Source organism: Phodopus roborovskii, unplaced genomic scaffold (assembly GCF_943737965.1).
Source record: "Phodopus roborovskii unplaced genomic scaffold, PHOROB, whole genome shotgun sequence".
In the NCBI taxonomy this organism is placed as follows: domain Eukaryota; kingdom Metazoa; phylum Chordata; class Mammalia; order Rodentia; family Cricetidae; genus Phodopus; species Phodopus roborovskii.
The window spans coordinates 17,679,443-17,954,649 of record NW_026126541.1 but is presented as its reverse complement, the minus strand read 5'-3'; the positions used below and the strand labels follow the sequence as shown (position 1 = coordinate 17,954,649).

The following is a 275,207-nucleotide window of genomic DNA, read 5'->3' as shown; positions in this document are numbered from 1 at the left end:
CTTCCACCAAGCCAGCCATGGGGTTCTGAGTTAGCAGTCTGACCTCAGACATGACGGTCACTTGCTCAAGGTTAGGTAGTCCTGCTGTCCTTGGGGGAAGACTAAAACTGCATATCGTTAGAGCAGAGAGCAAATAATTTACTGTCCAAACAGGATATTTAGTCCCAACAACTGCCTGGGCCACAAGTGGCCTTGGAATGTCCCGGGCAAAGCAGATCATTCAGCCATATTTCCTTGGCTCTAGACTTGGTGAGTCTGTGACTTTTGTCTCCAAAGCCAAGACTGGATTTGGGGGGGAGGGCAGGGAGCAGAGCACACTTCAACATCAGGCCCTTGGGAAGAGTTGGGTGTCTGATCTCCCTTTGTTACCCCAGAGCCCACACTCCCACATGGTAGGAGTTGTCATGTATGTAGGGATTTGCTGCAGCCTCAGCTAGACAGACCCTCAAGTGCGACCCTCAGGTTATTCGGTAAAGTAACACAGAAAGCAAGTTGGCTTGAGAAAGGCTACTTCTAAGTCCGGAACTCTGTCTGCCGGTGAGGCAAGAGGCTGCAGGGAGCAGGTAGGTTACTGGCCACTCTAGACTACGTGGCTTCTCCAACAAGGAACATCAGCAACAAGAATGATGGGTAACGATGATGGAGCCCTTGTTAGGTGCCAGACGCCGTCCTGGTACACAGCCATACAGGAGCTAGAGCTGGGGGACAGAGCTGCTTGGGACCCTAGTCTCCTGCTTCCGCCCCACCCCTGCCCCATGGAGCCCTCAGGTGGCTTAGGTTGATTGTGTTCACCTGCCTGCCACCACCCATACACCTGAACTGCTCTCCTGGGGAGATAAGATAATCACGTCCCATTAATCAAGGTGGCCTGCACATTACAGGTGCAGATAAGCCCCTTCCCAGACTGGCTCTCAGGCTGGGTCAGTGGAGGTTGGTGGGGAGTTTGGCCTCAAATTCCAAAATCAAGTGTGTAAAGTTGGGGGTGGGGTCTATCATGGGCGTTGGGATGCTGATATGTTGGGAAAGGCAGGTTAATTGAGAGTCCAGAGATCTGGCTGTGTCTTTAGATACACCACAGCACCTCTCTGGGCCTCTGTTTCCACCTGTTAGGGGAAAATGCGGGAGGGGTAGGGACAGCTTGAAAGGTCCTCAGAGTTTAAATGCTCCGAGGCCAGCATAGGGTGGTGAGGAGTGGACTCACTTGTTACAGGGACAGAGACAGAGGGTGCATGTGGGGGGAGGGGCCTGCCTTGGCTGAGTGACAATGGGTTGGATGGGATTTAATTTACTGTCATGGGAAGGGATGGTTGGTGGCCATTCAGGCTGTGTGGCAGTGTGACACACGGTAGAGAATAAATAGTGGGTCATTGTGCACTCTGAAGTCACGAAGCACCCTGGATAGGTTCTGGGATCATGGAATTTGAGAAGGTCCCGGCTCTGCTACTTGTCCTGTGCAGACCATGATGGTCTGGCAGGCCTTGCTAGGAAGACCAATGCAGAGCGCTCAGCTCCACACCTGACAAGCAGCTGGCAGCCGGTGGCGGGTGCCCAGTAAACAAATGCTTTTTGTTATTATTCTTTCTTCTTGGCAAGGTTCAAAGGACCGGGTACCCTTCAGTGTGCAATCTGTGGGGCCAGGACTGTGGAGATGGGGCAGCTAGCCCCCACCCCGCCCTCCAAAAACAAAAACAACAACAACAACAAAACAACAACAACAACAAAAACTGCTGACCAGAGGATGCTGAAACTAAAGTGCATTAGATTAAACTTATTAAACTTATTCTAATGACCTCATCAGTTGTGGTGGTCAGCAGTTCAGGAGCAGCTTAGTGGGATGGCTGTGACTCAAGATCTCTCATGAGGTCAGGGTCAACTGTACACCAGGGCTGCAGGCATCCCAAGGCTGGCTTGAGGATGGACGCTCTGATTTCAAGCTCACATACAAGGCCGTTGGTCAGAGGACATGGGAACAGCCCGTATCCTCAGAGCATGGGAGGAAGTGGGCGTGGAGGGAGTGTGGTCCTTTGCTTGCTCTGGAGTTGCCAAGCGGCACTGGAGACCCATAGCTAGGTCCTGCTCACCTCCAGGGCAGGGTACCTTCCCGTGCCTGGATGCTCTGTGCTAGAACGGACATTCATTGTTTCTATTCTCACACCTGAGTCAGAAGCTACTTTCCTTTTGCTGGTGAGACTTGCTGGTTCAGAGAGGAGGAGGGGTCTGCCCAAGGCCACCCAGCAGGGTTATCTGAGGTAGTGTTTGGTCCTCGGGGCTTGACTTACTTGCCCTAGGCCATTCCCCGCTCCAGCTGAGCCACATCTAAGGCATCTTGGCTCTGAAAGACAGGGCCATCTGAGAAAGCGCTGTCTCCCTGAGTTGTGGAATTAGAAATAATGTATGAGGCACAGGGCACAGGGCACAGGGCCTGAGGGAGCTATGTTTGCTTTGATGCCGTCAATTTCTCTCTCCTTCTTTTTCTGCATCGACCTGCAGGATGATGTAAGGTGAGGACAGTATGCCTGCTACCTGTTAGTGTTGGGAAGAGACTGGTTGCAGGGCTGGGCTGCCTGTCCTTGGAGGACTCTGTTTTCTTGGTAAAAGCAGTCTTCCCTTTTTAATCTGGGGTCTCCCATCCAGGCCTTGCTCAACTAAGACTCCATGGCCAGTCTTATGGGTAGAGGCCAGGAGGCCTCTAACTGAGGCAGGATTCAGGCCAGACTGCTGTTCTCCCTAGGCTCTGCTCACCTGTCTGTGCCTAGGCTCAGAAGGTGCTGCAGGAGCTCCCATGGCTTTCCCAGAGGATGGCTACTTAGATGTTCAAGTACTTCCTGAGTTTTGCCACCAGAGGGAGCAGATGCTATGTCTGGGAACTGGGAGGTTCCAGATGAGGGCATCCAGCTAGGGAATCTCCTGTCCAGGAAGCCCTTCAGCCCAGACAGTGGCTGGACCACCCACCCACCCATCCACCCACCCACCCATCCATCCATCCAAGCTCTGCTCCCTTGTTAACACAGGTGCTGGTGATAGCAATGGGGAGGACTTTGGATCCATTGCATACTGGCAATTGGCCACAGGGAAAACCACTGGAGGCCCTGGAGGAGCAGCAGGTCAACTCTGTCACTTAATCAACCGTGTGACAGAACCAAAGGAATTCAGTTTTGCTTGTAAGTTTTTGTTTGTTTGTTGTTGTTGTTTTCAAGACAAGATCTCACGTAGCCCAGGCTGGCCTCTAACTCAATATGTAGCAGAAGATGACTTTGGATTCTGACCCTTCTGTCTCTGTCTCCCCAGTGCTAGAATTATCAGGTATGTAACACAATCTGATTTATGCATTTCTGGGGATTGAACCAAGGGCTTCATGTATACTGTTGTACATGCATCCTCTCTAAACCCAGGAGTGTGTGTACTATAGTTAGGAACACAAATGCACCTAAGTCAGTTGAGTGGTTCTGAACACACTCTAGATTCACTCAGGGGAAGCACGCAGGAGGCCTTTTGATAAGTGAATGGGTAAACTACAATATATCCACACAGAGGAATATTATCCAGCAAGGAAGAAGGAAAAGAATTATTAAGCCATAAAGAGCCATGGAAGAAACCTAAACACTCAATGAAATAATCAGAAACAAAATGACTACATACTGGAAGAGGCAGAATCATGGAGATAGAAAATAGTCTGCTAAGGCTGGTGGAGGATGAAAAAGTCGGGCACAATTGTCTGTAGACACGGTTAAGGTGGACACATGTCACCATGTGTTTGTCAAAGCTCATGGAGTATGAAATCATAGGGCAGGGTTCCGATGTGAGCTTCACTTCTAAGTTACAGTGCACTGACTGTGAATCGTGCTAGGGTTCAGGGACACAAACTCCACCTAAGTCAGTTGAGTGGTTTTGAACACGCTCCAGGTTCTCTCAGGGGAAGCACTGATACCAGCTCGAGAATTGCTAACAATAACCACACTGAGGCAAGATGTTAGTGTAAGGGCAACTAGGAGCATTCACGTTCCCTATAAACACAGATTCCCCAAGTCACTGTGTTGCTTTGAAACGCCACATGTAGCTAAGACCCTACATGGCCAAAGGCTGTCCCAGAAAAGCCTGGAGTCTCAGAATTAACTGTCACGAAGGTGTGTCCATCAAAGGCTGAGCAGTGGGAAGATGTGAACTGGAGGCCGGAGTGAAAGCCCAGCAGCGAACACTGCCCTTGTTTAGAGTGGGCCAAGGAAGGCTTTTCAGGCAAGGGACATTTCAGCGGTGACAGACTCAGACAAGAGAAGTTTCCTGTTGCTCTACAAGTCACCACCAGACACTGCAGATGTCGCTCAGTTCGTAGACAGCTTCTTGGTCCCCAGTGCTAGGCGTGGGAGTGTTCAGCTGTAATTTCAACACTCAGGAAGCAGAGACAGGAGGGTCAGAAGTTCAAGGTGATAGGGTGAGTTTGAGGCCAGCTGAGATACATGAGACCGTGTCGTAAGAAAACTAGGGCTGGAAAGACGGCTCAGCAGTTAAAAGCACTTTCTGCTCTTTCAGAGGACCCGGGTTCAATTCCCAGCACCCACATAGTGGCTGACTCACAACTGCCCGATGCTATCTTCTAGACTCCATGGGCACTAGATGCACATGTGGTACAGAAACATACATGTAGCTAAAACACCTATATAAATAATAATCATAATCATAATCATAATCATAATACTCCTGCCGGGCTTCTCACAGTGGTTTGACCATGATGGTATACTTCACTGCTCTGGGCTCACTCCTGCCAATATCTTCCCTCAGGGTAGCAAGGAACATTGCAGCTCATCTCTCAACATTTCTCATATCCTTAAATTAAAATTTTAATTGATTTTCTTAGAATATTTGGGGGAGATGGCTCAGTGGTTAAGAGTGCATACAGTTCTGGCAGAGGAACCAAGATCTGATGCCCTTCCTGTCCCATGTGGGCAACACACACACACACAACACACACACACACACACACACACACACACACACACAGAGGTTTAAAAAGAAGCCATTTTAAAAAGAGAATTTTTTGTTCATACTAAAGTTGTACAGCAGCTTCCATATCCCCCAACCCATGACAAAGCAGTGCATCTATTACAATTGAAGACCTGAATTGGTGTCTCGTTAACATCCAAGTCCATAGTCTACACTTAGGGTCACTTACTGTCCATTCTATGGGTTTGGGCAAACATATAAGGATGTGTCCCCACACCATGACAGCATACAGAAGGCTCACTGTCCCTTAAATCCCTGTCCCACTCATTTTCCCTATCTGTCCCTAGCCTTGGCACCTCTGGTCTCCTCTGTGAATTTGCCTTTTTCAGAAGTTGATTTTTCTGGAACCACACAGTTAAGTAGGGTTGGGCATAGTGGCTCAGGCCTTTAATCCCCAAACTTGGGAGGCAGATGCAGGCTGATCTCTGGGAGTTCTCAGCAAGCCTGGAACTATATAGCAAGTTCCAGGTGAGCCAGGGATACATTCTGAGAACATGTTTCAAGAAAGTGAATAGGGGGTTGGAGAAATGGCCTAGGGCTCCTTTTCCAGAGGTCCTGAGTTCAATTCCCAGCAACCACATGGTGGCTCACAGCTATCTATAATGGAATCTGATTCCCTCTTCTAGTGTACATGAAGACAGGTTACTCACATAACATACATAAAATCAATATTTTAAAAGTGAGTAAATAAAAAGCGATTTATTACTACTGCATTATTTTATTATTATACATTATATATTATTATTGTGTTCATGTGTGGGTACCACAGCACTGTGTGCAGGTCAGAGGCGTCTTTCACGTGATGCCCTTTCCCTTGCAGTGGGATCCAGGCAGGCACCGTGATAGCTCCCAGTTCTGTGAAATCTTTCAAGCTGGGACTTACAGTTATTTGAATGCAGTAACCAGAGTTGTTTTTACAGTTTATACTAGAGAACACTAGTGTTTTGTTTACCTTTTGAGTCTGCTTATGTTCTCTGTTGCGTTTATTATTTTATTTCATAGACAGGCTCTCATGTAGCCCAGGCTGGTGTCAGTTTGTAAAGTAGTTGAGGATAATCTTGACTTTCTGGTCTTCCTGTCTCTACCTCTGGAGTGCTGCAGTTTACAGGTGTGCACCGCCTAATGTAGTGTTGGGGACCGAACCAGGGCTTTGTTCTGTGCATGCCAGGCAAGTATTCTACCAGCGGAGCTGTATCCCAGCTCTATGTATTGTTTCTTATCTTAGAGTTCAGAATAATATCTTATACCTAGGGTTCAGGGATCCAGAGAGTATTTATATAGTCTGCAGCTGTGATTTGGCCTCAGGGCTGATAGTTCAGAGCCCAGGTTTGCGCTCGGGCTGGCTGGTTTAGATGCCTGCTCTCCCTGCTCACTCTGCCCCTGACTCACACATGCAGGCTCAGCTCCAAGCAGGGCCTGGGGCTGCAACATCTTTCCCTCACAAACTCTAAGGCTTCACTGCTCTCCTTCCAGCCCAGAAAGGACCCAAAGCACAGCCCCATTCTGTACCCGTTTCCAAGGTCAGCAAATGTCCTTGGGATGAATGAAAGCTACAGCTCAGTGCTCTTTGCACAGGTCTAGGGAGGTCCCGGTAGCTTGTGGTTTCGGGCATGCTCAAGATGATGTTTGCCTAATTTTTGGCTTCCTTTCCTTTCATTGTCCCCGGTGGAGAACCGGCCTGAATCAACTTGTCTGACTGCATTTATGGGCAGAATGAGCAACTGTGGCCACATCCTCCTGAAACACCCTCCTAGACTCATCTGCTGCAGGAGGCTTGCTTTCTGCACATGGGTCCATGCTGGCTAAGGACAAGGCTGACCCAGGCTTTGCCACTGCACAGTCACTCTGTTGGTCACAGTGACAGCCCAGCAGGGGGAGGTTTGGTCTCAGTGCCCCTCGCCCTAGGTGAGGAAGTTCCTTCCTGGTTAAGCCTTCAACCTTCGCATCTTTAAATAGTGTACACGCCACGCCACGTGGGATGAAGGATGTTCTGTTCTCCTACGATTATCTCCTACAGTGATGCCTGTGAAGATCCCCATCACATGGCCTGACATATTTAGGTACTCACAAATGTTTGATGACTATTAATCCATAGCAGTTACATGGCTCTACCAATTTAATTGTAGAAAAGTCTCCAAGTGACAGAAGCTGCTGAGGCTCTCCCTCCCTCCCTCCCTTCTTCCCTTTCCCTCTCTCCCTCCCTTCCTCCCTCCTTCTCTCCCTTCTTCCCTCCCTCCCTCCTTTCCTCCCCCTTTCCCTCCTTCCCTCTCTCCCTCCCTTCTTCCCTCCCTCTTTCCCTCCTTCCCTCTCTCCTTCCCTCTCTCCCTCCCTCCCCCCTCCCTCCCTGGACTTCTAAACAGGAGTCCAGGGCTGGGTAGTGACTATGCTCCATCAGGGTCTCCTGCCACCTTGCTTTCCCTCCGTCCTCCGTGCTATGCCTCCCCATCCCAGATGCTGCCCCTGCTGCCCCTGCTGCCCCTGTGTTGTAGATAGCAGCAGCAGCAGCACAGCAGCAGGAGGAAAGGAAAGGTCACTGCCCTCCACCCAAGAAGACATTTTGTCAGGGCCTGCACAACACACCCCTTAATCCCATGGGCCAGCGGCTCTTACACAGCCTACACGGGGCTGCCAGGAAAGCAGAGAATGGCAGCCCTAAACTGAGCAGTGCTGGGCAGTCTGCAGGATTCTTTTTCTAAGGAAAAGGAACATTGACAGTGAGTCTGGTGAAATCCCTTTCCTCATTGGACTTCAGATTCTCGTCTATAGACACTGATGGAGGAGTGCTATTAGCATTTTGAGTGGCATTTTCTTTACTGTGCAGTACTGTTCTATGCCATATAGAATACTTTCCACTCCTGGATCTACCTACTAAATAATAGTGACATCTATACGCATTGTGACCACCCCAGGGAACACAGCATCGCTCTTGTCTAGCTGCCTCTAGGTGACAATACTTCTCCCTGCTGAGAAGCTATGGGCATTCTGAGCCACTTTTGACTCTGTGGTGCCTGGCCTCATATGGATGGGGGGGGGGGGCAGAGGATGGGAATACAGATGTCTTCATGAGTCCCCCCTGGAGCCAGAGGAGGAAGAAAGCATTGTGTTGGTAAAGAGCAGGACATTAATGGGCCTCCTAGTGGTCAGAGAAAGAGAAAGGGTGGAAGGCAGAAAGAGGCCAAGATAGTTTTCCAAGAGATGGGGACGGACAGGAACTCAAAACACCTGGTCTCATCATAGCCCCCTGCTCCTCCCCGAGGTCCTTTACTGTGCCCCGGTGCGAGGGGTGGAGGGGGAACTTGGCAATTCTGGCCTTCATCTGTCATGATGTCCTCATTAGTGGCTCCCATGTCCATTGGCGGGACCTCATCAGTGGGGCCCACCTGACCTTTGGGGTGGCATATACTCTATTTGGTAGACCTGATCAAAGAGCTGGGACCAGGAAGCTCTAGGACCTGGACCAGTGCCCATGGGCTCCGCCTTCTCTTCCGCAGGTCTCAGCCCCTAGCTGGGCCGGGAGTAGTTAGATGGATCATGCTATGCTTACTCCAAGGGTACTGATGAAGCGGGGGGGGGGGGCCCGTAAATCATGAGACTCACACTGCTTGGATCCAAAGCTGGTCTGTTTTAACACTTCTTAATGGTGTGAACTCTGGACACATTGACCTCCTTGTCTTGTTCGCTGGCCCTTCTGCAAATTGGAGATAATAATAGACGTCTTTCACAGGGTCACTGTGAGCTGTAAATGAGGCCCCACTGGTAGGCCATGAAGAACAGTGTTTGATGCACAGTTCTGGTGTATGCTGGCTTTCAGGAAATGTCAGCCATCAACAATTTGAAGTAAGGCCCCTCCTCTCTGTTCTTGTCTCTGGAGATTCTGAACGTATAGTGTGGCTTACAGGCCTTCTGGGGCTTGCCTGAGGTCCCACAGCCAGCCAGCATGGGCAAGCAAAGTTCCAGTTGACCACTCCGGATAAAGAGCGGGGTACCCAGGGAGGAAGGGAGAAGCCTAGAATGGTTGCTCTGCCCAGGGCAGCTGGGATCTCCAGGCCATTAGGGTGATGGAGGTGGTGGAGGGGAAGCAGTCTTCCATGCAGAAAGCTTCAGAAAACTTACTGAGGCTGGTGGCAGGCAGGATACGCAGTGTGAGGACCCCCTGAAGGAGACAGAGTGGGACTCTACTCAGAGATGATACCTGAGTCCTGAGGTGCCTCAACTGTGCCCATCATAGGTGGGCACTTCCCTGCTGCCTCTGCTACTGTCGGCATGGATGCCCACACAGACACAGCTTACTCTAGTAGATTCCCGCTTTCCCCTGTACATACGGAGTCATGCCGGGAGCTGGAGGGATGAGGCGGCTCAGCCTCAAGGGAAATGTTCCTGGAAGCAACTCAGGCCATGGAGTGGGTGGGGTGGGGTTTAGAAGGCCAATCACCAGGCTCCTTAGGGTCGGCCGGCCTGCAGCTCATTGTCTAGACATGCTTGTTGCGGGGGAACTCACGTACAGTGTGAATGAAATGGGTCTTACTGGTGTCTAAGCACACAGCAAGGCAGACATAGCCCCGTCCCCTCATCTCCTCCATAGCATCTCTTCTTGCCTTCACTCATTCAGTGAGCACCGGGTGTGGGGAGGAGGAAGAAGGACTGTGCTGGGGACCACGAGGGATTTGGGTTGACATACTGGATCTAGGGTTAGGACACTCAGTGTTGGTTGTCGAATGCATTATTGCCGGGTGTATTTAAGTAACATGATAGTAGCAGTCCTCACTAGATGTCAATGAATAATGAGTATGAATTAGTAATGATAATGCCACTTTTGACAGTGCTACTAAGTACCAGCCTTCAAGTGCCGTCTGCAGGTTCTCCCGTGCTCCCCAGTAATTGTGTGAGGAAGGGACTATGAATCCTATTTTGAAAAGGGACACTGAACCAAGAAAAGAGCTGACTTGCTCGCTTATGCAGCAGGTACACAGGGGAGGCTGGGACTGGATTCTGCTGGATGGCTCTCTACCACCTCCCTGTGCTCATTGGTGTCATAATGTTTTCAGATACTCTTATCTGGGTTATGGCACAGAGTAACAGAAGCAACGGAATGAAGGGTGTAACAAGTATTTCAAGCTCACTCACTAATCCGTGAGGATCCAAAGAGCTTGTGTTCTGCACTGGCTTCTCTTCTGCAGACCAGAGATAGAGCAGTGAGCAGAAGGGTTCCCGCTCTGGGATCTGGACAACAGCACGGGGTCAGAGAGACAGGCAATCACTGAGAACAAACACGTAGAGAGGTTCTGGGAGTGTTCCACACTGGCAGGCGGTTGAGAGGGGTGGATGGGCCACGTCTCCTGCCCACATCCTGCAAAGCTCCATATAGATTGTGAGTCAAGAGCCTGAACAGGTGACGGCTGGGGTAGAAGGCGGTTGACATCAAGTACGGGCAGTGTAGAAAACCTTCCAGGTGGGGGCTGGAGAGGTGTGGCGGCAATACAGGAAGTGCAAGGGTGGGCGTCCTAAGCGATAGAATCAGGTGGGGCCCAGTCTGGGAGTCTTGTAGGCTCTATCAGGACATTTGGATTCTATTCTCAGGGCAGTGGGAGCCGGTGGTGGAACTGTGCTGGAGCAACTGTGGCTAAAACAAACACAATTTGTTTTTCCCACTTGAGAAGAGGACTGGAGCCGCGCGGCTGTTACATTTGGCTCAGTGGCTTGAAGGCTTTGGGATTGTCCACTGGGCTTTTCACTAGGTCTGTATGTAGCTAAAGTAGCCGTCAGCATTACGTCTCTACTCAAAGCATGTTCTGCTTGCCTCTTCTCAACTATAGTAGATAACCGCTCTACAAAGCAAAGGGAGAGAGTGGGGGGAGGGGAAGAGGGGGAGGGGAGAGCAGGTTTGGAGGGAAGGGGGAGGGCAGGACGCGCACTTCAGCGAGCCCTCTAGCTGCAGTCAGGCTCTCTGGTTTCTATGTCCCCTCTGTACCTGTCTGATTAAGTTGGCACTTGGCAAACTGGCCCATGGACAAAATCAGCCACCACCTGGCTTTGTGTGGTTTGGGAGCTAAGAATAGTTTTCCCATTTTAAATGCAGAAGGCAAAACAAGACTGACTAGGCGTCACCTAGGACGTTTGTTCATTTTGCTTTGGGCCTGTAAAATCTAGAGTATTTACTCTCTGGCCCTTTGTAGGAAAAGTTGGCTGACTCCCGGTCTGCATTAACTGGTTTGGCTGAGACTGAAGAAGACAGTGTGTTCAAGTGTGAAACCCTCCTTGTCACCGCTGACCTGCTTCCCTAGTGTTTAAAGTCCCTGTCTGTTGTCGGACCCAGGAGTATACCACCCATTCTACACCCACCCTCAGGGCTCCGCAGTGTATAGCCCAGTCAGCTGAGCTGGTGAAACTGATTAATGCTATCACAGTACTGTTTACCAGAACAAGTGATTTATTTAGCACCTAAATTTTAAATGGTGCCTATGCTTCTCGGGAAGCCATCTGGCTTAGAAAATTACCTATAATAAATGCATGTAATAAATCCATTCTTTTGAACCTAGAGGAAGGCACCCGAGTTTTCTATGAAAAAAATTAGTTTCTCCTCATCCTTGCTAAATACATGTTGTGTAAATAATTAAAAACAATGGTTTGAATGGATGTTAAATTATCTGCTTGCCAAAATGCAATCAGGGCTCTTATTTTCACAATTAATCATATGAAAAAAAATCCTGCTTGCTGGTTTCTCCCTAGAGAGGGCCCTTCTCTGCTCCTAAATGATCCTGGAGCTACAGTTCTGGCTCAGGGTTTTTTTGCAGGATGTGGGCAGGAGATGTTTGGACTCAGGGCTTTCGCCTATTAGAATTGGTTTTGGGGTGTCCTGTGCTTTCTCACTTACTACTGGGGTGCTCTGGAGTGGTTTCCACAGTGTCCCCAGAGCCATGCTACTCTCCAGATTCTATCTCAGTTTGTATTCACTTAGTGGCCAGGAGCTGGAGACCCTAACAAGTAGTTAGCTTTGGTTCTGTTGTTAAGAGCTAGGTGCCCATATCCTCAGAGGTTTTTAGGGGGCAGGATCTGCTCAGGGGTAAAGGCGCCTGGGAGGGCAGGCTGGGGCTTCATTCTGAGGGGCTCTGGATGAGATCTGAGGGAGTCTCATTCTCTAGGGCCTGTGACAATGGGGCACTCCAGGGTACTATTCACAAATTCTTCAAGCCAAGTGGTATCCCCGTGTCTGGGTTCTGTATCTGGGCTTCTGGCACCCCACAGCTCCCTCTGAAGCTGTCTGTGTGCTGGAGAGGAGCATCCTGACTTCATGCCCTGTCACCCCACCTGCCTAAAGATCACATTGAATAACTTCCCTCCTTTCTGTTGCCCAGACCACACCTCCTAATTTAAGAGCAGAATTCATTAGCACCTGCTTCATGCTCTCTCTGGGCATGTCAAGCATGAGGACAAATCCTTGGAGCCATCTCTGCATCAGTTTGCAGAGATGTTTGCACTCCATCTGAGCATGCAATAGGTGTGCAAAGACCTGTCAGTCAGCCAACGATATATTAGGAGAACAAGGGACACAGGATCCCTTCTTGTCTTTGAATGCTATTGCATGAACATGAGGTGTATTATAGTTTCTTTTTTTTTTTTTTTAAAGCATTCATTTTATGGCTTTGGTGCTTTGCCTTCATGCATATCTGTGTAAGGGTGTCAGATCTTGGAGGAGTTACAGATATTTGTGAGTTGCCAGGTGAGTGCTGGGAATTGAACTGGGGTCCTCTGGAAAAGCCAGTGCTCTTAACCACTAAGCAATATCCCCAGCCCCTTGTTCTAGGCTCTTGGTCATGTTGCATAAAGCAAAGACAATGTCATAGAAGATAACCCCGGTCTGATTGAACCATCAAATTAACATAACCTGGAAGTCTCTAGCCTCCAGACTTTATCTTTTAAAAATAGTTTTAATTGTATTTTGCTTATAAAATATTATTGCTTATGCACACACATGTGTGTGTTTTTTATGTGGGGTGGGGCACATTAACACTATGTCTGTCTGAAGGTCAGAAGACAACCGTGTGGACTCTAGCAGCTCACAGCATGTCCTGCATGCTTGTGCTCCTTAAAGAGCTCCCAGGTCCACTGGAGAGTGAAGGAGCGTGCCCATGAATCACGAAGCCACCACATGGCAGTGGTGGACAGTTCGGCATCAACGACTTGATATGGTTGTAATGCCTTGGAAAAGGAGAATGGGTCAGCAGTAGGAAGGGGAGACCCCAGCTTGGGTCACAGAGAAGCCAAGCTGTCAAAGCTCCATGACGTGAGTCACTGGGAGGAGCCTGGCTGCAGCCATACTTCTACTAAGTAGAAGCCAGCTGAAATACTGTCTTCCCTCTGTGTGTCTAGGCTAGTGGGCAGTGAGAAACTCTGGCAAAGATTTTTCTTCAGGAAGGCAGGGAGATGGTGGAGTGCCTGTTACCCATGAATGAGGACTCAGAGTCCATGCAGAATGCTGGTCATGGTGATCTGTGACTATAACCCCGGCCTTGGGAGAGGGAAAGGGCAGACACAGATATATTCCTAAAGCTCATTGGCCAGCCAATGTAACTGAATGGATGCCTCTCAGGTTCAGTGAGAGACTGTCTTTAAAAAACAACGGTGGAGGGGCTGGAGAGATGGTACAGGTGTTAGGAGTGTGCGCTGCTCTTGCAGAGGATGAGTTTGGTTACCAGTACCTCTGTCAGGCAGCTCACAATTGCTTGTTAGTCCAGCTCCAAGGGATCTGACACCCCATCTGGCCTCTGTGAGCAACTGCACTCACATATGTGTGCATGCAGACGTGTGTGTGTGTGTGTGTGTGTGTGTGTGTCTGTGTGTGTGTACACGTGTACATAATTCAAAATAAAAATAAGTAGTTTTTAAAAAGTGGATAGTGATCAAAGAGAGATGTTCTACATCTACCTTAGGCCTCTGCACACAAGTATTCAAGTCATGTGCATATATACATGCACACACATATGTACACATGTATCCATACACACTAAGAGATGCACACACATATACACACACAAGTACACCTCTGGCTGCTTCTTGTGGTTCTGAGTTTTGGGCTCAGCTCTACCCCAGAACACAGACTTCTGCCGCCAGATTGATCCTGAGCTGGGCCACAGACTTTTTCCTGGCTGTAAATTTGGACTTGCTGGCTTTGCAGCTCTAGAGACACACATTGCAAGGACAGACCCTCCCTGCTGATAGATCGTCTCCAGGTGGCATGAATTGGGCTTCTCCCACCTCTGCCCCACAACATGCCGGCAAGAGTATGAACATGCTTTAAGCCTGCTACACGTGAGCATGGAGACTGAAGCCTTGCATCTGATCTTTAATTCATGGGGATTTCACATGGGCTGGCTTGAAGCGGCCATTGTGATACACAGTGGTGAGCATGTCCAGACCTGTCATGGCTGCCCAGTAACCAGTGCATAGATCACAGCTGCAAATGGCAAGTAGGTCTTTATGCAGCTTTGGTATTTACATGGCTTCCTTCTTCCTGACCTCCCCTCCCTCTCTGCACACACGGAGGCCAGAAGGCTGTGTGGAATACCTTCCTCTGTCACTTTCCACCTTGTTCAAAATTAATTAATCTTGTGTGTATGTGCATAACGGTGTTCATGGAGGTCAGAGGGCAACCTGTTGGAGTCAGTTCCTTCATCCCACCGTTTAGGGTCCAGGCCAGGCTTGGCCAGCGTCTTTATCCACTGGGGTTTATCACTGGCCTTCTACTTCTTGAGACAGGTTATCTCACTGACCTGAGCTTATTAATTTAACTCAACTGGCTGGCCCAGGCCAGAAAGCCCCAGGGATCTACCTGTTCCTACCTCCTTGGTGTTGGGACTGTAGACTTGTACCACTCTCTGGGCACCATGGATCCAAACCAGGTCCTCAGGCTTGAGGGATAAGTGCTTTACTGACCGAGTCATCTCCCAAACTTACCTTCATGGATTTTGATTTGTAGATCTGCATAAAGCTCTTTTCTCTCCTTTCAATGCTGTTTACACAAAGTTCACAAATCTTTAAATGTACCATACAATTTAGGAATTTTTCTATAAGTAGATAGACACCCATGTGAACACCATCAGCCTTAGGATGTGGAACATTTCCATTGCTCTGGAAGCTTCCTCAAGCCTCCTCTCAGCAGCTCCTGGCCCCCGCTCAGCTTGCCCTAGGAAATCATCACATTGTATGGCATCACACCTCACAAGCCTTACTTCTTTCCTGACCAGTTTCAGGCATACTTAAGTCATCATCTTCTCTCCATGGACCAGGCTCCTCCCTGATGACATCACCAGTTAACAGTCTGTTTCTGCTCTCCAAGATGGGCAGAACCCTTAGCTACGGCTCCCCTGGTAGAAGTGTGGCCTAGGAAACCAGACAGAACATTTCCTCCGGGCGTGGCTGTGTGGCTCTGCTAGTTCTTGCTGTTGAAATTCTTAAGGATTTGGAACAGGTGGAAGGCTGTGCCGAGGCCAAAGTGGCCTGACAGAGACGGAATGGAGGAGGGGACTTAGGAACAAAGTGGGCCAAGCCTCAAGAGAGGTCTTCAGTAAGTCTGATGTGTGTAGACCATGCTGGGATTCTGGAAGTCCCTGAGACCAGGGGTACCCGAGCCAGGTGTTGAGCGAGGGAGGTAAAACCTAAGGCGGAACTTGGACATTGCTGACTGACCAGGCTGGCCTCAGGGACAGTCATCATCCCCCACAGTGTCCCCCTCACCTGCTTGCGGGCAGCATATTTTTATTTTTTTGGGGGGAAGCCCCGTGGCCCAAGGATGACACAGCATCTCCTGCTCTAAGAGGCTCAGTATCCAGACCAGACAGCAGCAGAAGCTGGGTGATGTCAAATCACACAAGTACAAGAATAACTAAGAGGAGCCTGGGACCTAGAAGTTAGGGTCAGATGTAAGCCACATGTTTAGGGCAAAGCTGAGAACCTGATGGAGGCTTGTCCTGAGCACCTCCCGTTGGCAACCCCCCCATCAGGCAAAGGGCACGAGAAACACTTCTCCAAGCTTCCGCCCCTGCACCTGGAGAAAGGTCATGAATGCCTTTGCCAAGTCCCATCATCTCCCACAGTCTTTGAACTGCTACCCAGGCAGGGGGCCAACTCCCAGGTGGGACATTTGCAGCTGGCAGGTAAGAGCCATCTTGCCTCCTTCTCAGCCGGGTGGCTTGACAGTGCTGGGCTCTGGCCAGGAGCCTGGAATTGTGGCTCTGTGCTTGGACACAGGACTTGGGGACTTGTGTGAAGGGAAAGTGCTTTCGTGAGTGGGATCGGCCAGGACAGCATGGGGGTCTTGGGCTATTGCTGTTGGGACTTCAGCCATGAGAGTGTGGGTGATGGGAGTATGGGAAGGGTATCCCAGGGCAGGGTCTAAGAGTGGGGAATACATGGGAGGTTCCACCCCCCCCAGTGTGTGTGTGTGTGTGTGTGTGTGTGTGTGTGTGTGTGTCTGTGTGCCTGCCTGCCTGTTTGTCTGTCTGTCACAGTCTCTCTCTCTGTATGTGTGTCTCTCTGCAGCACTGGAGAACAAAGCCAAGTCCTACCATATATTAGAAAGACACTCTACCAATGAGCTATGCTCCCAGCCCCAGGAGGCCCTTATTGGGATGATGCAGTGAACTCAGGTTTTACAGAGACCCTTGAGAGCAAATGCGTCCTTAAGAGTAGACTGCTGGAGGGGAAGAATGCACAAGTCCCTGAGCCCTGGGTGTTGGCTGCTGTCTGTCCCACACAGACGCTGGGACTGCTGGCAGGGGAGAGGGCAGGACACAGAGGGCATCTGAGGGCACTCAGAGAAGATCCTGAATTCTCGACTTGACCTCACATGGAAGTCCCTAAGCAGCTTTAACATTTCATCATGCCCCTGTTCTAGACACTGCGATTTTGATGACATATTCTGGGGTGCAGCCTGGTTGCTGGAGTTTATTGAAGTTGCCTGGGGATTTGAATGCACAGTGGTATTTGCAAACTTCTAGTCTTTTTTTTTTTTTCTTTTAAGACTTATTTATTTCAATGTTCGTGAATGTTTGCCTGCATGTGTATATGTGTATCACCTGCGTGCCTGGTGCCCACGGAGGCCAGAAGAGGGCATTGAATCTTCTGGAACTGGAGTTATAGCAGTTGTGAGCCATAGTGTGGGTGCTAAGAGCTGAACCTGGGACCTTTGCAAGAGGAGCAAATGCTGTTAAGCAGAGAGCCATCTCCCCAGCTCCAGACTTCAGTTTTGAAGGAGCAGGGTGGAGGTGTGTTTCCCTAGTTTTCCTTTCTTGCTTTTAATGGGTGGATCACAGGCCTAATAAAGATGTCCCTGATAGAGCCACAGAGCAGACCACACGGAGGAGGATGTTCATGGCAGAGCCACAGAGCAGACCACACGGAGGAGGGAACTGGAGCATGGAAGGAAGCTGACCCTGAAGGGCCCACAGCACAGGGCTCAGCTGACAGACAGGTGTCTTGAGTCTGCCAGGTTGAGGACATTGCAGGAGTTCTACAGCTGGGGAACAGTGGACATATACTTGTGACAAGTTGGTAAGAAATGACAGTCAGGGCTGTTGCCTGCAGACTTGACTCACAATCATGGTTTTTTCTATCTTCAATTTTATTAGTATATTAGCGATATACAATGGGTTTCATACCACACACACACACACACATGCACACACACACACACACCACACACACACACACACACACACACACACACACACACACACACACCATGTGTCTTGATTATATTCATCGGGTTTCCCTTGCTTGTCTCCCTTTCCTTTCTTACCAGTCCTCCATTCTATTCTCATGGAGGTGTTTGTCTAAATGACCCAGTGAGTGTCATTAGGGTCACCTACAGGAGCATGGTTGAGGTTAATTGGAGTGTGCCAAGGGCTACAAGAAATACCTCTCCCTTTTCAGCAACCATCAGCTTTGCACGAGCGCTGGTCTCATCACAGGGTGTTGGGTATGAGGAGGCAATTTGTGCAGGTAATCATGGCTGCTATGGCTTGAAGGATGCCACAGTCATGCCATGCCCAGAAGTCAGCATTCCCCACCTCTCCCCTGCCCTTCCTCCTGCTCTTACATTCTTTTGAGGCCCTGTTCTGTGATGTTCTCCTAGCTGTGAAGGGGGTGTGATATAAAGTGTCCCTTTATGACTGAGATGAACATTCAACCAACCGAGGGGATTTCTAAGTCCAGCTTCCTTAGTGTGAAAAGAGACCCCCTCCTTGCAAATAAATCAACATGTACTCTTTCAAATGTGTGTCCTCACATACATGTGCTTGCATGCCACAATTCTACCAATGAGGTTAGTATATCAAATGAAAGATCTCCACAAAGGGAAACTGTTCATTCATTATTACTACAGCTTGGCTGACAGACTTGGCAGGGAGCCAATTCCAGCATCCTTGACAGATCCTGGCATCCAGGAAGATATCAAACTACACAAGAACAAACCACAGAGGCTTCTGAAGATGGGGGGGGGGGGGAGAGGAAGGGAGGGAGGAAGAGAGAGAAGGAGGGAGAGGGGGAGCAGGATAGAGGGACAGAGAGAGACACAGAGACACAGACAGAGGCATAGACAGAGGGAGGCAGAGATATAGAGACAGAGGGACACACAGAGAGAGCATTCAAGGTCAGGTTAGGAGAGCACTAAGAGGTTGACATAGTGATTATGTTGTGAGAAATAATTGTCATGCCGGCTTCCAAAACAGGTGACACTGCTGAGTAGTTTTTTTGCTGTGGTAGCGAAAGTCTGTTTTATTTTTGCTTGTGTGGGCTTTTGCTCTCACAGGGAGGTTCCTGCAGGAGCAATGGGGCAGGAGGAGAACATCGGGTTTGGTAGAACACCGGGTCCAGTTCCTTCTGGCTGCTTCCAAGCTGCTTAGCCTCAGGTAAGGGGTTTCCCTTCTGAGTCCTGATGTCCTCATATGCATGTTGGGTGCATCTTCTGGCCATGGATGAGGGACAGGACTGGATTCTTCTCCATCTAGCAACATTTAAAAAACAAGAAGGCAACATTCTTGGAGTAATGGTTTTCAAGACACAGGGCCTAAGTGTTAGAATTCAAGATTCCGGGCCTCAGAGTATTATGACTGTCCCTGATTACTGCTTGTCACAGTAAACAGGAAACAGGCCAGAGGGAAGTGGAAGGACACCACTGTGGTACCCTCAGACAGCGTGAAGTGTGCAACATCACTTGAGGGTAGGCAAACTGTGCAGACTACAGACTCTAAAGCGGAAAGTAAGTAATCAGCTGGTGAAGGCCATCGGAACTAGCATAGGAGGGGGCAGAAAGGGAACCAGAACCAGATAATGATCAGTAAAACGACAGATAACTTTACAGCTAGCCATAGCAACAATCATATCAGACTGAAGGAGTCTGAACACCAGTCTGTAGTGAGGTAGTCCTTCTGTAGCACTGACCACGCCCATTGGGGGGTGGAGCGATGGGCAGAGGTGACCTGTGGAAGGAGGTCGGAGGGGGCCAGGAAGGCGCTCTCTTTCTGGCGTGACTCGGACAGGAGAGGATCGGGTTGAATTTCCTGGTGTTCATCTGTCTAGGTTGTAAGTTATTTCTCCCTGAATAAACATCTATTCGGCCTATTTGTTTATCCTGATCCTTATTTACCGCAATACCAGTCATAGATGTTCATCTTGAGTCAATGATACACTGCTTTGCAGAAACATCTATGTCAACATAAATATCCTTCAGGTACACTGTGAAGAAAGGTACTGTCGCCAATGCTAGTCAAGAAGATGCTGGAGAAACCGAATGCATGCCCCCGTCTGTTTTAGAACAAACGGGATTAGTTGCCAGGTCTAGATTTCTGATCTCTAATCCATGGCCATATTGTAGGAAACATCAATCCATGCCTTGTGGGATTTGGGAGAGTCCTGAGTGTGGTAATACTTAGGAAACGGCCCCCAGATGGTAAGCCAAGAGATGTAATTGGATCCTAATAATTAGAAGTGGAATCACCGAACCCTTATGAAGATTCAGGTTTGTTAGGAATGGATTGTTTTGTTATCATGAAAAAAATTAAGGGAGAAGGGATGTCACTGTGGGTGGTTGTCATGGTGGCATCCGAGATGTCAATCAAGAGCTTCCAAGTCATCTACAGGGACTGGATTTGCCTAGACAAACAAATGTGGGAAGGTAAACTTTGCTAGAAGAATGAGCCATAGATCGTGAGATGGCTCAGTAGGTAAGTACTTGCTGTGCGAGCATGAATTCCTGAGTGCAGATCCCAAGCACCCACATAAAAGATGTCTGTAACTTTCCAACTGGGGAATGGGGGAGACAGGTGGATCCTGGGGGCTCTCTGGCTAGCCAGCTTTGTTGAAAAAAAAAATGGGCTGCAGCTTCAGTGAGAGTGTCTCAAAAAATAAGCCAGAGAACAGTAATAGAAGGCACTAGAAGTCAACCTCTGACCTACACACACACACACACAAAGTTTAAAAACTTGTATATCCCCAGAACACCTTATACCCTTTGCTGTTGTTGTTTGAGACAGGGTTTCTCTGGGTAGCTTCAGCTGTCTTGGATCTCACTCTGTGGACCAGGCTGGCCTTAAAGTCATAAACCTGCATGCCTCTGCCTCTGAGTGCTGGGATTAAAGGCATGTGCCACCACCTAGCTACCTTATACCCTTTCAGTAAGTAACCTCTCTTTTTCTCCTTTTAGCCTCTGGTAATCTAACCTTCTTTCCCCTTTAATGAATTTACCTATTATGGTTTTTAAAATTAATTCCTTAAATTTTATTATTTATGTATTTTTGATTTTCTGAGACAGGGTTTCTCTGTGTAAAAGTCCTGGCTGTCCTGGAACTCACTCTGTAGTCCAGACTTGTCTCAAACTCACAGTGATCTACCTGCCTCTGCCTCCCAAGTGCTGGGACCAACGGCATGAGCCGCCGCCGCCGCCGCCACTCAGCTACCTGTTACGATAATTTCATATAAAGTGAATCATTCTTTGTGTAGCACTTTGTGTCTTTAGCATAAGGTGTTCAAGGCTCATCCATCTTTTAGCTAGTGTTTCATTCCTTTTTATGGCCAAATAATATTCCATTGTATGAATATACCACAATTTCTTGAGCCATTGATGGGTATGTGTTGTTTTCTACCTCTTGGATATTGCAGATGTATGAACAACTGCCTGTTTGAGTACCTTGTCTGAAATTCTTTTGAGAATAAATCAATCAAGTAATGCAATTGCTGGGTCATATAGTAATGCTACCAAAGTTTTCCACAATGACTCTCTCTCTCTCTTTTATCTAATTCTGATTTATTGGCAGTATGGATATGTGTATGCCTGACGTGTGTATGAATGCAGGCATACGTGTGTCCTGGCTCAGGTCGGGAGGCCTGAGGACAGCTTTGAGAGTCAGTTCTCTTGTCTGGTCATAGTTTCCAGAAGGGAACTCAGGTCATTAGACTTGTGCAACAGGCACTTTGACACACCAAGCCCCCTCTCATTGGCTCCCTCTCTATTTTTAAGACTATATTCTTCCGAGCAAAAAGATGATTCATTACCAAAAAACTGAAAATTATTTATTGAACATTTTTAGAAACGTCTTAAAAGTAATTTAGCCAGATGTGGCACTCCGTGGCTGTAACCCCGGCGCTCAGGAGGCAGAAGCAGTAGAGTTCCGGGGCCAGCATGAGCGACATAGTGAAATCTTGCTTCCTGAAATAGGGTAATTGGAACGGAGCTGGAACTCTGTGGTGGAGGGCTTGTCTAGCATCACGGGTCCTAGATTAGACTCCTAGCACTTCGAGAGAAGTTTTCTTTCCTTTTTTTTTTTTTTTTTTTTTTTTTTTTTGAGACAGGGTTTCTCTGTAGTTTTGGAGCCTGTTCTGGAACTCATTCTGTAGACCCGGCCTGTCTCAAACTCACAGAAATCCATCTGCCTCTGCTTCCCGACTGCTGGGTTTGAAGGCATGTGCCACCAACACCCGGCAAGGGGTAAAGTTTTAATTAAAAAATTCTAAAACTGGGGCTGAAGAGTTGGCTCAGCAGTGAAGAACACTGACTGCTCTTCCAGCGGTTTAGTTCTCAGCACCTACATGGTGGTTCATATCTGTCTGTAACTCCAGTTCCAGGGGACCTGACATCTTCATACCAGTGCACATAAAATAAAGTTAAATAAATTATTAAAATTTTTTTAAAATTCTAAAACTATGTATATATATATATGATTCAAATAAAGAAATACCTAAGGAAAAAACTCTTTTTATTTGCTTCCTCTTTCCTTCCCAGGCTGACTCATGTTTACCCTTTAGTGAATACATTTAGTGTAGTCAAGGTTGGTGTAGTGGCACATGCCTTTAACGCTTGGTGTTATGGGATCAGCTTGAAGCCAGCACAGCTCACACCAAGTCAGTGCAGAAAACACAATTTACTGTAGTTAAGGTGCTACTGGTGCATCAGGGCCACGGGACAGACAGTCAGGACCTGAACTGCAACCCCAAGCAGAATGTTACAGTGCTTTTAAATCTGAAGACCACAAACATCTGTGCCAAATTACAGTTATATTTCCCCACCAATCAGGATTTAGGGGAGGGGACTTTCCTAGGAACATTTCTCTGAGTGGTATGCTCATCTTGTTCTCATTGATTGGTTTATTCTTCTGTTTATTCTTCTTGTTCCCCCCTGCCCTCATTCATGCCTCAACTTGCCAACCAGGATGTCGGTTTCCCACATTCCATCCCCGCCAAGCAGGGTGTCAGTTAACCAGGGAGGTCTTGGGAACTTAAACTTTATTTGGCCCCTGTTCAAGATAGAAGTCTTATTCAAAATGGCTTCAGTTTGGTTCGTTCTTACAGTGGGAAGCTGAGGCAGGTGGATCCCTGTGAGTTCCAGGACAAGGACTGTGTATATAGATCCTGTCTCAAAAAACCAACAAGAAAAATAAAATTTTTTAACATTTACTTTTTGCAGTACTAGGGATTCAAAGTAGGGCCTCTTGTGGTACACAGATGTAGACAGGTGTGTTACCCCTGACATATGTCCCTGTCCTAGTGTGAACTTTTCTATACTTTTTCTGGGCATCAATATCATTCTGAATATTTTCAGATAAATATGTCACACTGTCCACATCACCTTGCTTGGAAACCCTCCTGTCCATTTCTTACGAATTTTTGTTGTTGTCGAGACCATCTCACAGCCAGGCTGAGGGGAGGGTCCCCGGTCCCCACCCTCAGATCGGAGACCTGTCTATATTCCATTTAATAAAGTATGTCAGTCCAGGCTTCAGATTGGATATAGCTGCCTTTGAGTATGGCATAATGAATATAGTAAATTATAATTTTCCTTTTGTCTGCATATACAGATTCTTTGTAAACACGAACATGAATGTCTTTTAAAATAAGGAAAAAGAAAGCAGTCCAGAACTGAGGACCTGTAAGCTCTATCTATGCCCAGCTTGTCCCTGAATTTAGCACTTTCTCTCCATTCTTCCTCGTTGCATAATGAGTTGTTTATGTGTTTGCCTCCCTTGGGGGCGGTTGGGCAGGCTTATTCATCTCCCTGCCCTCCCCGCCTCTTCCCACAGAGCCAAGGAGCCCAGGGCCTGGCACATAGCAGGTTAGGGAGTGACAGGCTGCCCCCCAGCTTGCATGGAGGCTACAAAGGACAGCGTGGGTCTTAAAGACCCTCATCTCAGATTCACAAATGGGGGTCATGGTATAGATATCTGACCCTGGAGGCAGGCCTAGGGTGGTCACACTCTGCCTGGATATGGGGGTTCGGCCTCCCTGGATGCTTAGTGTGAACACGGGTGCATTTGTTTCTGGTGGCTTCAGCCAGGGGTGGCAGGCGGCACCCCGCTGAGGAAGTAATTAGCACCACCAGGAGCAGGATGGAGGCAGCCATGCTGGGGGCCCTGGCTCCCTTTCTGAGAGATAAAAATAGCTGGTCTCTAGGAGGAGGGTGGGAGAGCTGCACACCCAGGAATTGAGGTGCCAACTACCAGTGTGGGGAGCGGGGCTGCAGGCTGCCTTCTCGGGCATGTCTATAGGTCTTTGTGGGGAAACCACCAGGAAAATGGTACTGAGGGAATGGACCTGAGGTCCATGGCTAGGAAGGTGCATGGTTAAGGCTCTTCTTCTCCAGCCCCGGGGGCTTCCCATCTGCCCCCACAGACTGGCCTGCCAGGACTCATGTTCCTGCTGGCTCAGATTGCCATTGGGGGCATGAAGATGGCTGAAAATACAGGTCCCAGCCTCCTACCTTCCCAAAGAAGCAGGCTGCTGGGGTCGGAGGGAGCCCAGAAGTCAATGCTATTTAAAGCATTTCTTCTGGAACATTTCCTGAGGTGCTGGGCAGTGTGTGCCTGACTCATCTGAAAACATGTTATAAATAACCCATCAGGGTGGGGTGGCATGGGCTGGCCACCAGGAGCCTGACTTTAAGCACCCAGGCTTGCTAGCAGTCCTGCAGAGCGCCTGTAGCCTGGTGGGGCTAGGGTGCTGGCAGGAGCTTTGTCAGCCCTGGAAGAGGCATGTAGCAGGACAGGTGGGCCCCCTCAGCCATGGTGTCAATGCCACAATTCTCTTTTGGGAACCTAAGAGCTTCCTAGTTAGGCAAACTGAGCTATGTGGGCTAAGTTCTCTGGGTGACCTAGAATGACCCTTTCCTTCTGAGGTCTCAGAACCTCACTGGTGTGAGGAGAGGATGGAGTGTGGTGAGCAGCAAGTTCCCGTCCGGCTGTAGAGTTTTGCATCTCTTTGGCAGGTACAGGGTGCCATTGCTAAGTTAGCCTCCAGGGTATTTACTGAGTCCCTGTGTGTCTGAGCTGTACTGGAAACATTTTAACAAGGCTTGGCTGGTTAGCTGGCCTATTGTTTGGGGCCTTTGCAGACCAGTCAATACCAGAGGGAGGTTCATGAGGCCGCAGAGTACAGTGGCCAGGTGTGGCCCTCAGAACATCCCTGAAGACACACCTGGCTTGGGATGGGTGGTGAGGAGGCAGTGATGCCATCTCCTGGCCGTGTGCTGTGCTGACTGTATTTATACTGTCTCCAGCTCTTTCGGAGCTCGCAGGGGAAGGTGTGGTCTGGACAGCGTACAAGGGAGAACAGCTAGGTATGGGTTCAATCCTTTGCCCGCGCCGAAGAGAAGTGGCTCTGGCCTCGGATTGGGCGTGGTGACTCTAACTGCACAGGAATCTCTCAGTGCTACACTCTTCCCTTACGGTTTCAATTAGTTCCTTTTCAGGACAGGGTCTCATTGTATAGCTCAGGACGACCTAGAACTCGGTGTGTAGCCCAGGCTGGCCCCTCGCTCACAATCCTCCTGTCTTGGTCCCCTGAGGCACGTGTAACCGCACCTGACTCATGAGCGTCATCCCCTGAGAGTGTGTCGCCTGTGTGACCGAGGCTCTGCATGTGTCTGTCAAGGTTGGTGTATGTGCACAAATGAAGCCGAGGGAAGTACGAATTGGGATGAAACTGCACTGGGGAAGTTTGGAAAAATCTAGAATAACCCAGCAGTGTCAGCAGGACCTGAACCTGAGACTTACCTGATCATGGAATCAATTGCTGGGGAAACAGAGGCAAATAAGCTCTGGCCCCAGCCTTGAGGTCCTGTTGTGTGGGAGCCTGGCAACGGGATGGCTGCTTCCTGTTTCTGGACTGGATTGCTATGTGGGGAGCTACAGGGGAGGAGATGGGTTGAGCTATGAGTTGGGTATGGGAGAAAAATATTCTAAGGGCTGGGGCAGAAAATGTGAAAACCTCCCAGGATTGGAAAGATGAGTTGGGGAAACGGTACAGTTCTCTGAGAGGATGGGGGTAGAAGAAACGAGCGGGTATAAGCTACATGTCTGGGCAGGTGATCTTTCCCGAGCCTCAGTTTCCTTAGTTGAAAAAACGGGAAGAATAGGACCACCTCTCTGTAGGGCTGTGGGATTTAAACTGGATAAGAACAATAAACAGGGTGATCAAGGCACCGTCAAAGCTGCGTGCTGCTATTGAACGAAAGGGGTCCTAGCTTTCTTCAGTCTTTAGCAAGAGGGAGTGTGGAGGCACAGGGGGTCGGGTCCCTCTGCTCACAGGTCTCCAGGGTTACAGGTCCCCGTGTGTCGGCTGCTGCTGTTTCTTGTGCTCTGTCCCAGCCACACTGGCCTGTTTGCTACACCTTGAGTTTTCTCCTGCCTTGGGACCTTTCCCATGCTGTTTCTCTGCCTCTGGCCCTGCCATTTAAAATCATAAACGAGCTGATTGCAACTGCCCCCCCCCCGCTCATTTCCTGCTTTCTCTCCCTTCTCAGTATTTCTCACCTTTTAATACATTATGTATTTTATTTTTTTTTTTATCACTTGCTTCTCCCACTAGAACAAAGGTCCATGAGGGCAGGACTATTTTTTTTAAGGTAATTTATTTATTTTTATTTTATGTGCATTGGTGTTTTGTCTTCAAGTATGTCTGTGTGAGGGTGTCAGATGTTGAAGTTACAGACAGTTGAGAGCTGCCATGTGGGCACTGGGCATTGAATCTGGGTTCTCTGGAAGAGAAGTCAGAGCTCTCAACCACTGAGCCTCCTCTCCAGGCCAGGGCAGGCCTTTTTGTCTGTTTCTCTCTGTATCCCTATCATCTACCTCAGAGTTGGTGTTCAGGGAAATGTACTGTTATTTTTCCAATTATTTCTGGAGCCCAGAGGATAGACTGAACCAGCTTTCTCCTGCTGCATGGGGTTGGCCCTGTGTCTAGGGCCTTAAGGTATGGAAGTTGCTTCTGGAGGGCATTTCTTCAGGGACCCACATCACTACAGGAGCTAGAAAGCTTTGGGAGCTGCAGGCAGCACGCTGACAGCCTCCTTCCCTGCAGATATTCCTGATTATTTCAAAAGGCAGCCCCTTCACTCCCTTCCAAGCTCCTCCCTAGCCCTCGGGGCGGTGCCTGGAAGCCTGTGCACCACCTCATTCCTGAGGAATTTCCCCAGATCCCAAAGCATCTGCAGGTCTGGGAGCCTCCCGCCTGGGTGGCCCAGCTTAGTGCTGGGAGCAGGGCGGCAGCAGATGCTGGCCTCCAGTGGCCTCTCTGGGGGAGCACTCCGGCCAAGCCTCCCGCACTACACACCCCGCTTCTGAGGCTGTTCTTTCCAGACCTCTGGGCTGTGTCCAAGCGTGAAGCACAGTCCTGTGGTCCCTCTGACTGCTGGCCAGAAGAGCATCACTATTGTCCCAGAGATCCTTCTCCTCCAGAGAGCTCCAGTCTCCACCCCACCAAGACCCCAAAGCCACACCCCGTGTGCGTATTGTCTGACCCGCTTCCCAAGCCCTGTGTCCCTTCTGGAAGCTTTAAGAGGTCCAATGCTTGGTTCTAAGGTGTGTCCAGTTGAACTGCAGGCCTGTGGGGGCAGGTTTTGGAGAGGCTGGCTGGGCACGGGGTGGGGGAGACTTGCTGGATTCTTGAACCAGGACTGGGATCCTGACATCACTTCTTAGCTGAATCACTCAGTAACTCACTTGCTCACCTGTAAAATGGGTATAGTCAAGGGGCCACCTCCTAGGATTAGGTGAAACACTGGGTCTGAGGCCCTTAGTTGGGCCTGGAATAGAGTCAGGGCCCAGCAAGTAGAATTCGAGCCTTGGCTTCTCCTGAGAACTGAGCCATCCTCTAGCTGTTGAGGCCTGTCCAAAGCCCAACCAGGTACAACTGCTTTCTTGGAATCTGCCAGAGGCACAAGGCAAGAGCCCCTCTCCCCAGGCCTGACTTCTCTATGGCTAAGGCTCTTTGTGCAGAGCCTTGTCCTTCAGCCTGTCCCTTACTTCTCACCAACTAGGGCCCTGATGCATTGGATCACCCTGGAACCCTGGTAGGGGATCCATCCCACCATACTGGGTAAGTCCTCTGGCACTCGGCTAATCCAGTTTCCTAGAGACCCTTCAAGGATCCTGAGTTCCTGCTGTCCTGAGAATAAACTACTCTAGAAAGGGAGGCATCCAGGTGTGTATGAGCAGCTGTGGGGGAATCTGCAGACTGAGAGTCAGGCCTGGGACAGCCTCTAGGGTTCTGAGGCTTGTCCAAGGCCCAGAGAGGCCCTGTGAGCTTTGCACACCGACAAAGCCAGTGGAAGTGTGAGCCAGATCTTGCTACTCACCTGGTTCTCTCTCTCCATGGTTCCGTACTCACCCGTGTGCTTATAATTCAGGACAAGCCCTACTCACTTTCTGTAGCTGTGTTTTGACTTGTACCCCTATTCTCGACTAGTTAGCCAAGTCCCAGGAGGCCGTGATGCTGTGGGAGGGATGGAGAGGATAAAGTTTGTCTCTGATTCCAAATGAGCCTATGACAGGAATACTTCATGGCCTTGTGTCCGCTCTGTCCCTGGCAGCCACATTTTCTCCAGCTCTAATGTCCAGACACCGTCCTCATCCTTGAGAGTGCTCTCCCGTCCCTACAGATAAGGATAGGCCTTCAAACTCTTCTCTGTGCCCCGTTCAGCATTTTATTTCGTTGTTTTGGGGATCCTGGCTGTTTATGTTTTAGATGCTGGCAGAAGGCCATAACTTCCTTGATGTTTATTCGGAGAAGTTCAGGCCTTACTTCTTTCTCCACTACCCAGTCTACCCTGAAACCTGCTGGAGAGAGGCTAACCTTTGAAATCTTTACAGAGACTTTTCTTTTTTGCAGTGTTAGGGGTGGCACCCAGGTCCTTCCACATGCTGAGAAAATGCTACAATAGTTACTGTTAAACAGGACTCGCTTTCAGCAAATGCTTTACACAGAGGCCCCTAAATGAAAGCTTATCTGTAGGAGAGGAGGCCAGGAGATGGGCACCAGCCCTGCACCAAGGGGCCTGCTGTCCTCTCAGTCAGCAAAAGGCTACAATTTGGTTGGTTTCCAATGCCTTGAAAGCGAAGGAGAGGAAGATGTGGGCCTGCCTGGCCAGGCTTTCCTGCTGAGCCTTCTGTCTCGGTTCCCACACAGTTGTGGTAGGAAATGGCACCTCAGAGCCGATTGAAGCCCCAGGGTTCTGTGGACCCAACTCTATCCCTATCCTGATACAGATGGGAACCCAACAGGATCCAATGTGTGTCTCCGTTCAGGGTTTAGAACTGGGGCCAAATGTGTTGTCCGTCTACGCAGCACTCTGACAGGAGCTGGCATAAGTTGCTGCATTTACTGCCCCCGTTTGCGTTAGTGTTACCACCGTTTTTTCAGAGGCAGAACTCGAGGTCCCAGGCTCCTGAACCAAACCCCAACAACCACATGCCAGGAAGCTGGCAGCTGGGACAGGAATCGGCTCTGTGACTGAAAGCCTGTTCGATGACCACCATGCTACCCCACCACCAGATTACTTCTGGCCAACACTTGTCCCCAACCTTCTAGAATGAGGCAGCTGTATGTTCAGTTTCTGGCTAACAATGGGCTTAATTGCCAGCATGGTGGTACCTGCCCCTTCCGTTAAAACTATGCCCAACCTCAGAGCCTTCCAGGGAGGAAATGGTTCCTACCACTAAGCCTAAAATTCCCAGGGATTCATTTTGTTCTATTTCACATAATTCTACTCTCAACATCACCCCAGTGCATCATCTCCCTCTGAGGGCTTCACACCCTTGAAGGCCTTGAATGCAATTATCTGATTCCATTTACCTTGGCAAAGGCCAGAGTGTGGTTCTTTTCATCTGATGTAATTACTCCATTCCCCTTGTCTACACATTGTTTCAGATATTTCATCTCTGAACATCCTTCAATTTTGGGTATCTTTCTGGAATGGTGGCTGCCGAGAAACTAATGGAAAGATCTCATTAGGAGTGGAGGTGTATGTGCCCGGCAGGGGATCCATGACCTGTCAGCAACAGAGTTGTCTAGAAGGCCTTACTTCCTCTCTTCATGGATGTCTGGATACCAGCCTGAAGGTGGAGAGGGCCATGTGCCCAACAGGGTATAGAAGAGGTTGGTAGAGGCTCTGGAACATGGATGGAATCTGTTCCCCTGTCTTTATATTAGCTGCCTTTTGCCAGCTAGGTTCAGCCTTTTATTCCCTGCATAAAGTTAATCAGCACTTTCTGTGTGCCTGATCTTTGCTATGAGATGCTCTGGTACGTGATGTTCTAGTATGTGATGCTCTAGTATATGATGCTCTACTATGGGATGTTCTACTATGTGATGTTCTAGAATATGATGTTCTAGTATTTGATGTTCTAGTATGGGATGCTCTACTATGGGATGTTCTAGTATATGATAAGTATTGAAGAGCTTATGGGGAACTCAGACAGAACATCTTAGTAATGTGGGTAGTCGAAGCTGGGGCAGGGCAAGGGGCAGAGTTCAAGCAAGGAGAGCAACAAAGGGCCCCCAGTGAGGCAGAGTGGTCAAGAAAGACTTTCTAGAAAGTGACATTAAAGCTGAGACTTTGAAGTAGGCAAGACACTCCAGGAAAAGATCTGGGGTTCCTGGGATAGAGGAAGGATGTACGAAGCCCTGGGAGGTAGAGTCTACCGGGTGGGATGGATGAAAGTCATTGTGCTTGAGTTGAAGTTGGGGTATCACTGCCTGAGACATGAGTGAGCTGTTTGGTTCAGCTCTAGCCTTTTCTCTGTTGGAATGAAGGTATCAGTGCCCATTTCTGAACTAAGCAGGAAGTTTGAGTGAGAGCTACCGAAATGGCCAAGCCTGGCTCAGAGCAAGGCCTCTAGGAAGGGATTCAGGGCTTTTCTCCTTAATCTCACCTCTAATTCCCCAAGGAGAAGTATCTAGACACCCTGGTCCCATTTCCATCCTCCATTTCTCCTTCCCTCAAATGTGGAACTCGAGCAGTCTGCCTGACACCAGCAGAACTGGTCCAGCCTGGTCCTGGAGCTGCTGGGCTCTGCAGTTGTGGTGTGGTGAACAACATTCATGCCCTCAAAATAGGCTACCCCCACCCTCAACCCACTTTGATGCTCTATGTTCTTTCTTTTAATTATTGTAATTAATTTTTCTATGAGTACAAAGGATATGTCTGGGCTATGCAGTCTGTAAGGAATAAGAATGTAACAAAAGCCTGTGCATTGCATCTATACTCAGCTTAAAGGAAAAAGGTTCCCTCCTTATCTGGGGTCCCCAGTGTGCTTGTCCCTGTAGGCAGCGTTTCTCTGTGTCTTGTCAGTGTCTCCCAGATAACCACTCAGGAACTTATTATTAATTATAAATGCTTGGGCAGTAGCTCAGGCTGGTTACTAGTTAACTCTTACATTTTAAATTAACCCATATTTCTTATATTTTTGGTTGTGAGCCTAGCCTTTAACGGCTGAGCCATCTCTCCAGCCCTAACCCATATTTCTTATCTGCCCTCTGCTATGTGGCTGAACCTTCTTTCAACATGGCATGTTTATCTTGCTTCTCTCTGCATTTCTTGTGACTCCTGAGACTCCACCCTCCTTCCCAGCATCCTTGGTGTCTTGCTGTCCTGCCTACCTACTGGCCAGTCAGCTCTTTTATCAAGCCAGTCAGAAGGTGCCCTGGCAAAGACACATCTCCATAGTGTGCAAAAAGATTATTCCATAACCTGTCCCCAAGCTTGCACTGAGTTTGGGCTGTATGTGTGTAGTTTCCCTCTATTTGGTAGTTTTACATTCATGTTAATTTTTTATCTAAGTAGCATGTTGTTTCAGCTTTTGCATGTTGTGGAACTTCATATAAATAACCATGCCAGATAAGCTCTGCCACAGTTTGCCTTTTCTGAACGGTGTCTTCTGGAATTAATGCAATGCGTGTTGCTACCGTTATGCGGTGATCATTCCTTAGTGCCTTCACTATTCACATTCCAGTCTCCAGATATTTTGGTTGTTCCAGCTTTATTATTTTTCACAGAGTGTTTCAGTGAATGTTACTGTCTATAACTGGACACACATATGCAGGGTTGTGAATCTAGAAGGGGAATTTGGGCTATGGCTTATTTCTCAAAATGGCTGAGGCAGCTGAAGGTTCCACCAGCCAAAGGAACAAAAATCTCCCCGTTGCCTCCCAGCGTCTGCCTTTATATCCATTGAATTGTTGATCTAGAGGGCGTGGCTCATTGTACTTCCTGAAGCAGCCGCCTTTTGAGTTTTGGTTTGGTTTTATTTTGTTTTGCTGAGGCAGGGTCTCCCTGTGCAGCCCAGATTGGCTCACCATCCTGTTTCCTTCCTGATTACAGGTGTGAGCCACCATGCCTGGTTTCTTGTCTGGCTTTGCTGAGGTGAAAAGTCACTGCCTTCTTTTTGGAATCTGTTTCCTTGAGCTGGGGAGAGAACTCAGCTGTGAAAGTGGCTTACCAGTCTTCTAAGCAACACAAGTTGGCTTTCAGAATCTGTTTCTAGACTTCCCTTCTTGCTCACAGCACAGGTCCTTTCTGTCTCCTTTAGGGTCCCACATTTCAAACCCAAATAGCATGGCAGATGGTGTTGGTCACACACCCAGGCTGACTATATTCAACTGACTGTCTCTCTCCCGTTTTGGAGTCTGATATTGTGTCCTGGCTTCATGGTACTAGACATGGGCAATGGAACAGCCTTATCTGAGAGAAGGCTCCTGGGAGAGCTTAATTCAGGAGAAAAGGAACAATGCTGTCCTTCCTCCATTCTTCCCCCTCCCCCTCCCTCTCCATTCCCATTGTAGATGCTGGTAAACCCTGGCATTTGGCACAGCAGGAGCTGGTTAGCAACCCTGAGTGGGAGAAAACCATTTGCTCAGGATATGGTAAAGAAAGGATGGAAAAATCCTGGGTTCTTGGGGACACTGGTGAGCCATGGGGCTAATTTTGGAAGCACTACCCTCTAGACTTCTTATGTTAGTTAAATGTCTGCTCCACAAATGGTGTTAATAGGACAATCTATTTGCAGCCCAAATGCTCTGGCTGGTGGAGTTCCTCCTTTGATCTCTCCCTCCCTCCCTGTTATTCTGTTCACCTGCTCCCTCTGCTCTTTTAACTGCTCTCTCTCTAGACTTCACGGTGTGTAATCCCTGCCAATTCAGTTGCTCTTGAATGTCCCATGGGACCTGACTTTGTTTATCCACCCCCTGGGGGGATTATCTTTGGGCTTCTGCAATAGACCTGGGCTCCGGGTCCAGCTGCCAATCCGTTTCTCCTTATTCCTCCCTCACCCTCCTTCTTTGTTGAACACCTGCTTCAAGCCAGGGGCTGCAGCTGGCTCTTCCCAGAGCTCCTGTGGCTTATTTGTCCCTGATGGAGCTCCAGTGATTTAGGGAACATTAAGCCTGCATTGCCTAAGTGAAGCTGGGCTTGTAGACATTAACCAACTTGCCAGTTGCCATCTAGCTAGTGGGCAGCACAAGCAAGGCTCACACAGAGGCATCCATGTGCCCGTCACAGTAGCCAGCCCTCTCACAGTTGTTTATCCTTCTACACTGAGTGACCCATTTTCATGGCACCAACTAGAGCGTGAACACATGAGTTTCACCTATGTTCTTGCACCGAACCTTAGTCTTGAAGAATCACATTTTTAAATTTTTATTTTATTTTATCTTTATCTTGTATGTGGAATACACAGCATGAACCAGACATGACTTGGTACTTTCATCGTAGCCTGGATGAAGAGAGATGACATTTTTGGTGATGGAAGCTATGGGAAGGAAGACAGGGCCCAAGAATGAGGAGTGATTGAGGCATGTGAGGCAGAGAGTGGGTGGGCGCTGGCTGGCGGAACATGGAACGCTATGCAGATGTTCCGTTGAGGGTGCCTCCTTATGACCTGGTCCATGGTTAGGGATTCCAAAACCGTATCACACAGGTCAGAAAGCTCTGTCTGTGGATGGGGTGACTGAAGAAAGGCTTTGGGCTGGCAGACTTTGACCCATGGCTACAAGGTGGGAGAGCTAGTGTTGATGTGGGCCCTTAGGACAGCCATCTCTGCTCCCCTCCTATGCAGCAGGAACCCTGTTCTGTTCGGCGGAAAACAGGAGAAGGCACGAAGAAGTAGCATCACGAGTCTATTATCTGGTAACTTAAAGATGAGCATTGGGAGAATTTAAATGGGAAATACCTGAAAGAATGAAGCAGCCATTTCTTCTGGTTAAAGGATGGAAAGATGGGAGGCAAACTGGGTTGGACCTCTTATTTTCTCTCATAAAGAGAGTTTTCTTTCTGTCTTGGTTTTTTGAGACAGGGTTACTGTGGTAGCCCTGGCTGTCCTGGAACCCACTCTGGAGACCAGGTTGGCCTTGAACTCAGAGATCTGTCTGCCACTGCTTCACAAGTGTTGGGATCTGACATGTGCACCACCATTGCCTGGCTTGAACATCTGGATTGCTAAAGTCGCAGGCTTGCCTTATGTCAATGATTTAAAAAGGACTATTCTGCAGAGCTTTGGTGGGGAACCGTACCTTGGCAGCTTTGGTGGGGATGGGGGGTGGGGTAGGAGAGCAAATCAGTCGTGTCTCTCTTTATCCAAATTCATCTGTCATTTTTTCATAGATCTTTCATGTGAGATTGTGTTTGAACAGAGGGTTCTTCAGTAGAAATTGGGTTGAACTGCATGATCCCTGTCGGATCTTGTAATTAACAATGCCTTAAAAGCACCTTTTACCCTTCATGCCCATCCTTTACTCCCTGAGATCACACCCTTCATTTAGTCACAGTCTCTCCTAGTGGCTGTGGTTTGTAGTGATTGCTGAGCCTGCTGCCAGTGTGCTTGATGTGGACATAAGACCCTGTAGTCAATCATTCACTACTGGCTCTCCATCAGGAGCCTCCCTGAAGTGGCTCGCACAGCCTCTAGCACAGTGGCTTGTAAAGACAGGCAAATATTTTGGCCAATAGTCTTATTCTGGTATTACCGTTATTTCTGTATTTCCCTGATGGCTATGAACTCTACTTGGAGACCTTTCCCTCCCACTCTACTTCCTGGAGGAGGAGGAGGAGTTGTATAAAAGGAGGCGACTCCACTCTGGCTTAGTCACCTCCTAGTGACTCTACTTGCAGACATGTGTCATGGCCTGCCTCCTCTGACACTATTTTTAGGGCAGTCCCTCATTCATGTCTCTGGGGACTTCATAGTTGCCCTTGTCTCTGCCTGGCTGCTGCTTCATTCAGTCTTCAGTTCTAGAGACTCTGAGTTCTCTGCTACCATGCAAGCATTCTTAGCTTCTGCTGCTGCCTAGAAGTCTGACACTAATCCCTGAAGGTACTGTGCAAATTCCACATACTTTTATGGACTCCACCTCTCAGGGCTATGTCTTCATGTTAGCATTTATCATAGACGTTGGTTATCTCAGTCTTTGAAGCCAGGATCTCTTGTTGACCAGGCTGGCTTTGAGCTTGGCATGTTCCAGAGGCTGACCTTGAACTCCTGTCCGCACCTCTCAAGTGCTGGGATTAAAGACATGTGTCACCACTCTTGTCTTCCTAGCCTGTTTTCTTCTGCTATTGATACATCACAGACTGGGTACCTTATAAAGAAAAGATGTTCATTTTGGGACACGGTTCTAGTCTGAGGTCAAAGTGTTTTTGGCAAAGAGCTGGCAAGGTCTTATGGCAACAGAGTGAGTGTCATGTGATAAGAGGTAGGGAATGGGGAGAGACCTGGTCTGATAGGCTTTTATGGCAGATCCACTTTTTAAAAATCATTTATTTTTATTTCATGTGTACTTGTGTTTTGCCTGCATGTATGTTTGTGTGAATGTGTCAGTTGTAAGCTGATATGTGGGTGCTGAGAATCAAACCCAGGTCTTCTGGAAGAGCAGTCAGTGTTCCTCAACCACTGAGCCATCACTCCAGCTTGGCAGATCCACGCTTAAGATAACCCACTAGCCCACTAATCCATTACTTCATTAAATGCATGAGCATCAATAACCTCTTAAAAGTCCTACTTGGTCTTCTTAATACAATTAGTCAACATACTTTTTTTTTGGTGTGTGTGTATTTTATGTATGTGTGCATACATGTATGTATAGGTGTGTATTGGTATATTTATGCACATCGTGTCTGTCTACCTTATTCCACTAAGACAGGGTGTTTCACTGAATCTGGACTCGTCATTTTTCCTCTAAGCTTGTGGCCAGCAAGCCCCAGTGACTCTCCACCTCTGCTCCTTCTCTGCACCTGACACTGCAGTTACAGATGCATGGTGTGGCCATGCCTGGCTTTTAATGTGGGTGCTGGGGTTCTGAACACAAGTCCTCATGCTCACACAGCAAGTGCCTTACCCATTGAGCCAGCCATCCAGCCCCTTACCACACATTTTAGAGGGAAAAATCATATTCAAAACCGTATCTTTGGTCATCACTGCTGAATTCGGTGCTTGTGTAGGGATGGGAGCACTCCATGGTCATCTTTCTGTCTGGTGGGTAGTAAATGACTGGCTGAATTGATGCTTGTCTGTGTCTATCTTTTCTGTGCTTTAGGAAGTCCTGCTGGGCTGGGAAGAAGTGTCACTGACATCCTGTGTGGTACCCACTTACATCTAACCCTGTTTTCTTCTCACAGACTTGGTTTGAAAGTCAGGTAAGAGCTAGAGAAAGCTCCCTGTGCTTGGTGGCTCCTAGCTGGAAGGGAGAGTGATCACATGACTTCACAGTAAATAACAGAGCCAGAGGTTGCGTCCTGTGCAATCTGGCTCCAGAGACACTGGTTCCTACCACACACTTCCTCCCAACCTCCTCCAGTGTTTCTGCACAATGACAGCACTTAAGACTTTCCAGGACAGTTTCCCCTCAAGCACTCATGGGATGGCTTTCCTCTCAGGCCCCATCCTTCTCCCCTTGCTCCCCCTCCCCGAGGTTTGCCGGGCTTTCCCTGGCTCCTCTGCAGTCTCCTATGTGGGACTTATTTTTCTTCTCATCTCTTTCCAGATCTTTCAGTCGGTTTCTCTTTCTGGCCACGCTCCTCCTTTTGGAGCAGCCACAGATTGGAAGATGATAACAGTGAATTAGTTAGTAGATTGTCTTTGATGTTATTTTGTGGGTGAACTCATTAAATTATGACAAAAACATCAAAGACCCAGGCTCCTGCACGGGACCGGGCTGTCTCAAGGCATCTGGATAATAACGATTAGTCAGATTAAATCTCAAGGCCTCTATGCCTCTCCAGTTACAGCCCAGACGACTGGGGTGTGGGAACATTCCATCCTATAGTGTCTTACCCTAACCTGAGTCAGCATGATGTGATGCTCTCTTCTCACTATGCTCTCTGCTCTGATGCCTCCCAGCTTTGGGGGCCTTCAAGGTGGTTATAACTACCTTGGCAATGCAGAAAAGTGGGCTGAGGCTGGTAAGTTCTCTTTCTGTCAATAAAGTTAGACATTGAAAGCTTCCCTCTGTGCTTGCATAGATAACCTCAAGGCCTCGGAGTTCTAGTCCTACAGTGTCACTGGAAAGACTCCCGGGAAAGCGGCAGCATCACACTTGGTGCCCATCAAGCTCTCTGAACACTTGTAGTTGAATGGACTTTTGAGCTAAGTTAGGTCTCTGGTTGGTTGAAGTGGAGCTTGGAGTAACTACAATTCAATAATGTCATGTCTTTATTCTAGACCTTCTACAACTTGGCTATCTCACTCTCTTGACCATGATCCAAAGTTCTTAGTAGGGCCTATAAGGCCCTAAAAAACCTAGTTACCTCCCATTTAAAAAATTCCCACCTTCCTTTCCCTTGCTGTCTGTTCTACGGGGACTAGTTTGGAGCTATTTTTTTAGGCACCTTAGGCCCATTCCTTTTCAAGGCTCTTGAACTCTGTCCTTTATGCCTGGTTGCTCTTTTACTAGGTATTTGTATATCTATTTCTCTCTCTTCTTTCAGACCTCTGCCCAAATTCGACCTTATTCAGCAAGTTTCCCCTGAGTACTCCTGCAGAAATAACCTGTCTATGCCCTTCTCACAGCTCATTTTATATTCTAGTAATAATCACAATTCTGCACTGAACTTCCCTTCTCAGTGTGTGTATCCCGAGTCTATAAGTCTAGTACTGTAAGGACAGTCATTGCAGTATCCCAAGTCCACAGAGTCTACTCAACAAAGAGCAGGGTGGGTTTGTTGAATGGCTTCCTTCTAGCCTCCAGGTGAACAGGGTGGTTTTCAGACTATCGTCAAATTAATCTGATTGAAGTCAAGTGAGAAGGGATAGTAAGGACACGGACACCACTGGGTGGGCTCACTTGTTAGCAGTGATCATAATGGGATTAGCAGACAGTCACAGTTTACACATTAATGCCAAAATACTTACTGAGCTACAAGGCAGACCAGAATATCTACCTTTAGCTGTTTTTCGTTTGTTTGTTTGTTTTGTTTTTTTGGCATGCCTCTTATCCTGAGAGACCTGGCATGCTCTTATGAAACAGTGGCAGTTGGAGATGTTGGTCCTCTGCCAGCCTATGTCTGCAAAGGAGGCAGTGTAGTTAGCGGACAGGCCACACATGGCCTCTAGAGCATGACTGCCTTTGTCTAAATCCTACTCATAGGAGACCTTGGGCATCTTATTCTGTTTCTTCCTTTACAGAGTTGAAATAATAAAAATTGATGCATAATATGGAACTGGGGCTGGAGAAATGGCTCAGTAGGTGAAGTGTCTGATGTGTGTGTGAAGAACTGAGTTCAAGTCTCCAAGATCTATGTAAAAAAAGCCAGATAAGACAAGCCTGAAACCCCAATGCTCATATGGTGAGGTGGGCCAGCTAGCTTGGTGTTTGCAATGGCAAACAAAAGACTCTGTAGTTGGTGAAGATTGACACTCAAGCTTGTCCTCTGACCCCATAGGCTCTGTGGCATCCACACATTGACACTCACAACACAAATTCAACACACACACACACACACACACACAGAGAGAGAGAGAGAGAGAGAGGGAGGGAGGGAGAGAGATAGAGAGATACACAGAGAAATACTTTAAAAATTTAAAAACATTTACTCGCAGGGGTTACAAAATATATATGCAGTGTGGAACATATCATCTGGCACAGAGTAAGTGATCCATAAATGTTTGTATTAAAAATAGAAAGTTCTGGAGGAATTGCTATTAATATGTCTTTGAGGCAACAAACCACTCTAAAATAGTAAGATTACGATGAATTTTAAAAGATATGATAATATGATTAGATAGGAGAATGCTTTTCTGTTTTTTGAGACTAGGTCCCTTGTATCCCTCCCTCCTTAGCCTCCTGAGTGCTGAGATTAAAGGCATACATCACCACATGTGGATTAGGAAAGGGTTCTTAGTCTGAGGAGATGAATGCTGACATATTTAAGGGTAATATTGTAGAACCTCTCCATTTCTAATAATCTAGTCAGAACACACACACACACACACACACACACACACACACACACACACACACACACACCTCCTTGCTTCTATTTCTATCAGAGAGGTGAGGCAAACAAATCAAATGTGGTAAAAATACTATTATGGAAGCAGTTAGATAGTATAGTTTGTGACTATACAGTGACCTCCCCTGTATGTTTGGAAATTTTAAGATAAAAATGTGAAATAAAAAGCAAGTACCCTAGCTATAGGCTAATGAAGGTCAACATGTATATTCTGCAGAAAGAGGACCATAAACTCAGACAGTGAGACAGTTATTCAAGGCTGGAGGTCAGCAGAAGGCTGAACTGGACTCAGGTCTTCTGGCTGCCTCATCTTCCCCATGCAGCTTCTGACCTGTGGCAGCCACGCTGTAGAGAGTGGTACCCAGCTCCCCTCAGAGACAGACCTTGGGATATTATGGGTGTGTTCAAGGAAGGGTATCTGTGTTGGGGCTTCCTTTCTGCTTATTAGGTAGATTAGCCATTTGATTGGAAGGCCTGATGCCAGATTGCCACTTTGGACAGTGGGCATACCGGTTTGGCACTCTGTTGTTGTTTTTGACTAGTGTCGGTAATGGGATAATGTGGGAGTGTGTTTAAACTCAGGGATGGCAGAGGAGAGAAGAGTAAGGTGTAGGCCTGGTTTCCATTTAGAGCTCCTTGAAAGAAGGAACTCCGGGGCAAAGCTGTGGATGAAATATGTGCACGTATTAATAATAATGATAATGATAATAATAACAACAATAATAATAATGACTGTGATCTACAGCATCTCCCTCTAGCTAATGGGGTTCTAGGAAGAGGAAAGCAGAAAAGAGGGGGAAATGTCCACGTAAGGCCGGGTGGTGCTTGGATCGTGCATAGAGATGAATCAGGCTAGAAAGTCGAGAGGGGGGAAGAAAAGAGGAGGCAGTCAGGGGCAAGGTGGGGGAAGGGTTAGAGTCTGATGTTGGGGGTGTTGAGAAAGGTAGAGGCCGGTGGGGACGTCCGTTCCTACAGGCTGGAGTGCCTTGCGGCAGAGTCCAGCCTCTCTACTCCGCCTCTGGAAGTCCCGAGAGAAGGTGACAGCTTGCGCAGAGAGAGCTCTAGGCTCTTCTTCAGGGGGAGGGCAGGCAGGAGAGGCGGGGCTCTGGGCGGGGTCGGGACTGGGCGGGGCGGGAGCGGAGCCGGTGGCCGCGGGCGGGGCTCCTCTCCGGCGGGTGCCGGAGTCTGGGGGCCGCGGCTTCCCCCTCCCCGCCCGCCGAGGCACTGGCCCCTCCTTCCCCCGCCGCCCCCGTACCCGCCGCTGCTGCCGCTGTCAAAGATAAACCGGACCATTGCTTGCAGGAGCCCTGGAAGCAGGCGATCGGGCGGTGAGGAGCCTCGGGCGCGGCCTCGCCTCCCCGGCCCGGCTCCTGCATCAGCACCGTGGACAGCACAGATCCCCTCTACGGGACCCTGCTGCCCGCAAGAGCAAGCCTCGGGCTTTGGCGATCTCATCAGCACCGCGGACAGCACCCAGTCCTTTGCTGGCCTCGGCGAGCCCACCCGCTCTCCGAGTCAGCACCGCGGACAGCCCTTCTGGACCAACCCTGAGGCAGCCTAGGAGTGGTCAGCACCCCATGAAGATGGCCACTGAGGTAGGCGCCAGCACCCTAGCCCGCAGGCAATGCCGCAGGGAATGATTCCCCACTAGGGGCAGACTGGGTGCAAGGAGAAGGCGGGGGCGGGTGGAGGAAGGGGGTGTTTCCCTGGGATCCTGGGGGGGCAGGCATAGAGTGGCAGGGCAGATGAACAGAGCTTCTTTGGGTAGCGGTCCCATCACCTCTGGCATGCCATGCTACCCTGAGCCCTGGAGTGTCCACTTGCTACCAATAGCACCAGGTCCCAGCCTAGGTTGGGATTTCCCCTTCTCCTGAACACAGGGTTCTAATTCCCTGGAGGGTTGGAAATCTCTGCATGCTTGTGTATACAGGAGAGGAGGTGGCCTACTGCTGTTGTTGCTATGCGGTGCAGTACCCTGCTTGACTAAGGAAGACAGACCTTCCTCTACATCCTCATTTCCTTAGGAGGAGGGTGTGGACAAAGACATCCTCTGGCCCAGAACCCAAAGGGTTGGTGTAAGGAACTTCCTGCACCAACCATTCCTTGATGTCCTTCTCTGCCTGAATTGCTGGTCCCAGAGTGCCCACATTTGCCTGTGTGCGGGGAAAGGCTGCCTTATTTAAGAGTGTGCCTACGGACCAAGGGACCTGTTAGCTAAGAGCACAATCTTGTCATAATGCTTAAGAAATCAGGATTTTTATCTCTACCCCTGGGGTTTACCCCTCCCCTCATTTTGTGCTCTTTATACATGATAAAGCTGACATGGAAAAAAGGATTGGCTTGGTATTCACACAGCATGCTAACAGCAGAGCTGAAAGTTTCTTTCTTTGAAATTTTGGAGTGTAACACAGCACACTGGGTCTCCCCAGTTCTGCTGCTGTCTTCTTTTGTGGTGTCTCCCCATTTGCAGCCTAGCGGGAACCCTGCCAAGGAGGAAAGCAAAGGCCTGTGAATGATTCTGTGCAATGCCTCTGGGCTTCCTGGTGAGAGGCATGACATCAGTACCAAGTGCTATTACCATTATCCCACTGAATCTCCTGATGTTGCTTGGCACTGCTTGCCTTCTGACGCTATACAGGTTAGCTAGGAGGGACCCATGCCCTCCTAGAACCCCTCTAGAGCAATGCAGAGTGCTCCGGATGTACCACAGAGATGGAGAAGACCACGAAGGGGCTGGCCACCTCCCAGACAGGCCTGCCAGACTGCAGCAGCAGGTTTTAGTGTGATCTGATGGATCCCGACAGGCCTGCCTCCTTGTGTCTCTTCCCTACAGGTGTGCTGTGGCCCACACATTTTGCCCACAGACTCCCGCCTCCTGGCGGAGGCCAGGTTTCCAGGAAGCTGTTGGCAGGCTTGATGACTCTCCCCTGGGAGAGGCCCTGCTCATAATGCCTCTGTGGATACTGCACCGTGGCACACAGAATGCCTTTGAGCATTTGAGCAGCTCTGTGAAGTGGGCAAGGATGGTGTTATTATCTGCAATTAGCAGATGAAGCGACCAAGGCTTGGAAGCTTGCTTCAAGCCTGGCAAAGGAGTCAAAGAAGGCTTCATCATCCCATTTTACAGATGATGCAACTGCAGTGTCAAGACAATATTCACCTTGCTTCCATGACCACTATCTTTGTTGCTTTGCAACTGGGACATTGTATCCAATTAGTCAGAATGAGGTGTACTAGAGCAAAGTGCTAGGGTCTAGAGATGGAGCTTTGAGTTAGGATAGGTATGTCAGGAAGAACTAGAGCAATGGTTCTCAACATGTGGTTCATAACCCCTTTAAGATCATTGGAAATGACAGATATCTGCATTATGATTCATAACAAGCAAAATTTCAGTTATGAAGTGGCAACGAAAATAATTGTGTGGTTGGGCATCACCATAGCATGAGGTGCAGCATTAGGAGGGTTGAGAACCATTGAACCAGAGGCACTCAGGTTCCCTGACTGGCCTGGCTGGTCATTTTGAGGGCAGAGGGACAGAAGCCTTGTCTGGACCCTGCTAAGAGTGCTAAGGGAAGGAACTCAGGCTCTGCCAAGGCACAGGATGTATGGTTATATGGTGCCTGGGCCGGGGTGAGTCATTCCCCTAGGGTGTTTTTTTCCTATTAGGATTGGCTTGCAATTACCAGGAAAAACCTGTTGGGAAGGGAAACCTCACTCTAAGTTCCCATGGTCATGTTCTTCGCATTCTGAAGATGGAGCTGAGCTCCAGGGGAAGAGGTGACAGGAAGAGAGAGGAGAGGAGGGGGGGAGGGGAAACAACATCACATTGGAAAAAAAAAAAAAACCTGTTTAGAAGTTAGCATTAGGGGAGGGTGTGCGTGAGGAGGGAGAAAGATCCCTGAGTGAGGCCCTGACCTCGTTTGGAGATCTGAGCAGTAGACCTTTGCAAATGTGTGTCACTAGGAGCAGGAGCTGCCTGGGAAACAGTCCAAATGGCCAAGAACAAGCGGATGAGTGCCTTTTGTTGGAGGGGCTTCTCGAAGTAGGTTTTGGCACATCAGAGATGTTATCCAGGAAGGGTATTTGGAAGTCTGATCTCCGAGTCACTAGCTTGAGCTTGAGCTTGAGGAGAAGGGTGGCCCTGTGCCCAGATTTCCACTCTCAGGTCCTACCTGGCTGCCAGTGACTCATGATTTGCACTTGCCTATTGTAGCCCAGCCCAGTGTTGGATCATCATACGGATCCCATGATTGGTGAGCTGTGTGTCACCTGTATCTTAAGGAATGAGTAGGTCTTCAGTGAGGATGAATCTATGGACCAGCTGGGACCTCCTGTTTGTCTTAGGCATACCAGGCTCAGGAGCTCATTGCATTCCAGTGATTGCTCTGTACAAGTCCAGCCTGAAGGACTGCCAGGTGTATAGAGACACACTATGACACCTGCTGTGTCCCATCTCCAGTTATCTTCCCATTCCTTGTCCCATCGTGGCTTGAGAAATGGTATCCACAGATCTCACCAGTGATTTTCCTCCTCATGAAGGAATCTTGGTCTTGGCCTTAGCTGCCAGCAGACTGGGGAATGGCAATGAGAGAGAGGGGCAGGGCTGAGGACAGGGAGAGATAGGGAGTAGCTCAGTTCTCAGAGACTCTAAGATTCCCCTGCAGAGTTTCTAAGGGGACACTGCGAGAGACACATAGAATCTGCAGAGTATTGGGGTGACTGTAAGAACTTCCTGTTTCCTGGAGCCCAAGAAGCTGGTCAGTAAGTGCTTGGGATCTGGCCCTAGCCGCCATCTTTATTCTCCAACTGGAGTTAGTTTTTATTCATAGGTGATCCATATTTAGCCTGCTCAGTGCTCACACATTAAAAAAAAATCATTGGAAACATTTAGAAATCAGGATACCTGACACTAAGAAAAAAAACTGGACTTGTGGCTTCTTTTGAAAAATCACAAGTGTCAGGTCCCTGGGTGTGCATCCTTCAATGGCAATGGCCAGCTGGCCCTCAAACACAGTCACAAGCTCTCTTATTAGCCACAGGCCAGACGCAGCCCACTGACCGCTCTGTCTCTGTAAATGCTTATGTTCACAATTTCCGATAAGGCTTCTTTGAAGTTGGGGACAGGAGGGGTTATGATTATAGGGTTCAAGTTTAGTGTCTTTGAGGAAATGGGGGACAGAGAAGGGCAGAGTTTTCAAGGGTCAGGTGACCCAAGATCGGGTGTTGTGCCACTGTGCTCAGCAGGCTACCTTTCTGCCTGGACCCTTAGTACTTCATGATGAAACCACCAAAGATGGAGAGAAAAGAACCAGGAGACCCTTTCTTGTCTAAAATCCTATTCTTCACCAACTCCACCCAGGTGTGTGATATGTGCACCCCGCAGGTCCTGGCATGCGAAGGCGCTTACATGCAAAGTATGCTTCATCTGCTCCTCTAATATACAATCTCCAGGGGGTAGAAGCAGACACCTAGTCATCTGGAGCCAGGACAGGCTCTTAGGTTTAGGATACCGCTCCCACTCCAGGGACTTGAGAGTGAATGAATTAGTCAAGAGGAAATAGGTCTGTATTATGTGAGCCAGCACCTAATGTCTTAATAATTAAAGATTACTTCCTTCTTAAGGTCCTGAATGGGGGGGGGCTCCCAATCAGCAGGCATTCAGGGACCCAGGCCCTTTCCAATTGCACTGTCTTCAATACCTGACCCCTCTGGTTTTGGGAGAAGGGAGGAGTTTCAGGTCTGTATGAGTCAAATAGGATACTCATCAGTTCCACTTTGCTCAGCATGTGGCCACTCCAACTTGCAAGGAAGGCTTGGAATGGATTGAGTTGTGTAACTAGGAGAAGGAAGAAATAGCTGGTCATCAGATAGCCAGTCACTAAGAGACACACTATCATGGCTCATGATATCGCCTGCATCTGTGTACACAGGTGTGTGTGCAGGCTCAGACAAAGGATGTTGCCTGTGGCAGGAAGCCAAGTCCAGGTCAGAATGGCTGAAACATTGCAAACTGTCAGAATGATCCTTCCAGAGGCGATGGAATCCATGGCTGGCTCTTGTATGCTGGTGTTGGAAGGGCAGAGAAGCCCCTTTCCTTTCTCATGAAAATGAATTTTAGTGAAACCATAACCAGATGGAGAGAGACATTGATGAGAGACTTGGTTATATTACCAGAGCATGTTGATTTTTAAAAAATTGTCGTAAGATCCTAGTAGATACTAAAAGGGGACTCCCCCTGCCCCACCAAGACAGGGTTTCTCTGTGTTTAACAGTTCTGGCTGTAGACCAGGCTGGCCTCAACTCACAGAGATCCTTCTGCCTCTGCCTCCTGAGTTGGGATTAAAGGTGTATGCTATAACACCCATCTAAAAGGGGACTTTTTCAACAAAGATCCTGGCTAGTGGGAATCAAGAAATATTAACACTGGAGGAGCACTTACATGTTATTTAATTCATCCCCAAAACTCTGAGATCAAATTTGCTGCTTGAAGCAAAGTTTACCTGAATTTAGGAGAGCCTTATGTAATGTTCTCTGACTGCTACATTTCTAAGACCTCTACACACCAATCATCCATTCCTTCTGTCTTGTCAACTCGTCTCTGCTCTTTCCCTTAGCTGTTAGGCATCTCCACCTGCACTTTTTCCTGTTGGCAGAGATCCATCCTACTTGTGATCTTACCATTGTCTGCAGTACAGGTTCATTTCCCACTGGTTGTATCTGTTCTGCAAACTTTGGTCTTGCTAAAAACACTGCCTCAAGCCACTGGTGCAGGTCATGTTCTGCTGTCTCCATTACTCCCTTTTCTAGGGTCACCCTTTCCTCTGCTTTCTACTCAGGTCAGCCCCTGCCACTGCTAATCCCTAACCTTCCTAGAGGACTCAATACAGTCTCCAGGAAGCCTTTGTTGATAAACATTTCTGAGTAAATGTGACTTTGTTTCAGCCATTCATCACAGTCTAATTCATTACTCATCTACTCGTCTTCCTCCCTGGAGCCCAGAGAGTGACTTTTGCTCAGCATCTGGAGAGCCTGGCACTAGTAGGGACTCAATAAATGAATAGAGTGACTGAACGGATTCAGCTAATTACACAGGATGAATTGTTTCTGCACTCTGCCTTCAGGGCCTGGTCTCCATGTGGTTCCAATGCTGGGCGTATTTCACCAATGAGGTGTTTTTCTCCAGTGTGAGTGACTGAGGCCGGAGAGGTAGAAGAAAGAGATCTTGTTCTTTTGTGGAATGGAGCCCACTCCCCAAAAAAGTGCTGTGTCGTCAATGTTGTTTTCAGATTGGATGGAGAGACAAAGGTCACCCCACTCTTTCCAACCAAGGAAACCGATTACTTCAGCCTCTGGCCTCAGTACACTCTATAACGTTTTCTCTTGGGAAATAGTTATTCTTGGGCCCCTTTCTGGGTTAAGAAAACCATTGGGGGCGCTCCCTGGCCTTTTGGACTTGGCCTGGACCTGTTTCCCTTAAAATTCAGGGGCACATCAAGGTTTCCTCTCTTTACATGCCTGCACTTACAGAGACTAAGTTTTCCCTCTTGGTCAGTGCCACATTCTCCAAGGACAGGGCTGGCTGCCATTGTGCCTTGCTTCCCTCCTTAGAACTGGTTTCTGCTGGATTGATGGCTCTGAGTGTCTTGTTTTGGTCCAGCTTTGCTCCTGCTTTAGACTTTTGCAGACTTGCAATGACCTTAGGCAGCTTCTCATGTATCCTGCACAGGGCCTGCTTCCCTAGGTCACTCCTGGCTGTGTGGCCAGCCCATTCCCGTGCGCCAGGATTCAGCAATGCTGGAGAGCTCTCCTATCAGTACATGGAGACAATGATCCTCTAAGTGTGCCCATCTCCTCAGGTCCACAATCTTCAGGAGCTCCGGCGAAGTGCATCATTGGCCACTAAGGTCTTCATCCAGAGAGATTACAGCGATGGTACCATCTGTCAGTTCCAGACCAAATTCCCTCCAGAGCTGGATAGCAGGGTAAGGGCACCTTTTGGGTGAGGACAGCTTTTTCTAAACAAGAGCTCCACTTTCATGATGGCACGGGGGTGGGGTGAGGTATGGGGGTCTCCTTAGAATGTATTTTTTTCTTCCATATTATGTGACACATAATACCACAAAATGCATGAGTTCGCTGCCTCAGATGGGAAGATTGATCTTGCATTTGCACACAGAAAATTCTCCAAAAAAACAAAACAAAATGCAAAACCCCAGACTTGTTCCAATCCAGCAGTTCAAATTTCCCTTGCATGGGGATTCTCTAAAAAACTTGTTAAACAGATGTAAATTCCCTGAGTCCTAGTGGGTGAAATTGGGTGTCTCCAGGCTTGCTGACTCAGCTGCTGGCCTGTGGTTTAGGAATCTCCACTTGGCAGCTGTCCTTAACCTTAGCTCGCAAACTAGAATTTTCTGGGGAGCTGAAAAAAAAAATCTCAGTGTACCCACCCAAAGCACTTCAGTTAGAATCTTTGGGAGTAAGGCTCAGGTCCTGCATTGTTTTACATCTTAATTTACAAATTAAATTTTAAATTAGGTGAAAATTATTTTAATTATAATTATACAGATTTCAATTTTTAATGAGGAACTCTCAGGTGAGCAAGAATGGAGTGATCCCTGGATCCTTCTTGCAGGAGCCTGCTGTCTAGCACAGTGCCTCTTTACACTCTTGGCTGGATTGGGGCCACTTGTGAGCTTTGGGAAATGGGGGTCAGACAAGGCATCTACTTGGAAGGTGACAGTAGTATTTGCTGCTCTGACCTATCCCTTCCCTTCCCAGACTATTTGAGTCCTCACCTCTTGGAGATGAGATTTGGGTGCAGTGTGGTTTTAAAAACTGTCCAAGTGCAGTCAGCACTGAACACAACCACTAAGCCCTTCCTTGGAAACTGTGCTCTGTGGCTGACAGGGTCAGCATCACCTGGGATCTCAGACACAATGCAAGGTTCCGAGCTTACCTTAGAGCTCCCTAATACGAACATGTTTTAGCCAGAGCCTTAGGTTGCGCGTGCACACACATGTTGCAGCTTCAGAAGCAGAAGAGTCCTTCAGGGCTAGAAGCAGGAAGTGACTCACCCAAGTTATTAGAAAGTACTGGAAGAGCCAGGTGCCTGCCTTTTCTGCTTTTCCACTGGCCTCTGATGTTCATATTGATGCAAACGCATCCTCAGGAACAGATGAAATTAGATACTATGTGATGAGAGCTATGGCAGGGAAGCTTAGCAACCTATAGGAAGAGCTAGAGGGATGCTTTCCTTCTTGCTGTTACCTGTTTTAAAGGCAGGAGGGAGTCTGATGTCCCATCTTCATCTGCTGTGGCATCTAAGGCAGCTAGCCAAGGGCTGTGATCTGCCCGTTTCTGAAGGTACACGTTCCTATCAGGGGCTGCCTTAGAGCTGATTTGGGATTGGAGGTGGACAGACCCAGTGCTGGTTTATGTTGTAGAGCAGGCTAATTGAGGAAGTTTGAAAGGCGAGGCACAGCTGGTCTTTGCTGACTGAATTCCCCAATGGCTCTTGGAAAACCATGAGCATTCCGTTCTCAGGTTAGCCTGCCTGTCCTTTACAGGAAGTTAGCAGTGGTAGGGGCCAGGGAGGCGGGAGGTGGGGCCTCAGGGGTCCAGCAACCCTCACCTGTCAGAGAGTAGTGGTGACAAGAACGCTTTTGAGTTTATATGAGGGCTCGTGAGAAGGCTGGCACATAGTTCTTAGTGTTTCCTATTGTTATAGATACAGGCCAACCCCCTGGCTGTACACACACACACACACACACACACACACACACACACACACACACACACACACAGTGGCTAGTGGCTTCTTAGCTAGGAGGAAAAATGCTCCAGGAGTGGCACTCCAGAGCTCCCACTGTCAGTCACAAGCAGCTGAAACCCCTTCCAAATCTGGAGAATCTGCGTGTGGGAATTTGCTGTTGAGCTCTGGTATACAATCATCACAGTGGGAACTGATGTCACCAGAATACTTATTTGAGCTTCAGCATAAAACATCTATGACAGTGGTTCCAACCTGTCTGTCAAGACCCCTTTGCAGGGGGGTCAACCAACCCTTTCACAGGGGTCACAAATCAGATATCCTGCATATCAGATATTTACATTATGATTCATAACAGTAGCAAAATTACAGTTATGAAGTAGTAATGAGAACTTTATGGTTGGTGGTCACCACAGCACAAGGAACATATTAAAAGGTCACAGCATTAAGAAGGTTGAGAACCATTGCTCTAGGACATCATGAGTGTCCTCTTCCCAAGAGAGGCCAACAGCTGTGCTTGACCCTACCCTACAGATGAGGGAACCAGGACACCATGGGCAGGCCACTGGTGCAGGGCCACACGTCTCGCTCACGGACGAGTCTGGACTGGACTCTAGGGCTTCTGTCTGCCTGCAGCTTCTTGCTTGTGCCTGTGTATCAGTATATCAACACCTCCCACTCATGTGGCCCCACCTGGGATTGTCCTCACGTTGGGGAGGCTAACAGTCTCCCTCTCTCCTTCTAGATTGAGCGGCAGCTCTTTGAAGAGACCGTGAAGACCCTCAATGGCTTTTATGCGGAAGCTGAGAAGATTGGGGGCAGCTCCTACCTGGAGGGCTGCCTGGCCTGTGCCACGGCCTACTTCATCTTCCTCTGCACGGAGACCCACTATGAGAAGGTGGAGCTTCCCCGTCCCCTGTCCCCCAGCTTCCCTACCACAGACTGACCCTTATGGACCCCTGTTTCTTCAGGTTCTCAAGAAGATTTCCCGTTACATCCAGGAGCAGAACGAGAAGGTCTTCGCTCCTCGAGGGCTCCTGCTCACGGATCCTGTGGAACGTGGGATGAGGGTTGTATCCTTCCAGGCTATTCTGTGTGAGATCACAGAGCTGTCTACCCAGTGGGTCCCTTGAGGTGTTACTAGGAAATAGGAGCCTCCGTGGGGCCTTCCAGGGTCCCACGTGTCACTGGTCGTAGATGCCCCTTCACTTTCCACCACTGGGGCCACTTGTGAGTTCAGGCTTTGTATGCACTGGACTGCGTGCCATCAGTTAATATCACCATGCAAAGGCTTCGCAAAATACAATCTCATGTGATTTTTATCACACCCCACCAGGTGGGCCCTTCTCACCCTCTGTGTACACAGGACACTGAAGGTAACCTGGTCATCACTTACCTTTAAGCAGCAGATTGTCAGTCAGGGTTTGAGCCCTGGCTCTCTTAACCTGCAATGCTATCTGCTCTCAAAGAACCTGCAAGCCTTTCACAATCTCATTTAATATCCCCCCCACCCACTGAACACAGATTTTAAAAAATGAGGTTTGGGATGGGGATGCTCCTCTGGGGTGGCCATCTTAGTGATAGGCTGTGCAGGGGTGGAGACAGTTCTGCTGACCCCGTTTGGATTCGTTGTTCAGGTGAAGAACTTCCCTTTCAGTAGCAAGAGAAATAGAATAGTTAAAACAATACATTTTACAATAAAGCTGAGAGAAGAGTTCAGAAAACATAGTTTCTACAAACGCAAGTTTCCCCATGCTTCTTTTTCCCTGGGCCCTTGTGTTGTGCTTAGGGCTCAGATACTAACTCCATTTAATTTGCACAGGGGTCCCAAGGCTCTGCTAGTGTCCCCAGTTTACAGATGTGAAGCGACTGGCCTAACTTGAGTGTGTCAGTAGGGATCAGCAAATGGAAGTGTTTACACGTATAACACCATTTCCCGGTGCCTCCGTGACTTGAGATCCCATAATGCATCTCAAGGAAGGCCAAACATGGGATCCCATCGTGCAGTCAGCCCTGTGTCCTCTCAGAAAAGGTTAGCTGAGGCTTGGAGAAGGGTTGGGGACTTCAGGCCTTTCTGGTCTCTGCTATTGGGCACATCGGGCTTCGGTCACAGGCAGGCCTCATTCTAGATCTGTACCCCCTTTCCCGGTTAACTGCTGGGTGCTCGCAGCTCCTTAACCATCATCCCAGATCGAGATCGCCATCTATGAGGACCGGTGTAGCAGTGGCAGTTCCAGCAGCGGCAGCAGCAGCGGCAGCGGCAGCAGCAGCGCTGGCGGGGGTGGGGCGGGGGCCCGGTGACTGGCCGAGAGTCCCTGTAGGGAGGTGTATGGCCGGAGCGAGGGGCTGGCAGATCTGCGGAGGCTGCATTACCAGAGCACCCGCTTCTGAGTCTTTCTCTGGGCCCACCCTGCCGCGTGGCGCGGGAGGGAGGGTGACTACCCGGTGTTCTGCTTCCTTAGTCCTTTGCCCAAGGGCAGGATCTTCCTCTTTGTATCCCTGGACCTTTCTTTCTCTCAGAGGGCAATCCGATTCATCAGAGCCAGGCTTTCCTAGGGAAGTCTGAGGGTGGGGAAAACCCAGCTTGGATGAACCCTCTCTTCCTTGCCTTCTTCCCCCTCCCTAAGGAGAACCTGGAGAATTCCTACCCTGCATGATCCTTCACCCTCAAAGCCCGTGTCTACCCGGACTCTGCTTCCTGGGGCTCTTCCTAAGGCCCAAGGTCACCTTGGGGCTCCCATTTGTCAATGATCCCACCTCCTCCTTGGAGATCTGGGGAGATGGGTGCCCTTGGAGCTATCCAGCGGTTTCTACGGCTGGGTCCTTCATTCACAGTGGAAGGTTCTCTCAGCCTTGCCAAGAAGAACCCAACTCCGAGACTTTGCACCCCACCAGGAGCTGGTTATGGGTGTTCAGCCTGGGACTCTTGGGGGGGGGGGTGTGTTCCACCGGGCTATGGTAAAACCCTGTGGATGAAAGCAGCTGGACAGAGCTTGAACTCCTGAACTGGAGCCATTTCCTGCATTGTGTGCATACTGTGCAAAATGTATGTATGTAAGTTTATGGGTGGGGAAACATGTATGTGCACATGTGAGCATACAAGCATATGCATGTTAGTGAGTGTGAATGTGTGACTGCACAAGTGTGAGTGTGTGCACATGTATGCACAAACCTACGTTTATTTGAGCGAATGAGTGAGAATGTGTGTGTTTACACATGTGTGCAAGTTATGTATGCTTGTGCAGAAGTGCACGTGTGTGAGCATGAATGTCTACGTGAGCGCGTGTGTGTGGAAAGAGAGATTACTTTGTGTGTTCTCTTTGGCTGCTGGGATAATGACTACCATGTCCTGTCCTGTCCTGTCACACGATGATCTGTAGCACCTCCCTGTGAGTCCCTCCTGGCCCTCTGTAAGTCAGTGCCCTAAAGCTGGGCTGCAGCTTGGCTCTTCCTCCTGGCCTTTCTCCCACCTCTGGGTCTAATGGAGAAAAGGCTGGGGCCTTGGAGAACAGAGCCAATGCCCCTCTCCCAGTCCCCATCACACAGTGGGACCACAGATGCTGCATATTCAGCCTGCACAGGTGTCAGGGCCCAGAGGCCCTGCAGGTGAGGTTCCCTGGACATTCAAGGCAAATGTGCCTTGCAGGGGAAGAAGGACTGGCCAGCCAATGGTGCTGGGGCTCTCAGTGGTGGTGGTGGGCATCCTGGGGCCTGAATATGGACAGAAAACAGGCTGCCTACCTCAGAGGGCAGGAGGTGCTAGAAGTAGTCAGGAAACAGCAGCCACATAGGTAGCTTTCTGGACCTGGTTCTCTACTGGCCGAAGCAGCAGCATGTGACATCAGGAGACTATGCAGAGAGATGGAGAGGGCTAGCCAAGCTCCCAAAGCCCCAGGGAGCCTGAGCCTGATGAGCCCTGGTGCAATGAACCCCTTATTCCCAAGTTACAGCCCCTGACTCTTAGCAGAAGCCTGTGCCCTCTAGCCTGCTGTATGGCCATGCATTGTGTCTGACCATCCTGCTGGGGAGAGGCAAAATGGAGAACTTTTGCTTTATTCTTTTTCCAATAAAAGGACTTGCCAGCTTGAGGCTCCATGCTGTTTCCACTAGTCCATGGTGGTGGGCTTAGTTCTGCATCCCAGGTTCATGCAGAGACGCTGCGCTCAGTGCGTATGCGAGAAGCAGATGGCACAGGATGGATGAACTCTGTCTCCCTGGGGCTTGTGGGTCAGTGAGGAGGTAGACATCCCACCTTTACCGCTCCTTAATCTGTGGCGGATTTACAACTTTGGGTGGACACAATAGGTTCAAATAAAAGCTAAGTCAAAAGTAATCTATCAGTGGGTTAGGTAGGGCCTGTTTCTTGTGCTCTTCCTCTAGGCCAGGCACTGTCTGGGTTGAATCACACCAGCCATCTTCATTACTGAAGACTAGAATGGGTTGGTAGGATGTCTCAGTGAAGTTCTTGCCACGCAGGCCTGATGAGCTAGGTCTGAGCTCTGGAACCCAAGTAAGGGTGGAAGGGGAGAACCAGTTGTCCAAAATTGTCCCCTGATCTCTGTACATGTACACCATGGCCTGTGTACACCCCCCCGCCCCCGACCAAGTGAAGAGATTAGAAAGCAGATATTAGGAACTAGCATAGCTATACCTTGGAAATTATAATAAAACTAGGCATTTATTAACCACCTATGATATGCCAGACACTTTGCTAAAACCATATTCTAGAGACAAGGGGCATTTTAAAGATTAGCCAAGTCTTCTCAAAGGTCTCAAGAGGTTGAGTAATGTGCTCCAGTTATAGAGCTGGTGGATGAGTTAAAGCAGGGATTTCTTCCCAGATAGGAGCTGCCTGAGGCTGTGGTGGGCTAGGCCACACAGATCTTCTGGCCAGGATCTGATCCGAGGGGACCTCATGAGGCCACAGGAACCACAGTTCTGGTCCTGGGGTGGGGCCAAGGGAGAGGTGGTCTCTGGGTGGTGCGGAATAGAGCTCCGGGTAGCTCAGAAGTTTCCACTTGTTACTTCTAAGACACACCTTGCTCTGTACCTGAGCCCTGGGAAGCCTGGGCCTTTGCCTCTGCTCAGTCTTGGGGTGTGATCAAGTGGGTCGGGGAGCTAGCTGCTCCGCCAGCAGGGAGGGTCATGCCTCAGTTCTGCTTGGGTAGGAGGTCAGGCTTGAACCTCAGCCAAGCTGTTTAGTGAAGGAGCCCTGAAGAAGCCTGGGGATTCACAAATTGGTAAAGATCCACCTAACACCCCTGCTTCTCGTGCCTGACTTGCTGAGAGGCATCCATTCTCCCACTTTCAAATGTCAGTGATGATAGTGAAAACCGTAGCTGTGCTGGAGAGATGTTGAGAGAACTTCCAGAGGACCCGAGTTCAGTTCCTGGCACCCACATGCTGTTCACAACTGTAACTATTTTCAGGGGACCCAGCACCTTCCTCTGGCCGCCTTTGGCATCATGCACACACATGGTACACATTTAAAGAAAACCTTATCGTGTGTCTGGGCCCAACTAGGCTAAGCCATTACAAGCATTGTTTAGACCTTCTATCGACCCCTCCATAGTATTACTATCCCTATTCCAGAGATGAGGCACACGCACAGAAGTTAAATGTTGCAGCAGAGCTTGGCTTTGAATCTAAGAAGGAGCTTGCAAAGGACAGAAAGGGCCAGGGGTGATTCCAGCTTCAAAGGCCCCTCAGTTAAGTGGATGTTGGAGCGGCGTTTTCCCAGGGGGAAGGACCTGGGGCTGTTGGTGTCTGTGTTCTGAAGCAGGGCTAGCACCTCCATGCCCAGTAGCACAGGATATGAGTGGGCTATGCTCACAGGCATGTAGGACCCCCAGGGGGAGCCCAGTGAATGGTAGGGGAGACCTGACTTTGCAGATCTGATGAAGGGTGGCTTGACAAACAGACACACGCCCTCACAGGACAGGTTATTCCCTGTCCCCTTTGAAGGGCACAGCCATCTTGGCACACTCCAGGCAGCTTTCAGTGCGTGCTTTCCCCTTGCTGCATGCATTGGCTTTCTTCTGTTGGTTTGGTTAAGATAGGGCCTGTGTGACAGGAGGACCATGGACTTTATAGAAGTTCGTGGTGCCGCCAAGTGGTGGGATCACGTACTGCACCCGAGAGTTAAGAGTGCAGAAAAGCCATTCAGGTATTATAAAACTTCCTCCACCACCCTAACTAAACCAGCAGCTGTTGCTTGTGGATTCTAGAGGTGTGGGTCGAGGGAGGAGACCTGAAACAGCCACTCTTTCCCTCCACATCCAGTTTCAGCTGCTTCAGGAACTGCTGGCCTGGGAATTCCTCTCCCACATCCCATGTCGTCCTTGTAGGAAGCACCGCACCTGGCCTTTGCCTTCTATTCCCTCAAGGACAAGCTGATGCAAATGTGGCTTTAACACAGCAGCATGCCTTATAGGCAGCCCCAGTTCCCTCAAATAGGAAAACACATGGTCGATCAGACCTAAGCCTGAGACCTGGGATAAAAACACCGGCTCCACAAAAGTAATCAGACAGAGCCTGAGACAAATTCAAAGACAGACACAGTTGCCTATGAAGAAAGAACCAACATGGCTGTTCCACTACTGAGGGTGGTGGAGGAGAGGGACCTGGGAACCCTCAGGCCCCCACGCTTCTGCTTCAGGGCCAGAGAGCTGGTGTTACAGGGAATCTCACTTCTTAAAAATTCACTGTACACATGACATGTATGCATTTTTCTGTTTTATTATTTAGTAAAATTACCCAGAGAAGTTTATTGGTCCAAGATAGAAAAATAATACACAACATTGGAATTCATATTTTTATTGACGATCTATTAATATGTCTCGTCAAATCAGACAAGTGCAATTTGAAATGACTTATGTATATACATGCGTATGTGCGTATGGTTCCCATTTGCCATGGGTTGTGGATATATACAAAAGTATTTGATATGCCAAGGCTGCCAAAAGAAAAGGTCCCTGGTGCCTAAGAAAACCTAAAACAGGCAGGGTATCACTGTGTAGCTCTGGCTGTCCTGGAACTCACTCTGAGGACCAGGCTGCCCTCAAACTCACAGAGATCCACTTGCCTCTGCTCCCTAGTACTGGGATTAAAGGCAGGTGCCACTATGCCCAGCTGCCAGGTCTTAACCTTAACCTCCATCTCCAAGCCCTTCATTTGTTTATGTGCATAATCAGTAACTTTATCTGGGAGACACAATCCATAGCTCTCAGTGGATTCTCCAAGGTACAAACACATATGACCAACCTCAAAAGGTTAAGGATAATTGGTTTGGGAGACTCAGAAAATGTCTGGAAATATGCCTGACATGAGATAGGTGGTCTGTCATGCCAGCGTCTTTTTCTGGCTTTCAGTGTGTGGCCTTTGAGGGCTTCCACAGGACTCTTCCTAGGAGGCCATATTTTTCCAGGCAGCACCAAGGGCAGAGTACATCGTGCTCAGGGCTCTTCTTTCAAGAGCTCCTTCAAAGGACCTATCCTTTCAGCATCTGCAGAATGCAGGTTGCAGGATGCAGTGCATAGCATCCTGGGGTAGCACCAGGGCTAGTGGCTTTGAATCAGGGATGTTAGAGGAGATAAACAAATGTGAAGGCATCAGAGGGCAGCACCAGCCAGGGGACCTCCCTCCCCCACCCCCAGCCATTCCCTTAACATCCCTGAGTCTATGCTTGGTCATTTGTAAATCAGCAGCATCCCAAGAATGCATTGTTGTAAATGGTAATTGGTTTCCTCAGTGTAAGATGCTAATGTTATTGTGGAAGTGACACTGGGACCTCATTATACAACGAGCTCGTGACACAGCATTATAGAAGGTTTCGGATACTCACATGGAATGAACGGATGTTTATCCAAGGCTTCAGTGACTTCCTAATACATGCAGGAACATTTATAAGCATCATTACTCCACTTACTCCTCTAACACTCTGGTGGGTGGTTATACTCGGAATCTGATTGTATACACGAGGAAGTGGATGTTCTATGTAGCTTGGCGCGAACCCACAGCTCAACATCCCAGACCAAAGATTCCAACCTAAGTCCCCGATTCCGAACCCTGCTTCAGTCTGCCTCAGCGTGTCACGGGCAGACACAAGATGCCGTTCCACCTGGGCTGACTCATACAGATAGATTCCAGACCCAGGGTAAAGCACACGGGCAAACGCAGACACAGAAAAAAATTAGTTTTGGAGGGGGATGGAGGTGCTCGTTATTTTGGAGTAATTCAAGTTATTGATTTCTGTAATGGAAAAGTGATTGGGGACCAGCTACCACCTGAGAGCAGTGTTGCTGGATGCCTGGGGAGGAGGAAACATTACACACAGCTTACAAGGCCTCCTATATAGTAGGTCCCTTTCCCTGCTGCCTCCAATTAATCAGTAAACCCCTTGAGGGCCGGGATCTTGTCTGACTCATGTCTACCGCTCCCCTCCCCACCGCAGGTGCCTGTCACAATGCCTCGCCTTTGGCACTGAATGGGAGATGCAGCCTATCGCAGGCTGGCAGGAAGATGCGGCCTGTGCAATCTGAAGGCCCCTGGGCACTGGGCTGCTGAGAAGCGGTGGAGATAGGCAGTGCTTACCGAGTGATACGATTGAACTGCAAATGGCCACCAAATAACTCAATTACAAGGTAGAGTCAATGGTCTGGCCTCTCCTGGGCTGGCAACAGCTCTCAATAAGGTCACCCTGGCTGTGTTCTTGCGGCTCTCTTCTTGCTCTTTTAGGAGAGTGGGGAGAGGGAAAGGCACCCTGCTCGACTTAGCCCTCACCCATACTGCCTGAATGCTATGATTTCAAGCAGGAAAAATCCTTTTGGGCAGTTATTTATTTATTTATTTATTCTTGGTCAGGAAGTCTAGGTCTTAAGAGGGTACAATACCATGGGCGGATGAATGGATGGATGGAAGGATGACGGAGGAAGGGTGAATTGACAGGTAAATGGATGGATACAGAGAAGGTGGGTTCAGGGAAATGATCAGAACTGAGTGATCAGAACTGCTGGGCTGGAGATGGATGCTGGTGGACCCTGGCAAGGCAGGTGAATGGATAAGTACTGATTGGCCCTGTGTTCCCCCGAGCTATTCAAAACACAGGCGTGGTCTCTTCAATGCAAAGATTCTGTGTTTACTCCACTCCCCAATGAATTCAGCATTTGTAGCTGAGTGATGGATGGTCTTGCTGGGAAGGAGTAATCTCGGTCTAATGTGACCTGGTTAATGACTTCAGGATTGTTGTAAAAGCAGGTACTGCAGGAAGTGAAGCCAGGAGTTGAAGGGCCTGGGACAGATTTTATAATACTCTCTACTTTCCATCAGTTGGGGGTTGTGCCCACCTGGAGGGAGCCTCACTGCCCTTCCTCAAGGCTGTTCCTACCATCCTGCTCTGTGGATGGAGAACCTGAGGCTTCAGAGTGTGGAGGTGGGCTGCCTGGCATGCAAGCCCAAGTCTTTGATCCCACAGTCTCTCAGAGAAGGGAACATTTCAGGCATAGAAGGATAGAAGGAAGGTCGCGGGAGTCTTGTACTAGGTCTCTAAGAAGTAACATGGCATTTGGCACATGGGAAACCTTTTGCATGAGCCGAGGTATTGTGACTTTGTAATGACTGCGTCCCGGAGTCATCCCCAAAGCCCTTTCCTCTCTCTGTCTGCATCTTCTTGGTTTGCACATCTGGTTTGTACCTGTTCCCTCGCCACACACGCAGGAGCATCCGGGAGCTGGAGTATATTGCTGTCTCCCCAGAAGCTCCATGGAGGGAAGGAAGTAAGCTCTTAGCTTGGAGAGGCAGCGAGCCTCTCTGAGGTAGGATTCTTTGTGGTTGCTCTGGGGCTGGCCATGCAGGGGAGCTATCTTTAAGGGAGTGGCTGGCTGCAGTTGGGTCTCTTCTTTTCCACAGGCTGGGGTGGTAGTATGTCACCGGGCGTGGGGCAGGCTGTCCTAGGAAGTGGTGGCATTCTCCTTGCTCCCCCCCCCATTAGCTCCTGGCCCTGCTTCCTAACTCTCAGCCTCACAAGTGCCTGCTGTAGTGGTATCGTCAATCTTGGAGTACTTCCAGGGTGAAGTGCATGGCTCTTTTCTGTCACTGGGTGGGAGGGACAGAGCTGCCCACAGAATTGTGGTCCCATGCTTCTGAAACACTGGAGCTCTCTGGGAAAGGAAGTGGGGAGTGGCCTGGCCTGAGCTCTTTGGAAGAGCCATGGGCAGTATGGGCCCAGATGAGGACTACAGGGCAGCAGAGTATGTGGTCCTCAGTCTCCCTGTCTGCAAAGAACGGGACACGACTAGATGACTTCTCAGGTGCCTTGCCACCAAATGCTTAAGGAGGCTTAGTGTTGATGGGGTGTAGGTGGGAAATTTCTGTTGATCTTGGCAACCTCTGCTCTGTGTGGCCCAGCCAACCTCATGCCCACCCTGCTGCCTTTACCTTGTTTTGTGACTAGTCTCTCTAGGAATGATGCTGTGTGAGCACCGTGACAAAGCTGGCATACCCTGGGGCCAGGGAGGTAGGCTCTGCCCCTTTGGCAGCTCTGTGAGCTCTTTCTCGCTAACCTGCTAGCATCCCAGGGTAGCCAGTGCTTTTCAGTATCTCCACTTGCATGCCCCTGGGTGTTCTAGGCATAAATGTTCTAAGCATGGGGACTTTGACATCATCATCAATTTGGGTATTTATTAATAATCAGATCTCTAATTTATTGGAGGCATACTCCATGCCAGGCACCGTGCCAAGTTTAATACAGTAACTGTGAGGCATCAGTTACTGCTAAAACTCAGGTTTAATGAATGTCAACTTCATGCCCATTTTACAGATGAAAAACTGAGGTTCAAGGATACTCTACCTACTTTAAATATTTTCTCAAATGCCTCCTTTTTTTCTGGGGGTTGAGCACTCAGGCCCATCTTACTTAAAGTAACGGTTTTCCTCTACCCAGGAACTCACAAATAGCCTGACACACTTGGCATTTTCTAGCACACAAGAACTCTCCCCCAACCTAACCCAGTGTTTATGTCAACAGGGAAGGAATTATGTTCCCTGTTGTATTCACAGATGAATATCTGAAGCCACTAGAATAACACACAGCACATAGTAGATTTGTAGTTGATCATGAATAAACAGTTGGTTATACAAATCCCTCCCGTGTAAATTGCCTGGAGATTGGCAGCACAAGGCTTGAGAACTCCGGCTGCAGAGTACACAGTTTGGGGTCCAAAGTGAAGCATTTGCTACCTCAGTGAGCTGTGACCTTGGGTAACTTAATCTTCCCGAACCTGTTTCCTTGGTGATAGAGTAGGCTAGTAGCATTTGCCTTGAGGGATGGTGTGAGGATTAATGGAGACACGCATTAAAGCTCTTGGCTTATAATGAGCATTCCGTAAATGTTAGTTTCTAATCTGAGGGTGCTCTTGTGTCTTCTTGCCTCTGACTCCCTCTGTTCAACACCAGTGCTTAAGAGGACAGAGCTTCTGAGGGTAGGGGACACTGGGATTATCTATTCTGTTAACTAGCCCTAGCCACCCTTCTTCTTCCTGCTTTCAGGATGTACCTGTTGCCAAGGAGACACAACATCAGCCTTTGGCAGGCTTCTGACTCCCTGTGGCGTGGCCACTGGCTTTACAAAAGAAATGAGACACTGGTGACCATGGACAGGGAGATAAAGGGAGGGACTTGAGAGTCCTGGGTGGGAGTCTGGTGGGGTCTGGAATCTCTGTACCCTGAGATAATGAAGTGCTCTTCCTCTGGCTCCTTGTTGCTCTTGGAGGCTGTGGTAAAGTTCTTCCTTGGTCCAGCAGCATTGGTTGGGATGTGATTCCCAAGCCCTGGGAGGGGGCCATAGCAGCCAGAGTGACTCATAATAAGACTCCTGGCCCTCGGAATGGCACCTTCCCAGAGTAGGGCCAGCGACTGTGGTGATGGAGGTGGCCTGGTGTGGGATTCTCCACGTTGCACTGGAGAAAGTGGCCAGGCTGGCCTGATCAGGATGCTCTCCACATGGGTGTGGCCTGCTCTTCCTTCAGGCTTTGGTGTGTCTTCTGATCCCAGCTCTCTGGGGACTCTGTTTCTCCCTTCCTACCTGGCCCTTGACTCTGAGTAACATACGAGACTGTGACTTTTGAACAAACCGTTGGCTACCTGGACGAAGTGGGTGGGCACGGCAGGTAAGCATGTAGGTAGGAGAGTCAGGCTGCCTGGGATGCCATGAGACCTTTGCCTGCCCCAAGCTGTATGATCCTAAGGAAGCACTTATCCGAGTAAAGAGGGTAATTATAGCATTTTCCTCTAGGGATTGCTACAAGGATTAAGCGAGTTGGTGCTTGTGCAGAGTTTCTATCCGACCCAGACAGGCTGAACTCACTCACAGAAAGCTATTATCGTCATTCTGAGGGGGAGCATTCCTGGAGGAGGCTGCATCAGACAGAATAAAAGTGCTATTATTATTGTAGTTATTATTTTTGGGAGTTCTCTTGAAAAAGTAAAACAGGGGCCTGGCTTAGCTGGAGTATTTCATGAGTTATTCTCTTGCTCTGAAGGTCTTTTCTATTTTTTATTTTTTACAATTTCAAGCATAACCAAAAAAAAAAAAAAAAAAGACGTCAGGAAGCTAAGTGGGCCTATGGGACAGAAGCTAAACGTGTGTGTGTGTGTGTGTGTGTGTGTGTGTGTGTGTGTGTGTATGCATGTGCGAAAGAGAGTACACGAATGTGCTCAGAAGGCGACAATGAGGGCTCAGACACCATGAGTCTCAGGAAGAGGAAGCAGAAGGGAAGATGAGGGCGGGAACACCAGCCTGTCAACTTGACAGAAACCGTGCACCCACACGCCTGTGGCTGACAATGGTCAGGCAGAGAAGGTCTGGGGCAGGAGACACCTGGCCCGAATCCCTGGGTCCTTGCCGAGTGGTGGGCCCCGGGCGTGGGGGCAGTCAAAGTTAAGTTGCTTTGGAGTCTGCCTGTCCATTGTAGACTTTAGTCTTGCAAATTCTTTTTCTCCTCTATAAGCATCCTGGGTGTAGGAGACTTGCTTGACCTTCTCACTGGAGGGAGTCTGTCACCTTTCTCATGAGAACACCCATGAGGTTCTCAATAAACACGTGTAGAATGAACTCGTGGATGAATGAATGAGATGTCTGCATCTCAGTGCAGTAACCTGTGAATCTAGCTAGTCTTTTAAGAAGTCCCTGATGGTCCCCCTCCTACCCTTACACTTGGCTTTTCCATCTGGCTGAAGGGAAGGCAGTGTGTGTGTGTGGTATCAACCATGTTACCCTTACTCACTGTTATAAACCTAGAGTCCTGCTCAGGCCCTATTGCAGAGCAGGGGTTCAGACAGTAGTTGCTGTACGAATGAACTGCATGGAATGCCTTCTAACCCTGCATGTGCTCACAACAGTTAAGGAGTCTGGAGCATGAGTCATCTCAGCTTACCCATCAGGGAGAGTGGAATGTCACAGCAGACCTCGTGACCCGAAACTCAATGTGCCAGGCAGTTCAGGCACCCTCTGAAGTTGGCTGTCGCTCTGAAGATCCTGGGGTCCTTGGCAAGCTGGTTTTTTCTACCCCGCATTTCTCATGCTGTTGTGTGTGGCCAGTCAACGGAGCTTGTTGTCTTGTCATTTCCTACTGTCGCTGCATTTGCAACCCGTCTCTGTGGGCCCTAGGCCTTCCTCATCTTGAAATCTTAGATCCATCTGTTCATTTCTGAAGAGGCAGCGGCTTCTGGGCTGAATAGGGGAAAAGTCTGAGTAGCCAGTGGGGGCCACTTGCCCTCAACAAGATGGTGAGGAAGAGCTGCAGGCCTGGCTTGGGGGCCAGCTGGCTCTGTGACCTTGGGCAGGGTGACCCCAATCACTTCGTCTCCCAGAGCCTCGGGTCTGGGGCCCTCTCGGATCTTTAATTCTCTGTCGATACACAGGGATGGTTCTGGTGGAAGTGGAGTGATTTTTAAGTTGTTATGTGCTTCCCAGGGAAATTGTAGCTGTTTTCATTTTAAAACTTTTCATTTATGCTCTGGTTCCGAGTGTAAAAACAGCACTAGCTACAAGGATTTCATTTTTTGTGATTTATGGGGAGTATTATTATGGTATCAGGAAGGGGTCGTTTTTTTGTTAAATATGTTTTTAAAAGGCTTGCTGCATTCTTAAGCATAGTTTTATTATATCTTCAAGCGACTTTTTTCTCCCTCATGAAGAATATACATGTGATTTATAATGTGCCCTCACTACCAGAGCTGGGTGAGAGCATATTCTGTGGTGTTACATCATCCCCAAAGAGAGCTCTGGCTGTAGGCACTTACAAGTTCCTAAGCATATTGCAAAAGCTGGGTTAAGTTCTTTCTAGAAACCAGGACTGCAGGAGATTAGCCATACTTATGTCCAGTCACACAGGGAGGAGTTGGGGAGAGAGAGGGTATATAGATGTCCTGACCCAACTCTCTTGTCATTAATAAAAAGGGAACAGGAGCCCAGAGTGCAGAAGTGAATTCCCCCAAGGAAACCGCCCAGGGCAGTGTCTGTGTGTCCCTGCCCAGCCCCCATGCCTAGCCTGGTCCTCCAAGTGTAAGCACTGTTTCACTCACCCAACCACACTGCTGGTGCCTAGAGCCGGTGCTTTCCTTAGGTCATGCCTTGTTTTCAGGTACCTCCTGGTGGAAGGGCCTCAGCTGGTTCAGCATTCCAACCAGCATGCTCTTTCTCGGACGCCCCTCCCCCCACTAGCTAGGTGCTAACATCCAGCAGAGAGTTTATTAGCAAAATTTCTCCAGAAAAGAGGCTGGAAGACTTAGCAAGTTCAAATGTAAGCATTTTTATCAACGGTCCCAAAGGGCCAGCCTTTCCGGCACCACCACCAACCCAATAAGGCTTTCATAGTCAATAGGAAATCAGGTTGTACAAAGCAGCAACAGCACAGGCCAAATGAGCAGGCACATGATACATTACCGAATCAACTGAGCAAGCAACCACCTGGGAGCCATCTTTGTTAAGGACAAAATAAGAAGCTCACAGAGATACAGGGACGACTGGACTCTCTTGGTTCTTCGGGAGGAATGAGGGATGGGGTAGAGGAGACACTTTCCTTTTCTGTTTTCTCAGAAAACATGCAAAGAAAGGTTTCACAAACATCTAGGGTTGCACCAGCATCTCCCAAACTTCCCTTTGCAAAGATGGCCACCCCTGCTGTCCACTTGAAGGAGCACATGGCAGAATCTATTGGGCGTGGAGAGAGGTAGGCAGCAGGAGAGAGAGAGTTTTCCACAAAGGTTGTTAGATTTTTTTTTCCTTTATTGATGGGATTTAAAGTGCATATAACTGAAGGCAAAGTCCAAGGCCTAGAGAAAGATATGAGGCTTGAGAGAGGGGCTCAGAGATTCTAAAGGCAGCCGAAGAATACCCACCTAAAAAGGCCACTTGAGCTGAAAAAGAAAAAGAAAGGGCAGGGAGATAGAAAACGGGGAAAGGGAAAGGGTTGGTTGGGAGGGACGAGTTTGGGAGGAAGAAGACAGACACTAGTTCAGAAATCCTGCCAAAGGTGACTTGGAGGAGCTACTTTCCACCTGCTATGGGAACACAGGCTGACCTGAGATGCCAGAAACCACACCACCAGGACCCAGCTCCCCAGGGCCCTTCAGGTGGGGTAGACGTGGTGGGGCCTCTCCAAGGCTGACACGGTCTCCCCTGGAGGCTCTGTCAATCTAGGGGAAGCAGGGCCTAAGGACCGTGGCCTAGAGCCCACCCAGGGACCTCTGCACTCCCCAGGACAAGGCATGTTTCCTCTGCTACTGAATGTGGCCAGAGTCTTACCCACACAGGCTGTGCCATCCTCATTGGGCTCATAACCCCGATTGCATCTCTTATTGGTCCGGCATCTGTAGCTTCCATAGGTGTTGACACACACGGGCTTGTCTCGAGGGCATACGAATGGGAACTGGATGCATTCGTTGGTGTCTGCAAGGCAAGAGGAACCACTCACCAGGGAGAGGTGGGCAGTGTGTCCTAGCTTAGGATCTGTCTGCCCACCTGCCTGACCGGGGGCATGTCCCTCCTCCTTGCAGGGTCTGCCTCTCTACTTTGGTGCCCTTGCATAGCTCCTCCTGTCCTTGACCCCTGCATACTAGGAGAGCTCAGGCTTGGTCCTGGGCTGTTTGGATACACCACACTTGCTCTCTAAATGTGGATCACTGTGAACTTCCTCCTGCCTCCAGCCATAACCTCTCTTTTGGGTTCCAGGCTCCTGAATCTAATCACCAATGACCTACACGGCAGTTCCCCTGGATGTCTAATACAGCCTCAGACTGCTCATTTCCAAAATGGAACTCTGATTTCCCTCAGCCCTTAAGTCTCTTCTGCCTCCTCTTTCCACCTTCCACAGCTCCATCACTGCCACCACCAACTGCTCAGCCACACTGAAACCAGAATCAGCTCCCCATCCTCCCCTCTCCTCACCCCAGGGTGCAATCCACTCTGCCCAAAGCACGCTTCTCCTCTGTCCGCCTTCCTCACTCTGCCACCACCCTAGGCCCAGCCCGCATGGTCTCTTGCCTGGATTTCTGCAGCGGCTGCCTTACTGGCCTCCTGGCTTCCATGCTTCCCTCCAATCCAGCCTGCAATTCAGCAGCCAGAGTGATCTTTTAAATATGTGAATCGCATCAGGTCACTCTCCTGCTTAGCTTCCAAGGGCCTAAGAACAAAGTCCAGACTCCTTCTGGAGCTTCAAGCTTCTCCTCGACCAACTGTGCTATCCCTCAGCCTCCTCTCAGCCATAAGGGCACCCCTGATGCCATGTGGCAAGCTCCTGCCCTTTGCCTTGCTCTTCCTCTGCCACGGACGGATGCTCTCCCCTCAGCTCTTCCTGGGGCTGGTCCCTCTCCAATCTTTGTGCTCTCCACTTCAAAGTCCCTTCGCCAGTGGCTCTTTCTGACTTCTCTGCTGAGAGTCCCCAGAGAGCGCCTTGCTGACAGGGTCCTAAACCACTTTCGCACATTGTGTAGTCCTGTGTTTGAGGTCTGACTCTCCCCACCAGGATGCGGACCCCTCAGGTAAGGCCCTGGGCTGCATCCCCAGGGCATGACATGTAGGGGGCATGCTGGGTGGCCCAAAGGAAGAGTTGCTAGGCCAGCAATCTCTAAGAGTCCTCTCAGCACATAGAGAAGACTCCCAGGTTTTATGTGCTGGAGCTGTCCATTTGTCATGTGACCAGGATGGAGACAGGGGCCGTATGTATGGGAGAGTCACGTCTTCCTGTAGCCACCATAACCCTATACTTCCTCATTTTGGAGTCCTATGCCCAGGCAGCCTCCTTCATGGGTACAGCGAGTCCTCTTTCTGTGGCTGCCCTACTCATTATCCGCCAGGTCCCAGGCTGACCTTAACCTCTCTAGCCGCCTTCTGGGATCTACCCCGGATAGCTTAACATCTCTCTTGGTGCTTCCCTGCCCATCCCATCCCTGGCTCCACATATGCTCGTCAGCTGTTCACACGCGGACCACTCCATTGGCTGTGAGTGAGCTCCACAAGAGTAGGGCGGTGTCTAGTTTTCTCTGGGTCGGAGGAAGAAAGAATCTGTGCCCTCCGTCCTCATCACAAATCATCAGGATGTAAATAAAGCTTTGGGCTGGACATCTTCTGGATGCTGGTCTGCTAGACTGCCCCCTTCCTAGCATACTGGGAGACCTGAGAAAGTCATGAGACCCTCACTGACCTGGCATCTGGAAGCTACCAGCCTCCCCTGCGCTGTACCAGGCTGCAGCCTCCTATCTGCACTGTGACCACATTCCATGCCCTGCTGTGCCCAAACGCCTCCCACAATCAGCTCCACCCCCGCCACCCTGTCTATCAGCCCCCTCGATGGCTGCTCCTCAGGCTGGCTGGCCATAGCAGGTTTCTGCTCTGCTTCTGGCGGGTGAAGCTTGTCCATCACCGCTCAGTGTCTGATATTCATGGCAGGCAGGCACTGCCAATGCCCAGCAGTGAAGTGAGTCAGCCTGCCACTCTCACTTTGGTGACCCATGGGGTGGCTGTCTTGGCACCTGGGTCCCTAAGGGCCAATAAAACCTTCCTCTCCCTGTCTTCCTAACCTCTGTCTGCATCTTGGGCCTTGGTAGGTCAGGCCGATAGTCCCCAGGGAGATCCCTGCCTCTACCCTCTGGTGCCTATCGCTGACTTACCCATGCAATGGCCATTGTCCTGCTGGGAGAATCCTTGTCCGCACTGCAAGGTGGCAGAAGCAGAGACACTTGTGAGTTGAGAGGCCTCTCTCTAGGTCCCCTCCTTGCCACAGCCACAGAGCAGCTGTCACCCTGCTTACAGCATGAGAGATGCTCTTAGCCTGGGCCTGAGGGCAGCCCCTCCCTCTTATTCTGCCTTGCACTAAGAATAGGGATGGTGTTGGGGGTGGAGAGGGCAAGAGCATGTAATTCAAACTCTCCATGTACTTGAGATCCATGTACCTGAGACAGACCTGAAACTAAACCAACCCTGGGTGGGCCCTCGAGGGCCTGCTCCAGAACCCTGGTTTATGGTCTGAGCCTCATGCAATAGGAGTTCTCTCCAGGTATCTGGAAAATAGCACAAGAGCAGCAGGAGACTAGGCATCAATTCTCAACCCACTGTACACCTCAGCTGACTATGTAACCTTAGCCGGCTTTGTGTTTACTCTCTGGGCCTCTGGTTTCCTCCTCTGTAAAATGGGTGCAAAACCCATTGCCCTGCCAATCCCCCAGGATTCTGTGAGAAGCTGAAGAGGTGTGGGTATGACATGTTGCAAAACTACAAATGAAGCCACCATCTCTGTCATTCTCGAGGGCAAGCTTAGAGATTTACCCCTAGGATCATGGGTGGTGGTGCCTTTGACTTTATTTTATTTTTGCTATGAGGCCTGAGGCCTTGGCCCACCTCTAGTGGGGCTGTGTCCTGAAGTTTGTCCTCATCCCGGGGGTAGAGGATCTCCAACACTGAGTTCATCTCCGCGCTGGCCACACTGCGGCTCACCATCTTGCCATCTGGCCACGTCACCTCCACACTGCTGGCTTCGTCCCTTCCTGTTGGAGGAAGGAGAGGGTCAGGAGCAGAGGAGAGAGGGCCTCTTGGAGTACTGGCATTAGTATGGTATGTTAACGGACCCTTCCGCGGGCTGTGGGAATGAGTAAGATAGATTTGAGGAAGCTGCTCCTTGGGGCCACACTGTCCAATCGACCACTCAGCAATGATGGAAAGGCCTGGTGTCTGCCCTGTGCGGTGCACTCGCCCCTGGTCGCATGCAGGATGAGAGTGACTGAAGAACTGAATTTAACATTTTCCTTAATTGAAATTAATTTCCACCTGACAGCCACACGATGCTAGTGGCTACCGTATTGGAGAACTTTTATTCTAGCCAACAGACCATGCAGCAGGAGGTTGAATTTGGGGAGCTGTAAAGCTTGATGGTAAGCAGGCTGACTTAAGAGCCAGGGGTTCAAATCCTGGCTCTCTCACTTGCTTGATGTGCTGAAATAACATGATGGGGAGCAGGTGGCTAGGAGTCCTGGGGACAAGTCCTAGCTCTGCAGCCAACTCGCTGGGACCTTCTGAGCATGCCTCTGATATTTCTATTTATGGATGCTTCTAGGAACCAAGCCCTCTTTTGTCACTGGGAATGTCCCCTCATGGGTTTCCCTCTCCATCTGGGAGGCAGGCATACAGACGAACAAGTGAGTTGTGTCAGATATTGACAAGCTTTGTGACAAAAGAAGAGAAGGACTTTGGGGTAAAGACCTGGGTGCTGGCCAGAGTCCTGTTCAGTGGCCAGGGACAAACCCCTGGTGTAGTGAGGTAGTCCTTCTGTAGCACTGACCACGCCCATTGGGGGGTGGAGCCATGGGCGGAGGTGACCTGAGGAAGGAGGTCGGAGGGGGCCAGGAAGGCGCTCTCTCTTACTGGCGTGACTCGGACAGGAGAGGATCGGGTTGAATTTCCTGGTGTTCATCTGTCTAGGTTGTAAGTTATTTCTCCAGCAAGAGAGAGCGCCTTCCTGGCCCCCTCCGACCTCCTTCCTCAGGTCACCTCCGCCCATCGCTCCACCCCCAATGGGCGTGGTCAGTGCTACAGAAGGACTACCTCACTACACCCCTGGGGAGAAGGCACTTGAGCTGAGCTGTAAATACAGACCCAGGAAAGGCAGGGGTAGACAAAGGCCACCCTGCAGATCCGAGACAGAAAAGATACCCATGAAGCTCAGACAACATCCCATGTGAATCCACCATGCACATCTCTAGAGCCGCACGCTCCATCAATGGCAAAAAAGTGGATTGGGAAGACTGGTCAGGTCTTCAGCTATTGCCAAGGTGTACTCAGCTCCTGCCTAAGGAAACAGGCTAGCCTGTGGCAACATCTGGCTAACGGTGATGATGCGGGGGTGGAGGTTGATCGCCTTCACCTGTGGGCCCTTCTCAGTTCTTAAGGGAAGGTAGGCAGTGTTTGGCACATCCAAGGAAGGGTGCAGGGACAGTGTGGGAGGGGCTCGGAGGATAGGACTTGGGCTCACAGCCCTAATCCTCCCATAGATCCCCTGGCCTGGTGGGCCCAAGCTTTTGTCTAGTCAGAGGCAGCTTCTTAGCAGGCCTGACTGCCACCCTGCACCCCAGACTCCTAGAGCAGGTAGGGGTGGGAGCGAATGAAGAGGCCAAGTATAGATCTTCTGTTTTGAAGCAGAATCGTGAGGCCCATGAATTTGGCGTTCTTAGAGTGTGCAGTGCCCAAATTAAGTGGCACATGTGAAAAGCAAACATTTTTCCATTAAAAAAAGGAGACAAAAGCAAGTGTTTCTCACCTATGCCAACAGAACAGCTCCATGAATACATTTCACAGCCTGACTGAAGCCACAAATAACTCGGAGAGTTGAGGAATATTCATAGACTCAAATTTGCAGCGTGCACTGGGGCCTGTGGCTCTAGACCAGGTTCTCTCTCTCTGAATACCAGGGAGGGGCTGCTAGATGAGTAAGCCATCCTTTCTGGGCCTCAGTTTCTTTGTCTGAAACTTGGGGGTGTAGGCGCAAAGCCCCCCTGTCCAGGGCAGCACAACCTCTCTCCCCTGGAGTGTGAATACTGCCCATGGATGACTGCTACTCTTGTCAGCTCTCAGATAGGTGGGCAGTAACGCCGAACACTGACAGCATGCTCAGACCAGACCCAACGGTGTGAACACATCAGTTCCTCACTGTTAGGAACTAGCAGCCAGCTGACCCCCGCCCCCCCCCCCCCGACGATGGGCGGGACGCTCATGGCCATGTTATCGCTATATCAGCCTTACCTGGCAGCTCAAGCTTTACCAGAGGACTCAGTTACGCATGCGCAAGGCCCCCTTTTAAAGCAAGCGCGCCAAGCACGCCTCTCTCTCTTGCCCTCTCTTGCTCCCCCTCTTGCTCTCTCTCTGCCCCTCCATGCTCTATCTCTCTCTCTCTTCTGCTTTCGGTTGGCCACCAGCTACCCCCTCTTTCTCTCCCCTCTCTCAATAAACTCCACGTGGGCGCTGAGTCTCGTGTTTGTGTTTCTTAGGCATTAGCTGCAGCAAAAGAACAACACTCGCGCCTTCATGCAGCAGGTGTTGTCTATTCAATCTTCATCCTGGAGAACACTTAGACTGGCCAAAGGAATCGCCCAGTCACTTACCTAAGAGCCACCGTCTGATCTACCCTTGTTATACTGCCCTTCCCTTATTCTGTGACCACCATGTATCAAATGCTGGATGGGGATCTAGGATTCAGCACGGAACAAAAAGGACCCAAGCAAGTTGGAGACAGCTGATTGCTGTGGGAATAATGAGCAGAGTGACGCTATAACAAGAGAAGAAGGAGTTATGACCGGCCTGGTGTCTCGCCGTGAGGACGGTGGGCTGTTCCATTCGTTTGCACAGGAAGAATGTGAGGACAGAGCAGCATTCAAAGCAGGGCTGCCAGCTTGCTAAGGACACGAGTGTGGAAGGGCAAATAGTGTGTGAAGAGGCAGAAGTTCAAAGCTGGGGAATCAGAGTGCAGGTGGCGTGGGGAGGCGGGAGCCTAGGGAGGACCTTTGGAGCCTTTGCACCTGCAAAAGGCATTTTATGCCCATTCTCTGGATTTAGACACTGAGTCCTGGCAAGGCAGGAAGTGACTTGGGGACGTCTGAGCTAGTACTGGAACACAGGCTCTGGTCTTTGGACAGGTAGGTAGATGCTGTGGCTCCAGGCTGCTGGCCAGGAATCTCCAGTGTTCCCAAAGCTGTCCCCAGCCTCTGGGGTGAGGCAGCCACACTGCCAGGCCTATGTGCAGGGAGGGGTCTGCCTCAGCAGGGCTATCACCCCCCCACCCCCACCCAGGAGACCTAGGTCAGGAACTGCAGGGAGTTGCCTCTGGCAGCTTTGAAAGGACAAAGGCCAGGGAACCACATGGCATTGTGCTTTTCAGAATTACAAGCAAAACAGATGGTGGGAATCCAGTTGGTGGAATATTTTTGCACTTTAATAAAGCCATTTTTATGTGGGCCACTGAATTTTCTTCCCCTAAATGAGCACCAGCCGGTTTGGAGGCAGCGCTGAGTCACTTATAGACAATTAACTGAAAGGGAGGGGTGTGTGGTGGGGGTGGGATGGTATCAATGCGTGGGGTTGGGAGGGCGTGGGTGACCACAACAGGGGCCCTCGGGGGCCAAGTGGGTTAGCAGTACTCGTTTTTATTTGCTGGGTTTGGCTGTATACTGGTTCAGCCTACTGGTGCTCAGAAAATGCAGCAGCGGCCCTGTGGGGGCTGGATGGGCAGTATTCAACACCATAAACAGAAAGGTTTATTTATGAAGCCGGCAGGTGGTCTGCACCCAGGATGGGTAGGGACAAGCCAGGGCAGCTGTGCAGGGACCTGCAGAATGTGGTTAGGGCTCCCTGGAGCAAGGGCAGGGTCTGCTGAGGAGGATCAAGACCCATAATGCCCCGCACAGCTGAGTGAGTCCTCAGGGGACCCCTGGAGAGCAAGGCTAGGAAAGGTCCCAGTGCAGCACAGCGCAGGTTGCTAGGGAGGAAGGTGAGAATACTTGTAAGGCTCTGAGTCTTCTGTCCTTATTCTTACACAGACCTAATAAGGCCTGGAGCACTCGGAGGCAACTGCAGGCAGGTGTGCCTCAGCATGTGCAGGCAGAAATCTGATGCACCCGGTGTGGACCGGAAGGGCTGCCATCTTGTGCATACATGTGTACTCACCTCCGTGTTCACACACCAACACCAGCTCACCACATCTTGCGGCAACATCAGCAACATCGGAGAGAAGCATTGGGGAATGATTCATGGAGTGAGGACCACTGGGGAGCAGGGTTGTTTAGGCTGCACCAGAACAGTATGCCAGGAGGGTTTCTTGCAGCCCTCTCCCCTCCAGGTCCAATCCCTGGACACAGCCTTACCCCCCACTCTGCTTCTCAGCCATGCAGAACCGCAGGGCTGGCCTTTCTTGATCTAGGCAGCCCCCTTCACACCCCCAGCTGCACAGAACTGGAGCAATCTAGCTGCCCATCAACAGGGGACTTGGTAAATAAATTATGAATGCTGCCACACAGTGAAATACTCTGCGGCGCTGGAGGGAAATAAAAGAGATGTGCGTAGACTTGGAGAGACGGTCAGGCTTCCACTGTTCAGGGGAGGGAAAGAGCAAGTGGAGGAAATGCCATCAGTTTTGTTTTGTTTTAAAGACACAAAGCTAAGTAGCCTGCATATCTATAAATGTGCCCCTGTGTGTACTGTATGGGGTAAAGGCTTATTAGAAGCTTTGGCCTTATATTTGAAAAATTCTTGTCCCTCCTCCTCCCCACCTCTAACCCCCTTTCTCGGCTTGGCATTTCCTTTCTTTGTGGTACCTAATACATGGTCTATTCCACCCGCTTATTCTGTTCATCATGTTTCCCACGCTTTTCTTCCCGCTAGAGTACAGGGGTGCTCAAGGCACGATCCAGATACCGTGGGGCAGCTAGTAGGTGTTCAGTGACCATGAACTGAATTGAATCAAATGGTGCTGGGGTGAACGAGGAGATGTTTTTATCTTATTTATTTATTTGCTTAACGTTCCAAGTACTGTGATGAGATGGTGGGTGATTTCTACTTCTTCTTTATGATTTGCTGTATTGTCTCATTTTCCTATAATCAACACACATAGTTCTCACAACCAAGAGATATGTTTAAGAACAGGTGCTGTGGGGTTGCTAACCCTCTCAGTACTGGACCTGGCTTCCCTGGACCTGCCAGGACACACCCTGTGTCCACTGCACCCTGTCCAGCCTCCCTTGGAGACCCTGGGAGCTTGGCCCAGCCCCCACTTTCCAAACTCTGCTCCACAGACTACCCCCACCCACCACTGGGCCTTGGTTCAAGCTAGTGTGGTCTCTGGAATACTCAGCCCTGCCCCCCCCTCAAGTCCCCACTTTCTTGCTAGCCCTCCACTTAGTCTTCTCATTTGGCAAAGCTGCCCGGAGCAAGGATGGTTTCCCTTGTTCCATCCTCTCAAGACCCCGCGTCAGTGCAGGATGCATCCAGGATAGACCTGTGTGAGGCTTCCTGGGTTTGCCCAGCAGACGGGCAGCAGTTCTTCCTGTCTCTGTCCCCAAGTCTTGGCTTCTTTTGCTGTCTGGTTCAGCCCTGCTTCTCGTCCTTTGCTCCGTTTCCTCAGCCATCCCTGACACCTGGTTTCCCGACTGCCCCGTTCCCTGCTTGTTCTGCTGGCTCCCCCATCAGTCAGGAAGGGCAACTATGCTCAACCCATAAAGAATCTATTATAGCCCTAAGGGACCACCCCAAAGAGGCAGGGATTGAGCTGGCCTGCTCACTGCTCAGGCTTCTAGTCTGGTCCCTGAAGCTGCTCTGATGTCTGAGGGTCACTGTCTCAGGCAACTAGCAAGGGTCTGTTCCTGAGAGTACATGCCATTTTTTCCCCCAGAATTGAGGACTGGCAACAGGAGGGACCCCTGGCCAGGTGCAGTGTGCAGCATGGGTGGTAGCTGGCTCCCAAGCACCCTCAATCTCATTACATGATCCTACAGGCTGCCTAGCTGAGGAAGCAGGCTCTTCTGGTGGTGACAGGTTCTGAAGAGAAAGGACCCAGGGATGCCCCAATACACAAAATAGCAGACAATCCACAGGATGTGGAGCCAGACAGCCTCAGCCCAGCTCTGCTGGTCTATTCTGGGAGCCTCAGTTTCCTTTTCTATCCAGTGGAGCAGGGTTGACATCTAGCTTGATAAACATTTCGCCTTTGAAACCACAGTGGCCATCTTGGTGCTTGAATGGCCGTCCAGGGTACCACAAGCTGAGGGGATAGGCACATCAGGAAGAAAGGCAGAGAAGCCACGGGAGGAGGATTCATGGAGCCCAGCAATTCAGTTTCTAAGGAGGGTTCCAAAGCCAGCCCCTCCCCACCCTCAGGCGCTGTGAACTGGGTCAGTGTGTTTAAAGGTAACTTCAGCTTTCTGACCTGTAAAGTATGGACTATGGTTCATAATTAATGAAGTTCCCAGGAGAACTGATGAATTTGGGCGAAGCCCTGCACACTGGAAGCATGCTGTAGTTGTCAGCTACTGTTAGTTTGCAAGCAGGAGGACTCCATGTTTAAAAGTCAGCTTGAACCTTTAGGGCCTGCAAAGCAAATGGCTGCCCTCGGAGTGACAGATGCCCCAGGCTCAGGCTAACCCATCTCAGCTCAATAGCCCGGGAACATGCTCATATAACTAGGCTCTGGGTCCCCTAAATATTTATTGCTTCTTTCTCAGACTACATAAATATTATGTGTTCCCTATAAAAACCAAAATACGCACACATATACTAGCACACATGGTAGAAAATATGAACCACATTTTCAGGCTGGCCTGAGTTTGGATCCCAGCTCTGCCATTTGAGAATCATGAGCTCTTAGGCAGGTTCCCTTGAACATTTGGATCCATAGTTTCCTCATTTGCGAGGTGGAGATCCTAAAGCCCATCTGAGGGTCCTCATGAGAACTGAGTGCCCAGCACTGTGTCCAGGACAAGTGGCCGTCCGTCCTTGCAGTCACCTAACCACGCAGATGGAATCGCTTGTGCTCGTTGCCTTTCCTTTCCTTAGTTTTTTTTTTTTTTCTGTACAATATGATGTGTGCTTAATATTAATGCTGCTATATATTTATCGATTAGGGAACATATTGTCTAATCTTTTTATATTAAAATCCTATCACATCATGAGGTGCTAACACACAGGAAAACACCTGGTTAGAGCCAGGGAATCTTTGACTCAAATGCTTTAACTGCTGGCCCGCCTCTTCCTCAACGCTCCTCGGGTCTTTTTCCCATTAATTGTGATTCCTGCATACTCCCTGAAGAACTTTCACATCTCCCTCTAACCTCCATGTTTTTAAAAAACAGTTTATTTGGAAATAACTGGAGACCTAGCAGGTGGTGAAGATAGCGCAGAGGGATTCGTGTTGACAGTTGTCCCAGGGGTTATGGCTTGTGTCACGGCTGTCCTACACTGAAATCAGGGCTTTGCCAGGGGAACGGGTGAGTGGACAGTTCTGCATCATGGCTCACACATTAGATTCATATAGCCACTGCCACACTCACTGCCCATCACTGTGGAGACACCTCTTATGGTTTAACATGCCCATCACCACCTCTAACCTGGAACTGACAATCTCCAGCTCCAGGACTTTGTCATTTGGGGAAGGTGACTTTGGCAAATGAGACTTCTTCACTCACCAAACACCTTTTATTGCCAAATCACATTCTATAGCATCAATGTATTACAACGAACTGAAACAGTAACCTACCAAAAGATACTTGCATTATTTCTGATTTTTGTTTGTTTGTTTGCTTGTTTTTGAGACAGGGTTTCTCTATGTAGCCCTGGCTCTTCTGGAACTCACTCTGTAGACCCAAGCTGAGCTCAAACTCACAGAGATCCACCTGCCTCTGCCTCCTGAGTGCTGGGATTAAAGGCACCACTACCTAGCATATTTTTTTCTTATTTAAAAGTATCTACCAAACAGACAGGCCAGAGAGATGACTCAGCAGGTAGAGGCACTTGCCATGCAAGCCTGGTGAGCTGGGTTCAATCCCTGGAACCCACATAAAGGTGGAAGAGACAACTAACACCACCACAGTCATCCTCTGACCACCACATGCATGAATGCCCACACACACTAGTAATAAATACATAACTAAAGCTATGATCTACCAAACCAGTTGCAGAACGAGCGCTTACATCCATAGCAGCAAGGGAACCCACTGCCCAGCCCTTAGCAGCATACTTTTGGAGCATTCTTAAAGCTGTGCACTAACAGCTCAGTAGTTCCAGGGGCATGCTGTTGATCTGCTTCTATGATGTGTGGGGGTTGCTGCTTTTAGACATATGGAAGGGCAGGGATTTTAGAATCTCATCATCCACCAAGGTCCAGCCTTCACCCCCTGGGGTGATTCTGTGCTCATGGAAAACTCAGGGCTCCAAACCTTCTAGCACCTTAAATACTGAGAGGTTATGGGGCAGCTGCTCTGGACATATTTGATGGAGATCAGCGTGAGAACAAGGCTTTGGCCTGGGCAGACAGAGACTCTGACCCCAAGTGAGCTAAATCCACAAAGGCCCTAGGGTAGGTTAGGGTTTCTGCAGGCAAGGGGCAACCTTTCCCCCATTCCTTTCTCTTGAGCACAGACTCACCCCAGAACACAGGTGGTTGTCTTTACGGAGGGCGGGCATCCACTGTGATGCCGTAGTGAAGTTGAATCACACGGTGTGTTGCACAACTTATTGCAGAATCTGCTACTGTTCATTCCCATGGGCCCCAACTCACCCAGGCCAAAGTGTGCCACAGGCTCCATCTCACACAGGTATCCGGAGCCGCCATCAATGATCCGTAGGTGCGCCCCACTCTTCTTGGTGTAGAGTACAACCTTGGCACCCCTGGCGAAGGCCCCAAACCGCGTGCGAGGCACCACACGCAACCAGTTGTTGCTGAAACCCTGGAGGGGGAGGAAGGTGGTGAGCATCGGTCTGGCACAGAGCAAGGAGGCAGGAGTTCTGGGAGGGAAGTAAGAGGAGGAGGAGAGGAAAAGAAAAGGAGAGGGAGAGGAATGTGGGCAAAGACTGCTGCAGGAAGGAGGGGCTAGCCAAATGACCGTGGGGGCAAGGTTTGAGGCCAAGGAGTCCCTATGGCAGAAGGCAGAGGCTGGGCAAGGGATTCTCCTGGAAGTGGTCCTTCTGGCTAGGAATTTTTGGGCTTCTGAGTCCGAGGCTTTCCATTCTCCATCATGCTGGCTAGCGAGTCCAGGTTCCTGGGCTTTCGTGGGTCCCTGAGAGCACACCAGGCTGACAGCTAAGGGCCCTGTGATTGTGCACACCTGATTTCCCCGGAAGACAGACAGTGGCTGAGCCATGGACTCTCCATGTGACAAGATGAGGTCCAGCATCCCATCTCCATCGAAGTCCGTCACCACGCCCCCTACAAACAATGCAGATTTTACCCTTAGCCATTAGACACTGGACTAAGGGGGGGGGCTCTCTGGTGTGGTGATAATGACCATGAGTATGAAAGCTAAAAAGAGAGAACACACGGTGCTAGGGCAGGGCCAGGGCTGCAGGCCCATCTGCTCCCGTCCATCATCCAGCTCAATCCCTTCTTTTCCCTGAACTTTCATGGATGGGACAGGCGCTTTACTACCTGGTTATCTTGTGGTCCGGATGATAAACCTCTTTATTTACATAGTGGGTTTTGTTTCTGTTTTTCAATTTCTCCAGTGCTTCCATTGGCCTGCTCTCTTTTTGGTCCTCTTTACAACCCAAAGAGGCCAGAGAGGCAGACACTCTCATTTTGGGGGAAACAAAACCCAGAAAATAAGGTAACTCCAGGCCCGGGTCCTAGGACTCCAGTCAAGTGTTCTTTGTCTGACACTAAGCTGATCGCCAGGAGAGCACGCCTGCCAGGCAGCAGAGGGAGCACATCCCTCAGCCTTCCCACCTCTACACAGCAAGGCATGGCCAGAGAAACTGTGGCCTCCCCCACAAATCCTGTTCCTCCCCCAGCAGGTCTGGGGGCTGGGGGGGAGGGGTGGTCCCCTTCCCTGTAGGCCAATGGTTTCTCTTCCATTCTCATCCCATCCTTGGATCTCAGGGTGGCAGGACCAGGGCCGGCTGCCTGATTTCTTGCTCCTCCCTGCCCAAGGGTATGGACTGTGCTGAGCTGGGTGGAGCAGCTGCAGCCGTCAGGTGCCTTACCTGTGCCCCGGCCCTCAGGTTCCAGGGCATCACCAGGGTTGAGTTCCTCAATGAGAGGGTCCCCGTGCTCCCTGCGGATAACACTGCAGAAAAGACAGACTTGTTCAACAAGGCCCTGGTGGGCTCCCTAGACCTCCTGGCCCAGTCTCTCTGCTCTGTGCCTTGAGTAGCCCCAGCACTCTGTGCTCTGATGGCCGTGGGATTTCTCTCTGCTCCCAGACTGTGCCTTCGCTATGGCTGTCCTCTTCTTGCGTTTTAATTTATGTTGGTAAACATTGATTTTCCTCTCTCTAATAGATGAGTTATAGACAGCCCGGGGAGGGGCAGGTGATGGATGGAGAAGGGCAGAGACACAGCTACCTTCAACTGACCTTCATGCTCCTCCAAGGGCTGCCAGGTTCCACAGCTCTGGATGTTGCTCAGGGTTCAATCCCATGCAGGTTCTCCCTCCTCAGCCCACTCGCCCTCCACCGACTGGCTGGCAGCCACCCCTGCTGCTTCTGCTATCTTTATTGCTTTCTGCCCGCGCTAACTTTGCATGGCACATCTTATCTCTCAAGCTGGGTTGTGAGCTTGCTGCAGACCGGGACCTTGTAGTGTTCATCTTTACTTCTCCCTTGGCATCCAACACAGGGCCTAACTCTCAAGCCAGCTCATGTCTGTGGGGAGTGGATTCCAGAGGCAATAGGAAGGGTCCCTTTGGGTGGTGAGTCTTTCTGTATGCTTGCAATACTCTCCCCACATCTCACTGCACGTGGCCAACAGTGGTGTGAGCCTTCCTCTCCAGCTTCTTGCACTTGCTGAGTTCTATAGCTGTGGCTCCTCTGCCCTGGCTGAGTGAGGAGCATGGGAGGAGCCTGGGGCAGGAGAAACCTGCAATCCTCTCCCTCCCATAAGGTCTGCTCAGACCACACTGTATCCCAAGCGCTGGAGCCTGTGGTGAGTGCTGCTGAAGTTCAGGCACTCGAAGGGTTGTATGGATGCCCATGATGCCTCCTTCATTCACCCAGGACATCTAGGTTGAGCACATCCAAGTGTACATGTGGGTGGCACCCAGCATACCTGGGAAGGGTGCTGTTGCAAATACACACGGGCATGTGTGTATCTGCTCGAGGTGTGACTCTTCAGCTTGTAGACTCACCCCGTCCTTTTGACTCTTTGTGTGCTACAGGCTCTGCTGCAGCTGGGCAGAAGCAAAGGGTGGCAAAGGGAAGAGGGGAATGGGCAGACCGGCATTTCAGCAGGCTGCTATGCTGGACTAGAGACTAGGGGAAAGCTGGGGTGGGCTCAGAAAGCCCCCACAAGACCAGAAGGTGGTGTAGGGAGACTTGAGAACAGAGCAGACATATTTAGATGGATATGCGGGAGGCAGTTCACATCCTGCTAGTCCTGGGAGAGTCCTTGCTCGCATGGTCATCATAGGCTCCTGTCACTGGGGTCTGGATCTGGTTTGGGTGATACGCTACCTGAAGCATCGTTAAAGGACCCTGAGGCTTTGGATCCCCAGCGCCTGGGCATGTGGTGGGAGAGACAGTTCCAGGAACTGATCCTTTCAGGGATGGTAACAAGCTGGCACAGTATGGGACAAGTGAGGGTTAAACTTTTAAGCTGCCAGCTGAGCAGCAGTCCCAGCTGCAGGCCCTAAGCTGTGTGCTCAGGACCCAGCCATCTGCCTCGGGGACTTGAGGACCAACTGTGTACCTAGACAGTGGCTTCTGTTGTCCCTAAGTGGAAGCTAACACTGCCCCATGGGGGCATGTGGTGACTGTCCACTGGTAGCTGAGGGCCAGCCTCTCTTGGGCAGTATGGGAAGCTGGGAGATTAGGACAGGCCAGGAAGGTGGACAGACAGAAAGGTACCTGGGTTGCTGGGCCACAGAACCAGAGCCCTAGACAAGTTGCTGCTCAGGGTTCCGGCAAGTGACACTTTATTAGCCGGAGAAGGAAGGCAGCATCTCTGTTAACGAGCAATTGATCTTCTGCAATTAATCTAGAAGTTGTGAATAAGCTTTTTGCAAGGCACCTAATTAGTAAATCTGGTGCCTTCAGGGGGTGATTACATCCAGTCAGGATTGATGCTTGGTTAATAATTATATTTTAAAACATGCTTAGTCACAGCTTGTGCCTTTTATTAATAGTTGAGTCCCCCCGAGAAAGGGAATAGGGACTTGGAGGGCCAAGCAGGTGACATGACCTATTTCCTGGTTCCAAGACCTTTGTTCCACCTCCTCTCCCGACCCAACGTGTCTTAGTGACATCCCAGACCATGTGAGCCTTGTCCCCCAGTGCTTTTCAAATGTCTGTGTGGTAAGAATGACTACTATGTACCTGCTGTTCTTGCTAGGCATACCAAATACTGAGATTTGACCTGGACATCTGAGGTGGGCCCTAAGACGCTACACAAGCCCTTGGAGGATTCCTCCAGTCTCCAGGAGATGTGTCACCTTAGAAAATTGTCCCTTTCTCCTTAGATGCGGTGCTCAAGTGCTCAAGGACTCTGAGATTTCCTCTCCATTCTCTACCTTAACTGTTGTGGAATAATATTTTTGTATACTGTGAATATGTCACTCAGTTTGGTTTAATAAAAAGTTGAATGGCCAATAACTAGGCAAGATTTTTGGGGCAGAGAGGACTCTGGGAAAAAGAAAGATAGGGTTGCCAGGAGATGCAGAGGGAGCAAGATATGCTGGAGGACAGATAAAGCCATGAGCCATGTGGCAATACATAGATTAACAAAAACAATGGGTTAATTTATGTTGTAAGGGCTAGTTAGTTAGTAACAAGCCTAAGCTGTGGCAGAGCTTTTATAATTAATAATAAGTCTTTGTGTCATTACTGGGGAGTCTGCAGTCCTGATGACAAGGTCCAACTACACTTAACCATCTCTTCCAGTATTCCCCAAGAATGCTCTATAGAGCATCCATCCTCTGAGAAACATCCTTGGAAGTCCTGTCCTATGGCCACATTGATTTGAACACTCCATCCATCTTTTGGAAAGTTGAATACTCAGTGCTTCTGTTATAGGTGCTCAGAAATCCCCAGTAAACTAGCCAGACCCTCTTTGCTTACTCAGGTTTGCCCAAACAGACTTGACCCTGGAAGCTTCTCTGTGGCTGCAGGAGCTCTGTCTTGTGGGGAAGGAGGGGGGCGCTATCAGGACCATGTCCTCTCTACTCATTTTCCAGCCATTGCAAGGGCTGATGTCTTACTCAGGCTTCTCCCTCTGCCTTACTTCATCCCTGTCCTCCCCTCCTCTCTCTCTTTTTCTTAAGGACCATCCTCCCCCCTGGCACAGCTTCTCTGACTCTTGGAATCCAGCCCCCATGGCCTGGATATGGTACCGGAAGAGGCGATTGGCTGCAGAGCTGCGGTAGGCTATGTTGTTGAAGAAGACTTCCAGTTCCTGGTCGTTGTCGAAGTCGGCAACAATGACAGTTCGGACGGGGGAGGGCATAGAGAACTTGGGTGAGGCAATGTCCTGGAGGAGAGAGTACTGAGGGTCAGAAGACAGGACGGTGGCAATGAGCAAGAGCCCACACTCCTCTCCTGAGTGAATATGCAACGAGGAAAGCCCCAGTGCCTCTATTATGTCCCCTTTGTTATGACCCAGAGTGGTGACCCTTGGGACTGCACAAACTTCACACTGCCTGCAGAACAAGGCAGGCAGAGTAACAGCTATAGCCTGCACCAGCTCATGCAGGGAGCTCTGAGCTGGTCCCTGGTCCAGATCACACTCAACCCTCCTGAGAGTCCCCTGAGCAGCCTGACATCAGGGTTCCGCTTTACAGATGGGATACCTGAGTCTTGAAGAGGGAGGGCAGGGTGATTTCTAACGATGGAGCCAGAGCCAGAGCTACAGATGGGAGATTCTGACCACACACCCTTCCTTCTCAGGTGCTGAAGGCACTGGAAACCACCTGCTTTTGAATCCAGCCTTCAGCGCTGACTTGACCTTGGGGAGGTCACTCAACCCTCGGGCTGGATCTCACTGTGGGGAGAGCAGCAGTCTACACTGTGAGGCCTGCCTGTTAGGTGCATTTCACGGAGTGGCCAGGAGACAGATCACTGGCATCATCTTTGTCTCCAGCCCCATGCAGAGTCAGATGTGTCTCTGGTTGCTCCTGCTTCCTCACTCTGTTTCTGGGGAGTCTTAGGATTTTATTTGAGACATATGATTTAAAGGAGTATCATTATCATTTATACTTGCCCAGGACTTATGGGGAAACTCTGGACCCAAGACAGCCAAGCTGGAAACTCTCCCCTCAAGTGCTGGCAGTCTTGAGAGGGTCTGGCACAGGGTCCTAGGTGTGGGATTTGCCTCTGAAGTGGAAGAGCTGTGCAGATGGCCTTTTGTTTCTGAACAGAATATTCCCATTGTGTGTAGGTTGTCCCTTGAAGACATTCAGTGGCTGCCCAAATCCCATTGTCTAGCTGAAGAAAGATGGGAAAGGCTGAGCTGGGTCTTTGGGAGCCCCTGCCCTTGAACAAGCCCTTGTCCTTGCACCAGACCCTGCCTTTGGATGAGCCCTGCCTTTGGACCAGGCCCTGCCCTTGCACCAGGCCCTGCCTTTGGATGAGCCCTGCCCTCCTCTCCTTCTGTAGCCTTTCTTGGAAGGTGTTTTTTTGGCTCAGCTGCAGAGACGCTTGCTCCTGGAGTCAGGAGAGGGTGACAGTCCTCATCAGCACTGTAATGAGGTTGATTAAGAGCCTGGCTGGCTGGTCAGGCTGGGCTGAGCAGGGTCTTCAGAGCTGGGGAACAAGGAGACCTGAGGATCTCTAACTCATTACTGCTCCATCGATCCTGTAAAAATGGAAACTTACACAGCCCCCCTGGGGTTGCCCCTCTGCATGCCTGGGCTTCGAGATAATCTATGTAAAGCTCTTATCAGGGATCCTGGCACGTGGCTGGCACGTGATAAATGGGACATTTGTTATTATGGTTATTGTGCTGTGAGCGGTGCGCAGGAGCCTCAGAAGGCCAGCATGTTCTCTAACCTCGGCACAGGACATCTGGAGCCTTTGTACTATAAAGTATAAAGGTGATGCTTTATAGTGGGGCTGTCCTGTGTATTGTGGGATGTCTTTAGCAACCTTGCTGGCTTTTGTCCTTTCCCAGTCAGGACAATTCAGAATGTTCCCAGACATCGTCAAATATCCCGGGACAGGGAGGGCAAGAGCATTTCTTCTGTGAGTCTGGGCTGGAATGTTGGATAAGGAAGGAACTCAGAACTCCAGGGTCAATGTCCTGAGTTCAAGGTAAAAAAAATCCTCCTCCAGATGTCTTGGAGTCTCAGCAGGGAAGGGGGCACCGAGACAGCTGTGGGAGGGGCCACCGCAGTCACACAGACTTTGGGAATCCTGGATAATTCTCTGCATTCACAAAACAGGGAATACTATAACTTGTCAATGCAGTTTTTTTATTATTATTATTATTATTATTATTATTATTATTATTATTATTATTCAGGTCCTAAGTACTTCAAAGAGTAACCTGGTTTCTTGATATCAACTTCATCAAATCCATACTCTGTCACGGGTTGAGAAAGTCCCAAACGCAAGCTCATTACTGCCACCCAGCAGTCCTCGGGGAGAATACTTGTCATTACATTATGCCCATAGCTCACAGAGGAGGACAAAGGTATGTGTGTGGTAATCCTACCCTTTTTTGACCTGGGAGACCCCTGGCCTCAGCGTCTCTCCTCTCCCATCATTCTGCCCTGGACCTCAGTTGGAAGGCCCAGTTAACAGTTACAGGTGGGATGTCCAGGGAGTACCAAGGGACAGTAGTTGCCAGAGACTGGCTTTCCTGACATGGTTCCTGTGGGCTGCCTAGGGGACTTCTTTCTCTGTAGTCACTTGTTTTCGGCTCTGGGTCCCAGAGCCTGCACATGACTGTCCTTGTCTGGTGTCCTTGCCCCTGTATGTTGCCTTCCTTGGGACCCCACCCCCAGCTCTGGAGAGGCCCAAGGCCTCCTGGACTTAGCGGGAGGCACAAGGCAGGTGTCCAGCTATTATGGTCTGCCTAACCACTGTGCATCCCCTGGTCGTTCTTACCTTAAATCGGACCTTCCCATGCGCACTCATCTGCAGATAGAGGCGGTGTGGGCCATTCCAGTTGCCATAGACAATGTCCACTTTGCCATCACGGTTGAAGTCTGCCAGGGCCACACCTCGACCATGCTGGTGAGGGTCATCGACACCTGGGGGTGGGGGAGAAGTGGGAACTTCAGGGTGCCATCCCTTGCATGTACCACAAGCATTCACTTCCAGCAGCAAGAGAAGGTGATCCTCCTACAGTCCCTGTTCTTCTGGGAAGATGGGATGCATAGTTGAATTCAGATGCTCTCATGGGGGGCAAGAAGTAGCAAAGCCATCCACGTCCATGCTACCTGGACTCAGCTCATGGCAGCAGGGTCCAGGGGAAGGAGAATGATGGGCATTCTGGGGGACCAATGCCTTTCCCATCACTATCATATGGCCACAGGGAGACATTACATTGATCTCATTCCCCTTGGCTTAACTCTCTCAAGGGTCCACCAGTATGTTGGGTCAAGTTCAAATTTCTGCTGGGGATGGCAGTCTCTGGCTGCATCCTTATCCTGTCTTTGCTGTTTTACTGTCTCTGTGACTTTCAGAGCTCTGGTCACCATAGTCCTTCCACTCCTTAAGTGAACCAAGTTCTTCCTACATTATGGATCCTAGCTGGTGTCTCCTCTCCAGATGCCTCCTGGCCCCTTAGGGAAGCCTTTCATGACCTGGCCCACGAAACAAGCCAGGCTCAAGAAAATAAACATTTTGTTTGCTTTTGTTTGGGTTTGGGATTTAGCTCAGTGGTAGAGCACTTGCCTGGCAAGCACAAAGCTCTGGGTTCAGTCCTCAGCTCTGAAAAGAAAAGATAAAATAACAAAAAAGCCCCCAAAAATCCAAGGTAACTTTTTTTTTTTTTTTTTTTTGGAGACAGGGTTTCTCTGTGTAGCCCTGGAACTCACTCTTAGACCACAGACATCCAACTGCCTTTGCCTCCTGAGTGCTGGAATTAAAGGTGTGCACCACCAACACCTGGTCTCATGTTTTCTTGAGTATGTGGACTCCAGGTTTAAATGCATGCACGCATGCATGCACGCACACGCGCGCACACACATGCACGCATGCTCACACACACACACACACGTGTGCATGTGCTCGTGCACAAAGACACACATACACAAACCTGACATTAAAGTTGAAAGAGGGTTATGAAGGAAGAGGCCTAGAGGTTCAGGGAGAAGTGAGTAAGAAAAGGCCATGAGTATCTGTGACAGGAAAGCAGAAAGGGACGATTTGGAAAGGGAAGAAAGGGGACAGCAAAGATGACGATGGGAAGGGCAGTGTGGAGGTGACTAAGGGCAAAGCATAATGATAACATGTACGAAGATGTCACAATAAACCCACTTTCTGTGCTAACGAAAGAGATTAATAAAAAAGACAAAAATGCAGTCCCTTCAAGCAGCCCCTCCCAGCTGCTCTCCTCCTCTTTCTAATCTTTCCCTTCTGAATGCTGGTCTTCGGGGGTCTCCTTGCTCGGGGTCTGGTCTCTCTGCCTCCTCCACTCTCCCGAGGTCAGCTATGCCCCCATGGTTCCTTTGTGCCACAGGTCTATCTTGGTACCTGTGGTTGCATGGCAGCGCTCAGTGAGTCCTTGCTGAATGAATGAAGAGACATAAATAATTTGACAGCAGGCAAACTGGGGATGTTAGTGACAGCAGAGGAAATACAGCAGCCGTGACAGAGAACCCACAGTGGGCCCGTGAGGACGGAGAGGGAAGTGCCCTGCGGCCCACTTGCACCATCCGCTGAGGAGCCATTGTAGGGGAGAAGACATGGCCCCTCTTCCTGTGTGGAGAGGCAGATCTGTCCGCTTCTGGCCCTGGTGCAGAGCTAAGATGACACTTTTTAAAAGGACAAACAGCTGCAGGTTGCCCTGGGCACAGGGCAGTAGTACAATAAAATAGAGGTGGTGGGCAGAGACAGCAGGACTATGTAAGCAGGTGATCCCGAGAATGGAAGCCAGGAGAAGATGGGGTGGAGGCTCTGAGAACCTAGGAGGTGAGGTGTTCTCATGGAGGATGGAGGCCCGGGGCTGAGCAGTGATGGGAGACTCAATGGGAGAGGGTGGGGTTAAAGGGATTGGGATCAGCCCCCAGACCCCAGGGCTCATATCCCATTAATTCTCTACAAACTCCCTTGCCTAAGCGTCAGGTCGGTGGCCTCAGCTGGCCTGCTTCTCTCCTATCTGTGAGGCACCTTGACAAGGAGCTGCTTCCTTTTCTCGGGACTAAGCAGGGCCAGGCTGCATTTCACAGCGGCATCTGTTTGGGTGATGAATGCCCCCTTGACATGTCTTGTTAAACCCCTGCAATCACTTTGACTTTCAATTACGGGCCTCGCACCTTGCATCTCCTCCTGCCTGATACCTTCTCCCACTCCAACTTGTTCGCTCACCTCTGTTTCCATCTCCTTAACACCTTATCAAATTCTCTCAGGTTTTTGTGCTACCTCCTTCCCTTCATTCTGTGATTTCGCAGCAGTGAGACCGGCTGCTGCCAAGTACAACCCAAGCCAGGGATGGGCGTAGAGGGCAGGGCAGGGGGCCAGAGGAGGAGAGACACCGGAGCAAGGGTGTGGGGTGACAGGTAACCAGCTGGGGCAGGAGTTGCTTTAGCTGGGGTGAGAGGTCGAAGTTACCCATGCGCAGACTCCTGAGAAGGTGAGGGAGGGGGAGAGAGAAGGGATGGGCTCATGCTTGGGGCTCACATGCTGCTGTCTGCAGAGCTGGTGGGACCTAAGGTCTACGGGTTCAGATCCTCAGTCGACTCTTGCCTATGCTCCAAGGAGGAGGTGCACTGAAACCGTCATTCATTCTCAGTATGGGAGGAGATGGGGGATGAGGATGGAGCTGAAGATCACATTGTATCCACAACCTTTTTATAAAGTATTCATTCTGTCTGGTCCCCGTCCTTGTAGAGCACACACTGACCTATCACAAGGAACCCGAGTGAGACGTGCATGGCAGGGACAGTGGAAACGGAAGGGAGGGAGGGCTTCCGCCAGGTGGCATGGAGGAAGCTGGTAAACGATTCTCAGAGGTGACACTGGCAGAATGTTAAAGGGCACATGGAAGTTCTACAGAGAAGAGGGAGGGCAGGCCAGCAAAAGGAATGGTACATGCAAAGGTCCTGAGGTTGATGGGAGGCAATCACAGGCAGGAAGGGAGCTGTGCTGCAAGTCATGGTAATGGTTTGGTTTACATTTTATCCTGTTCCTCATTATAGCTGTTCATGTAGATGTGTGTTTCTAGAGTGTTAACTCCTTTCTTAAATGTGGTCCTAGCCTTACTCAGGTCAGCATTCCAAGCTCTTAGCAGTAGATTAACATGTAACAAAGCTTCTTGACATGGTTGTTGTTGGTACACATCTTTAATCCCAGCATTTGGGAGGGCAGAGGCAGAGGCAGAGGCAGAGGCAGAGGCAGAGGCAGAGGCAGAGGCAGAGGCAGAGGCAGAGGCAGAGGCAGGCAGATCCCTAAGTTCAAGAACAACCTAGACTACAGAGTGAGCTCCAGGACAGCCAGGGCTACACAGAGAAGCCCTGCCTCGAAAAACCAAACCAAACCAAACCAAACCCAAAACAAAACAGCAACAACAAAACAACTAACCCCCCCAAACAAAATAAAAACAAAACAAAAAACTCTCAAAACAACAAAGCTAATTTTAACAATGATTGGTCTAATTTGAGACGCATGTCACAAAAAGCAGTCCATGCCCAACACTGCCTGGATGACCAGGAACTGGAGGCTAGACAGCCTAGGGACCTAGGGTAGGAAAAAAATGAATACAATGATTCCTCATGATATTTTGCTATACTCATAGATTGGTGCCTAGCCCAATTGTCACCAGAGAGGCTTCCTTTAGTAGCTGATGGGAGCAGATGCAGAGACCCACAGCCAAACCCATAGAGTCCCTTCCCTTCAGGAACCTTAAGGAAGAGGGAGAGGGGATTGTAGGAGCCGGAGGGGTGAGGACATCAGAAGAACTCAGGGCACCAAATCAACTAAGCAGGGCTCCCGGGGGCTCCCAGGTGCTCCCGGGGACTGAAGTGGCCACCACTGAGCCCTCATGAGTCCTCTGCAAATATGATTGTTAGTTTCATGCTGTAGTGGGGGTAGGGGTGTCTCTGACTCTTCTGCACGCCCTTCGGACCCCTTGCCATCTCCTGGGTTGCTTCGCCCAGCCCTGATATGACACTTTGTGCCTAGACTTATTGTAACTTGTTATGCTTTGTTTGGTTAACATCCCTGGGAGGCCTGCTCTTTTCTGATGGGGGAGAGGAGAGGTGTATGTGTGTGGGGAATGGGAGGAGTGGAGGGAGGGGAAACTGAGGTTGGGATGTACTGTATGGGAGACGAATTTTAAAAAAGAAACTGTTGTTGGATTAAACTCAATATTTATGATAAAAGAGGGAGCGGGTAAAGACACCTGCCGCCAAGACCGTTGACCTGAGTTCAAGTCCCAAGAGCCACATGGTAGAAGGAGAGGACTGGCTTTTGCAGGTTGTCCTCAGACCCCCACTTGAGTGACATAGCATATGTGTGCACACAGTAAAGTGTTTAAAAACAAAAGGAAGTGAGAAGTCAAGTTGGGGAGGGTGAGCTTCAAGAACTGTGTTAGGAAGCAAAAGCAGACTCGAGGCTCATAGGTCATCTGTGGGCACAGGGCATGCCTCCCTGCCCTGTCAGCAAACACTGCTGTGGGTGAGAGTGGCAGAGAAACCCACCATCCCCCCGGCCCAAGGACCTAGGGGGCATAGGAAAGATCTGAACTTACTCACCAGCGCTAGCTGCAGCATCCACAAAAGTGCCATTGCCTTGGTTGTGGAAGAGGAAGTTGGGTCCGTTCTCGTTGTCACAGAAGATGTCTGAAGCACTGTTGCTGAGAATGGGGCCCACGCTGACACCCCGGCCCGCTAGGAGAGGAGGTGCACCCACAGTGAGTGCCTAGCACCCAGCCCAGCCCCGCCCGGAGGACTGGGCTGCTGAGGAACCACATAACTTGCTTTCAGGAAACAACAGGAAAAGCCTGGGGCATCTGAACTGTGGGATGTTTCTCTGAGCTGGAGTCTTCCTAACTCTGATGGCCCTGAGGCCCGAGAGGAGCTGGGTGGAATCGCTTTATGCCAAAAACTTCATTCCATGCCCCAGGAATGCAGGGTTTGTTCACCACGCATACCAGCTGAATCACAACACACTAAACCCACTCTACCCCTGTGAGCACGGTCAAGTCACAGGACCCTCAAACGTGAGCCAGTCCCACTTCAAGTCCCAAACAACCCAGTCCAAAACCTATGTGTGTGTTCTTGGGTTAAGAATCTGAGGACGTCAGCTCTGCCTGCAGGCTCTGACAGGCTGTGGTCCCAGGATGCTTATATGGCTTTGTCCACTGGTTGTGACCTGGTTGAACAGATTACAGTGCATCCATATGCCAGATCATTCTGCAGCTACTAAAGGACTATGTAGGTCCGTATGTATTGACTTGGAGGAGTGCCTGCAATTGTTAGGGAAAAAAAAAAAAAAGCAATTTGGCAAGTAACAGCACTGTGTGATCTTACATTTATTAAAAAAAAGGTGGGAAAATTCTTGGTATTTCAGAGTAGATGAGTGAATAAGCGAGTTTGAGAAAAGTGGAGAAGGCCACATTGATGAGCTGCAACAGGACAGAGATAGGAGCTGGCCTTTTCTTTGAATGCCCCCCCCCATTGTTTGGCTTGCAGTAACAAGTCTTGCTTTTGTAGTTTGAGAGGAGAACATCAGAGAGAGAGAGAGAGAGAGAGAGAGAGAGAGAGAGAGAGAGAGAGAGAGAGAGAGAGAGAGAGAGAGAGAATTGGTTGTTTATTTTGGTTTTCCTAGACAGGGTTTCTCTGTATAGTCCTGGCTGTTCTGAAACTCAATCTGGAGATCAGGCTGGTCTCAAACTCACAGAGATCCGCCTGCCTCTGCCTCCCAAGTGCTGGGATCAAAGGTGTGTGTCACCACTGCACAGCTTACATTTTTTTAGAGACACAAATTAAGCCAACATTATGTTAGGCTTTGCGGACAAACATTAATTTTGAGCCCCTGATAGGAAAAAGTCCAGCCTTGATGCACCTCAAACAAAGCATCCCACACCCAAGAGTTTCAGAGCCTTTGCTTGCTGATCCTCTCCAGGAAAAACACCCGCATCTGGGAAGCCTCTCCAGCAATAGCTCCTGGATGCTAGGAAATTGTTGATACAGAAGAGATTCTTACAAGATGCTGGACTATAGGCAACCTGTTACCCATTGAACTTCAGTATTCTTCTTCTGTTAAATGGGGGATTTTCTGACTTGCCTTTTCAGTTTTTATAAAAATCAAATGAATGAGAAATGATGATGGATTACAAGTGTCCAACAGGAGGAAGGGGAAACTGAATCCCTATACACGCTTGGAGGGAATATAAATTAGTACAAGCACAAAGCAGTATGGCATACCCTCAGAGAAATAAAAAGTAGAATTACCATAAGACCCCACGATTTTGCGGCTGAGCATATACTTTCCAAGGGAAATGAAGCCAGTAGGTTTGGGATTTCTGCACTCCTGTGTTTACTCTAGCACTATTCATGAGTGTCAATATGAAACCACTATCAGAAGGCTGAATAAAGGGAATGTGGTACGTTTTCACAATGAAATACTATCTGGCCTTACAAAAGAAGAAAATCCTGTCATTTGTGGCCACACAGATGAGCCTGGAGGACAACATGCCAAACGGAGATGAGACACATACGAAGGGTTTCCCTTAGGTGTGGGGTCTAGAGGGCCAAGCTACAGAAGCAAGGCATGGAGGGAGTAGGGTTACCAGGGTCTGGGTGAAGGGGGAAGATGGGAATGGGCCGTGAGGATGGCGAAAGCGATGAGTTGAACGGGGGTGTTAAGTCTGAGGGAGAGACAGTTAAAAACTACATGCTGCTCTTGCTGGTTAAGATGGTGGGTTGTAAGTGACCTTACCACAAACGCTAATAATGCATGCTAGTTCAGGCCAGCTCTCCCACAAGGCACATATATATTTTAGAACATCATGTTGTGTATGATAAATATGGAGTTTTTGGGAGTGTATTAAAAAAATGTGAGGCAAGAGAGGTGGAGGCTTTGTGAAACCTACAGCCTTGCTCTGCCACCAGGGCTGTGGACCGGCTGCCGGGCTTCTCAGAAATGCAAAATCTGAGGTCCTCATGCTGACAAGACCACTGTGTGAGTTGTATGTTCACTAAAGGACGAGGAATGTTGTTCTACGGAACTAGCTGTTGTGATAAGAGAAAACTGGAGCTGGAGCTTGTAAGTAAATGACAGCTCTGGCAGAACCATGTTGTAACGGCCAGGCCCTTGGTCACCCACCTCTGGATGGATCCAGGGACAGCAGGCTCCTGTGGCCCTTCACCCTGGGAGATGGGCATTGTTATGGAATGGAGCTGGACAGGGGCCCCATGAGGACTTTACCACTTGCATTGCTCTTGTTGGAACTCTTGCTAATGCCTGTTGGGCTTTTGTGTCTTGATTCTCTCTTCCCAGGTCATCAGATTAAGTCTCAAAGGAGAGTCCAGTCTTGTGAAAATGAGCAACAAAAGCCCCATCACCTCCATGGAGTAGGGTGGTGACTTCCTGGTCACTTTCCACAGCCAGTAGGAAGGATGCTGAGACATGACCTGGGTATCACCTCTGCCCATTAAAAAGAGGAGCTAGTGGTGGCTGTCCCTGCCCTGGTCACCGCCAGACTCCAGCCCAGAGAAGGGCTTCCAGGAAGTTCCAGGTGGGACTCAGGACTTGCCACCATGCAACTCATTCCTTCTCTCTCTCTCTCTGTCATCCTCCAATTTCCTCCCTGCCTCTGGCTCCCAAGCTGTGACACATTCCCTTCATTTTCTACAAAGCAGGTTATTTCCCTTTTGGACAAATTTCTAAATCTTTCTAATTAACTAATTGGGTTGGGTTGAAGCCTTGCACCATTTGTAACCTGTAATTACTAGAAAATTGCCATGGTAACCACACTACTAATTAGCAGCAATTTATTGCCATAGCAACCGGACCATAACAGAGATGTTACCCACAACTCCTTCTTGGCAAGTTGGCCACACAGTAGGGGAGCAGGTGAGTCCACAGTCAGGGAGCCAGCCTTTTGGGGCTCATCCACAGAAGTCATAGGATAGGGTCCAAACTGGGGTCTAAGGCAGGGCAGCCAGGTGCTGCACCCCTCACTGACGCCACAAGGGAAACTCTGGAAACCAGCAGAAACCTCTCATCAAAACTGCCCTCCCATGCCTCTTCTTTGCCAGTCAGTGACAAAGGTAGTGCAGATCTTCTCCCATGACCTATCTCTCCTCTTCCTGCTTTGAGATACCCACCCTCCTCTCCTTTCCCCAGGTTTAGCATAAACCATACAATACAGGGCTACCCAGAGGGCGGTGGTTAGGGACATCTTTGTTTAGTCTTGGAGAACGACATCCTGGTGGAGTCAACTCCACCCTTGTCAGTGAATTCTTCACCATGGGAAGCCAGCACCTTCTCTTACAGATGCATGGTTCCCAGATGAGGTTGTAGTGGTGGAAGGCCAGCTCTCAGGACTGGTGATCAGCAAGTTCAAGGCTGAGCCGTGTGACCTTGGGCATATCACTTAACCTTTCTAGACTTCTGTTTTCTCATCTATGAAATAAACTGGTAATAATAATAGCTCCTTCTCAGGGGTGTCATAAATATTAAGTGGGATGAATTTTGGAAGGTATCTTGGAAAATGTCAGGTGCCACATAGTCATTAGCTGGAACTATTTACCACCTGCTGAGTGAATAATATCACTTTATTTTTGCCCAGCACTTCAAGCTTCAAAGGCCCTTTGTTATGCTGTGGGCTTTGAGTGATTCTGTCTCCCCTTCCTTCCCAAGGACATGTGCCACTCCAAGTCTGTCAGAGAGATTGGGGGCTCCAGGGGAAATGATTCTCTGAGGTCCACACTTCCTCTTGCCACATTTCAGGCTTCTATGTTTGCTTGTTGGACTTAATATCTACGGGAAAGCATTGGCTAATCTCAATACTTGCACCTCCAGACCTCTGGCCCCTGGCACTTTGACAGTGCAATCTTCAGGGCGATTCTGCTGTAGGGGTCCATCTCCCAGCTCTCAGGGACTGGATGGGGAGGGAAGGCATAGTCTATGGATGGATCACACACTCTGAACTGCTCCAAAGAGACCCAAGGATGAAGCAGCAGACTGGGATCTAGTGTCTGAGGAAGGACCTCTGAGTTCTTCCCTAGGCCATTGCCTCTCTCTGGCTCCTGGAACTTTGGAAGGAGACCTCTAGGTATCAACCTCCTTCACTGCAAAGTGTGATAAGAAGACCCTTAAGTTTTTACTTTTCAACAAGAGCATCCTTCAAACTGGACCAAAGGACAAACATGTTGGAAGCAGTTTCCTGCCCCATATCCTGCTGCAGTGGAGGCTAAGGGGCTACTCATTGAAAGGGTATGGACCCACGGCATTCTCCTACTGGAATCCAAGGTCCATAGCCTGCCAAGAACATTCAAGACATTGTAAATGAATTTGTCTAAGGTGCTGGAAAATGTGTGAGGCAGAGGGATGGAAGGCATGAGTGGGAGAATGAGGCAACAGGTAGGATGGTAATGGGGTCCCCTTTTCTAAGTTTATTTCCTGCAGAATTCCAAATGGAGGTGCTGATGCTGTGTTGGTGCAGGGTGAGCCTGCTGATGCCAGGCAGTGCTGGACTGTGAGATTGTGTGGGTGCTGGTACTGTCAGGCAAGAACACTCATTTAGCTCGGGTCTCTCCAACCCCTGGTATTTTGAAGGGCCACCAGAGGCTACAGGAAGAAGGGCCTTTCTTCCTGTGTTCACCCAGCATCAAGGGGCCAAGCAGAAGCTGTGTGAGGCCAGACTGGATAAAGGACTGTGAGGAAGAGTCTGGTGGTCCTGTCCTGTGTGCTGAGTATGGGCACACACATCTCATGTTAAGTGTCATGACACCTGGAAGTGTGTCTCATCAGCACCACTTTCTTAACTGAGAAATAACAACTTGCATATGTTTATCACATACAACATGTTTTCAAGTATGTATATGCTATGAAATGACTAAATGAGATAATTAACATATATGTCATCTTACATATTCATTACTTTAATTCTGTGAACACTTAACGTCTATCTTTTGGTGTCATTCAGGAATATGATGTATTGTTATTAACCATGGTCACCATAGTGCACAGCAGATCTCTTGGACACATTTATCTAATGTAATGAAAATGTTTATTTTGGCTCATACCTTTTCAATGTTCCCCAATTCCCTCCACTTTCCAAGTGAGGAGACAGAGGCTTACAGAGGAGCAGTCATGGTTGGCAGGTGTTAGGGTCCTAACTCAAACCCTCACTTTATCTCCTCAGCTTGCTTCTCTGGTACTTCTGCTCAGGTCCCTTTCAACAGGGAGGGCATTGTACTGGCACCTCAGAGGGGTAGCCACTAGTGTTATTTCTTTAAAATCTCTTGAGACCGCTGAGAAAATGCATGTAAAAATTAAGCTTTTAGCCTCTCACACATCTATTCCCTTCAAAACAAGGACAGACCCCCTCCCCCCAACAGCCACCAAATGCATCTGACACCCCTGGGAAATGGTCCTCCTGTATCCTGAACTTTGAGAACTCCTTTGGGAACTCCTCTGGGTCTCCTGGACCTGGCTGAGGTACCTGTCACTCTAGCATTGCCTAGTCCTAGCTGCTAGATCTGGCTGAGCTACTGCTGGAAGCCTGGCACCCACCTGGGACCGAGGGAGGCTTCTCGGCCCCCACCTGGAGGTACCAGTCATGCTACTGATGGGAATCTGCCAGAAGGGCTCAGCTGGGCTTTGGGCCTCTCCGTCTCCTCCAATAATGACTTCCTATAAATCAGATCTGCCCTCCGCTTTGTTCCACACTGCTCCCAGCCAAAAGCAGAGCTCTCTACCCAGCATCATAAATCCCCCTTCATTTTCTTTCCAAATTTCCTTTAAGGCTTCTTTAATCACCACCTTGCAGCCTAGGCAGATGCTCCCTCAAAGGGTGAGGCCTGAATGCAGACGTCCCAGGGAAAGGGTGGGGCCTAGGTGAGCCTGTGTGCAGAGACGAGGGTGATGGAAACCAGACTCCATTTGTGGAGGGAATGAAGATGCCTATGGGGTGTTCAGGCTTGACAGGTGGGCTGGTTCTGTCAGCTGAGTTTAACTTGAGGCTCCCAGGAGGTGCCCAGCAGAGGACCCTGGCGCCACCATGTCAGAGCCACAGGGCAGGTGTGGGTAGTGTGAGACCGTAGGCCTTTCCCGTGTTATTTCATTCTTCCAAACACAGTAAAGGTAGGATCTGTGTTGGGAGAGGTCATTGTTTCCTATGGCTGCCTGGGCAGGCAGGCAGGCACGGTGCAGGCAGTTTACAAATGACAGCCTACTCCCTTTAGCCTTTCTGCTGGTTCACTGGGTCAAGGTGCCTGGAGACATTCCACGGGACTCTGCTACTTCTTTCTCTCTCCGATGCCAAGCCCACTTCTCAGGGTTCCCACATACCTCAGCTCCCAGCATTTCCAGGCTCCAAGAGGTCTCTGGTAGATGGTGAGGTTGGGGCTTGGAGTGTTCAGGGAGTCACAACAAGGGACAGCGGGCTCTCTACTGCCATTACTCAGTCCTGACAGCCCTCCAGGGACCCTCAGTCCCCTGAGAGCAGGCATCTCAGCCACTAGATGGCACTGTGACCCAGCAGAGTGGCGGTGGATGCCAGAATCAATAGTGTCTGGAAAGATCTCCCCTCCCCCTCCTGCACAGCATAACAACCTGTGTGTGGTTTGTGTGCCATTGGCCCTGCCACTGCAGCCTGCTGTCCTGAGCACCCCAGGCCAGACAGCTGCTTCAGCCTGACAACCTGGGTACGCAGTTAGGGCTTGTTTGCCAATGCATACCCAGTGGCTGAGGGGCCTTCCCTTTACCAGCTTGGGGCTGGATACTCAAGTCATTAGAAAAGCCAGCTGCTTGTGGCTGGTGTAAGCATCAGGAGATGCTGGTTTTCTAGAAATCTCCCAAGTGACCTTGGGTGAATCCTTTCTGCCCTTTGGACCTAATTTGGTCCTTTCGCAAATGGGAGATCCTCCCAGGCCACATGGCTGCCCAGGAAAATGAGGGCTGTGTGACTTGGCTGCAGAGGTCTCAGTACCCTGAAGCACATCTGGCCACTGCTTGCTTCTCCCCAGCTTGCTTAGGCCTTGTTCCTTCCTCCTGGCTTCTCAGATCCCTCCCACTGTTCCGGCAATGAGCACTGGCTTCCTGCCCAGTGTCTCAGCCACTGGGCTGGGCTCAGCATAGTGACCCTTACATTTGGGGTTCATTCCTAGGGCTCAAGGGAGCACTCAGGAGGCATTTTCCAGCCAGATGTCCATGTGTCATTAACGGAGTGACAAGTGGGGGCTGCAGGATAGTGTTGGGGGGCTGAGGAAGGCGGGCAATCAGAACAGTAACTTGGTGGGCCAAATTGGTTCTTGCCAGCCAAATGGCTTCTGAAAGTCTGCAGAACTGCTCTTATGTGTCCTCTGGGCATGCCAGCTGCCCTGGCCTCCTCCATGCCTCCCCAGAAGCTGCTGCCCCCGCCTTGGGTTGCCCTATCCTTCCAGCATGGCCGGCACAGTTGGCTGGGGCTCTCATGGCATCTCTGTTCCTCAGCTGTCTTTGCTTGGCCCCCCCTCCCTCCTGGGTTCTGTGCCAGCCCAGCCAGCGTGAACAATGCCCCCTTCATGCTCCAACCCCCTGAGTTCTTCCATTCTGTGTGTAATGTACTCTCCCAGTCCTTGCCTCCCTTCCATCTCATCATTTTCAAGTGTTTCATCCCCCAGCCCACACCCCTCCCTCTCCTGCAAGATCAAGGCACTTAATTGCCAAGCCAGCCCAGTACACAGAACTGGGAGCTTACTCAGAAAAATTGACTGTACCAATCTAGGCTGAAGCGTCTCATGTTTATTCTTCTTCCCAGAGCAACATGGTTTATTACTGACACTCAGCCTTTCCGAGGCACGTTCATGCCCAGGGCTCTCAGGCACTTTGAGGGGGCTTGAGCCACACAAACTACTTTATTGTCTAGTCATTTGTCCCCACAAACTTTGTCAGATAGGCCAGCATTAATCTCTGTCTTTCACAGAGGTGGCAAGTTGGCTGGGCAAGGGCACCATCAACTCCCAGCAGGTCAGGACAACCTTTCCTGGGTGGAACTTTGAGATTTGTTACCAGGCAAGTGTCTAGAGGAAGGGTGATGCCCACATGATTACCCATGCCACTCTCCATCTCCAAGCTTTGAGCTCAGGCTGGCTGCAGCTTGGGTGGTGTCTGCAGTATAACTTAGAGCAGATGCATGGGAAAGCTAGCTAACAGGAGAATTTCTACACCCAACTGCAGGGCGGGTGTGAATGAGGCCGAGTTGTTATGCACAGCCCTGGCTTCCTGAGTTTTGGCACTCAAAACAGGAACTGGATGGCTCTGCCATCAACAGCCTATTGGCAGATTATCAGAGTTTAGTCGGCAGCCCTGCTGGAATTAGAAAAACAGCCTTCCCTAGAAAGAGCTTCAGTCAGAAGCTCTGACAATAGGTCCCCCATCCAGAAAGCTGCAGGGGGGGGGGCAGGGAGCACACCTTCCATAAAAAGTGCCGGAGAGGGGTTGGAAGGAGAACTCAATTCTTTGAGCTCAGTTATCCGAAACGGGACCCAGCCGAAGCTTAGGGACTTAAGCGGCAAATTCCTGGCCGCTTATGTGTAAGTAAATAATTTCATCTGCTGTTGGGCAATAAAGAAAGCTTTAAATCTCGGTTCTTGTGATCTGTCAGTTTTCTTTAACGCAATCTGCTCACTCATCACTGGGGTTAAAGCAGGGGAGGGGACAAGAGGTCCCCGGGACAGGATGGCATGGTGTTCTTTTCATTTCAGGTTTTGGCGAGCCTCTATGCCCGCTGTTTTGCCCCCAGCTCCCAGCTCACACTTGCCAGCATCTCACCTCCCCTTAGAGGGGCAGCACACACGGTGGAGGGGATGTTGCCTTCATCCCTGCTCAGGCATTATAAACCTTCCCTGTCCTCTTGGTTGCTGATACATTAGACACATCTCAGCAGGGCCCTGGGCCCCAGCACCAGCCCCCACTCCACAGCCTCTGAAAACTCCGCATACCTGTGTACTTGCTGACCCCTGCCTCAGCAGCCACGTCCCTGAGTGCCAGGATCCCCCGGGACAGGTCACTGGCCTCAGGGTCCATTTCAATGAGCGCATCAGGCCCCACATCACCATAGGCATAGTTGGCGATGTAGATAGAGTACCGTCCGGAGCCCTGAGGAGGAATGGAAGGAGGAGGGTGTGAGAGGCCCTGTGGCAATCCTGGCTTCTCTGCCAGTTGTCCCCACCCCAGGGATCATCACCTGGTTAGTGGGTTGAAGTCTGTGTGGGCCACAACCCCAAGAGGTGCCCATGACAAAGGCTGTGATGTGAATGGTGCCCACCTCCCGAGCCAGACAACAAAGCAGCCTTGCTCGTTCTATCCTGTTCCAGAAGAACACATCTCTCCCTCTCCCCCACAACCACCTTTTTATAGACAATTTTCTAATGTGCCTCCCTCCAGCTGAGCTTGCTCCAGCTGCCAGCCAGGGTAGCTGCTCAATAAATATTTGCTGATTGATTGATCTACCAGTTCCCATTATTCTCCGTCTCTCTCGCTCCCATTGAAGCCCACGCCAGCAGAGATGACAAGCAAATTCCTGAGTCTGCTCCCTCTCCTTGCGGGAAAGGTACGGATCGGATCCGTGAGGTCTTCCATCCTCTTTCCATTCCTGCCTCCCCGCATGACTAGGAGGAGATAGTTCACCTTCTTGGCCTTTATAATACCACCCCCTTTCTTTTTCTTTGCATCTCAGAGAAGCCCCGGGCACTGGCTTCTCCTTCAGTAGCCATTGTCTTCAGTAGTCCAAACCCCGCTGATAAAAGATTCCTTCCTGCCTGTTGTTATAATGGTGTTATTTCTCCGGTGGATGCCTCCTTCTTCCCAAGAGAGACACACAGTTTCTAAATCTGTTTCTAGCTTCCCTGTTATCTTCTCATCGCTTTCCTCCCACTGTTTACAAAAGTGTTCTCCGGTAGATTCTGAACCCACTGTCCCTGTCCGCAGGTGGCTTGGAGTCTACTGGGGAGGACCAGCCAGAGAGGACAGCTGAGCTTCAGGTGACAAGCTGCTGTTACCACCCTTGCAGACCTTCTCTGCTCGCTCCGTTCTCTTATCCCGAGGCATCAGTGATCAGGACCAGTGGACCATTTTCTTTGGTGGGGGACGCTGATCCAGAGACACTCAAGAGTGGGTGACTCGGTGAGCGAGGACAGGGAAGGCACTTAGAGTCTGGGGGGGGGAGGAGCAGAGGTGTGGAAAGCACATATGCACACGGTGGTTTTCTGGCCACACAGAAGAGAGGCTCGCAGCCTGGATGCAGGAGACTCACTATGGGAACTTTAGAAAAGGTTTTCTAGGAGGGGTTCCAGTCAGTGAGGTGGAGGGAAAGAACCTTCCATGCAGAGACAGAAAATGGTGGCTGCATGGAAGGCTGGCAGCTGGTTCGGGTAAACACAAGGCAGGAAGTGTTCGATGAAGTTGAAGACTGGGAGGCCGCTGCCTGAAGACTTACTTTGCTGCCCCTTCTCTTTGGGTTATCAAGTTTCAACCTGTTATCTGGTAATCAGATGCTTTACAGGTTCCATTACTCAAAGTGGTCCCTGGATCAGGACCCCAGACACCATTTGGGAGCCAGTATTAGAACGAGGGAACCTCAGGGCCCACCCCAGACCTGCTTAGCAAGAGTCTGTATTTCAGCAAGAGCCCACAGGACACTTAAGAAAAGCTAAGTGAGTGGTGTCTCCACTGGGGAAAACCTTGAAAGGTTCTCACTCTTATCCATCCCAGGAGCTGCATGTGCGCATGTGCAATGATTGGACAAAGTGAGAAAGAAAAGGACCAAACAGAGACGTGCACCATGGCGAACCATTCCTGACCCCACCAGCTGCTAGCAAGCTCATCAACAAATGGGCAATTAAACCCACATGGGCTCAAATGCACTCTGCTACAAATGAGAAGATTTATAAAATTCAGCTTTACCTAGATCCTTACTTAATCCATCTGGTTGATAAAACAGATAAACACAGGCAAATTAGTAGTGTAGACAATTGTGAAAATTCACATGTAAGCTTGACCACAGTAGTTCTAAGAGGGTGAGATGATATCAGGCATGGGGGAGGGGCGTTTCTGGATGCTGGGTCTACACCAGGCATGGGGGAGGGGTGTTTCTGGATGCTGGGTCTACACCAGGTACAGGAAATGTTTCTGGATGCTGAGTCTACACCAGGCATGGGAGGTGTTTCTGGATGCTGGGTCTACACCAGGCATGGGAGGTGTTTCTGGATGCTGGGTCTACACCAGGCATGGGAGGTGTTTCTGGATGCTGAGTCTACACCAGGTACAGGAGATGTTTCTGGATGCTGGGTCTACACCAGGCATGGGGGAGGGGTGTTTCTGGATGCTGGGTCTACACCAGGTACAGGAAATGTTTCTGGATGCTGAGTCTACACCAGGCATGGGAGGTGTTTCTGGATGCTGGGTCTACACCAGGCATGGGAGGTGTTTCTGGATGCTGGGTCTACACCAGGCATGGGAGGTGTTTCTGGATGCTGAGTCTACACCAGGTACAGGAGATGTTTCTGGATGCTGAGTCTACACCAGGCATGGGAGGTGTTTCTGGATGCTGGGTCTACACCAGGCATGGGAGGTGTTTCTGGATGCTGAGTCTACACCAGGCATGGGAGGTGTTTCTGGATGCTGGGTCTACACCAGGTACAGGAGATGTTTCTGGATGCTGAGTCTACACCAGGCATGGGAGGTGTTTCTGGATGCTGAGTCTAGACCAGGACACAGGAAGTATTTCTGGATGCTGGTCCAGAGCTAACAACATCTGGAGGCCTTTTTGCTACAGACTCTGGGCCCCATTCCCAGAGATTCTGACTCAATGGGTGTGGAACTGGCCTGGAGGATGTGCATATCTAACAGACTTCCAGGTGATGCAGAAGCTGTAGCTCAATGGTACAGTGGTCACTTAGCAGAATGACGCCGTGGGTTCAAAGCCCAGTACTACCAGGAACAGGGAGAGGGAAAGAGAATCCTAGGCTATGTCGCTGCTGCTGCTGCTGCTGACTAGTGACTCCCGATTCTAAAAAGCACCAGTCAGAGGTTATTAGCCCAGTCCTGTTCTAGCCTTAGGCCCTGAATGACTGGCTCTTCAGCCTTGGGCATATCCATCAAGGGCTGTAGGCTGCCTCTTATGTGTGCTAAATGGGGATCAGATTCCCCCCTGCTTCCTGGCAGGGCGCTTGAGGAGATGAAATGAGACAGTGTATGTGAAAGGTCTTTGAAAAGATAAAAATGCTATATAAACATGAGGTATAATCATTATTGACCACGGGACTCTTCTTGTAAGAGATCAACCTTGAGCTCGATCCAGGGAGGTGTGTGTGTGATGAGGCAGCTGGAGATAAAGGGCAGGAGGGTGCTCCAGGTTTGGAGGAGAACGTAAGTAAGGGGTATGTGGCTGGGTCAGGGACATACCCCCTCAGCACACATCACACCCTCCTGTAGGTCCCCTGAACTGAACCATGTCTCTGGGTCTTATCCCCGGCATATCTGATTGAGCTGGTCTGGATAAAGCAGGCAGGGCCTGTTCATGATGGTGTATGCAGATCCAGAGGAGGAAGTCATGCGTCCCATTCTATCACTTCCATCATATTCTCTTACTGACCCTGGAGCTAGCTTGGTGGCTGGCAGGCCCCATAGATACCCCTGTCTCTAGCCCCACAGTATCAGGGTTACTAGTACTTGCAGAATCATGCCTGGCTTTTTACATGGCTGCTGAGGATTTGAACTTATGCTTTTGCAGCAAGCTCTCTTGCCTGCCAAATCATCTCCGCGGCCTCTGAATCTTCCTTCCTAACAGTGGGCATACCAGTAATAGTCTGGGGACCACACTTTCAGAGCCACTGACCTGCAAGACCAAACAGCCCCAGATGGGGGCTGTGAGGCCAGCAAAGATGGCTTGAGTGAGCTTGCAGAAAGCTTGTGGTTAGAAACACTTGTCTATTATCACTGTACCCAGAGGCAGGGTAGCTGAGGGATGAAGAGGTGTGCGCTGTTTTCGGGCAGGCAGAGTTCAATTCCCAGTTGTGCCTGCCATTTATTGTGTGACCAAGGTCAAGTTATTTAATTGCTCCAGGCCTTCATTTCCATATTTGTAAAAGGTGATAATGGTAGCCTGTACCGCATGGGCTTATTGTAAAGATTCTTGAAGAAAGAGTCTTGTGCCTGGGACTCCATGCATGGTTAGCTGCGCAAGCGTGTGCTGTTTGTGTCTTTTGTCCTCTGCCGTTGCTCTTGGGTTTTCTATGCCACACTGCATCCCTGTCTTCTAGTTTCCACACTGGCCTTGACCTCTCGCAGCTCACTCCTCACAGTTCTTAGGCCCCAGGAATGGCTAAGGTGATGGCTGGACTCAGAAAGGACCTTTCCCCCTGGTGGTGACCCACTGAAAGGCCTTTTCCCCCCAGTTCTCCAAGACCTGGGAGGATGGAGTGAGGCCGGGTGGGGAGCAGGCAGCTGCTGAACATCAGCCACTGTGCAGAGGCGCTGGCCCCTTTCCCTTTGCCTCCTGCACGGCGCTTTTGTCCTGTGGTTAAACACCAGTGTGTGGATGACCTTGCTGGTACATAGAGAGCAGCTCTGAGATTGACCTCCAGCCCCTCCCTCCAGCTCTGGGGGAACTTCTTACTTAGGCCAGTGGGAGGCTTAGTCCTGATCAGAGAGGAGGCAGGAAGCAGGAGCTGCTACCAGACCTGACGCCCATGGCCCTCCAAGCTCTCAGGGCTGTTCAGACCCACCTCACTGTCCCCTCCCACCAGGCAGGAGTCCAGGTGGCATGGATTCAGGTCAGGGCTAAATGTGGCTTCACAGCCCAGCTTGGCTTCTCTTCCCAGCACCAGCTTGTTAAGAAATAAATATTTATACCTGGCACCTGCCTTTGCCCAAGGCCTGGAGGCCCCTGCTGTGAACATTCACACTGAATCCCCAATCCCTCTGTGCCTCTTCAATCCTAAATTGGAGCCCACCCCTTCATCCCCAGAACTGGGGCCAAGAGATGCTCTGCAGAGCAGGACAGCAGCTGGGACTCAGTGTGGTGGTTATTGTTATAGAGCCAAGCAGGTGGGTGGCAGGGGACCGGGTGACAGGAAGGACAAATCAACTTCCTCATAAGCCTCTATCCCTAGCTCTCCCCACATCTATTCAGCCAAGCCTCCCCATGCTCTGGGTTGGACACCTCTGGGTAGGTTGTACTAGGAAGGTATTGTTGGAAACATTGATGAAATAAGGTTCTAGAACATTCAGGTAACCCTGTCTTGATCACTTTTGCACTCACCTGTCACACCTTCAATAGTCTATAAATATGTACAGGAGGCCACGTAACTCAGTGCCTTTCTTACTGAGGCATTTAATGTTAGTTGGATGAATGACTGAGTAACCCATGTAGTACTGTGTAGTGAGATATCTACCCCGCCCACAGCTGTCGCACTGACCACGCCCATTGGGGTGGGGACAGGGGCAGATGTGACCTGGAAGAATTAGGGCTGGGGTCTGGAACCCCAAGCTCACTCTGGCTTCCTTCCTGGACGGAGACAGAGAACATCTGGAGGCATCCTTGGGACTGGAACCTGCTGGCATTCATCTGTCTCTGTTGTAAGTTATTTCTTACCAAATAAACATCTATCTGTTTTCCCCGATCTTTATTTTTCCATGATATCTGGTGTCAGAAGTGGATTAGATTTCCACAGGATCTGGGGAATTAGGCCACACCAGGTGGCAGCACTTAGGCCTCTCCACCCCTGTCCCCACCCCCAATGGGCATGGTCAGTCCAACAGGTGCGGGCGGGGTGGATATCTTACTACAGTACTGGACTTTGCTTCATATCCTAGATATGTCCTGATCTACTTTGGGTCCCCAGCTAAGCCATCGCTCCAAGCTGAGTCTCAGCCCTCCCCTAAGAATCTGAAATTCATGATGGTGATGCTCCTCATTGTTCTCACATAGGTCACTAGGAGGGTTGCCCAGGAAAAGGATGTGAACGGTGTATTTTCACTCACCCTGCAAGCCCTGCTTCTTAGTAATTTAATTCTACTCTGTGTGGGACATTGGCAGCTAGCAAGATGGAACAGCCCTGGGCTCTGTCCCAGGGGCCACTCTTCCACAGGGGATGTGTCCTCTACTGGTTCTCATGTCAAGGGTCCCTCTGCTTCTTCCCAGGCCCTCATGTGCCCCTGTACTCACCGTCCTGTCCACACAGGCCACCGAGCGTCCGGCAAAGAGGCTGGCCACTCCACGGGCCACATTGACGTCATCACTTAGGACGTCTTCCCACCGGTTATTACGGAACTTGAACAGTTTGTCTGTGTACGTGGCCACACCTGGAGAGAGGAGGAAAGGATGGTGGGTGACAGTGGGCAGGGGACCAGGAGTCTCTGTCTCTGTCCCCTGGCATTTGCCACAAGGTGGCTGGCGCTAGAGTCAGGTGGCCAGATGCGAGGAGGTCCTCTGTAGGCAAAGCTCCTCTCTGCTCCCGATTATGAACTTGATTCTGGCTGGCCCCAGGAGATAGGCTCAGATTGGGGGAAGACAGCACAGAGCAGTGATTATAAGCCCAAGGTTTAGAATCAGTGAGGAAAAAGTTCCAATCTCAGACCTAGATTCCAGACTTCGGGCAGGTTTCTCAGCATCCGTAAGCCTCGGTTTTCTTATCTGTAAATGGGGATGCCAGGAACCACTTTCAAGCTTGCTATGAAGAATGAAGGAGACGCTGTACATGAAACACTAGGCACAATGTCCCCCAAAGGTAGCTGGTATTGGGTAGAAATGACTTCCGCATTTTAAAGATGAGCTGCTTTCCCAGATGCACACTTCACAGGCTTGCTGCTGGTCAGTGATGCTGTGAGTGTGGATGTGAGAGCAGGTGTGGGAATCACTGCAAGCAGAAGAGTGGGTACGTGTGCAAGACTGGGTGTACAGATGAAAGTGAGTGTGGGGTTTGGTGGAGCTCTGCCCAGGCTCAGAAAGCCCGAGAAACGGTGGCTCCTCTCCGGGAGGTGCCCCAACCACACCGGCAGGGTATTTAAACAGCCTCTTAAGGAAAGGCCATATGCTTTTCCGGTTCCTTCTCCTTGTCTCCTCTGTGGGGGCCGGGAGACCATCTGGGAGCTTTTCACGCATTAAACCTGGACTTTTAAGTCTTAATTGGGCTTGGTTTGATTAGCTGAGTTGGTGGAGGTTTAATATCGGGTACAGAAACCTTTCAGAATGAGTGCGTATGAGTGGAAGTGAGTGCTCAGGATGAGTTTGAGTCAGTGTGAGCGTGAGAATGAATATGTCTAGTTGAGTGTGTGAGAATGCCCAGGAGCAGTGTGCACTGGGGATGGATGCGTGAGAACACAGACAAGTGTGTGAGGGTGTGTGATGGAGTGTAGATGCATGTGTGAATGCGTGCAGGTGGTAACGCTGTGTACACAACCCACCAGGTGGCTCCCTCTGAGGAACACCTATGTGAGGAATGTGAGGGGCAGGGGGGTGGGCTGACTAGCAGGCCTGTGGGCGGTTTCAGGGGGCGACTCTGAGGAGTCACAGATGCAGGTCTGCACAAGGCCGCTGTGTCTTTCCAGGGACACTTTCCTCATCTGAGAATGACAGGTAGTAACTGTCCTCACTCACAGTGTCACTGAGAAGATGTACATGTGGTCTGGTCACAGGTCAGACAGGATGAGATAGCACAGTGACAGCTTTATACCCTGCAGGGACATAGCCCCTCACTGAAATCCCTGGGGGGCCCAATGTGTTTAGAAATCTAGATTCTTCCTTCATCTTCTAGGAAGGAAACATGGTTCGAACACTGTTGATTACATAACACCCCCAGCAGGGACTGGGGGCGGCACCCCATAATTAAACACATTAATATTTCTGCTGTGAAACATGAATATTCACATTAAGTGGGATAAATAAAGCTTATAAATAGCTCATATCAGCTCAGGACAGATTTTGTTATCTAGTGAATTTTCCAAAAACTTAAAAAAGTGTTGGAGGCTTTCAGAGTGTTCTGGATTTTCAGGTCTGTGGAAAATGACTTCGGTTGCAGCTGCCATCGTTGTTGCTACATGAGGCAGTAGCAAGCTTGCCATTGCTTCTAGATGTTCAGGGACCTCTGAAGATGGCCCCTGCGGGGCTCCGGCCTTCCCCAGCAGAGAGCAAACCCTTGTCCATTTCATTCACAATGGGGCCCACTTAACGCTCCTACCTACTTCCGGAAATGACAGCCCACTAAACTTGGGCAGGACAACCCTGGATTCTGTGTGCAGCCTAGAGCAAGAATTCAGATTGCACACCTGCCCAATCTTTGAAGCTTCTCAGTAGATATCAACTTATTAAAACTTTGAAAAGATTGCAACAAATCGTTTTGCTTAGTTTTATTGAGCCCAGCCTCTCCTAGATGTACTTGGCCATGGAACCCTTCTTTGGAGACGGCCCATTCACTGAAGTGGCTCAGGCTTAGCAAGTTGCCATCTAGGGTGCTGAAGTCTAAGCAGAGTTTGGGCTTGGTGGCCAAGGAGTTTGTGTATGGTGCATTGTTGGTCCATCCCTCTCACTGGTCTCATGGCTTCTGGACTCACCAGAGACACCCAGAAGAATAAACTAATTAAGGTAAAATGTGCAACAGCGATATGGAGCCTTGTAGATCATAAATGGGAACGGCAAAATCAATGGCCGCCCCTCTGCAGGCAGAGGCCTGGAGGCCTGGGCGACAGGAGGGTTGGGAGCCCGTGATTTAGGAAGAGCAAACGCGCTGGCAGCTGCAACCTGGGTAATTAGGTGTGTCAGGAAGACAGATAAACAGCAAGCTGTGTGGGTCGATGGCATAGGCAATAAACACCCAGCACTGGCCCCTGGCCCAAGCCAGTGCTGAAGTGGGGCCTTGCCTCCTGGCTCCTAGTAGCTGCACTTTGCCGCAGGACCCTACACCAAAATGGGCCAGTACTCAGAAAGAGGGGCTGTCAGTAGCACAGGAAGACAAAAGATGCTCTCCAGAGTCCCAGGAAAACTAAAAGGGTGGGGCCCAGGAAAAGGATGTCCGGGGGCAGGGAGGGGGGGGTCTCTGGAGGTCAGTGTCATAGAGGTGAATCTGGGAACTCTTAGGCACAAAGGTTACCACCAAACAGCTGGTAGCTGTGTGAGAGCCAGTCACATCCCTTTGTGGGTTGATCTTGGGAAGCCACATATTGTCCTTCTCTTAGCTATTAAATGCGGTAATGGGAATGGCTACCTCCCCACCAGGCTGCTACGAGCATACGTAGCTAATGTCTGCAAAGTGCTTCCAATAATACCAGACGCAGGATAATAAGTTCCATAAACAATAAGATCATCTCTGTCCACTGCTTCCCCTTCCTCCAGGGAATTATAGGGCATGACCAGGCCAGTCCTCAACAAACCACATCCCAGGAGGCAACCGGGACGTTAAGTTTCAAATACCTCACAAGACTTAGTCAATGGAGGGCCAGCAGAGCAGTGATGGCCCCAGGGGAGAGAGAACTGGTTCAGACAAAGGATGTGTTTAAAAAGGTGAACTCTGGCTCACAGGGTCCCTGGTAGAATCCCTGACCTCTTCTTCCTCCCTCTACCCCAGAGTGAAGAGGAAAGCTGTGCCAGTGCCCTTAGCCTCCTCTAGAATCTCCAAGCTACACAGACAAATGGGGGGGGGGGCGGTCGGGTATCACTTCCTTTGCCTGAAGGGCGCAGCTGCTGTCAGATGGCAATGTCTAGCTCCAAACTGGCATGGTGTGGCACGGCCCTCTCACCCAGAGTTACAAGGCTAGTGGGAGAAGCTCTGGGCCCTTAGCTAAGGCCACGGTGATGAACTCTGGGACCCAGTGTTCCCGTGTGCTTGTGCATGTGGTGCATGTGTAGGGCAGAGGACAATGTGGGCATCACCCCTCAGGAGCTGTCCACCTTGTTTCTGTTTTCCTGGTGAGACAGGGTCTCTTTCTGGCCTGGGGCATGCCTAGTGGCTAGGCTTTCTGGCCAGTGAGGCCCAGGGATTTGCTTGTCTCTACCTTCCCAGCGTTGGGATTAGAAGTGTGCTATGGCACCTGACTTATTTATGTGGGTTCTGGGGATTGAACTCAGAAGCACCCTACTTATTCATTTCCCCAGTCCCCAACTTACATCCTTGAAAACACGCTGTCAACATAGCCTAGGCTACCCTCACGATTCACTATGTAGCTAAGGTTGGCTCTGAATGCCTGATCTTGCCTCTGCCTCCTCAGTGCTGAGACCACAGATGTGTGTGTGGCACGACACTTGGCTTTTTCCTTACTCTTCGGCCTCTCTCCACTCATGCTGCTTGCTCACTGGCCACGAGGGATGCCACGCGGGATGAGGCACAATACAGGCTGGCCAGGGAGTGTACAGTTTCTGAACTCATCTTTGAAATGGGCCCAAGCTGGGGCAGCTGAGAACCAGGACTCTGAATCCAAGAGAAAGTCAGCTGGGGATCCAGAGAACCATTTTGGGGCCTGAGAAAAAGGACGGAGACTCAGAAATCAATGAGGTGACATACATTAAACACACCCAGAAGCACCTGAAGACTGCAGGTGCGGGGTAAAGCTCGAGAGAGAACCTGAGTTTCTTCTGAGTTCCCAGCTAACTCTAAAGCTGCCAGCCTAGCATCACACTACGGGGAGTGAGATACAGGGAGGCCTCTGGGTGCAGCAGAGCCAGCCTGGCTGAAGGAGCTGCTGGGCAAGGGTGCATCTCTAGTGAGCAGACGGTCCATCTGTCGTGTAGGCAGAGGAGGCTGGAAGTGCAGTCTGCCCAGATCCTCTTCCTCCTCTCTAGTGTGGCGACTGAGACCTTGTGTCCTCTCTGGGAGTGTCCCTGCAAAAGGCCCCTCTAGGGGGGACACAGCTCACAAAGCTGCAAAGGAAGATATCTAAGTCTGGAAAAGTGAAAGTTTTCTACCTTACAAAGCCCACCATGAGCAAAGACAAAAGGAAGATGACAAACTGGAGGAGTCAACTGTAAAGCATGTCTCAGACAGAGGGCTAATTTTCCCAATTTATAAAGAGGTGCTCCAGATCGATAAGAAAACGACCAATAGTCAATAGGAAAAAAAATGGGCAGGGGCTCGGAGAGGACAAGAGAGTCAAATATATAAAAATATTCTCAGCCTCACTCATTTAAGAGAAATGAAAATTAAAACCACACCTGGAAATCCATTTTTCCCTATCAGATTGGCAAATACTGGAAACATAATTGATGAAACACTGTGTTGTAAGCCTTGACAAGCGTCTGCTCATTGGACACAGGAGCAGTGTGGTAAGTGCTGCCCCCAGGGAAGGCAATCTGGCACTCTGAGCTACATGTGTACATCCCTTGACACAGTCACTCGGTTTCTGTAAGCTTATCTTACCAGTATCCGCACGATCATGGGAAATGCAGGGTTGTACACACTTATTCATTAGATGACATTATTTGTAAGGAGAAAAGAATTGCCAGCAATATCAGTGTTCCCCCATAAAGGAGTGATTCTGTTAACAACAAATCTACACATGGGAGTACTGTACAGCCATAAAAGAGTGTGAGGTCCTTCTGTATGTCGTTGTGAGGCAATATCCAAAGTGCAGCGAAAATACAAACAGCAGAACTGTGATCAGGGCATACAAGAGGGGGAGGTCTATGAACAGAGCTGGGGTTTACTAGAGATATTTTCATATAGGTTTAAGCATAAGGGATAGAATAGAGACCCTCAGAAGAAAGACAAGACACACCCAAAAACAGGGCTGTGAACTTTTCAAAGAGGAGTCAAAGAAAGTGAGGGCCAGTGTGGGACCCTCCAGGGAGCTTCCCCAGGAGCATGGGCTGCAATAGTGCCCTGCGCACAGAAGTCCGATGCTCATCACTGAGTGGGTGAAAAGACAATGAGCACCGGGCTCACAGTTGGTGCTAATCCACCTACCAGCGCATTACCCACCAGGGCCAGGTGGCGAGTGACCACCTGGGAACTCGATGGGGAGGAACCTGCCCAAGAACTGCAGGTGGAGGGAGGTTCTGGCTGCCTCTTGTCCCCTCCTTGTCCTGTGCACTGCACACTCCTGTGGAAGCACCCTGGCTGGCCTATTTCCAAGTCAGCTCAGCACGAGTGGGTTTCCAGGCCTCGCCCTTCTTGGGAGTATAGTTAGCCCTCCTCTTCTCTCGTTCCCTCTGCAACGCATAAGCCTTGAGCTAAGCCCAGTTGGGACCCCCACCTGCCACAGCTTTGCCCTGTGCTGTTAGGGTTTGGCAAATGCAGTGCAAACCAAGTTCTTTTCATCCTTTACGCCAGTTGTCCTCTCCTGTATTCGATGCTAAGCGACAGGTATCCCTTTGGGTTCTGGAGTACAACAGCAAATAAGACAAAGTAGGGGACCTGGATAGAGCTAACATATGACCCACTTCCAGACCAGGGTGAGAGGCAGGAAGACAAATAGGCCAGATAGAGAAATAAGGGCATACTTTGAGATAAGGTGCTGAGAGAGACCTTATTTGAAGAGGAGCCCTGGGAAAATCAGCAGAAAAAGCATTCTGCTGGGAGGAGAGCAAGTCTGGACTTCAGGCAAAGCTGTAGTAAGTGGGAAGAAATGGGAAAGGCTAGCCCAGCAATTTAGCTGCACTGGGAAGGGTGGCAGGTGACCGGAGCCACTGGAGGCAGGGGACTTTGGAAGCCCCGTATGGTCCCTGTTCTTCAGCTGAGTGACGACAGAGGGGTCAAGATCTTGTCTAAGGTCTAAGGTCAACTGATGGGAGATGTCATTCTGTATATGTTTCTCATACTGGTTAATAATAAAGCACTGTTGGCCAATAGGACAGGAAGACAGGAGGGACTAGGAGACAAGGAGGAAAGAGGAAGAGTAAGGAGGAGTCAGCATGGAGAGACTGGGGAGACCAGACGCTGGCCCCACTCCATGGTAAGAAGAACACATGGAAATACTAGATTAACAGAAATGGGTTAATAATTAAGACAGAGCTAGCCGATAAGAAACAAGTAACTGGCCAACAGCATTGTATCAAATACAGAGTCTCTGTGCATTTAATTGGGGCTGGCACGGCGGTGGTACAAGACCAGCGGCGGGCGGAAAAACCTTACTCCTTACAGTCAACCAGGAAAGTTTGCATGGACTGACTCCCAGAGGGCATTGCAGGGCTCCAGGCTCTTCCAGGGACTGCAGTGCTAACATCCCAAAATCTGGCTGATGGGGAGACACTGTCAACACCCCAAAGGCCACGTGACTTCACTGGCTGGCTAAAGCTCCTAGAGAAGCTCTCAGAATCATCGCCACAAAGGGCAGGGTGGCAATGGCTGAGTGCTGTCTGGGCTGGACCCAAGTGCTGACATGGCACAAGTGTCCCTGCTCTATGCCCACCCTCTGTTGAATCAATGGATCGCTCAACTACAAAATTAACTCAAACCCACAGACATCCCTCAAACCCACAGAAGGTCACCAGGAGGTGCATACTCAGGGCTGAAGCCGCTGGGCACTGCTGTCCTTGCCTCTGTCCCCACCCCCAGGTGGCCCCGGTGCCTCTTTTCCAGGTCTTCTGGGCATCTGTGTGGCCTGCCTCCCCCTGACATCTCTTTTAGCTTCCCCCTTCTTAGGCAGTGGCTTGTTCACCTTTCCTTCCCCAGGCGTATTCATTCCATTTTAATTAAGCTCCTGGGATAGTAAAGACCTGGCCCGGGCCCCCAGGAGCCACACAGTAACCAATATAGGGGCTTAGGGACTGGAAGAGGATGCCAGATGCTCAGAGAAGCTGTGGGCTGTCCCGGAAAAGCATAGACCTCCGGAGAAGGACTCCTGTGTTCCACACACCGAGTCACCCTCAGTGCCTACAATGGAGCTGGCACATAGTAGGTGGCCACTAGTAATTTGTCCAGGAAATGAGTACATCAATGGGGACACCCTCTGTTTGGCTGAACATGGAATTGGCATGATTTCCAGGGAGTGACCATCGTGAGAGTTGAGTGTCACAGTCTGGTAATGGGGTCCTATTCTACTCCCAGATTTCTGGTTTGGTTGTGGCAGCTCAGCAGGAGGCCATCAACCCCCCCTCCCCAGGAAACCACAGAGCCTCTGCTCTGGGATTCACAGTGAGTACTAGAGGATCACTGGAGGGGCTCTGCCTCGGAGATGGCCCTAGGGTCTCCTCCAGATGCTTTGGCTTTGGGGGACACTATCCCCTTCTCTGGCAGCCTGCTGGCAGCGTCCAATCAGGACAGTTGTCCCTGTTTCTGCTTCCTAGTCTTCCAGGGGACCTTTTCCTTCTGCAGGCATCCTAGACTCTGCTCTTTTCCTGACCTTGCCCCACATTAAAGAGTTGATCAGCCCATCAATTAATCGCGTCCTAATCCAATCTCGGCTTGGTGGAGAGAGGGCAGTAAATCCAGCTGGGTAATCATGCCCTGATATTTGTGTTGGGATAATTACCATCTCTCAGGCCTCACTCGGTGGCAAGATGAGATGAAAACCCATAAAACACCACTCGGGGCTGTGGCTCATTGTTTCTTGGCGGCACAAGACTGGCTACCAGCCAGCCAGCCCGCCCACCCCAGCCCCTGGCACAGGGCCCCAACCTCTTTACCTCCCCATTCATGCAACTGGCTGAATTCAAACTCCAGGGGCAGCCTGGACTGAATGCTGGATTGAGACTGGCAGCTGGGCAAAGCCTGTGTGTGTTGGTGTGGGGTGTTGTGGGACAGGGTCCCGTAGCCGGGCACTTTGTAGTCTCCCAGACACTGAGGAGCTCAGGACAGCCCTTGTTTGTGGAAATCTGAACCACAAATTAGAGCAAGAGTCTGCTGCCATCTAGAAGGGTCCTGTGAATAACCAACCTCACCTCCAGAGGGCACTGTGGTGGAGGATGCGCTACAGATGTTACCTAAACAGACCTGCAGGAATGGGCTTACTAGTGAGTATGGTTTAGGTCTGAGAAAATGTGAATCGGGGTAAGGGTGACCTGCAGCCCAAAAATACAGCCCCTAACATCTGAGATGCTGTGTGTCCACTATAGCCTAGCTCTCTGAGGCCAGAGAGCTGAATTGAGGCAAAGGATAGATTGGGGTGGGACCCTGGGTTTGAACTTGGGGACTTGAAGTCTGCCAGGTTTTGGTGAGTGAGCTAACTCCTTAGCACCCAGTTTCTTCAATACAAAACTACTAATTCCTCCCCAAGTGGAGTGCTGTGGGCTGCCTGACATAAAACTCTGGGGGGGGGAGGGTCAGGCCTGGTACACAGAAGGCATGCTTTATATTAGCCACTACTAGGCTGATGGGCATCAGTTTCTCTGTGATCTCTGGGCCCAGGAGCAGGAACAGAAAGTTCATCCCCAGGCCGGAGGAGCCAGAATGCACTAATGTAGACCCTCAGGTAACAGGGATGCTGTGGAAAGAGTTGGAGGAGGCTCCGAGAACTCAAGGTCAGCCTCCTAAGAGTCATATCCTCATCACCGACCTCACACCCGAGGCTCTGTCGGGCACATAGGAATCTGTGTGAGAAATTCTGACACTAAAAGCCGAGGAGGCAAATTCTAGAACTGCAAAGCATTTGAGAAAGACCTAGGGTGGCATGGGAATGACCCAGGGACATCTGTTGACTTCAGAAGTAGTTTAGGGGTGTGGGGATGAGCCAGAGGCCCACATAGGAGTGATGGGAGGGAGGAGGGATGGGGGTGGAGGGGAGGACAGGTGGAGGACAGGAGAGATGGGAGGGAGGAGGGATGGGGGGGAGGAGGGGAAGGTGTCTCAGGCTGCAGGAGAAAAGGATGTCCAGTCTGAGGGAGAAGGTGGTCTTTTTGTTTTGTTTTGTTTTTTCGAGACAGGCTTTCCCTGTATTGCTTTGGGTCTGTCCTGGAACTCGCTCTGTAGACCAGGCTGGCCTTGAATTCACAGAGATCCGCCTGCCTTTGCCTCCCAAGTACTGGGACTAAAGGTGTGTGCCACCAATGCCCGGCGATAAGATTGTCTTTTTCATGCCCTGTCCAGGGTCCCGAGGATGAAAATCCAAATTCTGTCACAGGAGATGAAGGGTCACCCTGGGGTCTCTGCCCAGCACAGGGAGACACCGAGAAAGAGCTGTCAGAGAAGGGCAGAGGTAGCTGGGGCAGGAGGGACAACCTGACCCTCACCTGAGAAGGCGTTGTTGGTGTTGAGAAAGTAGATCTCCTCACGGCCATCCCCATCGATGTCACAGGCTGTGACCCCAATGGCGTTCCCCTGCCGGTCCCTCAGTGCGTAGTAGGGTGAGCTGCGCTCATCCACTGCAATGTTCACTAGCCGCTTCTGGGCTCGATTGTACTTCAGAACCAGGTTGGGGCCATTGTACCTGGAGAAGGAACAGGGAGAGGGTTGGAGGGTGATCAGTGGGTCCACTCAGCTAGCTGGAGCAGGGCAGTGGGCTCAGAGGAGTCCTTGGCCCCAGGCATGCGCAGGAAGGATCAGAGAGAAACTGAGGAGCAGGCTGGTAGAGGGCGGTGAGCAGCCAGGGACAACCCCTGAACTAAGGGCCTGGCTGAAGAAAGACCTCCCTGACATTTACGCTGTCCATTTCAGTGTAAAAGGCGCTTTCCCACTGATGGCTCATTAACTTAAACAACGATCTGACATCTAACAAAACACCAGGCATGGGCGGCCATGCTGCCAGTCACTCCCTTCACAGAGGAGATGTAGATGAGGACCGCCAGAGAATTGCAGCGCAGAGAGCCTGGGGTACTTCCTGAGGCACACAGTACCAGGTTTGCCTGATCAGCGAGAGTGCTTGCGCCCAGGCATCTTTCTGCTCTCCCAGGAGCACCTGCGAGTGGTCCCTGCAAAGCCTGTCTCACTGGGAGTTGAGACAAGGGTCTGCTAATAGGGAACGCGGCTCTACAGCACCTGGGATGAGAGACTACCAGTGCATTGGGACAAAAGTTGAAACTAATTGTCTCCTTTGAACCCAGGTGGCCTCCTTGTCACACCAAAGCCCCAGACATGTGTCTGTTTTAGAGACTTTGTCCTTGCTGTTCCCTCCATGTGGGATGCTGGTCTAGACAGCCACATGACTGGCTCCCTCTCCCACTTCCTTAAGACCTCCCTGTATCTGTACCTCAAGCCTCTTTCTCTTCCTCCGTTGTCTGCATCTAGCCCCACGGCTTTACCAGTCCTCCGTCTTGTTCCTCTCTCCTGCTCTCTGCTCCCACTGGAATGCTGGCTCCACAAGAGCAGAACCTTTCCTCCCCGTTCACTTTAGTACCTGGAACAGGCACTCAGTAAATATTTATTTAGTGAAACCGCTGAGCTCACACCCAAGTCCTGTGGGCGCAAGTGGCCCATAGTCAGTGTCTTCCCATCACCTTTCCAACGGGGGACATCGCGGGTACCCAAGATTTTCCCAGGCAGCATGGCAGAGCATGATGCCTCCTGCCTCCAGAACAGTGGCCTGCCGGGATCTCCAGAGAAACCCACGTGCCCCACTCACCAGGGCCTGCCGGCTGACCTGTGTTTGCAGCCGAGTGCCCTCACCACGAACGGAGTGCTGTGCTAGCTTAGGTGACCCAGGGAGGACAGACAGATCGCCTAGGTCTTTGTGCTGAAACAGATCCGACCTGGCCTCCTCCTTTGTCACCAGAAGCCAGTGAAGTCTGGGGAATGCTGGAGGCTGGCCAAGAGCCTTCTGGCACCCACAGAATGAAAGGGGAGCTGGAGCCCACGGGGGCTGAGTCAGCGCCCGGAGATGGGAGGGTGCACCTTGGACACCTTGATGAAGTGTGTCTGGGAGCTGAGCATCAAGGGCGCAATGCTACCTTTAAAGACACGGCAGGGTGGCAAAGACGGGACACTTGGGCTCCAGCACTGTTGGCAGCTGGCTCCGACCCCCGGGGATGTGACTTCTGAGTGTTAAATTCTAGTCCTGAAAGTCCCGGACCCTCCGCCTTCCTATCACACCGTGGTGCCTGCCTTTGCAGACCATGGTGCTCATCCGGTGTTGGCCTCACTAAGAGCACTGTTGTTCATTGTCTTGTTTGAGCCCCACACATCCTAGATTGAAAAGGTTGGGCATGTTTCTGAAAAGGAAACTAAGGGTCAGAAAGGCCAAGTGGGGTCCAAGATCACACAACCTGTAAGTAGTCACTGGGCTTCTCTCTTCAGGGCAGGAATTCTATGCCCTTTCCCTGCAGCTTATGAGGTCACCGCTCAGTGCTGTGGTGCTCATTTCTCTGGTAGTTTCCCCAAAGTGGTGGCTCTGAGGAATGCCCATGAAGTCCACATAAATGGTGGAGATGACAAGATCCATACGGTGCAACAGGTCTTTACATAGTTTGCAAAGTCTGCTCTGCTTCATGGAGTCCCTAACACGGAGGTCCTAACTCTGCTGTAGTTAGGATGGTGGCTTGGTTTCTAGACTCCGATGTTCTCTTCTGGAGGGTGGAAATTGGACCAAATGAGGAAACCATGAGTGTGACCCTGGGGGTGTGCATCTGGACCTGTCCTCTCAAGTTGGCGTGGGAGAGCCTGGAAGGTCTGTGGGCCCAGGGGTCTGACTAAGCTTACAAGACGGGCAAAGCCGGTGTCCTTCTCCTAGGCTGTGATAGGGGAGTCTGCGCACAATGTCCAGCACTGATGCCGTCTTTACCTGCTGCCTCTGGGATATTCCAGATGTTTTCCATGCTCTGGAACCACCCACCAGGAGGGGAGGGAACATGGCCTCGGTGGCTGGGGTGGGACAAGCTCCCTGACCCTATGAAGTGGCCCTTGCACATCTGTTCTTGGGAGATCATGGGGTGCCAGCCTCAGGGTGCTGCCTGTGGGGAGAAGTGGATAGGCTGGGTCAGTCTTGATTGGTCACACAGTTAGCACATGTCAAGGGACCTCCCTAAACCTGCACGGGGCATGGGAAGAGGTCTGGGAGTGTGGTCACACCTCCCCAGGGATTACAGACATGAAATCTGTTCTGAGGTGAGGTTCTGAACACTCTCAGGGCAAGGCTGGGTGGGGCAGGGCTCCCAATGGCCAGCCTTTCCCTCATCAGGCCACCCTTGGCTGATCCTATAGTACCAAAGGCTGTTGTTCCCAGGCTCCCCCCAACCCCACCCTGGAACCCCCCACCCTTCTTCTCCAGAGAGCTGTTGTTACAGCTTGCTTCCTCATCAGCCCCTGAAGATGTACTTCCCTTTCTGGCTGCGCCGAGTCTTTGTTCAGCTGCAGCCACTTGCTCCATGGGGAAATGTTCTCCCCACCCTCCTGGCCCCTTCCTGTGAGGAGTCTACCCCACCTGCCAGACTAGATGTGGCCTTTTCTCTTCCAGATACCCTGCAGTCTCTTGCCTGGGCTCGCTCTTGTGAGGGCAGAGGTGTCTGTTGCCCATCCCTCCCCTCATGAAGTGTGTACTGCTGGAGTCCAGACGGCCTAGAGCATGCTGCAGAGAAGGTGCTCACAAACAGAACACAGGGACAAGGGTTAGCGGAGAGTGGATGAGGGGCGGGGTCAGGATGGAAGGTGAGGGGTAGAGGGCATGTGTGGAGGTGAGGAGTGGCGATGAAGGGGTAGGACAGGATGTGGTGAGAGGAGGGGACTGAGGGGACCAGGGGCTGTGAGTGCAGGTGAGGTCATAACGGGGATCAAGGTGTGTGTGTGTGTGTGTGTGTGTGTGTGTGTGTGTGTGTGAGAGAGAGAGAGGATTTGTGTAAGGGTATGTTTGTTGGTTAGGGTGTGGAGTGTGCGTATATAGAGGTGTGGGTATGAGCGTGTGCGTGCAGAGGTGAGGAGGTGAGGGGTAGGGTGAGGGGTGAAGCAGGAGGAACATATCAAAGCTTTCCGGGGGGGGGCAGCCTTCAGAGAGGAGATTTCATTTGCAAATTCTGTGCCATGCACTTTTAAGTCCCACTCCATCTTCATGATAACCCGAGCTGCTGGTCCTATTAGCAACCCCATTTTATGGATGTGAACACTAAAGCACAGGGCGAAGTGACGTATGCACAGTCCCTCTGTGGTGTCAGTCTCCACCCTGAGGAGCCTGGGCAAAACATGGAGGTCTCCGCTTCCTTTCTCTGACACTTGATGGAGAGAACTGGGCATTTGTAGAAGTCCAAGGGGTTCTGAAGTGCAGTTAAATGCAGCCAGGAAAGGTAGCCATGGTTGTCTAATATCAAAGGGGGTGCCAGCCATGTTTAGACCAACATAGCCTTGGGGTGCAGCCTGACTCTGACCTTGAGCTTGTCACTCAGTCCCTCTAAGTTTTCAGCTTCCTCATCTGGAGCTCAGTGCTGCTTACACTTCAGAGGACAGCCTTGAGGAGTGTCAGAGTGTGTGTGACAACACTTGGTAAACTGTGAATTGTTACACAATTGTAAGCTCACATCATTTAAAAAAAAAAAAAAAATCACAACAAACCCAAGGCGGGACCTTTCACTCCCAAGTGATCAGAGCTGGTTTCTAAACACGCCACTATTTCTCTTTCCCAAACATCCCGCCCTTGCTTGCTCTGCCTCTGCAGGTAGATTTCTTTATTGATTCCCCTGTATAGACAAATTCCTCAAAAGAGCTGTCTTTACAAGCGGTCTCTGCTTTCCCATCATGCACTTCATCTTCCCATCCAACCTTGGTTCATAAAAGCTGCTCTAGTCACTGGTGGCTTCATGTGGCCCGACAGAGGGAGGCCCTGTCTGTTCCTACCACCTGTGGCCTCTTGATGTGAGTTGCACAGTGGTCACACACACACACACACACACACACACACACACACACACACACACACACCCCCTCCGCCGCAACTGCCCTGCACTCTCCCATAGCACAGCCTCCTCAGTGGGCTCTATGCCCTCTCTTATCTTCTCTCTCCAGCTTCCTCTCCTTTCCTTCCACTGTTGGGCACCTTTTCCTGTCCCCACCCTCTGATTGCTGGACTCCCCAGGCCTGGCCTTCGGTTCTCTTGTGCTCTCTCTCTCCTTTTACTAGCTGATCATATCCATTCCCATGACTGACAACCCCTAAATTCATATCTCCAGCTCAGGCTCAGACTCATATATTCGACTGCCCACCTGACATCTCCCCTCATGCGCCTGAGATGGAATGTGTCCAAAATGGAACTATTGATTGCTCCGTCTCCCTCCCCCAAACGGGCACCCAGGCACTAAAACCAGGAGCCTGGCATTAGCTCCCCCCTCCCGCCCCTTCACCTTGCCATCTAATCCATCAGCCTATCTTGTCATTTCTGCCTCCAAAAATGTCTCAGCTTTATTCTTTCCTTTGCTCCTGACAGACTGCCACCATCGCTGCCACCATCGCTGCCACCATCGCTGGGGTGTCTGCTTCCTCACTTGCCTTGCTGATCTGACCTCCTCCTACCATAGTCAAAGGTGTCTCTTAAATATGTAAGTCAAATCGTGCCAGCTACCTACCTGAAACTTGGGCAGTTGCCATGGTTTGGGTCTGAAATGTCCCTCACAGGCTCATGTGCTCACACACGCAGTCCCCAGCCGGCGGTGCTGTTTTGGGAGGTTGTGGTACTTTTGGGGCTGGAGGCATGCTTTTTTGAGGTGGGAGTGGGCCTTTGAGGATTAAGCCAGGATCTCCTTCTGGTCTTATTTTCTGCTTCCCATTCCACCAAAATGTGTACACGCCTTAGCCATTCCCTCCTGAGCCATAAAGTTACTCCACTAAGCTGCCTGTGCCACGATGGACTCTATTCTCTGATACCATTGACCAAATGAAATTTTCTTCCCTTAAACTGCTACTTAGCCAGCGACGAGAAAAGCAACCAACACAACTCTTTTCACTGCCCGAGGCCTGGCCCCTGGGTCCCGTGACTTTCACTGTGCCCCCTGATGCCTGCTCTGCTGCTGACTCTCCCTCCCTAGGACACTGTCATTCTACTTCCTCCTGCAGACAGCCGGCTCGGCTCCTCTCTTAGGTCTCACCTTAAAAGGCAACTCCTCAGAGAGCTCTCCCAACCCCTGCATCCTCCTTCCCGTAGTTGCCTGTTCTCCCATTTACTGCCTGTTTCTCCCAATAGACCATGAGAGTCAAGAGGGCGGGGCATGCCCGTTTGCTTCACTTCTACCACCCGTGCACGCCAAGTGTTCAATACATGTTTTCAGGGTGGACGAAGAGAAGGGTTAGGGTACCAGATTATCCCCTCATGGCTGAACAACAGCTGTGTGCACAGCCTCCTGGTTTGCCTTTGATCCTCCAATTTTGGCAATTCTCTACACATATGCACAAACAGAGCAATGACAGGGAAGATGTGAACAGTTGATATCCTGGGTAGAGGTAAGAAAGGATAACTAAGTGTTACTGATGGGGACGGAAGATCTACTTCTTTCGTTGTTGTTGGTAACTGTGACCCATGTGAGGGTAAAACAGAAATCACTTATAAAGTCACACAGAAGGATAAAAGGATGCATGCAACCCCTAAGTACTTACTGTGTGCCAGGTACTAGGCTAAATCACTTACATGTTACATCTCTTTTTATATAATAGGAAGGTTTTTAGATTTGGAAGATATGTAACATATCTATTTTGAGAGTTAAGAACAGAAAATTTAGAAAACTAAATAGTAAAAAACATCCAGCTGGTGTTAGTCAAGAGAGAAACAGGGGCCCTGGTATGGTGGCTCACACCTTTAATCCCAGCACTTGGGAGGTGGTGGCAGGAGAATCTTTGTGAGTTCGAGGCCAGCCTGGTCTACAGAGTGAGCTTCAGGAAAGCTAGGGCTACATAGAGAGACCTTGCCTGGACAAAATAAAGAAACAACAAACAATAGGAGAATAAGGGAAGGGTATATGCATACAGAGAGGTTGCACACTGGAGACAGACTACACAGAGATGGATGTGAGTCAGTGAGCCTGTAAACAGAAACACACATAGATGAAGGGTGGGACTCAGGCAAACAGAAATGCATGGGAAGGGGGAGGGTTAGTCAGTCTGTAGACTAGAGAGATGCAAAGTGCAATGATTAATTTAGGCTTGCCTGTCAACTTGATTGGCTTTAGAGTCACCATGAAAATAAACCCCTGGGCCTGCCTGCCTGTGAAGGAGTTTGTAGACAGGGTTCGGAGGTGGCACCATTTGTGGTGAGGTTCTGAACTGAATAAGAAGATGCAAATGAACGGAGCACCAGTGTTCATGTCTCTTTCTTACTAACTTTGAAGCAGATGCCTGAAGCTCCTACCACCACAACTTCTCCACCGTGGTGCACTGAGCTCAAACTGTGAGCCAAATAACTCTCCCTTAAGGTTCTTTTTCAGGTACTGTGTCAAAGCAATGGCAGGGATTAACATTTTTTATTCATTTTATTTTATGTGTCTGTTTTGTTTGCATGTATGGGTATGCACCATACATGTGCATGCCTGGTGCTCACGGAGGTTTGAAGAAGGGGTCAGATCCTGTGGGGCAGAAGTGACAGATAGTTGTGAGCCACCATGTGGGTGATGGGAACTGAACCTGGGTCCTCTGTAACAGCAGCAGGTTCTCTTAAGCACTAAGCCATCTCTCCAGCCTCTCCAAGCAATGATAGAGCTAACTAATACCGCTTGTCACCAGGAGGCTGTGGCATTGCCACAGGGAAACGGTCCCATCTGGTGGCTACTTTAGATTAGACACTTCCTGGAAACATGTTTTAAAGATGTGTTGTATTTTCATGACTACGGACATAAAAGGAATATTTTATTCTTGGTCACATGAATACCCTCAGTTACAGGTTAAAAGAAGTCAGTTTCTGGTAAAAGTGATTAGCTAACCATTAGAAAAAAATAAATTGGAAGACAAACTTCTCTTTTTTGGTCTAAAGCAGTAATCAGCAAGCTGTGGTCTAAGAACAATGTGTGGCCACCTGCTTGCTTTTGTAAAGAAGGTTTTATTGGAACACAAGCATGCAAATTCATATATCACGTATAGCTGCTTTTGGCAAAAGACAGGGTTGAGTAGTTGCAATAGGGACTGTATTGCCTAAAAGTTGAAAATAGCATCTGGCTCTTTGCAGAAAAACAAGCAAACAAACAAACCCCCAAACTGTCAACCCTGGTCAAAATGTTAGCTGTATATACTATCTCATATATAATAATAATAATATATATATATATACACATATATATGTGGTATGTGTGTGTTTATATATTCTGATTTTTTCAAAAATCTTAGTGGCTTAAAGATGATTTATAATTCATCTTAGTTTAATCATTGTATATCTCTTGAGTCTAGGATGGCTTTGTGATTTGCCTGGATAGTCAAAATACGGTAAAATTAATGATAGGTCAGGTCTGGTCTTAACCTTTCAGAGGCCTGTTGGCTTCCATGTGTCTCTGGGAAAAGCTAGTTACCATGTAAAATATCTGATGTTCATGACATATACATATATATGATATATATGGCATGTATATAATATATAAGATATTGTATATATCACATATTACCATTATCATAACAAAACAACATTTAAGTAAGGTTTAATAAAAATTAATTTGGGGTTCAGCATTTGGATTTACACTGACAAAAGGAAAGTAAAGTCGATGTCAAGGTGTTGGGTCTCAGGATGAAGACTGTAGCTTGAGAACTTGGGCAGAATGCAACTGCAAAGAGTAACTCAGAAGGAGAGCTGCTTTTTATAGATGACCTCTTTGGGACTAGACGGACATTTCTAAGACCAACAACGAGCAAGTACAGGAGCCCTTTAAGAAAGACACATGTCAAAAGGGATGTGGCAGGTGGTCTCTGCAGGCGGTCATGATTATTTCCCATCTCCTTAGCATGCACATGTCACTCCATTCATCAAGGGTGCTAGTCTATTCTTCATCATCTTGAGTGTGGGATGGCTTTGTGATTTGTCTGGATGGGCAAAATGTGGTAAAAGTGATGTTTGGCTAGTTCTGGTCTTAGCCTTCCAAAGGCCCATTGGCTTCAATCTGTCTCTGGGGAAAGCTGGTTACTGTGTAAGAAAAATCCATTGGTCATGAAACCATCAGAAGTCAGTCAGCTCCATGGACAGGCAGTGAACCTCCAGAGAGGTAAGGAAACGCGTCTCAGGCCTTCAGCCCAGTCTGTTGACGTTGGCAACAGCCATGTGAGGATACTCTTGTGTAGAACAGAAAAACTACCTCAGCAGGTTCTAGACCGAATTCCCAACACTAGAATGGGAGGAATTATAAATCATCTTTAAGCCACTAAATGTTTGGAAAGAAATCAGATAACGATGAGCTATCATCTCAGACCGAAGGGAAAGAAAAATGTATCCCTGGAAAGTAGGAAAAAGGATTACCCATAAATCAGTGGAGTTGGCTAGGCGAGCCATTTGAATTCACAACCAGTGTGTCTGTCCAGTGGAAATCTGCATACAGTTGACTGGTAGCTAGGTCTTAGAATATCTGATCGTCTGTCTAGAGTCCACAGAGGAAAGGTAAAAAGGGACATAGGAGCTAGGCATGGTGGTGCATGCCTACAATCCCCCAATTATTTGGGAAGCTGAAGCAGCATGAACATCTGTTGGAGGCCAGCTGGGGTTACTCTGTCTCAAAAAACAAACAAACAAACAAACAAACAGACAAACAAACAAACAACACCAAGAACAACCCCTGCCTCCCACAGGGATCCCAGACACTACCCTTTCTTGAGTCCTTGTTTTTCCTAGCTTCTTATGGTGTGGGTGTAAAATATCTCCCATAAGCTTGTGTGTTTGAAGCCTTGGTCCTCAGCTGATAGCACTGTTCTGGGAGGTTGTGATGCGTGACTGAGTTAGAAGAAGTGAGTTGCTGGGGACAGGCCTTGAAGGCTGTGTCCGAATCTCATTCTGGTCCATGCTTTCTACTTCATGTTCTGCCACTATGTGAACAAGCTATGCTGCCTGCTCCCACTGCCATGGTCCAAGCTGTTGCAGTTGCCTCTCTGTGCTGGACCACACCCTCTGAAACTGTGAGCCAAAAAAAAAAAAAAAAAAAAAAAAAAACCGCCCTTCCCTCTGAAGCTGCTTCTGTCAGGTATCAGACCACAGTGACAAGAGGAGTAACGAATACACAGCTCTAGCTAAATGTTTCCCATTTTTAATGCATACCTTTGAGCACAGATTATCTCTTTGGAAATGTACGTAATGTTCTTTTTCCCTTTACCTCATATTTAAATTGTTGAAAGCCCTTGATGTTAAGTAGGTTCTGGAAACATATGGGAAGGCATTCAGACAGGAGATTCCCAGATTGCATTCCAGAATGGGATCTGTCTGAAGACTGAGTATTCACTGTGAGAGTGGGGCTTCGGGAATGGGAGGTTTCTAGGCATGTCTAGGCTCTGGGAAGGGAAGCTGGCTAAGCTTGCAAACGGCATCCAGAAAGAAATGGTCAAGCAGATTTGACATTGAATTAGAGTGGGTCAGGGTGAAGAAGACCTCACAAAGACAATGCTCTATTGAAAACAGTAACTAAGACGAAGGGGAAAAGCCCTTCTGTCCTGAGGGGTGGATGGTTCTCCAAGAAAAGGATGTTTGGTGCTGACAGGTGAGGCTATTCTGTAGCCATGAGTGTCTGTGGTCTGTAAAAACTCCACATGGAATGATTGATGTATGTTTCATTCCAAAAAAGCTCTGTGCTCAGTATGTGCACAGTGCCCTTGGAATTTCCTGTATTTTGATGTGCACAGAAGCTCCTGGAAGGCAGAGACCCTCCCTGGCAGTTCTGTCTCCCAGGATCCCTGGGACTGAGCAGGTGTTCGCCCACATTTGCTGGCGTGGACAGAGATGGTGACAATGAAGAAGACCATGACTCTGCTCCTCAATGTACTTCCAGGAAAAGAGGGAGGCAGGGAGGCAGGTACTGCAGAAACTGTCAGAGGAGTGACTCAGGGGTCAGATAGAGACCGCCAGGCAGGGTTTTGTGATTGCATGTGACAGACACTCAAGCTGAACCAGCTGAGGAATTTCTTGGCACAGATTCCAAATCTAGGGACAGCAAGGGAGTGGCTAGACCTGCAGGTGACTGGAGTGAGGGCTAGCAGCCAGGGACTGCAGCGCCGTTATCCATTCCCTCTTCCTGTCTTCTCACTGCTGGCCTCAGCCTCTCACCCCATCGTTCATTCGTTCAAAAGGCTTGAAGACTGGCAGCGTCCCAGGCTCATATACAAGCTCTGGTCTCACTTTGAATAGAAGATGCTTCCTGTTAGTTTCTTTCTTTCTGGAAAGGATTTCCCCCTATCATTTTATTATCGGTGTATGTATGCGACGTGTGAGCAGAGTTTGCACATGCCATGATGGGCATGTAGAATGCAAAGGACAATTTCTTTTTTGGAAGTCGGTTCTCTCCTCCCACCTTGCTGAGGCAGGGTCTTCCCTGCTTCTGCTGCAGTGTATGCTCCAGGCTAACTGGCCCGTGATTCTCCTGTCTCTGTCTTCCATCTTGCTACAGGCATGCAGGGATTAGCAGATGCAGGTCACTGTGCCCATTTCTTTAAAAATTATTTAATTTTATTTTATATGTATAGTGTTGTGTTTGCCTGTATAATATATTCACCATGTGTGTCAAAGTCACTGAAACTGGATTTGTAGACAGTTGTGAGCCACCATGTGGGAACTGGGAATCAAACCCAGGTCCTCTGAAAGAACAAGGGTGCTTAACCACTGAGCGGTCGCTCTTGCCTAGCCTTTAAAACAAAACAAAACTAAACTAAACTAAAAAACCCCATGGGTTCCTGTACCGAACCTCATGTCATTAGGTTTATAGAGCACACTTTCACTCATTGAGCCATATTGCTGACCCAAGGTGCTTCCTTTCTTAAGTTCCAGTAGGGTAAGCTTCGGAGAAAATCTATGATTTGCTCAGCTGGGTTTACATGGCAAAGTCAGAGGCAGGAGCTGGGACCCTGTGATTGACAACTTTCAAATAGGAGCTGTGCGTCATTAAGAAGAGAAGTGTCTGGAAGGATGAAGGATGTGTCTCTAGGTGACAGTGACTCATCTAGTCTGTTTTGGAAACATACTCCTCAAGGCCTACTGAGTGGAGGCAGAGCCTTGCTGACTCCCCTGGGTTCCCTTGTCCTCAGAAGCATCTTGATGCCCTTCCACTCTCCTCCAGATACCCAAGGAGGTCAACACTGAGCATGGAGTGACTGCCTTTCTCACTGTGTTCTGGAAATGGGTCTTGTTTTAGATCTCCCTGCATGATTCTCAGGTATGTGTCCAGAGGGCAGCACTGTGCTGTAGACACTGAGTCAGCAGCCATGAGACCAGCAGATAGATCCACTTGCTTGAGATTTAGAGTGACCATTAACTGCTTTGTCATAAAATATTTTAGATACCTACTCAAACTTGATGGCGGGCAATGACTGCCCAGGATCTGCCACTTCAAACAGTTGCTCTCTCTCTATGAGTTGAGGAGGTATGCCAATTTAGGTCACAGTGGTGGGGCCCACGGTCCCTGGATGTTTTTTTCTTTTTTAAGAGCAGAAATGACAAGTCAACCATTGACTTCATGCCACCCCCACCTCCCCCCCCCCCCACACACTGGGATCTTATTTATAGGCTGGGCCCACTGCTAGGTACCATGATGGATATATATAGCCTTTGATGTAAATCTCTGCACAGGGCCTCAGCCTGGTTTGGCTAAATCAGTGCCCCACATCTCAAGTGTTCAGAAGACAGAAAGGCCACTTACATTGGAAGTAAAGACTTCATAAAAGTGCATTTGACCTACAAATTAAAGCATGCATGGGCTTTTAATAAGAGATGTATAAATGAGCATTTGGAGAAGAAATGGTTCAGGCTAAGAAACAGACGTGGGAGCAGAAAACTTGTTTAGGGAGTTGGGTAGGATGGCTGGACAATACAGCCATGTGTGTGAGATGGTAATCGAAGTCACAGATAGCAACATGCATAGTGAACACACATAGAAGCTAGGCTGGTGCAGCATCTCAACAAGGCTTCTGCTTTCGTGGTAGGAGATGGAGGAGGATGCCAACGGATCCTGAGCAGAGAAAGTGTCGTATTGGGAAGCATTGTCTGCTGACTGTATACATGAAGAATTCGTCAAAGGAGATAATTAAAACAGTTCAAGCCAAGTATGGTGGATTAAACCTGTAATACCAATACCTGGGAGGTTGAGGCAGAAGAATGGTCAGAAATCTGAGGCCAACTGGGGGGCTACATGGTGAGTTCCAGACAAGCCTGAGCATTATAATTCCATGTGACTCTGCAAAAATCCTTTCCAAAGGCACTTCTGGGCTAATTTAGATAGATTTCTGTTTCTTGCAAGTAAATGACTCCTAAGACAGAATAGAGTGGACCACCCCCACACCTCCCCACCACACCAAAAAAAAAAAAACAAAAACAAAAACAAAAAACAGGAAGTCAAGATTTAAAACAAGAGGGGCAGATACCAGTGAAAAATTCTTTAGATTCAAAATTATCAATGATTGGAGCAGAAAATGAGTTTGGGAACTTGGAAGCTGCTGGTGACCTTTAAGAAGGCTCTTTCCTGAGAAAGGATAAAGGCGACTATTGGGGCTGCGGTGTAGACAACTCATTGAAGATAAAAAGACTAGGAAAGACCTAGGACATGCCCAAGGGACACAGATTGACAGAGTCTCACTATGCTCTAAGTCCTGGGCATGTGTGTGGCTGTGGGTTGCCAGGATGCCTGGGCAAGGTGAGTATGAGGCAGAAGAAACAAGTGTCAAGTACAACTGATTCACTAGGCCTGAAATTGCAAGGAATAAAGCCAAAATGTCTAAGGTGTGACAGAGCAACCAGGAAGTGATACCTGGGGACTGTGGTCTTCTCACTGGCCAATGGGTGAAAGGAAGACCTGGAACAGTGAGCAAGACATGACCTCAGAGGGCAACACTGGACCTCGGGAGGAATGCGGCCAGCTACAGGGCACCAGGTATGGATTTCAGTCCCACAAAGACGACGGACTCTGTCCCGGAGAGGGGAAATTCACATAGGGAAATCAAAGCAGGTGGGCTTTGGCTGAGAGCTCTGAGGTACAGAGAACGGAAGGGAAACAGCCTGAGGCTCAGGCTGTGGTGGCTCTTTCTGACCATCAACTGTCCAGCCTAGTGTCTCACTTGTACAGTGAGGACACCGACACCTGCCACCTGCTCGTACGCTGAGGGTGACAATCTGCCTTGTACCTCCAAGGTGGCTGCACTGCCTTGTGGCCCAGAGCACACGCTCAATAGACACTGGTTAGCGAGGCTGTCTTCTGACTAACACATAATGGTAGCTCAATAAATATTTCTGAAAGGCTGAATTATTATTACTACCAGGGTAGCCTTGTGCACAGGAGACTGAGTTCCACAGTGTTCTGGACCATATTTTATTCATTTAGCCCCAAATACAGGCTTGATAAAGAACCTGATTATATCCACTAGGATTCAGTTTCCTCATCTATGAAGTGGGGCTAATAATATTTGCTCTACCTCAAGGCCAAATGACATAATACATGTAAACAGTGATATAGCTATTGGTTTTACACACACACACACACACACACACACACACACACACACACACACACACACTGTCTGCATCAGAAGCAGCTGCCTGGCCCTCCTGAGAGCTCTGTCTCTTCTACCGAGTTCAACAGAAGCTGACAGATAGGCTCTGTGGGCTGCAAGAATGCCCTGGCTAAGAGAGAAGATAAGCATTGTTGAGGGACTGGTCAGTAGGTGGCTGAAGTTTTCTCTGCCAGGGTGGAATCTGGGTCTGGGCATGGACTGGAGATGCAAAGAGGGCTGCTATAAGCCAGTGTGTTCTGATGTCTGCACTGGAAAAGCAAGACACACAGGGTGCTAGACAATACACAGGTTTTGGAAAAGAATAGGGCTGTCACACAAAGACAAGGATTAGGTAAGCCTATGTTGATTATAGCTCAGCATAGAATAGCAATGGACTTGTTCAGATCAGAAAGGGCCTGCCCTTTTGGCTTAGGGCTCTGTTGAACCAAGGTCCAGGACCACATGCTAGCTTGACGAAATTCCCTCCTGATGATCTACTTGGGATTTGTGATATAAATCACTGCTAGTCTCCAGCGTCCATCAAGACTCATGGATCACACTGTGTTGGACTCCATCTTCCTTCACTTGCTGGAATCTCTACACGCTTTGTCCATACTTGTGCACATCTGTTTGCTCGCTTTCCCTGGCTACCCCATCTCAATAGGGAAATCAAGTTCCTGCTAGTGTTCCCTCTCATGCTGCAGCTAATGGGGTACGCCTGGCTGTGTCTTGAGAAATAATGGCTGGAGGAAGCAGCGAAAGCCTTCTAGTTGCTATGGAGTGTTAACTGATGAATTCAGCTCTTCATTTTGATTGGGAGGAAATAGTTCTAGAAGAGACTCTCGCTTTAAAAAAAATATAGAGCTGCCAACAACGAAATGTGTTCATTCCGAGGGGTCTTTGTTGCCAAGCTGGCTTCAATTCCCTTAGCCATGCATTAACACTAATCAGAATCTGGCTGTTGGAGCAAATGTGCATTAAAGTTTAGGGAGAGGAAATGTTGTGTGCTAAGTATTAGTGAGAAAGTACCAAATTGGACCTAGACATTTATTCCTTTAAAGTGCTTGCTATATAAAAATTACCTACCTGACTGGCGGTTAAGATAAACAGCTATGCTAATTACAAATGAAAGGTACAAGACTATAATCTAAGATATTGGGTCAACAGGCATTTTATGATTTGAATCCTCCACTCAGAATAAAAGCCTGCCTAGGGCTGGCTGATCTGCCCTAACTACATGAACCAGATATGTACTACTTAAAGTACAAGTGTGAAGGCTGGAGGCATCGTTTGGGATCATGTTAAAAATATAATGGGGGTGGGAACCCCAGCCCTTTAAATAAGAGTCTATATTTTAGCTAGAGCATTCATGTGCACATCAACATTGCAGAGGAGTGGCTGAGGAGAGCTCTCAGTTGGCAAATAAATGCTCACAGTGCAAGCATGAAGACCCGACTTCAACACCCAGAACTCTTGTAAAAAGGCTGGGTACGAGGCCCATTTGTATTCAGAGCATCACGAGGTGGAGACAGAAAAATCACTGGGGCTTGCTGGACAGCCAGCCCAGCTTAACAGGTGAGATCCATGTCTCAGTGAGAGAGACCCTGTCTCAAAGAAACAAGGTGGAGACGACACTTGAGGTTGAGCTCAGGTTGTCCCATGCACACACACATGCACATGAATTCACACAAATGTGCACCTACACATACATACATATGAAAACACACAAAATTAAAAAAAAAAACAGTTGAAAAAAATTCAAGAGGGCTGATCTGATCTGAATCAGTGTACCTCAAAGAGCAGACGACAGACAATTGCTTTTGAAATTCCCAGGAACTAGTAAGAAATGCAGAGTCCAGAGTGAGGGCCACCTAGCAGCTGAATCTGTTTGGAACCCATGCTTCAAATGTTCTCCAGGTGGCTTTCACATTCATCAAAATGTGAGGCCCATCTCCAGTCCTCATCTCCTTTAAGAGCCAGCTAACACAAGGTGTGCTGAGGCCAGCATAAAAAAGACCCGGATGAAGCTTGTCTCTGCCATTTAGGCATTTATAGCAACAACGCTGCTGCAGTCAAACACGTTGAAAACAAGCTGTGTGTTGTGAATACCCAGAAGGGTCGTATTGATTAATTCACAATGCACAATGTACTGGAGTTTCCCTCCCACACTTGTGAATATACGTCCTCCCTGAGGGTAGAGGACAACAAATGCATTGTCTTCATCCCGCCCAGTCCTGGAGATGAGTAGATTGCCACTTGGACCCACCGTTTGTTTCTCTGAGTCACTGGATAGAGCCCGGGCTGGGATCAGCCACCCTGGTGGTGTCCTGCTCTCAGGCGTCAGGAGCGCTGTGACTTATTTCACGAGCCTTTCCCTCTTTGTACCCAGCAACCCTTTCAAGGACCATGTGGATCTGCGCTTTGAAACTATACCCCACATCCAGTTGCCCTGGTTCAGAAAGGGTCAGATCAAGCCTTGGCATCTGCAAGCGCTCTGTCCTTTGGGATGGCGCGAGCATTCTTTTTCTTGTGATGTGTTGCATTTAGTCCCTTTAGAAAGAAAAGGATTCGGACCATAGCACTCTTTTTGAGATAAGAGAAACCAGCCGGCATCATTTGAAATTCAGTGTATGATGAGCAGAGACGGGACAGCATAGAACAGAATCCTCCTGGATGTCTCTGATGATTTGTAGCTTCAACAAATGGCCAGAAGGCAGCAGGCCCCCAACAGAGGTCCTTCAGTGGGCAGTGTCTATGAGGGATGGCTAGTCCTGGCCTGAGGTTTAAAACACAGATCCAGAGAGGCACAGCGGCACCTGCAATCCTCACCCCCTCAAGGCCCAGGCAGGCACTTGCATATCCCTTACCTTCCCCACACGGATGGCTTAGTCCTATCAGCAAGAAAGCCAGACCATCATTTACCTCCCTACCTTAAATGTCAAACTAAGCCCGAGGTTAGTCGTGTGCCATACAGCTAGGAAGTGGCAGGCTGAAGCCTGGATTTGGTTTCTCCAGCTCTAATTCTAGTTTCTTTCCCCCTAGTCACTACGTCTTCTTTCCTTCCTGCTCTTAAACTAACATTTTAACTAGATCAGGGATTCCTTTTGGCAGAGCTTTCTCCAAATTATACCAGTGGGTGCAGAGGGATCACGTGATACTTGCTCAGCAGGTGTGGCGTCCACCCCCACCAAAAATTACCCACAAAAGCTGAGTTATGGGTTGATTTTTTTTTTCTTTTTACATTATGCCTCTGGTAAATTCTCTGAAGGTGTAGCTGAAAAATCTGAGCCAGATGGCTGTGGTGGAGAAGTCCCCACAGATTGGAGGCACCCTGGGAGGGGATCTCTGCAGCTGAGGAATGCCATGCTGGATTTAGCCCTCTGCCGCTTCTGGCTGTATGGTAGCCCACAGACCTAACTTTGCACTGCCCCTACTCCCCAAAAAGGCTGCTAGGGAAGTGACTTCCGGGAAAGGACCTGCAGCAGGCACAGTGTCTAGGAGGCATTACTGCTCATCTGGAGTCCCCCACAGGCCTGGATGGAGATGGTGATAAGGCGGAATGTGACAGCACAAACGAGACTCCTGTCCGCACGATCATTAGACTCAACAGATGAATGCGGCCCCGTTGTCAGAAATGACAATCTGGGTCTTACAAATAACTGACTTGCCATTGTGATTGCTGGAGCTGAGACTGGGGAGGAATGTGGAAGACCTGAGTGGTGACCAGGCTTCTGTTCTGAGTGTCGCCAGACCAGAGAGCAGAGCGGGTCCCTAGCTGACCTTACTCACCATGGGAAGGAGTGAGGTGAGTGGGTACCCTTGATGTCATATTTCAAGAGCACTGGCTCATGCCCTGTGCCCCCCTGTTCATGTGGAGCAGGTGCCACGCAGAGCATTGGGCTGGGCTGCACAAAAGTAGGGACCTGTAGTAATCTGCTGGGCTGCTGTAACCAAAGGCCATGATGGTTCAACACAGAAATGCCTCCTCCCACAGTTCCAGTGAACAGAATTCTAAGAGTAAAGGGCTGACCATGCATGCAGTATTCCCTGCCAAGACTTTGCCTACTTCAGCCCACCCCTACCCCCATTTTGGTGGCTGCAGGGTTGCTTGGCTTATGGAAGCAACTTCCCAAAGTCATGTTCTCTGTCACATTTTTGCTACAAAAGGTAAAGTGAGTGGGTTTCGTGGACCAGAAAGTGGATGTAGAGTTTGGGGGTTATCAACCACCATGCTCTAAACTAACACTTGTTTTTCCCAGAAAATGTATTGGTGAGGCAGGAGATGATGCTATATGGGCTTGTTGGGTCTTCCCAGCACCCAGGGAGTAGTTTGTTTTCCCTTCCACAAACAGGAATAAGCCCCAGGGTCCACACTCCTCCCAATGGCCCTGCTCTGTGTTCTGTGCTCCTTCAGACCTGAGGGTTCAAGGAAGAGGAGACAGGCTCTAGGTCCTGAACCAGCCTCCATCATAGCCGCTCCACACACCTGATTTGTTTGTGAGATTTTCTTTTTGTTCCAAAGTGTTTCACTGAGAAAATGAAGTCTGCAAAGCACAGCTCTCTGCATCCCACTACTAGGCTGTTGGGGCAGGAGCCCCATTTCTGCAGGTAGAACACTGAGTTTGGATTTCCTCACTGTTCTTCCCCCATTCCATGTCCTTGAGCAAGTTACTTGGCATCTCGGAGCATCCTGCTTCTTAGTGATGTAATGGGGGTATCAGTAATCACCATCTCAAAGGGACCTTGGGGAAAGTGAGTGAGACAATGCACCTATTACACTTAAAACACACCCAGCAAAGAATGGATGTTACCCCCCCCCCCACACACACACACGCTGTCTTCACTGTGCATGCCTTCATTACTCAGCTCCTCTGGTACTCTGGGAAGTGGAAATGTTCATCCAGAACAAGTGGGTCCAGCTAGTTCCCTCGCTACAACCTCCAGAAGAGCCGGCTGGCAGCTCTGGGCTGCGATGTGCAACGTCACTTTCCCCGGCTCACAGATGAGGGTGCTGCCATCCATACAGTACCCAGAGGGCCTCCCATTACATGCATGGGTGTGTGGTGATGCATCCGAGCTGCAGCAAAGGCCTCCAATAGGAACCCCCGCCCCCAAAGGCTGTGATGACCGACTTATAAGTCATGACCTCATCAGGAGACGTGAGACTTTCTGAATATCTTTGATAATGGAAAATGTTTATTTACCCACATCTGTGAGCTGCTAGTGACCTTGTAGCAGATCACTGAAATCTCAGTGGCCAGGCCCCGTTCACCAGAAGGGGCTACCCAAGTGACAAAGGGCAGTGAGCATGCTTCTGTGAAGGGCCCCCAATTACCCTTGCTTCTAGATTAGATTCAACCGGTGAGCGCTGGGAGGCAGGCTGACTGACACTCCCCCACCCCCCACCCCTGCTCTACTCCCAAACAGCTGCTTGGAGCACAGATTCTGATTGAGTTTTAGAATGCATCATTATGACAGCTTAGCATGTATTGACTGCTTACTGCCTGCCAGGCATTGGGCTAAGAACTTCATATGCATGTTCTCACATTCCCCCAAATGAACCTATTATCCCTTTTTACAGATGAGGTATAGCAGCTCAAGTGACTTCCAGAAGGTCATTTAGCTATAAAGTGACAGTGCATGGTTCCAGCCTGGATTTGCATTTCTCTGGAGGCTGTGCACCCCATCCATACATAGTCCCTCTTGGGAAAGAATGATGACTGACTGAGCTTGGCATTAAACAAATGTTCTAAATAGCAAAAGTAGTAATCAAAACAACAGAACCCACCATCACCACCACTAAAACACAAAGGAAACTTTGGGTCCGATTCCATGTTTAGGTTCTAAAAGGACAAAGCTAATAGGATCTCGACATTTCTCTCAAGGCACAGTGGCATGCCAGGGTGGTAGAGATGAACTCAATGGAGGTATCCCACAGGAAGAGTGGGCTCACTTTAAGGGGAGAGGTATCTATTTGGGAGACCCCCTAAAAGCAGTGTCTTTCTCCCTCCCTCCCTCCCTCCCTTCCTTTGTCCCTCCCTCCCTCCCTCCCTTCCCCCCTCTCTTTCTTTTTGAGGCAGGGTCTCTTTATGTAGCTCTGGCTATCCTGGAATGTGCTATGTAGATCAGGCTGGCCTCAAGCTCACAGAGATTACCTCTCTGCCTTCCTTCCAAGTGCTGGGATTAAATGCATACATTACCTGCTGGGCCCCAAAAGGTGATGTTCCAAAAAGGCCTTGGGAGAAGAATGTATGTAGTATTTGAGATGTGTGTGTGTGTGTGTGTGTGTGTGTGTGTGTGGTGTTGTGTATGTATGTGTGTACTATGTGTATATGTGTGGTAGATTTCTTAGTAGTAGGAGACAGGTAATAGAGGGAGCTGCAGAAAGGGTTGATGAGAAAGGGTTCTTTCTCTGTGGCCCTGAACAAGTGGGTTTCTTCCAGCAGCATCAGCGATGACACCAGCAACACCAACAGCCATGGCACCAGTAGTGGCTGATACTTAGTGTGGACCTACTATGAACCGTCTGGCCTCTAGCTGAATTCACTCATTTATTTTCCAGACTCTGTAAGGTAGGAGCCATTATTTGTCTCCTATTTATGGATGAGGAAGCAAGGCTCAGCGAGGTCAAATAATTTGCTTGAGGTTGCACAGCTGAAAGGCAGTGAAGCCAGCCCAGTTCAGACCCAGGCTAGGACTCACCACGGTTTTCTTGCTTTTCCTATCACCTGGGTGTTGCCTGCCTTGGTCTTCTGGAGACGATGTGCTTTTGATATGGGAAGGGCTGACCCCTGGCATTGTCTGTGTCTACTGCATTAGAACGGAACGGGTGCTCTGCCTCTAGGAGCCTGTTTGGTGGGCGAGAAATCAAAGGCACAGCGAGTGGATGTGGGTGTGATGGTGGGCTGAGGAACCCAAGTGCTAACGGTTACTACTTCCCATGCTACCTAGAGGTAGGCTTGAAGTTGGGGACGCCAGGACAGGTCCCCCAAAGTCCCCCTACCCCGTGTCTATAGCACCCCCTCAGCTTCTCCACCCCTGTCAGGACCTCGTTGCCACCCTAGAAGAAGAGAGTCCTCTGGAGACAGGATGTCCATTGCAGGCAGGGTCATTTTCACCAGAAACCTCTGGCTCTCTCAGCCCCAGGGCATTTTAGGTGAAGGATGCAGTTCAAAACAGAACTGGGTGTTCTGTACCTTCTCAGGCTGGGGAGGCGATAAGCCCATCCCTTGCCAGTTGGCAAAGAAAGGGGACAATTTCTTCTCCCACAAAGAAATTTCAGTGCATTTAACAGAGAGAGAGGGAAGGAGGGAGGGAGAAAAGGCATTCGGTAATGTTAGAAATTAGCCACACTTCCAGAGTGTCCATCTCTTGGTGCCTCAGTGTGTACCCCCAACACACGCTTGGGAGGGCTACAGCATGCCTTTATTTAAAATATATATTTCATTCTTTTGGAACAGTTTAAGTTTACAGCAAAACTGAGCAGAAGGCCATACATCCTCATGTGTCGTCTCCCGCCACCCAACCTCTGTCATTCCATCCGTGGCACATTTGTCACAATGATGAGACTGCAGTGACATGCCATTACCAGTCAGAGCCCAGGGTTTGCTCTTGGTGTTGCACGCCCCTTTTCTTCTGACAGGACAAGGATGGAGTGACTGGCTGGTAGCCACCAGGTGGGGCAAAGCCTAGGGTGGTACTCAGCCCTGGTCCCTAGTCCGCTGGCACACCCACATTTTCTTTGCCAGAAAGACAATGGCTTGGTCTTGGAGGCAGCAGATAACAACAAAGGGGTGCAGGAGAGATCTGCTAGGAGACTAACAGGAATACGTTCGAGAAGCTTTAAGTGGTCTGCCCAGCAGTTGATTCTCATCCCTAAGACACCGAGGTGAGCTGGGGGACCCCAGAAATCTGAGGACAGCAGGACTCTCCACTTAGGTGCACTGAGAGTGTCAAAGAGCAGCAAGCCTCTGGAGGTAACATGGAGCCTTGGGTCTGGGAGTCACAAATCCTATGCGCGAAATGGCCATAAGAAGGATGCGGCTGTTGCACTCATGGACTCGCTCGGCTGCAGTCACCTGCACAAGACCTACACAAGATCAAGCTAGCCCACATTCCTACACAGATGGGGGAGGGGCTCCTGGGAGTTGATAGGGCTGGGGAGGGAAACTGTTCTTTTTGGAGGGTGTGGCCAGTGGCAGGTTTCTCACACTTGAGCTCTGTATCCCTGTGCATATGGGCCGTGCTTATATGGTTAGTGGGTAATAGGGAAAAAAGAAAAAGAAAAAAGAAAAGAAGAAGGTGAGAAGTTGGGAGACAGAGGTGTAGGGTAAATCTGGAGGGAGTTGAAGGGAGAAATAAGGGTATATATGATTATATGTCATTGTGTACATGTGAAATTCCTCAAGAATAATGAAGATGTCTGTGGCATTTTGAGCCAAATGTCTGTGAGCCAGGGGCTCCTAAGACCACTCTAGGTTCAATGATTTGCTTAGCGGCCACTCAAGACTCAGCCTGGAATCCCACTGATTGCTAAGATGTACTGAAAAGATGCAAAGCAAAATGAGCAAAGAGAACAAGGCACGTGGGTGAGTCTGAGGTTACCAGGCACCCGCTTCCAAGCATCTTCTCCCTGCAGAGCACACAGACAGCACTTAATTTCCCCAGCAACGAGTTGTGACAACATGTGTGAAATGCTGTCCACTAGGAAAGCTCATTAGAGACTCAGTGCCTAGGGTTTTTATGGGGGGCTAGTCCCACAGGCACCCTGTGCCTAACACATACCAAGAAGCCTGTCTCCCAGAAGGAAAGCGGACGTTCAACATAAACCACATTGTTTATATTAGCAGCTTAGTTAGTCACAGTGAACCAAGCAGATCTGTTCTGGTGGGGAAAATCCTCAAAGCCAAGTTCCCAGACACAAGCCAAAGGCTAACCTTGCCGGCAGGTCTGCTTGGCACATAGCAGATGCTCCACAATCTTCAGCTTTTATTGCCGTGGCATTATACGCTCAGGTCTATCTCTGCAGCAAGGAGAAGTCATCATATCGCCACTGCTATTCCCCCAAGTCAAAGGAGGTACCCATTTGGAAAACAGAGAGCAGGTGACTCTATACAGTCCCGAGTGTGCTACCCATATCTACAGCATGTTTCCACATACAAGCATGTATCTGAGATAGCAGAAGCGCTCACACAATCTTTCCCCTTATAATGTTGAACTGTTATTCTTCCAACTCAGGTTTTAGTTTGCCACTTTGCATCTTGACAAGTCCAGCTGGGTCACCGATGGAAACAGTCTCAGTGAGGGAAGTCTCTGGCTGGAGCATCCTTTTGGCTCATGAATCAACCCCTGGGACAGGATTCTAGCTAAGAGAATAATCATCTGTACTTATGGGCCAACGAATTCAGTGTGATGAAGTCCGGGGAGACTGTTAACTGCTGCACTAAAATTAAAGTAAATAAAAGCATTCTGCCAGCCCGGTAGCCAGGCGCCTGCATGTAGGAAACAAAAGTAGTTGAGTGTAGATTAGCTTTAGCTCCACACTACTTGCTTGCACGGAGCCCTGAACCTTTAAAATATTAGTTGGAAGCCACTGACTTCTTCAATCTTTCTTCCTTGCCCCTCCCCCCATTTGAAATAGTTTGCCTGTTGTCTTTTTGACTGCCTTCTTTTTCTGGGATCACCAAAGGTGACCAGGTGTGCCCTCCTCTACCTTCGCTGTGTTTCCTGGTAGGCCCACTGGAGAAGATGGAAGGCCCTAGAAACTGTAAGCTCTGCCTTCACTCTCACTCATGCTGCATTCCACCCCACAGCCATCTCCCCCACTTCTCATTCCCACTCCAAACAAGTAGAAAAAAACCCACTGAGACCCAAGACTTGAATAATTAGGGGAAATGCCATGAGAGATCCGACATCCAAGGTTATATCTATGCCATTGGACCAATGTATACAGATTTAGATATCTAAACTTTTCAATGTATGTATTGAATCAGACAATGTCTACAGTATTAGAAAAGATGAGTAAGTAGTCTGGGTCTCAGGTATATGGGGACAGAGAGACTGGACTTTACAGACGAAATAAAGCACAGGGTCTTGCCAAAATTATTGACATCTGTGAGGCCTTCTAAGCCCAAAGCCCAACTGCACTAGAAGTGCCCAGCTCTCCCTGCCCCAGGGGTGGTGATGGGAATTCTCATGGCTGGGGATGTAGCCTGGCTGGGAGAATACTCTCCTAGCATGCATGAAGCCCTGTGTTCAGTCCCTAGCTCCATATAAATCTGGGCATGCTGGTGCACACCTGGAACCCCAACATTTGTTCAAATTACATACAAGGTAAGTTCCAATGTAGTCTGGGCTATACTAGACCCTGTTTCAAAAATAAAAACAAAATAATCACACAAACAAAGAAGAAGAGAAACAGAGAAAAGGGAGAGAGAATCCTAACACTTTGAGTAGAGATGCTGATGTTCTAGATATTGAACTGCCTTCCTTTGGGATAAAGGTCTGCTCCAGGTGACAATATAATCTTAAAGATAGCTGGTTAATTTCCATACTCAGTGCTCATGTATTCTTTGTGTCCATCACCTTTGTGCCTTATGGCCATCATCTTTGGTAGTATCATTGGAAGACAGAGGACAATTTCTAGAGAGCCATGGAACATCACTGAACTTGGGAAGGGTGTTCCTTTCCTGATGTGGTGTCTTTATATTTGCTGTCTCCTGTACCTGACAGTACACTGGCTTCCCATCACAGGGCCTGGGTCTCTCTGTCCAGTTTCTAAGTGAACTCTCTAGGCCAGAGCAAGGAAAGAGAAGGTCGGTGTCTCCAAGGCAGCCTGCCCGAGAAAAATGGCAGTGGCGGATCACAGCCAACTTCCCAGAAGAACTTTCTGCTGCATAGAAAAGAGGACGCTGCACCAGAAAGAAAAACCAAGACCCATTTTTCAAACCTAGCAGCTGTAAAGGAATTAACGTAGATCGCCATTTAGTGCACGCACAGACTCATTCCTCCCTTGGAGAGCTTCACGGTCATTATTAAAGGACACATTTCAGAGCATAATATTATTAGGCTATTGATTGGTGTTTGTTTCAATGTTTAATTCAGTAACAACTTGGGTTGTGGGGAGCTCTAAATGAAACAGATGCTCTGAAGACCTGTGTAAATGTTCTAATTGTCCACTGGGCTTCATAGGAGATTAGGTCATGCTATGGGGATGGGGATTCCAGTGCCACAAGTTTCTTATTCGGGGGCTAGTTGAAGAGCAGGTTCTGTGGTCTTGCAATGCAATGCAATGTTATGAGAAAAAAAAAAAAAAAGAAAAGACAGAGCGTCGCACATGAATCCAAACAACATACACGCTCTCTGTCACCATGCAGTAAATGATCCGGGACCAAAATTCAAAATTCAATACACACCTTGTGCACTCTTGCAGAATGAACGGTACCTGAACATATTGGTGCTATCAGTACCCTTAGAGGAACAGAATAGAAAGGGGAAGGGAAGAGGGAAAAGAGAAGATTTTTTTTTGGGACAAACACGGAGAAGAAAGAGACTGCCCCAGGAAACCAGTCCCAGGTGGACCACCGGGTCAATTCCAAATGTATGGTCAGGCCCACCCTACACATCCTGGTTTCTCCAGGTGTCGGGTCCACAGGACACTAAAGGCATGTGGGACACTCAGGGACAGGAACACTTGGAGCCCAGACTAAGAGGCAGCTGAGCTCTGGAGTCCCTGTCATCACGCCTTGCCCATTCTACCCTGAAGCCTTGCTTGGAACAGACAACTCCCCTCTGCTGGCTGGAGTTGGTTCCTCTTATGTCTATGCCAGCACCAGATTTCCGTGCTCTGGACAAGAGATTCTCAAAGAGTGATCCCATGCTTGGGTGTGCTAGCAGCAGCAGGGTAAGCTTGTTATACATCCACATTTCTCAGGTCCCATCTGGGACTTTTAAAATCAGAAAGTTTGAAAACAAAGCTATCTAGTTGGGAAGTCCAGGGTGGAACCTGAGAAGTGTGCACTTTAAGCAAGCCCTTGGAGCACTTCTGATACACATCCAGTTTTGAGAACCATTGGTTTGCAGGACCACAGCAGCTAAGAATGGTCTGTCGCCCTTGTCCAGCCCTTCCCCTTCACCGATGCTCATCGCCTAGAACACAAACCTCATCAGCTTTGATGCTGGCACAGCCTGTCACAATAGTAGGTGCACAATAAATTCTATAGCTTGAAAAAATGAAAGGTAACTTTGCTTTTAAAACTGACAGCTACTGGTGGTCTATGAAAGTAGAATTGGGCTGGGTGGCACAGGCTTGTAACTGCAGCATCTCAGGAGGCTGAGCCAGGAGAATGGGGAGTTTGAAGCTGGTGTGGGTTATATAAGGAGCTCAAGGCCAGAGTGAGTAACTTAGTGTGATACTCCCTCAAAATAAAAAAATAAAAAAGAACTGGGTAATAGTTCAGTTATAGAGCAAAAGCCTAGGATATGTGAGGCCCTAGGCACCAAAAAATACAGACAAAATCAATATAGAAGGATATTTGTCTGATTTTTATTTATTTATTGTTGGCACTATTTTTACTAGTACCTAGGCCAGTGGTTCTCAACCTCCCGAATGCCGCGACTCTTTAATACAGTTCCTCACGTAGTGATGACCCCAACCATAAAATTATTTTCATTGTTGCTTCATAACTGTAATTTTGCTACTGCTATGAACTGTAACATAAATATCTGATATGCAGGCTATCTGATGTATGACCTCTGTGAAAGGGTTGTTCAACCCCCCTCCCCACCAAGAGGGGTCATGGCCCACAGGTTGCAAACCACTGAACTAGAGTCAACGGGGTACTTTTCATTACTCCAAGCAGCTTGGTGAACATTGTGCTTTTTTCTTTTACATTTCTGAGTAGGTAGTTTCTCTTTGCAGATGAAGACACTGAAGCTCAGAGAGGTTCAGCCTCAGGACACACAGATGGTATATGAGTAATGAGTTGACATTCAAGTCCAGGTGTGTGTCTCCAAGGCTCATGCATGTCCTTTAATTTGGGTTTTACTTGTTACTTGTGTGCATGGGTCTGCATGTGTGTGTATGTGCCTAGGCATGGTGTGTCTGAGTACACATGTGTCATGGAGTGTATGTGTACACGTGGGGGTCAGAGGAAACTTTTGACCGTCAATTCTCACCTTCTCCTGTGGAATCTGGGGCTCAAACTCAGGCGGTCAAGCTGGCCCATTTCACTGTCCTTGTCCTTTCAAACCCAGACCTCAATGTCCTTTCTGCGCCCCTTCCACTCACTGAGTCTCTCAGGGTTCTACTATCTGGCCTGTGGTGGGCCCTCTTGCTAGCGTTCCCTACTGTCCTCCTGTATGGAAAACTGACATCAGAGTGTCTCTGTTTCTCACTCATGGCAGAAAAACAAGCAAACAAGAACCCCTTGCTAGTCACACTAGTGACCTGGTTTGCATATGCGCCAGGTTTAGTGGGTACATGAGAAATATAGATACCAGGCTGTGCACTCCCAGACCCAGTTCTCACACTTGGAGTATAGCTGGATATGCCTCTTTCCCAAGCACCCCACCCCCACTGAGGACTGTAGTGGCATCCTGCCTAACCAGTGAACTTGTGGTGGTGGCCACACCCTTTGGGCATGGTTTCAGGTGTGGGCATGACCCATCGTAAGGTAGTCTGCACAGAAACGTTTTAGGACCACTGCTCTAGGGCCTGTGTTGGTCTTACTTGCACTAGTTGCCTGCAGTGGATGGATGCACAGGGCTGCCGCTTGACAGGCCATTGGAGAATGGATGAATTTTCTCTCAAGGATTGAGGTGGGGTGGGGTGTCCCATAAAATTACTCATAGGAGAAAAGAAACCACAGCATAAACAGCCTTTCCAGATGTGGCGCCAGCTGTTGGCACGTAAGCAACAAGCCTGAGTGTGAATAGAAGACACATGTTCCCAGCCACAAAAACTTGACGTATCGACTTTGGCAAGCCTTGCGGACCATGCTGCGCTGATAATGTTATTAACGCTGAATGTATTTGCCTGACCTTATCAGGCTGTATAAAGAGCACAGGTGTCTAATTAAGTTCGGATGCCAGCACCTCTCACTTCTTTTTCGGTAACTACTGAGCCCATCATTTACCCTGGTGCTTCCGAAACGATCATCTTTAAAACCAAAGACAGTTGGCCATTAGCATTTGTAAGGCACTCGCTTGTCATGATTTGTGGTGGGAGGAATTTGGTGCTCAGAGATGGGGGTTCTTTCATTCCACTTGGCCTGACACCAGCCCAGCTGGTAGGAGTCGAGGCTTTATCACTGCATCACACTTGCCATCAGGCTCGGCCCTTCCTTCACCTTTGTCCACTGAGCAGTCTCACAGATGACTGGGAAGGGGACCCTGATGGGCTCACTGATCAAATGGGCCAGTGACATAAAGTTGAGAGAGGAAGCCAAGGTTGGGTGTCAGAGCTGAGACTCAAAGGAGACCCATGAGTCAGGAGTGAGTTGTGATGGGCTGGTGGAAGGTTTCCACTGGGATTTGATACAAATACTAAAACAATTGCAAATAATAGTAAATGTTAATATAGAACCCACAAATGTGTGCCACACCCTTTGCAAGTATCAGTACATTTAATTCCCTATACCTATGGTCCACTACTATCCTCATTTTAAACATGAGGAAACTGAGGCAAGAGCAGGTCAGTGCCCTGGAGGCAGGCTATTAATGAGTCATTAGACCCAAGATAAATGATAAATGGGTGTTTTATTGGGGAACAACTTACACAGATGAGGGTAAAGAACCACCGTGGTGTTCCTGCTCCAGAAGATACAGTCTGTGCCCTTCAGATGCTCTCCGTGACCCAAGAAAGAGAGTCCATCCTGCACCTCTCTACCTTTCAGTCATGTCCACACCTGAAGCCACGCCCAAAGTGGTGTGGCCACTAACAAATTCCCTGGCAAGGGGAGATGCTACAACAGTGCCCTACTAGGACTATAAACACTGGACTGAACTCCTTTTCAATTCTATTCAAGTCAATTCTATTTAGTTTCAATTCAAGTCCTCCCTTTCCTTGTGGCTGCTAACAGGACTCAAATATTCCCAATATCGGAATGCTCACTATTTCCAGAAAATTCTATTCTCCTCTTTCTTTCCCTATCCTCTCTTTCTCTTCTCTTCTCTCCTCTCCTTTCCTACTTTCTCCCCAGGAACACCACGGTGGTTCTTTACTCTTATCCTGTGTTTTGAAGCCATAGCCTCAGGATTGACAGAATTGAGAGTTAACGGAATCATGAGGGGGTGGAGCCTATGGAGCCTAGCAGGAGATGTTTAGGTCATTGGGAGTTTGTCCTTGAAGGGGCTCACTTTTGTTTTTTGTTTTTTTGTTTTTTTTTTCCTTCTGGCTGATGGGGTGAGTGGCTTCACTTTGCTATCTGACCCTAGCAAGCACAAAGACACAAGTGTGGGGCCAATCAATTATGAATAGAACCAAAAATGTGAGGCACATAAGCCTTACCTCATTGAGAGTTGATATCTTGATTATTTACTATGGTAATGGAAGCTGAGGAACACAGCTGACCCTGGGGCATCTCTCCATTGTTTTAAATCAGGACCGGACTCAAGCTCTGCATGTAGGTAAGGAAAACTGACTTTCTCTTTCAAATATTTTTTTAAGATTATGATAGTCTTAGATTTATAGAAAAATTGTGTACACATTACAGAGGGTTCTATATATATATATATATTATTCAGTTTCTCTTCTCATTAATGACTTATATATGCATTTGTCATAATTACTGAACCAATAGTGAGCTACTATTATTTGTTAATAGTTAGACTTTATTCATATTTCCCTAGAATGTACCCAGTGTCCTCAGAATCCCACCCAGGGCATCATATCATATCACATTTATATGGCAAGTCTTATTATTGCCACTTCATTGTCGTGGGTGATCGCTATCCTGGCTTTAATGATCTAGCCAGTTTTGGCTAGGATTGGTCAGGCGGTTTTTTAGTTATACTGGTATTAATGGGTTGGAAGAGGATGACCACAGAGATAACCTGTCACCTCACCACGTTGTGTCTGAGAGTTCATGGCTTGATTTTGTTGATGTTAACCTTCATCACTTGGAGACGGCATCTGTTGAGTTTCCCCAGGGTGTAGTCAAACCGTCCCCTCAATGTCACACTCTGAGGGAAGTCACTGGGCAGAGCCCACATGTGAGGATCTGGGGGTTACGCTTCACTTGTCCGGAGGTGGGACATTCACATGAGTCGTTTTGAATTGTTCGATGTGGGAGATTTACCTATCCTTTCCCACGTATGTATCTATGCAACCATTTATTTATATCGGCAGAGCTTCATTAATATTTGTTTTACACGTCAGCTTCTAAGCCAATACTTCATTTAGGTTGCTAAGCAGAGTGCTCCAGCATCAGCTCTCAGGAGTGAGTCCCTAGGACATCTTTGGTTCCTCTGTGATGTTGTGTCTCCTTGACACACTCCTTCTGTGTAGATCTTAAGTTCTTCCTTACATTGCCACTTCCGTATGCTGCTGGCTCATCTCCTGTGTTACCTGTCCTAGTCCTAGACTCAGTCATCTCTCTAAGGCTCCCTGGTTCTTTCATTGGAGAATAGTATTGCAAACCAGGATCTGGTGTTCTTGGTGCTATTGGGATGTCATAGTAAGGAACTACACATATGTGGCCTAGCTCACACATATATACATCTAAATATTCTTACAGGTACCATCTGTATCTATACTAGAGGTGAGCTCACACTGATGTCTCCAACTCCATTACCCCAGATCAGTCTATCCTTGAGGAGGCCAATTTCTAAATGATGGAAAAAGGAATTCTGCTAAGTTGGAGCTGGTTGCGCCTAGAAGTAGTGAGTCCTCTGTAACTAAGAATATTCAAGTAGGCCAGATATCTCTAAGGAAAGGGAAGTGATGGTGGGCAGAATTGGGAAACTAAGATCAACCTAACTGTGTTCTAGGTCCCGTCCAGCCCTCTAAAGGTTGAAACAGAAGTACTGTGTAAGAAAAGGTACATATACAGTATCCGTGTCTTGCCAGGAGGATTCACGGTTTTCAGATTTCAAATATCTAAGATCTGTGAGAGGAGGAAGAACCAGCACGAAGGAAGTACTGCCAACAGGTAGAAAATTTACAGCATTTGTAACTCAGAGAAGAGAAAACAGGCTTAAAATATAAATGACGCTCAAAAAGGTTTAAATTCACAGACGACAGCCAGAATGGATTATAAAGGGAGGTTGCTGCTGGCTGGGGGGAGGGGATGCTTGCCAGGGTGTTGGTATCTGAGGAGTTAACCCTGCTCTCTCGCTAAGGATCATGGGTAGGCACAGGCAGAGGGACAATTCTTTTTGTTCACTGCTGTGGCTTAGAGTCTGGTCAGGAAAGGGGGGTCAGCGGAAAAAAAGAGACAAGGGCTAGACAGTCCTGAGCATGCGAAAGGCCAGCTCCCCCAAGGAGGCAATACTACTCCATCTTAGGACGTGTCAGAAACCAGGCCACTCCAAACAAGTTGGGAGACCTCTCACCCAGCCTTGTCCTCGAGTCACTGTCAGAGGAGAGAACAAAGATGGAGGCACAGAGAACTCACCAGGGTGTGCACTACAAAGCGAAGGCCGTGGAAGCCGAGAAGACGGCTTGGTCATTAAGGCATTGTCCTGCAAGCATGGAGACCCAAGCTTGATCCTCAGGACCCACATAAAAATCCTGGGTGTTATGATATGTGTTTGTATACCTAGTTCCAGAGAGCTGGAGACAGAAGGGTCCCCAGAGCTCACTGGCTAGCCAGTCTAGCATAATTGGTGAGTTCTGGGCTAACAAGAGGTTCTGTCTCATAGAAGGTGGAGGGTGTTCTGGAAGATGATGCCCAGTGTGTATCCACACAGACATGCACACACAGACACAGACATACCATGCAGCTGTGGGTAGTTTGGAAGTGTAGCATCCAGTTTTTGTTTTTAACATCATCTCCCTACGTGACTCTGATACCAGAATTTCTCAGCCACATGTGGAATACCAGTGGTGGTTTTAGGCTAAAATTTGCCTAAAACAGTCTTGGTTGAAACTGATGCTTGTTATTCTGAAATTTTTAGAAAACCCTCCTCATGCCCCCTCCCCTCCACCGCATGTCAAGAGTATTCTGGATTGGGTAACAAATATGTGGCTGTTCTTAGCATGGGTGTGTATCTGAGCTACAGGCAGAATCATCTCCTGGTGGACCCTGCTCAGCTATTTAATACCAGATCCAATCTGAAAGATAGTCATTACTGAAGGTGAATGTTCTCATTGAGGCAGGAGAAGGTTCAAGAATCTCCTGGGCTCAGGGGTCTTGGGGACCAGGGACAATAAAGTGACAAAGGCTCCCAGGTGTGTGATGCTGTTTCTTGCAGTCCCTTAACGGTTACTACTTAAGGGAAGGAGCAGGCAGATATGGGCAGGGCTGTCACTGCAGCCCCCACCCCCCAGTTGGGCCCCCTTCCCTCCCTCCCTTTCTCTTTCTTTCTCCCAAGACTGCGTTTTCCCCTGCCACTATCAAAGGGCTGCCGATGTGCTCCGCCCTGTTGGTGATGAGTCTTGAGATTAAAGAGTTGGCTGATCTTTGGTCAAATGTAACCATGGAAATCTGAGACATTAACCATTGCCTGCTGGGGAAACCCTGATAGGAAGGAAGCACTCAGAATTTTTCTGTACAACAGAAATGGGATAAATCAGTGAGTCTACCAAGCCATTGATCTGCAACGCAAGGTCTGATCCCGTCTTTTCTCCCCACCCATGACATCCCAGCCTGGTACCCTTTAGTGTTCTCAAACCACACAGAGTCCAAAGCTCTCCCTGGGCAACTATCTCCACTCTTCTATCCAGTCCCACTCACTGGTGACCTCACACAGTATCAGGCCTTTAAATACCAGCTACACACTGACAACTCCTAAATTTATATCTCTACCCCAGACCTCTTCCCTGAACTCCAGACTCATATATCCAGCTGCCTACTCGACACCGCTCCTGAATGTTTAATAGACATTTCAAACTTAACTTGTCAAAAACTGAGCTCCCAGCCGCCCATCTGGATGCACTCCTGCTGTCTTTCCTTCTTCAACTTCTGCCTTCCAGGTGCTCAGGCCAAAAGCTTGAAGCCTTTTGCCATGGCCTCTTACCCCACCCCCAACCCATAAGCAGGGCCCATCAGTCAGTCCCACCTCATAGTGCACCCATACACTGGGTCTAAGCCGCCGCCCACTTTCCTCTGAATCACTGAGAACTCCCTAACCATTCCCTCAGCTGGCTTTCCTTGACTTCCTTTCTTTCTTTGAATTAAAAAAGATTTATTCATTTTGTGTGTGTGTGTGTGTGTGTGTGTGTCTGTGTGTGTGTGTGTATGAGTGGTTTTGAATTCCCTGGAACTGGAGTTAGCGACACTTGTGAGCTGCCATGTGGGTGCTGGGAATCGAGCCTGGGTCCTCTGTGAGTGCTCTTAACCCCTGAGCCATCTCTCCACCACCCTTTCAGAATGGTGAGTCACTGTTGGCTCAAAATCCCTCTCCTCCAGCCTTCTCACCAAGAGAAGGAAGCCCGTGAGCAACCAGGGTTTGATCATGGTTTGTCCCCTCTGAGACTCCTGTTGAAATGTCATTAAATGGATTAATTTCTTTCTCAGAGGTTGGATTAGTCACCAGGCGAGCAGGGGCTGCCTGAGCCCTGCCCTGTGTCAGCCTCCTCCTCTCTCTGCTTTCTGTCATGAGCCCTCACCAGATGAGGCTGTCCAATATTAGACCCTGGCCTCTATGTGGTGAACCAAAAGGAGCCTCTTTCCTTTAGCAATTGCCTTGTCTCAAGTACTCTATGAAAGCAGAGGAAACTGAAGATAACCCTAAGATTTCCTTCCTCTTCTTTTTCAGGGGCTTGCTCAGATTCCTTTGGGGATACCCTGCCCTAGCCACTTCCCTGTATTAACTCCTGAGCATGCCTACCATCTAATACATTGCATGGGCTGTTGAGTCTGTCTTCCTTACTAGGACACTGACTCCATGAGGACAGGGGGTTTTTGTCTGATGGTTTGAAGCAGCAACTCCTTTGCCCAGAGAGTGCCTGGGACAGACAGGAAGCACTGCAAAAACATTGGTGATCATTGCCCTAATCATTCATCTATAAAGAGGGCATCTAAAGCAATAAGGAAAACACTACATCTTCAATAAGAAAGTGATCAGAGGATGTAAAAAAGACAATTTACAAAGAGGACACTCATTGCAACTAATGGATATTTACGTATGTATGTATGTATATGTGTGTGTGTGTTTGTTGTGTGTATTCACCTTCATTATAAGAAATTATATTAAAACAACATCATGCTATATAATAAACGAATTCAATAAATAATATTGAATGTTAACATGTACAGTTATACTATGAAAGTGTAAAAACTTTGTCCAAAAATTTTACAAAGCAAGTTGAGAGTCTAAGCTTTTTCATACCTTTTGAATGATGACTAGCAATCTATTCTAGAGGGAGAGTCAAAAGTCAGACAAAGGCTCGTGCAAAGTGACAGATAAGTGAATAAACGAAGTGCGCTATATACACCAGCCAAGCCTTAGCCTCAAAAAGGAGGGAAGTTGTAACACACACCACCATGTGGATGAACTTTCAGGACATTAAGTAAAGTGAAATAAGCCAGTCACAAAAGGGTGGACACTGTATAAGCACACAAATGACAGGTACCTGGCATTGTCAAATTCACACAGAGTGGAATGGTAACTGCCAGGGACTGAGGAGAGGGAAGTGATGAGCCATCAATTAACCACAGTGGTTTCAGTTTGCAAAGATGAAACAGGCTCAGCAGATGGTGATGGCGATCGTAGCATGGGAGAATGTACTTGATGCCCCTGAACTGAATGCTTACAAGTGATTATGATGATAAACTTTATGATGTGTATTTTGCAACAATTTATTTAAAAAGCTACTGGATTGGACACAGCCGCACTTAAACCCATCAACAGCTAATGATATAGCTCGCAGAAAGCATAATATATGTTTATCAAAAATAAAGCTCACTATTCCATAGTCAGTGATTAGCTTGTAGGATACATTTCCACCTGGGTAAAAATATGAGAAACAACAAAAAGTTTTATGCACACCATTGTGCATATTGTATGTAACGATAGAAAATATAGTATATGTTGATAGGAAATGGTTGTGTAAACTGGAATACCCATGTGATGGGGTGTTACACAGCTATTACAAACTACCTTGGGAGTGGGGAAATGGCTTGTGGTAAAGGTGTTAGGACAGAACTTCAGAATTCTAGAGCCTAAGGAAATGCCAAAGGGTGTCACAATGATGCCTGTAATTCCAGCATTCAGAGGAGACAGTGGCCTCTGGGGCAAGCTGACTATAGGTCCTAGAGAGGCCAAACTGGCAAGTTCTGGGTTCAAGTGAGATACCCTGCCTTTGTAAAGACAGTAGATAGTGACTGAGGAAGACACTCATATCAACCCCTGGTCTGTATAGGCACACACACACACACACACACACACACACACACACACACACACGCGCGCGCGCGCGCGCGCCTATTCATGTGAATACACATATGCACATATACATACAAAAACCCCACTATCTTAATAAATAATTTTATAACCTGGAGGATCCTTGTAGTATAATTGCAAGAAAAGCAAGACAGGGATTTTGAAATATGGTGAGAATTCAAGTTTAGAAATTTTACACAGCTTACTTTTTTCAGTTCTGAGGCACAGCACAGACCCTGCCCAGCCCCCATCACCACATTCCCACCCACCCAAAAGGGGACTGTCTGTCTCATCATCTCTGGTAGAAAGGCTTGTATCAAGCCCAATTTCACATTCCTAGTGGCACAAAAACTCAGGATCTGCTCCCAAATGAGGATGTCTTTTGATTTAATGAAAGCATATAGAAAAAAAAAAAAAAAGGCTAACGGAAGTAATATGACAAAATATGAACAGTAATTATGTGTTTGTGTTTCCCTATAATTATCTGTATTTTAAAGAGAATCCTATAATGAGCTTGTATGACTTTTAAAAACAGGGGGAAAAAAAGTAGTATGTTAAAAAAATTCTTCAAGGCTTAGATCGCCTGACAGTGTGAAGTAGCAGCTCCCCAGCCCCTGCACACTCTGGCTCATGCCTGTTTTCTGCACTGTCTTCCTTCTACTCTCTTCCTTGTATACTCCAACAGATTATCCTTGCCTCCAAACATCACAGGGTCACCTAGGCTGTCATCTCAGTGAGAGCGTGCCTCTCTGTACCCACCACACCCTCCCGTGCCTCCCTTTCTGCCCAGCTTTCAATAGCCTTCTCAAAAGTAGCCCTTCCATGAAGACTCCCTTTTCCCTTCCCTCCCACAGAGCAGCTAAAACCTGGACGGTTTTGGAGGTGTGCACTCTACTTCCTCCCCCATCTGGCCTCCCAGCCTGGCCTTGAAAATAGAACGTTCTTCTCTCCAGGCCCAGACACTTTCTCCCTGATCACCACCAACAGCTTGCTGTCTGATTTAATAAATACTTCTCAGCTTTTATTCTTTGAACCTTCTGGGGCATATAATTCATGGTATTTCCTCCATCCTGAGCTCCTTTTGGATCTGCTGCAGCAGTGACTTTTCTAGAATGTTCTGTTCTGTGGAAGATCTCTCTTCTGCAAACAGATGAGACTAGGGGTGATCAGAGAGGGATGGCTGTAGACTTTTTCCGATCATTACCACTGAGTCTTCCTTTGAGAAGTCATTTCCTTGGTCTCAGGATTCCCATGCAGGTCAGCAGACCTGTGGATCAGGCTTAAGGGTTCATGAGCTTCCCCCCAACATAAGTTCCAGAATGACAAGATGCTAATTGCCTGGAGAGACAGCCACATCACTATCCCATAAAGCCATTCCCAGGCTGGCAAGGTGGCTAGACAGTAAAGTTCATCTCATGACCTGAGTTCAATCGACAGAATCACATAAAGAAGGAAAGAGCTAAGGAGCATTACAAAATTGTTCTCTGATTCTACTCTCCCAGCAATAAAAACATTTTAAGAAAATTGACACCCCCTCCCCCCAGGTTACAAATTACTTCCCTGGATCTTCTCTAGTGACCCTCATCACTTTTGCCTTTAAGATGTAGCCGGATGGTGGTCCCAGCACTTGGGTGGCAGATCTCTGAGTTCAAGCCAGAGCTACACAGAGAAACCCTTTCTCAAAAAACAAAACAATGCCCCTCCCCCCCAAAAAAGATGTAAAACAAATCATTGCTTCTGTTTCAAAACTCCCTTTGAGGAACTTCTAAGCATGGCAGTGTGCACTACACGCAAGAGATATTTTTGTATGGAGGAGGTGTTTCTCTAAGTCTCACTCAGCCAGCTCTGCCTACACGTGAGGAAGAGAAGAAGTCTAGGAGATGCCCAGGAAGCAAGAGCCAGAAGCTGCCAGAAAGCAGGACCTGCCAGGAGCCCCCGCCAGGCACCCCCTGCTGTGTAACAGGCCACTAACTTTGTTGTACATTTCTGATCACAACACCGGAGCTTGGTTCTTCCTGTACTCAGCACCCCTGGTTAACGCTCCCAGCTGCAAGGTCACCTCCCTACAACTCAGAAAAACTGCAGACAACATCGCTTAGAGCACCTGAATAGGATTCCGGCTCCAGGGCTGGCACCTCGACCTCTTTCAACACTTTCCAATTTCCTCAAAAATAAAGAAAAAAAAATATTCTTCTAGAGGGGGAGAAATCGCTCTGGAAGAAATTGTTCAAATTGTATTCTTCGTGGGGTCGCCAGAGCAGCTTAACTCCTTGAAGATAAAAAAAAAAAAAAGTGCATTTCATTCCTAATTCTTTGGAGTCTGATGGTACTTCTTACCCCACCTGGTTTCATCTCTTCCCTTGGTCTGGGGTCTCTCCCGCCCAGGAGTTTCCGGCAGGGCCCAGGCCAGGCTGCCCAGGGCTGCCTCCCAAATGGGATCAGGGAGCAGGAGCTGCGATCCTAAGGCCGGCATTTACACTCCCTGCTCAGAGATAGGAAAAAAGACCCTTTTCTTCTGCTTGATATATTTAGTAACGACCTTAAAGAGTCTGCGAGGCTGAATGAATTGGTGCATCTCGCTGCATTGGAAGCAGCTGCCACGGCTCAGACAGGAGGAGGGAGAGGCTGGAGGGGAAGAGGGGAAGGCGGCGGGGCGGGAGCCGTTGGGGAGAAAGGGAGCGGGAGTCCGGGAGAGAGGCGAGGGAGAGAAGGTGGAAACGATGGGGAGGAAGCCAAGATGAGGCGCTGAGAGCGCGGGGCCTGGCCTGGCTGCTGAGTGCTGAGCTGAGCCCCTGGCTGTCTGGGCGGCGGGCAGCCTGGGATCGATTCCCAGTAACTGTGGAAGGGTCAGCCTGGGGTGGGGTGGGGGCGGCAGTGGTCAGAGTCTACCGTTAAATCTGGCTAAATGGCAGCACTTAAGGGCCCTGTGAAGGAATCCAATTTGCTCACAAGGATCGTCTACAAATTTATATGTCGGCATTTAACACAAAACGCGCCTGGACCAATCCCAGAACAGAGAGGAACCTGACCTGGCTGATGGATCCGCCTCACCATCCCGCTCCTGTCACTGAGTGGGGGAGGGGGAGGGGGAGGCCGGCGTCTGTCCCCCATAGGCCTGCTGTCTGCAGGGTTTGGAAGGTTTGGGACCCGTGGGTCTGCTGTGCCCAGATGTTGAGATTTCCATGTAGGAGATGGAGGGGGCTGGAAGATCCCTCGTTCTTCCTTTGTCAAGGGGAGTGGGAACTGGGGCAAGGAGCCGCTGAAAGATTCGTGTCTGGCACCCAAAAGGAGGAAGAAGATGAAAGCCTAGAACTCTGGCCCAGGTGTGGATGAAACCTTGACTTGTCTCTGCCTCATAACACCATGCTGAAAACCCTGCTGCTGGCCATACATCTCTGGCATAGGTCTAGATAGACCCTTCCTCCAGGCCTGCACAGCCTCCGGGAGCAGGGTCACGACTGCAGCCCCTACTCACAGAGGCCTTTTAAATGCCATGCTCTCCTACCTAGACAGACAAACTCCTGGCAGAGCTAGCTCCAAGACTGGCAGGCAACAGACCAGTATACCTCTGCCTCTTGGGACTGTGTGATCTCAAGCCATGAAGCCAGGGAAGAAAAAGAAGCCATGTCCCTTGATGGGTGGGTCCTCTGCAACACAATTTACATCAAAGACCCCCTAAAAGGGCACCGAGGCGGGAGCCCAAAGGCACAACGGTGGAGATGGGTTTGGTTGGCCTCTGAGACCCCTGAAGACTCTCAGGAGTGGGGAGCTGCAGCCTGAGGAGCCTGGGTGGGCTCTCCCAAGCTCCAAGAGGCAGGCTGCTACAGCTCTCTCTCATCCAGGGTTCCACTGATTAGGTGGCTCAAAAGCCCTCGGAGAGGAATAAACAAACATCTTCAGCAGGTCCTCAGTGCTTACTCGGCTTCTAACAAAGCTCAACAGAACTGATTAGTGCCTTAAACAGGAGGGTGACAAAAAAAGAAAACCAAATGTCTGTACAGAGAGGAGAAAGAGTTTCACAGTCAGCAGGTGGGGCGCTGCTCCAGGACACCTGGGTTCGGATCCCAGCTTCCTCCACAGCATTGAAAAGGCACAGCTCGGGACTTGTCAGGATGACAAGCATCCTGCCAAAGGGCTGAGAAGCTGTCACAGCAGATGCCTGAGCGGAGGCCCTTATCAGCTCCCGTGGGCCCTCTCAGCAGCAGGGGCCCACCTGGCCCCTGGGACAGCTTGCCTGGACTCACTGGGCCTCTTGTGTCATTTGTACCATTTGCATAACATAAGCACCCGCACTATGGAGTGAACACATTAACAAACCAGCCAACCCTTGAAGAGCACTTAAGACTGCCCTAGACATAGGAGAGCTTAATCCTCGGCGTCGACTGTTCGTTCAGTAGGCAGACCAGGAGATCATGGCAGACTTTCCAGTTAGGAGTAATTTCCTCCTACCCAGCCCTCAGCTGCACTTCCATGTCGTGCCCGTAATGGGAAGCTTATCACATTCCATTCTTTGTGCTAGATATCTGTGGATATGTCTGTAGGCTCAACTATAACAGATCCCCATCCTCTGGAATTCAGGACCACACCTTATACATCTTTGTTTCTCCTTGAGTGGCTGGCAAAGTTCCTTCCTACAGCTCAATAAGTGTTTGCTGAGTTGAATACAATGCAGACACTCAGAGCCCGGCGCAGTTGTTTTTGTTCATTTAGGCTGAGGAATCATCTCACAGAAAAGTTCAAGCTGGATGCTCTCTCAGCACCTCAGAATCTTTGCTGGATCTCCAGGATGTCATAGGAAAAGTGGGAGTGTTTGCCAAGCGTTTCCAAGCACTTGGTATTCACCTGTTGTCTGCTGGCAAATTAGTATTGGGCTGGCCTGGGATACACGGGTATGGTTTGAACAGCTGGGCCAGGTGGGCCCCTGACAGCTAAGAGGGCTCAAGGTAATTGATAAAGGGCCTCCGCTCAGGCATCTTCGGTGACAGGTTCTCTAAGTCCTTTGGCAAGCTGTTTATCATGACAGGTGCTGAACCGTGTGTTTGGGATACTATGGCTGAGGAGGGGACCCACAGCGCTAGGTTTACTGTCTGGCCATAAGCAGGGGGCGGGGAAGAGGAGAGCCATGACTGCACATCATCGGGTGTTGTTTTTGAGATTGGAGTGGGGGCACCATGAGATGCCCCCCCCAAATCAAGTGATAGTTTTCTTCTATCTCTAGGTAACAATGACTAGTGTGATGACATATCTGCTGTTGGAAAAACAATCCTTGCTGTTCCCCACCCTCTTGGAATAATCATGATGGCAGTTCTCCAGAGTCCCAGTAGGACCCTGAGCCTGCAGGACCAGGCTGGAGACTGGCGGCAACTCTGAGACCCCAAGAGGAACAAGATCTGGTTGGTTAACTGGAAGGCAGCTGTGTCATATCTGGAAACATAACCAAGAAGAGATATGCTGGTTTCATGGAGTTGGTTTTCGCTATCAAAACTGAAACCTAAAATAACTCAACAAGTTCCCTATTGGAATTGATGAGCACCTCCTGAGCGTAAATCAGAGTGGCAGGGAACCAATACGCTGCCATCATCAGTATGTATGGCCTGACCCAGGCTGCGCCTAAGACAAAGGAAGATTTTACACCAGCCTGGGCTCCAGCCTTTGCAGTGTGCCTGAGGGGGAGGGGTAGTCCCTGCTGCCTCCCCCAGGGGCATTTTATCAGTGTCTAAAAAGACTCCAACCTCTGCTATTTCATCCCTGGCTAGAGTTGGAAGAAGCTAATTCCAAGGACATAGTCTAGCTGGCCAAGTAGCCAGAATATGAACAATCCACACCCTCAACCCCACTCTGACCAAACAGCCAAGGTCAGCATCAGTGATGACCTAAGATCTTTTGCTTTAAGGGTGACCCATGGATCAGCTGATGCTTGCCAAAAATTTAGAATCTCAAGCCCTGCCAGAGACCCTAGAGTGAGAATCTACCTTTAAACCAAGTGCCTGCTGATCCGTATGTGCAGGGAGGCTGGATAAACCATGATGTAAGCTCATCACTATCATTACCAGTCCTGCTCCTTCAGCTCTCGGCTTCCACACCTTCCTCGATACAAAAGCCAGCATCTTCTATGGGGCTGCAAACTGCTAAAAGCAAAGGTATCACTCACTGTAAGAGTTCTGCCATTTGGTAGGAAGTTTGACTGGATAAAGGGAGCTCATCCTCAGGCATGAGATGAAGATGGGTACCCTCTCTCCTCTAACATCATGGGCTGCAATAAGATAATGGATGTGAAGAGGCTGTAGAGCCTAGAAACATGTGACTGTTGTGCTCACATCAAGCTCTGCTTGCTTTCTGCTCTCGTCCTGTGCCAAGCACTCTCTTGCCCTGGGAATTATGGCATAAGCTGTTCACTCTGCCCTGCAACTGTTGGTCATCCTTGATGCCCTCATTATTTTTAAGGACCCAGTTGCAGTAGTCTTGGGTGTGGAGGTGGGTGCGCTCTTCTCTAGGTCCTTCAGGATCTAGATCATTTTATCACTCGGGCCTCAGATCCAACATTCTCCAGTTAAAAAGGCCTTTCTACCCTTCATAACCGACAGCTCCAGCTCTGTTATTCACCCTAGCTCACCATCTTCATGTCATCGTGTTCACACTGCAAAATTTCTTTTCGCTGGTGACTTCTTCTGAGAGCTGCCTGGAGGGAGGATATGGTCTGGTTGTCTACCATCTTTCACCAGCCATTAGAACACTGATAGAGATGGGCAGACATCGTATATACTCTGTTGAGTGATGCCATGTATTGTCACTAGAGTCTGGAAGCGTGACTGGGGAGAAGCTAGTGGGTGTGGGTGCTTTAGTGGCGTTTCTTGCAACCGGTGTGTCCAAAGGGTGGGACAGAAATCTCTACCCTCTGGCTGCACAGTGAGAGCACCAGCTTAACAAAAGGTGGACCCCTCTCTGTAGCATCAATCCCCCCCCCTGGTCCTAGGGTATCAGAGCAGGCAGGAACGGAGTTCTGCCATCTGTCTTAACAAGCTCTCTGCATGGCTCTGATACACCCTGTGGTGTGAGAACATTGTGGTGAGAGACAAGAGCATCCTCCAGCCCTAGCCCACCAACACCTTAATTGCCATCAAGCTTCCTTCAGTGTTCAATCAGGAGCCTGGGATGTAGGGAAGGCGAGGATTGCTGTCACACCCTGCTGGCTGTTTGGCTTTACTCCCTTCTGGCTCTCCACGCCCCCTTTCAGTTGCATGGCTGGAAGTGGGAGACAGTTGGCCAGCACCGACTGATTCTTCTTTTCCCAGTGTTTTTGCAGAGTAAGTCAGGCTGATTTAATTTTAATCAGCCAAAGCAGCAGAGCAGTGGTTCTCCACACGGAGCACCTGGAAAGCTCCAAGACACTGAAAGCTGGGTCCCATTCCAGCACCGCTAAATCAGAATGTCCCAAGGTGGAGCTGGGCGCAGGTGTCTTTTAAATGCTCCCCTGACAATTGTAACTTGCAGCTGGGGCTGGGAGCCACAGCAGCGCTAAAGCTGCCCTCTCCCACCAGCTTGACAGATAAGAACCACCAGGGACATGGTAAGATCACCAATGCCAGCCTCATCTCCCAACTGCCTTGGCAGAGAGGCTCCAAGGCTTGGGGACCATGGCTTTAGCAAACACCCACTCCTTCTTTTAACTAAACTGATTCAACCACCCGGGTTTTTACTTTAGGTTACATAACAAGGTGGTTCTGAAGCTGGTTTCCCTATCTACGAAACGGAGGGGCTGAGTCCAGATCTTGGGATACCGTTGAGGATTACAATGAGAAAGTTGATGCAAAGGTTGGATGCACAGCGCTGGGGCTCAGTGGCCACTGGGTGCCACCTCACTCTCACATAAGACAGGTTCCAGGAAGCTGCTTCTGTGTCAGTTTGGGATAGAAACTTGAGCCTTGCTTCTTTAAATCAGAGACCGAATGTACCATTTGCTTCACGCCCCTAGTGCTGTATGCTACACCCCAAGAGCTTCATGCCTGCCCACTGCAGAGGGGATTTAATACTCTGCTACTGGTACTGTGATGAAGTCTTGGGATTTCTTCCATAAGATATGGCCATGAGGATCTGGGGCAATGGGATAGAGAGCAAACAAGTGCTACTGGCTTGAAGGAAACTAACGGGATATGAAGACAGCCAGGATCACATCACACCTTCCTCATGGTGCAGCTGGGAGGCAGAGGGTTTAAATTTTCCAGCACAGGATATCACTTAGGGGGACAGGAACTGAGGTATCTACACACCAGGTCAGAGATAAGGCACAAAGATGAGACCCTCCTCCATAGACGCTAAGGTATCTAGTAGTCCCTCAACATTTAAGACACACAGAGTTAAGTGTCATCTGTAGATGGCAGAGTCAGCAGCCGCCTCTTACTCGTGGGAAGAGAGCTGTTAAGTAAGAATGAGTGTATAGCTGAGCTCCGGGAAGAGCAGTTCAGATACCCCAGTCAGGACCATTACCAATGAACATGTTTATAAATCCATCTTGTGATATCAGACAAAGCAATGCAGCCTCCCTCTGACTCCTGGCAAGGTACAGAAAACTTCCAAAGCAGCTGAGAAAACACAGCCGATTGAGTTTCTGCAAAAATCCCCCAAATTAGACAAAGAGCAACAGGGTGGTTCTTCCTGCTCCAATCCTGAGCATCTCAAACACTGAGGCATAACATTTTGGGGTAACCCTTTGATCGCTGTGACTATGACCATTGACAGTTCTTCTAGATTATAGAAGAATGTACTGCGATTTAATCTTGATTGTCAACATCTGGAAGTGTTTTCAACCCTGTTTCTGGAGCTGGTTGGATCATGAGGGCATTGGTGTCATCAATTGTCTAATCCATTGATGGATCTAAAACTTGGAAAGGCTGTGGAGAAGTGTTGGGATTGTGGAACTTGGGCCGACTTAGAGATAGTGTGTTACCAGGATATGCCTTTGAGGAGCCCTGACCTCTTCTTTTTACTCCTCTTCACTTCCTGGCTGTGCTGGAGCTGTTATTCTTTCTCCTCCATGATGGTCTGTCTTCCCTCAGTCCAAAGCAATGGAACCATCCCAGCATGGACTGGAGATTCTGAAACCATCAACCACAATAAAACTAACTTCATTTTAAACGGCTTTTCTCAGGTGTTTGACACAACAAAGAAAAGTTTGACTAATGCACATGCCTTGCAAATTTAACACACACACACCAAAACCAGAAAAGCATAAATAAAAATTACTTCTAAATCAACCACCTGGAAAACTTTGTAATATTTTGATATATTCCCTTCTTTCCTTTCTATGTACATTTAAATGTTTTGCAATATTGGGAACCATGCTAGTGAAATTTTGTATTATACTTCCTTCCCTTAGTTATGATATCATGAATTTTTCTCTCATGCCTTTAAATATTCTCTGAAGAGAATTAAGCAACTGTATAGTATTTCATCTCACTGGTGTTCTGTAATTTACATAAATGTTTTGTTATTAATGGATATTAAAGTTGTGCCTAGTTTTTTTTTTTTGTTTTTGCTATTATAAAAAGGTGAAACAAATAGCCCTCCACATAAATTCTTGACCACATATCTCTATTTTTCCGAGAGAGCTATAGAAGAGCTATAGAGTCAAAAGATCTGTATACATTTAAGCCTCTCAATTTTTCCTTTTAAAAATTTGTTTCCATTTTTTTAATGTCCCACTGGTAGATCACTGTATTGTTACCAATGCTGAGTAGCCCAGTCTGCCTAAATTTTCAGCTGTTTTATGAGTGAAAATTAAAGTCTGATTTTATGCTACATTTTAAATATTCTTAGTTGGAGTTGTATATTTTTCCTATCTATTGGCCATCTGCATATCTTAACTTGTGAATTATTGGTTGCCATTATTTTAAGAATTCATATTGTACATACCATGTTCCTGGAAAGCCCTGCATGTGAGCTGCCTTCTTCTGCATCCCACTATGACATTAAGTCATCCAGACTCAGGCTCATAAATGGCTACTTTCACCTTTTGCCAGTGGCAAACAAAACAAAACAAAACTCAGAAATGATAATCCTGTTTTAATCCTATTTTTCTCTTTTTCCCTTAACTGATTTCATGAAAACTCTGACTCACTGGGATAACAGTCACCATTGGAAAATTCTCATCAATACAAATGCCCACCCCAAGATGGCAACAGTTATTTTTCTGCACTGTGCTTTATGGTAAGAAATCATTTATAATATATACATTTGCAGACCTTCCAAGGTCAACACAAAAGTCAAACAAGGTGGGATCTCATTCCAATGCTCCTTGACATCTTTTGCTGATGGTAAGTTATGTCGCTAACCATCTTCCAGCAAGAACTTAAATCAGTCGATGGACAGTAAATCTCTGCCGACTCTGGGGGAGAAGTAAAACCCACTCTGATCTAATCAAATCTAATCATCAAGCTCAAAAATGCTGCTGCGGCGGCTTTAATTTCAGTAACAGATCTTCACACAACTGTCAACATCATTACCAAAACACATCAGAAAATTGGATGAAAGTGCAACATGTAGACAATCATAATCCCTCATCATCAATCTCTAAAAGTCCCCAGTTGACAATTCAGATTAGGAGGTGAGCCTCCAGGGGACACACTTTGTACATCAACTTCACAAAGAGTAACATTAACCCCAGAAACACCTCGATTTTGTGAACTTGGTCACTGGACAGTTGAGGATCAGGAATGAAAAGAAAATCACAACACTTGAACAAAGTTTATAATCTAGCCTATTTGTTGCGAGGTGACACAGCACAGGCAACTGCAGGTTGAAGGGAGTGGGAAGTTAGTGTCCATGGGAAGCTTTTCAAGAACACAGAGTAGGTGAAGAAATGACATAATGCAAAGGCACTGGGCACTAGATAGGCGATGGCACTTCTGTAGGGTACACCATGCAGGTATTCCATTCTAGACTCCAGAGAGGAGTCACCTATGCTATGGCAGCAAAAGAGCATGCTCAGAAAAACGATGAAACCCATGTGTTTGAGACTAAGTACCAAGGAAATATAAAACGGGCTAAGGGGCAAAGGTGATGGCACCACACGAGAGCCCACTGCGTTGGACTGTCCTTTCAGTCAACAGGGAGGCTAAGGTACTATCAGAAGCCACCCAACTCACACTTGTGAAGCACCTTCTTGGGGTCAGGCACTGCCCTTCCATTCAAGAACATAGGTTAAATAATCTTTCCAAGGTCAGGCAGATAGTTAAAATCAAGTCATCCACTGAGAAACTAGCATTTCAATTTTTTATGACAAGAGATAGAAAAAGAATGTTTGACAGAAATGAGTTACAGAACAAATAAATAATCCAAGACTGTCTTGGAGCCTGCCAAATGCAGAGAGATTCCTCTTCTCGTTGGGCTGCAAGCCTTTGATCGTGAACAGATGGAAATCGCGAGACATCCAGAGACAGAAGTCAATTGTGAAAGCCTCATTTTTCCTTTGTTTCTTTATCAAAAGACACATCAAGAGTGGCCACCTTTCTTCTGCCCGCAGCCAGAAGGTGGGATTCTTCAATTCTCAGAATGGCACAGGACTTTGCACTTGACAATAGCATGGGAGTAGATGACAGAGGACTCATCAATTCTTCTGTCTGGTGGTGCTAGAGCAGCCAGGAGACCATGTCAAGATGTGGGTGGGGTAGTGGTTCCACTTGCTGGAATGTTTCAGTGTAGGTCATTCAAATACACACAGACACGACACATTCTCAGTCTCCTCTCTCTCTCTCTGTCTCCCTCTCTCTCTCCCTCTCCCTCTCTCCCTCTTTGGGAAGCTTAATGTCAAGTCTTTCCCCAGTCAAAGAGAAACTTAAAAAGGCAAGGAAGTGTGCTGCCAATAATACAAGAACCTTTAAAGCAGGGTTTGCTGGCGGATGTTCCGAGTTCTCTTAATTCAGATTTGTAGCTCATCCTTGGGCAGGGGGCATACATTCTGCTTAAGAACAACAGACAGTGGCCACTGCCTATTAACCTTTATCGGCTTCCCGTGTGAAGAGCAAACTCCTTGTGTGGTCATGGGTGAGTGGAAGGGATGTGGAAGGGTCTCAGGCTACACATGGGAGATTTTCCAAGGAGTCATTAGAAAAAAAATCTAATTGTTGGGCTTTGGAACATGACTCTACCATAGTGTGCTTTTTGATAACGACATGGGCTATTCAGCAAATATATCAGAATATGTCCATCCAAATGAATATCTCTCCTCCTAGGCTGTCATCAGAGATGCCAGATATTTATCCCAAGGCTGTGACCATTGTTTCAGACACTTTGGGGGCTCCCTGGAGAATCTTCTTCAAATCGATGCCACATTATTTGGAATAAGCACAATAGTGGCAGATTTTCATCCTTCGAGGCTGGATTTTATTTTTGGAAACAGTCAAGAGGCTTTTTGGCATCTGTAGCCAAGCCCAGTGAATAACCAGCTGATTGAGCTGGTAATGTTGTTCTGGATCCAAATTGAAGTACGGTTATAGGGTGCCATGTTCTGGTGTGGTGCGGAAGCAGGCTCCCAAGGTCATTTTGGATGAAGAGGCCCTGTACTGCTGAACTAGGGACATAGCCTTGCCAGAGTCTATAAAGAGGACAGCAGTCTATAAAGAGATTTGGATGGGCAATGCTTGGTGGGTTCTTTGGTTGTTACACAACAGAAGACTCAGCCTCAGTGGAAAAAAATGTTGCCTTGCAGGCTATGGGGAAGCTTCCTGCTTCAAAGAGGAAGGCTGCGGAAGACTGGAGAATTCCATGACAGCACAGCTCAGAAGCTGCAGATAAAATAACTAAATTCCAGACCATTCCTCCATGCACAAATTGCTCTGCCCAAAAAATGAGACTCTGGGAGAGTCCAATGGATGACTTTAGGACTTGTGCCCACCTCTTGGCTCTGCCCCTCAGCATCTGATGGTAGAATCCCCAGAGACCCTCCTGGCTATTGTTGAGTGAGGGCAATAGTCCTTGGTTGCCATTTATCCAAAACTGCCCACATAAAGGGAGTAGGGTGGAAAGAGGGGTGGACATTTAGTAGAATATTGTGGATGCTAAGGGGAAAAAGGAAAGAAAGGAAGAAAAAAAATCTGAGCCACAGGTAAGTCCTGTTATTCTTCTTACGAGTACTGTATAATGTTATGTAAAATACTACACTTTGCTCTCTTGTCAACATTTTTCTCATGTTGTGAATTATACTGGCCTCATTAGCCATCTCCAACTGCACTGGCTGATGGAGTTTTCCCCCTTTGGATAAAGGATCTGCTCCTAAAGAACACATTGGTTTGCACTTTCTCCAGCAGGAACCAGACCCTGCTCCTTTTCTTCAGCGCACTCATGGAAGCAGGGAACCGGCTCTGTTCTTCTCATCTCCTTAATGAAGAGCACAAGAGCTCTCCGTGTCTCTGTGTACCTCTGCCATAGCCACATTTGGAAGCTGTACTGTGCGTCTGTCATTGAGGATGAGCTGGGGCCTGGGTGACAACAGCACCTTGTTAGCCAGATGTGTTCTTGCTTCTGCAAAGTGCCAAAGTACTTAGGAACACCAAATGTGTGTGTGTGTGTTTTCAAGAAACGCAGCCACCAGCCTGTTCAGATGGAAGCCATTCTTTAACCCCTGTACACAGAGGGGAATGCCATGTGCGGGTACCAAGCCATTATTAACATGGAAGGCAGTAGCTGGCCCACCTATCCCAGCCTGTCTGACACTCAAAGGATAAATATTTTTATTTTTATTTTTGCTAACTGAGAGCTTCGGGGAATCCATCTGACCTCAATGCCCCTGGGTAGTAAGGAACAGAAGCTATAGTTCTGTTCAGGGTTTCCCAATTTTACTCTCTGGGAAGCTAGAACACTAAACAGGGGCTGTAGGAGCAATCCAAAGCCCTCTGACTTGCTGTTACAGGGCCTCTGAGAGCCACTGTGGGGCTGGACTCTGAGAAGGAGGCAGTGGACTGGGAGCAGTGATGCTCAATGGTGTCCTCTGGGTGCAAGTAACAGAAACCAACTGCCTTTCAGAATCTGAGGGGCAGGCGTATGCCGGGAGCTCTGCTTCAAAGGGAAGGTCTGCTCAGAGCCTTTAGGATGGCTGCTTGGAGTGGACCACACAGAGGGCATAGGGGCTTTGTCTTAGAGGTAGCTGACTAGCATCTTACTTACAAGGATCTTTTTCTCAGTCTGTGAAGCCAGGGAAAGACCTTTGTCAGTGGTGTTACCTATCCTAAGGTAATACAAGGAAGCCATGGCAGTCACTCAGTGAATGCCAGCCTTTGAGATACCAGTGTTATACAGAGCATTGCTTTCTGGACTTTGAGATCTTCAAAGTGGACTGATGGCACACACACTGTCGGGCACTCACACATGATTGCCAATTGTCAAACTAACGACAAAAATATAAGAACCGCTACACCCTACCATCTAGAGTGACTACTAAAATACTCTTTAATACTCCCCCCAAACAAGATGGATACAATTTTAGAACTGAGAAATAGAATTTGAGTAGAGCGTTTCTTTCAGCTTCATGAAGACAATTATATTATCATTATTTAGGCGATTTTAGCTACAAAATGGGAACCTCATTCTAGGTCAGCCTAGATCAGGAACAACACTTGGGAACCAGGGTCTCAAACAAGTCATGGTTACCTCACAGCTCTGACTTTTACTCAGCATGTGACCTATGATGGGAGATGTCATTTTGTAAATATGTTTCTCATACTGGTTAATGAATAAAGCACTGTTGGCCAATAGGAAAGCAAGATAGGCTGGACTAGGAGACGAGGATTCGAGGAAGTAATAAGGAGGAGTCAGTATGTAGAGACTGGAGAGAGAAGATGTCTGGGCCCACTCTCTGGTAAGATGAGACCACGTGGAAATACTTAGATTAATAGAAATGTGTTAATAATTAAGCAGAGCTAGCCGATAAGAAACTAGTAACTGGCCAACAGCATTATATCAAATACAGAGTCTCTGTGTGTTATTGGGGGCTGGCGCAGCTGTGGAACAGACCGGTGGGAAAACCTTACTCATAACAGACCTGCAACAAAAGACTAGTCCCTTAAGTTCCCCTTTCCTCCTTCATGGACCAGAAGCAGCAGTGGACCCCTCAATAGTGAGAACTTGTGTGCATGGCAAAGCATGGAGTCTGCTACACAGCAGGCATTCACTAAGTGCTAATTGCCAGGACCTCCCAAGTTTGAATGAAGACTGGGTCAACTCTAAGTCCTGGGACTGTCATACTGATGCTTAGAACTATCATGATATCACACACACACACACACACACACACACACACACACACACACACACACACACACACACACACACACACACACACACACACCACACACACACACACCACACACACACACACCACACACACACCAATAAACATCAAGAATAACAACAACAAAAACAACAACCCAAAAGCATGTCAAGGCAGAGTTGCCAGAACTATTCACATAATTTCAAAATACTTGTGCTGGAAAGAAATACATGAAAACTTTTCACACAAGTACAAAGGCTATATGAACAGCCTCATAAATTCCACATTTGTGAGAACAGACCCTAGTAGCACCTTGGCCCTGGATGGCTCTGTTCTAAGCCAGGGTTCTTGTGATGACATACTCAGAGGCAGCAATTTTGCTTGCCTTTCTTCTCCGCTGTTGGCGCCAGTCTGGGTTCACTGGGAGCCTTGCTCCCCAACCTCAATGCATAATTCTGAGCATGTGGATTTGGGAAAGCTAGCTGGTGTCTTCTGTGCTTCACTGGCTCTCAATGGGTTTCTAAAGGGCTAGAATGGAGGGTTAGAAGGGAAGATAAATGGCTGCTGAAGTGGATGGCTTAACTAGAGGATTCCAAGGCAAGGAGGAAGAACAGGGGGCTGTGCTGGAGGCCCCAGCAGGTGCTGATGTAGTCACGCCAGTGCAAGGATCTAGGAGGGTTTCCTGTAAGGTGTATATATCTGCGATGCCTGTGCATGCAATGGTGTGCAACCTGATTCTCTACAGAAACTCAAATCTCCGAGCCACCTGTTTCCAGTGCTGAATACTGGGCAAACAGCAGGTGCTCTGTGAATGACTGGGTGTCCGCTCATGGCTCCCTTTGGATCTAGGGTTAGAATCCCTCACGTTTGGGGATGCAACCTTCCCTTTTCCTAGCCGTACAGTCTTTTAACCCCCAGGATAGGCACATGGCCAGTCAGTCTTTTTCTTGGAGCTTTCTCACTGGTGTTCAGCCTGGAAGATTTATGCCCAGAATTACTGGCAGTTTTGGTGCCAGACTCACAGAGAAAGATACTCTGAAATAATTAAGCTGACAAGCAACGCATAGATACAGGGACAAGAGGCAGAAACACCAAAAGCTATCCCGGCTGTGGCTGGTATCTGGTTCCCGTCAGTCCTGATGTCCCCCTCATGCCCCTGTGACTGCTTTCTCAGGCTCAGCTGTTACGTCTGTGTCACATGAGTTGCCTCTGTACATCTCCATTAGATCTGCTCAGCCGGTTTGAAAGGAGGAGAGATAACAAAAGGTTAGTTTTTACTACAACTAAAAGTTCCAACCAATTCCACTTATTAAAGATGAGATAGATGACCAGAACTTAGCAATGAGATGCTGGCTGACAGGCAAGACTGAAAGAGCTTATGAAGCTGCACGGTGGGGGAGTAGGTAACAACAATCACGCTGATGAGTAACATCTGGTAACTTTCCAGATGGTGGGCACAGAATCTAGGGGTGTTTTGTTCGTGCGTGCATGCATGCATGTAAGTGTGTGTGTGCATGTAAAAGCCAGGGAACAACTCTGAGTGACATTCCTCAGAAGCTGCCCATCTTGACTTTTGAGATAACATCTCTCACTAGCCTGGAGCTTGCCAAATAGGGTAGGCTGGTTGGCCAGCAAAAGCCAGAGATCTGCCTGTCTCTGCCCCGTGCTGGGATTACACCATTCCTGGCTTTTTAAGATAGGTTCTAGGGGTCAAATTCATGCTTTCACAGCAAGCACGTTTAGCAACTGAGCCATCCTCCAGTCCTTGTGAGCATCCTGCTTGATGGCTGTGATGGGTAATTCTATGTGCCACCCTCAGTAGGCCATGGGCTACCCAGGTTCAACACTGCTTCTGGTTGTATCTGTGAAGTGCTCCCAAATAAAATTAGCATTTGAATTGTGTTCTTTCTGCTGTCTTAAGAATTGAACCTACGGCCTTGTGTATGCTAGATAAAGGTTTCATCACCAAGCTATTTCTGTAGCCTTCATTTGATTTTCTGTTTAGAGAGGGGTTTTATATTACTGGCCAGGCTAGCCTTGAACTTGTGATCCTCCCTCAGCCTCCCAAGTAGCTGGGATTACAGGTATTAGCTGCCACACTGGTTGGTTGAAATTAGCAGAGAAAGTCCCACCATCCATTCCACTGAGGGCCTGAACAGAGTCAAACAGGGAAGGAGGAATTGTCTCTTGTCCTGCCTCTTATCCTATCCTCTCAACCAATGACTTATATCACTGTCTCTCCTGGTTCTCCTAGCTTTCTTAGGCCTCTGTCTTGCAGATGAAAGATGGTGGGATTAGGTTCCATAATCCCCCCTCTCTGCCTCTCACTCCCTTTCTCCTATTGGTGTCCCCAGGAAAGCCTCCACAAAGTGCTATGACAGAGGTTAGGTGTTATTATTATCTCTGTAGACGAGAAAACAAAAACTCTGAACAGTTAGAGATCATGTTCTAAGGTCTCCCAGCCTGGAGAGAAGCAGCTGGTTGAAGCAGTTCTGTGAGTCCTGAATTTCCTTCCTGTGTCTTTGTCTATTTCTCCTTTCCTCACTCACCTGCTCCTAAATTCTCTCATCCTTTATGTCTTTTAGTCTCCCTCTGCCTCTTCTGCCAGTGACATTTCCCTGGCCACCCTTGATCCCATTTTCATGACATCCCATAAGCATGTATTTCGAGGCTGTGGTTTCAACTCTTTTCAAGTATGAAGATACCTTTTAAAATTAAAACAAAAACTCCATATAATGATGGCAATGCACATAGGTATTAACAATGTGCCCACACATAGATGGATCCTCAGATGCCTTATAATAACTCTGTGACCTCTAGGCTGGCATGCACTACTTTAAAATATATGGGGGAATCCATATAGCCATTGCTCTTCCTGCTATCTGCTTGGCTTGTTACAATATAGAAAAGGCTTATAAATGCAATTTCAGAGCTCTTTTTTGCTCACTGTCTGCCTTAAGGCTACTAATTTCTTCTGAAATGTGGTCTTTTTGTCCCTTCTTTAATATGCTTAATTATTTAAGAAGCCATGAACTATGATACTTACATTTTATATATCACCTCTTGATTATTCAGAGGCTGATTAATTCATGTGTTGCCCAAGTCCGGTCCTCCTCCTTTGTACCCCATTTTGTTTTATCATTCCATTTCTTATTAGCGTTTTTAAAGTCAGAATGGACAGTGGGAGTGAGAAATGATTCTGGATACAAATTATGAATTCTGATGGAGGATTTGGTTGGAGGAAGGTGAAATTATTTCCCAAAGTAAGAATTTCTTTAATTCATCAGGCATATTGATTCTCTGTGAGCTCTGTGAAGGCAGGGGTTGCTCTTGTTCACTACCAACCTCCGGGGCTCAGCAAGGTGCCTGGCACATGGTAGCCTAATAAAAAAAATTGTAAAATGAATGAATAAGAGCTGACTAATATAATAGGGACAAATAAACTTTCTCCCCTGTGAGACATTGATTTATAGGACACCAAGTAAAATGCAAGATATCTCATTTTAGGATTGTATGTCTGAAGACAACACAGAATAACAATGTTTAAATGATGGCATTAAAAACTAACAACAGGGATATAGCATTCTAATTAGAAAACAAAATACATGATACTCTTCTGTCAGTGGAAGAGAGGACAGAGACGTGCTGAATCTGCTGAGGCAGGGGTCAGTCCAGCCAAATTCCTCCTGCTACATTAGCACTAAATAGACATATTGTCCCAAACACACTAAGACGTGTGCACTCCATGGGTCAGGTGCTGTGCTAGGCAACCTGAGTGCCTTTGCTCATTTGTCTCCTCCACAATGTAGGAAGCAGTATTATCTGATAGCCATCAGAAAGTTCCCAGTGTGCCTAGAAATTGTCTTAAGCTCTCCAGCTTTTTGAAACAGGAATGAACTTGTCTTCCTTTTTGCTTCCCAGTTTTAAAATTAAAGATTTATTTTCTCATGAAATGTTAGATGTGTTTGAAAGATTAATTCAGATTTTAGTTATGACTTTGGAAGCTCAGACGTACCTGGTCTCTCCCTAGCTCTTGTCTTTTGGTGTTAGAGAATCTTCTCAAAGGGAAATTTTTATAATGAGATTTCCCAAACTTTTCTGCCTTTCTAACTTCTGGAGCAAAGCAGTTTGCACTTGGAAGACCCAGGGTTTCTAAGCGTCCCTGGTTCTGGTGCTGTCCAGGACCCTGATGCTGAAAGTTTAAATAAACAGATTCTCAGGCCAGCCACAAGGAGCAAGGGCTAATGCTGCCTGGGGGTGGCAAGACCTTCCCAAAATAGGAAAACAACTTCAAAGGATCTTGGAGGAACAGGAAAGAGCCCATCTTATTTGGAAGAGAGGAAGAAAATGCTAGAGCTCCTCCTGCTCCCTCTTTCATACCTTGCTTTAGCTTGGAGAGAAAGCAAATGATAATAGGTTATTGATGGAGAAGTGTCTGTCTGTCTAAAAAGAAAAAGAATGCCAAGGCTAATGATGGAAAATGGTATAGAATTTCCTTGGTAAGTTAAAAATATGATCCCTCAACTAGGCTTGTGTCCTCACACCCATATTCATTGCAGTATTTTTCACAACAGCCAAAGCGTGGAACACACCCATATCTAAGTGTCCACCAAAATACAGATGGATATAGAAAGTGTGAAATATACAAATAATGGAATAGTTTAGTCTTTAAGGAAAGGAAACAATCCTACAATCTGTGACGCCATGGATAAGCCTGGAAGCCATTATGTTAAGTACGACAGGCACAGAGACAAATGCCAAATGAGCCCACTCACATGTTGAATTTAAGGCTACTAACTCTTACCTCAGAGATGCAAAAAGTAAAGTGGTAGTACCAAAACCTGGGGCCAGGGGCAGGGAAAACTGGGGCCACTATGGTGAAAGCACACACGATTTCAACTAGGAAGGGTTAGTTTAAGTGATTTATTATGTGGCATGGGACTTACATCTAAAAACAATACATTATGTTCCCCCAAATGGCCAGGAGAGCGCGAACTGTAACTTACCTCACCACAGAAAGCAAGCATGTGCACAACAGACATACAACATTTTACGTTTTCAATTCTGCACATGCACAACTGGGAAGTGGGTCATTCTGGAGAATTTTACTACAAAGAAAGGAACTAGAAACAACCAAGGCTAAAGGCTCGGTGATGCTGTCCCTTGGTATTACTTAGTCAACAAGCAATTATTGTTGTTTAATGAATACCAAGACCCTGGCTGCAATTGTAAAACATCAAAACCAAAACATCAGAGAGGAACTCCACAGAGGAGACAAAAAAAAAAAAAAAAAAAAAAAAAAGCCACATTACAACTTCAAGTGAAATTCCATATTTCCAAGAAACTAGACTATCCACTGGGGACACAAACCCCCTAAATGTATTGAACATGGATGAGAATTTTCTCTCAAGCACCTGACTTCCCCTGGTATTTTTCAGACATGACATCTCTCCAATGACCATGACAATTTATGGGACAGGATCATACTCTTGTATTTGCGAAAGAACCAGGCACACAGCTATGCACACGATAGGTAGGCAAAGAATTTGTTTACTGAGTTGATTGATGTTGTTCTCAAGGCGAAGGCCCTTGAATCAATCACTTCTGAGTGTAGCTAATGTTTATTATTTTCATTAGTTCCTGTACTCAAGAGCTTCCGTCCATCCACAAGACCCCTGCCTATTTCAGTTCACTGAACACTGACTATGTGCTAGGCTCTGTAGGTGCACAGATGAAAAGCAAGAGCTTCCTGCATTTAGGAACCTGCAATTTTAGAGAGAATTATTATTGATGGTACATATCCTAACATATACAGAGTGTTTACTGCTTAATTAAATAACATTGCATTCTGGTTTAGTTTCTTTTAAAATCTGATCCTACTAGCAAAAAGCCTGAGTTTCAGAAATGTAAGTTAACATCAACCTATTGTATAGCATGGCATTCATAGTTGAAAACAACATATTGTGGTCCTGAAATACACATTCACAAATGCATACATATATGTGAAGATAGGCAGATTCCTAAGACTCTTCCTTAATGATTGGACAGTCACAGATTCTCCTTTGGGGCTAGGGAGAGTTATGCTCTGGTCTGCAAGACGGCACCCAATAAGGGGCTTGCTCTGGCTTGCCCTTGTCTGATTTCTACCGTGGATTTGGTGTTAGATGATAAAAGTATAACAGGAAGGTGAGGGAGATTTCCTGAGGGTGTGCAAAGGTGTTTCATATCTGAAGCAGAGTTGTGGGAGACACATAGGTCTGGACACCTCAGGGATAGGAACTGTGGCCTTGATGGCCACCAAGTTCTCTCTGGGTGTTTTCATTCTTTCAGGTCACAAGTCAAGAAGGTGGGTGGGTGGTAGTTGTGATGTGACTCACAACCTGTGTGCAAAAGGAGAGCTTTCTCCTTAGAGTAAAGAGAGGGAAATTGGGGGGAGACACTGATTGGACAGCCTTAAGTCATAAGGAGCCGAGACTACTCCCAGTGGACAATGGGCTGCTTTAGTTGGCAGCCCCACAGGATTCTGGGATTGGGAGTTTCCTAAAGGGTGAGGACTTAACCTCGAAGAAGCTATAAAGGTGGTGTGGACGCCATGTATCAGATCTTGCCACTTTGCTCTGAGCAAGGAGCTCCGGCCTCCTCACTCCAGCAAAGCAATGCTGCTCTCTGATAGTGCTTCCCATAAGTAGGATCTTCATTAGTCTGCTCATCTTCTCACTCATGGACAGCATACAGAATGACCTCAACATCAGTATAAGTCGCGAAGCTGAGTCTGTGACTTCATAGGCTATAAACAATCTATAAACAGCATGGGAAGATGGCTGCTGGGGGTGGTCTTTGATGTGCACAGTCACATGCTCCGTTCTTTGCTTGCAAAGTCAACAGCAATGATACAGGCTGGCGTCATCTGTCCTAGCAACAGACTCTGATCGTGACTGTTCTGTTTTCTTCCAGAGAAGTCCATTCTAAGGATCTGGTATGGTTACATGAGTGTACAGGAATCACTGAACACACCCACCCACCCACCCACACACACACACACACACACACCCACCCACCCACACACACACACACACACACACAGAGGCATCCACACTCACATGCTTCCTTATCTATGTTACACCTGAGTTTCCCATATTGTGGGATTCTCTCTCTGTATAAAGAATGAGTTCTAGCATCTCTGAGCAGCTAAAAGAAACTAATCTTAAATATAATTTCCTCAGCTTCTCATGCCCCCCCCCATCTTCTGGATGTCATAAGGAGCTTTAGGGAACCCAAATCTGTTGGGAGCCCCAGACTCCTGTTTACATTTGTATTTAGAATGTTAAAGAATCCTCCCATGACAGAACAAAGAAATCCCAAACAAATGGATTTCAATAGACACAAAAATGTAAGGGGAGTCTCTAAAAGCAAGAACACTCATGGAATGTGATTAGAAAACATGTTGGAAAGAGGACACAGAAGTACCATGAAGAATATTACTAATCCTTGATCCGGCAACAAGGTATCCAGGAAGGCAGAGCATCAGAATCCTACACTAAGCTGGGGCCTTTGGAAAGAGTCAGTATTCCCAGGTCAATAGGACCTATGGTCCTTAACAGAGGCAGACAGAAAGCCTCTCCTGGTAACAGTGCACTGAGTTTAGACCTGTAGATTCTTAGATCAAGCAAATGTAATTAGAGGGCAAGCTGCTATGAATAGGCAGAAATAAAACCAACCATAAACATATTTAATCCCTGAACACTGTGGATAACAGAACAGAATATAACCACATGAGACCTATTCCAAGGGAAAGGGGCAAAACAAACAAACAAAAACACCAAAACAAACAAACAAATAAACAACTCATAAAAGCAGGTGGGCAGTAAACACCATCATGAATTTATTAGAGAGATTTGAAAAGGACAACATGAAACTTTTAGAAACAACAGAAAAAGTGTATTTGAAATTAAAACCCAGTAGTAGCTCAGATGCAACTGACAGACAAATCATGGAACTGGAAGACATACTTGGAAAATTACTTAAATGTAGCAGCACAGGCAGGAAAGGAAATACTATGAGAAAGGTTACGGATTTGGAAGGCAAATGGGGTGGGGTGGGGGGCTAACATGTCCAAGTGGAGTTCTAGAAAGAGAGGGCAGAGAAAAGAGCATGGGACTTTTTCTAAGATGAAGGCAGAGAACTATCTGGAATTGACTTGAATCTTCAGATTCAAGACGCACAAACTTTTTTTTTTAATCCTAAATTTTCCAGAACAGGCTTTGGCTATGGAGATGGCTCAGTGGATAAAAGAGCTTGCTGTGAAAACATGAGGACCAAGATTAGATCTTTAGCACTTATGTAAAAGTTGGGCACGGCAGCATGTGACTGTAATCCCAACAAGGGGCTGGAGACATGCAGATCTCAAGCTTGAGCTCTGGGATTAATGAGAGATACTGTTTTGAAATAACAATATTATTATTATTAGTGATAATAATTATCAATGATAATAATGATGTTAAGAGTGATAAAGGAAAGCATTTTGCCATCCTCTGTCTTCTATCTACATGTATAACTACCTGCACATATGAACATATACCACACACACCCCAAAAGAGTTTCCTATTTCTACATGTGATTGTGAAACTATAAAATGCAAGAAAGAAAGAAAGAAAGGGAGGAAAAAAGACAGAAAGGAAGGAAGGAAGGAAGAAAGGAAGGAAGAAAGCAAAGACCAAGAGGCAGATCACCTATAAGGAAAAGCCATTACTAGAAACAGGTATCTAAAGTAAATGACGGCAACTAGAAGACAAGGAGAAAATAGTCATTGGTCTGAAAACCATCTCTCCAGAACGGAGACACAATAAAGATATTTTTAGAGTGCGCAAAAGCTGGGCGTGTACCAGCATCTGGCATTCAGGAGAGAACATCCAAAGGGAGTAATACCAGGAAAAAGGGGAAAATAATTCCAGAAAGACCTTTCTGAGATGCAAGGGGAAGATGAACGAATAAAAAGTAAAAATTGTTATAACTATAAAACATGGCTTTTATATAATAATAATAGCATTAATAATCACTGTAATGGGCAGGGTTAATAAGGAGCAAGACTAAAACACTCTTGCATGCTAAGAGGGCACACGCATGGCTAGACAGTTAAGAGTGCCCCGAAGGCCCTGCATTGTTCCACAACGAGGATAGGATAATTTTAGAGTTTGCACAGTTACAATATATCATAAAACTTCAAACTAAACCACAAATAAAACAGAAGTAGAGGGTATTAACCCCAAATCAATAGGCAAAAAATAAAAGATTTTTTTTAAAAAAAGCCAAAGACTTATCTTACCATCAATTTTTAAAAGCTCTTTAATAAATAAAACAATTGTCTTTGATGAAGCCTTACTATATAGCTCAGGGTGGCTTCAAATTCAGGCTAATCCCCCTGCCTCAGTTTCCTGAGTGCTGAGATTATAAGCATGCAAGAACCACCTAACCTAGCAAGGTGGTTCAAAAAAAAAAAAAAAAAAAAAAAAAAGAAAGAAAGAAAGAAAGAAAAAAATGAAAGAAAGAAAGAGAGAAAAAGGAAACAAAAACAGCTCTAAAAAATATGGAAATGAACAAATAACAGAAACAAGTCTAGAAGCCTAAACAGCTTGATGTTTCCATTATATAGAAGCAGACTAAATTCATTAGAGATGATCAGATGTGTCCAAACTGTTTAAAAAACCCAAGCCAGGAGCACCTGCCCTGGATAAGAAACACAAAAACCCCACAAAAAGACTAAAACAGTGCAAAAGTGAAGTGTGAAAAAGGGTGTACTTGTGTGACAGTTGTGTCTCACTATAACAACAGAGGTAAGCAGCTGCTTGGAGGGTTCTTTGAGCTCATTGCTTCAGAGGTTTCACTGGTCAGCCTGTTGCTCCTGGGCTTGCAGGGAGGCAAGGATGGTGGAAGTATGATCAAGCCAAACCCATTCATGGCTGAGGCATGAAGAAGAGAAGAGGAAGAGGAGGGAGCTGGGGACCCCACCTTTCCCTTTAGGGACCTGCCCCCAGTGACTGCATGACCTCTCAAAGGTTACATGTCTCACAGTTACCATTACCCCCTAAAAGTGCCGAGCGTGTAACCAGTGTTTTAAGACAGGGGCTTTGGGGGGCTTTTGACATCCACTCTAGGGAATCTGGCATACACTAAGCAAAAGAAAATTGACCAGCTCTACTGTTAGACTGAATGAGTAATTTAGGGATGGATGAAGTTACCTCATAACGATGATGGATCCACTCACCAGGGAAAAAATGAGGATTGTAAAGTTGCACCTGATAAATTTGCACCAGCATATATAATGCAAGAGTGGCAGACTCCAATAAGAGAACGGACCACCACAGTAGGACACTGCAAAATAAGCTTCTTAGTTATTCATAAGAAAAGCAGGAAAAGATTTAATAACGATTATGATTTGAACAACACACTAACTGGCTTGATTTGATGGGCTTGTGGAGAATAGTGCCTGCATCTTTCGACACCCCCTAGAGCCCTCTGTTTCCTCATCTGCAAAATGGGGGCTGTTCTGTGTGGTGTTGAAATCCAGGCTGAGGCTTCCTCTGGCAATAAGGCTCACAGCTATTTCATGTATCTTTAGAAAAGGAAGGGCTGCTGACTCAGTGCAAGCTGCCAATTGGAAGTCACATGTCAGTTTTGGAAATATTAAAATGTAACAAAAATTGTAACTTGGAGTTGGTGACCTGCTGTCCCTTGTGTGGGCCGCTGTGGTGGTTAAAATGAGAAGAAACCCCCTGTTGTTGCTTCTGCTTTTGTCTTCAAGACTGGTTTACAAGCAGGTAAAGGCAAGACAGGAACAGCCCGCTGAAATTCAGAAGGGGGCGTGTTTGCTTTTGGTGGCTTTGAATCCAGTATTTAAAAGGCAGTAAAACTACCTGCTTCCCAGGTTAGCAGGGCTTAGAGGAAAAAGGGTGTGCAAAGAGAATCCCAGAGAGGGAGGCTGGGTCAGAGGCTTCCAGTGCCCACATTGTAGGGCTGCCAACGGCCATCACAGCTCTCCTTTGCCTTGCAGTGGAACTGGGGGATTAAGAAGGCCCTGGGTTGACAGCCCATCATTAAAAAATGGGGAGAAGAGAGGCTTCAAGACAAGTGATGGGAAGGAGAGCATTACACTGACTTTCTGAATGGATGAAAAATTCAGGTTACTAAAAGTAGCCTTGCCGTTTGCGGCAGAGGCAATTTTAGTGTCTTAATTATATTACTATTTTTGAATGGCTTTTTATAAAAACTCTTCATTTCTTTGCAAAAATCAGGGTGATTTTTTTTTGTTGGTTGTTGTTGTTAACATGTCTTTTAAAAATAAGTTTAAAAACAAATAAATGACAAGTATGTGTGATTATCTTTGACCTGAGTGGCCTATGTCCTCACATTAAACAGGCTACCTATCCCCTGCCCCTCAGGTGCTTCTGTGACCCTCTGGGTGATCTCTGACCTCCAGGGGGCTCTGTCACAGGAGTGACACAGGCTATGTGGGACCTTCCCAGTGCCAGTGTCCCATTGGGGATAGTGAGTTCATTATAAACCCTGAGTCCCTTCTCCTGCCTCCAGCCAATCAGAGCACCAGGAACCAACCAGGGAGATAAGGAGAGTTAATCTGAGGGCCATCAAGGAACAAAGTGGGTGCTGAGACTGGGTGGCTTCACAGGTAGGCCCAACAAACTTAGCCTAACCCCCAGAATCCACATAAAGGTACAAGAAGATAAACAACTCTGAAAATTGTCCTCTGACCTCCATGGTGATATGCCCACCCCTACCTATAATAATAGTTTTTTAATTAAAAAAATAATTTTTAAAACTAGGCATGTTCCCATGACAGGTAACTGACACTGACTTTGAGAGGTACATTTGTTGGAGAGATACGTTTTATGGTTATAAAATTATAAAAATAACCTTGTTAAAATTCTCTGAGGTGATGGCTGACACCTCTTTGAAAAATGAGACCAGGTACTTGACCTTTTACTCACTTAGTTGGTTCCTGTGGCTTCTGTGACAAATGGCCCCAAACCTAATGGCTTAAAGCAGAACAAATTATCTTACCATCTTGTGTATTAGACAGCTCATGTTGGTCTCACTGGGCCAAAATGAAGTGTTGGCAAAGTTGTTGCCTTCCAGGGATGCTAGGCAATGGTCCTTCATTTCCCATTCCTTAGTAGCACCTATGTCCCCTGGCTCTAGGTCCTTCCCTCCACTTCCAGTGCCAGGAAGGGAGGGTCAGCCATTCCTACATGGGATTACCTCTCATTTTCCAGTTTTAAAAACACTGTAATTATGTGGGAGTGACCTCCTCATCAAAAGGTCATTAACACGATCATGTCTGCAAAGCACTTTCTGCCATGTAAGAAAATAGTACTCATGGGTTCTGGGGTTTAGGGTACAGGTCTCTTTGGATGGCAGTTGTTCTGCCTTCCATAACTCCTGCCACCCTTTCTGTGTGCCTGGGAATAAAAGGGATATAGAGGCCTGGGTTTGAGCTGCTTAGCAGAGTCTGTCGCCTGCCCTGGTTTGTGGCTGCCCAGGGCTGCAGAACAGAGGCATGCAGGGAGCAGTGAGATATTTCTGGAAAGCCTGCCACACACTGCTGAGAGCTCTTCTTAGCGAAGTTAAGAATGGGGTAGAAAGGCCTGGGTCCTGCTCCAATAGGATCTTAGAGTATACAGCATCAGCAGCCAACCATGCTATACCACAGCTGAAAACTCAGCATCTGTGATCATTTTTTCATGATTCCAATGACAATGAGTCTCAGGGTTAAGGGTAACCCATTTAAGAAATACATTTTTTTTCTTTTTTTTGCAGGGGAGGCTTTATAGGAGGTCCTCTTTGCTGTATGGATTAGAAAGTATTGAAGCTCTTCTACCCGGGCTTTAGCAGCAGTTTCTGCTGGAGAATAGCCACTTTCTTTCTTATAAGTGTTAAATCTAAATTGATAAAGTTCAGCTCCTGGGACGTGGGCGGCGGTTGTACATGTAATAGGGGCTCAAAGAGCTGTTGAACTAAATAATCCCCAAGCTTACTTTTTGCTTACAGTCTTTGAATAGAGAAAGATGGAAACTAGAAGAAATGTAGTGACATCCATTAAACTTAAAACGTAAGCCAACATCTCCACTTCTTGGTATCCATCCTAGAGAAAAGTTTGCCTGTGTTTGTAAGGATGACATGCAGTGTAAAAATGCCTGAAATGGTTAGTGATGAGAAACAACTTGCCACCCACTTGAAAAATGAGGAAATGTGTATGGCATGTCTGCACTAAAAGGAGTCTTTTAAAAAGATACATGTTCATATTTGAGCTTGAACATGTTACACAGCAAAACAACAACAACAACAACAAAACAAACAAAAAACAAAAACACAAAAGAACAAAAAAATTAAGTGTAATAATATGTGTCAAAGTGAGTCCTCCAAATTACGTATCTGATTTATATGGGATTTATATTATCTGTCTGTCTGTCTGCCTGTCTGTCTGTCTATCTATCTGTCACACTAGATGACTAGAAACAACAGCAAACTGGAAGCCATTGTGTGCGCAGTTTGACGTGTACATGTAAGTACATAATATGCACACATATGAATATGCATGTTGAGGTTAAAAAAAAAGTCTCTAGCATTGCTCCTCAGGCACCATGTACTATGTTTTTGAGGCTGAGTCTCTCAATGGCCTGGAACCAAAATGTAGGCTAGGTCAGTGAGCCCTGAAGATCTGCCTGTCTCTGCCTCCCTAGCTCTGGGCTCACAGCCTTTCTACAATGCCAGCACTTTGCCAGGGTTCCAGGAATCAGGCAAGACTTACAGGGCAAGGACTTTACCAGCTGGGCTATCTCCCCAGTATTACTAAAAATAGTATTATTTAAAAAAAGAACTGAAAGTTCAAACACGTTTATTCCTGTTTGTTAAAAGTGTATGTATCTCTGTGTGCATCTGTATACATTTAGACATGTGTTTTAACATAGTACATAAATCTAAATGTATTTATATGCTCAAGGAACCTATTATTTATGGCACCTGCCTACTTGTAGCATGCATATGTATGCACAGCAACCACACGTATCTGCCTACAGTCATAATACCATAGTAAGTGCTGATTTGGTTAAATCATAGATAAGCATCCTATTCTTTTTCATTGCTCCTATTATTTTTAATGGTATCTCCTATATGATCATGATTAATCAGGTAATTGAATACAGTTTGCCTTTTAAATAATTCAATTAGCTTTAGTAAATTAAAAAAGTTTCCTAACATAGTTGCAACACAGAGGGGAAAACAAAACAAAACAGCGTTTCACAATGCTTTACAATCTGCAGCATCCTTTAAATGAGACCCTCCCGAGTGTGAAGAACATGCTAAGGTTTTACCAAATGGATGCTCTTTGTGTAGAAAAACTGATCTAAATCACAGTTTAAACTTTACTGCCAGTACAGAGTCTCTCCACTGGAGCCAACTCCTGCTGGAAACAGAGGGCAGAGGGGTTATCTCAGACCTAAAGGGGATAGCCCTTACAATGCTGCTGTAAAGGATTGCACCAGATTGACACCAACAGGAATCCCTCTCCAGACCCTGTGAGGCTGGAGATTGGGTGTTTAGTTCCACTGAGAAAAGGGGAAGCCACTGGGCTTTCCATTTGCCCAGGGAACAGTCCCGAGGATCCTCAATGGTGTGTGCGTGTACAGTCTTCTCTGGGGGTGATCAAATCCTCCCCTTGCCCGGCGGGGAGGCAGCTATCTGCAGACCTCAATCACGCACCTGCCGGTTAGCAGATAAGCCCTCCATATGCGCAGGCACTCGCCCAGCTGTGGAGGAGGAGCGGTGAGCCGCCCCTTCCCTCCCCCATTCCCGCAGAACAAAGGGCGGTCATTTTCTGCTCCTCCCAGAGTCAGAAGCACGCACACGCCTTCCATCACAATTAACTCAAGAATCCGAAACACAACACAAACCCACCCGCAACATGTGCAAAATCAATGCTGTCAATAGTCAGAGCGAGGCTACTGGAAAAGCAAAGCAAAACAAACCTATTCAAAGAGTAAATACTCAAAGTAACAGGGCTCTGGTCAGACACACAAGGTCAACAAATCCAAGGCAACTTCAAGTATAGATGCCTTATGAACCAAAGAGCCGGCCATTATCCCAGGGATTGCAAAAGTAAATGCATTCGGGGATAGGCTAATAGAAAGATCTGTAAGATAATCGGTGGGCCTGCTACTACCAGGACACAGGTGGCCCAGGTAAAGGTATTTCAATTCAAGTTTTAGAAATACCAACTCCTGCAACATGCTTCTTAAACAAAAGCCTACAATCAGACAGAGAGGGAGCAGAATTTAATATGGGGGCAGGGCAGATGAAAGAGTAACCGTCTAAATCAGAGATGCTGCCAAGGAGTCAGGCAGGGATGAGAGGCAGGGCAGGGATCCTGGCTGTCTTTATGTGAAAGAATGGTAGTTCTGTGTCTTCAATGCAGTAAGGAAACAAAAGTGAAAGGAAATGGCCTATTAAGCTCTTCTAGGAGGGATTCAGATTAGTCAAATTGGCTCTGATTTAAGTAACTGAGCTGGATTGCAGAATGCTCACAATCCCTTGGATGGTGCTCAGTACAGGGAGCATCCACACACTACAGGACTGGCCTTGTTGGGAGGCAAGAGGTGGATTGAATGACCTCTCAAGGTCCTGATTTAAATACGTCTGCATAGTCAACTCTTGGTTATCCGGCCCAAAGAGCAGACAGTGACAAATCATCCTAAGCTGAAGATAATAAAAGTTGTATTTGCCTTTGGAATGTATGTGGGTACTTAAATTAGAATGTGTCTTTCTGATGCTCTGAGAATTCACAATTCTTTGCAACAGCCACAAAGAAACCCTGACCTGGAGCTGGGAGGGTGCCTGAATTCTCCATTTTTACTTAGCCTATTCCTCCTGTAAGAATGACACACAGAAGCTCCAGCTACTTCAGTAGCTGCCTGGGAGAGAGCAAGGGGCCAAGACCCTGTATGATCTAGGCCTTGTTTCCTACATAATTCCATCACCCTTCAGGACACAGGCCTGTGGCAAGATGGATACCATGTATCACCTTCTCTGCAATGACTATGGAATGACAGTCTAGTTTCTTGACCTCAAAAGCCAAGTTCTCCAGCTCCTTGGAAGAGACAAGGTCTTCGGAAGAGGAAGGTGAAATGCACAGGCATTGCTCAGAAAGGAAGAAGCCGAATGCTCAGGGAATGCAGCGGCAACTCCCTGCACACAGATGAATGTGTGGACGGGAGATGCAGAGAAGCCACGTTTAAACTGGTACTTGGATAAGTAACCTCTGTGAGGGCACAGGCACTACCTTTCTCTGTTAAAGACATAGAGACACTGAAAACTATGCTATCAAACTTTTTTCCCCTTTCCAAACAGCCTGAGTCAGGATGAGCCTGGAGGCAAGAATTTTTTGTTGCCTGCTGGTTTTGCAGCTGGAAGATGAACCAAGAGCAGGGTACTACTGCATCAGCATGATCTTGGCAAGTAGGGCCAGAAAAGAGAGAGAGAATAAAAAAAAAAAAAAAAAAAAAGGAAGCAGGAGAGGCCCTCCATCTTTTTCCCTGGGAGTGCTTTGCTTTCCAAGGCATTTTTCACCCCCTGTGGGGACCACAGGAAGAGTGAGCAACCTTAGGAGGACAACAAAGGTTTCCTGAAGTGGCCATGCAGAGTCAGTACAGGGCAAGGCAGAGGGGACCCCAGACAGGTACGGGGATCATAAGATACTGAGGCCAGGGACAACCTCACCATGGGGACAGTGAGGGACTTTCTATCCGTGGAGCCTGGTGGCACCTGCCAAGTGTCTCCTGAGGGGAAAGGAAGGTGCAGAGATGTTCTGTTAACAGGTCCCCATATTACCTTGTGAGACTACGAGCTCATACTACTCATACTAGGGTCTTAGTTTAACAGAGAGCATGCCCATGATGCTTAGGGGTGAGGGTGGGAAGAGGAGGGAAGAGCTATTCTCCCTTGTACCCCGTCTTCTGGCCTCAGGGCCCACCACGGGGAGGCTGGGGTCACCGGAGTCGACCAGAGCGCTCAGCATGTGGCTCTGGGAATTACACTGGACATATCTCAGCTTCTCCCTGCTGCAGGGGACAATTAGGCATTGCAGGGAAAACACAGGTGAGCCACATGGCTCACCATGGGGGAAGAGGAGCCCCTGCTACCCTCCGTATTTGCACTGTTTTATCATTTTCTGTTCCTTAAGCAGAACTGAACTGCCTGCTTGAAATGTGGCTATTTGATCAGAATTAGAAATTCTGTTCTCTGAGCTGGGCATGATGGGGCATGTCTGTAAACCCAGTTACAAGGTATTGCCGGCTTTAGGCCAGCCCAGGGTACATATGAAAAAAACTGTATCTAAAAAATGTAGGGAATAAGGATTTCGATTCTTTGACCATATTAGCCACACTTCAAGGAATCCCTTTAAACTAACTTTTCTGTAAGTCGTCACCACCGACCCTGGGTTCAGACCTGGTAGGTGGGTAGGGTAGAGTTCATTGCATCCATTTTATAGATGAGAAATACAGAGCTGAAGCACAAAGGTTGGCAACTGTTGGGTTAAATATGGCTAAACCTAAAACCAGTTCTTCACTGTGAGTTGCGGCATATGCCTGTAATCCTAGCACTTGGGAGGTAGAGGCAGGGGGAGATAAAGGCTAGCCTCAGCCACATAGCAAGCTCAAGGCTAGCCTGGAATACGTGGGACCATTTCACAAAATGCTTAAAACCAATTCTTCTAAGACCAACACTTTACTGTTGCATATGACTGCTACAAATGCCATCACCCATGAGGTATGTTGTTGTATGTTAGCAGAAAGGCTCATGCCTCCTAGAGCTAGGCAGATGGCCCCTGCTGTGTTTTTATTATTGGCTGATTTTGGAATTGATTAAGTGATGGCTAAACTTTGTACAGTACAGTTTGGTAACTCTAGGACACCTTAGGGTTTGAATTCTGACCCATCCATCCTGCTAATTATTGTCTTTTGTTTGATTTTCAGAGGCAGAGTCTCGCAGCGCTCCTCCATCTCCCTAGTGCTGGAATTACAGGTGTGCACCAACAATATGCAGTCGAGCACAGTGGACAAGCTGTTCCCAGCTAAGCTCTGTCCCCTACCTCCCACCTCTGAGTTTCAATTCTTCATCCCTAAATGGGGATGATAATGTTGTTGGGAGGATAAAGGCGATGCATGTGAAACGTGACATAGAGCCTGGCACACACTGATGCTCAATAAATGACAATTATCTGTGTTGATTGGCAGAACTTACAACGCACTATCAAGTGCAGTAGCTGAGTGAGGCTTCGGGACAGTCATTACAGAGATCCCTTCCTTCCAGATGATGGATGTGAGTCTCAAGGTCATGCAGCTAGAAAGCTGCACACCTAGTGCACCATCTCAAGTCATCTGAACTCTGAGTCTCTGCTTCTCTAGCTACACAATATTCCTCTTTCTGAGGAGGAGCAGCAGGCAGCATGCCTAGCCAGAGGAGGCTTAACTCTCCCTCTTGATTTCTGTCTTCACTCTTCTTTGAAATGGGTAATTAACGTTTGCTTAGCCTTATGTAAAGTGCCGTGGGAGTCAGTGATCATGTAGCAACCCTTTCTAAAGACTAACACTTTCATGTCCTGCCCGTGTAGAACCTCACTGGGGAGGAAGTAATACCTGCGTGACCAAGGAGGCTGATGTGTGACAAGAAGCCGCCTTGAAAAGCCTACAGATTCTATAGCTTTCTTCTAAGCTGCTAAGTGCCTCAAGACCCCCATAGCAAAGGGCAAAGCCGTAGCACCCCAGGACTACAGCTCAGCCAGCCAGGCTGGTGCTGACTACGAAGGACTGTGGCGCCCAATGAAAACAAGCACTGGTCACTTCAGTGTGTTCTGGAGTTACTACCACACAACCGTATCACTGCGAACGCTGATTAATATATCTGTCAAACCCAGGGTGGGAGGCACTTACCCTGCCACAACGATCTCGAAGTCCCCATCATGGTCCACATCCGTCACTGCCACTCCGTAGTTGAGCTGGGTGGGGTTGCTGTCATAGTCGGGGGGCAGAACTGAGTTGGTGACTGCAGTGAACATAGGCTCAGTCCTCTGGGATCCCCCAGTGAGAGGCAGAAGCCACAGAGGCAGCAGGAGCAAAGCCATCCTGAACATCTGAAAGCAAAAGTTACAAACTTTACTGAAAGGTCCCAGAGCCATGCAGTCAGGCAAATCTAGTCCCCGGGAGACCGTGGGGGAACAACACCCTCCCCATCCCACCCCTGTCTCATAGGACTGCTGCTTTTGATGACCTCTGCCTCTGCTACCCTGTGTAAAACTACAACCTGCCTCTGCCACAGGGGGCACCTTCCTGGTTTTTCCACTTATCACTGTACTACCCGCAATAGGATTTACTATGCATCACTCTTAGTTACTGCCTGCCGCCCTCTGCTAGAGTACAAGATCCACTTTGGCATGGGTATTTGTTTTATTTACTTTTCTTTAATGCACCAAGCTAAAGACAAAGTATGCAATGGGCAGCCATTATGTATTTGAGGACGCTATGAAGAAATCAAAGAAGGAAGGAGGAAGAAACTCCCATACTCTGATACTCTGGGAGAATGAAGAAGAGATCTCAATGCCGAGATGGGGGTGAGACCCCCACAGGTCACTGGGTCTACAGTAACAGTAGAGCTGGTGAAGGATGAGTCTCCTGTGGGACAAACCCCAGAGATAGCCTGGCAGGTTCCCCAAGCCAAGAGCCCTCCCAAGGGCTGGTGGTCATTGCCTCCAGATGAAGAGGCAGTCAAGGGATGCATTCCAGCAAGGTCTGGCGGGTAGCACATCATTCACTTCGAGAAATTAAACCATTGCATGCGTGTTTTATTATAAATTAATTATGTATAATGCATTGTATAATTCATTATAATATCTCTAACATAACTCAGGGTGTTGCCAAGAAGCCTGGGGCCATGGGAGCCAGTGGCACTCACCCAGGAGACAGCTGAGAATGGCCAGGGTGGTAGTAGAGCCCCATCTGCTCTGAGCTAGAGCAAAAGACATTTCGAATGCTGAAGATAGCATCACTTTAAGACTGCCTTAGGCAGAGCACTGGACCTCACAGAATGTCCCAGAGACTCTCTTGGAATCCCAGAAAGCTAGTGAAGATCTAATCCGCCAGCAAAGCGCTACCCTTCTGCCTTCAGAAGGCAGCAAACCTCCTCCTGATAGAACTTGGCTGCTTGCTTGTCAGCGCATCTGGCAGCAGAGAACAAGGCTGAGCCGGACTGACATCTTAATGAGGGAAGAGCAAAGGAGATCTGAAGACTGTCTCCCCATATGGAGACAGTTGCTCCTGCCAGCAAATGAGCTTGTGCTCCAGGTCAAGGACCCAGAGGCCAAAATGGGGGGGGGGGTTCAGGCACTGCCTTTAGATCCAAACAGAATCTGAAGCCTCCCTGATGTCTTGCTGTAGAGAAATGCAAGGTCTCCATTGCAGGGCAGAAACTATGTAGGGTCCATCCTTAAAGCAGGTGCTTGCAGCGTGTTCAAAGCGCTCCTACTGGGAGTCAGGATACCAAATGAAGTCAAATTAAGAGACCTCTGGCTACAGCAGTGTTTTCTACTGGGCTGACTAATCACTAAAGGCAACACATTATTATCAGAGTTCTGCAACATAGTAGGAGATTTGGCTGGATAAGGAAACCCAGAACCATCATTACAAGCAGCCACGGAGTATTAAATAGGTAATGAAAAGTAGCATGGATCTGAAGATCACTGGACGTTTTATTTTCTTGATAGTATGACCTCTACTGAAGGGACAATAGTGAGTTCCTACTTGAAAGACTGTACCAGGCTTTTTCTGTTGGGCCACTAACCAGCTCCCTAATCATGATACAGAGACTTATTATTAGTTTTAAATGCTTAGTCTTTGCTTAGCTCTTATTTTAATCTTTTTCTCTTTATCCACGGTTTGCCTTGGGTTTTTTTTTTTTTTTTTGCCTTTTCTTTCTTCCTTCCTTCCTTCCTTCCTTCCTTCCTTTCTTTCTTTCTCTCCATCTTTCTTGTATGTATGTATGTATGTATGTATGTATGTATGTATGTATTTATGGTTTTTTGAGGCAAGGTTTCTCTGAATTGCTTTGGAGCCTGTCCTGGAACTCACTCTGTAGACCAGGCTGGCCTTGTACTCACAGAAATCTACCTGCTTCTGCCTCCCAAGTGCTGGGATTAAAGGTGTGTGCCACCAACACCCGGCCCTTCCTTCCTTCCTTCCTTCCTTCCTTCCTTCCTTCCTTCCTTCCTTCCTTCCTTCCTTCCTTGTGTCTCTTACTTTCCTGCTGTCTCCATGCCTGGCTGGTGGCCCTGGCTGTTGGCCCTGGGCGTGTCCCTCTCTTTTCCCCCTTTTTCTTTCCCTTCTCTCTTCTCGAGCCTAGAATTCTCCTGCCAGACCTGCCTTTCCCTTTCTCTGCCTCACTATTGGCTGTTCAGCTTTTTATTAGACCAACCAGGTGCCTTAGGCAGGCAAGGTGAAACAGCAACACATCTTTTCATAATTAAACAAATGCAGCATAAATAAATTTAACACACCTTTGCACAGTTAAAGTAATATTCCACAGCATACACAAATGTAACACATATTTTACACAGTTAAAGTAATTTCCACAACAAATGACAAATCCAATTGATTGGCCTTGGCTGGGATGAGTGGTCAGCTTATGACTGCTGCAATGAGACTTGCCTTCTAGAAGTCAGCCAGTTCCTCCCAGGCTTTACAACTACAATTTGGGTCATGCAGCAGGGGTCAGACCCTAGGAGGGTGATGGGCTGACCTCAGCATTGTTTGGAGAGCTTGATGCGTTCCAATATCACCAGGTTCCAGCTCTCTCCTTTGAAATGTCAGTTTGGGAAGAGACCTCTAAGGAGCATTTCCGGCTCCAAAATCTTATGAAAGGAATTTTAAAAAGGAGATATTCAGAAGCCTCCACCCCATGTCCTCTACCTGCTTCTGCAAACCTCATACCATTCTGTGTGATTCCTTTCTGAGGACATCAAATACATATTAAAGAAAACAACTTCCTAGTAGGGTCCTACAGTATTTCCCTCCAGGCTGGAGAGGAGCAGACTATTAATAATGTAGACCCCAAATTTTTGGAGCAGAGTGGGCCAGTGGACAGCTTCACCTAGGGGGTAGGCTGTGGAGTCAGGCTTAGGGTTTGAGTTCCTTATGTTTAATTCATCTGCCATGCCAAAGGTACCCTGTACACCCACCACTGGGGTGCTCAGGACCAGCTTTGGGAAGTGAGATGGTTAAGTACTGGGCTATCCAAATGGTGGGTGGATCAGCAGTGGTAGTTGTTGAGGAACTACAGTAACTCCTCTCAGGACTTGGATGGAGGCTGCCATGCTCCTCCACATCCTGCCTCCTTAGAGTGGTCCACAGAGCAGCCAAAGGATCATTTAGGAGTCTATTAGAAATGCAGAATGTTAGGCCCCACCCCAGACTTAATAAATCAGAATATCCATTCTAAGAAGATTTCAGATGATCTGTATGTTAAAATTTAAGGAGCATTGCACGCTCTTGGCCACATTGAAATCACATGGGGAGCTTTAAAAGATTCTCATGCCTGACAATGATCTCTTAGATGAGACACTAGGAGCACAGAGGACAAACAAAAAGTAGATAGGGTGGGTTATATCAAAACCTGAAACTTTTGTGCGTTAACCAACATTATCCAAAGAATGAAAAGTCAACCCAGAAGGGGTGTAAATATTTGCCAACCATACATCTGATAAGACATTAATAGCCATAGTATATTAATAAGACATTCCTATAACACAACAGCAAAAAATAAAATAAAATAAGAAAACCTGAATCAAAATGGGCAAAGGACCTGGACAGACGTTTCTCCAGAGATCTGCAGATGGCCCACAAGAGCATGAAACTAATTATATAGCAAATGCTGATCAAAACCACAATGACATATTTCACTCCATTTTGGATTACAACAACAACAAAACCCCAGAAAACAACAGACATTGGTGATGGATGTGGAGGGCCTGGGTCCCTGTGTATATGGCTGTGTCAGAAGACAGTATAGTGTTTCCTGGAAAACCTCACGATAGGGTTACTATGTGGTCTAGAAATTCCACTTCTGAGTGTGTACCCCAAGACTGAAAGAAGAGACAGATTTTTCAATACTTGTTCGCATTTGTTCTATGCTGGGCTATCCTTTTCTTCTGTGCACCCCATCTTCTGAGTAGCTGACGATTTGTTCCTCTTCTGTTAGAAGTGTCTCCGTGTGACAGGGGAGCTCACCTGTGGGTTAATGAGCTCTGAAGGGTTTGGGGGCCCCACTTTGGGTGCTTTGGTCACCCACATATGTTGAATGACTGCAGAATCTCCATCTAAACGCTCAAGCTCGGCAGTTTTAAGCATGTGCAGCAAAACTCAGCACTTTTTTTGGGGCTACCAGCCTTATCCATAGCCACCGTGTGGCCGAGACCATCTTCAACAGAAACTCTGGCTCTCGTGGCGTGTTTAAAGTGTTGGCTCTCAGTCACTCGATGACTTTCGGATATGCACACCCTGACAGTCTAGGCAGTTTGATAAGTGTTCCTAAATGGAGCACAAGATGTGGACCTATTGGCAGGTATGACTTTGTGGAGTTTTCTCCATCAAGAGAATAATGAACTCCTTTCACAGGTCACCTCGGGCTGTTTAAGGGAAGAGCAAGAGCAAGGGCCCCTGGGAGAACTCAGGAGAAATAGATCCCTGCACATGAGGGACATAGCAGTGGCAGTAATCACTGTGCTCCAAGAAAGCCACCCACGTGTCTGGGAGTGTGTAAAGAAACGTGCCACATACAAACAATAGACTGTTATCTGGCCTTGGCAAGAAAGGCAGCTCTGGCCCATGCACACTACAGTGTGAACAAACCCTGACACTGCTGTAGCAGGCAAAGTAAGGTAGTCAGTCACAGGACAAACGCTGCATGACTCCGTGTGTTTGGATGCATATGGACAGAAGACAGAATGTGGTTTCTAGAAGCTGTGGGGAAGAAGCTGTGGGTAACCAGTACTTGATGACCAGAGTTTCAGAAGATGAAGGATCCTTCGGATGGTTGGTGTGATGGAGGCACCACACCACGCTGAGTAGATGTTAAACCACCACAGAACTGGATTTGGGGTTGCGATTAAATGGTAAATTTTATGTCCTGGATATTTTACCACAATTTAAAAAGTGAAGATACATGAGTCTCATCTAAAGACTGACTTCTATGGCCTAGGATGGAACCTGTGTATGAGAGTTTGAAAAGTTACCGTGTGATTTTAATATGTTGTAAAGTTTGAGAAACACTGCTCTACACTGGTGCTCTATTCCTCTCAGTCTTTAATGTGTCCACAAATCATCTGGTGTCTTGTTAAAATGCAGATTCTGGTTCAATAACTCTGCCATAGCGCCCAAGGTTGTGTATTTCTAACAGGCTCCCCAGCGGCATCCATGATGCTGGTCTATAAACTACGCGTTGAATAGCAAGGTTCTACGCCGCAGCTCCCAGAGTCTTGAAACCAAGCAATATACTCCACTGTAGGTCTGGGCTTGATTCAAGAACTTTCACCTTTGCCTCTGGGTCTGAGGAGCAAAATCAGCCATGGGGCAGTGAGTTTAGCATGAGTTGTCTTTGTTCATGGTAAAATTAAAACAACTGGTAGGAAGCAAGAAGAATCCCAACTCTTGATTTTTGGACAGAGGTAAGAAAAGGGGAAGGGGTCGGGTCAGGTCAAGGAGAAAGAGGTGTCATCAAAGGGCAGAACTCAGAGAAAATGGGGGCAGGGAAGGTACAGACACATGCCAATGAGTTCCCAGAATCCATGACAGGAGATGTGCTATTAATATTATTAAATGAAGGAAAGGAGGAAGGAATACGTCCAAGTGGTAATATGAATCAGCAGAAACGGCTTGCAGCTTGTCACAGGTGTCTAAAAGCTGTTCTTTCTCTGAAGCAATGCTTCTCGAACTGCAAGGTGCTTGACAATCACCAGAGTCCATGTTGGTGCAGGCTCTGATCCAGGTGGTCTGCATGCTTGACAAGGCAATGCCCAGCCACCAGCCTCCAGACCTCCAGCAACAGAGCTCTTAGCAGCAATGCCCAACTCCTGCTGCCCAGTGGAATTCCCAGCCGCTGCCCTCGGGAGCACTGTGCCAGGACACATGCTGCTGTGTGGTTTCATTGGTCTGGGTCATGTCTGGATGCTGTGCCTTTTTAGGACCTATCCAGCTGATGCTGATGGACAGTCTGGGATGAGAAACACTGCCCCAGACTCATGGCCCCTGATGAGAGTGTTCACTGCCATCTGATGTGAAGTGAAAAATGTTTCTCCTCCTGAAATTCATCATTGACTTGTTGAAGTATATGAAGAAAATCCATTTAGCTGAAGAGTGTCAATGGGAGCAGAAGATATGAAGTTTGGGGAGGAAAGCAGAGCAGGCAGAGGCAGAAAGGTGGGGGTGGCCAGAGTGACCCCACATTGGACATGGCTTGCTCAGGAGCCTCCTGTCACACTACTGTGAACATCTGAATCAAAAAGTAAAAGTGTGGAATGGGAACTGGGTTAAGAAGGGTGTTTTTTTTTTGGGGGGGGATGCTTAGGTATAATCATCTGCTAGGCATTGTTATAGTACTGTGCCTGGTACCCACCAGTAGGAGCAGCACTCAAATGGTGTATGGGGTACTGCAGGGTATGTACTGTATGCAGCACTAGTTCTCCAGTACACAGTCAACAGTACGTCTGTTAGAGATGTATGCAAGCCATGCTCAGCAGACAAGCCGTGAATGAAGTATAGCACTCGGTGTCAAGGCCATCTGAGGCCCTCCAGGCACAGAGCAGACCAGAGGGGGAGGAGCTAACTCAAAGGTAGAATGGTGTCTCGGCAAGGGATGAGGAGTTTTGCAAGGTAGTTGTGGGATAAAGACAAGAAGGGTCTTCATGAGGATCACAAGGGCGGCTGCACTTGTGTTTCAGGCTCTGGGAAGGATAGCATCATCGCAATAACTTCTTTAAATGCTCCATAAGCGAACTCTTCAACAACCCTCAGAAGATGGAGAGAGGAAGCCAAAGTTTGTAGTCAGTGACCTGGATCTGGCCCCGAAACCCAGCACAGACAAGCCAGACCTCGATGTCCTTGTCTGTAATGTGAGGTCACCTGACCCACGGTGACAGAAGGCCAAGTGAGCCCCAGGGAAGGTCTGGCCAGGGGCCAGGAGAACAGCTTGGTGGCCCACAGCAAAGGTGGAGAGTCTTCAGTTACTGGCTCTCAGTCACATGCAGAAAAATCAGTTTTCTCAGTTTTCTGTGGCCTCGGGACTCTCCTGAATTGGGTCTGAAAACTGGTATCCAAGCAACCTGGCTTCTCTGCCGTGGGGTCAGGCAGCTGTGGGAGAAGCTTCCAAGGGCAATTTCCAGGGCTCGCAGTTCTTGTGCAATTATCCAAAGTGCAAGGACACACCCCACACCCTCACAAAAGCAAGAGGCCCAAATGGTGGAAACAGGCAGAGAAAGCAGACACTTGTCAGACAGCTGAGATGAGAGGGAGAGGGGCATGGCAGCTGCAGGGGCACTCTGCCCCCCACAGACTGGCCCATAGATGCTTCTGGAATGAAACTGCCATTGGAGAAGAGCAGGCGAAGAAGCCCTGGAACACTTCCTGTAGACCCAAAGTGAACCTGGCCTTGAGTGAGGCACAGAGGTCCTCAGAAGATGGCTAATGACCATTTGCTGTATGGCCTGAGGGGTGCCATGCAGGAGGGGCCACAGAGAGACCGGAGAGATTCCCTCGGGAGCTGGCAGTGCTTCCAAGCAGGAGGCTGCTGGTGCTGGACTTCAGAGGATGAAAAAAGTGAACTGAAAAGGGAGAGGCTGGGGAGGAGGGAAGGACAAGCAGTGCAGGAAGCAGACATCTACAAAGGTCAGGGGGACCTAGCTGTCACTCTGCCCTGCCCTGCCCTGCCCTGCCCTGCCCTGCCCTGCCTGGACCACAACTCCCCACTCCTGGAACTTGCCTGGAAGCTCTGCCATTATAGAGGTGCTCCTCAATGGGGATGTCAATGTCTAGAAACATTTTGGGTAGTAAAACCCAAAGGGAAGCAGTTTCTAATGGCATCTTATGGGTAGAGGTCAGAGATGCTGCTGAATGTTCTTCACAGCACAGGACAGTCCTCAGAACAGAAACATCTAGTCCTAAGGGTCAATTCAGGTAATAGTAAGAAAGCCCACACTAGAATAATCAATGCCCCATCCCCCATCAAACTGGACCATTTGAAAGACTCTGCTTGTGGAGTCCTCTGGATATGGTCCCTGTGGAGGCAACTTGCTCTGTGCTGAGCTTGACCAAGCAAGCTGGCCTGCTCTACCCAAATGAACCTGCATTAGGCATGGGCAGGGCACCAGCAAGGCAACTGTACCAATCAGTTTCATAGGTGACAAGAGTGGCATTTCATTCTACCTGCCCAAGTCCTGCCTCCAGCTTCCACTGGTCCTCAGCTAGGTAGGGAAGCAAGGTGTTATACTGATTTCTTGAAAACCAACACCATCATTAAGGTTGCAATTCTGTGTTTAACCAAACTAGCTTCAGGATCGATATTCCTAGACACCACACTACACGGTTTCCTTCACTCCACCAAGCTTGTCTTAAATCAAGTAAGATGGGGACAGAAGGCAAGGAAGGAGACGTGGTGATCTAGCTTACAGGGGCAGTGTGGGGACTGTGTCTCAGGCTGGGGAGACAGCATGTGCATGGTGGAGATTCAGGGTTCTGTAGCGCAATAGGGCTCTACATGGTAGGGACAGAGCACATGAAGGAAGAGGTGCTGGGAAGCAGGCCTACACAGACAAGAGGCCTTATGGGGACTGGGTCCAGAGGGTGACAAAGTAGATAGCATGATAAAAACCATACAGTAGGGCTGGAGGTGTGGCCCAGTGGAAAGTGTTTGACTGGGATGCACCACACCTTTGCTCTCATTCCTAACACTGGAAGAATAAAATAGGGCAAGGGAACAATAACATTAAAGTATGCAGGAGACCAAGAGAGGGCTAGATGCAGAGGGTAAAGAGAATTAAGAAGGGAATACCAAGGCTGCCATTTGCTCGCTCATTCATTCATTCATTCATTCATTCATTCATTCATTCATTCATTCTTGTTTCTGACCTTTATGTCGGTTTCTGTGCTGGTCACCAGGAAAATACCAAGAACAAGAGAAAACCCTTGTGCCATGGAGTGTACATTCTAATACCTTAGTTCTGTTTCTCCATTCTGTTCCCTCTACTGGTCCCCTGTGTGGCAAAACTCTAGACCGACACACACACTCACACACACACACACACACACACACACACACACACCAGGAGGCATATATTCTACATATCCTTCCTCCCGCTGTGGAACTAGGGATGGAGCCCACGGTCTTGTGCGTGTAAAAGGCAAACACTCTACCACCGAGCTACATCCCTTATCACCCTGTCCTATGTATTGTCCCCAGCATCAGGAAAATACGCTGCTTCCTCCCACGAATAAGAGAAAGCTCTAGATAGTGTCTGATACAGAACAAGAGAAGAAATCTGCCAGAAAACAGGCAAAAGAAAGCCTAAGAGCCCCAGGCCAGGAAAAGTCTCAAGGAGCACTCTGCTAATGAGATGGTGTTTGTAAAAGAGATGCATGGAGACTGCTGGTCTTAAATCCAAGGCAAGGTGGGATCTTACTAAATATTACCAGTGGCTCAGCCTTCCTGGACTGTAAAATGGGAAGACAGGCTTGTAGACTGTGGTGAGAATGGACCGATATGAATACATATTAACTTCCGAGCATGGCGCTCGGCATAGCAAAAAACGCCCACACAGGGTAGGTAATGCTAACAGTAATCACACTATTACTGCTAGTAATAGATGCTTGCTGCCTGAACAAATGCATCTCAGGAGAAGGGGCCAGGCACGCAGGTGCCCCTTCCAGGAACAGCTGTCAAATGTTGAGTGGAATGCTCTGGACTGTAAGACTTTGAGGAATAGGCTTGCCTCTGTTACTAATTTGTCTGGGGACCCCAGAGGAGTTCTTTGGCTTCTTAAACACTGCTTTCCGAACGCAGAAGCCCTCAATACACTTAGACACACACACTCATTCTTCAAACACATAGAAGAAACCTACCCACCAGGTTAGAAATGACATGTCAGGCATAGTCCCTGGACTCACAGAACAAGGTTTACACACAACCTCGTGGGCTAAGCACAGAGTAGCAACAGGTACAAAGACTAGAGGAAGCTGATGGGAGAGAGGGGTTAACCAGTGAGGTGGGTGGGGAGGTCAGACAAGAGAGGGTCTCTTCGGCAGGTGAATTGGGATTCCAGGTGGCAGAGACCTATGGATCAGAAACATGCATGTGAGACAGATCAGTGCACGCTTCGAATGCAATTGCTGCTCCCAGAATGCAGTCTGGGCACAGTGTGGAGGGAGGATGGGAAGGGGGAAGAAGGGAGAAAATAGTATTGTGTGGAGGCTTCAGCTGGGGTCAGCCAGAGCTTGCAATGCCAAGGGAAGGAGGCTGGAGTCACACCGTGGGCAGGTTTTGAAGTAAGGCCAAGACATGATCAGACTTGCATTTTTCAAAAGGGCATTTAGCTTTGGGGCAGCCGTGTGCAGGACGTCGACTGTGTTTCTGAGCAGTGTCCCCCAGGAGATGTGAACAGCTTGGGGTGGGGGTGGGGTGGGCTACTGGATGACCTCCAAAGTTCTTTCCAGACCTAAGAGTCTATGGGTCAGTTTTTTTTTTCCCCTGAAATCATTTAAAATGCATTAGTGGACCTTGCTATTTAAGAGCCTCCTCTTGGGAATGGTGTGAAACAATGATTCATCCCCTGGTTTGTCTTCAGCACAAATCCAAATTTTCATCTGTTCCATGGGCCTAAAGCAGGGTAAGGCTGCTTGAAGGGGTATCACAAAAGCTACCTGGGGTGGGGGAGGGTAGGGGAGTTCGAAGCTGTTGTGGATGGTAATGAGGAAAGGAAACATCCTAGCTCCAGGCTCACAGCTGACCAACATCCTATTGAGTGGATCTTGCACAGGGTTCCCAAAGCCTGCTGATCCACAGGGGCCTGGAGCTATAGATGGCCCTGATACCACATGTTAGCTTTTGAGAAGGAGCTAGAAGGGAAGCAGGCCTCACTGGCTGAGGCCAGTTTGGAGATCCACCTTAACCCCAGAGGCCACCTCTGCCTCAGAATGGCCACCTCTGTCCCTCTTTACATTGTTTTCACCACATCGGCTGAGCTCAGCTGCCCATCGGGTGCTGTCCGGAGTGCTGAATCTGTACCTGAGCCGTCACATCACTGCCAGGGCAGCATCTGGGGGACTCTTGTTTCTACCCTTGCAAAAGTCTCTTGGGACGAGAGGTGCTGGTCTCTGAACTGTAGCAGAAACTGCTCTTAGAGGCCAGGGTGAAAACTGAGCTTACTTCAAAGAGAAGGGGCCCACCAGCAGTGGAAAGAGCTGTGACCAAGCTTAAGTGACTGATTTCCTGAGACTTAGGGCTTGGGGCCCCCAGTGCATTCAGACAGGGGTCTATATAGCAAAGCCTCATTCTCCAGTGCAGGTAGCCAGGAGTGTAACCTCAGTCCTCCAAGAGAGCTGTAAGGAGCTTCCTTCTCCTGTCCTGACACAGAGAGTGAGCCACTATCCAGCCTTATGCCGAGAACATCAACTAGCGCTGTCTATCCTGCAAGAGCTTTGCAGCTAAACTGCAAGGGAAAATCCAGGCACCTGGGCCTGTGCCTGACCTGAGAGCTAGTGAGGTTTGCTGAACAAGGTGGCTCATTTAAGACAGATGTGACAAACGAAGCTGGGAGGCTCAGGCCAGAGTCCCTGCTGAAACAGCTGCTCTAGCCAGGAGGGAACTGTCATAAGTGGTCCCTCCTCTGGTCACCAGGACAGTCCCTTAGCTCAGCAGTGATTCCGTGACCTTGTCATCGTACTTGGACCATGCAAACAAAGATGAGAGTAACTGGAAACATCGGCAAGGGTCATTTTACACTCTCTGCACTCTCCATTCTAATGTGGCTAATTAAAGCAATATGTCAAAACGTCCCTTGGAAGAGATCTTTAAGAGTATGTCTGTTAAGTAAACAAGGTTTTACTAATTAATGTCCCGCCTTCCCATCCCTCCCAGAACTTCCATGTAGAACTTCTAAGTGCCAGCTGCCCCTTCTGCACTGCCCCCAGCGGAAAGGGTGCCAGGGAAGTCACAGTCTCCCCTGCCCCAGGGAATGGGGACAAATCCAGTTGCCTGTCATTTGTGGAGCTATCAGTTTCTCTCCCGGATGTTGATCAAATTTCCTGGGCTGGAACCAACTCACAGGGCCAGGAGACTGGAATTTTTCCAAGAAGTAAGCGTTTTGTTTCACACAGAGGCTACACAATTTCTTTCAAGGAAAAAAATTTAGCCTTCTATTTTTCTTTTTCTTTTTAGGTGCTAGCATTTTTGAAGGGCATATCTTTGGACTTTTCTGTAAAGATAGGACTCTGATCCTTATCTTTTGTTAAGGCCACCCCCTGCATAGGTGCACACAAATTGGGCATGGGACTCCGGGAGTGATTGGTTCAATGCTATACTGTGTGAGTCAGCATCACAGAAACAGGACTTTCCAAACCCCCAAATTCGTAATAATAGCAGTATTAATAATAGTCTCCCTGTTGTTTTCTAAATGTCTTCACAGCTCATATTTATTCTTCACAGCAACTTTGAGGGGAGTTTGGGTAAATCAGTCTCAAAGCAGATGTGAGTTCCAGCCTCGCTCTGCCATCCACTCACTGTAGGACTCTGCCGGGCTGTCTCTCCACCATGGATCTCAGTGTCCTCAGCCACAACAGAGCTGGGTTAGAATATTTCCAAAATCTCAGCCACCTGTAATGTGTGGCTGCACTGCAATCTTGGTCCCATTGATGTCTGGAGCCAGATAATCAGTAGTGTGGGGGCTTCCTGTGCACTGAGGGATGTTTAGTGGCATCCTAGCCTCTCTCCCACGCGATGACGCGTGTAGCATCCTTTACTCCAATTGTGGCAATACATATCTCTAGACACTGCTGAAAGTCTGGGTGGTGTAGGCTAAGAAACCTCTCTCTTCAGTCACTGCCTAGGGGCTTCAGTGAGGTTAAGATTGTGAGTAGCTTGGTGGAGCAAACGTCTTCCTATCCCATCCTTTTCTCTAATCCCTTCACACCTTTTGGTACATGTTTCAAACCCAATCTCACAGTCCTCTGCTACTTCTTATTTCTTAAACGCCCTAAGTGGTCCAGAGTGTGTTTGGTGTGATAATGAACCAATTGATTTCATACTTTCTCCTAAGGAGAGTTCACAGGTTTATGTCCCCTAAGCAACCAGTCAGACTCTTCAGAAATCCAGAGCCAAGTCCAGGCTGGCCTGGAAGACTATCTACAGCCTGCAGGAGGCTCGGTGAGCATGGATTTGTCAGCACTCTTAAATCACCGGGCTCTGAAGAAGGCTTCTCCCTACAGAAAGATCCTTCCTCGGGAATCAATAGCTCAGGGCCTTCCATCACATTCAGAATTGTCCTGGGAACTGTAAAATGTCTTTTCTCCAAGCATGGCAGAACCCCAATGTGAAAATCCAGCTGTGGGTCAGAGAAGAAGGCAAGGGGGAATTCCTGCCAGTCAGACTTAGTCCATCAGTTTCTGTGTCGCCAAGACCAGAAACCGATGTGCAAACTCAACACTTGGCCTTAGCTGTAGGGGAAAAAGACCCCATGTATTTCCCAGTGATCCAGCACTAATAGAACCTTCCGAATGACTAGCTCTCTGCATCACATCTAAGGAGACAAATCCCAAAGACCATCTCCCCCAGCTCTGCTCACCTACCCTCCCAGGAAGATATCATTTATACTCTTCCTATACTGAATGTAATTAATACTCCTCTGATCTCATCTAGAACAAGACCAAGACTGAGAAGAAGGAGGACATTTCTCCTCTATGGCTGTCAACAATCTCAAGTACAGTTCTTGGAACCCCACTAAAGGCTGTGGCTCTCTGGTGACCTACATTATCTTCACTTCCCTCTCCTATAGATGAAGACCCATCTTGCCTGTAGGCCTGGAGAGATGAACAATCCTAAGCACTTTCCTAACAATCCTAAGCACATCCATTGGGTGCATTGTAAGGGCAGGGGCGGGTTCTGCTTCTCAGAATTCTGGGTTGACAGCAGGATCCTTTGTGAAGATAGGCCACCAAGTCTGCCAAGGCTCCATGAAGGACCCCACAAGGTTGATTATTATCATATGTAAAGAAACTGGATGGTAGCAGAAAACAGAGCCAGCTGTGGGCTAACGAGACCCACAGAACAGAAGGGCACCAGGAATGAGAACTTCATTGAGGTCCCCAGATGGCAGAAGAGGACAGATTTATTGAGACTAGAGCCTCCAGTACTCTGACCTTGAACTGGGACCAGCAAGGATGGAGGGCATTGGGAAACACTCTTTGGAAATTCTCTAGTTCATCTGGGATCCGAGCTTGAGAGGTCCCGCTAGCAGAGGTTTGACCACAGGACAGAGTGGCCCTGCTCCAGCATGTTTTAGAGGATGTCCAAGCCTTGGCTTAGGTGCTAAGACTATTTGGTAATGGCCTGAGCATTTATAACTCCATTACATAGTGTTGCATAGCTTTTGGCTAAAGACCACTTAGAACAGTAAGACAAGACAATGGGGTAAGGAGAGAAGATAACTTGAAATTCCTATGACCTGTGTATGCTCATTATGAGAACTTTTATCTTCTCTTGCCTTCCTTGCAAAGAAAATTTTCCTAAGTTTTTAAAGCTATTAGCATACCCAGTCTGGCATGGGAATTACCCATTCCCACTGTGTAGTGAACATATGCCCATTTACACAGCACAGGAGCAAGTCACTGGAGTGGAGAAAGCTCCAAACAGGGCACTAGGAATTGTGGGGTTTGGGTCCATCTCGTCCACCAAACAGCCATGTGACCTTGGGCAAGATACTTGTATTACTTCAGCTGTAGTATCTGTACATGAGAATGTTGGGGCCCAGTGAGGTGGACTAGATGCCCCCCCCTCCCCGCGCCAGGATCCTTTCTCCTAGTCTTGATATTCTTGGGTTCCCAAACAGAAAACAATCATCTCTGAGAGCAGGTAGAGCTACATACCAGGTCTATCTCCCAGGAATATAGTGCTCACCCACCCCACTACTTCTGGACAAGCTGAAGTCCTTTGGGGGAAGGACCCAATCACAATATCCCTCAATCACAATGGGTGATTGTTGGGGGTTGTGGCCTGAGCTTGTTTAAACCATTCCTATGGCCAGTGAAGGGTAAGAAGAGAAAGTCACTAGTCCTGAGCTAGGTGCTTTTGGTGCCCCCTACTGGATACCAAGGAGCCTGTTCCACCTCCAGGCTTCCACTGACTTCGAAGGCGGCAAGGAAGCTTCAGGACCGACTTGGTCACAAGCTGTTTAACAGAACCAGTTCCTGGTTGGTGGTCCATTCTCTCTATAAGACTATGTTTCACTCCCTAGTATTACCACGAGCCATTGGCCTACTCATTTACACTGGCTACCTTGACCAAACATCCTGGTGCCAAAGAGTAAATATTGGGGTTCAAAACACCAGGTGCAGCCCAGATGGAGAAGGGAAGAAAGAGCAACAAGCAGGTATTGCACGCACAAATCCCTAGCAGAAAGAAGGTCTTGGGAAATGCAGCAGAGAAATGTTGACTGTAGGAAAACAAAGAAGGGTGCTGGGGGGTTGGGCATAGATTAGTAACCCCCATATAAGATCGTTAGGCTAAAGCGGGTATCCAAGGAGTTTAATACCCCGTGGGTAGGGCTGGGGTATGGTGAAGGATACAGTCCCAACACATTAGCTAAAAAGCTGATAACCTCCCGCAGCTCCAATCTTCTCCAGAGTTCGTCAGCAGCAACTGGAAACTAAAACATTCTAATCTTGGCCCTCTAGGCCAACCGGCACCAAGAACTAAGCTCCCTTCATTGCCTACTAAGTTGGCTTAGAACCAACTGGATTTGCTTTAATTCAATGGGAATATTTCCCGTCCCAAGTTATCTCCCCTGATAGCATTTCCCAGGAGTCCCTCCCCCCCCCCAGGCTCAAGACAGCACAACAGAGCTGGACCCTACTCCGAGAATCTTGCTTCCTTTTCCACGGGGTTTCATTTGCGAAGTCCTGCACCTATCCCAGAAGGTATCTCAAGTGCAACTCGTGAACGCTTCCTGGTGAACTGAAGCTTCCTTCTGAGAGGCACAGAAGCCAAGCCGAGTAGGTGAACCCACCCAATAGCAACAGTATACATTAGTCATTCGAGGAGGGAACCCCCCCACACCTACACCCCTAGGGAAGCTCCCATCGCGACTGGGATGACTTTGGATTCTTCAGTTGGTTTCTGCAGAAGCGGGACTAACCAGGGCTCTCAACTACTGTACTGCAAAAGAACCACGCTGCATTGCTGGGCATGCCCCCAATCCCGCCTGTCGCCCCACCAAAACCTCTATGCGCTTCCATGAGATCAAGGGGAACTCCATGGTTCCCCTAGAATGCCGTAAAGAGCTTGCCAGAAACAGCCCTAACCAGAAAGCCAGACCACACCTCGGTCCAGCAAAAGGAGGCTGGCAGCTACACCGTGCTCCGGGAGCACTCTGCCACCCCGTGCTGTGCAGGGGAGACAGCTTGGCTTCCCCGGAGAAGAGCTATGCCCCCGGGGGATCTTCCCCAACCTGGAAGCGTTGGCAGTCGGCCGAGGCCAGTAGCTTCGTCTGCCCAAGCTGAGCTCTCCTGGCTGGGTGACTCCTCCTGTACCCCCTGCACAGCCTTCATCTGCTCCACCACCCCCACCAACCCCACTGCCCCCTTCTCAAACCGCTGACCTCCATCCACTGTACCCCTAACCAGTGCTCTGCCAACTGCGGGCTGTCACCCCCACACCTCGGCTCCCATCTCTTCCACCAGCTCCAACCCAGCTCCCGCCTCGCCCCCAGCCCGCGGGAAGGATCTGCGCGCCAATCGAGTCCAGCGCCTCTTGGCCAAGTTAGAAGCAGTGCCGCCGCCTTCGCGGTCCCGGTCTTCCCGGTCCCTAGCTGCATCCCAGCCACCCCTCGGGGCGTACGGGGAGGGGCGCTGGGCTGGAGAAACTTTCTCCGCCGGAAGGGGTGGGGGCTCCAGGAGCCGATACTTACGCCCAGGTCAGCGCTCGGAGCCATCCTCTGGCTCTCTCAGCCCCACCGCCTGGGGGCGTGGGAGAGCAGGCGCTCGCTGCCGCCTCTGCCGCCGCCGGCGCCGCCGCCTTGCAGCGCCCAGCCCTGGTCCCGGGCTGGTCTCGAGCCTCCCGCCCTGACGCCGCGCGCTCGCTTTATACAACTCCACTCGAGCGCGCCCGGGCTTATGTAAAGGCTGGCGGATGCCCGCAGCCAATGGCACGGCAGCTGGTGCCGGGGCCCAAGCTTGGGGGGTGCACGCGCGGCCAATCGCGGCCCGGGGAGCCCGGGGAGCCGGGTGGGGGAAGGGGCGCCTCCCCGCGCTGATTTAGGAGCCGGGATTGCGGTGGCAGCAGCCGGCAGCCAGGCTGGCCCGGCGCGGCGGGCACTGGGGTGGGCGGCGGCGCGGGCGGCGGCGAGGGCGGGTGCCCCCGTGCTCTGCCGCGCCCCGCCGCCGCGCCGCGTAACCTTCAGGAGGCAGCGGGGCCTGGCGAGTGGAGAGAGGGCGCCTTGGAGGGGCGCTGGGGACCGGGCGGGCGGGAAGCAGATGTCCCTGGGGAGGGTGCGCGGGGAAGGTAGTGCAAATGGGGGAGGGGAGGCCGGCGAGCCCCAGGACCCCGCAGCCACCCTGCGCGCGGGGCGGGAGTGGCGGCGGCGCTGCCTTCTCTCTGCTTCGCAGATAGCGATCTGGCGTCTCCCGGGCCCGGCCGGAGCGGCCACGCGAGCCACGCTGATGGCGAGATTTCTCGCTGCGGAGCGAGCTCCGAGTCGATCTTTATCCAGCCTGGGGACGTGTCCGAGCGCCTCCCGGGGACTGCTCAGTATGGGGAACAGAGCTTCACCGTGGTCCCAGCGGGCGGGGAGCAGGCGAGCACGGCTCAGTGGTCAGGCGCGGCGGACCAGGCGACTGCAGTCAATGTCTGCTCCCTAACATTCGAGCCCCCCACCCCCTCGAGCCGAGTCCCCACCCCACCTAGCTCTCGCTCCAGCAGCACCCACAGGGGCTGAGCCTGGCCCACCTGCTTTGCCCACAGGAACTGCTTGTTTTCTCTTCATTGCCACCAGCTGGTTCAGCTGGGTGCTATGGCTTTGGTCTCTGGTCCAAGGGTAGTGCTGGGAGGGCGACTAAGATGGAGAAGAGTGACTTGGTCAGCAGCACCTCAAATACAGGTCGGTGTCTGGGGCAGGAAAACTGGCTTAGTCAACAATAGCAGGTCCCTTCTTTTACATCTACAATAGAACCAGGCGCGTAGTATGTGCTCAGCAAGTACTTAGTGAATAAGCCTGGGTTTCAGAAACTCAGATACAGGGCTTCGGAGAAGGATCTGGGAATCTACTGTCTGGGGAGGAGGAGCTGTTTACTCAGTTCCAAAGGCTTTTGTGACCACTACTCACTAACTAGCCTGCCTTCTGTGCTTGACTCTTAAAATGACTCCGATGAGAGTTCTGCTACAGAAGGCCCTGCCAACCAGTTCCTGGCTGGACCCGGTTACCCGCAGATACTGATCAGAACTGTCAGCCCTGTTTGAAGGTATTTGTGCTCTCCTCTTAAAAGCAGTAGCTAAGCTTAGACAAAGCTGGAGGAGCTCAGGTTCTTAACCCTCCGTGGCTGGAAACCTTTGAGAACCTGGCAAAAGTTACTGAAGTCTTCTTCGGGAAAAGTTGGCAAACATTCACACACAAGTGGCTTTTGAGTATAATTTCAGGACCTTTAGGAATCCCGAGTCTTTGGGTGCTCTGCCATTTTCCACTGATTTCTCTGGGGTTCTAGGCCAGTGGCTTATAATCATCCTCTAGGGATCGGAGTATTCCGAGCCCTGTGAGAATCTGATGATTGTGTGGATGTGCCTCTCAGAAAGATGCTTTCTCATACACACAAGGGGGTGTGGGGATTGTTAGGGCTCCACATTAATACTCTTAATTCAGCAGCAAGTAGCCTCCCTCCCAAGGGCACTTCTGGTCCCCAGCTCCCTCCATAAGGACATCAGTAGGCTCTGCAGGATCACACCACCACCCGGTGCTGAGGGCATCTGCATCGTGTGGCTGTGGTCCTGGCACTCAAGAGACTGTCTCCACACTCGTCCTCTGCGCCTTAGTCCCTGCCACCCTCTTTACGTGGAAATAAGTAGCAGGTTGTCAGATCCTGTCTGATCGGCAAGGGTTCCTTAGCCACAAACTCCAACTCAAGGAGACAGCAAGTGACTGGTAATTAACCAGTCTCACTCAATCCCGAGCATCGTCTGAACACACCTTTCTTGGTTTTGTTCTCACCTTGCTCTCTCTGCCTGGGAAGCTGTGAGCAGCAGTCCCAGCTGTGGCGCCTCACCTCACCTAAACCTGACAGATTTAGTAACCAGTGTGGTAATTATCAGCGTCAGCCATCCAGATGTGACTAGGTTGTTGGTGCAAAGCAACTCGGTAATGAGCTCACATTTCCCCGCAGCTAGTCAGGTGAGGGGACAGCAGAGCAGAGGTTCTGGGAAAGGACAGAGAACTAGAAGTGGCAGGTGTTCCACTCTGGGAGACCTTCAAGGAATGGGCTGGGCAGGCCTGGTTCTAGAATTTCTAATTCTTCTGATGTTGTCCATGTCTGGAAGCCCTTGAAGCCAGGGTGTTTTAGAATTCAGAGAGGTGCCAAACATGTTGCGCCACCCTGTGAGGTCTGGAGTCGCATCTGAAAATCAGACACATTCATATTTCCGCAATGAAATGTCGGGGGCCTCTAGAGGGTGGGTGAGGGTAAAGTAGTTTTGTGTCAGTTTAGGTCAGGATTCATCTCCAGGTGAGTTGCAGCACCAAACTAGCAAAACCTCAAAGGAACCCCAAACATTTAGACACTCAGGGATTTGGACATTTGAAACTGCAGACAGGGACTGTGTTTTAGACTTGCTGGTCCCCGAAGGAATAAATTCTTTGTGACAGTTGCAGAAGCAGCAACAGTGGATGAGACACCACACACTGTGACAGGCATTTCGGGGATGTAAGGAAGTAACCCCCTTCTCAAACCAAGCCGCTTCTTGGCATGGTCCTCTTTCCTCAGGGAGTGCCCGTGTCAACAGTATGCTGTGACAGAAAAGCAGAAAGGGCTTTTGTCTGGGGTGAAAATGGATAGGAATCCTTCCTCGTAGAGATGCTTTAGCTCCTGGGGGGGGGGCATTTGTTCTAGGGGTATAACTGTGGCAGGCACAGAGAGGAATCTTCCAGGTGCCCAGTGTTAGCTCAGAACAGCTGAAAGACAGCTAGAGGCAAACTCTTCCAGGCAGGACACAGACCAGAAAGGCAGGCAAGAAACAGGAAGATGCCACAGAGTCCCGGGGACAGCTGGGCGTCCAGGCCAGAGCTGCTCGGGACTGGGTAGAAGCCTGGGACAACTGGAGGAGGCACGTGGTTCATTGGGGCATAGGTCCTGCGTGCTCATCTGCCCATGTGCAGAATATGCTTTGGGGGTTCCTCCGTATTCCTACTGATACGACTCTGCAACCCAAGAGGCTGGGTGAGGGTGTGAGGCGGGGAGCAAGATGGAGACCGGGAAAGCCCTGGAAACCTCTGCCTACACAGTCCTTTGACCCTGTCCCAGTTTATAGCCGCAAAGGCTCCCTCATGTCAGGGGGCTGTGTGAAGCTCAAAGTTTCACATCGAATTTTAAGGTTAGTTTGCTGACCTTTGACCTAAGTCATAGTACCCTTTGCTTTCCACAGAGTTCTGCCTGACACCTGTAGGTTTAGTAACTGAAGCTCTGTGTCATTGCTTCTTCTTGGTCCTCAGGTCAAGGATTCTGAGATCCTTCCCTTCCTGTGGCCTGCCGCGTCTTTGTCACCCGCTGCCCCATATTTGTGACATCGACTTCCTTCTCAGCTTCTGTGGAGTTCCTCATGCCAGCTTCCTTTGACATTCTCTAGCTTGGCCTCACCTCCTCTGCCATCAGCTGCCAGCAACCCCTTTCTCCTGTGGTGCTTTGGTGGTCAGGTCTTGCTCCAGGCTCCAGCCCCTCCCAGTCTGGCCTCTCCAACTTCCAAGCTAGCCTGATTTCTGGCAGACGCGAGCTCATGATCCTGGTTTAAAGAAGAAAAGCGTCCATTTGTGGAAGCCCATCCTCACCAGCAAAGACCAGGGAGAGCTCCGGGTCACCTTTGCCAGTTTCATCTTGTAGGAGGAGAGAAAAGGTGGGAAGTGAACAGGAGAGGAAGGGGGGAAAGGAGGAGAGAGAGGAGAAGAATCAGAAAAGAGAAAGGGGAGAGGACTCCAGCCGAGGGAGGAGAACGTTTGAAGTCTTTTCCCAATGTCTAAACCCAGCCAGTCTTGTGAGCAGCAAAGGGTCAAGCGCTGAAGATGAAAAGAAGACCCAGTGTGTGTGCACGCCAGAGGAAGGGGCATGGGGAAAAGAGAGGGGAGGGCAGAGCTGGATTCTGCATGAAGGGCTGAATGCAGGAGAACAAAGGCCCGTGTCACCTCACACAGGAACCCGTGTTTGAAATTCTGGTTGCTCTGCCCTGGGCTCACTAACCAGGGGCTGTTGAGCACCTTTTGGCTTTTCTCTGGTTTGTCCTGAAAACGACATCCTCTACTTGGCACGATAGGATGGGTTGCAGAAGTTCTGAGCAAACACACACGCATGCATGTGGGCACGTTCGCGTGCACACGCGCGCACGCACACACACATTTTTATAGCCTGCCGGATGCAAGGTTATAAACGCTTTGGCAAGGGACCTGTCAGGTGGTGAGTGCACAATGCTCAGCAGAGCTCCTGGCACACAGTAGGTGTGCCATAAATGACAACGGTCATCTTCCCTGTTCCCTTCCTCTGCTCTCTGTGCCCACCAGTCACATCCTCCTTCTTTTCTTCCCTCAGTTTCATCTCTTTCTCCTCAACCTTTAAGTGTACAGTGTTCTTGTCTGTCAGGTCAGGGCTGTGGGCCTTTCAGCCTTCATATAACCCTACCCCAATCTACTATAACTCTTTAATTTACCCAACACTTTTACAGAAGAAGATGGTCCTTGTCAATGTGTATCTATGACATGGACACATGAACAAAAACCCAGAGAGGGGACATGCCTTGCCCAGAAAAGCACAGCTAATGAAAGACAGCTGGAATGAAAATTTGGTCTCTTGGGTCAGAATCAGTACATCCTGCACTGTCCAGAATTGAGTAAGTAATTGATTACTTCATGATGCTATTCTTGAGGGTAGAGACCTGGTTTTCTATTTCCCATAAACATCTTCAGGACCCGGCCCACAGCAGGCTCTCAATCAGTGTCAGTCAATTCACGTCTAGGTACCCAAGAGAGCACTGGCCACCATTGCTTGGCCTTTCCTCCACATCACCGCTTCTGCCTTGATGCTACCTGCTCAGGCCTCAGAGCAGCAGCCCCGAATGAGCCAGCCCTGGGCACACTGCAAAGGAGGGCTGGCTGCCTAGGAGCCCAGCCACTGATCCACGTTCTGGCGAGGCAGGAGGAAATCAGGAGGCACACTAGATTTGTTTATGTATAGCTCAGACAGGTAGAAAATAAAAGCCACCCCGCTCTCACTGCAACAGAAAGGAGCTGAGACTTCATGAAAAGCAGGCTTTCTTCTCCCCGAGAGTTGAGATGTTAGAACTAGATTTCCTGCAGAGGTTGTAGAAACGGCTCCCCTGGAGGTCTTTAAGAGCTGGAGAGTGACTGGCTTTCTAGCGGGATGTGGGCACGAAGGCAATCATGAGTGTGGGGCCAGGGCACAGGCAGCTGGAGGAAAACTCAGCATGCACCAGGCCTGACCCAGCATCTCCAGGAGTAAGGTTAGAGCTGAAAGGTGGGGTGAGCAGCGGGACAGAGAAGGCCAGGGAGGGGTAGCAGACCTCGTGAGGGGGTCAGAGGTTCAGATAGCAAGAGCCCCCTAACAGGCTGCCAAGTTCCTGGTGCACAGCCCAGGCTGTCCATTGTTAGGAGTGTGCTGGTGCCCTGGATGAGGCAGCAGAAGGACAGAGCACACATTCTGGGTCCTTGGGTTGACTGGGCCTTCAGGGACAAAGGCCACACTTTTTCTTTGAGCAGAGGAGATGCAGAAGCTAGTCTTTCAAAATGTTACACACGCACCTCCAAGCTTACAGAGAGGCCCAGACAGTGGAGCACTTGTGATCCCAGCACCAAAGAAGCTGGGGCAGGAAGATAAGGTCCAGGCTAGCCTGGGCTACACAGTGAGATCCCATCTCAAAAACAAACAAGCAAGAAGTCCCAAATAAACCTACAGATTGGGCTCGTGCTGTCTCTTTAAGCACGGACATGCTTCAGGAGCACAACCCACCTCAGATAAGCATGCCACAGCCTCGTGGAGTCCCCATTGTCACCAAATTTACCTCTATTATGTGTCGGGGGTGGAGGAGGACTTGTGATGGGTAAAAAACGAAAAAATGTGAGTGCACAAAACTAATAAATGTAAGTGCACCATGAAGGTACATGCAAAATTGTGCCAATGCGTGGTAGACAAAGCGTGGCCCCCAAACAGCGCTTTAGGACTCTCTGTGGAGTGACCCCTAGATCAAGGTGGGTACCCTAGTCTTCCCACTCCAGAGCACTCTATGTGGGAAGTTACCTCAGAGCTGCTCTCGCTACAAAGCCACATCCCAGTAGCCCGTGCGCTACTCTTCAAGGATCTGCACACCTGTGTGCCGGCACTATGCTTTATGACAAACATGACGGTGTTTATAGTTCTCCTGTGGCTGAGATGAGGAAATGGGCTCGGAAGGACTGCCAAAATCCTCACATGGCTAGGCTGGGCTCCCTTTTGGCAGGTGGTGTCCCTTCCCCTATGCGGGCTTTCTTTCTTCATGATGGGCCATCCACCCCCACGCTTGTTTGTTCCATTCAGCAATTACCCAGCCTCATTCCACCCTCCCCAGAGACTCCTGGCAGGAAGGACAGGTTGCAGGCAAATGGGAAATTCAGCATCATCAGACGTGCTGGTGCCCACTTTTACAGGTAAGGACATTAACACGGAGTCACCAGCATCCCCAGGTCAGGAGCAGAGCATCCAATTCCAAAGCTGGCCAGAGGAGTTCCGGCTCAGTGCATCGCCCAGGGTCGCCCGGAATGTAACCAATTTGGTGAATGGCCCAGGATGGATTGCTTACCAGTAAGCATCTATCCAGGGCTTGTTAGGTGCGAGCTCTGTTAGGCCACGGGGGAACAAAGATAAATAAGACCTCTCTGCCTTCAAGGAGCACAGCAGGGAATTGATGCCCAAATCGTGCCGAGAAAGAGATAAAGACTAACAATGGGTTGGAGAGATGGGCCTCAGCACCCTCCTTTTGCCTTCTGCAACCTCCTGCCAGCAGGGGCGCTGTGAAACCAGAGGCCATACTTTTAGTTACCCATTCCCCTATTCTCTCATGCACAATGGTCTCATCCTCACCCTCAGCCCAAATGTTCTTCCTCTGCAGCTCCCAGCAGTCACCTCAACTAAAAGCCAGCCTAGCCTGGTTCACCACAGAGGCTGGTAGCCCTCAGATTCTCCTGAGCACACACATGTGCTTTAATGCTTAATTGCCCACAAACCCATGATTCTGCTGCTGTATTCATTTCACAGAAAAGAAAAAGGAAAGCTGTGTTGAAGGAAGCCACACATAAATAGAAAGGCTGGGAAGGCCAGTCCATCCTACTGTAGCTGTTGAACACACAGTATGTACTGTGGGCCTTGCGACCACTCGGGTGTGTCGATCCAGAAGCTCAGACCTGGGAAGGATGAGAGGTTAAGCCCTGCTGGTCTTCAGTGCCGCTGAAATCGAGGTCCAGGTCCGACACCCGGCTCATCTTCATCCAAGAGCATTAGCTTTTGACACCACATAGACCTTGTAGATTTTCAGTCACCCCTAATCCGCCTGTTTTGGGGGAGCATTGGGTCTGCACTTTTCTCCTGGGTGAGAACAATGACAAGACTGTCTTGAACACATTATCCAGAAAAGCTAAAAAGCCCGCCACCTGGTGGCTCTCTGGGTGGTGGCGAGGGCCCCAGCCGGTGCTGTGAGCTTCTGGAGAAGAAAGTGACCTTACCGAGCACCCACTGTGCCAGGTGCTAAGCCAAGTACTCTGCCTGGCTCCTCTCATTCATTCTTCACACTCGCTATGTGAACTTGGCCCCTATTACAGCAAGGACATGAGGCTCAGAGGTTAAACGACCTCCTCAAGGTCATGCGTTCTTCAGTCTGCAAGCTGGCATTCCAGCCCAGGTTCTTCTGACAACTGATCCTGCATCCTTCTCTCCCATCTTCCCCCTCCTGACTCCCCAGGCCTCACAGCCTCAGGCCCTCGCCACCTCTTGTCTCTTCCGTAGCTGCAGCCACCCTGACCTCTTTCTCTTAAATGCAGTAGCAACGATCTTTGCATTTACTATTCCCTCTATCTGCCACATTCTCTCAGGTCTGCCCATCCCTGCCTGCCACTCATCACATTCCTCATCTAGGCCACTCCCTTAAAGATACTGTTCCACCCACACATCCAAGTTGCCCACTGTCCAGTCAGCCAACTGCATGAATTTCTTAGGGTTTGATGCTCGCAGAAGTTGTGGATTTTGCCCTTGTGTTCTCCCTGGGGCAGGTCAGCTGAGAGCAGGGAAGGCCCATCCGTGATTGCTCCCTTAGCCGGATCCGTGACTGGTAGGCACAGGCCAGAGAGAAGAGCTCCTATGATTGGCCTTTTATTCATTTGCCTCTATGGCAACCCCACCGTGGTTTCCTGTCACCCTTGATCCCTCCTTCGATGCCTCTTCTATCATCTCAGGACAGACCAGTCACGAACTCCTGTCAGAGCCAAGGGTGGGAAATGAAAGGCTCGCATTTGGTACTTGGGGCTTGATGTAATTTTAGTGCCTGGGCTTTTTTGGTGGAGTTTGTTGTTAATTCTGGTAATTAGCTTGTGTCCTGCCGATATTGCTCTTGGCCATTTAGAAAGAGGTTTAATTGGTCATTCAGGCCTGGGCCCTGTTCTGTTCTCCAACTTTATTACTTCCTCCACCACATTCAGAACCTGGAAAGGTAGATTAGCATCTCGGGATTATAAACTGCCTGTTCTCACTCACCCACACTTGGACAGGCTCCAGGAGGCAGACTCTGGCTTGCACATTTGAATTTAGAGTCCGGCTCTTATACAGAGGAGGCAGGCCCAGCCTCAGTGCCTGTGGCCTGCTGCTAGGAGGGGCAGGCCACCCTCTTGCAGAAGTGTCTGTGGCCATGACAGGAGGAGGTAATAGGCATCATCGCCAAACCGAGGCCATTTCAGAGAGGGAATTAAGGCAGAAGAACTGGGCGGTCGGCTGAGTGGCTGTGAGGTGTGTTAGGGTGAGCTTCCCACCCTCTCATCAGACCTGCCATTGCCATTCTGTGCTTCCTTCCTGATTCTGGAAAAAATTAGCAGGGCTGTACAATCACTAACTCCCAGTAGTGCTGGTATTCTAGGCCTTTCTCTGGCAGTGGGCGTGAAGATACCTAGGAAAAGATGTTATTGTCCACTGGCCTCAGGTGCTGAGCTGGGCACGTGTCTTCCCAGCAGCCGCACTGGGGGCCTCTGGTTGTTGGCAGAGAGAAGGAGTTTGAGCACACACACAGCCAGAGTGCCCGCAGCAAAGCTGGCCAGCCTCTCTCACCTATCACAGGCATGTGGCACCTCACCCCTTTCCTACCCTCTGCTCCAGAAGGCCTTGTCCCTCGGAATAGCTCCCTTCCGGTGGAGCACCAGTTTGCTCTCGAAGTAACACGGAAGGGTCAGCTCAGCTGGGGATCAGATTGCTTGGTTTGCTCCAGACTGCTCCCGACTCCTTGTTAGACAAATTGGAGGTGAAAGCTGACCTTGATGTAAGTAATGGGCAGTGGGACCCAGGTCACAGACTGGCCCTACAGGACAGCGTAAATCTGTAACCACATCATCCGCTGTCCACCGAGAGCTGTCTGCCGAGCCCAGGAGCAATAGCAGCAGAAACAGCAGTAGCAACTGGCTGGGCTCCGGGCACAGTGATATGTTCTCTTCAAGGGGAGTGGAAAGGATACATGCCCTGTTTTCCTGGCTATGGAGGCTGGCTCTCCTGTTCCTAAAAATATGAGATACATATCCCAAGGCTGAGCCACCAGAATGAACAAGCATCGTTATGTAGGGAAGATAGTAAGTCACCAGATAAGACAAGAGGCTATAATTTTCTCAATGAAAAACTAAAAAACATGACCTGGCTCATGGTTCCGGAGCAGAACCTTGAGGATCAGGAGCAGCTGTCAGCACTGTTCTCGGAGTGGTTTCCTACTTCTCAGCGCCTTTCTGTCCCGTGTCCCCTGTTTATCATGCCACTGTCTGGCTCCCCGATTCTCTCCCACAAAGTTTCGTCACTCTGACCCATCTCCCTCCACAGTGTGCCATGTTTCAAAACTGTCACTTCATAGCTACAACCAAACTGACCATTTCCAGGCTAAATCATCCTTTCCTCACTTACTTTGGTAGGAATTTTAACAGCTGATTGGGATAATTCACACTAAGCTGTGAGTGACTGACAGCCACATGCACAGACAGATGTCTTTCCTTTTAAAGATGCGGATTGGTGTCTTACTCACAGGATCCCAGCTGCCTGGCATTCCAGGCTCTGTGGGGATAGGTCCCACAGAGCTAGGTAGAGAGAGGCCACCCTCCTCAAGGGGCTATTTTCCACAGGGAGAGCTTTCATCTGATCTTGCAGGTCTCTGAACAGAGCCCAGTGGCTATAGACAGCCTGTCCAGCACCTTCCCTGTTAGCACCCCCTCACCTTTCAGAACCCCCTCTTCAGTGAGAAACCATTTTAATAAGGCTGTAATTTTGTTACAGAAGTTTGTAATTAAATATCCTTAAAAGAAATGAGGTTGCGGGTCCCTATCTCCCAATTTATCATAGACTTAATGCCCCAAGTTACACACTGTTTAATTAAGAATGTATCCCTGTTGTAACTGTATGCAGCTTCCTGGCTGTGGAGATAGGCAGTACTTTAAATTTATCATGAAGGGTGCTCTCTGTTCTTCTCCTGTTTACCGAGAGATCCAAAGTGAGGGCCACCTTCCTAAACAGAAAAGGTAGGGTCTTCCTTACCCCAACCCTGCAAGGCTTCTCTTTTCAGGAAACCCACCCTTCAGTGCTCAGAATCTGAAAAGCAGTGTTAGCAGCTTCACTTAAGGAGCCAACATGCTCCCCCTGCTGGCTGAGGGCAGCCAATATACCTGTGTGCTGGCAAAATCACAGCCTTGCTTTTGGTTTCCTGGGAAATCATACTTACTGCACCTACTGTGTGCTAGGATGCCATGGTAACATCACCTACTATGTGCTAGGTGCAATGCTAAGGGATATAAGAAAGGTCAGACCCCTTTTCCAAAGAGTTCAGAGTCTGATAGGAGAGATGGGATGTACACACACATACACAATGGGCTAATATCTGTTAACTACAGGATCACAGAGGATGGAGAAATTACTTCTTCCACAGAGATGAGAGATTCCACAGAGAGGCTAGCATCTGGCCTGTTACTTGGGAAACTGCTGGATTTTGGAAGATTACCAGGGAGAGGATGGCCAGATAGGAAGACATTGGGGCCCTGGGAACCTGAAGAATTCTGTGTACCAGTGAGAGAAGAGCTTTGCTAATGTGATGGCGGTAAGTACCAGATCAGGGTCTAGAACCCACATTTTCTCACTCTAGCTCTCACTCACCAAGAATTCCAGGCCAAGGGAGGGCTTGGGGGCTGGGGAGAGAAACGAGGATGTCAGGGAAATGGAGGAAGGAACTTGCGTTGCCTTAAGAAATTCAATCCCACTTACTGAGGAAGCGAAATGGTCTGGTTAATTTAATTTCCTAATTAGATGGAAGTTCTGTAGAAAGCTTGCTTTGTTAGAAATGTGGATTTTTAAAAAAACTTCCTAAAATCTTTTATGCCGCTTTCTTGCCTTAGCAATCCAAGCAAAGACACCCTTTCGGTCACTGATAACCCTGGGATACTGCCATGTTTCATAGTGTAGCTGTGGCGAGCAGAGCATACAGCCCATAATAAAGGAGCATACAGCCTTAGCAGCTCTCAAACCCATCATCAGCAGTGGATTCACCTACTGCAGATTTCTTTATCATCATCTACAATATTTAGATCTCTTTATCAGTGTGGCTAAGAGCATTCTAGCCAAGCCAGGGACCTGGCTCCCTGTGCTCTAGGCAACTGAGGCTTTTGTTGTTGTTGTTGTTGTTGTTGTTGTTTAGGGAGATGCTTCAGAGTCCCAGGAAGTGCTGTCCACTCCCAGAGCTCTGCTGGGAGGCTGGACTTTGCCAGGAACTCGCAGCTACTTAGAGCTGGTTTGTAAAGGATCAGGCAGGCCAAATCTGGCTCATGCACATGTCCACTTGCAGGGTGCTCCTCCCCAGGAAATTATGAGAAAGTAACAAAGATAGTCTGGATTGGGTGCCAGTTTGGATGTGGAAACTAGCCTCTTGGATGGTCCCCAGTGATTCCTGCCTTTGAGGGTTATGTCCTATGTAGGCTTCTCCTATTTTATAGCAGGGTGGTCCATGGTCACCAGATACACCAGGCGTTATGGGACACTGTTCCTAGATCTGGATGGAGAGTGCACCTTTCATCCTTGGGACTCTGCCTACCTTACAGATCTCCTACTCTGAGGAAAGCCTACTACAACCTTGTGAACCCTGCATAGAGACCCAAGGGACAAAGACCCTAGGCCACCAGCCACCAGCCATGAGAGTTAGCCTCAAAGTAGAGCTCTCAGTCTTTTCCAGTAAGCAGCCTTCAGCTTCACTAGCACTTCAAGAGATTCTGTACTGGAACCACATGGCTCAACTGTCCCCAGAGTCCTGACCCCCAGAAACTGGGGGAGATGGAAACAGAGGTGGCTAAATGAAAGTGAGTAGGATGGGCTACAGTAGATAACCAGTACTCTTAGTGAGTCCTCATTTAGGGCGAGGGATGCATACATGACACTTAGCCAGCCTAGTTCCCTCATTTACAAATAGGAAGCCGGGGCCAAAGGGCAATGACTTTCTGTGCAGACATGTTGAGACAAGACTCAGCTCTCTTGATTTGGGGTTCAGCTTTGCATGCCCCCTCCAATTCTCAGTCTTTATATAGCTCCTCAACCTACTACCACTTCATTTATTGATTGTAGAGTTCCTCCTGTGTGCTTGGAGCTGGGCTAGGTGCAGAGCAATCCAGAGGATTTGTGTCTACTCAGGAACTATGGGAAAAATCTCTCATTGAAATAAAACATACTTGGGGTAGAGATTGAATGAATAAATGAATCAGGAGATGTCCTGGGTTCCTTATTTCATTCTTTGAAAAGTGAACCTTCCAGGCCAGTACTCCAGTAGGAAGACTAAGATTAAGATACATGATTAAGGGTTAGTGGGTTGGCTCAGTGGGTAAAGGCACAAACCACTAAGCCTGATAACATGAGTTCAGTCCCTGGGACCACATGGTGAATGAGGGAACTGGCTTGTGTAAGGTGCCATCTGCTTTCTTCATGTGCACTGTGGCACGCTCAGGTAAACACACACGTGCGCACACATAACATACACACATGCACACACAAATAAATGGGATAAACAATGCTCGCTAGGCAAGCTTGAAGAGCTCCAAAGATCCATGTCACGTCTATAACCATAGCTGAAACAGTAAGCTCTGGGCTCAGTGAGAAACCTTACCCCAAAACAAGGTGACAAGCAATAGAGGAAGGCACTCAATGTTGATCTCAGGTCTCAGCGGGCCGGGGTGTGCACACACATGCGCGCACACAGGGGCGGCATAGTATTGCCTGGAAAGCAAGTGTGGAGGCACTGGAGAGGAAAATCGATCTTCTTGAGTTCTAGGCATGCTCTATGCTCCCCGACAACATCTATGAAACACTTTATATCCAATAGTTGGGGTTTCCTGATATGTTAGAAGTACATCTGTGAGTGATCCATGACTCAACAGGCCAAGTATTCTTCATGTCACCTCACCTGATATTTTAGATGAGAAAATGGACATAAGAAAGGGCAGTGATTGGCCCCGCATCTCACAGCAAATTGCAGTAAATGAGACCTGATCCTGCCCCCTGCTCCCCCCCCCCCCCAGCAGAGGGCTGGCTTACAGGAAGTGCACAGAATCCGAGGAAACACAGTGCTTCAGGAAGTCCCATGCTGGTATTTATTTTCTTTTAATATCTCCCAGGGACAGACAGAATGGCTCGGACAACCAACTCTGTCTGCAGAGCCAGGCTAGCAGGCACCAAAGGGTACCTCCTAAGATGGGGCAATTAGAGAAAGGGAGGGCCCGGCAGAACCGATGGATAGAGAGGGAGAGTTAGGCTATGCAGCATAGGCCCAGTTGGCTTTACAGGGGTCTTTGGCTGGTCCTGTGCGGGCTCAGATGGCTCTTGTGCCACATGGTGACAGTTTGGATGTGAGTTGGCCTTATCAACCAATTCAGCACAGTGTGGAGGAGCTAGGCCTCAGTCCAGTCACTTGGGCTCAGTCACATCTTGCTATTTAGTAGTGCCATCTTAGGCCGGTAGCCAGCCTCTTTTCCTGACCATGAAATGGGGATTCTGATGGTCCTATGCACCACAGGCTCGTCTTGGGGGATCAAACAAGTGAGTTTTTCAGAGTGTCCAAACCAGAAGACAAGGTCTAATTGTGCGGTATAAACATTCGGCAACTAAGAACAACAAGCAAACAAACAATTGTATTTCTTCAGGGTTTTTTGGGTGTTTGTTTGTTTGTTAAACTTAAAAAGTGGTTAGATTTTTGTTAGACATGGCAACACACACTTCTAATCCCAGCACTTCAGAGGCAGAGGCAGGAGGATTGCTCCAAGTTCAAGGTTGGCCTGGCTTACAAACTATCAGACAAGCCAGAGCTACACACTTAAACCCTGTTTCAAAAAAAGTTAGATTTTTAAAAACTTGCTTAATTGATACATAAACTTGCCACAGTTGTATGTATCCCCTACTGTGAATTCATGCTTAGCCATGATCATATAGAGGTGAGTTTTAGGCATGGTGTGCAAGTGTATATTAGGATGGGTGACTTGTGACAGACACATATGTTCTTAATCACTACCTCAATCAGGGTGCAAAAGGTTCTGTTACCCCACATCCTGCCCTCATCCAAGGCAGCCCCCCTTTATTTCCAACTCCAGCTCAGGCAACCCTGATCTTTGTCACCAAAGGTAGGGAGGACACACCTCTATCAGCGTGCAGCTATCAGGCAGCCAAAGTATAGGTACATATTTATGATATGATATGACTACTGTAGCCCATAGATCCTGCTATCACTCTGTCAGACACACTAGGAAAGCTTATTTTTTTAAAGATTAAAAACAAATGCAAGAGAATTATTAAGCAAAAGGATGACTCATACATAATTGGTAAAGGGGACATGAAAATATTTGTTAAATTCTTGAAGGTTTTTTTTTTTCTTTCTTCTGCCAGTCTGGCATTATGCCAAAATAAAACTGTAAACCAGATAAACACAAATATCAGTAAACAGAGAGGAAACCACTAAGCATGTTGGACACAAGTCTTTCTTAGAATCTCCTGGAACGTCTTCAACCCTGCCACAGCCCAGGTCTGGCTACACACCCAAGGATTCAGAGCTCTGCAGGTGAGGCCTTGGGTGTCTGCTCAGTATACAGCAAGGCAGTCAGAGCTCTCTAAGATGCGGAGCCTTGGCAGGAGAGGGCCCCTCCAGCTGGCTGAGTCCACACTGGCCTTTGGCATAGAAAGGGCTAAGCTTGAATTTGGCGGGCAAAGAGTTGGCTCAGGTTAGCATTGCAGCTGTGTTTGTGAAAACGCTTTGTGTCTATAAAGCACTGTATGCATTGCAGAGCTTAGGGCATTCCATGTCCTCAGAGAACAAGGCTGTTCAAAAGCAAATTGAGTAAGTATACCATAAAATGTCAGCTAGTTATCAGGCTGCATCTACTGCTATTGCTAATGCTACTAGGGTGGCCAGCCCCAGTCTTAGCCCCGATAGACCTTTCCTTCTGGGCAAACTGGGAGGGCTAGTCACCTAGCACATACCATGGTATTAGCCAGAACAGGCTGCCATAATAAATATCACACATTGGTCATCTAAACAGCAGATCCTAATTTCTCATAGCTCCAGTTGCAAAGGTCAAGGTTCTTGCTGTTTGGTCCCTGGTGAGGGCTTTCTTCTGGGACTTGTCAATAATGTTCCCCTCTTGTGCCCTCACACGGCCTTTCTTCTGTGTTCACATGAGGACAGTGACTCCTGGTGTCTCCTCTTACAAGGCACCTTAGGATCCACCTCTATGACTTCATTGTAACCTTAATTCCTTCTGGAAATGACCCTTCTCCAAAGTAGTCACGTGTGACGTTTGACAGGCTACAGGCATTGAGTCACACCCACTACCACCCATTTGTCCATCACCGCCATCATCTTAATTGTGGCTTTGGCCTTAGCTGTTCCTGCCCTGGGATGGCTCCCACACAGGCATGTGTCCCGCCACCACCCCCTGCCATTGTCTGCCTCCCTTCCTTTGGTTCTTAGCATTTAGGTGCTCACAAGGAATGGTCTGAGCCCTAGAACACCCCTTTGTTGGAGCCTCACGTTTATATGGGCCAGAGCTACAGCTCCATGAAAGAACATTCTGGTCCTCAGAGCCCTAGTCTCCCCTTTTCCTGGCTTTGCCCTGACAATATCCATCTCATCAGCAAGAAGCCCACCAGTTACACAAACATGGGGGCTTGTGAAAGCTAATGAGGGCCAGGTTGCTAGCCCTCTTGGAGGTCACTGTCACCCAGAGCTGTGCCCCAGAGCCCCACGCTGGCCTCTTCCTGTCGCCGGGACATCATTAGAAATGTTAATTATTAATTATCACTAAAAGCCCTTTTTGCTGCATTGCTGTTCTCCAGAGTTCTTGCTATCTGTCTTTCCCCCTTTTCTTTCTGTAACCAGATCCTGGTTCCTGGGTTTCCCGCTTTCCTTCTAGGCCTCCTCCTCCTCTGCTAACCTCTCACCTACAGCCTGGGAACCAAGGAGAAACATTTGAACACAGCCTGGTTTTTTTTTTTTTTGCCAGAACACATGACACATGCTTCTTTCTTTCAAAGTAGGGAGGACCCAAGGATCCAAGGACACAAACTGGGAAGAAGCTGGGCAGGAAGTGGGTGCTAATGTGCTCAATAACTCCCAATTCCCAATTCTTCACCTTCTTTGTAGTTCAGATGCTAAGATATTTTTAGGGATACCATGTTCCGTGTGTGTGTGTGTGTGTGTGTGTGTGTGTGTGTGTGTGTGTGTACTTTCGGTCCCGAGCTTTCCCACAAAAATGTCCTTACATCCATTATGGTACCAAAGAAAGTGCCCTTGCATTCAGTCAGGCCTCCTCTGTTGGTGAAAAAGAAGCTCATGGAAGAATAAGGGGACAACCCAAAACCACAGCTGTGAGACCACATGGTTTGATGGAAAGAATGTGGACTCGGAATTGAGAAACTTTTTTTTTTGCTGTGTGCCTGCTGTGTCAACTCAGAAAAATTAAATGGGCACTCTGAGCCTCATTATTAAAGCATGTCAATAATTTTCCCTCTTTGGAATATTGGGATATCTAATGAGATTATGATCTTGCCTGCCTCATAGTAGATATTTAATACACATTCAAGTGTTAGCCATAAAAAAATGAAAACTTGTTCTTTCTATGTGACAGAGCTGAAAAGCTGAATGTCTAGACAATTGCTATGTGTCAGACACTGCTTTACATGTATTATACATACTAACTCATTTAATCATTGTGACAACTTTCAACAGAGACCCTATTATTATTATTTTATGAGCATTTAGTAATGAATATTATAACAATTACTTCTGAAGTGGCCGAGTCAAGTAATGAAATGTTAAGTAACTGGCCTGAGGTCCTGTGCTAGTAAAGAGAGCTGGGGAGCTCTACGATGGTTTGGCACCTAGAACCCTCATTCAATAATGTAGCTACCTGTCAGATGCAGCTGATGGTACCAAAATGTCCCTTGATGGTAGTGACAGAAGTCCACACTGGCTGTGACAACATTAAAGAGGATGTAAAAGGGACTCACTAATACTTTATATTGAAGACATATTTGATATATTGGATATGTATTGAAGTTATAAAATTAATCTCATCTACTTCCTTGGTATGTGTGTGTGTGTGTGTTGTTTTTGATCAAATCCAGGACTTTACACACTTGCTAGGCAAACACTTCTATTGAACTATGCCCTCATCCTTCTTTGTCCCATTTTCAATGTTGATTCCTAGAAAACTTTTGTTTAGTGTTAGGTCATGCACAAGGTCCTATTCAATCTTCAGCATTAAAAAAAGACAGAGAGGGAATTAAGTGATGTGGGGCTTACAATGTCAGTTCACAGGCTGCACAGCCTAAACCCTTTCTTATACCCCCTGCCATATTACCACCAGCAGTGAGGATGTATGGAGACTGAAATGCTGGGTTATATTTGATGTGATGGTAAAATTGCTGCTAGATCTGAAATGCTACCTCTCAGGTTTCTGTCACATTAGTATTGGAGGTCCCTTCTTACTATATGCACACTCCTGAGAAAATACGGCTTCAAGCCTTCCCCAGGGCCATCTGAAAAAGGCATTGGGAGACCAAGACTTTGACCTTGAGAGTTCACCCTTCACCACCACCCAGCCTAGAGGCGGCAGTGAAAGGATTTGTCCCTGAGAGTTTGCTCCCAAGTTCTGCCTCAGGTGGTGGGATAGTTCCATCATCTTCAGCTGACATCCCAGCCAACGACATCTCCCCCTGCAGAGGGGGAGACAGACAGAGAGAGCCTTGGGCTTACTCTCTGGATCACCAAGACAAGCTCTGCCTGGGCATCTCAGATCCTTGTTGTGGGTACTCCTTTTAATAACGGAGTAATACCCCTGCACGCCCACTGTAGGACACTTCCACTTTTTATAAGGCTCGTTTTATTTTGAACCTCTTTACACGGAGCTCAAATAACAAAATAACTCTGAGTTCTATTTTCTGGAACTGTTTCTCCAAGTTCCAGAAACTATGACAAGGAGTACAGTGTTCCCAAGACTTGCTGAATCAGACCCCCTGGGAATGGTCAGAAATGCCCAGTCTTGATGCCACCAGTACCTGAGTTCAGGAGTGATTAGATGTGGCATACATTGTCAGTAACTTTTCCTAAAACCGAACTGGCCATTTTCCCCGGGCATTTGTTTCTTACATTGACATGTGTGTGCTCATGGTTGCCTCTCCAGCTTGTGACTTGTTCCCACCTGCTTCAGGGCACTTTCTGAACTAGAAGGGGAAGGGTGTGGTGTTGCTGGCACATGATGACACTATGCATACCTACACCTCACCTTGTCTCCGCCCAGGGACATCAGTAATTCTGCAATGTAGACGAACAAGGACTGAGTCACCCTTTAACTAGCACTGTGGTTTGCTGTGTGGTCAGCAGTGAGCTCAGGGCCTATGGCCATCCTCTCATGCCTCCTCACACTTGTCCTCCCAGTAATCTGTGGACTACACTGTATTATTAATGAAGACACTGAACTGAGCAGAGAGGCTAGGTAACTGCTCAAGGTCACTCAGTTGGCAAACAACACATCAGAACGAGGCTGTGAACAAGTAGGTCGCTCCATTCTTGGTGGACATGCCATCCCCATGATGATGAGAGGTGGCTGCCCCTGCCACCTGGATGGTCTTTGTTCAGGGACCTCAAAAGACAGCCTGGCTTCCATTCTAGAAAAGGATGCACAGAACACTGGGAACCAGTCAGGGCAAAGACCACTCCTCTCTAACCCCATCCCTGGGAGAGAGTTCCAATGAGCTATGATGGACCCTTTGGGAAACTCTGCCTCCATCAGGAATAGCCTAGAACTAAAGCCAGCTGACAAGCTTGCTTTGCTGACTTCTATGACAACACACCTACCCAGTTCTTGGCTTTGAACACTTTCCAATAAGAAGCCAATGAGAACCCAAAAGACCAGGAGCACAGCGGTGAGGTGTAGCTGTGTGTTTCCCACTCCAGGCTCCAGCCCTGCTCAGATGCCAGCCGAGCAAACAGGACAAGAAGCTGTGAGACTTCTCAGTCCAGCAAACTTTTCAGGAGGCCCAATCATCATGACCAGTATGACTTGGATTGTGTGACAATGACAAGCCATTGCTAGTTCCTTGCTTGCTAGCAAGAACAGGGGAGAGAGAGAGTCTAAAACGGGGATTTATGGTGGGAATGTGTTGGGCTTGTGAACACTATGTGTCATGTGGGTCCAGCATAGGAGCACAGGTGGATGTGGCAGTGGCAAGTAGGCATATCCATAAGAAGGCTGACTCTGGTCCCACGTGTTCCCATGTATTTGCAGCGGTATTCATATTCCTTTTGTACTAGTCATCTGTACCACAGCTCTCCATTCTCTCCAGACTGCTTCAGATGCATGCTTAGCTCTACACTGTCTGCTTGCCATTGCCAGTACATGCGTCTCCCCTTCCTCTTTTCTATGCGTTTGCATACATGTATGAGTGTTCATGTGTGTACAAGTGCATTGTGTGTGAGTGGGGGGGCATATATGCATATACCTGTGGTGCATGGAGGTCATAGGACAGCCTTTATTTTCTTGAGATAGAGTTCCTCACTGGCCTGGAACTCACCAAGTAGGCTGGCTAGGGCTCCAGCAAACTCTCGGGTGTCCCCCGCTCCCCAGCAGTTGATTACCAGCATGTGCCACATACTTCTTTTTACATGTGTGTGAGGGGTCAAATGTAAGTCCTCCTGCTGGAAAGCAAGTGCTTTACCACCGGTGCTGCCTCCCCAGCCCCATACTCCCTCTCTGAATAATCATCTTCCTCTTTCACGCCCAAGGTGAGCCTGGCATTCCAGACAGAACTGACTAGTTCTGAGCACGCAGGCCGTGTGATGGTCTAGACCAGAGACACTTACTTCCCCCCGATACAGCCAAGATGGTGTTCACTTTACGTATCATGTGTCAACCACATAACACAGTTGGACCAGGATGAGCTAGTGGCCGACTTACAAATAACAAGCAAATAGGTCATTTTCATGTGGCTGGCTGCCAAACCAGGTCGACCCCTATCCGGTACTCAAGCAATTAATTTTTAACCTAAATGCAGGACTTCACATTTCTCTCTGTTCCTTTCCATCATGTTGGTTTCGTCCTCCTGTTCCTTCCTGCTGAGGTCATTTCTTATTTCCATCCTGACATTTGTAGTGGTAACTCTGTTTCCCAGCTTTGTGTCTGTTGTAAATGTGATTAGAACACCTTGCAGGCCGTCTTCTGAGTCACAGGTAACCATGCCAATGAGGTCATTGCCAAGGACAGCTCTATGCCACTAGAGACCTCCTTTGGGTTGACATAGAAAAGCTCATCAACATTCTTTGACTGTAGTAGCTCATCTGGCTATGACTCTGTTTCCTGTCCTCTAACTTTGTTCACATGTCCCCATCATGTGCTCAAGGGCACCAGGGGAGACACCACGTGCAGGCAAGATACACTGGGCCTGTGCCATGGCTTTGATCCTCTGCTTGAGAGAATTGCTGCTGATGTGTGAGGAGCAAGATATTTGCTTGTGTGAGGTGTGGGGAGGTGAAGAAACATAATTGTGTGACCAACTAAAGGAGAAGCTCATTTGAAATCAAAGTTTATCTCTCTTTCTAGAAAGAACCATCTTCCTCCCTCAGGCGTTCATACTGTTTCCTTAAAATAGTCTGTTGTATATCATGGTTGTTACATGGGTCTTTTTTTTTTTCTCCCCTATAAACTTCTGAACTGCTTTTTCCCCCCTCCTAAGTTACATTGTTATCTTTTAAGCACTCTGTGGCCAGGGAAACAACTCCACAGGTAAAGGTAAAGGGGCCTTTGCCAAGCCTGCTTGGCTGAGTTCAGTCTCTGGGCCTTATATGGTGGAAGGAGAGAACCAAATCCTGTGAGTGTTCTCTGACCTGTACACATGTGCTTTTGTACACACACACACACACACACACACACACAGCATTAAAATAATGGAAAAAGGAAATGCCTGCTATAAGCTAGGCAGAGCATAGCATCTGTCCACTGTGTACAGCAGTCCCTTGAATTTTGTCCTTAGCATCACAAACAAAAAATGTCTTAAACCACCATTATCTAAATCGTTAAATTCAAATGTGTAAAAAATTATGATGCATAGATCTTGGATTGATGCAGGAGCTTGAAAATCATTTGCTTTGTGCATCCAAAGCATATAGCTCAAAGCTTTGCACTCTGTTGGTACTTGATAGATGTGTGGATGATGCACATATGTAAATGAAACCCGTGGAGTTGGGTGCCATACCTCCCTTGCATTCACACTGGTCAGACACCAAAATGGCTGTGCTGGAGACATGGAGCTCAGATTATGGTGGAGCTGATCATAATTATTGCATATATAATCCACGACAACTAAGTATACATGTGGGCAACAGATGAAGTCCTGAGTGAATGTGTATTGTTGACATGGGCACAGCCATGTCAAGGACCCCAGTGCCTTGGACCCATGAACACTGGCAAAGCCTTCCCCTGATCCATGTGTGGATGTTGACAGAGTACAGAAAACACCAACGAGACCTCCTCTTCCATGATGCTCACAGCTTGAAGCTGCTCCCCTATGGGAATCTATGAGACTGGCTGATACCTCCTCCTGTGCTGTACCTAGTAGACATGCCGAGGTCCTTGGGTTTTGCTCAGCGGGCACCTCTCCATCAGAACACTCATGACCCACCTGACCTCAGGTTTTCTCCATTCCCTCATATCCCCAGCAGGGTTCCATGTCCAAGACCTCTGTTTGATGCAGCACAAATAATGTGTGTGGACAACTCCCCTCTCACTCCACCTCGAGGGAGACATTCCTGGCCAGAGATTTCTTTGGGTATGGGAAGAGACACGGAATCCCAGAAGCAGAGCAAGGGCAAACGATGAGCCCGAAGAGAGGCCATGCTGCCAAAAGAAGTCAAGTCCATGCTTCCTGGGGCTGAGAGAGAGACACAGGCCTCTAAACTAAGAGTGCAGTGGCAAGTGAATGTTAGAAAAATTAAGGAGCCGAAGTGGGTGTGCATTGCTACTTATATGTGCCAGGTGACCTCAGAGCTTTTACTGTTACTAGGGCAAGTGGCATGCCCCCTGAGACATGTGGCTCTATAGGAGATCCAGAACTGGGCACACTGCTGAGTGACTCGACTCAGGACATCTTACATTTTTCTATTTTGACCCTTCTTCATCCAAGGAATTTTTATATGATCCCAAGTATATAAAATAGGTACAAAACATTTGCTGAAAATAAATCATAAAGAAATTTATTTTGAAATCATTCTCATATATATATATATGTAGATATATATATATACACATACATTTACTATTACTATTTATTAAAGACTAAAGCAAGCCTACATATTTATGACACTGATGTGTTTTAACGTAAAGAGTTGGCTTGGCTGAACATTTGATATTGCATGAAGTGAAGCACTTTCAGTTTTGATGTTGTTTTACAGTTGATATTTTGATCATCAATACTGAGAACACCGTTTCTCATAAATATGTAACAAGAAATGGCAGGAGTCTGTTTAGGGCCATTTCAGAAAGTATTGGAAATTCTGTTCTAATACCAATTCAAATTCACGTAGTAATTTTCTGTGAAACGGAAATCAGCAACTGCAAGTGCAGGTTCCACTGTACCTGTTCGCCTTGAGGGGGCTCACACATGCTGTGGGGTGGCACTCACACGAAGGCTAGAAGGCAGCTTTGGGGAGTTGGTCCCCTCCCTCTACCATGTAGGTCCCAGGACTAGGGTCATGATTGCTAGGCAGCAAGAGCCTTCACTTGCTGAGTTACCTCACTGACTCAAGCAGTTATTTTCAAAGTCAGCATTCTAACACAAAGCAATCCAAGGACACACACTTTAATGCGCTCATGTTGGGACATGATGGTAAGAAATATTAAAAGTCTCTCTTTTCTGTTATTAAACCATGCATTTCTGTAAGAGCAGAAAACTGTGTTTCAATAAAACACTGAAATGTAAACTTAATATCCTTGAGTATGAGCCGAGGTGTTTCAGGTGACCTTGGTGAGGGTGCATGGTGGGAAGGCACGTACAGCATAAAACATGCATGTCATGTGTTCAGTATGAAGTGACGGTACCGGATGTAACATGGATAAGCACCTCAAATTCATGTTTGATGTCGAATTGGTGTTTGGTTGTTATGTGCCAAGAGATATTTTACTGTGGCCAGGTTCTTTGCCACCCCACATTCTGTTCTGTGACCTCTCATGAGGTTGACACCCACAGTTTACAATCTTGTGACCACACTCCATACTCTCCCTGCGCCATATTGGAGAAACATTAGATGGATTAGATACATGCATAGATGCATTCACGCTAAGTGTTGCTTATAAAGTTCTTTGCCAAACAGCTGCTTACTACTTCATATTTAAATGAAAGGCAAGGTTCTATGATCTAGGGCAGTCTCGGGCTCCAGGGCCAGTTCTGTCCCTTGTCACTGTGTGATTTTTGGGAAGTTCCTTAGCTTTTCCAAGCTTTGGAGTGGGAATACTAATATCTGTCTTTTGCTTCTGTTGGGAAGTTGGGGTGAAGATGTGTAATGATGCTGTCCAGGCAGTTGCACTAAACCATATCTATCACTGTTACCTGTGTGATTTTTGGGGACCAAATCTAACGCCTCAGAGGTTCCTTTCGTTAATATGATAACTTTAAGACTTGAGAGGCTATGGATGGGATGTGCTTTTTAAAACATCGGCAAAGGTTAAAAAAAAAATCTTACTGGTTGCCTTAAAAGTTTAGGAAGTCTCACTATTGTGTATACACACCAAACCCAAGGAGATGCCCTAAGTTAGGGATCCAGGGACAATCTTTTGGGAAGTATGTCTGTGATCCTTTCAAAAATGTCTGCAAAGCATGTTCCACATACAACATAGGGTCTGTAACTTTAATTGCATTTCAAAGGAGCCCAGAATAGTAAGGAAAACTATCCTAGGTGGATAAGTTAAACTATAGTTTCCAAATGTTGCCATCCTTTCTGAGTTGTGGGGTTTCTTCAGGAGTATAGAAAGACAACATAGTCAGCACCATGAACATCTGGGGCAGTTCCTACTGTGGGTCCATTTCCTCTGGATCTGTCTCCAGCATCAGGGAATCTGTCCAAGGTCAGAGCTGCTAGACCCTGCTTTCTTCTGGGAACATAAAATGTGAGCCTAAGCTAGTGAGTTGTGTCCCCTACACAGGCCTGCCCATTTGCAAAGGTTTTTCCATCTCCTGTTCGGGTTAATCCCAGGCAGGCCTGCAAGCTCACTGAGTGCTTTGTCAACGCTGATGCTTAGAGAGCACAACAGTGGTCTCCAGAGTTTCTGTGCACAGTGAAACTGGCTTGGTGAGCCTTTGGGAACAGAAGTAGAGGGCTATGCAATAGTCCAGGGTCTGGCAATTGGACTGGTGGATCGCCTAATTCCAGGACTGTTTGATTACCACAGGGAACTGTGAAAGAGGCAGAGGGGTCTTGGGGGCCCTTCATCAAATGATGCTCTTGAGGATTGTGAAGCTGGGCATGGACTAGCACCTGCAGCGAGTGCATGTGAGAAGATGCCATGACTTCTCCCTGCTTCCCTGTCTCCCATGGCAGTTCCATCCCTGTTATCCCATGCCCCAGGAGCTCATTCTTAGAGCCTAGCTATGCTCTAGGCAGTGGAATAAGTACTTCTCTAGCTTCCTTTACCTTTTCTTCCCGTAGGACATTCTTGTTTTAGACATATTGGATGCTGAGCCAAGTAGATGGCCTTATGGTGTAAGGTTCATCCTTGGAGAGAAAGATTTAAAACTCCAAAGTCATGGTAGAATGATTAACAATTGTGGTGTTATGCAGTATAGTTTTGACAGCATTAAATGCACTTATGCCCCCACAAACCAATCGTGTGTTGGTCCTTTGCTAAGAGAGAAGGGAATTGAGACATGTGCAGAGGAAGCCCATGCCCTTCCCATGGTCACACAGTAGGTGGTGATGACAGAATCTAGGCCCTGTGAATCTGGCTTGGTAAACACAAACGCTTAACTACGGTGACACATTGCCTCCCAGAGAGGAGAGCACCGTTTCCTGGTGTCCCTGCCTCGTCTCTGCGTACAGCCACATCAGGGCATTGCTGGGACAAGGGTGCCTGAGCCAAGGCACCGTTTCTGCATTCCTGTTCTGAATGATGTGTCTGACCCATTTCTTTATTTGTGAAGTGGAGACTGTTGTCCTAGCTCCTTACAGAGGTTGTATGGGTCAGACGAGGCCCTGGTATGAAGTGTCTGTAAACACTGGACATTGCCTAACAAGGGATATAACCAGCGTTATTCGGTTAGTACACCTATCCCTGTGGTCTCGGGTATGGTAGAGCTCGTGATTTTGGACCTTTTCATTCACTTCTCCAACACCTAGACATTCTACCCCCCAGTTTTCCTTCAGAGGAGGCGACAGACAGGAGACATTTTGTCCTCCAGCCTAGAACTCGACCCAAATCCCAGGAGAAGATGTGCCAAGACACCAACCTGTTTGCCAACCCCTTTACCCAGGTGCCCTGGCCAGCTCCCAACACTAATCAATTGTGGCTTCTATCAGCCACTTGATGCATTATGTGAGCACTGTGCTTGTCTGCCCTTGTTCCCATCCTGTGCACCACACCAGTCCTGTCACAAATGGTGATGGACTGCATTGCTTACAAGGCTGAACTCTGGGTCCTGGGACGTGGAATGACGAAAATAAGCAAAGAAAGAACATGGTAGCCACCTGTGTTATATTTTGTTATGTTTTTAGATTGTTTTTCATGCCCACCTGTCACACTATGAAGACTGGAAGAAACTGATGGTGGGACCACACTGTAGGAATCAGGAGGGCACCCATTGGGGAAGGCCCACGGTGCGACTGCTGGGTTTCTGTTTGTTTTATGGGGATCTAACTTCTAGAGATGGGGTGCCCAGCAGAAAGCTCTGATGGAGGAGGCCTACCTTGATGGAAAGACTGTCAAATTAAGACTGTCCTTGGTGGGTAATCTGTGAGCTCCTTGCTTTACAGATGGAGAAACTGAGGGTCAGTGAGAAAGTCTGGGTGACACTGTACCCTCCTTCCTCCCACTGAACAGGTCCACCTTCTGAGAAGGTGTCTCTGTCATTGTAAAGATCTCGAAACTTTAAATAACGACAATGATGTTGTTTTGATGGAAGATTTTGGTAGATTCTGGTCCTTTGTTGAGGAACAAAGCAAGGACAGCAGGCAGGGTGTAGAGGGGAGAGAGTCTCGAGGGAAAGTGGACTTCCCCTCTGTGGCGCTCTGCGTGTCCCTATTCACTGTCTCCTTCTTGCTGTCTTGATGACTTTCCTTCCTGTGTCTCTTCCCGTGACCACTCTTACTCAGCCATAAATAGAAGTACATTCATCATTACTTTCTGTTTTTAATGAATAATACACTATAGCCCCTGATCTGAATTTTAAAATCTCTGTGTGTGTGTGTGTGTGTGTGTGTGTGTGTGCGCGCGCGCGCGCGCGCGTGCGTGCACGCGCATGAGAGAGAGAGAGAGAGAGAGAGAGAGGGAGGGAGGGGAGAGGAGAGGAGAGGAGAGAAGAGAGAGATATCCTTTTGGAGAACAGCCCCCACCTGGTGGAAATCCATTGTCTATTGTGGTCAGCATGAAGAACACAGGCAGAACGCAGAGCAGGGGTCAAATCAATGGCCTCTCCTTACGTCCTAGATGCCCCTGCCAGTTCCCAAGACTTGACAACCATCATAGTTTGGATAAACAGTGGTGACACTGACCATCTCCTAGGGCCTCCCTAAAAGAAGTCTGGGGGAGGGTGATGGGAGATGTCATTCTGTAAATGTTTCTCATACTGGTTAATGAATAAAGCACTGTCGTTTTTTCCTCCTGCCGCCACTGGAGGGTACTACATGGAGATCATGGTGCTGGCCATGTAACAGAGGCTCAGAAAGATTTGCTGAATAAACTTGGGTAGGTGGGAGCTTGGTGAAACTGTTTGATTGAGAACAGGACTAGGGGATCTGATCCAGTGACTTGTGATCAGCCCGGAACTTTACCCCAGAACCTCATACCCTTGGGCCTTCACAGGATGGCCCTTAACTCTTGCATGTCCTTAATTCCTAGGAACCTAGCTGCTGGTTTCCCTACAGTTGCTAAGGTTTGTAAAGTCTTAGGGAATGTCTGTAAGGGAGCGAGGGTCCTGTTTATCCTAGAAATGCCCCTCCCGGAGCAGGCAGACCTGGGGAAATGAAGGCTGGCTGGTGCTTGCACAGTAAGTGCCTATAATCTGCTCAGGGAGGCAAACCCAGAGCCTTATCCCTCTGAGCCAGAGATTAAAGGCCTGGACTTATGATTGCAGCTCGGCTGGGGATCTCTGCCACACACCCACAGGGAGCCCCAAGAGCACAGCTGCTGCTGGAGGAAGTCAGCGTGGGGGACTGCCAGTGGCAGGCTGTTGAAAACAAATGGGGCAAAGAAACGATTCCGATGCTATCGATTGGAGCTGATGTTTGCAGAACAGCCGGAAATGACTTACTTGGCTTCAAAACCAATAGGGAAACTGAAGTCAATGAGCCTAGGACAGATCTTGCTGAACCTTGTGAAGGGGTTTTTGATGTCCCTAGCCCATCCCCCAACCCTCCCACATACCACCCTACCCACTCCCACACCACTGAAACCCTGATGGGGGTTGAGGCAGGCTCTCCCAGCTGGCCTGGCTCCTCCCTCCCTCCCTTGACCTCAGATGGCCTCCAGCCTTAATGCCTTCCTCAGCCTCCCATGAGCTGGCTGGCTGCCTCACCGCCACATCTGGCCTCTGGTCCCCCCTGGCTGCTGTCATCAAAGCTCCACAGTGTGCGGAGATGTGGATGAGCACTCTCCCCCCACAGGTTCGCCAGACAAATGTAGATTCTGTAGTTGTTTAGCTAAAAGGAACTCCACTAGTGAATGCAAAAACCAACCAAGGCAGAGAATGTCAAGGATGTTGAGTTTACAGAGCAGGGATGCCTGAGTTCTCAGAGCCACCTTTGGTCTCCCTCTTCCCTTCGCTTTCTCCCTCCCTGCTTGCCTCTACCTTGTATTCGTTTGAGATGCCCAGGCAGCATGTGCCAAGATGGGATTAAAGGAGTATAGATGGTGGTGGGAGAAACTCCCGTGGGGGAAAGGCTCAAGATGAAGGCAACAAGCGCCACGGGTTGGCCCTCAAGTGCAAGAGAGGAGGAGGGAAGATGAGGGGAGCAACTCGGTTCCTCTGCCATTTCAGAGCGCTTCTGTAAAGCTGCCCTGGAATGCTGGAGACTCCTTGAGTAGTGCAGGCAGTGGGCTGCCTGAAGAATCTGGTATCGGGCCTAAATGGGCCTGCATATCCCCAGCTCAGCTCCCTCCTGTGTTAAGAGCCAGCATGGCAAGTATGGCCTCGGTGTGAACAGCGATGAGAGGTCTGCTGCCATGAACGATGTACGTTTCTGCTGCCTGCCTCCGTGGCCTACCCGGTGCACTCTTAGGGCTGTCTTGACTCTGTGGGCCTAGGCGAGCTAGAAGCTAGTGCCTAGGCTGAATGTGGGCTTCAGTAGATGGCAACCCTGTCTCATTCTTTTCTGTACCCACATGGTTTGCTTCCATTATCCCCTGCTCCACAAGGCCTTCAGGGCCAATAGATCTCAGGCTGCTTATTTTTGCCCACATCTCTTCCCAGACATCTCTCTGCCCACTCTTTGCTACTCTTTGCTTTTATTATTTATTGGGTTTACTATCTCTCGATAACAATTTCCAAAAGAATGGAAGAATGGTTATTCTGAGTAACCTTTGGGCTCAGTTTCCCTTGCATGCAGCCGAGCCTCAGAAAGAGGGCACCTCCCTTAGAACCTGACCACGATTCATCCCTTCCAGGGACCTGCAGAGGTGGATGCTATGTTGCAAGGATTGAAGGCATTGGGCAGATTTGTGTCCTGGTTCTGGCTCCATAACTTACCAACCATGTGACCCTAGCAAGGCATCTCTCTGATCCATAGCTTCCTCATCAGTGACACAAGGACAAGAATCTGCCGTTATCAAAATGGTTATAAGGTTGCAAGGGTACTGCTGAACTCAACTAAGCTTTTGAGAAGGTTCTTCCTATTTCAGATGCAGTACTCACTGATGGTTATTCAGTAGAGGGAGAACTTCTGGTCAACACAGTTGCCCAGGGTCTGGTGTTGAGAGACAACTCAGTGAATGCTGTTAAAGTCGTCCTAGCCAACTTGGAGGTTGCTATTGTCATCCCCAGTTTACAAACACAGGAACTTAGATTCACTCACAGGCACAGAGAAAATGGTAGATCCAGGACTTAAGTCCAGACCTTCTGGATGAAAGGGGGAGAGTTTCTAGTCTATGGATCTGCCTGATGATGGTGAGTTTTTGTATAGTCTCTCCCAGCAGGAGAGCTTGGGATGCAGGCTCAGTCTCAGAACTCCTCTAGCTTGGGGTTCTAGGACATCTGGGTTACTTCAGTTCAATGGAGGGGGACAGCATAGCCTCGCAAACATCGTGCCCACTGACTTTATTGCAAGCACATCCTTTTCCAGGTTGAGTGAATCATCCTTGGTTGGCAGGTAGACTTCTCTTCCTTTTTTTTTTTTTTTTTTTTTTTTTTTTTTTTAGCTGCCCCTGAATTCTTGACGATGTTGAGTCATTCCTTGGCAGGACACTGCCAATGTTGTGGCAGTTGGGACAATTGATGTAGGCCAAGTGGCTTAGTTAGCTAACCTATCTATTTTCTTTATACATGGCCGAGTTTACCCCTGTTCTGGGGAGTCATTGAAAGATCAATGGCAGTTCTTTGGTCCCTGCAGAATGCGTTTGCAATTTCAAGGGCGGGTGGAGGTAGGTGGAAGCTTGAGGGGTATATTTGTAAACTGTAAGTGATGAAGCCTTTAACAATGCAGGCTAGGTTATTTGTGCTTAAAAAAGACTCAGGCATGCCCACAAATACACAAATGCTCTGTGATGAAAAGCTTTGGTGTTTATTGTACAAACAGCTGTGTTTGCCTGTAAATGGTGCAATTACAGCGGTGTTAGGGATAATAAGTAGATTGTGGCCTTAGCTAGGGTCATCTCTTTGAGCATCCCAGGAAGAGCTGCTGAAGAGGAATGGTGTGAAAGAGGCACCCCAAAGGCAGTTCTTTCCCTAATTCAGCCAAACTCATTCTGTTTGATCACTGGTCACTGGCAGATGGTTGTTTGGGCATTTTACAAAAGAGCCAGAGTACAAACACATGGAGAATGAGTGGTACCATATTAGTGCACTCTGCACAATAGCACCTCAGGCATGGCATGGATCACTCTAGTCAGCAATATCCTGGAAGAGCTGAGCACACAGGTGGTAAGGAATGTCTTGGCTTTGGAGTAGATACTTATCTCTGCTGACCACCATTTCCCCCCTAGAATCAGGACTTCACATTTTCTTGGGAGAAACTATCCTCTGTCTAAACTTTCTTACCCCATGACATTTCAGTGGACAGGGATTGGGTGAAAGTGGGTATGTGACCCAGGATTTGCCAATTAGAGTAATCATTGCATTCTTTTGGTCTTTGTAACTGGTTCAAGAGTAGGCATGTGACCTGAATCAAGCCAAAGGTGGAGAATCTTAGACGTGTGCTGTTACAGAAAAGATGGAGTTATATTCTTGAATGTTGCTAAGCTGGTGGAATATAAATCTGGGGCATCTAGGTTGGGGTGGGAGACCAGAAGGAAGAACAGCCTGCCTGAGAGTCAAGGAAGACAGAGAAACAGAGTGGAGGAGGGGGAAGGACATATCCCTTAGGACATCATTAGACGCCCTGGTTCATGTCATGCCTGCAGCCAATTTATCCGGCAACTTTTAAGTTACATGATATGGTGAGCTAATAAATTTTCTCTCCCTCCTTCCCTTCCTCCCTTCCTCCCCATCCCCAAGGCTGTCATCAGAAACCAAACCCCGACTGATAGTTTGGCTTGTGTACTCTTCTTTCTGTCCACCATGCCACAAGCTTCTGAAAGCAGAGACTTTTGCCTTATCCATCTCTGCATCCTCACTGTCTAGCACAGTCCATTTTCAGAACTGAGCAGTAGCAGCCAAAGAAGAAAGGCACCAAGAAAGTTCACACCAAGAAAACTGGCCGTGGTCAAGAAGATAGTTTGCTCTGCTAGGGCAGAAGCAGACGGAAAAGATGAACCACTGTGTAAGATGTCTGCGGAAACTAAAATATATGGGCTGTAGAGAGATGGAGGTAGAACAGGGTGTGATTCCCATAGTGACTGTCAGTGGAGAATGGTGTTGGTATCCAGAGACAAGATGCAGAAACAAACGGGAAAACCGGAAGCTCAAGAATGTTCATCCAGATGAAAACAATCAAACACGAGATGGCCTGATGGATTTTGGAAACTGAAGTCAGTTTGTAACTTGGCATTTAGCAGAGAAGTTGGGACCATTCAAAGCAGACAAGATGGAGTTCCAGGCATATGCTAACATGATTGCTTTGTATGCATAAGGTCCTGGATCTAATCCTCAGAGCCACAGAAATCAGACCAACAAACAAACAAAACTTAAAATGCATCTAAGGGGGCAGTCTGGGATAAGTGGAGATAAGGATATTGCATGCTTTTCTGGGAGCTTGTAATGGTCAATATTGTGATTGATCAAGTTGACAAAATTGATAATCACCTAGGAGACAAGGCTTTGGGCATACCTGCAAGAACTTATCAGATTATGTTAGTCTCTGGCTATGCCTATGCCTTAATTAGAGTTTCTATTGCTGTGCAGAGACTCCATGACCACGGAGACTCTTATAAAGGAAAACATTTACCTGGGTCTGGCTTACAGTTCAGAGGTTCAGTCCATTATCGTCGTGTGGGGACATGGCAGCATGCAGACAGATACGGTGCTGGAGAGGCAGCTGAGAGTGGAGAAGAAGCTGCATCTTGACAGGTGACAAAAAGTGGTTTGAGACAGTGGGCATGGCTTGAGCATATATGAGACCTCAAAGCCAGCATCCGTCCTGACACATTCTTTCCCTCCAACCAGGCCATCCCTACTCCAACAAAGCCATATTACCCAGTAGTAACACTCCCTATGTGCTTATGGGGGCCAATTACATTCCAACTACCAGAGTTTATGAGAGATAATTGAGATGAGAAGACCCAACTTAGAATTGGATGGCACAAGCTGGGCAGCGGTGGCGCACATCTTTAATCCCAGCACTTGGGAGGCAGAGGCAAGGTGATCTCTGTGAATTCAAGGCCAGCCTGGTCTACAAAGTGAGTTCCAGGACTACACAGAGAAACTCTGTTTTGAAAAACAAAACAAAACAGTTGGTGGTAGGGGCTGGAGAGATGGCTCAGTGGTTAAGAGCACTGGTGGTTTTTCAAGAGGACCCACATTCAATTCCCAGCACCCACATGGCAGCCCACAGCTGTCTGTAACTCCTGTTCCAGAGGATCCAATGCCCTCATGCAGACAGACCTACAGGCAAAACACCAAATGTACATGAAGTAAAAATAAATACATTATTTTTAAGTGGGCGGCACCATTCCCTAGGTTTTGGCATAAAAGGAGAATACCAGCCTTCATCAGCCTTCATTGCTCTCTGCCTCTGGTTCTGAATGAATGCAATGTGACTACATTTTTTTAGTTTTGGCCCAGTTCATTGGTCCACTGTGTCATTCCTATCTGCCAACCATAAGAGGCTTTATTACAGTTCAAACAATTTAGGACCCTGAATCTCCACACACTTCTGAGTAAGAGCCACTTGGATCACTGGAATCCTTCCATTTGTCCACAGTGTTGCCTTTGCATGTGGTGCTCCTGAACAGGGACCGTGTCTCTATGGCTTGGGTGAATCCAGCATTTAAAAAGCCTGAACAGTAAATGCCGCTGGGAGTGCTGGAGGGGTCAGCAGTCGGACTCACCCTCTTTAGAATGCTTAACCACATTCCATAGGAAAGCCTGGTCAGCAGCCTTTCTTCTCCACCCTCTGGCCCTCTCAGCCCCTGTGCTGGCAGCAGTCAAGAGCCACGGGGAAGGTGTGTCAGCATGGCTCTGCTTCTCCGGCACTGTCTCATGGCGGTCATGACTGAGGAGCCAGGAGATTCAGACTCTAATTCCAGCTCTTCCAGACCTTTCTCCACTGGCCTTTGGAGAGAATCTTTCCCTCCCGAGCTTCTGTAGCTGGTTGGTTGATGGTATAATTCTGGAAACCGATGATGAAGTGACATCTCAAATTCTTCCCACCCTCATGAATGGGATGAAGTGCAGGCTGAGCATTTGGCCCATGTCTGCATTGTGCCTTGTGGGCTAGCTGCAATCTCTGCAGGCTGACCCTGATTTCTGCGCATGCCCTCTTGGCCACACCTCCCAGAAGGTGCCTGGGGTTTAGTTGGGAAATCTAAAATTGGCAATACCTAAAAAGGGAGACAAAAATGTTGGGCCACCAGAGACCAAAAGGGGTTCCAATAAATGAAGCTTCAACATTTAAATGACTCAAGCTAAATTCCTTCAGAAAGTTCCTGAAAATAAAGATGATTCACTTAAACACCCAAAGATAGCATTTACGAAAAAGGCACTCTGCAGAGAAATCAATCTTAATGTTGCCTTGCACGATTCCAAACCTTACACTCTATTGAGAAATGACCCTTTAACCTTTCCCTGGATCTCTGTTACCAGGACCCTCCCCCAACTAGGTCTCCTTCTGCACCAGATGTGGAGAAACAGGAGAGACGGCAGTTGTGGAGTCAGTCACCCTATGCTGCACACGGAACCCAGGAAGCGTCCTGGTCACCTGGTTCCATCTGAGAGGGAAAAGCAAAGAGTCATTAAGAAACACAGTGTTCAGAAAGTCTGGAACTTTGGAATTTTCTCTCAGAATTCTTATGATGAGAATAGTCATTTGGAATCTTCCACCAGCATGTGCATATGTTCCTGCCTTTCTCAAAGAAGCAGCAAAACTTTCACCTGTCTTTGGATTAATTTTTTGGTAGCTTAGAAGCTGGGACAATATCAAGTGATGAAGTGAACAATGACATTCTTTTCTTGTCTTAGATCATAGTCTTCCCATTACAAGAGCACTTATATCTATTTGAAAAATAGCAAGACAGATGTATGAAAAACACATTATTTATTCACTCTATGGATTTTTTCTTTGTTGTCATGCAGAAATGGGAATCCTTTGTAATAATCTAGGGCCCTATTCGGCCTGTCATTCAGATGTTGGGGCTCGCTTGCTTTTTTTTTTTTGAAACTAACACACACACACACACACACTGATAACACATATTGAATGTTTCCTAGCTGTCCATCACTATGCTAACCATTTTGCAGGCACAACTCTACCTGAGTCTCATGACTATCTTATGAAAAGAGACATCTTATATTACCTCCAGTTTAGAGATGAGGAAACACAGTTTTTGAAATAAAATAATTCTTTTAAAGCCACGGGAATAGTTAGTGGCAGAGTTAGAATTTAGATGCATATATTTCTGGTTTCAAAACTCACGTTCTTAATCATGGCTTATAGCTTCAGGTTTGCCACATAGAATAAGCTCAATAAATGCTTTGAAATTCATGATTCATAGTGAAGATTTTTGCCTTGGTAGCCTCCAGTCCTCTGATTTCATCATCTTTTTCCAAATGTGGCATTTTAACTTTCCTGCATGTACAACGTTGAAGATTTTGGATGGCCTTGATTGCCAAGTATTGCTCTAAGTTCTGAATTTCAAATCAGGAATTAATAGATAGATGTCAGAGAAGTAACTGAGCTAGAACTCCTGACTCTCAGTCTAATTAGGGAGCTTGATGATGATGATCTTGTTTACAAACTATGAGTCATCCATCCCATTACCCAGGGCATTCAGCTAAGTTTCTCCATTACCATCACCACCATCACCACCATCATCAATCAGCATAGATTTACAGAGCCTTTTATGCTTGCCAGACACTTTTCTAGGTTCTTAGGATAGACATAAAGAAGTATAATATATGTTGTATTGTAGAACTTCCCATCCAGTGGGAAACCAGAGAGGACCTCACTGTGTGTGTGGGGGGGGATTTAGCCTGGCCCTTCAGGAGAAGAGTTGCTTGTAAGAGAGGAGGAATCTTGTTAGCACTATATCATCCCACACAGAAGGTAAACAAGGGCAGAGTGATATGGGTTTATATGTTTAAAGAAATGAAAGCAATTGAAAGGTATTTAAAATACGTTACCCATCCATAATGTATTTTATGAGGCAGGGATTTGGCTGTTTTCCTCCATGTGGATTGCTAAAGACCACAACATGATTGAGAACATCATCTTTCCTTTCTTCCATAATTAAAAGAAATCCTTCTCACAACCAAATATCCTCAATGGCATACCTGTTTCTGAATTCTGGGCTGTTTCACTGTCCTCTTTGTCTGTACCAGGGCCGGGACCACATTATTTAGATTCATATAGCTTGGTAATGTGTCTCGACATGTAGTAGAACAAGAACCTTTCCTTTGTTCTATTTCAAAATAGTTATGGCTATTCTCCCCCATTGCCTTCTCCATACACATTTTAGAAGTTGCTAATCAAATTCCCTGAAAAATCATGGGAGGCAGGAAGGGAATGCTGTGAGGCATAGAGGGAGTGTAATGGACCATGAGGCTGATAAAGTAGTTTGAAGGTCAAATATTGGAGACTCCAGTTGCCCAGCTAAGACAGGCAGAGCCCATAGTACTCTTGGGTACTTACAAAGACATTGTGCAGACCCCTTCTCCGTCAAACAGCGTGTCTACAGTGCTTTGCACATAGATAGTTACAGACTGGCTTAAACACCCATGTCCCCAGATGCACTGACAGAGAGCTCAGCCTGTATCAGAAGTGCAAAGAAAGGCTTGTCCACCTTGCATATTCAGAACTCAGAAATGACCTGGTTCTGAAGCCCCGAGGCAGATCCTTTCTCCCTGCTTTGGTCTTTGCATTGCTTCTGCCCCTCTTCACATGCAGCCCTCCCTGGCTGCCATCTGTCACAGTTACAGATGATTGGACAAGGATAAGGAGAGAGAGTTGGCTGCCCACTGTGTCTTCCTCTGAGAACTGATGTCAGACCTGGATCAGAAATCATGGGAAGCAACCCTGGCCTTTGGGCAAGGAGAGGGAGCACACGGGCTCCCCCCAGGACAAGCCTCTGAGGATCCCTATCCTCTCATCCATCCTGTTCCATTAGCTACAAGACAAAGACATGCAGCAGAGACATGCCTCCCCCTACTTGCCTCTCTAGAGTCTCCGTTCTGTTTTTACTTATGTCACCACTCCAAAAGGATTCATCGAACATTTGTTATGAAACAGGTGCGGTGTGGACCAAGTGGACTTGGGTTCTGTCCTCAAGATGCTGAGAGCCTGGTGAAGGAGACATCTCCAGAGAAGCTGGCTATCAAACATACGCAGACTTTTCTTCCTCTCCAAGCACAGTTCTCCCTCAGGAAGCCTCTGCCAGAATAGAAGGCAAAGATGGGATGGGGAGGTGTATCAGTAGAAAAGAACTCTAGGGCTAAAGCATCTTTGAAAAATCTTACCTAGGTTCCCATTTTCTTGGAACCACCGGGTGATTCCTATCTGTCCAATGTTTTACATAGCTTCCCCCACTAAATGACATTAGTCATTGTAGACAGTCATTGTAGACACAAAAGAGGATAGAATATTCTGGGATATCCTGGATTCCAAGAGGTCATCAGTAAAACATCCTTCCCAGAGATGTTCCTGGGACCTGTAACGATGATACTACTATGGGTATGACTAAACTTCTGTGCCAGTTCTTCAGCTGGGCCAGTCTGGAAGACCAAGAAATCAAGGAGTACTTAAATAAAGAAATAAGATGATGGTATAGTCTTGTCATAAGACCCAAGTGCTTTCATGCCTCGAGAAAGAAGTGGACCATCATTTGGTTTCTGCGTTACCATTTAAGCAAATTATGGTGGGGCAGAAGGGATGGGGTGCTAAGAGTAGTATTTAAAATCTCTAACAGTTTTCTGCCTTCAATATTGTGTGATTCTGTTAGCATTTCCATAGTAATAAAATAGATGTGGTAGGATCTGTGATGAAAAGTTTTTGTTTCATTTATTTATTTATTTTGGAGTCTGTAAGCTCTTAGATGCTCTCTTAGCATAAGGCCACACACATTTTGTTGTTAAATAACTGAAGGAATGCGGAATAATAACACATACAAAGGTACAGTTTTCTTCCAAGTTGAAGAGACCAGCTGATAGGCTTAAAACAGTTGAGAATATCGGCTGGGCCATCCACATTAGTTTCTAAACTTCAGTTCCAGGGAGAACTTCAGACAGTTCCCTGGTGCTGATTGTAGAGCTATGAGTCTTGCGCTCTTTCCAATTCACCATTCACCAATTCATTCACCCACAAACATTTGCTGAGAGCCTTTTACATGCAGGCAGCATCCAGATACAGGGGGAAGGAGACATCTTTGAGTATTTTAAAGCGAATATCATGTGGAAGGAAATGGCCAGAATCAGAGAAGAACCAAACAGGAAGGAAACACAGAGACATTTTCAGTCTAGGAGATCAAGTTCAGAAAGATGAGGACCAGCAGGTGCAGGGAAAAGATCCAAGAGGAAGAAAGATCCATGACAAATATGATGAAAGTACATCATACACGAGTAAGAAGATATAGCAGAACCCATCATTTTGTAGGAATAACAAGGTAATAAAAATTTAAAAATAGTAAACTAATAAAAGTAAAATTTGAGAGGTTTTCATAACTGTTGTTATTAATTGAATGTCTACTACAAACCAGGATCCATATATAATTTCTAATCATTCACAAGATAGCCACCAAGAGAGGACTTGGGTCTGAGATATGACTAAACGGTAGAGCAGAGTGGATGGCCATGGTGTTTTCCTCCAAAGCCCAGGCTCTTGTTCCTACATGAGAGTTCTTTTCACCTCGGGGAGGAAGAAGAATGGATGTGTGCTTGTTGGGACAGACATGAAGGATAAGGTGGGTGCCTTTGTCCCTCCTCTCCCCCGGGGGACCCCCTTGCCATCTTGCCCCAGGAACAGCACTTGAAAGAGAGAGTAGAGAGTCTAGGACTATTTGAGATGTGTGTAGAATGCTCACCAGACATCTTTCAGTGGGATAACAGTTTCCTTATCTCAATAAGTCTAAGCAAAAGTGTCAGCAGCTCATGGAACCTGGAAGACTGTAGACAAGACTTCAGACAGGCCGAACCTTGTGGAGGAGGGTGTCCTGTTCTATCATCATGCCTCTGTCCTTTTTCTTTTCAGATATCCTTCTTTGAACATGGAAACAAGATGGCTTCTAGGAGTCCCACAATTCTGCTCTCCTTTCTCTGCAGCACCAGCATGAAAATCTGTCTTTATCTCCATCAGTCTCAGACCAGCTGTTAAATGACCCTCCATAGGCCAACATTGCATATGCTCTGATGGGTCAGCCTGGATTCCATGGCTTTACCTGTGGGGTGGGTCAAGCACACAGGACAGAATCAGAGTCTCCTGAAGCAAGGAAGGAACTCCTAAACACTAGAAGAGAGACAATGAAGAATCAAACTAGACAAAAACAAATGGCAAACACTCAGTGGAAAAACACCCCCATACAGTCAGGTTGGGGGCTTCCTGTGTGGTTTTCATCTTCTGAGGAGAAGCAGGGGGACTCTGGGAAGCTGGGTATAGGAAAGCAAGAGGCACCGCTCCATAGATTTTGGAAGACAGCAGGGCAGTTCCAGTCTGCAGAGCTCCTTGTTCTAATAGATGATCAAGCATATCCATTTCTTAGCCACTGACCAAATGCTGTTTGACCATATCCTCTTCAGGTCTTCAGAACCACTTTCCAGGGGACAAGGGCAGGTGTTGCTTCCCATTTCACAGGTGAGCAAACTGAGGTAGTGGGATACTTCCCAAGGTCACTCTGTCAGGCAAGTTGCGGCTGTAACTTAACCAGTTCCCCAGCATAAAACTTAATTAAAAGACTAAGAAAAAATTCCACCAGGAAACAAGATTGGTTAAGCGATAAAGGACAAATCTCATTGGCCAGACAAAAAACTGCAGAGGGAACAGCTCTGCCAGCTGGAAAAGGAGAAATCAGGAAGCTTGGCCCGATTGCCCAAGAAGAGAACAAAGAAATCGCTAGAATTTATAGGCATAAGAAGAGAAAAAAATCAAAGAAAGAAATGAGATGCGACCTGCAAAACACATAAAAGGAAATAGAAAAAACATTCTTTAAAATACACTGGGAACAAGAGAAAGATAAGGGGAATGTTCCTTCCTAATAGATGATGAGGGGAAGCTGATAATAGATGACACCAGAAATGCATAAGTTTTTAATGCTCGATTCCTTGAGTAGCTGGAACTAACTGCATACAGACTAGAAGGCAAGGACAAGGGCCAGGAGTGGAGGACCAAGGACAGCACCTGAAAGGAGAAAAAGCCTAGGACTACTCAGGGCCCTGGGGGGGGGGAGATGTCATCCTCCCCAGCTCTCCCCTCACTAACATCAGAGAAGGGACGGTGCTGCCCAAGGTCACCCAGTTAGAGTTGGCAGAGCAGCCCCAGACCCTGGGCTTCTGGCTCTCGGTACAGCATGTTTCTCTCCCTCATGGGAGATAGGGAGGGGACAGACAGTGATGGATAAGCCAAGGCATATGCAGTCTAGTGCCAGAGTCAGGCAGGTGCACAAAGAACTGACTGGAGCAGGGGTGAAGGGCAGAGCTGAGGAACAGTTAGAGACACAAGGCAAGGACAACGATGCCCTGATGATGGGGTTCAAGCCTCTGACTCCCTCAGGTCCCAGAGCTTGAGGCACTGACTCTTGCCTGTGCTTGCCTTCCTTTGTGTCTCTCATCAGCTTCTTGTGGCCACAGAAAGGGGATGCCGACTAGCAAACCATCCCGATACCCCAAAGCTTAACACTGTGAGCATTTGTTTACCTTGCGGTGGACCCGTGACTGAGGCTGGACTCAGCTGGAAGGGGACCTGAGTGTTTTTCACTTTGTGCTGAGATTAGCCTGCTGTTGGTTGATTTAGGATAGCCTCAGCTTGATGACTCGGATGACTGGGACAAATGAGATGCATGAGTTAATGAATGCCCAGCAGGCTAGCCCAGGTGCGTTTTCATGGCATGGCAGAGGTGTGTGACTAACAAAGGCAGATATGCAAGACATTGGAACATACAGGAACTTTTCAATGTTCTCTTAGCAAAGGTGTTTGTTTCATCTCATTGGCCAAAACAAATTACACATCCAAGTCTGAGCAATTTGTTGGAGTGGGTTCTTTCCTTCCACCACATGGTTTCCAGGGATTGAACTCCATTCTTTAGACTTTGTGGCAAGCTCGTGTATCTGCTGAGCCACCTTGTTAGCCCTAGATGGCTATTTCTGAGCCACCATCTCCAGCACCATAGTACGGCATCCCCAGTAGCTGAGTAGAGGTGTATTGGCCTTGGTTGTTCCACCAGAGAAATCAGGAGGCTTTGAGACAGTCCTTCTTTGGTAGGACTATCACCCACCCAGACAGGAGACACCACCTGCATAAAACACCTGCTGCTCTGCATCTGGCAGCTGAGCATGGCCAGCCTCTCTTTCTCGGGAGCTGTCAATCTGAGCATACTTCCTGCGGGACAGATACCAACTCCTGTCTCTGCTTCCTGGACTAGGCGAAGTCCCCCAGTTCTAGCTCCTCTACCTCCCACTGGCTGGCCCTGTACCTCTCCTGCCTCTGCTCACCCCCTTGCCATTGGCCAATTGAATCCATTCATTTCCTAGCCTGGGATCCTATTGCCACGAGGATCCTATTGCCACGAGGATGTCTGGATTTTCATGAATTTAGGATGTATAATCCCATTCTCTTTGTGTCACCCTCAACAAGGTTTTGGTTTTGGTTTCCTGGAAGAACTTGATGTCCGTATAGTCTTAGAAGTGGCATGATCCCCTTCCAGATGGAGTACGTTCCCATATTAAGTTCTGAGGCAGGAGGATAGCCTGCCAAGGGATGCATTGATTGGATATTGAGTACAGTTCAGCTAAGTGGAGGCTGGAAATGGGCCAGGCAGCCTAAGCATCGGCAGGTATGAAGAGTCCTGGCCCAGAAGCCAGAGGACCCTGCTCGGAACCTGGTTCTGTCCATTATGCCTATGCTTGCTAAGTTCCATGCCCTTGACAGGTGCTAGGAACAGTTACGCGTGGCAAACATGGACCCTGAGGTCTTGGGGTATTCAATTTGTCTGTACAATACTGAGCAACTAGTTCATTCCTGAACCTCAGTTTCCCCGCCTCTAAAGTAAGATGTTTGGACTGTGATGTCTTGTGTTCTTTCCTGTTCCAGACTTCATTAAGAGCTGCCACTGACCCAAGGTGGGATGAGGACACAGAAGAAAACTGTGGCAACTCTGAACATGAAATAGGAAGTGTGGTTCTGAAACATTCGCAGGAACCAGCTGACTGATGGGTATGGAGAAAGGGGATAGGGGGTGCCAAGGAGATTTTTAACCTGAAAGTCATTGACAAGGAAAGATAGAAGTGGACGTAGACAAATGATGAGCACTAGGCCACATGAGACAACTGCCTGGTAATTACACACGAAAGGGAGGCAAACTCACGGCATTTTTCCTAAATAGGGAGAAATAAAGTATACGGAGGAAGGTATGTGCATAGCATGGGAGTGTCCATGTGTAGGATATGAAAGTACTCAGTGGCTACAGATTGATGGGGATGAAAAAGACATGAAGGTCCTAGCAGACAGCACACTAATTCCAAGCCACAGGTGAGTGTTACATAGGAAAACAGCCTGTAAGTAGAGACACAGTGACAGATGGGAACCGCACACGCAGCGGATATGCCCCTTGTGCAGCGGAGGCCCACGTGGCTGGAGAAGAAAATAGCTGGGTCATTGTCCTTTCACTGGGGGATTAGGAGCCTGAAACACCATCTTTCTTAACAATACAACTCCTCATCTTCTAAGGGAGCTGAGTGCCTGGCAACCTGATGTAAGCAATGCGTTATGTGCCAAGGAAGCAGGGGGTGAGTAAGAGAGGGTCCCTGTTCTAAAATTAGTGATGGGTGGGGTGGGCAGGCAGACACATGCCTGACTCATGCAGGAAGCCTGAGGCTCTTTGAAGTGTTATAAGCAGAGGGAGTTATTTTGAAAGCCGAGTTCTGGGAGGGCCTCATGGAGGAGGTGGCATTTGAGCCTTCCCTTTTGTGCTACCTATAATGCAAGAGACAGAGAAATACAGGAAATTATGAACGCTTTGGCAGGAGGAGAAGGAATGTGGCTAAATTTTGGAGGTGGTTTGGAAGGGAGTCTTCTACCCTGGGCACCTTAGTGCCCACAGAGAACAGGAGCTGATACTTTGATTAGTTCAAAGCTAAGAGGAAACCACCCAAGGGACCGGAGAAGTTCCTTGTAGTGATGGTGGGTCAGGCAGGGGTGGGGGTTGGGGCAGGGGAAGAGCCAGTTACAAGCAGGCAGGTGGGTATGGAAGATTTCAACAATGCTGTTTCAGAGGGTGAAACAGGCCAAGCTGCAAAGGCATGGAAGGCTCCAAAGCCTGAGGGACAGCGTAGCAATGAGCTGCTTGGGCAATGAAGCAAGGAGAGGAGCCGGGACGGCAGCTGAAAAGATCCACAGGGTCAGTGGAGGAGGGAGGCAGGAAGCATCTGGGGGAGGAGGGGGTACACCGCCACCTGAGGCCTGGGAGGGGCGTTCCCAGGCTTTGTCAGAGTCTGTGCAGCTGAGCTGTGGGCCAGCTGTGGTACTCTGAGTGAGGTGAGAACACATGCAGCCAAGCTTGAGATGAGGAGTACTCACCTGGCAGGCATCACAGGCAGGGAGCAGGTGTAGGCCCAGACCCCAAGCTGTTCCTGCTGGCCTCCTCGGTAGCCCCCCCCCCCCACTCCTCTCTGCTTCTTCTAGTGAACCCTCTTATCTTCTTTCCTTCTAAGCAACAAGAATGTCTTAAGCATTTGTTACACGCATGCCAGGCTTCTGCACTGAGGGTTAGCATTTGTTACACGCATGCCAGGCTTCTGCACTGAGGGTTAGCCCAGGCCTAGTTTCTGGTTTTCTCTTCTGGATTCACAGCTGGAGACTTTGCAAGACCCCATGAGTACCCAATCTGTGCTTGGCACGAGAAAGCCTGGGGCTACTCCGTTCTAATGCCCACTAGCCTGGTTGATGGCATGCCAAAGGGGAGTTGAAGCAGGATTGTCACCCAGAGTTCCCACACAAAGCCTAACCCTTACATGAGCCTATTTTCTTCTCAGCGGTAATTACCTTGCTAATGTCAATGGTGTGCTCTTTCTGTTAGCTTTGCTCTAGTTCCTGGCCTTCCCACACGGTTTCAAGAGGAAGCTGGGAGGATTATTATTATTAATAACAATAGCAGCTACCACTTAAGAAGCAGCCATAAAAGTTCCAGGCACTGTGTTAAACAAATACTTTTATTTAGTCCTTACAAGAAATTCTGTAAGCTATACTTCATTTCCCTAGATTTTCAGATGAGCACACTGATGCCCAGAGAGATTAAGTTACTCTGCCCAAGGTCACAAAGCTACCAAGCAGCAGAGGCCATGTTCGATGCTGGAGCTACCAGATACTTTATCTGTCCTAATAAGTACACTAGATTGACCCTTTTAGTCTCGACAGATTCACAGGTATCTGTCTTTAGTATGAGAGTCCAGATGGGCCCCCTCCTTTCTAACCTGTGCCCCATAATTCAGACATCATTAGTTCCAGTCCCCTCCCCTATAATTCAGACATCTTCAGCCCCAGCACCATGCAGACCTTTAATACCCACTAAAGAACAGCTACATTACCTACATGGGGGTGGGCATTCCACCACCCAGGAGTGAGGGCCGGCCAAGGTAACTTGGCAGCGTAAAGGACAGAGCTCAGACACAGAACACCCAAGGACAAGGACAAGGGAGGGAACTGGTTCCATTTTTCAATCCTGGTGACTTTATTGGCAGGACAAGGTAACCAAGCGTTGCCAAAGCTAGTTCATCAACCTGCACTTTCCTCTCTAGCGGGAGCTGACGCTCCCATTCCCATCAAAGCAGGTTGGTGTCCCAGGGCAGCTGTTGGCTCCTGTTATGTGTCTGCATTTGCTACCTTCTCTCCCTCCCAAGTCCCCAGCTCCCTTCCTGGGTAGTCCAGAGATGACCAAGAGATGTGCTGCAATCTGTCAGCCCCTAAGATACCTTTTCATAAGTATCTGCATGCCTGGTGTGCTTAATCCACTCTGCATTAGCATCAAGACTTTGTTTCAGTCCATGCTGGGTGGCTCCTGTAAGGCCTGGTCACATTCTGAAATGCTGCTACCCATCTCTTTGCCTGGACTTAACTCCATTTGTCCCTTTAAGCTGGGTTAAGATACAAAGATACTGCTCATTGTATGGTGCATAGGCCTGGGTTATATAGTGAGACCCTGCCTCAACAAAAAAGACAGAGGGATGCCCAGGCCTCTATGTATCTTGAGTGACATCAGATAGTTATGAAGTAGAGAAGTCAAGAGCCAGGCCCAGGTCTCTCTCTACATGTCCACTGTGTTGTCCCCTTCCTTGAAAGAACTTGAAGGTCATGTCTGAGCTGGGCCACAAAATACAGGGATTGATGCTGAGGGGACAGCAAGGAAAGGCATGAAGATGGGACAGTCCATAGTGAGAGGTTCTGCTAGAAAGGGAGACAGGAGTTTCTTTCAAAGGACCGTCTTTGCCATGGTAATGACTTTGAGCCTCACCATAGGCATGGCCTATGAGGATGTATTGTAGACAACACACACATCTACTCACCCCAGGTAGGGATCCCATGACAGACCAAAGTACAGACACTACAAAGTCCAATTTGGTGAACCAATGGGTTTTATTGGGGTTACTTATAGGAACAGAAATGACTCAAAGACAGCGCCATCATCTAGGGTGATCCCAGCCCAGATGACAACTCACAAAAGCTGGGGACCTGGAACATAGTGCACAGCCTGCAGGCAGCTCAAAAGGTTGGGCAGTGCCCTTTCCAAGTGCTCTGTTCTAAACCTCTTCCAGGCAGTTGGCCTGGTCTGTGTCTTCTTCAGAGCTTCCTTCTGTCTGAGGGGGATTCTCCACTTTTATTGTTTACTCTGGCAGGGAGGGGATCTAGTGAATCTGCTCAGTTTCAGGGACTTCCTGAAGCTATTTTCAATTGCTTAGCTTTCTGTTAAAAAACCTCCTGCAAAAATGGAATGTTTTAATCTTGGAAGAAACTGTTACACAACAAGATGGAAGTGATATCACCTAATTATGTTTAAGGCAATGGGAATTCAGAAGGAAAGATCTGACATTCCAGTATTTAGAAATTCAAATAAAAGAATTAACATTGAATCTAGTGGTTTGGCCCAGTGAGAATATCCTTAGAGCAGAGGCAAGTCTGAAGCTTATTGGTCAACCTAAGAAAACCATCAAAGGACTGTCAGTGTTGGAACATGCCATGCACCCGTAGCCCCTGCACTGAAGAGGCTGAGGCTGAAGTGTTTCAAGCTCAAGGCCAGCCTGAGCTAGAGTTCACAATCAGCCTGAGTTACCTACTAAGACCTTGCCTCAAAAAATCAAGTGCCTGCTAGAGTGCTTGCCTAGATTCCATCCCTCAGAGCACTGGAAGAAGGAAAAAAAAAAAGACTCATGTCTTCCTGGAAGCTCTTGAAGTTCACTTTTTCCTGGGCTGTGTCCAGAAGCTTGAGGACCATCCCAAAGGAATAGGGGGCAGAAGAGTTCCCAGGTTTCTGTCATCTGGAAGCACAGATATCTGGACTCAGGAAACCACCTGGGGGTTTGGAGAACAATTACGTTTACACTTTGGGAAAAATCTATAGGGGCTGGGTTCCATGGAAGTAGCAAAGAGTCCAGGGCTCTGAGGACAGTGGCGAATGGACTTTATGGAAAGAAGAAAGCCTGAAATAGGATCTCCATGATCATCCAGGGGACAGAGACAGTTGTGGATGCTTCCTATCTGTTCCCTCCACTAGACCACACACTCTGCCCGAGTTGCTCACTGGGACACCTGGTCCTGGTGCAGCAAATGTAGCCTCTGTGTGGTCAGCCCTTCCTGCCTGGCACTGAGCCACACATGAGAGGGTCCTGTGCTCTGTTGATTGCTTCAGATCCATGAGATTATAGGGCCAGGACTCAGGTATCAGTGGCCCGACAGGACTGTCACAGTCCTTATGAAGTGTGAAGAATTTCCAGAGGGTTTTGAGACCATTCCAAGGCATCCTAAGAGCATTTACTGGATCATTTAAGAGACTAATTCTTCTTAAGTGGATTTGTATTATGGTTGTCCTCCAAAAGCTTGAAGTGCTCTCTCCCTCTCCCTCCCTCTCTCTCCCTCTCTCTCTTTCTTTCCTCTCTCTCTCCCTCTCTCTCCTCTCTCCCTCCCTTCCTCCCTGTCTCTCTCCCTCTCTCCCTCCACCCCATTCTCTCTCCCCGCCTCCTTCTCCTCTCCTCTCCCTCTCTCCCTTCTCTTCCTGCAATTTTTCTCATAGCATAATGCAGTAAGAATTGTGCAATGTTGTCGCAATCATTTAGATTGTCCTCCTTTGACTTGACACAGCGACCTGTGAGGTGAGCAAGAAGCAAGAAAACATTACAATCCCTATTAGACGGGGGTGGGGTGGGTGGCTGGCAATGGGGGAGCAAGAGTGAGCTGTCCTATTGGCTCTTAGGACCCCATTTTTTTCTGCTTGTGGGAAGAAGTGCTCCTTTTCCTTTACCTATGTATGACACCCACATTGGAAATGTTGTCACTTCTACCACACTTCTACCTTTCCTTTGAAAAATAGGGAAAGATTTGTGTTTTAGGGAATGATTGTAAAACTCCAATCAAATGGTGAAATAAATGTGTTGCAACCTATAGTGTTTCTGAGTAGTCATCTGATCTCCTTCTCTCAGGGCTATGAGGACATGGCCCCAGTGACATTTCTCTAGAATGAAATCAGCCCCCAAAGAAAGAGTTATGCTGGCTCTTTGTGTCCTGGCTGGCTCTTCTCAGTTTCTTCTCCTGGCACAAAGCAGGCAAAGTCCCAAAGCACTCCAGCTGCAGGTCTCTGGTAGAGCATCCATCCATCAAAGGAGTCATGAGAGTGAGTAGAGAGGTAGTGGCTCTGCTATAGAGGATGCTGGGAACTCATTTTACATTCTCCCTTTAATCTAGGGCAACCATGCTCTTCTATAGAATGGACATGTGAGAAACAAGGAGAGCCATACTTCCGCCCCGGTCTGGTGTGTGCTCATGTGAAACCAACAGCCTAAGCTGTTACAAGTAGTTTTCCTACCAGCCTGGTACCTCAGCCAGCCCCAAATAACACAGAGACACTGTATTAGATATAAAGCTGTTTCTTAATAGCTAGCTCTGTCTTAAATATTAACCCATTTCTATTAATCTAAGTGTTTTCACATGGTCTTATCTTACTGGAGAGGGGGTCCAGAGTTCTGCTCTCTTGGTCCTACATGTTGACTCTTTTCCTACCTCTCCCCAAATCCTCCTTGTCTCCTAGTCCCGCCTATCTTGCTTTTCTATTGGCCAACAGTGCTTTAGTCATTAACCAATAAGAGAAACATATTTACAGAATGATATCTCCCATCACTGGGCACTCCCTGTGTGTCTGGCACAGCTGTAAGGCTGATGTCATTGCAGTTTTGATTCTTCAACAGTGCAGTGAAGGGGGTCTTCATGCTGGGAACCCATTTTGTGGTAGAGAAATGGAGGTCTACAGAGTTACCAGTGACTTGTCCAGGGTCATACTTTTGGAAGCACAGTGAGGATCAACTGACACCAAAGCCCAGGAGCTGTTCCCATCATCTCATTGCTTCTGATCCAGTTATCGGAGAAGAAACCCAGAGCACGGGCTAGGCAACAGGGGCATGCTGGGTAATTATCACCTTCAGCTGTTCTGAGAAACATGCATGACTCAGTCCTTCATCCTCCAAAAGTTTGTGAGTGAACCGGACCCCAGGGATTTCCTCCTCAGCCTGTCATTTCACTGTCCCCTTCATAGGGACAACTATAAGTTTATGTGGAAGCTTCAGGTGTGTCTGACCCCAAAAGAGATATGATCACACAGCAGTGGCATTTGTCAAATGAGTAAAACAGGACAGAAGAACAAGGAGAAGTTAGGGGAACTAGGGAGAGGAACCAGGAGACAAGGGGACAGTTGGTGACAGAGAAAGACAGAATGACTCTGGAAGAGGGATAGGTGCCCTGGGGGGAGGGGTTGGGAACAGGACCAGATTGTGAAGCTGCAATTTGTGAAGTTTACAGATAAATCTTGGTCCTTTCAGCAAAGCTTATCTGTAATGGGCTCGGCTCGCTGAGGCCCCGTCTCCTGTAGACATAAATCATTTTCTAATTTATAACATGAATAATTGATTTTGCCTCTGTAGCCTCAACAATAAATCTCCCGATCACACATGCATAAGAAAATAATAATAATGAAAGCGATCAGGATATGCCGCCATCGATTAACTGTGAGAGGGGCCACTTGACTCGCAATTCATGTTTTAAGTATTCCAGGTGGCACTGTGCCCACTGGCCACTTCTGCCCCTGGGCCCTGGGCCTTGCCTGTCAACGGCAGGGTGCAAGGAAGAGGTGGGGGGTGGGGGCACTGAGATGGGAGGGGAATCAATGTGGACACAACTGGGATTGGTTCAAATGTTTTCTTGACGGTTCACGCTTGTTCACTCAGCAGCTGTACCTGGAACATATTGTACCTGGAAGGACTTGTCCAGAGCCTCGCAGACCCGGTCTTTGATCCTAGTAAAGCAATGGCAGCTCTGAGAGCATATGGCAGTGTTCAGGAGAGACTGGGGGGGTCTTCACTTTCCTTTTACAGCCACCACCAAGCCAGGGACTCAGGAATCCTCTGACATCTTCCCCAAGCCCCCAGCAGGTCCTACAGTGTCTGTCTCCATGAGGGTCCCATAACCCAGCTGCTCCCTACCCAGCTGCTCTCATCAGCTCTCCCATAGGTAGGGATGGCCTTCTACATGGCTGCCCTGCTTCCTTTTTTATCCCCATTCCCATCCATTCTTTCCAAGAACAATCTTTAAAACTGTAGGTGGGGTTTCCCACAGCTCCTGCCAGACTAGACAAGACTTCCCTGAAGAGCATGGCTGTCAGATTGCACTTTGCTCCTTCCTGCCACTCATCTTATTAACGATTTTTATGAGGATGTCAACGTTTGGGATATTTAGGACCCAGCCCGAAGCCTGGCACAGACTAAGTGACTGGTAAATGCTTTTGCCGATTCCAGCCTCTTCTCTTGATCATCCTGTATGGAGTAATTTTAAATCTATTTATTTATTTACTTAACTACTGTTACATGTGTGCAAGAGTGGACACATGGGCCATGGTGCACACATAGAGATCAGGGGATAACTTCCAGGAGTCAGCTCTCTCCTTACTCTCTAACTTTCAAACTCAGATCATCAGGCTGGTCTGTAGAGCAAGCACTCTGACCCACTGAACCATCTTGCCTGCCCACCAACTACTTTCTTAAAATTTATGGCCAGGTCTTTTTGTTGTTGTTGTTGTTTGCTGTGGCCTGCAGATGAAATCCAAATATCCTAGCTTGGCCCTGACAGGAGGAGCTTGTGCCTCTTAGTTATCTGGGTTCCCATCTCAAGCACCTGGGGTGGGCCCATTGCTTCAGTCCCCATTACCCCCCTTTCGGGGCTAAAGGCCAGCTCTACCAGAGCACTGCTTCCCCTGCACACAGGGCCCTATGACTCCCCTTGTTGCCAGGTGAAGAGAGAGGAACTGCAAAGTTTGAAGCATAGGAGTGATGAGGCCAGCTTGGGTTGAGTACATCTCAATTTTCTTGCATGTACAGTGGGATTAGAGGTGTAGGAGATAGACAGACAGACAGAAGCACCTGCAAATCTATGAAATTTGGTCTCCCTCTGGGCCATGGTGATCCCAGCTGATGGCAAGGCTGCTGCCATTTTATCCACTCAGTTATGCTCTGATATGGCCCCTGGGACTGTGGTTTCCTAGCTCCCAAGATCTCTGGCCTGAATCCCAGGGTCTTTGTTACAATGGAACCTAAAAATAGAAGCCATGTTTCTAGTGGAAAGAAAAGGCAGAGGGCCTAGGCAGTGTTTAAATATACAGATTGGGCCCTGGAGGGTTCCCTGGAGAGCCTGAAGACTATCCCATGAGGTACTGAGCACAAGGGACAGGAGATAGAGTGGCTCAAACTGCCGTGGAAAAGCCACTCCCCCTCACCCTCACCAAGTGTCTTCTTGCAGCCCCAGTTAGGAGCTCAGGCCTCGGACAGTGCTCTGTGCTCCCTCATCCTTCGGAAGTACCTCTGCAGCCACCACACCAGCACACAAGCATTGAGGAGAGGGAAGGCGATGTTAAAGCAAGCCCAAGGTGCAGAGCAGAGGGTGAAGGGGAGGAGGGGCCTGGCAGAGCACGGCTGGTGAAAGCACTGCTCTGGGTATCTGAAGTCACCCCGGGCCACCCGGAGCAACACGGATCTCCCTGGCTGGCACAGGGCTTCCGCCACCCACCCCGAGTCACTGAAGATACCACTGTCACTGGGCTGGGGTGCCAGGAGGACCATGTCACACAGTCCTTGGAAGATTGCAATCCTGACAGAACGATCTCAGACTGGTTAATTTGCTAGTACAACATCCTCACATTTAATTTTAAGTGACAGTTGTGATTAGCCAGGCATGGTGGCTCATGCCTATAATTCTAGCCCTTGAAGGGCTAAGGGGCATGAGGATTGCTGCAAGTTTGAGGCCAGCCTGAGCTACATAGTGAGTTCTAGGACAGGTTGGTCTACAGAGTGAAAGATTTTCTCGATAAATATTTTAAATTTGGGGGCCCGTGCCACAGCTCATGTATAGGAATCTGTTCTCTCCTTCTACCAAATGAGTCCTGGGGGTCAAACTCAGGTTGTCAGGCTTAGAAGCAAGAGTCTTTACCTACTGAAGCAATCTCACCAATTCTCCAAAAACCATTTATAATTGAAAAAAGAAAACAACAGTACACTTTGAAATTAAAGCAAGAAAATATAATAAATCACACCAGCATTAAAGGTACAATCTGATGACTTTTTACCTACTTGTGCCCCTACGTAGTCAACCAGACCAATACAAGACACTGCCAGCACAGAGCTCTTTCCTAGTGGAGAGAGTACCATGCACCATGCAAACCTGTGATGGTTTGAAAGAAAGTGACTCCCAAAGGGAGTGGCACTATTAGGAATGTGGCCTTGTTGGAGGAAGTGTGTCACTGTAGGGGTGGACTTTTAGGTCTCTTCCGCTCAAGCTACCCTCTGTGACAATCAGTTGACTTCCTGTTGTCTATAAGATGTAGCAATCTTATCTGCCTGCATCATGTCTGCCTGCATGCCGCCATGCTCCCTGCCATGATGACAATGGACTGAACCTTGAAACTGTAAGCAAGCCACCTCAATTAAATGTTTTCTTTAAAAGAGTTGCTGTGGTCATGGTGTCTTTTCACAGCAATAAAAACCAGAAGACAGAATCCTATCTCCACATATTTACAATAGGTTGATAGATACTGAAATTCATACAGACTCATATAGTATAACTTTTGGTGTCTGGATTCTTTCCTTCCCAGAGTTTTGTCAAGTTGAAATGACCTCACAGTCCAGAGCTTTGTAGCTGGCACAGCATCCGCCGCACTGTAGTCAACTCTCAAACCTCCAAGGAAGTGTGGCCATTTGACACTAGTTCTGTGATTTGCCAGTCATATGCCATTCCCCTCTCATTCTCTCCATGCATGTACAAAACAATAATAATTGTTATCTCGTGGGTTGTCTCAAGAGTTAAAGGAAACAACAAGGGTGTAGAAAATGGCATTTATGTTCATTAAGCATCCTTTCTTTGTCCCTTATCACTATAGGGCTGAAGCCCCAGACAGCCAGCAGCACTGAATGTTAGCTTACTATACCCTAGTGGTTTTCAACTTATGCTTGCCAGTGCCTAGACTCTTCAGTCATGCATCAGAGGCTGAGAACAAGGGAGAAAGCCACAGAGAAAGGTGCTCAGGACAGGGATTTGGCTCTCCTACCCCAGGTCAGCCTGTGCTGCTTTGCCTTTATCTGATTGGCCAGTGGAGAAGAGGATGACCTTTGAAAAGTGTTCTGTTTCCAAACTTGGCTGTAACTCACCACACAAATCACAGTCTTGCCCAACAGACTGGTCAGATATTGTGTAAAAGGGAGAGCAAAAGAGAAAGTATCTGTGCTGATTGGCCAGAACTTCCCCAAACCTTTCCTGACAAACCACACCTCAGGGCAGAATGCAAGCCACAGGGGAAAAACACTTTCTCCCTTTTCCCAGTTCGGTATGGTAGCACATGCCTAAATCCCAGAACTCAGGAGGTGGAGGCAAAAGGATCAAGAGTTTCGGTCCAGCCAGAGCTACTCATTAAGACACTGTCCCAAAAGACTAAGAGCTGGGGATGTGGCTTAGTGCTGGGGTGATTTTAACACAAATAAGGTCAAGAGTTCAATCCCCAATACCCTGCCAAAGCCCTTTCTCAACCTATAAATTGCTTTTAGGGATATCTATAGCTCTATTGGTTTTATGAAGAATTAAAGTAAGGGTTAGAGAGATGGCTCAGTGGTTAAGAGCATGTGTTGCACTTACAGAGGATCCAGATTAGTTCTTAGTACCTATGTGGAAGCTCACAACCATCTGTAATTCCAGTTCGGGGAATCTAATGCTCTCCTATGGCCTCTGAGAGCACCAGGCATATGCTATTTCATATACACACATACATGCAGGCAAGCACAAATATGCAAAATAATAAATACTTTTTTTTAAAAGGAGAAGAATTAAAGTAAGCCAAGTGTGGTAGCCCATGTCTGTAATTTCACCTCTAGGAGGGCTGGAACATAAGGGATTGTGAATTCAAGGCTAGGCTGAAAGACGTCTTACAAAAATAAATTAAGGGAGAGAAGGAGGGATGGATGGAGGGAGGGAGAAAACCTTTTATGATTATATCACTTTACATTCATGTAGGTCAGTCTAGTTCCAATAATACAAATATGAGCCAAGGTTTTCCATGTCCTTGGCCATGATCATGTGTAGGAGAGTCATCACACTAGATAGACCATTGACACTTGGACCTGAAGCTTTTGCTGAAGCTTGTGAGAAAGTGACAGTCTACCTCACTGGATTTTAAGATTGAACTTCTGGTGGCCACCATGTTTAGGTCTGCCTGAAGAAAAGAACATGAGAAGCAGAGGAAAAAATCAGGGAGACGGGGAACAAGGAGGAGGGGGATAGGAAGATGGAGGACAGGGAGATGGAGGACAGGGAGATGGGGACTGGGAAATGGGGACTGGGAAATGGGGAACTGGGAGACGGGGAACAGGGAGATGGGGAACAGGGAGATGGCTTTAGTTGGTAAAGCACTTGCTTTGCAAAGCATGAGGTCTTGGGTTCAGTCTCCAGGACCCAACATAAAAAAGCCAAAGCCTGAGTCTTATGGAACACACTTATAACCCCAGCACCCTGGGGATCACCAACCAGCTGAGCCTACTTGGAAAGCTCCAGGCGAATGAGACAGGCTGACTCAAAAAACAATGTGAATGGCTCCCAAGGAACAATATGGAAGGCTGACCTACTGTCTCTGCACACACACATGCATGCACACAAGTGTGTGCGTGTACGTGAATGTGTGTGTGTGTGTGTGTGTGTGTGTGTGTGTGTGTGTGTCTGAGAGGACAAGAAAGATCAAAGACCAGGTTCCAATTCCCCGATCATGTCATCTATGCTCCTGGATCCAGCTGTGTCTGAAATAAAATCTAACTGAAAGTGTTTCTGTCCCTGAGCTGATAAATTATTTTTCCACTTAAGCCAGTTTGAGTCAGTCTCTTTCACCTGTCACCAATAAACCCCTGCTTAATACCAAATCAGATCAAAGCTTGTTCCTGGAAGGGCATTTCCCTTTAAAGCCATCGTCTTGAGAAGCAACACTTACTGAGAAACAGTTTTGAAAACTTAGTGAGATAACCGGTGGTACCAATTTAACAACAAAGTCATCTCCTTACTTTATTATCACTGGGAGGGGGGAGATAATTCTCTTTGATCCTGATTGTTCACTGGACTTGACTGTGAATGGCCGTTTCCTAAACGTGGGTCTACCCCATTTCAGATGGTAAGGATTAACTGATGAGGATGCCAGCCCAGGGTAGGTAGCAGACACTCTCTGAATTTGTGCTTTGCTTTTCAAGGTGAACAGGAGAGAATTGATTTGCATAAATGAGTTGTAGTATGAAATATCAACCTCATTATCTTTGGTCATACTTTAAAGATAACAGCAGTTCCCCTGGCCTCTTTTGCTTAGAGAGCCATATGGACTCCATTCTCCCTGTCTTAATGGGAGAACTCATATTCCCATTTCACAAAGAAGAAGAGCGAGGCTAACTGAAATTCTTTGTCAAACTGCATATATCTTAGGAACTAAGATAACATATGGAGTTACTGGATCAAAAGAGCCCAAAGATAAATGGGGCCAGCAGAGAGAGGCTATACAATCCAGGAGGGGAGGATGGAGCAAAGATGCTTCCTCAACCAGGATCACAGAGCCCAGGTCAGCTGAATAACAGAGGGGCGAGGCCCCAGCACAGAGGCATTCCTTGTGTAGCTGGCAGTAGGCTAGGGGCTCACCCCAGTCTATAGTGGGTCTCTAGCTCTGGAGGGTGCTGTCATTGTGTACATGACCTGAGCAGTGGGTTTGGGGGGATGCTATGGCCTCCTGGCCTCCAAATTCCACCCAAGAAGTGATTTCTCACCCCCTAGAGAGGTTTACTGCATCCAGGCAGTTTAATCCTCCCAAGTAGTTGGGCAGGCCCTGGAGATAATGAAGAAAGAAGGTAACAGTGGCTCTGCAAAGCCGTTAATACACAGTATTAAAGGGCAATGGGAAAATCGATGGGGCTATACAGCAGGGTCACCCCAACCGCCAGCAGCTGTCATTAATGGGACACTGTAAGATGGCTGGGCAAGGTCCTAGCATCAGGGCCCCAGATGACTGGTTCAGAGCTCAGATTTTTTTTTTTTTTTTTTTTTTTTTTTTTTTTTTTTTTGCTCTCCAGCTTCTCGCTTGAGCTAGAACACAGGGAGATGGGCTTCTCTCTCTCTCTCTCTCTCTCTCTCTCTCTCTCTCTCTGTGGCACACTCCACCCTCCCAACTTTGGCCAAGTGACTTAATAATTACTGTCATATATTGATTGGTTTCTATGGACCATGCTGTAAGCCAAGAGATTTCTGAATTGTTACATTTAATCCTTACAAAAACTACACTAATCATCTAATGTTACCACAGTTTACATTTAACATGGTATGTAAAGTGGGCTCAGAGGGGTGTGTTGCTTTTGGTCATTGTCCATGAGAAAAGGTGGATAGCTTAGCGCAGAGTGTAAGACATGGGAAGCTGGGCGGCCTCATAGAACACACAGCCTGGCCTGTCAGGACAGGAATGAAGTGGCTTTCCCTGGCTTGGACTCCCACGACTGGTCAGTAGATGACATGGAGTTGTAAAGCAGGTGTCTACCATTTAGTTCTGCACCCATTGTCCCCACATGTCATCTGGTCATCCCCATCCACAGAGTACACAGTCCACTTCCTTTGGGACTTCAGAGTCATTTGTTGTAATTACAGGGATGGCCATTTAGGAATTGTTACAATTCAATGCAAAGTCACTAAAGCCACTCTCTGTGTTCTGGGTATGCAGGTGCTAAAGAGCAAAAGAGTATGGCTGTTGTTCCTAAAAACCTATACCATCTGGCTGGGGAGAGAAAAACACACGGACAAAAAAAAAATCATTTGAATAACTCTTGGACAACAAATATATACATATGAGAACATGCAATGCCAGCTGTGGACACGGAGCAGCAAAGTTAGAAATAAAGGGAGGGAGGGTCAGCCTCCAAAGGCTTGTGAAGGTGAAAGGACCGAATTAGAGAGAAAGAGCAAGGGGGGATTTGCATGGGCAAAGTCCTGGTGGCTGGAAATAACAGACTTTGTATCATGTGATGGTCTCAGGAAAGGAGACTCCACACCTCGTAAGCTGGTTTGTGTGGCAAGGGTTTTATAATGTGTAGGCTGGGGTGGGGGGAGGTTAGTGCTGTGCATTGTTGAAGGGGACATGCAAAGTGATAGCAGTGGGTTTAGAACAGTGTTTCTCAACCTGTGGGTCGCAGGTCACACATCAGATATAAATCATATTTATATTATGATTTATAACAAGTAGAAAAAACACGGGAGAAGGAGACCCGAGTCCCAAGCCCAGGAGCAGCATCAGAGGGAGGCCTAAACCACCAGCCCGGGAGAGGGGGGCAACAGCTTTGAGAAACAACAGCAATGGATTACAGTACTGGTTTTCAGAAGCTGTCGAAAGAAGTTCCTCTGGGAAAGAGACCTGTGTCCCAGCCAGCATCCACTGCTATTTCTTGATTGGAAATAACCCACTGCTACAGTAATTACTGGAACCTCAGCCCCACCCACACCTAGAGGAGTAATAACTGGAGCTGTGGCCCTGCATCCAATGGGAGGGGCATCCACTGGAGCTCTAGCCCCACCTCTACCTCAAGGAGTGACTGATGGGAGATGTCATTCTGTAAATATGTTTCTCATACTGGTTAATGAATAAAGCACCATTGGCCAATAGGAAAGCAAGAGAGGAGGGACTAAGAGACAAGGAGGAAAGAGGAAGGAGGAAGGAGGGGTCAAGATGGAGAGTCTGGAGAGAGCAGAACTGCCAGCCGCCTCTCCCTGGTAAGATAAGACCACGTGGAAATACATAGAAATGGGTTAATAATTAAGGCAGAGCTAGCTGATAAGAAACTAGTACCTGGCCAACAGCATTATATCTAATACAGAGTCTCGGTGTGTTATTGGGGCTGGCGCGTAATCCACCATATAAACAAACTGAAAAAAAAAAGCCTTTGGCAAAATTCAACACCCCTTCATGATAAAGGTCTTAGAGAGAAAGGGATACAAGGAACATACCTGAACATAATACAGGCAATATACAGTAAGCCAACAGTCAATATCAAGCTAAGTGGAGAGAAACTAAAAGTGATCCCACTGATCAGGAACAAGACAAGGCTGTCCACTCTCTCCATATCTATTCAATATAGTACTAATATAGTACTAATATAGTACTAATAAGACAATAAAAGGAGATCAAGAGGATGAAAATTTGAAAAGAAGTCAAACTCTTACGATTTGCTGATGATGTGATAGTTTACACAAATGACCCCAAAAATTCTACCAGAGAATTCCTACCACTGATAAACACCTTCAGTAATGTAGCAGGATATAAGATTAACTCAAGAAATCAGTAGCTCTCCTATAATATACAGATAATACATGGGCTGAGAAAGAGATCAGAGAGCCATCACCCCTTACAATAGCCACAAATAACATAAAATATCTTGGGGTAACTCTAACCAAATAAGTGAAAGACCTGTATGACAAGAACTTCAAGTCTTTAAAGAAAGAAATTAAAGAAGATATCAGAAAATGGAAAGATTTCCCATGCTCTTGGATAGGTAAGATTAACATAGTAAAAATGGCAATCTTACCAAAAGTAATCTACAGAGTCAATGCAATTCCCATCAAAATCCCAGCCCAATTTTTCACAGACCTGGAAAGAACAATATTCAACTTCATATGGAAAACCAAACCAAACCAAAACAAAAAACCCCAGGATAGCCAATATAATCCTGTACAATAAAGGATCATCTAGGGGCATCAGCATCCCTGACTTCAAGCTCTACTATAGACCTATAGTTATGATAACAGATTGATATTGGTATAAAAACAGACAGGTGGACCAATGGAATTGAATCGAAGACCCTGATATCAACCCACAAACCTATGAACACCTAATTTTTGACAAAGAAGCTAAAAATATAAAATGGAAAAAAGAAAACATATTCAACATGTGGTGCTAGTATAACTGGATGTTGACCCGTAGAAGTATGTAAATAGATCCATATCTTTCACCATGCATAAAACTCAAGTCCAAATGAATCAAAGACCTCAATATAAATCCATCCATACTGAATCTCATAGAAGAGAAAGTGGGAAATACGAAGGCATAGGCACAGAAAACTCCTTCCTAAATAGAACACCATTAGCACCATGGCACCTCCTGAAACTGAGAAGCTTCTGGAAAGCAAAGAAAACAGTCAACAAGACAAAAACAACTCCCTACAGAATAGAGAAATATCTTCACTAACCCCACTCTGACAATGGGATGATCTCCAAAATATACAAAGAACTCAAGAAACTAGAAATTAAACTACCAAATAATTCAATTAAAAAATGGGGTACAAATCTAAATAAAGAATTCTCAACAGAACAATCTCAAATGGCAGAAAGACACTTAAGGAAATGCTCAGCATCCTTAGTCATCAGGGAAATGAAAATTAAAACCACTCTGATATTTCATCTTACACCTATCAGAATGGCTAAGGTCAAAACACCAATAATACTCTTATGCTGGAGAGGACATGGAGTAAGAGGAACACTCTTCCATTGCTAGTGGGAGTGCAAACTTGTACAGCTACTGTGGAAAACAGTATAGACATTCCCCAGAAAATTAGGAATCAACCTACCTCAAGATCCTACAATACCACTTAGGTGCACATAGCCAAAGGAGACCGACCCACTTATACCATAAGGACATTTGCTCAACTATATTCATAACAGCATTATTTATAATAGTCAGAACTTGGAAACAACCTAGATGCCTAGAATGGATAAAGAAAAGGGAGTATATTTGCACAGTGAAGTACTACTCAGCGGTAAGAAATAATGACATCCTGAAAGTTTCAGTCAAATGGACAGAACTGAAAATCCATCCTGAGTGAGGTAACCCAAAACCAGAAAGACAAATATAGTATGTACTCACTCATAAGTGGATACCAGACATAAAGCAAAAGATACCCAGCCTACAATCCACCAGAGAAGCTAGAACCCTCCTCCAGAAACAGATGGAAGCAGATGCAGAAATCCCCACTAACCATTGGGGTGAGCTCCTGGAGTACAGTCGAAGTGAGGGAAGAGTAATAATATGAACAAAGGAGTCAAGACCATGATGGGAAAACCCACAGAATCAGCTGACCCCAGCTAGTGAGAGATCACTGACTCAGGCCTGACAAATGGGGAATCTGCATAAGACGGAACTAGACTCCCTTAAAATAGGTGACAATGGTGTAACTGGAACAATATATGAGGTCACTGGCAGTGTGTCCAAGATCTAACACTAATGCTCAAACTGACTTAGTGGAGCCCATTCTATATGGAGAGATACTTTGCTCAGCCTAGACACAGGGGGGTGGGGGAGGGGAGGTGGCCTTGGTCCTGCCTCAAGGAGTTAGTGGGACAGACTTAGTAGGGGATGCCTTATCCTCTCTGAGGAGCACGTAGGAAGTGTGTTGGGGGGAAGTGGGGGACAGGAGGAGAGGAGGGAGGGGGAACTGGGATTGGAATGTAAAAAAATAATTAATTTAAAAATAATCAAAATATAGTTATGAAGTAGCAACAAAAATAATTTTGTGGTGGGAGTGGGGGATGGCAGTCACCACAACATGAGGAACTGTATTAAAGGTTCGAAGCATTAGGAAGGTTGAGAACTGCTGGTTTGGAAAGATGCAAGTGAATGTAAATATCCTAGAGTTGTGAAGACCAAGTGACTGGATTCTTGTCTAGGTGGGGGAGTTTCGAAATCATGAAGTAGAAGTGGTGGCCAAGGTCGGTTTCAATGCCAGAAAACAGTTCCAGGGTAAAGTGGGCTGTTTGAATGCTAGAAAACAGTTCCAGGTAAAGTGAGCTGTGGGGGCCTGGCCTCCTAGTTTTGGTGTAAGTGCTGAGAGGGAGAGACATTTGAAAGAATCTCTACAGCCTTTCTGTAGGCAAGCTGGCCAGCATGTGAGGCAGGTCACTCAGGAAGAAGGACAGAAGGCCAAATATAGGAAGGGCCATAGGTAAGTGACAATTACAAAAATACGTTTTCTCTTGAAGACTATTCTATCTGGAGAAAAGAAACCAGCACAGTGGTTCCTCCCAGGTGTCTCTTCCCTTTAATCAACTCCTGTGTACTTGTGCTAAGAGCACAAGGGTTAGGGCTGTGTCTAGCAGGCTAGCAGCTTGGGTATTAGTCCTGGCTGACTTTGCCAATCTAGTGTCTTGGGTGCATCATAGAAGAGCAATAAAGAGAAGGTAAAGCCATCCTCAGCATCATTGAGACAACATGTGAAAGCCTGTACAGTGTTTGTCTGGGCTCCTAACACAAACATGCTGAGTTCATATTAGCTACCCTTTCCACAAAACCAATTTCAGCACAGCATGCAGTTCAAGTTACCAGTGCACCAACAAGAGTTAGGACTCAGTTGGGTGTTAGATGGGACCAGAGGGAGGGAGGGGTAGGAGGGAGGGAAAGAGATAGAGATAGAGAGAGAGAGAGAGAGAGAGAGAGAGAGAGAGAGAGAGAGAGAGAGAGAGAGAGAGAGAGAGAGAGCACGTTTGAGCAGGCAGCTTGTTTCACCCCATCTCCGAGGCTTTCAGGGGTGGATAGCCTTCTGCCTGCGTTCCAAGGGGCAGGTAGGGATTTCGATTCTCTGGGCTCTCTGCAGACCTAGATAGCAGAGGCTCAGGGAAGCATCTAGAAGTCTGCTGTTACCAAGCGGTAGAAGTGACTCAAATGTAAGCCGAAGCCCACGGACACAAAGTTTCTGGGTGAGGTCTCCTGCTTATGTCGTTACCTTGCCCTGTTTCCTGTGGATAGGGTCTGTCCAGGCTCGTGGGCCTCTTAGACAAAGGAGGAGCAAAGGGAAGAAAGAAAGGAAAGCGGGCAACAGAAGTGAGGGATCTAGCGGTAGGGGCAAGAAGGATACTGAGGAAGGAGGAGACGGTGTGGTGGTGCCATTGGGCTGAACAGAGCTGGAGCCGCTCCCTCTGCAGTGCAATTGCACTGGGTTATTAACAGGAAGAAGAATGGGCCTCTGTATCACAGCGGAGCAGGGCAAGAGTCATCAGCAGACGTTATTAAAATCCTTTCCTCCCCAGTGAAAGACACTTATCACTCCTCATCAGCACGGCTGGCTCTTTCTGAAAAGGAAAATCAACCTAACAGGTGGGGACTGTCCTTTTACTCCAAAAAAGAAAAAAAAAAAGACTGAGGCTGCTTCCCATCAGCCCGAGAACGAGAACCTGCTTGGCCTGCATGCAAGGGAGAGACGGTGGCAGCGACTGCAGCTGGATGCGGCGGTACCGGTGATGGCTAACTGCTGCAGAGAAACTCTGGGGCTAGTGCTGCAGTGCTGCAGTGCTGCAGTGCTGCAGTGCTGGTGCAGGGGCAGGGCCCGGTCTAAGCTGCAGCCTTCTTTCTGATAACCCTGTACCTGCTGCTTTCCTTCCTTCTTCACTGTGGCTTCTGTCTCACCAAAGCCATGCGGCCGAGCCACTCTTGCAATCAAATGCCCACTGCAAATGGAGCACATTCCCAATGGGCCCAGTGATCCGGCCTAACACATAGACGGGTACTGAAAGCCCCAAGCCACCTGCCGGGCTGCTGCTGCCTCCCTGCCAGGCTGCAGACTGGCAGCAGGGTGGGTGGTTACTCCTTAAACCTTGCTCCCCTGCCTGGGCTGCTTTCCTCCTCCTGTTCACCAGGTGATCCACTTAAAGGGCCGGCTCAAGGGTCGCCTCCCGGGGAAGCCCTCCCTGCCCTCTCCACGCAGAACTAATTACACCTCCTCATGGCTCCAGTACAAAGGCTCCTGCTCTAACAGTGACCATGCTCTGGGCTGTTATCCTTGTTGGTGTCCGTGTCCCTTCGTTACATACAAGGAGAGGTGGAGGACCGTAGGACTTGGCATAGTTTTTGTTTGTTAGAAACAGGGTCTCCCCATGTAGCAGTAAGGGCCTTGTGCACAAACTCGAGTACTGAATTCCCAGCACCCATTTAAAAAGCCAGTTACCTGTAATTCCAGTGCTAGGAGGCAGAGACTAGAAGACCCCTGGGACCTGGTAGCTAGATTGATTGGTGGGTGCCAGGCTGAGGGTCTTCGTCTCCGAAAATAAGGTGAAGGAGTGATTGAGCCAGGCACATGACCTTGACCTCTGGCTCACAGGTGTACACAAGTGCATGCATGAGTGAATTTGTATGTGTTCTCTCCCTCCCCCTCTTCCCCTCTTACTCTCTAAAATACCAACACACACACACACACACACACACACACACACACACACACACACACACACACCTCAAAACAAAACCAACAGCAACAACAACAACTCTGGGACCCTTAATATGTATTATTTCACATGCTTCTTAGCTAATTTACAGCCAAGGAAAACAAGGCTTGGAGAAGGCACAGGACCTGCCCAAGAGCATGTGGCAAGTAAGGGACAGACCTGGACTGCCTGAGGGTGGTAAAGATTTGCTGACTGACTAATTGAGCCTGCAGCCAGTTCCCCAACCCTGGTGTCAGCTGCCCATCAAGAGCTAGCAGAAGGTCTGGCTCCTGAGCCGGGTGTCATCAACTCATCTCTCTCTGGTCTCTGTGAGCTCAGGCTTTCTCTGCTCTGGGGTGTCGCATCAGGACTCTGAACCTATTGTCGCCAGGACTCTGAACCTATTGTCGAGCCAAGGCCCCAGGAAAAAGTATATACACTGTCCCAGACTTCAGCCCCATCCCTAAACACTCTTGCTTCCTCCGTTCCATCAATCCCAACTGGCTACACCCTTCCTGCCCCCTCTCTCAGTCCCCGCTGTGTGGTCAGTCTGATTTCTCTCCAGCAACGTGATCCCCAGTGTTCCTCAGGCCTCCAGCCAAGTCTTGGTAAACCTGCGTACAATCACATTCTTGTTTCTGCCTCCAGGTCCCAGGCAACGTGGAGAGGACAGAGCCCTGGGCAGCTGTCAGCATCCTTTTCCACTGGGGAACTCAGAAACAACTTTTGTCTAAGTCCTAGTTTTGAAGACCAATTCCTAATTTTACAACCTTGTAAACCCTATAACCACAGGGGTGATCTCTCCTCGTTCTGTGGCCTCCAGAATCCCTAGTGGCAAGTGCCTAGGCAGATGTCCAGGGAGTGCGGAATAAATGATGCCCACAAAATGCTAAAAATATTCCATGAGGATTGAGAGAGAAAGATCGCTCAGCCAATAAAAGCATTTGGTGCGCAAGACTGAGAACTGGATTCAGTCCCCAGAACTCGCAGTGGAAGGCGAGAACAGACTCCTGAAAGTTGCCCTCCTGTATATGCATGACACACACATGAACAACAAGAATAAATAAAATACTGTTCCAAAAAAGCAGATTTTCGTGCACCTTCAACGTGAACCTTCTACAAGGCTGACCCCTTGATCAGAGCTTCAATGGGTTATGAAGAGTTTGGAGTTTTGCAAGTCCAAAGCCTGATTATACTGGGCTATCTTTTGGCCTCTTAAGGACCATCCCACTTTGTGCCTGACCTGAGAGCTCTGTGGCCACCAGGTAAATCACTTAGAACATCTGCAACAAACACCAGTGTCCTTTGGAGTGTATTAACTTAGCAGATAACTAGTTTCCATTGATCCACAAGCTAAGAGCATCACCAGGCAGCCTCTGAGACTGTGTCAGATGCTTGGCTGTAACTGGCCTCTCTGATGTTTCCACAGATGTATTTGAAAAGTGTCTTGATTTATGGCTCTCTTTGTCCAGTTTCTATAAAACTTTGATAAAACTTCTGCCGTGTTGTGACATGACTTTGGGCTGACTTCAATCTGTGTTCCCAGGCCATGGTTACTCCATATTTGACTCCAAAATAAACCACCTTAATTTATTTTTTCATGAATGCCTCCTCAAATCTAACGTATAATCTTAACGTATTCTATCCTGTACCAACCTTTTTGTACTTCCCTCTGGTTCCTCTCTATCTCTGTTGCGCCCACTCTGTGGACAGCACCTGTTCAACTGCCATTATGCCCCAGTCCTTGGCGAAAGCTCCAGTGCTCCCCCCCCCCATGCTCCCAAGCCCTTGCGTGCCAACTGTCTCCTGGTTTTAGACAACCAGGAAGAATTCATGTTATTTCTATGTCCACTCAGCAATAGGTGACTGAATCTCGATTGTGTGCTAGGAATGAACAAGTGATCCGGTTCGGGGCCATCTGGCGGGGCACAGTCCCTGGTGGGGCAAGTCACACTGCACCCAGAATAGAAAGGAGGGTCAGGGTCCCCGTATCTTCTGCCCCACTTCTCTCTCAGAGCCCTATACACCACAAGCTATTTCAGCAAAGACCTTGATTATCTCTTGGTGACTCCAGCCCTCATGACCCACTCATGACAACTATCCGTCCACCCATTCTCATTTGTTTTTCTACAAAGGGAGAACGCCCACGAGTCCTGGGCACCACCATCACTACACATCCATGCTGGCTTGCTTCAACTGCTTGCCAATTTCTTAAAATGTATAGTTAAGCAGTTTTCTAAATGGGAAAAATCTCTTTACCTCCTCACACCGACTATTTACATAATTCAGTGACCTTTCATGAACCATACCATTGTATAAGCATCACATTCCTAGGTGGAAATCAACTTACCCGTCTTATTTCATACTCCGCTGTGTTCACCTAACATTTTTCTGAATATATTTTCTCAGGTATTGACAGAGCACTCATATTTGTCACTTGTAATGGCTCTCTAACATTCCAGCACATTAATGCTCACTGTAGTTTGTTTAGCCATTCCCCAATTGTAGAGCAATTGGGTGTTTTCCAGGATTTTATTATTATGAATAGGGTGGCCACAAGCATCTTTTCTCAAATAGTTTGTATTTATTTTTTGGATACTTCCATGGTATAGATATTCCCAGAAGAAGGATTATTGGGTCAAAGGCCAGAAAAGCTTTTATGGCTTTAGTTGTGAGGTGCCAGACTGTTCTCTAGAAAGACCAGGTTGATTTGCAAGTCTCCAGTCTCTGTGTTTTGGAGCCTCCTAATGATCCCCCAGGGGTTGCTTCAAATGTTCATGGCCTGCCTGGGACGCCCAACCCTCCTGACCCCTTAGAGGTGATCTTGCTAAGACCATTACATGCATGCCCCTGAGGCTCCCCAACTTCCTTCCATGTCAACATTTCTGTTTCCTACATTTCTCTTTCCGTCCTGGCTCCCCTCCTAGGCTGTTCTCTGAGGAACAGGTGTCCAATTTCCTTTCCACAAGTGCTCCCTGCCAGCATACCTGACCTCCCCACCTGCTCTGGTATCCCTCAAGCTCTCACGTCTTCCCTTACTCCACTTCTCACAGCATCTTTCTCTCCCCCTTCTGATGCTGCCTCCTCCCAGCCGGCAAACATTCTCATCTCCCTTTGTCTAAAAGCAGTAATGCCCCTTCTCCCCCATCGTGCACCTTTCTGAAAGAATAGTCCACCTGGGCCCTCTTCTAGTTCATCCCCAGGCTTTGATCTTTCATCCATGACCAATGAACCTAAAGCTGCCATCTTAAGGCCACCAATACTTTTCTTTTCTATTATTTTACATATAGATTCCAAATCCATCTCCCTCCCTTCCTCCCTCCCATGTCCCCCAGCTCCCCTCCCATCTCATTCCCCCCCTCTCCACAGGGAGGGTGATGCCTTCCAGGAGGGATCATCAAACTCTGTCAAGTCATTTGGAGTAGGGACTAGGCCATTCCTCCTGCCTCTAGGCTAAGGGAGTATCCCTCCATGGGGAATGTTCTCCCAAAGTCCTTTTGTGCACCAGGGATACATCCTGGTTCCACTGTCTGAGGTCCCTTAGACTGCCCAGGCCTTCTTTCTATCTGAGACCCATGTTCAGGGGGTCTGGGTTGGTCCAATGCTGGTTTCCCAGCTATCAGTCTGGGGGTCCATAAGCTCCCCCTTGTTCAGGTCAGCTGTCTCAGCAACAATACTTTTCTTAATCACCCAAATAAGTTTCCCTTTACCTGTCATCATTCCTACCACCTTGTTGGAGGTGTGTCCTCACTGGCACATTCTCCTGCCCAGGTTTCCATAGTAGCATGATTTCCTTAGAACTCTGTCTATCTCACCCATATTGTATCACTATACGAAGCTGTTCTTGGACCTTTTGCATTTTAAAAGATCTCAGCTTCTCATTGCGTAGCAGCAAGGAGAATTGGGTAGGACAGATTTTATCCCCAGCCGCCTGGTAAACCATGACTAGTTTCAGCCCTGTCTTAAAATGTATTCCTCCTGCCACAGCAACTAACATATGACATTTATATGTGACATCTGGTAAAGCACAAACTTTGATAGTTGAGAGAAATTGGCTCTTCCTCTCTTTTTAGATATAAGTAATAAAGAATGTGAACATAATTGCCGTTGATGCCATTTACAGCCTTTAAGGACTCTAGACTGAAGACCACACAAAACACGGAATAGCACAGACTTGAGAGAACTGACTCAGGCCCAGGCCCAAGGCCCACTTCGTAGAGGTTTTCTGTCATATGAGGGTTTCTTGTCTTATTTAAACCATAATATGTAAAGGTTTCTTTTACTTACAGTTGAAACCCACAATCATCATGGTTTTCCCTTTTTATTCTGTATTCCCTTGCACTTAACCATTCTGTAATCATATCTCATATGATTGCATTTGTACAGATGATTCTGTTATACCACCGTCAAACAACTGTCTCCTCAGTCTTAAGTCTTGCACTTCTAGCTTGTGGCCAGATATACTTGTATGATTCACAAGACTTCATTTTTAGCGTGGTTAATGCCAAATTTTTCAACATTACCCAAGTAAAATGAACTTCATTCCTCTATATATCTTTCTGATTATTCAGTTGCCCAAATTTGATGCTCTCATATCTTTCTCTCCTTCATTGCCCACAGGTATGAACTACCATGACCTCAGTCAGCTGTTGTGGCCTCTATCTCCGTGCTGTGGTTCTCAGAGTATGATTCATATGGATGCTTATGGAAACTGAGGGATGATTTCCTTTCCCATAATATCAACCAATATTTTGTTGTGCCCTTTTTGAAATGAAGTCTCATATAGCTTAGCCTAGTCTTGAACTTGCTATGTTCGAAGCTGGCTTTAAACCCCTGATCCTTCTGCCTCTACCTCCCAAGTACTGGAATCACCATGACTGGAGTTATATAGCTATTTTTTGGAGTGTGAGTATAGCTCAGAGTTGATATCAAATGTCTTCCTCTATCACTCTATGATTGATTGATTGATTGTCTCACACTGAACCTGGGGCTCATTGGTTAGATTGGCTGGCTAATAAATTCCAATGATCTACCTGTCCCTTCCTTGCCTAGCACCAGTTAATAGACATGTGCCACCAAACCTTGCTTTTTACACGGGTGTTGGGAATTGAATTCATGTCCTCATGCTTATTCAGTGGGCATGTTACTGAGTCCTGTCTGCAGTCAAGTTTGTACCTTACTGAGGGTAATGGGAAGAAATCAAAGGCTTGAGAAGCTCATGGGCCTGGGTTCCGGGCTGAGTCTTTCATTAACTGTCTGTGTGACCTTGAAAAAGTTTTAACTTCCCTGGAATCTAATACTTATTTACTAGAGAAACAAGTGAGTTAGGTTATAGTGTTATTTGTTGTAGTATGATCCTCAAAACAGTTGCATTGGCTTCACCCCCAGTGGCTTTAAAAGATACAAAGTCCCTGGTCAGAAGCTGGCTTTATTAAACAAGGATCTTTGGAGTCTGGGGTCCTGCAGCTGAACAAGCTCCCCAGGTGACTCTTCCTCCCGGATTGAAACCCTCCAGAATGGTCCCTCGATTCTTTCTGTTCTGAGGTATGGGAGCTAGTGGGTTAAATGATAGTTCGAGTTAGTGGTAAGCGGGGTGGTTGAGGGAGAAGAGCATGGGCTTTGCCTTAACAGAATGTCTCTGGAGACTAGAGGCCTTCTCAGCGTGGCCAAGTCCTGAGCTGGGTGCAGCCTGTGCCTGACTGCTTGCTGCATCTTCCTTTCACTCCCCTACCCCATGGTCTCTGCCTTGGTCCTCTGTCTGCTTTTCCTTCCCTTTTACCTGCCCAATTCTTTTCTTCCCTCCCTCCCCCTGTCCCTCCCTTCTTTTCTTTTTCATTTTCCCAAATCCCATTGCTACTTGGGCAAATACATCATTATGAACATATTCATTTGCACTTACCTAATATACTTCTTCCCCATGAAGTCTTTCCGGCTCCCTCAATCAGATGTAAACATTTCCTGCTCAGAACTCTCACAGCACTCCGAATTTCTCTTATGCCATTAATCATGTTTTGCCATGCAGTATTTCTAGGACTACTCTATTGCATGCCCCTGAGGGAAAAGGCTATTGTCTTCATCTGCATGCTGCTTTCTACTGGGCCTAGCATGGTGCTATGTACATGATGATGACACTTTACAGTTTTAAATGCATATTGATCTGAGAAACATTTACATAAATGCCAGAACAATCGCACTGAAGAACAAATTCTTCCTTTTTCTGTCCTGTGTCCAGGAGGCAGGATTGGACAGAGGCAAGGACACTGACCTTGGAGTTAACAGGACTGAATTGGAGACCTTGTTCTACTGTGTAAAAGCTGGTGGTATTGGCAAACTGTTTAACTTTTCAGAACCATGATTTATGTACAAGGTTGTCATGAAATACCTTCTTTGCAGGGTTGGTGCTATTTAACTGCAATTACTTGTAGAAACATCTGGCACATAGAAGATAATTTTAAAGTACTTGTTAAATAGAATTATTCCCTCCTCCCAAACCTTCGCTTCCATTATGATGTACCTTACAGACAAACACTGGCCTTACTAATTCTTTCTTTCCAGAATTTTCACACTGTGTCTTGGTACACCAGATGAAAAGTGCGTAGAATACATTTTGTGGACTCAAAATAGCCAATGTTACAAGGTGAAACAAATATGAAAAGCATTTGAACTGAAATGAACAAACTGTATTTGTCAGGATTCTTTGTTGCAAGGTCCGAACATCCAATTTAAACAAGCTTACAAGAAAAAAGGAAAGGATTATTTACCCCCATAATTGGGAAGTGCTGGGCAGGTCTGGCTTATAGCACAGCTACATTCAGGGTTAAAATAGTGAAGTAAGGACACTTTCTGTTTCTAGCTTTGGGCCTTACCTCTGTGGCTTTATTCTCAGCTAGTGAGAAAGATGTAGGCTGGCTTGTGAGCCCAAAGCAAAAGTTCTTTCTGTCTTTGTGTCTATGTGCAAATACCATTGACCCTGCTTGGGCACTGTGACTACATTTAAGCTACTCAGTGGGTACAAGGATACAGTAATGTGGTGGTTCTGCCAGGGTCCCCTGTCTACTCTATAGGGGCCAGTGAGAAAGATAAAGAGATAGACAGCCCCTTAGATTTTAAGGAACAAAGGAGAATTAGTTCTTCCTGTAGGAAGGGTGCTGGCAGACAAAAATAAGTTGTCTGTGCACAAGCAAAAATGTAGATTCTTGTATTAGTTAGCTTGAGTTGCTATAAAAAAAATGCCTATAAGGACCAGCAAGATGTCTCAGTGGGAAAAGTCCCTTGCTGCCAAGCCTGATGACCTGAGTTTGATCCCTAGGACTAACATAATGGATAGAGAAAGATGACTCAATTATCAGTGGTCCACACCTTTAATCCCAGCACTTAATTACCTTATAGAGAGAAATCCAAGGTCAGGTGATATCATGTTTTTTTGTTTTTATCTTTTTTTTTTTCTTTTGGCTTCTGAAAAGAGGTCTCAGATGGCAAAGATAGGGTGCATTTTACATTTTGAACAAGAAGTCGAGGAAATGATTGTGGTGTCACAATCTCCTTTTAGGTCATACCTCTACTGACCCAAGAACCTATCACCAAGCCCCATCCCCTACATATCACACTGCTACTCAATAACACTGTCCTGGTGACCACAGCCTTCAACACTGGAGGCTTTGGAGAATTTCAACATATTAACTACAGCAGTGCCCAGTGTGTAAAACTGCCCATTTGGTGTTTTTAAGAGGCCCATCTCATTTAATGAGTAATGTACTCATTCACTGTTAGAGGAAACAAACTGTTTAGAAAGTCTACTTTTTAATGTCCTGGTGCCAAGGATTGGGGTAAAGCCATCAGAGACAAAATGCAGGCTTTCTGTTGAAGGAGGCTCAGGCCCCTGTCCTGTACACTAGGGATGGTCTCAGTTTCAGGGTCTAATGTAGGATACCATGTACTTGGCACAGTGGACCTGTTAGTGCACTGAGACTCTTTTAGATGAGACCCTAGGGTTAGGCATTCCAATGAAAGATCATGCGAAGTCTGCTCCTTCAGGCGTTTCGGCATATTCACACAAAGCACAAGGGAAAAGTCGGGCTTTGATTGTTATAGTAGTCAGGATTCTCAAAGGGGACAGAACTAAAAGGCGATTTATTAGACTGATTTACAGGACATAGTCTGGGTAATCCAACAGTGTCTGTCTCATGTTGGAAAGGCTGAGAATCCAGTAGTTGTCCAGTCTACAAGGTTGAATGTCTCTGCATTCCCATTCTGGTGCTGGAGTGTGGGAAGGTTCCTGGAGAGCTGCTGTCTATTACATTGGATCCCAAAGAAGTTGGATTTAATATCAACCACAGCAACAGAGTAGGTGAATTCCAGTGAGAGCAAGGACAAGCAGGCAAAAAAAAAAAAAAAAAAACCAAAAGCTTTCTTCGTTCATGCCCCCTTATATAGTCTGCCACTAGAAGATGTAGCCCAGATTTAGGGTAGGTCTTCCTGTTACGGTTAGGTGCCATTATGTTATGAGTAGTTCTCCCCTCACCCCACCCCCACTGGTCTGGTCCCACCGCTGAGCCAGCCCCCAATAACACACAGAGACTCTGTATCTGATATAATGCTGTTAGCCAGTTACTAGTTTCTTATCGGCTAGCTCTGTCTTAATTATTAACCCATTTCTATTAATCTAAGTATTTCCATGTGGTCTCTCATCTTACAGGAGAGAAGCCCCAGTATTATTCTCTCTCTGTCCTCCATCTTGAATCTCCTCCCTCCTACTTCCTCTCTCCTCCTAGTCTCCTAGTCCTGCCTATCTTGCTTTCCTATTAGCCAACAGTGCTTTATTCATTAACCAATACGAGAAACATATTTACAGAATGACATCTCCCATTATCTTACCACTTAAACAATTTGATTAAGAAAATCCCATGCAGGCATATACAACAGCTTGAGTTTTAGTTGGTTTCATATGTTTACCTCTCTCTCTCTCTCTCTCTCCCCACACACACACACACACACACACACACACACACACACACACACACAAAAAAAAAAAAAAAACAAACAATAGCAAAAAACCCTACCTGCCAATCGTGATAAATAATGCAATATAACATTTATCATCATAATTATTTTTAAATGTATAAGTTCAACTCATCTATATCATTATGTAGCCAATCTCCAGAACATTTTCACCATGAAACAATTATTCTGCATTCAGTCCTCTCCCGGCCCCTGGTACCCACCATGCTCTGTGAATGTGACTATTCTGGTTACCTCCTGTCAGTGGGAGCACATGGGACATGTCCTTTTCACTTAGCATTATATCCTTAAGGCTCATCCCTGTTGTAGCATATGTCAGAAGTTTCTGTATTCTTAAGACTGAAGAACAGCCTATTGTCTGTGTACAGCACAATCCAGGGATAGATACGGGCTAGCATCCATTTTCTGGGTATTTTGAATGTACTGTGAACATGGTGTGGAAGATCAGTTTTTATGGCAACAGTCTGGTATTATGATCAGTTTTTCTGCCAGCCTGGTCTCAGAGCCATATCAGCCCCAAATAACACAGAGACACTGTACTAGATATAATGCTGTTTGCCTGTTACTAGTGTTTCTTATTGGCTAGATCTGTCTTACATATTAACCCATTTCTGTCAATCTAAGTGTTTCCACATGGTCTTACCTTCCCGGAGAGATGGTCCAAACTCTTCCTCTCAAGTCCCTATATCTTGACTTTGACTCTTCTACTACCTCTCCCAGAATCCTCCTTATCTCCTAGTCCCACCTATCTTGGCTTCCTATTTGCCAACAATGCTTTATTCATTAACCAATAAGAGAAACATATTTACA

The 275,207-nt window shown here is 48.1% G+C and overlaps 2 protein-coding genes across 4 annotated transcripts; one reads left to right on the top strand and one right to left on the bottom strand.

Moving 5' to 3' along the window:
• Positions 1 to 33,925: 33,925 nt before the first annotated feature.
• Positions 33,926 to 51,403, top strand: Golga7b (golgin A7 family member B). Of its 2 annotated transcripts, none has more exons than XM_051199872.1 (6): positions 33,926 to 33,940; positions 40,559 to 40,851; positions 47,113 to 47,238; positions 49,771 to 49,923; positions 49,997 to 50,098; positions 51,216 to 51,403. In XM_051199872.1, the coding sequence occupies exons 2-6, from the start codon at positions 40,834 to 40,836 to the stop codon at positions 51,324 to 51,326; spliced, it is 510 nt and encodes a 169-aa protein (XP_051055829.1). In that variant the 5' UTR covers positions 33,926 to 33,940; positions 40,559 to 40,833; the 3' UTR covers positions 51,327 to 51,403. The 2 variants fall into 2 exon arrangements, with proteins under 2 accessions (XP_051055829.1, XP_051055828.1); XM_051199871.1 differs by lacking the exon at positions 33,926 to 33,940 and adding an exon at positions 36,356 to 36,442.
• A 12,409-nt stretch (positions 51,404 to 63,812) lies between these two features.
• Positions 63,813 to 202,239, bottom strand: Crtac1 (cartilage acidic protein 1). Of its 2 annotated transcripts, XM_051199790.1 has the most exons (15): positions 202,066 to 202,239; positions 184,787 to 184,986; positions 114,670 to 114,866; positions 104,743 to 104,879; positions 98,516 to 98,672; positions 89,114 to 89,248; positions 84,303 to 84,448; positions 81,590 to 81,726; positions 78,250 to 78,332; positions 77,376 to 77,476; positions 76,829 to 76,997; positions 67,918 to 68,063; positions 67,191 to 67,233; positions 64,828 to 64,971; positions 63,813 to 64,439 (listed from the first exon to the last, which is right to left on the bottom strand). In XM_051199790.1, exons 1-15 carry the CDS (start codon positions 202,087 to 202,089, stop codon positions 64,321 to 64,323), a joined length of 1,938 nt encoding a protein of 645 aa, XP_051055747.1. In that variant the 5' UTR covers positions 202,090 to 202,239; the 3' UTR covers positions 63,813 to 64,320. The 2 variants fall into 2 exon arrangements, with proteins under 2 accessions (XP_051055747.1, XP_051055748.1); XM_051199791.1 differs by lacking the exon at positions 89,114 to 89,248.
• Positions 202,240 to 275,207: the final 72,968 nt, after the last annotated feature.

Bases quoted from the DNA above. Each gene is read 5' to 3' on its own strand.
- Golga7b (XM_051199872.1), top strand. The intron at 47,239-49,770 runs GTAAGGGCACCT...CTCTCCTTCTAG, and splicing joins CTCCAGAGCTGGATAGCAGG to ATTGAGCGGCAGCTCTTTGA. The intron at 50,099-51,215 runs GTATCCTTCCAG...CCATCATCCCAG, and splicing joins TGGAACGTGGGATGAGGGTT to ATCGAGATCGCCATCTATGA.
- Crtac1 (XM_051199790.1), bottom strand. From the start codon at position 202,089: ATGGCTCCGAGCGCTGACCTGGGC. The intron at 89,249-98,515 runs GTATGCGGAGTT...CTCCTCTCCTAG, and splicing joins AGGGGTCAGCAAGTACACAG to CGGGCCGGGGTGTCAGCGTG. The intron at 68,064-76,828 runs GTGAGTTGGGGC...TTCCTCCAACAG, and splicing joins TGTGGCACACTTTGGCCTGG to GAAGGGACGAAGCCAGCAGT.